Source organism: Mytilus californianus, unplaced genomic scaffold (genome assembly GCF_021869535.1).
Source record: "Mytilus californianus isolate M0D057914Y unplaced genomic scaffold, xbMytCali1.0.p SCAF_7, whole genome shotgun sequence".
NCBI classification, from domain to species: domain Eukaryota; kingdom Metazoa; phylum Mollusca; class Bivalvia; order Mytilida; family Mytilidae; genus Mytilus; species Mytilus californianus.
Genome location: NW_026262723.1, coordinates 6,833,019 through 7,112,387, shown reverse-complemented (window position 1 = coordinate 7,112,387; position 279,369 = coordinate 6,833,019). Strand labels below are relative to the sequence as shown.

The 279,369-nt window shown below is 32.8% G+C and overlaps 4 protein-coding genes and 1 long non-coding RNA gene across 5 annotated transcripts; 4 read left to right on the top strand and 1 right to left on the bottom strand.

Moving 5' to 3' along the window:
* Window positions 1-27,463: 27,463 nt before the first annotated feature.
* LOC127708984 (uncharacterized) lies at window positions 27,464-35,809 on the bottom strand. The gene is made up of 4 exons (XM_052214232.1): window positions 35,472-35,809; window positions 33,662-33,757; window positions 32,053-32,205; window positions 27,464-28,962 (listed from the first exon to the last, which is right to left on the bottom strand). Exons 1-4 carry the CDS (start codon window positions 35,665-35,667, stop codon window positions 28,733-28,735), a joined length of 675 nt encoding a protein of 224 aa, XP_052070192.1. The 5' UTR covers window positions 35,668-35,809; the 3' UTR covers window positions 27,464-28,732.
* Window positions 35,810-59,495: 23,686 nt separating this feature from the next.
* Window positions 59,496-135,086, top strand: LOC127708979 (voltage-dependent calcium channel gamma-5 subunit-like). Its single transcript, XM_052214225.1, has 4 exons — window positions 59,496-60,340; window positions 124,531-124,623; window positions 126,253-126,393; window positions 134,127-135,086. The coding sequence occupies exons 1-4, from the start codon at window positions 60,142-60,144 to the stop codon at window positions 134,666-134,668; spliced, it is 975 nt and encodes a 324-aa protein (XP_052070185.1). The 5' UTR covers window positions 59,496-60,141; the 3' UTR covers window positions 134,669-135,086.
* Window positions 135,087-146,890: 11,804 nt separating this feature from the next.
* Window positions 146,891-159,040, top strand: LOC127709002 (uncharacterized). The gene is made up of 3 exons (XR_007985461.1): window positions 146,891-146,958; window positions 153,247-153,343; window positions 158,654-159,040. It is a non-coding gene; the product is annotated as an uncharacterized LOC127709002 (long non-coding RNA).
* Window positions 159,041-164,128: 5,088 nt separating this feature from the next.
* Window positions 164,129-214,926, top strand: LOC127708972 (sodium-coupled monocarboxylate transporter 1-like). Its single transcript, XM_052214204.1, has 15 exons — window positions 164,129-164,667; window positions 181,044-181,109; window positions 183,887-183,938; window positions 184,861-184,928; window positions 185,585-185,739; window positions 186,837-186,977; window positions 188,118-188,247; window positions 188,963-189,051; window positions 190,502-190,614; window positions 198,794-198,864; window positions 199,580-199,666; window positions 203,082-203,275; window positions 210,567-210,661; window positions 212,903-213,021; window positions 213,339-214,926. The coding sequence occupies exons 1-15, from the start codon at window positions 164,293-164,295 to the stop codon at window positions 213,492-213,494; spliced, it is 1,911 nt and encodes a 636-aa protein (XP_052070164.1). The 5' UTR covers window positions 164,129-164,292; the 3' UTR covers window positions 213,495-214,926.
* Window positions 214,927-237,476: 22,550 nt separating this feature from the next.
* LOC127708971 (sodium-coupled monocarboxylate transporter 1-like) lies at window positions 237,477-278,914 on the top strand. The gene is made up of 15 exons (XM_052214203.1): window positions 237,477-238,029; window positions 260,373-260,438; window positions 263,191-263,242; window positions 264,163-264,230; window positions 264,961-265,115; window positions 265,769-265,909; window positions 266,788-266,917; window positions 267,633-267,721; window positions 269,159-269,271; window positions 272,403-272,473; window positions 273,195-273,281; window positions 275,789-275,982; window positions 276,415-276,509; window positions 278,256-278,374; window positions 278,696-278,914. The coding sequence occupies exons 1-15, from the start codon at window positions 237,655-237,657 to the stop codon at window positions 278,849-278,851; spliced, it is 1,911 nt and encodes a 636-aa protein (XP_052070163.1). The 5' UTR covers window positions 237,477-237,654; the 3' UTR covers window positions 278,852-278,914.
* The last annotated feature ends 455 nt before the right edge of the window (window positions 278,915-279,369 follow it).

The following is a 279,369-nucleotide window of genomic DNA, read 5'->3' as shown; positions in this document are numbered from 1 at the left end:
CCTCTGACGTTAAGCAGCCATCCATCATCATCATCTTAGTTTATGAATGATTTTCATCCTATTTTAGCTCACCTGATCCAATGTTTCAAATGAGATAATTCTCACCACTTAGCATCCTTTGTCCCTGATATTTGTCCCTCATCCGTTGTGCATTTACATTTTCAAAAACTTTCTCCTCTGAAACTGCTGGGCTCATAGGAATCATTATTTTGGTATGTTGTTTAAAAATGTGTCTAGTGATTCAGACTACCAACCAACATGGATGGCATGGCCAAAAGTTAATCATAGAGGTAAAATGTTAGTTTTGTCTATTGTCTTGAAAACTGCTAGAAAGAGAACACCTGACGGTTCTATCTGCCATTTCTTTCAAAACTATCAGATAACTTCTTATAGGAGTTATTGCCCTTATATGACGAATTTTACCATTTCATATATATATGCGTATTATCTTGAAAATTGTAATAGATATATAGAATTTTTTATGAGCAAAAAAGACCAACAAAAAAGTCCCCCAATGTCGAAATCCACAGTTGACCCTTTACTGGAGTTTCTGCCCTTTAGAAAAATGTAAAAATGAAGATTTTTACTGAATTTATGTGCTTTTACCTTTTATCTGGAAAAAATACTAGATAAATAGAAACCTAAACTAGCAGAAATGATCTGTGACTTATTTCACACAAAATCTTATGAGTAATAAAACTTAAAAGACATGAACATTTCAGTAATACTTACGATCAATTTTGGTTAGTTTATGTCCTTAATGTTAATAAGACACACACCACCTAAACACAAGTCTGTTAAGGCTATTTATGATGTTTATCTTCCCTTGACAAAGTCATGGAGGAGACAACTTCATAAAATATTGTGCTTGAGTCAATTAAAGGCAAACAAATGAAATTATGTCATTGATGTTTATTATACAGTTGGTTGTAAGAGTATTATCACATCTCATTTTGTAAGTCATTATTTGTTTCGACCTCTCAGTAATGGTGTATTAACTTAGAAACTTTAACATAGTTTACATGTTCAAGTTTGTGATTAGATCATTTGTTTATGCAAAACCACTTATGGTTAGTGAATGGCGCAGCTGTCTACATTGACACACTTATTTTTTCCATCAGGTCTATTGACTTTAAGACGTATGCATTGTCAACAGGTTAAAGTTTTTTTTATTAGGTCAGTTGAAGGGTTACCTCATAAATATTTATAATAAGTCTATATCAAGTTTCAATAAAGACAATCTTTATTATTAAGATTTTACCTTAATTTAGGAAAGCATATCATGAAAGAATAAATTCTGGTATTTTTTATCTCTTAATTATCTATAGCATGTCATAGTGAATGATGCATTGAAGCCAACCACTCATTAGTGCTGAAAACAAAAGTTTTTTAGTTCTAACTGTATATTATAGATTGACCGTGCATATTTTGAAGCTATTTCTTGATGTGTGTGACCCTGTACTTTATTTTTTTTCATTTTTGCAATTTTGATAAATATGTTTGTAAATAATGATTTATTTATTGAAATGTATACTGTTTTGCTTATTTAGTGTAAAGCAAATGCCAAACAGGTGATAGTATTGCCTCTTGGATTCTTTATTTACTGACACAGTTTGCCTAATGCTTTCTTTTTTTGTGAAAATGCAGAGGTTACAACATTATAAGCCTGGTATCTTTCAAAATTTTATATTTTTTACAGATTTCCTTCTATTTTTAATCAAAATATGCCGCAGATTAAATTTGTTTAATGGATGCCTCCTGCCTTAATAAAAGTTTTTGTTAAACTAAATAATATGTGTAAAGCGTTATAACCCTTTAATCAATTTTGAAATATTATCCGCGATCATTTGGTACAGATTCAGCATGTCTTTCTGGAGTTGTTCCCGTCTGTTTTGTGTGTAAAGTGCATTTTTATGGATTTCCCACCACAAGCAGAGTAAGTTTCCTCAATATTACATGAAATTGGAAATAGTGTTAAGGATCATTAAACACAGATCCAGTTCAGGTTATACTTTGTCTAAAGTTTTCCCAATTGATAAAGTGGGAAATAGTTTTTGGTTGCATTGCAATTACTTGAATATGTCTCCACACAATCCTTTAATATTTGAAAATATCGATAAAGACCACTAAAAACAAAGATCCAGTTTGAAATTAACCAATTTCACTTTTGGTTTGCCCTATTTGATAAAGCAGAACATTGCCCAATTTTTGGTTTCTGGGGAAAATAACTCGTGAAATATGGAAATTTATTGATGGACCAAGTTTTTAGATTGATTGTGACTGATTTCAATTTTATTGGTCAAGAAGTTGCCACTTGATTCATAGAAATGAGAGAAATCACAGGTTTCTGGCATTTTTTTGGGGGATCTAAACACGATAACTTCAGTCCAAATTTGTAACCCTTTTCCAGCCTACATTATAAGGTCGGGGCATAAATATATCCAATAACTTTACTGTACAATATGAACAAATTCTTATCTGAAAGACATAACAGCGTCTAACTTTTGATAGAATGTTGTTGTTGGTAAAGAACGACATACTAATTCACTTTTTGATAAAAAAAAAGTATTAATAGCAGTTTTTAGCCATTTTTCGATATTTATAATTTGACATTTCCTTCAGTAAAATGCCAAAAAATTGTTCAGATATTACAATACACACATAAGGCATAAATTTTGGTAAATATTGAAAATTAGATAATGAATTGATATGAAGTAAAACCATTAAAGTTGACCCTACCTATTTGTAGATATTCAAAGTTTTCGCATTTTCTATGTAATCAAACAGAGCCCTTATGGAAATGAAGTTTAAAAAAAAATATTTTTAATGTTATAACTCTTTTGTTTTCAAGGATTGAATTTCTTTGTTTCGGCTTATTGTGTTGTGGCAAATTGTATGTAAAGAGTTACCAGTCCGTAAGATTTCTATTAAAGCCAAATTTGAAATTAAGTTGTTACATGATTTTTTTATAGCCCCGCCGTCACCGGAAGTGTTACCCTTGTCTGTCTGTCCGTACGTACTTCCCAAAATTGGTTTCCGTTACAGTTTTTATGCCCCCGACGTAGCGGAGGGAACATTAAGTTTTACCCTTGTTGGTCTGTACATCCGTACGTCCCGAAATAGGTTTCTGTTCTCTAACTTTAGTTTGCCTCGACCAAATGTATTGAAACCTATACACAATGCTTATCACCACAAAACACAGATCAAGGATGAATTTTGGTGGCGTCACTTTTATCGAACTAGACTTATGCCCATTTACAAAGGAAAAAATGCTGAATTTTTCGTTTCTGTTCTATAACTTAAGTTTGCCTCAACCAAATGTTACGAATCTTATACACAATGCCTATTACCACAAAACACAGATCAAGTTTGGATTTTGGTGGCGTAACTTTTACCGTTCTTGAGTTATGTCCCTTTATAACGTTATATGCAAGCGGGGGCATCATATGTGTCCCATGGGAATAAAGGAAAAAAGTCACAGGAAAAGTCATGGAAAAAAGTCACGGATAAAAAGTCACAGGAAAAAAGGTCACTGGAAATAAAGTCACAATAATAATTTTTTTTTTTGTAAATTTGGTATACATTAAGTTATTGAATATATATTCTTTTTACCGTTCTTGAGTTATGTCCCTTTATAAGGTTATATACAGGCGGGGGCATCATCTGTACATGTGTCCCATGGGATTAAAAAAAAATACACAGGATAAAAAGTCACGGATAAAAAGGTAAATTTGGTATACATTAAGTTATTGAATATATATACTTTTTAATAGATTTTCGTTAAGATTTAGGCAGAAACATATGGATTATATGTCTTTACTATTTATGAATAAAGTTGTAGGAAAATTATTTAAAATTATATGTAGTTTATATCAACTGGGTAATGTTTCAGAATATTTCAAAATCTTTTTATGATAGAATACAGGGCTGTGGTATTTCAGTGTTTGTGTTTATTGCGATTTATTAAATTTTCTAAAATTGTTAACAAAATGTTGTCAATGAAAATGTCAAGATTTTAAAAACAATCAACAGACAGTCTGTTAAGTTGTTTTTAAGATCGTTTCAGTCATTGACATAATAATGAAAAGTCGACTGAACTGTGCCTAGTCGCCACATGTCAAAAATAACATAGCTTTCTCGGGAATCCGATTATTTTTCTATTTCTCATCAGAGCATTGGGTACGTTGAATTTCCGAAATCAGCCTAAACTATCAGTATCCATCTGGATTTTATCAAAAACCAGAGCAGTTGAAAATCGTTTGACCATATGACAAAGCTATCATGCCAGACCCTTTGTCAAGTATACAATTTCGATCTCTTATGTCCGATAAAAGTTTTTTTTAAATTCGAAACAAACAGTGCCAAAGTTGATATCCGTGAATCTGTGAAAAAAACGATAGACTCGGGTTTTTACCTCGATCATTAAATTGAAGATGTAAAAACCCTAGAGTACTGAACTTTCTGTATCAGGTTTATCTTACATTTAATAGTGTTGATTTTTTACGCTGGCCCAATGCTAATTAACAAGTGATAATAGTTTGATTGAACCAACAACAGGTGATCGAATATTAATTACTCGAAATGGTCGCTGTAGCGTTAGCGGGAACTTTGTTTGTAACCCTAACCATTAACCCCAAAGCTCCAGTGCACATGCGCCGATATGCTTTGGTTTCAATTTAATTGCGGAAATTGTGCTGCCTTGATATTGAACTGCATTAATTGAGGCATTCAAAAGTTATAGGTCATTAAAGAAGACAAGGGTAATTTTTACATATCAAACGTAGTATATCGAGTTTATATGGCAAACTTTGAAAAATCATAGCTCAATTGTTTGTGGTTCGATTTACAAAATGTTAAGCGTTTTGGAAAGGACATTCAATTTGGCAAATTGTGCAGTCTTGTTCAGGCATTCAAAGGTTATAGGTTGATAAAAAAGCCAACCAATAATTCTAACATGCTAATTCCTGGTACAACATTAGCAGGTGCTCCACTTTACTATGCAATATACAATGGCAATGCATATTTTTAACCGACATTTAGAACAGGAGAAAGCCCAGGTATATGTAAAAAAAACTACTGAGATTACCAAAGTATATGCCAAAAACATTTAAAAGTTTCCCCCTTTTTTCTCGGGAGAGAGGCAGATAAATTTATCGTTTAAATATAGATAGAAATATGACGTACTTTTTCTCCGACTTTTATCTACAGTTGCATTGTTTAGACGAAAAAGCAATGCCATTGCTTAAGAACCAGATCCAAGGAAATAACTGTCATGTACATCGTAAATAATGTCAACATAACATAAGGAATTCCTCCTTGGTACAACATTTTCGAGTGCTCCATGTGTAAATAGCAATCGCTGTTTACGAATGCGAATTTATTTTTTCGGACTTGTAAAGGCTGTTAAAAAGGGTTATTTTCCACCTAAACATACTTTACTGAGTTAGCAGTTATTTGGTATAGAACGCCGGTGCTGACTTCTGTGGCAGGAATTGCTGGTACAACAATCTAATGTGCTCCACTTAAATATGTATGAAACGATAGCACGGCAAGTCTTTTTATGGACATTAAAAACGAGAAGAGACCCAACTATATGTCTGAAGACAATCCACTCTTCTTTCTTCAAATGAATGGCTATTTCATCACTAAAAAACAGAAAAAAATAGACTGACCTGTTGTGCGTCTTCTTCTGAGGTATTACAAATCACGTGACATTTATTGGAGCAATGGGTTGTTGTATTGACGAGAAACAAATGACACTATCATTTTTTTTTATAAATTCGCATGAGAGCAATAGTTTTCCATTTAAATCCTAATGAATTGAATTATGAAGTTAAAGATTACGTACAAATTACATATCTACACCTTGGTACAACCATTTCGTGTGCTCCGTTTGTAAACAATGATTCCCTTTACAAATGGAGAAAGCTACCTCCTTGGGCTTCTGCATTGTGATTTCAAAGGATTAATATCTTCATGGACATGCCAATATATTTAAGTAGCGCTATAGATATAGTCCTGAGTAAGCCAACCATTGATTCTAACATGATAATTACTAGAAGAACATTAGCAAGTGCTCTATCTTGCTATGTGATATATAATGACAATACAGAACTTTTTATACCTTCAGATGGATTCTCAGACATTAGTGAAGGAATTAAGGTTTCAAAATTGCTGTATTTGTTGTCTCATCTATAAATGGTGCCAATATTTTCTATTTTTCGTGATTATTCTGTCCTGGCATGAACATTTTATTCTTAGGATAGATAATTTTACACAAATTGAGAGCTGTATAAGTCTACGGTTACTTTTTATTTGTGTCGATCACAATAAAAGGTGACAATATTTCTTTTTTTTTATAACATTCTTGTACTGGTCTCATAATATAGGACTTTTTATACCTTGTCAGACATAAAAGTGATGGACTTAAAAGTTTCAAAGTGCTATATTTGTAGTATTCATCAATATATGATACCAATATTTACCTTTTTCTTGATCTTTCCTTTTTGGCATAAACACTTTGTTCTTTTGGTACCTCAGGATTGATAGTTTTACACAGTTTTTCAGTCTGCGGTTACTAAAACTTTTGTCGACAGCAATAAAAAGTGCCTATATTTCTTCTTTTGTATAATGTTCATGTACTGGCCTGATAAATGAGTACTCTTATACCTCATGGTGGATTGTTTGACATGAAAGGGAAGGAATTTAAGTTTGAAATTGCAAAGCTTGTTGTATGCATCAATATAAGGTAACAATATTTATTTATCTTTTGTAGAATATTTTGTAACAGCATTAAAATTTTGTTTGTTAGTACCTCAGAATGGATAGTTTAACACAATGTAATTCTATTAATATTTTTTCTTCTTTCCTTTTTCTTTTAAAATATTTTGATTTCCTGTTTCCAAGTGGACGACGCACTTTAAATATTACACACCCAATTCTTAGAGTGAGAAAACATGTAAAACGCTTTGGGACCGTGTGAAATAGCTTCCGTTTTCGTCTTTTTCCGATTTTTTTCAAACACGTTTCATCTTGTTACTCCATTACGATGCTAGATATTCACGTCTTTGCCCCAATAGCTGGTGCATTTTGTCAGCTTAAGAATGAAAAAAGTTCCAACCTTAAGGTTGTAAAATGACACAGATTTCTTTATTCTTCTGAAAAAATTGCAAATCTTTCAAAGAATTTGGCAGATTTTTGAACCCAACTTTTTTGTTACAAGAATTGAGTCTCTGACCTGAGGTTATCTTGAAAGAATTAGAAAAAATGAGTCTAGTTTACCAAGGTGTTTTCCCGATTGCTTGAGAAATGGCAACGATACGAGCCCGTGAAAATGACCAAATTGCATTGTTTACAAATAGACAGACAAAGAAGGAATTTCATATGAACGACCCAACAAAAGAAACACCCATGGGCAGCTTGTCCGGGCTTTCCAAAACGTCAAAGATCTTTCAAATCGGTTTAGAAATGTCAGAGTTATCAACGTTAAAAATCTGTAGGGTTAGAGTTTAGGGTTAGGGTTAGGGTGAGGGTTAGGGTTAGGGTTATTTTGAGGATGAGGTTGAGGGTGAGGGTTAGGGTGAGGGTTTAGGGTGAGGATTTAGGGTGATGGTTGAGAGAGAGGCAGATGAATTGATCGTTTAAATATAGATAGAAATATGACGTACTTTTATTCCGACTTTTATCTACAGTTGCATTGTTTAGACGAAAAAGCAATGTCATTGCTTTAGAACAAGATTCAAGGAAATAACTGTCATGTACATCGTAAATAATGTCAACATAACAAGGAATTCCTCCTTGGTACAACATTTTCGAGTGCTCCATTTGTAAATAGCAATCTCTGTTTACGAATGCGAATTTATTTTTTCGGACTTGTAAAGGCTGTTAAAAAGGGTTATTTTCCACCTAAATATACTTTACTGAATTAGCAGTTATTTGGTATAGAACGCCGGTGCTGACTTCTGTGGCAGGAATTGCTGGTACAACAATCTAATGTGCTCCACTTAAATATGTATGAAACGATAGCACGGCAAGTCTTTTTATGGACATTAAAAACGAAAAGAGACCCAACTATATGTCTGAAGACATTCCACTCTTCTTTCTTCAAATGAATGGCTATTTCATCACTAAAAAACAGAAAAAAATAGACTGACCTGTTGTGCGTCTTTCTTCTGAGGTATTACAAATCAGGTGACATTTATTGGAGCAATGGGTTGTGGAATTAACGAGAAACAAATGACACTATCTTTTTTTTTTTATTCATTCGCATGAGAGCAATAGTTTTCCATTTAAATCCTAAAGAATTGAATTATGAAGTTAAACATTACGTACAAATTACATACCTACACCTTGGTACAACAATTTCGTGTGCTCCGTTTGTAAACAATGATCCCCTTTACAAATGGAGAAAGCTATACCTCCTTGAGCTTCTGCATTGTGATTTCAAAGGATTAATATCTTCATGGACATACCAATATATTTAAGTAGCGCTATAGATTTAGTCCTGAGTAAACCAACCATTGATTCTAACATGATAAATTCTAGAAGAACATTAGCATGTGCTCTACCTTGATATGTGGTATATAGTGACAGTACAGAACTTTTTATACCTTCAGATGGATTCTCAGACATTAGTGAAGGAATTAAGGTTTCAAAATTGCTGTATTTGTTGTCTCATCTATAAATGATGCCAATATTTTCCCTTTTTCATGGTTATTCTGTCCTGGCATGAAAATTTTATTCTTAGGATAGATAATTTTACACAAATTGAGAGCTGTATAAGTCTACGGTTACTTTTTATTTGTGTCGATAACAATAAAAGGTGACAATATTTCTTTTTTTTATATAACATTCTTGTACTGGTCTCATAATATAGGACTTTTTATACCTTGTCAGACATAAAAGTGATGGACTTAAAGTTTCAAAGTGCTATATTTGTAGTATTCATCAATATATGATGCCAATATTTACCTTTTTCTTGATTTTTCCTTATTGGAATTAACACTTTGTTCTTTTGGTACCTCAGGATTGATAGTTTTACACAGTTTTTCAGTCTGCGGTTACTAAACTTTTGTCGACAGCAATAAAAAGTGCCAGTATTTCTTCTTTTGTATAATATTCATGTACTGGCCTGATAAATGAGTACTCTTATACCTCATGATGGATTGTTTGACATGAAAGGGAAGGAATTTAAGTTTAAAATTGCAAAGCTTGTTGTATGCATCAATATAAGGTAACAATATTTACCCTTTTGTTAGAATATTTTGTAACAGCATTACAATTTTGTTTGTTAGTACCTCAGGATGGATAGTTTAACACAATGTAATTCTATTATTATTTTTTCTTCTTTCCTTTTTTTTTTTTTTACTATTTTGATTTCCTGTTTCCAAGTGGACGACAAACTTTAAATTTTACACACCAAATTCTTAGAGTGAGAAAACATGTAAAACGTTTTGGGACCGTGTGAAATAGCTTCCGTTTTTCGTCTTTTTGCGATTTTTTTCAAACACGTTTCATCTTGTTACTGCATTACGATGCTAGATATTCACGTCTTTGCCCCAATAGCTGATGCATTTTGTCAGCTTATGAATGAAAAAAGTTTCAACCTTAAGGTTATAAAATGACACAGATTTCGTTATACTTGCGGAAAATTGCAAATCTTTCAAAGAATTTGGCAGATTTTTGAACCCAACTTTTTTGTTACAAGAATTGAATCTCTGAACTAGAAAAAATGAGTCTAGTTTACCAAGGTGTTTACCCGATTGCTTGAGAAATAGCAACGATACGAGCCCGTGAAAATGACCAAATTGTATTTTTTTTACAAATAGACAGACAAAGAATGAATTTCATATGAACGACCCCACAAAATATACACCCAATAGCAGCTTGTCCGGGATTTCCAAAATGTCAAAGATCTTTCAAATCGGTTTAGAAATGTCAGAGTTATCAACGTTCAAAGTATGTATGCAATCAATGAGAGGTTAGGGTTAGGGTTAGTGGTAGGGTTAGGGTTAGGGTTAGGGTTAGGTAAGGGTTAGGTTTAGGGTTAGGGTTAGTGATAGGGTTAGGGTTAGGGTTAGGGTTAGTGATAGGGTTAAGGTTAGGTACGGGTTAGGGTTAGGTACGGGTTAGGGTTAGGTACGGGACGGGTTAGGGTTAGGGTTAGGGTTTTGGGTTAGGGTTAGGGTTATTTTGAGAATGAGGTTGAGGGTAAGGGTGAGGGTTAAGGTGATGGTTTAGGGTGAGGGTTGAGGGTGAGGATTTAGGTTGAGGGTTGAGAGTAAGGGTGAGGGTGAGAAGATTTTTTTAGGGTTGTACGGGTTTAAGGGGTTAGAATTAGGGTTGGGGGAAGGGAGTCCAAATAAGTATGACGTCTTGAAAGGCTATTTCAATTTTTATCTGTGACCCGTCCTTAAGACGTCATAACGCTGAAGCCATTTTTGTGTCTGGATGAGAGAACATTTTCGGCGGAACTTTGAGACTCAATTTTGCCATGAAATACTCATTGACGGTTAGAAATTTTTGCATAGATACAAAGTCTCACCTTTTTTGTGCTTGTTGGTGCGAAATGTTTCCAGAAATATCCCAAAGTAATGAGAAAATAAGTTACGATTCCATTTGAGGTGTGCAATGTAAAATATTAAGCTGGTCCTCGGCTGACTACTACACTTTGTTCATAGACAGCCGGTACGGCCCAATGTGGGAGGCAGAATTTTGCCCTCGGGATTTTAACGAGATTTGAGGTTTCGTTTTTACATGGCAACGCATCGGTATAAATGACTCCATTGAACATTCAGCTCTCATTGTGACGTAATAACATAAGCATTGTGACATTTAAAAAAATCGGGAAATGCACGAATGTGAAAGTTATGTATTTCTCCATGTTAAGTACGCGTAATTTGATTGGATAATATGCATTTGTATGTATTCTTCACCTCTTATATTGGAGATTGAAAACAAGTCTCTTGACTAATCAGATTCTACAATCGAACGGCTCTGACCGGCTGTCTATGAAAAAGTGAAGTAGTCAGTCGAGGACTTAGGTAGCACTCCACAGTTAGGTGTGTAGTTTCGCATTTTGGCCCTGTGGATTTTTCAAATATGAGAGCTAGTGTGCAATACAATTCTTTTTTGGATAGCTGAGGATTAAAATAGCCTTCCTATTGGGATTATATGAACATCAAGATTATGTAATGTATGTAATATAGGCTGTTTTCTGAATGACAGTCCGTATTTGCATATCCATACCATACATTGGTCCGGCAATTATAGTAATGTTTTTTCCAACTTTTTGTCGCACGAACTTTGTAATTAAATTTTACGAAAAAATGAGGCGAAAGACACCCATTTTTTATTTGATTATTAGGAAGATTAATGTCAACAGTTTCTAAAAGGGTATCACTCATTGGCATTGAAATTCTAGTTTGATCCAAATTTTGGGGGGATATGTGACATTTTCACCCCCCTTTTTGCAATATTTTATGGTAAATAAATGCAGAATGTTGCCATGGACACACATAGAAGGAATTATATTTCACCCTTTTAACTTTTGAAAATCAAATCTATGGAAGATACTGATTACATACATATGCACATGTACAACACAAACAGTTAGGTTAATGTATTAGAAATCCAGGAATAGGAGATGATAAAATATTTTGTGGTTCATTTTTAATTTTATTTTCTAACTGTGGAGTGCTACCTTATGGCACACCAGAAAGCACAGAAATGCTTTTTTAAAGATAAATTTGACCACAAATCTTTAGTCTTTTAGGTTCTTGTTTTAGTTCTGAAGGTAAAAAATCTGCTAGGATTGCAATTCATGTTTATTTTATTGTTTACTGTCCTTAGCAACCAAAAATACACATTTTGACACTTAGACATGTTGCTGTCTTAAATTTGTACTCCATTAGCTTCGCCCTTGTAACCAAAGATTGCGCTTTATATGATATCCTCAGAATGTATCGCTTTATATTTTTGAATGCGAATAAGTCAAATAAACATTTTTAGCAGGATTTTATATTATAATTTGGCATTAATTAAATTTAATGATGCCAGTACTGTTAGAAATTTATACCCTGCTTGAGAGCTTCTAAACCAAGGTTTGGTATGCTATTTACAGCAAAATTGACCTATGAGTGCTTTCAAATACCTAAAAATTGTACAATTTTTCCTCTTTTAAGGTACTTTTAAGATTTTAAACAGAAAAAAGGGAAAAGTTTTAGAAATTTACCCCAAAAATGAGACAGACTTGAGGTTTTTCACTATGATCTAGCATTCATTTTTAAATCACTTTTTGTCGCGTTTGAACATCAACTGCTAACCTTCATAAAATCTTTATTACTGGACCAATTTTAAAAACTAAGGTACCATTTTAATCGTAACAGCTAGTAGAACACAGAAAATATACTAACAATTGAGGCAGGAGGGGGAAAATTTCATCTTAAGGTAGCACTCCACAGTTAGGTGTGTAGTTTCGCATTTTGGCCCCTGTGGATTTTTCAAATATGAGAGCTAGTGTGCAATAAAATTCATTTTTGGATAGCTGAGGATTAAAATAGCCTTCCTATTGGGTTTATATGAACATCAAGATTATTTAATGTATGTAATATAGGCTGTTTTCTGTATGACAGTCCGTATTTGCATATCCATACCATACATTGGTCCGGCAGTATTGTAATGTTTTTTTCCAAGTTTTTGTCGCCTGAACTTTGTAATTGAATTTTACGAAAAAATGAGGCGAAAGACACCCATTTTTTATTTGATTATTAGGAAGATTAATGTCAACAGTTTCTAAAAGGGTATCACTCATTGGCATTGAAATTCTAGTTTGATCCAAATTTTGGGGGGATATGTGACATTTTCACCCCCCTTTTTGCAATAGTTGATGGTAAATAAATGCAGAATGTTGCCATGGACACACATAGAAGGAATTATATTTCACCCTTTTAACTTTTGAAAATCAAATCTATGGAAGATACTGATTACATACATATGCACATGTACAACACAAACAGTTAGGTTAATGTATTAGAAATCCAGGAATAGGAGATGATAAAATATTTTGTGGTTCATTTTTAATTTTATTTTTCAACTGTGGAGTGCTACCTTATGGCACACCAGAAAGCACAGAAATGCCTTTTTAAAGATAAATTTGACCACAAATCTTTAGTCTTTTAGGTTCTTGTTTTAGTTCTGAAGGTAAAAAATCTGCTAGGATTGCAATTCATGTTTATTTTATTGTTTACTGTCCTTAGCAACCAAAGATACACATTTTGACACTTAGACATGTTGCTGTCTTAAATTTGTACTCCATTAGCTTCGCCCTTGTAACCAAAGATTGCGCTTTACATGATATCCTCAGAATGTATCGCTTTATATTTTTGAATGCGAATAAGTCAAATAAACATTTTTAGCAGGATTTTATATTATAATTTGGCATTAATTAAATTTAATGATGCCAGTACTGTTAGAAATTTATACCCTGCTTGAGAGCTTCTAAACCAAGGTTTGGTATGCTATTTACAGCAAAATTGACCTATGAGTGCTTTCAAATACCTAAAAATTGTACAATTTTTCCTCTTTTAAGGTAATTTTAAGATTTTAAACAGAAAGAAGGGAAAAGTTTTAGAAATTTACCCCAAAAATGAGACAGACTTGAGGTTTTTCACTACGATCTAGCATTCATTTTAAATCACTTTTTGTCGCGTTTGAACATCAACTGCTAACCTTCATAAAATCTTTATTACTGGACCAATTTTAAAAACTAAGGTACCATTTTAATCGTAACAGCTAGTAGAACACAGAAAATATACTAACAATTGAGGCAGGAGGGGGAAAATTTCATCTTAAGGTAGCACTCCACAGTTAGGTGTGTAGTTTCGCATTTTGGCCCTTGTGGATTTTTCAAATATGATAGCTAGTGTGCAATAAAATTCATTTTTGGATAGCTGAGGATTAAAATAGCCTTCCTATTGGGTTTATATGAACATCAAGATTATGTAATGTATGTAATATAGGCTGTTTTCTGTATGACAGTCCGTATTTGCATATCCATACCATACATTGGTCCGGCAATTATTGTAATGTTTTTTTCCAACTTTTTGTCGCACGAACTTTGTAATTAAATTTTACGAAAAAATGAGGCGAAAGACACCCATTTTTTATTTGATTATTAGGAAGATTAATGTCAACAGTTTCTAAAAGGGTATCACTCATTGGCATTGAAATTCTAGTTTGATCCAAATTTTGGGGGGATATGTGACATTTTCACCCCCCTTTTTGCAATATTTGATGGTAAATAAATGCAGAATGTTGCCATGGACACACATAGAAGGAATTATATTTCACCCTTTTAACTTTTGAAAATCAAATCTATGGAAGATACTGATTACATACATATGCACATGTACAACACAAACAGTTAGGTTAATGTATTAGAAATCCAGGAATAGGAGATGATAAAATATTTTGTGGTTCATTTTTAATTTTATTTTTCAACTGTGGAGTGCTACCTTATGGCACACCAGAAAGCACAGAAATGCCTTTTTAAAGATAAATTTGACCACAAATCTTAAATTTTTATAGGTTCTTGTTTTAGTTCTGAAGGTAAAAAATCTGCTAGGATTGCAATTCATGTTTATTTTATTGTTTACTGTCCTTAGCAACCAAAGATACACATTTTGACACTTAGACATGTTGCTGTCTTAAATTTGTACTCCATTAGCTTCGCCCTTGTAACCAAAGATTGCGCTTTATATGATATCCTCAGAATGTATCGCTTTATATTTTTGAATGCGAATAAGTCAAATAAACATTTTTAGCAGGATTTTATATTATAATTTGGCATTAATTAAAGTTAATGATGCCAGTACTGTTAGAAATGTATACCCTGCTTGAGAGCTTCTAAACCAAGGTTTGGTATGCTATTTACAGCAAAATTGACCTATGAGTGCTTTCAAATACCTAAAAATTGTACAATTTTTCCTCTTTTAAGGTAATTTTAAGATTTTAAACAGAAAGAAGGGAAAAGTTTTAGAAATTTACCCCAAAAATGAGACAGACTTGAGGTTTTTCACTATGATCTAGCATTCATTTTTAAATCACTTTTTGTCGCGTTTGAACATCAACTGCTAACCTTCATAAAATCTTTATAACTGGACCAATTTTAAAAACTAAGGTACCATTTTAATCGTAACAGCTAGTAGAACACAGAAAATGTACTAAAAATCGAGGCAGGAGGGGGAACATTTCATCTTAAGGTAGCACTCCACAGTTAGGTGTGTAGTTTCGCATTTTGGCCCCTGTGGATTTTTCAAATATGAGAGCTAGTGTGCAATAAAATTCATTTTTGGATAGCTGAGGATTAAAATAGCCTTCCTATTGGGTTTATATGAACATCAAGATTATTTAATGTATGTAATATAGGCTGTTTTCTGTATGACAGTCCGTATTTGCATATCCATACCATACATTGGTCCGGCAATTATTGTAATGTTTTTTTCCAACTTTTTGTCGCACGAACTTTGTAATTAAATTTTACGAAAAAATGAGGCGAAAGACATCCATTTTTTATTTGATTATTAGGAAGATTCATGTCAACAGTTTCTAAAAAGGTATCACTCATTGGCATTGAAATTCTAGTTTTATCCAAATTTTGGGGGGATATGTGACATTTTCTCCCCCCCTTTTTGCAATATTTATGGTAAATAAATGCAGAATGTTGCCATGGATACACATAGAAGGAATTATATTTCACCCTTTTAACTTTTGAAAATCAAATCTATGGAAGATACTGATTACATACATATGCACATGTACAACACCAACAGTTAGGTTAATGTATTAGAAATCCAGGAATAGGAGATGATAAAATATTTTGTGGTTCATTTTTAATTTTATTTTCTAACTGTGGAGTGCTACCTTATGTAAAATATCAAACTCGGTAACATTTGGCAGACCCGAAGTTCCGGAAATTCGGGTCCATCAAATTTTATGGAGCTTGGTATTTCAGCGTTATGACGTCGTAGAGAGGCCTCACAGAAAAATAATTAAAATAGCCTTTCAAGACATAACTATTTGGACTAGGGGAGGGGAACCCTACCATACAGACATGTATACATTACAATCACAGCAAACACCATATCGCTTATCGTATATAAGAAACAGACATAAATACAAAAACTGATAACACTGACTAATGAACCATAAAATTGCTTATAGTATCAGAGAAACAAACATGACCATGAAAACTTTATATTGACCAATGCACTATGAAATGAGGCCAAAGTCAGATTAAACCTGCGAGACAGACAGGTACACTTTAAAATCATTCCATTCACCAAATATAGTGGTCCTATTGCTTATTTATACACGTAGAGAATTGTAGCTTTCGTTGCCTACCATTGAAGCACAGGCTTGTCAATAATAATGGTTCGGCGGTTTGTAAGTTCATCTTGCCTTATCTGCACAAAAAATTTCTACTGTGGCCAAATCCTTCCATAATATTTGTTGTTTGTCCTTAACCTTGACCAAACAAAAAGGATTGAATATCATATTGAACACACACTAAACATAGGGCATGGTGTGGGTTGACCGTACAGTTAATTTCTGCATAATTGAACAGATTGTAATATATCGTTTATCAATACATGACACCAAATTACTGTTTCAAAAAGCCAGATCAAAGGAACAGCCCCCTACTTTCTATTCTTCATCTCAAATTCACAGTGAGGTTTGACGACATCAATTGTGTATATTTGATTAATAATACAATTTAAACGTATTTGGTGGATTGTTTGAACGGCCGATCGCGAGCCAAGATTTTTGCCAATTTAGTCAGAAAAGATTGTTACAAATGCCAAAACATGAATTGAACCCCTCTTCAAATTTCTTTATCGTTGATATCAAACAAGCACGATCCCTAATATTGCTATATACAATATATTTTTTTACATGTAATAGGTTTAGTCTGCATGTGTTCTGTGACTTAACGTACATTCCAGTCCAGTGTACTGTGAATAAACGTGTAATGCAGTCCAGTGTACTGTGGCGTCTTGAAAAAAGTGATTGTGAATTAGTGTTTCCGACAGGACGATTTGGCGTGGTATGGCGCCCTGTCGTATTTTCTAGACGCCATGCCCTTTTTAGGAAAAAACACCAATTTGTACAGCTACGAATTTAAAAGGGAATTGCCGATCGTTTTACTTTTAATTTTACGATGCATGAACATTACCACTAATTACGTAAACACTCAGCTGTTTGTTTATATTTTCTATTCATACTATTCGGTCGGCCGAGACGTTGGATTGGATGTGAATTTACGACAGCTTCCATACTGTTGTTTTCTTAATCAAATTAAAGTTAAGAATATAGCTGATAAATAGTTTTGATTTGTACGAAAAAACAACAACGTTTCAATAAAAAAAACAACACAGAATTAGATCACAAAACATGTATAGTAAGTCTTGCTTTTTTTGAAAATCCTGGAATAGCCTTGATTATTTTTATGTACAATAATGAGCCAAGGTAGCTTTGATTAGTATAAACATTTGATATCCAAAAGGTATTTGGCACTAATTCTCGCACGTTTGTGCAGTTAAAAAGCAATGCAATGCATATTCTCTTGGTCATGCAAAGTCCACTTTCACAGCACATCCTTAGACAAGCAGCCTCAGTGATCCAGTATTAAAGTTTATAACTGGAGTTATTGATTGAAACGATGAAGTTGCACTATATAGATAAAGATTCTATTAGCTGAGTCTAGAAGTGATACTTTTATTACAAACAATAAAATTAATTCACTAATATACATATATTTATTTATTACCAATAAATATGAAACAATGGTATATTTCTATTAAATCCCTATCCATAACAGTGCCTTTATATCTATGTAAAGAGTGCCCTAAAAGTGTAGTCCTCCGCGCAAAGGGTGCCTTAAAGTGTAACCAATCGCACTAAGGGTGCCCTCTGAGAAATAATTACCCTGCCCTTTTCAAAAGCTGCAGGAAACACTATGAATGTACTGTGACTGCAACAAAAGTATTGCAATTTTAATTCCTTCAAATTGTTTCATCTTTTGGCAGCCTTCAAAACATAGAATTAGGTTGCTCTCATTTGAACTTTATTAGTTTTAAGGGGAATCTGTAATTTGTGATTTGTAGCATTTATTGTACCTTTTTAGTTTATTTATGTTTTTCAAATGTTTCTTTTGTCGAGTCTATGTGCGAGACCCACTCAGTTGTTATTGCTGCGATAAGAGGTCATTGGCACAGAAACACATACTGGATCATACCATAGTATATCACGGAAATAAAGAGCTGAGATGCAAAATAAGCTATTGCCAACCACTGTCGTTATGATAATCGAACTTTAAATCTTAAATTCAATCCATGTGAAGTTGAAACATGGAAAACAGATATGCATAGATAATAATGGAAACGAATTTACAAAATCACCGTCATTTTCCAGTTGTAGTCCAAATTTCCCCGACCTTTGTCCAGGACGGTCTTTATTACAGGATCTACCTATTGGAATTATGGTTAATTCTTCCTTAACATGCATGAAATATTTGCCACTGGACGTTAAGCAAACATCAATCTTTCAATCAATCTTTCAATCAATCAATCAATCAATAAATAGTAAAATCAAACTTCTATGGTTTGAAGGAATTCAAGAGTGACGTGATAATGATATCAGTAACAGATAGCGATGACCAATGAAGGCTGACGGGGAAGCAATATTCTGTCCAAATATTAAATCTACTTATACAATTTGAAAAAGATATTCATAAACATAAGATAAAAAGAAAAATATACTGCATGTGTTTTTGATCTTATGCCTTTGTTTGTTGATACATGTACATGTAATGAATAGTCCAAAGCCCTGCGGAAAGTAGACGTCTATCTTTATAGTTCACTACACTTGTTTGTCATCAACACAAGTTTGCTGAATATTACATATTTCATTTCATGTGTTAATAGTTGTTTTTTTTTTTACTTTATCCTGTCATCAACCCTTCAGGATGCAATTTTGTTTTTGATGTAAAGGTAATAAAAATATTTTCCCTTGTATTCTCAGTGGAGACATTAAAAAACTGAAATCATCAAGATGCTTGATTTTTTATTGACAACATATTTGTTACGTATGGAGGACGTGTCTTTTTAATAAACAATAGGAAGTCCTATGGGAACCAACTGTGCTCCTCTTCTTGTCGAATTATTCATATGAAGCAGACTACATACAGGAGTTTCTCGGGAAGAATGAAAAGAATCTAGCATTTTCCTATACCTTCACGTTCCGCTATAAAGATCATGCACTCTCTCCAAAAAAATCAAAATTTGGTGACTATGTTTGACGCATCTATCCCATCGAAGTTGAACACACAGATACAGTTAAGTCTGTCTCATAACTTGACTTGCATCTAGAAATTGATTTATATTTATAAGTTGATATTGGCTTTGAACTAGCTGTGAGATCTCTTAGATTGGTACTTTGTGTCTTTTGTCTTTATATTATTTGTTTTGTGCCGTTCGCGCAGGTCTGACGACGCAAGGTATGTTCAACTGATTTTACAGTTTTATTCTTATGTTGTGCTGTTACACTATTATCCAAGGTTATGGTAAAGGATGGAGCACTCATAAACATGTTTAACCCTGCCATATTCTGTACGTGACTTACCCAAGAAAGGAACCTGTAATTCAGTAGTTGGTTGCTGTCTGTTATATCTAATTTTCGTTTATTGTACCGTCATAAATCAGGCCGTAGGTTTTTGTTGCTTGAATTGTTTTACATTTTGGCATGTCGGGGCATTTTATAGCTGACTATACGTTATGGGATTGTTGAAGGCCGTATGGTAACATATATATTTTCGACATAACATAGAAGATCATAGCTTTGCATTTATTGTAAAAGTTGATTGACAGATCGTAAATATAAAATTGATCAACATAAGTTTCAGTCAGACTGGTTGATAACTAAAGGTGCTAGAGCGATTACTATCCGGTTGTACTGTTGTACCTGTCGTTCGTTATTTTTTGTTGTCTTATTTTCCCCAAAACCTTTTTCTTATGTACCTACCCAAAGTCAAAAGCATGCTTTTTGAAAGAAACATCTGTAATTACTCATTTCATAAGTAAAACCAAATCAGCCCAATATCCCAAAGGTTGGCTGAAAAGCTAGCAAAAAGCTCATTGTCGTGAAAACTAAAAAAAAGTATAATACCGTTCTCAGTGCGCATGACAAGCGAAACTCCTGGGAATAGCTTCTGTCAGTCACGTTCGAGACCGAAAGTTTCGTAAGCCCTACACACACATATATATATATATAAAGTTTGTATGAATGTAAAAAACAAAATGTCTAAAACAGAACTCAAAAAGCAGTAAAGTCGATAAGGTCTTTTAGTAATGATTATAACAAGTATGTAGAATATCCAGAACTGTTTATACATGTATGACGGAGATTAACAGGAAACTGATGTTTCACATTTTCTTTGTACAAGGGCCATGATGGTTAGGCCCAAAGATGATCAACTCAAATGAAAAAAATAAACATTTAGTCAGTAATCCTCCTCTAAAAGTAGTAAAGAGAAAAAATAAACTCAGTACTTCCAGAGAACCACAAATTTAAACTAAGATGTATTCTGAACACCCAAATTATATTTAGAATTACGTCTGTTGACATGTTGATTTCTTTACGACATCCTCGTTTATTGTTTAGACAAGACTTCCTTCGGATTAATGTCACCTGACAAGGAAAACAAGTTTCCCCGCTTGTTGTCAGTTCTCTCAAAAAGGCAAAAAAGGGGGGGCACTTCAATCCTATTTCATGAATGACTAAATTTGAAAAAATATCTGATGCATTTATCACAGGTTTTAATCACATCTGTGGAAAAAAGGTCGCTATCTGATAAGTTTCAGATACATATAATGTATTCTGCAACCTTTTCAAATATTTCATCTTAATTTTACTACCTTATCGTATACATGTTGTACCATGAAGCTTGAAATAGTGACCCATTTCAGCGGCTCATCCCTACGAGTCATTTAATAGTAAGTGCCCCCCTCCACCAATCAATGAAAGATATGACAGCTGAGTGTAACTTTTTTATTTACAATTTCATGGCGAGTCTATCTACCGGGGAGTAGAGATGTCATATTCACTTGCATATAAAGGGCTTGTAAAGTGCAATCTACTTTGAACCAGGTGATTTATGAATTTGAACTAGCGGGGGAAAACAACTCCCGCCAAAAAAGATTTTTAAATCATATGGGTTTCATGGCTGAACATTGTTATATCGGATTAACTGAAAGCAGTTTTTCAAAACAACATGAATATACAGTATAAGGGTCCTTCATTTCTTTATTTTGAGGCCGTTTTCCCTATTCTTTATGTTTGTTGCCTATTATTCTCTTTTATTTATTTTTTGGTCTTTATTTCTCTTTTATTTATTTTTGTCCCTTCATTCTGTCTTTTTGCTCATTATTCTCTATTTGCTGTAAACCCTATCCAGACCGTCTTGTATATGACGTCAGATATAATTAAACTATTATATATATATACTAGTATATAACACTCTTGGTGTAAACTTGTGGTAATTATACACATGACCATCCGAGAAAGTAATTATGGCAGTATTTGTGTTGAGAGCGTGGTTCTACTAATAAGACATAGTATCATAACTTGTTCATACATACATACGTTTAAAATAAACACTTAACCTAGCCGTAGGATTAGCACTGGACGAATTAATCTCCCAAAGCTTAACATTTTTTTAACAGTCCATTTTACAAGTTATAGAGATAAAGGCCCGTAATATATTGACAACATATTTGTTACGTATGGAGGACGTGTTTTTTTAATAAACAATAGGAAGTCCTATGGGAACCAACTGTGCTCCTCTTCTTGTCGAATTATTCATATGAAGCAGACTACATACAGGAGTTTCTCGGGAAGAATGAAAAGAATCTAGCATTTTCCTATACCTTCACGTTCCGCTATAAAGATCGTGCACTCTCTCCAAAAAAATCAAAATTTGGTGACTATGTTTGACGCATCTATCCCATCGAAGTTGAACACACAGATACAGTTAAGTCTGTCTCATAACTTGACTTGCATCTAGAAATTGATTTATATTTATAAGTTGATATTGGCTTTGAACTAGCTGTGAGATCTCTTAGATTGGTACTTTGTGTCTTTTGTCTTTATATTATTTGTTTTGTGCCGTTCGCGCAGGTCTGACGACGCAAGGTATGTTCAACTGATTTTACAGTTTGTTCTTATGTTGTGCTGTTACACTATTATCCAAGGTTATGGTAAAGGATGGAGCACTCATAAACATGTTTAACCCTGCCATATTCTGTATGTGACTTTCCCAAGAAAGGAACCTGTAATTCAGTAGTTGGTTGCTGTCTGTTATATCTAATTTTCGTTTATTGTACCGTCATAAATCAGGCCGTAGGTTTTTGTTGCTTGAATTGTTTTACATTTTGGCATGTCGGGGCATTTTATAGCTGACTATACGTTATGGGATTGTTGAAGGCCGTATGGTAACATATATATTTTCGACATAACATAGAAGATCATAGCTTTGCATTTATTGTAAAAGTTGATTGACAGATCGTAAATATAAAATTGATCAACATAAGTTTCAGTCAGACTGGTTGATAACTAAAGGTGCTAGAGCGATTACTATCCGGTTGTACTGTTGTACCTGTCGTTCGTTATTTTTTGTTGTCTTATTTTCCCCAAAACCTTTTTCTTATGTACCTACCCAAAGTCAAAAGCATGCTTTTTGAAAGAAACATCTGTAATTACTCATTTCATAAGTAAAACCAAATCAGCCCAATATCCCAAAGGTTGGCTGAAAAGCTAGCAAAAAGCTCATTGTCGTGAAAACTAAAAAAAAGTATAATACCGTTCTCAGTGCGCATGACAAGCGAAACTCCTGGGAATAGCTTCTGTCAGTCACGTTCGAGACCGAAAGTTTCGTAAGCCCTACACACACATATATATATATATATAAAGTTTGTATGAATGTAAAAAACAAAATGTCTAAAACAGAACTCAAAAAGCAGTAAAGTCGATAAGGTCTTTTAGTAATGATTATAACAAGTATGTAGAATATCCAGAACTGTTTATACATGTATGACGGAGATTAACAGGAAACTGATGTTTCACATTTCTTTGTACAAGGGCCATGGTTAGGCCCAAAGATGATCAACTCAAATGAAAAAAATAAACATTTAGTCAGTAATCCTCCTCTAAAAGTAGTAAAGAGAAAAAATAAACTCAGTACTTCCAGAGAACCACAAATTTAAACTAAGATGTATTCTGAACACCCAAATTATATTTAGAATTACGTCTGTTGACATGTTGATTTCTTTACGACATCCTCGTTTATTGTTTAGACAAGACTTCCTTCGGATTAATGTCACCTGACAAGGAAAACAAGTTTCCCCGCTTGTTGTCAGTTCTCTCAAAAAGGCAAAAAAGGGGGGCACTTCAATCCTATTTCATGAATGACTAAATTTGAAAAAATATCTGATGCATTTATCACAGGTTTTAATCACATCTGTGGAAAAAAGGTCGCTATCTGATAAGTTTCAGATACATATAATGTATTCTGCAACCTTTTCAAATATTTCATCTTAATTTTACTACCTTATCGTATACATGTTGTACCATGAAGCTTGAAATAGTGACCCATTTCAGCGGCTCATCCCTACGAGTCATTTAATAGTAAGTGCCCCCCTCCACCAATCAATGAAAGATATGACAGCTGAGTGTAACTTTTTTATTTACAATTTCATGGCGAGTCTATCTACCGGGGAGTAGAGATGTCATATTCACTTGCATATAAAGGGCTTGTAAAGTGCAATCTACTTTGAACCAGGTGATTTATGAATTTGAACTAGCGGGGGAAAACAACTCCCACCAAAAAAGATTTTTAAATCATATGGGTTTCATGGCTGAACATTGTTATATCGGATTAACTGAAAGCAGTTTTTCAAAACAACATGAATATACAGTATAAGGGTCCTTCATTTCTTTATTTTGAGGCCGTTTTCCCTATTCTTTATGTTTGTTGCCTATTATTCTCTTTTCTTTATTTTTTGGTCTTTATTATTCTTTTATTTATTTTTGTCCCTTCATTCTGTCTTTTTGCTCATTATTCTCTATTTGCTGTAAACCCTATCCAGACCGTCTTGTATATGACGTCAGATATAATTAAACTATTATACTAGTATATAACACTCTTGGTGTAAACTTGTGGTAATTATACACATGACCATCCGAGAAAGTAATTATGGCAGTATTTGTGTTGAGAGCGTGGTTCTACTAATAAGACATAGTATCATAACTTGTTCATACATACATACGTTTAAAATAAACACTTAACCTAGCCGTAGGATTAGCACTGGACGAATTAATCTCCCAAAGCTTAACATTTTTTTAACAGTCCATTTTACAAGTTATAGAGATAAAGGCCCGTAATATATTGACAACATATTTGTTACGTATGGAGGACGTGTTTTTTTAATAAACAATAGGAAGTCCTATGGGAACCAACTGTGCTCCTCTTCTTGTCGAATTATTCATATGAAGCAGACTACATACAGGAGTTTCTCGGGAAGAATGAAAAGAATCTAGCATTTTCCTATACCTTCACGTTCCGCTATAAAGATCATGCACTCTCTCCAAAAAAATCAAAATTTGGTGACTATGTTTGACGCATCTATCCCATCGAAGTTGAACACACAGATACAGTTAAGTCTGTCTCATAACTTGACTTGCATCTAGAAATTGATTTATATTTATAAGTTGATATTGGCTTTGAACTAGCTGTGAGATCTCTTAGATTGGTACCTTGTGTCTTTTGTCTTTATATTATTTGTTTTGTGCCGTTCGCGCAGGTCTGACGACGCAAGGTATGTTCAACTGATTTTACAGTTTGTTCTTATGTTGTGCTGTTACACTATTATCCAAGGTTATGGTAAAGGATGGAGCACTCATAAACATGTTTAACCCTGCCATATTCTGTATGTGACTTTCCCAAGAAAGGAACCTGTAATTCAGTAGTTGGTTGCTGTCTGTTATATCTAATTTTCGTTTATTGTACCGTCATAAATCAGGCCGTAGGTTTTTGTTGCTTGAATTGTTTTACATTTTGGCATGTCGGGGCATTTTATAGCTGACTATACGTTATGGGATTGTTGAAGGCCGTATGGTAACATATATATTTTCGACATAACATAGAAGATCATAGCTTTGCATTTATGTAAAAGTTGATTGACAGATCGTAAATATAAAATTGATCAACATAAGTTTCAGTCAGACTGGTTGATAACTAAAGGTGCTAGAGCGATTACTATCCGGTTGTACTGTTGTACCTGTCGTTCGTTATTTTTTGTTGTCTTATTTTCCCCAAAACCTTTTTCTTATGTACCTACCCAAAGTCAAAAGCATGCTTTTTGAAAGAAACATCTGTAATTACTCATTTCATAAGTAAAACCAAATCAGCCCAATATCCCAAAGGTTGGCTGAAAAGCTAGCAAAAAGCTCATTGTCGTGAAAACTGAAAAAAAGTATAATACCGTTCTCAGTGCGCATGACAAGCGAAACTCCTGGGAATAGCTTCTGTCAGCCACGTTCGAGACCGAAAGTTTCGTAAGCCCTACACACACATATATATATATAAAGTTTGTATGAATGTAAAAAACAAAATGTCTGAAACAGAACTCAAAAAGCAGTAAAGTCGATAAGGTCTTTTAGTAATGATTATAACAAGTATTTAGAATATCCAGAACTGTTTATACATGTATGACGGAGATTAACAGGAAACTGATGTTTCACATTTTCTTTGTACAAGGGCCATGGTCAGGCCCAAAGATGATCAACTCAAATGAAAAAAATAAACATTTAGTCAGTAATCCTCCTCTAAAAGTAGTAAAGAGAAAAAATAAACTCAGTACTTCCAGAGAACCACAAATTTAAACTAAGATGTATTCTGAACACCCAAATTATATTTAGAATTACGTCTGTTGACATGTTGATTTCTTTACGACATCCTCGTTTATTGTTTAAACAAGACTTCCTTCGGATTAATGTCACCTGACAAGGAAAACAAGTTTCCCCGCTTGTTGTCAGTTCTCTCAAAAAGGCAAAAAAGGGGGGGCACTTCAATCCTATTTCATGGATGACTTAATTTGAAAAAATATCTGATGCATTTATTACAGGTTTTAATCACATCTGTGGAAAAAAGGTCGCTATCTGATAAGTTTCAGATACATATAATGTATTCTGCAACCTTTTCAAATATTTCATCTTAATTTTACTACCTTATCGTATACATGTTGTACCATGAAGCTTGAAATAGTGACCCATTTCAGCGGCTCATCCCTACGAGTCATTTAATAGTAAGTGCCCCCCTCCACCAATCAATGAAAGATATGACAGCTGAGTGTAACTTTTTTATTTACAATTTCATGGCGAGCATATCTACCGGGGAGTAGTGATGTCATATTCACTTGCATATAAAGGGCTTGTAAAGTGCAATCTACTTTGAACCAGGTGATTTATGAATTTGAACTAGCGGGGGAAAACAACTCCCGCCAAAAAAGATTTTTAAATCATATGGGTTTCATGGCTGAACATTGTTATATCGGATTAACTGAAAGCAGTTTTTCAAAACAACATGAATATACAGTATAAGGGTCCTTCATTTCTTTATTTTGAGGCCGTTTTCCCTATTCTTTATGTTTGTTGCCTATTATTCTCTTTTCTTTATTTTTTGGTCTTTATTATTCTTTTATTTATTTTTGTCCCTTCATTCTGTCTTTTTGCTCATTATTCTCTATTTGCTGTAAACCCTATCCAGACCGTCTTGTATATGACGTCAGATATAATTAAACTATTATACTAGTATATAACATTCTTGGTGTAAACTTGTGGTAATTATACACATGACCATCCGAGAAAGTAATTATGGCAGTATTAGTGTTGAGAGCGTGGTTCTACTAATAAGAAATAGTATAACTTGTTCATACATACATACGTTTAAAATAAAACACTTAACCTAGCCGTAGGATTAGCACTGGACGACTTAATCTCCCAAAGCTTAACATTTTTTTAACAGTCCATTTTACAAGTTATAGAGATAAAGGCCCGTAATATATAGGCCGGGCTGCGACAGTCAAATGACAATCGGAATAAGAATTTTAAACCAATTATATATATGGTCACTGAGTCACGCTTATTGAACTTCATTTTCTCATTTAAAATCCAAATTCAAAGAGATGACATCTTTAATGTCTTATCAAAAACAAATATCGCCTTAAAAGATTCTCGTCTGAAGTTGTCAATCGAAAGTCATCAGGTAAAATTCGTTTATGTAAATTTTAATTTATTCGAGACATGCCAACTTAGCTACGGGCTAGAATATTTATAATAAAATGTCTGTATCTAAGATTTACACTTTTATTTACTTTTAATGAAAATATATATAAAGTAAAATTAGTGCATATATGATAAACAAAATCAAACATTTTCACATGTATATATGTATATATGTATATTGCCTCGCACATTACTTTAAAAATAAAATAAAATACATTTAGGTAAATCTTATTTGAATTAGCGACATTATTGGATTTCATGACAATGCTGTTTTCTGTCAGAAAGGTTTATCTTTGAACTCGCGTGCATGTTTTATTATATTCTATTTAATATGCAAATGATAGGCGGACTAAAAGAGCGATGTTATTTCAATAGCATGACTTCGAAAACTCCTACCCCAGTTTGTCTCCACCGCCTACGCCGGTTTTCTCCAAAGCCTACCCCTGATTTTCCACCGCCTCATTATATAAGTTATCAATACACTAAACAAATCTTTTTAAAAGTACACAATTTTTATAACGATATGCGTGTAAAATATATTGTAAAATCAGGTTGGTGGCAATTGTATATAATTTCATAATAATACAAATCTCAATTTCCAAAGGCAAAAATGTTTTATCATCTATCCTTCCTATCAAAAATTAAAGATATTACAGGTCAAACATGTAAATCAGTTCCCAGTGACAGTTCAAATAATTGTATACCGTGTTATTTAGATCACTGCGACAATCTTAGTTGTTTTTATTTATTTTACAATGGACCCTATAATGTCTTCGTTTAAAATGTCTACAAAGTAAAAAATGTAAGATAATACTGTTTAATTAGTCTTTGGTCAAGTAATAAACTCCTGTGAAATGTTAGATATAAATATTTGTATATCCATTGTTGGTTGCCCAGCTGCACGGATTCTTTGGCGGTTGTGGTGTTTCATCCGGTTGATCTTAGAAATTCATACACGTTGTCGTAATGGTACAGTTATAAAAATGTTAATAAATCACTTCTGTAATACAGTATTTTGTTGACACCCGACACCGCTTATATTTTATGACCTCAAGTTAAAAACCAATTTTAAAACGTATATACATTTTACTGCACATACAAGTCATGCAAATTGCACGCATACCGAAAACGAAAATTTTAAAAGGTAAAATTACAGGATACAATTGTTTTTAGCATTGATATACAATGTGATTTAAAAATGAATGCTTTTTGACATCAACAATTATCGAGATTCACATTTAAGTAAGTAAATATTCTGTGGACATGAACACTCTCCTTATATCCACATAGAGTATTACAAGTACTGGTTATACTTTGCCGAACCGTGAGGCGAGATCTATTCTGAGAATGTGGAATATTTGCCTGTTTCATTGACATCATCATAGTCCACACATAATAGACATATATACATAAAGGCTAAAATAAAGCAAAGTCCAGTTCCAATCCACGACGTCATGAATGTCCAGTCATATTTTATCTCTGTGTTTGCAGGATAAAGATAGTTTTTATTCTCATCTAAATCTCGTAATGCCATGAAACACACGTTACTTGCTACACCTGCCATTGCTGAAATAATAAATGGGCAAATTTAATACACACCTTAAGGGTAAATATTGTACACATACACAATATATATGTACAGTATAGCAAAATAGCTTTCGAAACAAACAAACTAGAGGCTCACCTGATTCTTTTTTGGTTTTGGAAATCATGTAAAAATAGATTAAAGTCATAACAGATACCCTAATAATGAGTGAGGCCAAATTTGGTTTAATATTGGTCCTGTAATTTAATAAAAAATCCTGGTGGCCATCTTGAACAGTAAATCAGCAACAAAGTAGCAACACTTAATCAGCACCTCATAAGAAACATTTATGCCATGTTTTGGTTTCATTCCATTCAGTGCACCTCTAGAAGAAGCATTTGTATGTATTTCCCATAGGGTCTTATGTTAAAGGAAGTCCCCCCCATTGGCGGCCATCATGGATGAAGGATCAGCTTCAAAGTAACAAAACTTAGTCAGCACCTCATAAGGAACATTCATGCCATGTTTGGTTTCAATCCATTCCGTATGTGGTTCTCTAAAAGAAGACATTTGTATGTATTGTCCATAGGGTCCTTTGTTAAACATTGTCCCCATTTGGCAGCCATCATGGATGAAGGATCAGCTTCAAAGTAACAACACTTGGTCAGCACCTCAAAAGGAACATGCATGCCATGTTTGGTTTCATTCCATTCAATGGTTCTCTAAAAGAAAACATTTGTACGTATTTCTCGTAGGGTCCTATGTTTAACTAAGTCCTCCGCTGGCGGCCATCTTAGATTATGGATCGGCTTCATAGTAACAACACTTGGTCAACACCTCATAAGGAACATTCATGCCATGTTTGGTTTCATTGCATTTAGTGGTTCTCTAAAAGAAGACATTTGTATGTATTTCCCATAGGGTCCTATGTTAAACTAAGTCCCCGGCTGGCTGCCATCTTGGATGATGGATCAGCTTCAAAGTAACAACACTTGGTCAGCACCTCATAAGGAACATTCTTGCCATGTTTGGTTTCATTCCATTCAGTGGTTCTCTAAAAGAAGACGTTTGTATGTATTTCCCATAGGGTCCCATGTTAAACTAAGTCCCCCGCTGGCGGCCATCTTGGATTATGGATCGGCTTCAAAATAACAACACTCGGTCAGCACCTCATAAGGAACATTCATGCCATGTTTGGTTTCATTCCATTCATTGGTTCTCTAAAAGAAGACATTTGTATGTATTTCTCATAGGGTCCCATGTTAAACTGTCAGCACCTCATAAGAAACACTCATGCCATGTTTGGTTTTATTTTATTCAGTGGTTCTCTAAAAGAAGACATTTGTATGTATTTCCCATAGGGTCCTATGTTAAACTAAGTCCCCTGCTGGCTGCCATCTTGGATTATGGATCAGCTTCATAGTAACAACACTTGGTCAACACCTCATAAGAAACATTCATGCCATGTTTGGTTTCATTCCATTCAGTGGTTCTCTAAAAGAAGACATTTGTATGTATTTCCCATAGGGTCCTATGTTAAACTAAGTCCCCCGCTGGCGGCCATCTTGGATGATGGATCGGCTACAAAGTAACAACACTTGGTCAGCACCTCCTAATGAACATTCATGCTATGTTTTGTTTCATTCCATTCAGTGGTTCTCTAAAAGAAGTCATTTGTATGCATTTCCCATAGGGTCCTATGTTAAACTAAGTCCCTCACTGGCGGCCATTTTGGATGATGGAACAACTACAATGTAACAACACTTGGTCAGCACTTTGTAAGGAACATTCATGCTATGTTTTGTTTCATTCCATTCAGTGGTTCTCTAAAAGAAGTCATTTGTATGCATTTCCAATAGGGTCCTATGTTAAACTAAGTCCCCCGCTGGCGGCCATCTTGGATGATTGATCGGCTACAAAGTATCAACACTTGGTCAGCACCTCCTAATGAACATTCATGTTATGTTTTGTTTCATTCCATTCAGTGGTTCTCTAAAAGAAGTCATTTGTATGCATTTCCCATAGGGTCCTATGTTAAACTAAGTCCCTCGCTGGCGGCCATCTTGGATGATGGAACGGCTACAAAGTAACAACACTTGGTCAGCACCTTGTAAGGAACATTCATGCTATGTTTTGTTACATTCCATTCAGTGGTTCTCTAAAAGAAGTCATTTGTATGCATTTCCCATAGGGTCCTATGTTAAACTAAGTCCCCCGCTGGCGGCCATCTTGGATGATGGATCGGCTACAAAGTAACAACACTTGGTCAGCACCTCATAAGGAACATTCATGCCATGTTTGGTTTCATTCCATTCAGTGGTTCTCTAGAAGAAGTTCAAAATGTAAAAAGTTAACGCCGACGACGGACGACGGACGCCAAGTGATGAGAAAAGCTCACTTGGCCCTTCGGGCCAGGTGAGCTAAAAAGTGAGACTCGCAGAGATTTTCTACCGTTTTGTAGCGAGTAAACATATATTTTCAATTGTATTTCCCGACAATGTACTACACTGTTTGTATCCTGTAATGTGTACTGATACGACGTTAAGCAATATGATATCAACAATCAATCAATCAAATCTGCAACTTTAGTTATAACCCACTGTTGTCTTTGATTTTCATTCTTTGTATGTATACTATTAGATGAAAATACGAAAAGAAGATGTGGTCGATGAAGCGACAATCCAGCAATACAAAATCCGAAAGACATCTAGAGGCAAATATTCAGCACTTGTTGGATTGACATAGAAAGAATTTTATACTGTCACCGAATAAAACACTATACTGGAAAAAACAGTTACTACGGACACCTTGGGTTGCAAAAGTTAAACCACAGAGAGCGTGGAACTATAGTAAGAAGGGCGTTAAACCACAGGGAGCGTGGAACTATAGTAAGAAGGGCGTTAAAACAATTTCATTTGATAAACAATGCATGGAAAGTGCGAATCGAGAAAGGAGAGATCGGTTTTAAAATCTAAATATCTTCCAAAAATCTCATTTTGCTACTGAAATATTATTCAATCATTATGTCTCAAGTACTGTTAATGTAACATCTTCACCAATTAGAAACACCGCATAACATATCTATACATCTGTTTTTGACTGTAGACTATGCATATGATATTGTTTATTACCTGCTAACAAGAACATTATAGCACTGGCTAAATATATAGATGACCTCTTTGGGTTCTTTCTACATGGCCACAATCCACAAATCATTGTTAAGACTGCAAATATCTGTATTGCTCCACATGTTATTAATAATCCAACCCATGATCTCTCTAGATCTGAAATGAAACATGACCGTTTTTTTTATCAAGATTTATGATTGAATGTTAAATGTCTGACCTTAAACTTCGGAATTCATTTTTCGGATGATTCATCCTTTGCATGACGAAGATCGTTCAAATGAAGACAGTCAGTTTTTATGTTTTGCAAGTGACAATCTTCAAAAAATATTTAATTGGGTCTAAAGCATAATAAACATTAACATTAACACGGCGTGTAGAAGTCAACAATCAATATAAAGTGGTTTACTGTACTATTGATAAGAGTATAGCATTGTCTTTTGTCAGATCTGCAGAATACATGTACTAAAGGTTAGATTGATTGTTGTTTGTTTAATGTCCTGAAGAAAATATTTCACAAATATTACAAATTACTCGATTAATCGATTTTAAAATAAACTCTGGAAAAGCGGGTCGGTCGGGAAGAAAAATTATAAATTTGAACAGTCGCTGGAGTGAATCAACATCGGAATTCCCAAAGAGTTGTTGATAGAGCTCTTAGCACGAATACAGCGTTTCGCTCTGTCCACACAAGGCATCGAATTTACATACATTTTTGGTAGAAGTGACTGCATATTTAAATGCTCATCACACCTACAACAAATGCCCATAAGATGAAGATTTTTTTTAAACAGCCGAATGGGGTCATATTTCTATTACTGTTCAACCCTTGGTGTTTACTATTGTTTTTTTCCAAATATTAGAACTCCTAGGTTGATCAACACTACAAAACCTGCCGAGCAAACTTGAAAGATTGTCCAATTTTAAGTTTGTTAAACATACATGTATCACCATTGAATTTCTAACCATGTACCTATTAGACTATTAAAACGGACAAGCATCAACGTATGAAAAGTGCGAACCAAGAAATGGTTGGTTTGTATTTCTAAAACACATTTACAGTTTTATCAGAACGATCTCATCAAAGCATTTTTTCTCGATTCGCAATTTCCATGCATTGAGCATTCTAGTCGGTCGCTTTAGAAAGACTGACGATATATATAAATCATTACGAGGCTTGCTTTCAGTTTTTAAATACTACCATCTAAATATGAACATCACTTGATTGCAAGACCATATATATACATACTGGAGATGTAAATATCCAAAAATTTTAAGTTTGATTTACGTAATAGGATGGTTGTCTTACAGAATGTAACTTGTGACATACTTATCATAAGTGCATACATGTATCAACTGACTTACTATGTGGCAGTCACTGAGGTAGACCCCATTTTTGACTATTTTCTCGCGTTTTATTTACTGAAATGCGTGTTTTCTTTGGATCCCCTCAACCCCGTTCAAGTCATTGTCAAGAGTTCACTAAACTAAATGGGTAACATATATTTCTCATTTAGACACCATAAAATTATTTATAATCCAATCATATGTAATTTAATTCTAAGGAACAAACGGATTCGAAAGAAATAAATGTATGACTATTTCAGATACTTACGAAGGTATCTAATACCATCGGAATCCTCTGGAGCTTTCCTTGGAATCAAATCTTCGTATGTATACACACAGTTCTCATATCTCACTCTTTCTTCGGCTGAGGAAGATAAAATTATAAATGAAGCGTGTAACACATTGGATAAACAATAAGCTTCTAAATTTACGGACAGTTAACAACATCTTTTTGTTTGTGTATTGTTCAATCTTTGCTTTTTTAAGTATTGCTTTATGGACTGGTGTTTTTTTCCCCTCTTTGACCGCGGTGTTTTTTCCTTGTGCTTTTGTTTGCTTTTGCTAATTTGTATCTACTGTGTCTTCCTTCCAATGCTTCCTTCTTTGCGACTCTATACTCATATTATCACATTTCTTAGCTTTAAGGTGGTTTTGCACATTTTCATTAACCGTGATACTTTGTTTTGCGTTTGATGTTCATTGTCGTGTTTGCATTAATTCAAAAGCTTTAAACTAATTTCCAGTTCATTGTTACATAAAGTTTCATTGTCAAATACATCTCTTGTACCTTATAAATAAAGTTTCATTGTCAAATAAATCTCTTGTACCTTATAAATAAAGTATTTATACATTCTTGACTTTCAAACTCTTGGGTTTAGCAATCGGACGCTAACATTTATAAAGCGTTATTTTCATTTTGTATTTCCTAAAATACCTAGTCACCCCTTTTCATATTCCAACATACAAATGTGTTTATTCCTTTTAGCGTATACATAAAAGTTTATAGATGTTCAATGCCAGTACAGGAACAAACGTATATTTACAAAAATGCATGTATAAAAGGTAGGAAATAGAACAGTTTGTCATTAATGACGTTACAAATAACATGTTTAAGAAAGTGCACTTGTCTGTTCTGACTGCAAATTAATGCATGTTGTACATGTCAAACCGTATATTTATTAAAAAAACGTTTTTTTCTGTCAACAGTTTTTACCTGTAAAATCCAACTACTGGTATTAATTATTCTCCTCCACAATAACCCATAATTACATTGGTTTGTCAATAACACGTATAAATGTTATTTATATAACAAAAGAAATCTATATCATTAACTTCTTTAGTAAGACACTTCCAAAACATAACACTCAAACTGAGTCGATGCAATGTAAAAAGGGTCTGAGTGTGGGGGCATTTATGCAATCTCTGTCTGAACTATTATTTATACATGATCTTTTAACACTGCTTATGAGATTGTTATTTTTTCTCTCCATATTCGTTAATACCAATGTATATGTTTATTTAAGTTGAACAAACTTACAAAATGGGCGTGCCTTCATGAATTCTAATACTAATAGTGTACTGTAAGAATTACTTATCTAAATCACCAAACAAATATCCCCATAGAAGAAAGAAAAATGAAATATATTTAAAATACAGACGATCAAAAACATTATTTTAAAATAAAAATTTAACATTTATTGGAAATAACAAGGGTCTTAGCATTCGTGATTTAATCTTTTATTTGAAATTAAATTTTCTTATTCGTTGTAAATGTGAAAATGGAACATTTGTCCTCAACCCATCACTCATATCGCACGTACATAGAGTGGAGAAGTTGTTAGAAATGGATAAGGACACTGTGACTTTTTACATTTACATTATAACTTAAATATATTTCTGTAACTTTTAATTTTCAGCCGCTTATCACATACAAATACACAGTAAAGTTAAATTATTTTAATGGTATCGACTTTTTTTTCAATCAGTAAAAAGTAAAATCACAAAAAATACTGAACTCCGAGGAAAATTCAAAAAGAATAGTCCCCAATAATTGATCCCTTCAATATTTCTATACATACCCGACGGTGTTTCGTAAAGATAACACTTCCTCCACATTCCATATCGATAGGAAAATGTATTTTTGATCGTTGTATTGCTATTATTTCCAGCATCAACTTCATACCAATAATCGAAATATATGCTGATTAAAGTCAAAGCTAAAGCTGAAATCATGAAAAAAACAGACACTGCAATGGCACACATGTGTTTACCCATTTTGAAAACGATACAATAATTCCTAATGACAAATGTTGAAGAAAATTGAAAATTTCGAAAAATATGACCACAAGTCTCAGCTCGTACTGGGAGCGGCCATTTCTAAATAATGAGTAAAAGAAAACCTATACTGTCAACCGGTTTACCTATTAATACCTGTGTTAAAAGCAATCAAGGGACTTTCTCAAACGATAAAAGAGACAGTAGGATTTGATTTATGATTACAACAATTATCTACCTGTACTACAGTGCGATTGGAATTTCTTTTATTATTTATTGAAAATAAATTTCCTTCATATTTACGCACTATTACATATAAAATGTTTAACTTTGTATCAAAACAGGTGTTCATCATATTCACAGTCATACGTTATACTGGGATTTAAACAATTAAACAGGTAAAAATGCCAAAACTTCCTCAATAAATTTTAAAAATTATCTATTTTTGTTGAAGGAAGAATTAGGTCTGTGTGTATCTCCAGTTGATAATGTGTTAATTGTTAAAGGACAAATGGGACAATTTAAAGATAACAAACAGCGATACAGTGTATTTTACATTCTGAAAAAATGACGATTAAAATAATAAATGGTTTGAATTTGTATTATTCTGATTCTATTGAAAACAACAAGAACAACATGCATTTTATGTGTCTGTGTTTATATGTTTTTTTTTTAATAAATGGGGGGGGGGGGGGGGGGGGGGGGGGTGGGGGGGGGGGTGTGGGGGGGGGGGGGGGCTAGGAAGGAAAGCGAAAAGTCAGATCAAAAGAAGTACATGTGGTTTTTTCGACTTCGTTTATTTAATTTTGACTGGACATTTACTCACTGATAATGAATTATTTCAAAGTATGTTCGCAAGGGTTTGACATGTGATAGGATTGAAATCCATGATATTAAGATATTTTATATAACAAAATGTAGTTTTACTCTTGTTATCGCGTGTTGATAGCCTGTACTCTCAGGCCTTGTTCTGTAATTGTAATTCTTATTTATTTCGTTTCAAAAATATAAAAAGGATACGAAATAAGAGTAAATTATTTTCAACTGAACAGTTCGAAATCAGCAGGTATTGACAAAAATGTAAATTCTAAGGAGAATTATGATATTTTTTACTTCTATTGCTCATGTAATATGCAATGAAATATATCTTCACCTTTTTGTTCAAAATTTTCAGTAGAGTATAAACATGTTGCCTCAAACATTAATCCACAAAGATCCATCAATGGAAAGGTCATGAAGACCTTTCACAAATTCATGGTGTATGCCAGACCGATTTGTTTCTGTATTTCAGTGTGGATTGGTACACTATTTCTGCTTTTAACAGAACTATAACATTATGAATTAAAAATTTGCAAAGGTTATTCTATATCTTTATTTCACAGCTTGTCATTACAGTTTGAATGACATTCCAACTCAACTCGTATTTATAGTCATATATTTATAGTAAAAATGTAATACACAGATTTTCAAGCGGAAATATTTACGCCTTTTATTCATATCAATGAACTGTGTTGAAAAAATACAATAGACGATAGGGTATATGTTAAATTTTTGTCTTTTGTTCGCAAGGGATAATCGGATTTCTTTAAACCGAGGGAAGATCTCAAAATATACAAGTTAGTGTCAATGATTAAATGATTAAATATTTAAAAATCAATGGTGTCTCAGATAAGTTCCACAACCAATGGTGGCGTGTCGGATTCTAAATAGCAAGTATTGACTTTCTCATCAGGTGCCGTTGGAATTAACACGTCAATGTGAATTTGAGATGAAGAATAGCAATAAAAGCGCGGAAAATTTGCTGTATCATTTTCATTTGAACGTTATAATTTTGTGTTCTGAATTGATACACCATATCTACAAGCAGTATAACTTCATTGGTCACGTATTACTAGCGAGCAAAAACATTATTGATTTTGTTGTTGGTATTTTTTACTATGGCTAAATCTTGTCAAGTTTTAGTTAAATTGTTTAATGGTTTGGCGGAGAATACCCTTGAAAAGGTTTACGAACGACGGACGCCCAGTGATAACAAAAGATCATACTAAACTTCGGCTAGACGAATAATAAAAACAAAATCAGAGTAGCCAATTCAAACTAAGGATAAGTGTGATATGATTGCCAAGAAGATAAATATCCAAACGACGTGAATTTAAGCAACTATAGGTGCACATCCATCAACAATGAGAAAAAAATCAATATACGTATACTAGTACTAGTATTCAGCTATAAAAGACCCCGACATGACAAAAATATGAAACAATGCAAAAAACGAAAATACCAACTGCAGGATTATAAACAATAAACGAAAAACAAATATAGCATCCAGCAGCAACCAACCAAAACCACTAAATTACGGACACCTGACATGGGACAATCTCATATATTGGTGATAACAGCATTTGGAAATAGCTAGATTTGCTTACACCTAAATGCGCATAATTTATAATATTTCCATTACGGTTTACGACGATCTTTTATCATAAGACATGAATTATCTCTCTTTGAATACTTCAATTTAATAGTACTATTTCAATTTTATCACACTGCAAAGAACCGTCAAAATTAAGAATCAATCGCAAGTAGAATTCAAAGTTTACTTCACTCTAGCAGTTTTAGAAAGTCAATGGTAAAATTCACTGCAATAAACAAATTCCGTGTATTGATCGAATCCAACCCGGAACTTTACTTTGTTTCCAGAGAAGCTCATATAATTTTGCAAATTTAACTCTTTCTGTCAATGGTGCTGTAATGCGAATATCGGAAATCCTAATGTTGTGAAAATTAAAAAACAAAAACAAAAAATAACAAAACAGATTGAATTAAACGCTGAACAAGAATAACCAAAGCAACAAAAATCAAAAGGAACATATGTGAATCTGGAGGATAAACTAACTTCAGCTAACTTTAATTATATCAAAAATATATGACAGTTCAAAAGGACTTCCTTGCTAATGATGTCTTGGGGAAGTACGTACAGTCCACCAGTAGTGGCAACGACCATTTAGATTTACCAGTTAACTCGATACACATACGCAAATTTGAAAAAAATCTCGTCGGCGGTGCTCGAAACTAAATCCGAAAGTATCAATATAAACATTTGATACTAATTTCAGTGTGAATATCACATGATTCTAGAAAAAAAACTTAATCAGGTACGCGCTCGATCAAACGTTTGAAAAACCAAATGCATAAAACACTTGCGAGAATAAAAAAACTATCGAAATGTTATAAACCCGACTTTAGCGTAACCAGTTGTATCCTTATCTTTAACAGAATTCCACTGAATGTCTGTGCCAAGTATAGTTAGATGAAAATCATTCCTGTACCAAAGCACTAGTTATTAGGTTAATACTAATATCGGAGTGGAGGGTCACCATAAAAAAAATGTGTCACCCGGCTGTCAAACATACAAAATGTACTAAAACCAAAATTGTATGGCCATATGAGAAGACACGGACCCCTCGAACCGCTGTACCCAGTTGTAGTTATAAACACATGACCTCAGTACAGTGATCACGTGGCACTTGTAAGAGCTACCATGTGAAGCATCAAAACCAATACGGTAAAAACAGCAAAATACTTCTTAAATTATCTTTATTTGATGTAATTTTAGAATAATTTATAACCTTAACATTTTTCAATAAAAATAAACCCTAATTGACACACCCACACCCACACACATATATATAAAAGAACATCCTGCTAGTCGACAAGACAATTTTATAATGTAAAGGGGTTTACGTTTTCAATTAAAAAAATACGCTTTTAGTTTGTCACCTGAAAGGAGTTAAGGAACAATTTTGCCTTCATTTATTTCACACCAGGAACTTTTCAAAAAGTCTTTCAATCTTTACAAACAATTACATTTTTTATCATAGCTTAACAGGTGTATTTTGAGCGTATTATAGAATATGTACACAAAGCATAAATGCATAAAAATGGTTGATAACTTCAATTTTGATAGATTTTGGCATATGTTGAGTAATTTAAAAAAAAAAGGACAATATAAAATTCAATCTTAACTGTTGTTAACAGCTGTTTACTTTTATCTGCTAACATATATGTCATTTGGTCTCTGGTGGAAAGTTGTCTCATTGGCAATCATACCACATCTCCTTATTTTTATATTATAATAAGTAAAACCATGGCATTGCTTTAAAAAAAATCATGTTCTTAAGAATAACCTTCGATGCAATATTTTACAAAAACATGTATAATATACGCTTTTGTGTCTGCAACAGACATGAATAGGGTTGTGATGAATAACGTTTTGAAAAATGAATACATGTGAAATTAATGTAAATACATGTACTAACCAAAAAACCAATATAAAAATAAGAAGATGTGGTATAATTGCCAAAGATAAAACTCTCCACCAGAGACCAAAATGACATAGAAGTTAACAACTATAGGTCACCGTACGGCATATAATTTAGTACGAAAGACACGCGTCTTGTCTTCATACGACCAAACAGTGGAACAAAGTTGAAGAACATTGAAAACCAAAAGTAAAAAAAAATGTTGTGTTAATCTTAATAAGGCCACATTTGCTGAGGGGTAGTTAAACCTTAGTGATTCGAATGATTTTTACATTTTGTGAGCAGTCACTTTACAGAAAATTATCGTATCAAAAAACTACTATGATGGTGTTACCGTCGTGAAACGAAACGTTCACCAACAGTGGCATTAAACCAATGGTTTAAAAAAATCACCAAAGATACCAGGCTTAAAATCTGTACGTAAAATATATCAAGTATATTATTGTGTCTCTTAAATATTCAAATTCAATGAGGTTTTAACAATATTTTGATTTTCATTCAAATAAAAGGGGACGTTGACCCTACTAATTTAAAGATTATCAATATTATGCCAGTACACCAGTACTAACTATCGATATAATGATACCATTAGAGGATTTCTTTCACTAACAGTGACATTAAAGGCGTTTTAATAATGTAGAATTTCCGGAAACTTAAGAGTGGATCTTATCATAGAAGTAATAAAGATCTGATGCATCATTTTCGAAAATTTGTTTCTCCCCAGAGATACTCGAAACAAATATTAAAGTTAGTAGAACAGCAATCAACCTAGATCAACCTAAAACCAAACGAAAAAAACAAGAAAAAGATACCGGATTATCGGTAGTATAACCTTAGAATTGAAAAAAACAAGAAAAAGATACCGGATCATCGGTAGTATAACCTTAGAATTGAAAAAAAAAACATTTGTGTTCAACTGAAATCTTGAATATCAAATTAATATCACTCCTGACCAGTACAAAAACCCTGTCTTCTGGACTAGGTTAGTAATACCCCGGGGACTTGCAGTCAACCATCAGTCGAATTAACTTAACATTACAAGATATTGAAGTTGATTTCATGTATCAAGTCGATTTTACGAGCTATTCGCGGATTATTACTGTGATGGCTATTTAAATTTGAATGCATTACAAGTTATTGTGAATGTCGTATATCATGGAGGAACGCCGCGCACGACTAAAAGTTTGAGAATCAAAGCTTATAAAACGTTTGGAGTAACATAACAGAAATTACCTAGATCAAACAGATACAGTCTAAGACTAGTTTTGCAAGGAACAGTTGGAACATTTGTACCATTACAAGGTCTATAAACTGAAAGTTTGCAATCAAAGAAACCAAATCTAGACTGGTTCCCTGTCCTTTATCTGGTGTTTCTAACTGTATGTTGCAAGGGAGAGAACTAGCCTATAATAAAATTATGCCGTAAGCTGGTTAATTACCGCCCTTGCCAGATACGGGTATCTGAGTCACCCTTGTTGTCAAGAGCCAAACAGATAATGGACAGGGAAGCAGTCAAATCATGCCTATTCAAAAGACTTCGATCACTATCGCATTATAGTTTTTTGCATTATAAATGAAGTAAAACCCGAATACAGTCTCAATCAATTAAAAGAATTCTCATCAGAATACAGTAGCCAGATGTTTAACTATAGACATGCGAACATAAAAATGAGATGTCAACACCCATCGGTTAAATACACCGCAAAAGCCTCAAATTAAAGTAATATTTACATAAAACATGAAAAATAATTCCTTATTCTAAGATAGTTACATACTTACATGTATATATTTCTTAATAACTTATCTTTCCTTAGACCATAAACAATTACATGTGTGTATATAAGAATATAAAATGTATAAAATCAAATCACTAAAATATACATAATCAATGAGTGAATCTTAGACCATCTTACACCTGTTATAGAGAGAAAATTGTTATTAATAAGGTCTTGAGTAAGCGGATGAGAAATCTCTCATGACAAAGAGGTTTGTCAGTGGAAGAATACTGAGACACAAACTCTGGCGTGTTACTTGCATGCTGTTTCATATTGCACGAGTGCTAAGATCTACACATCTCATGATTTGAAAAATTGGACAAGAGTTATGATAGTTTGTTTTATCGAAATGAAATCTCGTCATTTTTTTTATATGGATTGGTCTTTGCTGTCAAATTCTTAATTAGAAGAAAGAGGAATCGGATAGAAATACATACGACATAGAATCTAAGAAAATTGAAGACGTTTTGTTTGTAAAATTTTATATCCTAGATCTGAAAGGGGGTGGGAAAACATTCACAAATCATTGTTCACAAGAATACAAGCAATATCATGCACGCAATATTTGCCACTGGACGTTTACCAAACATAATAAGTCAACTATCATATATCAAATTAAGGATATAGTTCCTTGTACTTTTAGCACACTCATACATAGTTTGGTAGGAACAAGAGTCATATGAAAGTAAAACAAATCTACGTTACGAATCATGTGTCAAATGCAAAATATCTTGTTGACTAGAAGCTCCAACTACTCACAAGTCGACATTGGTATAAAATACACAGCGTTTGAAAATATCTATGAACGTTATTCAGCTGAATTGGATTAAAGTATTCACACATCATTTTTAAACACGATTCAATTGTCTGTAAATGACTTCCGCATGAATAATGGACAGAAAGTTATCCAGGATCTTTATATCTGGCAAAAAGTTTAAACACATGTTCTTATCTGTAATCCGAAAGTGATGTTTCAATGGTATTTTTAAACAAAGTGTATTTGAGCCTTGGTTCGTTCTGCACACTGTTTGTTAAGTTCGGACATGCTAGAATACAATTATATCATCATTTTATATCGAATATATACATCTATTACTAGTATATTTTCCCATTCTTTTCCCAGAAAGGTTTTTTCTCTCACTTCTATCAATTTGAGCTTTCGGTGTTGTTAAAATTTATCACAGAGGGTATGGTTCATTAGATAAACAGCGTAAAAACGGACCAATGCTCAATGAGAGTACAGTATCAACATTATTTGAGTCATAACGTTTTGTATTCAGCAAACTACAATGAGAAGCAAAATTTTGAAAAGGTTCATATTCACTTTAATCTAAAATTCTCTGTACCTTGCTTTGACTAGTATAGACCGGTATAATTGAGAAGACTTCATAAGTCTGTTTGACTTGTGTCTTATCGAATTTGTACTTGAACAAATAACATATGTTTAAACTAAACCGGTATAATGCAGATAATAATTAAAAAATTCAAACAAAGCTTTATGGTTTGATTTTACGCAATATATTAAGATTTTTAACTTCCTCACTTCTTTATCCCTATACATGATTATCAAAATTTACTTAAAAATTTCAGAAGTTCCATCTCTACTGAAATCTCTCTTCGTACCCTGAAAATCAAACCACGTGTAAAAATGTTTCAGCTTCGAATATCGTCATTCTATTCCTCGAAGTATACGATAGACACGGAAGAATTCAAGAAAATGTTACTATTACTAACTACCTCAACTATAAACAGTTTATCTATATCATGGGAGCGGATTCCGAAAACTTCCAAGATTTTCTCTGTGATTTTCAATCAGATTATACAAAGTAAAATAACAAAAATACCGAACCCCAATGAAAATTCAAAACGGAAAGTCCCTAATCAAATGGCACAAACTTTCAGTGATGTATAAATCAATTTTCGGAAGATAGCGAAACCCGTACATATCTTAATTCGCGCTATAAAAAATTCAACCATTTTCATGCTATGACATTTAGTTTCATGCAATGACTTTTAGTTTCGTGCAATGACATTTAGTTTCATGCAATGACATTTAATTTCATGTTATGACATTTAGTTTCATACAATGACATTTCGATTCATGCAAGGACATTTAGTTTCATAATATGAAATCTAGTTTCATGCAATGACATTTAGTTTCATGCTATGGCATTTAGTTCCATGCAATGACTTTTAGTTTCATGCTATGACATTTAGCTCCATGCAATGACTTTTAGTTTCGTGCAATGACATTTAGTTTCATGCAATAACATTTAGTTTCATGCAATGACATTTAGATTCATACAATGACATTTAACTTCATGTAATGACATTTAGTTTCATGCAATGGCATTAAGTTTCATGCAATAACATTTAGTTTCATGGAATGATATTTAGTTTCATGTGATCATTTAATACTAACAAATTTTATTCAATCCTTATTCGTTTTTCCTTTTGCACTTTAAAAAACATTGATTCCGTCAAATTATGCTTTGAAAAAGTGCACATGTCAAATTAAATGCAGTTTATTGTTTACAAATCATAGTTATGTGTTCCTCACTGACAGGCTTTTTAAGGGAATTTACTCGGTACTATTTAATGCGTCTACAGAAAATCTCCTGTCAAAATTACGACATCCACAGAATCATATGGCGAAAAGCTCGTTGCAGTTAGACTATATACTTCGTGATTTATATCTTGATTTGTAAGTGGCATATCTGGGGTGTCAGCACATCGATAACTTTTGGATGTTGATTTGAATTGTCTCATTATTATCTTATCCGCATCACTACCTTGATCTTTTAGGTCTGTCTGTTTGTGAGTCTGTACCAAGTCAGGAAACTCGTCATTGGTTGGATTTAGTTATATCTCGATAATTTTTTTTTGACTGATCTTTGACGGCCTTTTAAAATGTTTGTCTTTTTCTGAGTCTAGTCCATGCTCTAAGTGGTCCGCGATGTTCAAATCTTAGTTTTCTCTTGTTAAATTTCGTCTGTAAACTTTTGAATATGCCATTTTCAGTCTTTCTTCTACTTATAGTTTTGACTGCCCCTTGGTTTCTTCTACTTTTAGTTTTGACTGCTGCCCCTTGTTATCTTCTACTTATAGTTTTGACTGCTATTCCTTAGTATCTTCTACTTATAGTTTTGGCAGCTGCCCCTTGATATCTTCTACTTATAGTTTTGACTGTTGCCCCTTGTTATCTTCTACTAATAGTTTTGACAGCTGCCCCTTGGTATCTTCTACTTATAGTTTTGACTGCTGCCCCTTGGTATCTTCTACTTATAGTTTTGACAGCTGCCCCTTGGTATCTTCTACTTATAGTTTTGACTGCTGCCCCTTGGTATCTTCTACTTATAGTTTTGAAAGCTGCCCCTTGGTATCTTCTACTTATAGTTTTGACAGCTGCACCTTGGTATCTTCTACTTACAGTTTTGACAGCTGCCCCTTGTTATCTTCTACTTATAGTTTTGACTGCTGCCCCTTGGTATCTTCTACTTATAGTTTTGACAGCTGCCCCTTGGTATCTTCTACTTATAGTTTTGATTGTTGCCCCTTGGTATCTTCTACTTATAGTTTTGACAGCTGCCCCTTGGTATCTTCTACTTATAGTTTTGACAGCTGCCCCTTGGTATCTTCTACTTACAGTTTCGACAGCTGCCCCTTGTTATCATCTACTTATAGTTTTGACTGCTGCCCCTTGGTATCTTCTACTTATAGTTTTGACTGCTGCCCCTTGTTATCTTCTACTTATAGTTTTGACAGCTGCCCCTTGGTATCTTCTACTTATAGTTTTGACTGCTGCCCCTTGGTATCTTCTACTTATAGTTTTGACTGCCCCTTGGTATCTTCTACTTATAGTTTTGACAGCTGCCCCTTGGTATCTTCTACTTATAGTTTTGACTGCCCCTTGGTATCTTCTACTTATAGTTTTGACAGCTGCCCCTTGGTATATTCTACTTATAGTTTTGACTGCCCCTTGGTATCTTCTACTTATAGTTTTGACAGTTGCCCCTTGTTATCTTCTTCTTATAGTTTTGACTGCCCCTTGGTATCTTCTACTTATAGTTTTGACTGCTGCCCCTTGATATCTTCTACTTATAGTTTTGACAGCTGCCCCTTGGTATCTTCTACTTATAGTTTTGACTGCCCCTTGGTATCTTCTACTTATAGTTTTGACTGCCCCTTGGTATCTTCTACTTATAGTTTTGACAGCTGCCCCTTGGTATATTCTTCTTATAGTTTTGACTGCTGCCCCTTGGTATCTTCTACTTATAGTTTTGACAGCTGCCCCTTGGTATCTTCTACTTATAGTTTTGACTGCTGCCCCTCGGTATCTTCTACTTATAGTTTTGACTGCCCCTTGTTATTGTCTACTTATAGTTTTGACTGCTGCCCCTTGGTATCTCCTACTTATAGTTTTGACTGCCCCTTGGTATCTTCTACTTATAGTTTTGACAGCTGCCCCTTGGTATATTCTACTTATAGTTTTGACTGCTGCTCCTTGGTATCTTCTACTTATAGTTTTGACAGCTGCCCCTTGGTATCTTCTACTTACAGTTTTGACAGCTGCCCCTTGTTATCTTCTACTTATAGCTTTGACTGCTGCCCCTTGTTATCTTCTACTTATAGTTTTGACAGCTGCCCCTTGTTATCTTGTACTTATAGTTTTGACTGCTGCCCCTTGGTATCTTCTACTTATAGTTTTGACAGCTGCCCCTTGGTATCTTCTACTTATAGTTTTGACTGCTGCCCCTTGTTATCTTCTACTTATAGTTTTGACTGCCCCTTGGTATCTTCTACTTATAGTTTTGACTGCTGCCCCTTGTTATCTTCTACTTATAGTTTTGACTGCTGCCCCTTGTTATCTTCCACTTATAGTTTTGAATGCTGCCCCTTGGTATCTTCTACTTATAGTTTTGACAGCTGCCCCTTGGTATCTTCTACTTACAGTTTCGACAGCTGCCCCTTGTTATCATCTACTTATAGTTTTGACTGCTGCCCCTTGGTATCTTCTACTTATAGTTTTGACTGCTGCCCCTTGTTATCTTCTACTTATAGTTTTGACAGCTGCCCCTTGGTATCTTCTACTTATAGTTTTGACTGCTGCCCCTTGGTATCTTCTACTTATAGTTTTGACTGCCCCTTGGTATCTTCTCCTTATAGTTTTGACAGCTGCCCCTTGGTATCTTCTACTTATAGTTTTGACTGCCCCTTGGTATCTTCTACTTATAGTTTTGACAGCTGCCCCTTGGTATATTCTACTTATAGTTTTGACTGCCCCTTGGTATCTTCTACTTATAGTTTTGACAGTTGCCCCTTGTTATCTTCTACTTAAAGTTTTGACACCTGCCCCTTGTTATCTTCTACTTATAGTTTTGACTGCCCCTTGGTATCTTCTACTTATAGTTTTGACTGCTCCTTGGTATATTCTACTTATAGTTTTGACTGCTGATTCTTTGTATCTTCTACTTATAGTTTTGAATGCTACCCCTTGGTATATTCTACCTATAGTTTTAACTGCCCCTTGGTATCTTCTACTTATAGTTTTGACTGCTCCTTGGTATATTCTACTTATAGTTTTGACTGCCCCTAGGTATTTTCTACCTATAGTTTTGACTGCCCCTTGGTATCTTCTACTTATAGTTTTGACTGTTGCTCCTTGGTATCTTCTACTTATAGTTTTGACTGCTGCCCCTTGTTATCTTATACTTATAGTTTTGACAGCTGCCCCTTGTTATCTTCTACTTATGGTTTTGCCAGCAGCTGCCCCTTGTTATCTTCTACTTATAGTTTTGACTGTTGCCCCTTGTTATCTTCTACTAATAGTTTTGACAGCTGCCCCTTGGTATCTTCTACTTATAGTTTTGACAGCTGCCCCTTGTTATCTTCTACTTATAGCTTTGACTGCTGCCCCTAGGTATCTTCTATTTATAGTTTTGACTGCTGCCCTTTGATATCTTCTACTTATAGTTTTGACTGCCCCTTGGTATATTCTATTAATAGTTTTAACTGCCCCTTGGTTTCTTCTACTTATAGTTCTGACAGCTGCCCCTTGTTATCTTCTACTTATAGCTTTGACTGCTGCCCCTAGGTATCTTCTATTTATAGTTTTGACTGCTGCCCCTTGATATCTTCTACTTATAGTTTTGACTGCCCCTTGGTATATTTTACTTATAGTTTTAACTGCCCCTTGGTATTTTCTACTTATAGTTCTGACAGCTGCCCCTTGTTATCTTCTACTTATAGTTTTGACAGCTGCCCCTTGTTATCTTCTACTTATGGTTTTGCCAGCAGCTGCCCCTTGTTATCTTCTACTTATAGTTTTGACTGTTGCCCCTTGTTATCTTCTACTAATAGTTTTGACAGCTGCCCCTTGGTATCTTCTACTTATAGTTTTGACAGCTGCCCCTTGGTATCTTCTACTTATAGTTTTGACAGCTGCCCCTAGGTATCTTTTATTTATAGTTTTGACTGCTGCCCTTTGATATCTTCTACTTATAGTTTTGACTGCCCCTTGGTATATTCTATTTATAGTTTTAACTGCCCCTTGGTATCTTCTACTTATAGTTCTGACAGCTGCCCCTTGTTATCTTCTACTTATAGTTTTGACAGCTGCCCCTTGTTATCTTCTACTTATTGTTTTGACTGCTGCCCCTTGTTATCTTCTACTTATAGTTTTGACAGCTGCCCCTTGTTATCGTCTACTTATAGTTTTGACTGCCCCTTGGTATCTTCTACTTATAGTTTTGACTGCCCCTTGTTATCTTCTAATTATAGTTTTGACTGCCCCTTGGTATCTTCTACTTATAGTTTTGACAGCTGCCCCTTGGTATATTCTACTTATAGTTTTGACTGCTGCTCCTTGTTATCTTCGACTTATAGTTTTGACTGCTGCCCCTTGGTATCTTCTACTTATAGTTTTGACAGCTGCCCCTTGGTATATTCTACTTATAGTTTTGACTGCCCCTTTTTATCTTCTACTTATAGTTTTGACTGCTGCCCCTTGGTATCTTCTACTTATAGTTTTGACAGCCCCTTGGTATCTTCTACTTTTAGTTTTGACTGCCCCTTGGTATATTCTACTTATTGTTTTGACTGCTGCTCCTTGGTATCTACTACTTATAGTTTTGACAGCTGCCCCTTGGTATCTTCTACTTATAGTTTAGACAGCTGCCCCTTGTTATCTTCTACTTATAGCTTTGACAACTGCCCCTTGTTATCTTCTACTTATAGTTTTGACTGCTGCCCCTTGGTATCTTCTACTTATAGTTTTGACTGCTGCCCCTTGGTATCTTCTACTTATAGTTTTGACAGCTGCCCCTTGGTATCTTCTACTTATAGTTTTGACTGCTGCCCCTTGGTATCTTCTACTTATAGTTTTGACAGCTGCCCCTTGGTATCTTCTACTTATAGTTTTGACTGCTGCCCCTTGGTATCTTCTACTTATAGTTTTGACAGCTGCCCCTTGGTATCTTCTACTTATAGTTTTGACAGCTGCCCCTTGGTATCTTCTACTTACAGTTTTGACAGCTGCCCCTTGTTATCTTCTACTTATAGTTTTGACAGCTGCCCCTTGGTATCTTCTACTTATAGTTTTGACAGCTGCCCCTTGATATCTTCTACTTTTAGTTTTGACTGCTGCTCCTTGTAATCTTCTACTTATAGTTTTGACAGCTGCCCGTTGATATCTTCTACTTATAGTTTTGCCTACTGCTCCTTGGTATCTTCTACTTATTGTTTTGACTGCTGCCCCTTGTTATCTTCTACTTATAGTTTTGACAGCTGCCCCTTGTTATCGTCTACTTATAGTTTTAACTACCCTTTGGTATCTTCTACTTATAGTTTTGACAGCTGCTCCTTGGTATCTTCTACTTATAGTTTTGACTGCTGCTCCTTGGTATCTTCTACTTATAGTTTTGACAGCTGCCCCTTGGTATATTCTACTTATAGTTTTAACTACCCTTTGGTATCTTCTACTTATAGTTTTGACAGCTGCCCCTTGGTATATTCTACTTATAGTTTTAACTGCCCCTTGGTATATTCTACTTATAGTTTTGACTGCCCCTTGGTATATTCTACTTATTGTTTTGACTGCTGCTCCTTGGTATCTACTACTTATAGTTTTGACAGCTGCCCCTTGGTATCTTCTACTTATAGTTTAGACAGCTGCCCCTTGTTATCTTCTACTTATAGCTTTGACAACTGCCCCTTGTTATCTTCTACTTATAGTTTTGACTGCTGCCCCTTGGTATCTTCTACTTATAGTTTTGACTGCTGCCCCTTGGTATCTTCTACTTATAGTTTTGACAGCTGCCCCTTGGTATCTTCTACTTATAGTTTTGACAGCTGCCCCTTGGTATCTTCTACTTACAGTTTTGACAGCTGCCCCTTGTTATCTTCTACTTATAGTTTTGACTGCTGCCCCTTGGTATCTTCTACTTATAGTTTTGACAGCTGCCCCTTGGTATCTTCTACTTATAGTTTTGACTGCTGCCCTTTGGTATCTTCTACTTATAGTTTTGACAGCTGCCCCTTGGTATCTTCTACTTATAGTTTTGACAGCTGCCCCTTGGTATCTTCTACTTATAGTTTTGACAGCTGCCCCTTGATATCTTCTACTTTTAGTTTTGACTGCTGCTCCTTGTAATCTTCTACTTATAGTTTTGACAGCTGCCCGTTGATATCTTCTACTTATAGTTTTGCCTACTGCTCCTTGGTATCTTCTACTTATTGTTTTGACTGCTGCCCCTTGTTATCTTCTACTTATAGTTTTGACAGCTGCCCCTTGTTATCGTCTACTTATAGTTTTGACTGCCCCTTGGTATCTTCTACTTATAGTTTTGACTGCCCCTTGTTATCTTCTAATTATAGTTTTGACTGCCCCTTGGTATCTTCTACTTATAGTTTTGACAGCTGCCCCTTGGTATATTCTACTTATAGTTTTGACTGCTGCTCCTTGTTATCTTCTACTTATAGTTTTGACTGCTGCCCCTTGGTATCTTCTACTTATAGTTTTGACAGCTTTCCCTTGATATCTTCTACTTATAGTTTTGACAGCTGCCCCTTCTTATATTCTACTTATAGTTTTGACTGCCCCTTGTTATCTTCTACTTATAGTTTTGACAGCTGCCCCTTGGTATATTCTACTTATAGTTTTGACTGCTGCTCCTTGTTATCTTCTACTTATAGTTTTGACTGCTGCCCCTTGGTATCTTCTACTTATAGTTTTGACAGCTGCCCCTTGATATCTTCTACTTATAGTTTTGACAGCTGCCCCTTGGTATATTCTACTTATAGTTTTGACTGCCCCTTGTTATCTTCTACTTATAGTTTTGACTGCTGCCCCTTGGTATCTTCTACTTATAGTTTTGACAGCTGCCCCTTGGTATCTTCTACTTATAGTTTTGACTGCTGCCCTTTGGTATCTTCTACTTACAGTTTTGACAGCTGCCCCTTGTTATCTTCTACTTATAGTTTTGACTGCTGCCCCTTGGTATCTTCTACTTATAGTTTTGACAGCTGCCCCTTGGTATCTTCTACTTATAGTTTTGACTGCTGCCCTTTGGTATCTTCTACTTATAGTTTTGACAGCTGCCCCTTGGTATCTTCTACTTATAGTTTTGACAGCTGCCCCTTGGTATCTTCTACTTATAGTTTTGACAGCTGCCCCTTGATATCTTCTACTTTTAGTTTTGACTGCTGCTCCTTGTAATCTTCTACTTATAGTTTTGACAGCTGCCCGTTGATATCTTCTACTTATAGTTTTGCCTACTGCTCCTTGGTATCTTCTACTTATTGTTTTGACTGCTGCCCCTTGTTATCTTCTACTTATAGTTTTGACAGCTGCCCCTTGTTATCGTCTACTTATAGTTTTGACTGCCCCTTGGTATCTTCTACTTATAGTTTTGACTGCCCCTTGTTATCTTCTAATTATAGTTTTGACTGCCCCTTGGTATCTTCTACTTATAGTTTTGACAGCTGCCCCTTGGTATATTCTACTTATAGTTTTGACTGCTGCTCCTTGTTATCTTCTACTTATAGTTTTGACTGCTGCCCCTTGGTATCTTCTACTTATAGTTTTGACAGCTTTCCCTTGATATCTTCTACTTATAGTTTTGACAGCTGCCCCTTCGTATATTCTACTTATAGTTTTGACTGCCCCTTGTTATCTTCTACTTATAGTTTTGACAGCTGCCCCTTGGTATATTCTACTTATAGTTTTGACTGCTGCTCCTTGTTATCTTCTACTTATAGTTTTGACTGCTGCCCCTTGGTATCTTCTACTTATAGTTTTGACAGCTGCCCCTTGATATCTTCTACTTATAGTTTTGACAGCTGCCCCTTGGTATATTCTACTTATAGTTTTGACTGCCCCTTGTTATCTTCTACTTATAGTTTTGACTGCTGCCCCTTGGTATCTTCTACTTATAGTTTTGACAGCCCCTTGGTATCTTCTACTTATAGTTTTGACTGCCCCTTGGTATATTCTACTTATTGTTTTGACTGCTGCTCCTTGGTATCTACTACTTATAGTTTTGACAGCTGCCCCTTGGTATCTTCTACTTATAGTTTAGACAGCTGCCCCTTGTTGTCTTCTACTTATAGCTTTGACAACTGCCCCTTGTTATCTTCTACTTATAGTTTTGACTGCTGCCCCTTGGTATCTTCTACCTATAGTTTTGACTGCTGCCCCTTGGTATCTTCTACTTATAGTTTTGACAGCTGCCCCTTGGTATCTTCTACTTATAGTTTTGACTGCTGCCCCTTGGTATCTTCTACTTATAGTTTAGACAGCTGCCCCTTGGTATCTTCTACTTATAGTTTTGACTGCTGCCCCTTGGTATCTTCTACTTATAGTTTTGACTGCTGCCCTTTGGTATCTTCTACTTATAGTTTTGACAGCTGCCCCTTGGTATCTTCTACTTATAGTTTTGACAGCTGCCCCTTGGTATCTTCTACTTATAGTTTTGACAGCTGCCCCTTGATATCTTCTACTTTTAGTTTTGACTGCTGCTCCTTGTAATCTTCTACTTATAGTTTTGACAGCTGCCCGTTGATATCTTCTACTTATAGTTTTGCCTACTGCTCCTTGGTATCTTCTACTTATTGTTTTGACTGCTGCCCCTTGTTATCTTCTACTTATAGTTTTGACAGCTGCCCCTTGTTATCGTCTACTTATAGTTTTGACTGCCCCTTGGTATCTTCTACTTATAGTTTTGACTGCCCCTTGTTATCTTCTAATTATAGTTTTGACTGCCCCTTGGTATCTTCTACTTATAGTTTTGACAGCTGCCCCTTGGTATATTCTACTTATAGTTTTGACTGCTGCTCCTTGTTATCTTCTACTTATAGTTTTGACTGCTGCCCCTTGGTATCTTCTACTTATAGTTTTGACAGCTTTCCCTTGATATCTTCTACTTATAGTTTTGACAGCTGCCCCTTCTTATATTCTACTTATAGTTTTGACTGCCCCTTGTTATCTTCTACTTATAGTTTTGACAGCTGCCCCTTGGTATATTCTACTTATAGTTTTGACTGCTGCTCCTTGTTATCTTCTACTTATAGTTTTGACTGCTGCCCCTTGGTATCTTCTACTTATAGTTTTGACAGCTGCCCCTTGATATCTTCTACTTATAGTTTTGACAGCTGCCCCTTGGTATATTCTACTTATAGTTTTGACTGCCCCTTGTTATCTTCTACTTATAGTTTTGACTGCTGCCCCTTGGTATCTTCTACTTATAGTTTTGACAGCTGCCCCTTGGTATCTTCTACTTATAGTTTTGACTGCTGCCCTTTGGTATCTTCTACTTACAGTTTTGACAGCTGCCCCTTGTTATCTTCTACTTATAGTTTTGACTGCTGCCCCTTGGTATCTTCTACTTATAGTTTTGACAGCTGCCCCTTGGTATCTTCTACTTATAGTTTTGACTGCTGCCCTTTGGTATCTTCTACTTATAGTTTTGACAGCTGCCCCTTGGTATCTTCTACTTATAGTTTTGACAGCTGCCCCTTGGTATCTTCTACTTATAGTTTTGACAGCTGCCCCTTGATATCTTCTACTTTTAGTTTTGACTGCTGCTCCTTGTAATCTTCTACTTATAGTTTTGACAGCTGCCCGTTGATATCTTCTACTTATAGTTTTGCCTACTGCTCCTTGGTATCTTCTACTTATTGTTTTGACTGCTGCCCCTTGTTATCTTCTACTTATAGTTTTGACAGCTGCCCCTTGTTATCGTCTACTTATAGTTTTGACTGCCCCTTGGTATCTTCTACTTATAGTTTTGACTGCCCCTTGTTATCTTCTAATTATAGTTTTGACTGCCCCTTGGTATCTTCTACTTATAGTTTTGACAGCTGCCCCTTGGTATATTCTACTTATAGTTTTGACTGCTGCTCCTTGTTATCTTCTACTTATAGTTTTGACTGCTGCCCCTTGGTATCTTCTACTTATAGTTTTGACAGCTTTCCCTTGATATCTTCTACTTATAGTTTTGACAGCTGCCCCTTCGTATATTCTACTTATAGTTTTGACTGCCCCTTGTTATCTTCTACTTATAGTTTTGACAGCTGCCCCTTGGTATATTCTACTTATAGTTTTGACTGCTGCTCCTTGTTATCTTCTACTTATAGTTTTGACTGCTGCCCCTTGGTATCTTCTACTTATAGTTTTGACAGCTGCCCCTTGATATCTTCTACTTATAGTTTTGACAGCTGCCCCTTGGTATATTCTACTTATAGTTTTGACTGCCCCTTGTTATCTTCTACTTATAGTTTTGACTGCTGCCCCTTGGTATCTTCTACTTATAGTTTTGACAGCCCCTTGGTATCTTCTACTTATAGTTTTGACTGCCCCTTGGTATATTCTACTTATTGTTTTGACTGCTGCTCCTTGGTATCTACTACTTATAGTTTTGACAGCTGCCCCTTGGTATCTTCTACTTATAGTTTAGACAGCTGCCCCTTGTTGTCTTCTACTTATAGCTTTGACAACTGCCCCTTGTTATCTTCTACTTATAGTTTTGACTGCTGCCCCTTGGTATCTTCTACCTATAGTTTTGACTGCTGCCCCTTGGTATCTTCTACTTATAGTTTTGACAGCTGCCCCTTGGTATCTTCTACTTATAGTTTTGACTGCTGCCCCTTGGTATCTTCTACTTATAGTTTAGACAGCTGCCCCTTGGTATCTTCTACTTATAGTTTTGACTGCTGCCCCTTGGTATCTTCTACTTATAGTTTTGACAGCTGCCCCTTGGTATCTTCTACTTATAGTTTTGACAGCTGCCCCTTGGTATCTTCTACTTATAGTTTTGACTGCTGCCCCTTGGTATCTTCTACTTATAGTTTTGACAGCTGCCCCTTGGTATCTTCTATTTATAGTTTTGACTGCTGCCTTTTGGTATCTTCTACTTATAGTTTTGACAGCTGCCCCTTGGTATCTTCTACTTATAGTTTTGACAGCTGCCCCTAGGTATCTTCTACTTATAGTTTTGACAGCTGCCCCTTGATATCTTCTACTTTTAGTTTTGACTGCTGCTCCTTGTAATCTTCTACTTATAGTTTTGACAGCTGCCCGTTGATATCTTCTACTTATAGTTTTGCCTACTGCTCCTTGGTATCTTCTACTTATATTTTGACTGCTGCTCCTTGTTATCTTCTACTTATAGTTTTGAGAGCTGCCCCTTGGTATCTTCTACTTATAGTTTTGACTGCTCCTTGGTATCTTCTACTTATAGTTTTGACTGCTCCTTGGTATCTTCTACTTATAGTTTTGACATCTGCGCCTTGGTATCTTCTACTTATAGTTTTGACTGCTGATTCTTGTTATCTTCTACTTATAGTTTTGACTGCTGCCCCTTGTTATCTTCTACTTATAGTTTTGACTGCTGCCCCTTGGTATCTTCTACTTAAAGGTTTGACAGCTGCCCCTTGGTATCTTCTACTTTTAGTTTTGACTGCCCCTTGGTATCTTCTACTTATAGTTTTGACAGCTGCCCCTTGGTATCTTCTACTTATAGTTTTGACTGCTGCTCAGTGATATCTTCTACTTATAGTTTTGACAGCTGCCCCCTTAGTATATTCTACTTATAGTTTTGATTGCTGCCTCTTGGTATCTTCTACTTATAGTTTTGACTGCTGCTCCTTGGTATCTTCTACTTATAGTTTTGACAGCTGCCCCTTGGTATATTCTACTTATAGTTTTAACTACCCTTTGGTATCTTCTACTTATAGTTTTGACAGCTGCCCCTTGGTATATTCTACTTATAGTTTTAACTGCCCCTTGGTATATTCTACTTATAGTTTTGACAACTGCCCCTTGGTATATTCTACTTATAGTTTTGACTGCTGCCCCTTGGTATCTTCTACTTATAGTTTTGACTGCTGCTCCTTGGTATATTTTACTTATAGTTTTGACTGCTGCCCCTTGGTATCTTCTACTTATAGTTTTGACAGCTGCCCCTTGGTATATTTTACTTATAGTTTTGACTGTCCCTTGTTATCTTCTACTTATAGTTTTGACTGCCCCTTGGTATCTTCTACTTATAGTTTTGACTGCCCCTTGTTATCTTCTACTTATAGTTTTGACTGCTGCCCCTTGGTATCTTCTACTTATAGTGTTGACTGCCCCTTGGTATCTTCTATTTATAGTTTTGACTGCTGCTCCTTGTTATCTTTTACTTATAGTTTTGACTGCTCCTTGGTATCTCCTACTTATAGTTTTGACTGCTGCTCCTTGATTACTTCTACTTATAGTTTTGACTGCTGCCCCTTGTTATCTTCTACTTATAGTTTTGACTGCTGCTCCTTGGTATCTTCTACTTATAGTTTTGACAGCTGCCCCTTGGTATATTTTACTTATAGTTTTGACTGCTGCCCCTTGGTATCTTCTACTTATAGTTTTGACAGCTGCCCCTTGGTATTTTTTACTTATAGTTTTGACTGCCCCTTTGTATCTTCTACTTATAGTTTTGACTGCTGCTCCTTGTTAATTTCTAATTATAGTTTTGACTGCTCCTTGGTATCTTCTACTTATAGTTTTGACTGCCCCTAGGTATCTTCTACTTATAGTTTTGACTGCTGCCCCTTGTTATCTTCTACTTATAGTTTTGACTGCTGCTCCTTGGTATCTTCTACTTATAGTTTTGACAGCTGCCCCTTGGTATTTTTTACTTATAGTTTTGACTGCTGCCCCTTGGTATCTCCTACTTTTAGTTTTGACAGCTGCCCTTGGTATTTTTTACTTATAGTTTTGACTGCTGCCCCTTGATATCTTCTACTTATAGTTTTGACTGCTACTCCTTGTTATCTTCTACTTATAGTTTTGACAGCTGCTCCTTGGTATATTCTAATTATAGTTTTGTCAGCTGCCCCTTGGTATCTTCTACTTATAGTTTTTACAGCTGCCCCTAGGTATCTTCTACTTATAGTTTTGACTGCCCCTTGTTATCTTCTACTTATAGTTTTGACAGCTGCCCCTTGGTATCTTCTACTTATAGTTTTGACTGCCCCTAGGTATCTTCTACTTATAGTTTTGACTGCTGCCCCTTGGTATCTTCTACTTATAGTTTTGACTGCTCCTTGTTATCTTCTACTTATAGTTTTGACAGCTGCCCCTTGGTATCTTCTACTTATAGTTTTGACAGCTGCCCCTAGGTATCTTCTACTTATAGTTTTGACTGCCCCCTTGTTATCTTCTACTTATAGTTTTGACAGCCCCTTGGTATCTTCTTCATTGTCTTCAAATTCACAGAATGGTCGTATTTTCTGAAAGCAAGCTCAGTGATATTGTTAGCATGCCTTCCTACAATCTTATATCAGGAGAAGTACAAATACTATAAGAGGGTCTGGATGGGGGGTCATTCGTTTCTGTATTCTTTAATTTTTTAGGCCATGTTTCTCTATTCTTTATACTTTTTGTCCATTATTCTCTATTCTGTAAATCCCCATCCACACCGTCCTATAAGGGGAAGATTTCATACAGCAAGTGAGTATGACACTGTTAAATTTGAACAGGAATTTCAACGCAGAAAAAACCCCAAAGGAAACTGTTTCAGGCAATAAATTGACGTAAAACCTACTTTATAAGTGAGGTCTATCAAGCCAAGAGAGCCAAACTTAAAATACAGTCACAGTGATCACCTTAGTAATATGCCAGAAAAGACAATTTCAGACTTTGAAATAATACTCCCGATGTTAAATCTATTTGTCTTTCCTTATTTTTTGAAGTCGGGTTAATGTCTTATTGACGTATATCGACACCTCTATTTATTTATAATGGTTGTTTAGAGATCTGCCTTAGTAACAAGGTTAGCCATCAGTCAGATATCTTCTTCAATGACTAGATTAGCCACTAGTCTAAAATCTGCCTTTGATTAACCATCAATCAGAGACCTGTCTTAGTGATTAGGTTAGCCATCAGTCAGATATCTTCTTCAATGACTTAATTACCCATTAGTCTAAAATCTGCCTTAGTGAATAGATTAATCATCAATCAGAGACCTGCCTTAGTGGCTAGATTAGCAATCAGTCAGATATCTTCTTCAATGACTAGATTAGCCACTAGTCTAAAATCTGCCTTAGTGAATAGATTAACCATCAATCAGAGACCTGCCTTAGTGGCTAGGTTAGCAATCAGTCAGATATCTTCTTCAATGACTAGATTAGCCACTAGTCTAAAATCTGCCTTAGTGAATAGATTAACCATCAATCAGAGATCTGCCTCAGTGACTAGGTTAGCAATCAGTTAGAGATCTGTCGTAATGACTAGTTTAACCATCAGTTTGAGACCTTACTTAGTGACTAGGTAAGGTATCAATAAAAGACCTTTGTGAATAGGTCAGCCAACTGTCAAACATTAACCATTTTGAAATTATAACTATGACTACAGTATTTGTTTTCTTTGATGAATGCACACCATTTAGGTACGAAACTTCACGATGTGTCGTGTAGGGAGAGTGCCACACTTTCTGCATGTTAAAGAAAATTCGTACAAAATTAAATTTTTTGTCGCAACCCTCTTTTTTTCAAGTGGTAGTCCAAGTGTCTACCCCTTTATCACGGTCGACCACAATACTCTAACCTACCTATGGGATATAATGGTTTTTATTTCTTGTCCTGAATATGAGTAATAAAATATTTGTCACTGCACGGAGGTTAAAGAAAACACACATCAATCAATACATTGGGAAAAGCAGAAATGTTTATATTAAAAAAAAAATCAAACTTGATTATCATGTTGCTGATCAGGTGCTCATCACTATATTCATTCATACTTCAAAGTTAATAATTTATTTATTAATTCATCTATTCACCCATCCATTTATCCATTTATTTATTTTGTGTTAAAATCACAGAAACGAACCATCCATGCAATTAATTTTCAGCATATTATTATGACATTCCGTTAGCCACAAATCAATATATGAGTATTAACTAGATTTTCATCCAAAAGCATTTTCTTCATCAAACCCGTCAACCGTTCTGCAGCAAATGTATTGGATTGTCAAACAATCCAATTATACACACTTGTCGTTGATATGCAGTCGCTAAATTAATTAAATTTGATATTTCTTTGAAATGTTATTGTCATTTCTAATAATGTTTCCATGATCTCTGTTTAAGGAAAATAAAAAAAAAATGATAACGGCTTGATTGCAGCTATATGTGGAAAGAACTATTATACAATTTCCTACAAATCTGTTCTAGTTATAATGCATGACTTGATACAATGTCTCAGAAATTACAATTTGATTAAGCAATTATTGCGAGTCGAACAAATAAAATGATGGATCTTATAGGACTAAATAGTGCAAATATTATTGGCTGTCATTGACATTTATTTTACAATATGTTTCATTTCACTTTGTAACTGGGTTCGATTCCGAGAGCATACGCATGCAGCTATAATCCGTCAATGTGAAGTTATCGATTTTGTGTTTCCAAGATGGACACGCTAAGAGAATAACTCACCATTTTCTTTCTTGATTTGCTCCAAGGAATGAAAACCAATGGCACTATGATTGTTTCATTGTGAATCCGGCTGCAGCGGTTACAGTAAACATCTCGATATTCAACGACCATTACTTGATAGTTATTATTGTATGATTAAATTAAGATATTCTAAGTAATGTCTGGATAATTGTGTGACATGACGATTATTCCATGGAATAGGACATAATAATCTTTTTCTACATTGTTTTCCCCCCATTGCAGATGATTATCTGTCGAATGGAAGGAAGCGTATTTAGTCGTCTGCTTAGCTTTGATTCTGAAATCTCGCTCATGCTGAATAAAAAATTAATGGATGATTTTGAAGGTTTTTTCGCAAGGTGCTATAGAATTCCTCCACGTGCCAATTTGTTCATTTCATATTTAACATGGACTGTTGTACGAAAAAGCGTTTATTCATGGTGATGACGAGTGCATGTGCGTGTGCCGCCTTTGGGTTATTAGCGATCTCTGTCGCCACCGATTATTGGCTATATACAAGTGATCTACAACCAAGTAAAAATAACGGTACCAAAGGAGTTTATAAAAATCATTGGTCGGGACTCTGGCGACAATGTACAGTTACAGGTAATTTGTTTTCTATATTTTTAAAATCACAAATTTTATGTTTGACGTGATTTAAAATCACTGCATATTGAGTATTGAGTAGTCACAAGAAACGTCCAACAGTATTTATCTATATGTTATCAATACCATTATTTTCCAAAAACGTATGCTGTATAAATACACATGCAAGGTACAAGGGATGCGTTACGTTGGCATCCCTTTCTGTAAAAAAATATATTTCTATGTTACAAAGCCCAAACCGTGTTCATAATTCTTGGCTGTATAGGCCTGGTGTGAATTAATGTCTATTTTCCGTTATATATATTAAATGTGATTTATCTTTTTTTCTTCAAAATAACCTTTCTTTTGAATTCCTTTAAAAAGTTGATACGACCATGATGCTATGCTGCCTACAATATCACCACATGGTAATCCTAACTTTATATCTAATGTCCAAGCGTATAGTCTGGACTTTCGCTATCTCATATTAAACATAAAATATTTTTTGATATTACATGTACATGTATGTAAAAAACGAATGACAAGTGTAGATATATGTTTATCTATGCAAAATTCTGCTTCAATTTTAGTTTGACCAACACGTTTCTTTTTTTTAATGCGTTTTGTTGCATACATAGACGTCGACGCGCTACTGAAAAAAATCCGTGTAAAATTGATTCGAAATCCTTCGGGACATTTTATTATGTAAAATAGCGTGTTTTGAGACGGAAAAGCCATTTGTTTCAAACTATACATAAAATGGAGCTAGCAGCTTAATTCAAAAGCTCATTATAATCACGATATATGCATGGCAAGCACGACTACTATAATTTTGTAGATTTGATTTTTTGTCATTTGTTTTACAAGTATGATGACTGAGATTTAGTAACACACGTGACACCTAGATACTACCTTTGTTTTTATACTTTGATGGAAACCGAGGATTATAAAGAATCTTGAAAAAAAAAATATTGTCAATTTATTGAATATGCTTAGAATTGAAAAAGGCTTTGAGGATAAGTATGAAATGTAGACATACTTTTAAAACATAATCTAACACTGGAAAGCGAAAATGTGCTTTGTAGAAGTTACTGTTTCACAACTGTATCGATAATAATCTCTTGATTTTATAAACACTTGCTTATACGGAGTAGTCAGAATAAATTTTAGTTTTCCAAAGGCAACTTTAACTAGACGGTAATCGTTCAATTATAAATTGAGGAGTTAAATTAAACTTAACACATATATCATATTTTAAACTGAAGGTAGATGTAGGCTTATCTGGTATTAAACAGCAAAAAATAGTAATAAATATATTAAAGAAGTACATGTGGGTATTTAGAATGACCAAGAATAACTTGCGGTTTGATATAACATTCATTACAATAGAAAACAAAAATACCAAACATATTCGATCTTTCGCATTACTGTAATTGGGACATGGAATAAATCATTTTTTTCAGGGATACTGAAGTCAATACTCTAAGTTTTTCCTTAAATAGTACTTGAGGTTAGTCGTGTAAATTAGTATATGAAAATTATGTCGCATGAAGCGACCTTGTACCTTCAGGGATCTGAATTATGACCATTTACGACGTACTTCATACAATAACCTATAAGTATCCCATAGTTAACTGACAGGTCATCAACTGAGGATGATGATATAATATAATTCAATCTAATGTCCATTATATTGCTTCAATGTAGTCATGGTCTGTCGAACATCAGCAAACATTTATCGTGTTAATCGGCCATCAAAGATCATTTTAATATCCGAAACACGAGAAACTTTTTCATCATAAACGTCTCAAATATATTTAAGATGTTGACTACAGTAAAAACATCTTTGAAATAAATAAAAGCTTAATGCATAATAATAGCCATTGACTTCCACGGTAACTGATCTTAATGATTGGTTACGAGGGCCGAGGGTATTGGAAAGATAATAAAGCTATAATTGTATTTGTAAAATCATTAACTACTTCTGTAAAAAGCAAATACAATGAGTCATTCACTGGAAGGCCTGTATCTTTATAGAGAGATTTACAAACTTGATAATCGATGATTTCCACAAAACAGCGCATTAAATACGGTCTAAAATCATGCCGTGTTTCTAAAAATCTTTTTGTTTTGAGAGTCCAATATATGAATTGATTCGTCGATTTGGACATTGATATCCATCCTGTAAGCTTTATAAGAATAATATCAAGCACAGAGAATATTTCTTTGAAAAGACTCTGTTGCTCCGAATATATAGACAAGTGCATTGGCCCTGTCTCTCTGCCTTACCCATAAGATGCAAACGTTTTTGAACTTACAAAATATTATTAATTAATATAGATTTATGGATTTATGAAACCTCAAACTGACAGTGAATTAAACGTCGACCTGTGTTGTTCAAATTCTTAAATAAGCCATCACTTTTTTCTTACACAAGTCATTGAGTTGTAGAAGGGGAATACCATACATGACGTCATTTTATTGTGTCTTAAGGTTCCAGATTCATTGTGAAATAAACATCCTTGATAGGGTTTTAATTAACATTGACCTTATTTCCATGGTTCATTGAACAACGTTTAGTTTTCAAGACTGGTTGATCCTTTTCAGTTACCATCAGTAACAGGTAAACTATATTTGGTCTGTAGAATAATTGTAAGTGATACATGTTTGTCTGACAAGGTTAGCTGGACCTAAACCAATTCACATCAATATCATTTTTATATATTGGTTGGTGTTGGTGTCTCGGTTACTAAAGAATAAGTAAAAACAACTATATTTAATCAAAAGAATCATTTTAAGTGGTAAAACCTTGACCTTCTATTTATGGTTCACTGATCCAACTTAATTTTTTGCTATTAGTGTTTCTCAGTCTTTGGTTTTCTATGTCGTGTTTTTAAACTGTTATTTGTGTTTTGGTTGTTTTTAGTTTTTAGCAATGGTATTGTCAGTTTGTTTTCGACTAATGAGTTTGAATGTCCCTTTGGTATCTTTCGACGCACTTTATTAACTATAAGTGAGTGAGCATCCAATGTATTTTGTACACAACCATAAAAACGATTTAACAGCTAAGTTCATTGAGATTATTAGTGAATAAAAAGAAATTGATATCATTAACCACCATTTTTATTCATGTGTTATGCATACATCTGTTCACTTGTAGGAGTTACATGTTAATCAAGTTAATAAGAAAATTGAGCAATTACTCGTTCACATTTGTTTTTCTCGGGAAATCTTGTTTTGATCTACGTTGTTGTTTTTAATTATAGACTATGCAATCCTTGCATGAAATTGATATAAAACCTATTAAAGAATTTTATGAATTTTCTTCTATGCATTCCATCTTGTTTTAATCGCCTGTCATTTCTATGCATGCCCATGAAATGATTTAAAGATTAGTATTGATTTTGACATTCCTTATTAGACATGCATTGTATATATCGTCTGCAAGCATGCGTTTAAGTAAATAAAGATGGCGGAAATGTAATTGTCGTCTGCATTAGCGGTCAAATTTCATCTTACAATAATCCAGAGCATGACATTTAGATTTATTGCCTTATTAAGATGATAAAACTACCGGTTACTAACCATTCGATTGCTGTCTAGATGGTTGCTTGACGGATTACGTCCTACGAGCATCATAGGCAGTTATATTCAATGCAAGGAACGTGGTACGAGATTTTGATTTCTTCTCGAGAATATGGGTAAATTCATAAAGGATGGAGGTTGAGAACGAAATTCTGCCTTCCAACAGACAACTGACTGCATGAATGTCCTTGTTCCTTTACTTAAAGTTGATTAATGTTTTTTTTTATATAAATTATTGTAAACCTGAAAGGTAACAACTATAAGTTCTCAATTGATACTTTCCTAAAAAATGAAACCTCGGTTTGCAAGACTTGGTTACTGACACATAATCAGTAGTGCATATTTAAAACTTCATATTTCATTGCAGAAATATTAAACTTTTCTTGACCGCTATTTATCCCACAGATCAATGACACCACATACTTAATAAAGAAGTTTTAAAGTTATGGCTAGCAATATTTTGTTTCTTTTCGTGTGTGCATTTTTTGTTTTAGCAGCAAGACTATGTGTTATCATTCATGACCTTTTTTCCTTCAAGAAACATAAATAAATATCAAACAATTCAGATTAAAAAAAATGTAAGTGCACCTTTTTGTCACATTTCGCATCGTAAATTGAACTTGCTCAAATGGTATCTGATAAGCCTGATCCTTTTAATGATTCGAGTATAACGTTATAAAGCTATTCATGCCTTATGAGTAATATTGATGTTTTGCTTAGAAATAATATTGATGCAATGCTATAAATTATAATTCTAGTGTAATTTTTTTAAATAATCTAGTTATAATACTATAAAATAATCACGTGATACGTTGCGAACTTCTAATAGTGTAATACATGGGTACCATAAAATAATAGACTATTTTCATATTACCGACTTTTGACTCCGGGTTATATAATTTGTCGACTGGTTACCTTAGACATCATGGTACTCGGTCAAGTAAGAGCAGCCAAAATAAGTAAAATCAAACATATAATCGGTGTAATTTGAGGGGAAAGTTAACTGTTTTCCGATGATTTTGTAGTGAAAAAAAAATATTAACCAGGTAATTTTCCCCCAAAATTGTACCGATTGAAAGCTTGTTTTACTTCTTTAGCTTGCTCTTACCTGACTTGGTACCATGATGTCCAAGGTAACCAGTCGAAAAATTATATAATCCGGAGTCAAAAGTCGGTAATATGAAAATAGTCTATTTAAGTGGTATGATAACACGAATTCTAGTAAAATGACAAGCACTAATTTTAGTGTAATGATAAACACTGATTTTAGTGTAATGGTAAACACTAATTTTAGTGTAATGATAAACACTAATTTTAATGTAATGATAAACACGATTTATAGTTTAATGATAAACACTAATTTTAGTGTAATGATATACAGGAATTTTAGTGTAATGATAAACACTAATTTTAGTGTAATGATAAAAACTAATTTTAGTGTAATGATAAACACTAATTTTAGTGTAATGATAAACACGAATTATAGTTTAATGGCAAACAATATTTCTAGTGTAATGATAAACATGAATTCTAAAAGTTATGCTAAACAAAACGTTCTAGTTTAATGCTTAACATTCTTTCTAGTGTAGTGATAAACAATCTTCTGGTGTAATGATAAACAATTACTCTAATGTAATGCTAAACACCTTTTCTAATGAAAGGCTTAACACACATTCTAGTGTAATGCTAAACACTTACTCAAATGCAATGATGCTAAAACAAGTTTGAGTTTATTGCTAAAGACTAATTCTAGTGTACTGCTAAACATTAATTATAGTGTAATGCAAAATACCAATTCTAGTGTAATGCTAAACACGTATATCTATTTTACAATAATGCTAAACACTAATTGTGTCGTATTGCTAAATATCAATTCTAGTTTAAACTAATTAAATAATGATAGTTTAATTAAAGAAATAATTCTAGTGAAATCTTATAGAAGTGTAATACTATAAAATAATCTGCGTGTAATACTATAAAAACAATTTGTAGTATTATGAACAATCCCAGAATGAGGCTTTAATATTAGTGTTAACAATATTTTATTTTGAAAATAGTAACGTAAACATTACAATATGACAGTTTTATTAGGATTGGCAAACAAGTGTTTTTTAAATTTTACAAATTCCTCTCCCAGGCGTTAATATGACACTTGACTTTTGAATCTTCAATACCACAAGGCTTTCCAATAGTCAAACAAACCGAACAATCGATTGGGATGACACGATTGAATATCATTATATACCGAAAAGGTGACAGATTCACTGTTAGCATTTCCTGTTTGTGTTCAATTTCTAAGAATATATTACACTAAAGACGTAGGCATTGCACGTTCGCTAATATCTTAATACAAAATAAATTTATAAATGACATAAATGAAAAAAGTTGGAAACGCTGCTACATTGCGATCAAACAATGTCGAGTAACCGAACTGCGTGGAAGATAGATTAACTGACTGGTTGCTGTTGGCTTATGTCCTTTGGCAACTATCTCATGAATATTCAGGACAAGAAAAAAAAATTAACCATAAACCCAACAAGCTTGTCAACTAGGACTAAGGACATGGAATTTCAATTGGTACTGGAAAAAAGAGTCTAAGAAAGTCACATAAATTTTGCATTTCGGTACTAAGCACAAACGCAAATACACAAAGTACCATACTGAGAGTACTGGCAGTTACTTAAGGCTTGTTCAAAGCCAAATTTAAACTAATAGATAACCCTAGGCATGTTTCCCAGAATAAATTATCAATCGGTGCACTGCATGTGTTTATGTCTTTTATTAAGATCGCCTCTACAAAGAGAATGGCGACTTTTCTTGTACTTTCTCGTTGAATACTTACGCACTTATTAATGGAAATAAAAGTTTATAAACGAGCAATCGTACGCATTGAAAAGCCGAGACTCGATCTGTTTGTTCAACGAAAAATGATGCTCGAAATTAAAGTTTCTACAAACAATTCATGAAATGTCGAGATATCAATATAATTTTTACTTCTGTTGTCAATTATTGGATGAATTTCACGCGAAAACATCAACGGCGAACTTGTTTTATTTGCTTGTGTACGATTATTTGATTATTTGATCTATAGTGTTTTTGAACTGTACTGAGAACGGGAATGAGATAATTCCTTTAAATTAGAACCAACTTGATTTACATGCAGAAAAGTCATTTTATCATGAAATTAACGGAATTACAGTTAGTTTAAGCTCCATATTATGGCAATTTAACTTTTGAAAGCAGACGTAACTGTAATAGCTTCAGACACTAAATAATATATAAAGGAGTGATTTTGCGTTGATTAAAGTCATACGGCCCTTGTGCATTTTCTATAACAAAACTGGGTCGATAAACTAATTTGTGTCCGTAGATTAAGAGGCTTAATACAGGACAGTAGTCGCTTAAATCATGAGAAATTGATTAGTGGAGGTAATATAAGGACAGTTTAAGCATTGCATTGATTGCGGGAAATTGTAACATTTCTATTTGTACAATTAGATTAGTAGAAATGTTGATGTTCATGCTGTGATTGACTGTTCTGAGATTTTTTGTACCATAATAACGAGAATGATTTAAGTTTCAAATGGCAAAGAGACATACGTACTCTCAATTTTTGGAATTTGGTAGTTTTCCTTCTTGAAAACATATGCATTGACAAGACTATATCATCTACGAACGATTGCTACTCAGTTGCTTGGGCATCGTTACACATTAAGCACTCGTTAAGCATACGTGCATATGCATTAATTAATTGATTGTGACATTTCTATTTAAACAATTATAATAGTTATAATGTAAGTGTTCATGCTATGATTGACTTGGTATACGTTGTTGGGTGTCTTTGTACGTCAATGCTAGTTTTCATGCTATGATTGACTTGGTATTCGTTGTTGGTTGTCTTTGTACGTCAATGTTAGTGTTCATGCTATGATGGACTTGGTATCCGTTGTTGGTTGTCGTTGTACGTCAATGTTAGTGTTCATGCTATGATTGACTTGGTATTCGTTGTTGGTTGTCGTTGTACGTCCATGTTAGTGTTCATGCTATGACTGACTTGGTATTCGTTGTTGGTTGTCATTGTACGTCAATGTTAGTGTTCATGCTATGATTGACTTGGTATTCGTTGTTGGTTGTCGTTGTACGTCCATGTTAGTGTTCATGCTATGATTGACTTGGTATTCGTTGTTGGTTGTCTTTGTACGTCAATGCTAGTGTTCATTTTTTGATTGACTTGGTATTCGTTGTTGGTTGTCTTTGTACGTCAATGTTAGTGTTCATGCTATGATTGACTTGGTATTCGTTGTTGGTTGTCGTTGTACGTCAATGTTAGTGTTCATGCTATGATTGACTTGGTATTCGTTGTTGGTTGTCTTTATACGTCAATGTTAGTGTTCAGGCTATGATTGACTTGGTATTCGTTGTTGGTTGTCGTTGTACGTCCATGTTAGTGTTCATACTATGATTGACTTCGTATTCGTTGTTGGTTGTCATTGTACGTCAATGTTAGTGTTCATGCTATGATTGACTTGGTATTCGTTGTTGGTTGTCGTTGTACGTCAATGTTAGTGTTCATGCTATGGTTGACTTGGTATTCGTTGTTGGTTGTCTTTGTTCGTCAATGTTAGTGTTCATGCAATGATTGACTTGGTATTCGTTGTTGGTTGTCGTTTTACGTCTATATTAGTGTTCATGCTATGATTGACTTGGTATTCGTTGTTGGTTGTCTTTGTATGTCAATGTTAGTGTTCATTTTTTGATTAATTTGGTATTCGTAGTTGGTTGTCTTGTACGTCAATGTTAGTGTTCATGCTATGATTGACTTGGTATTCGTTGTTAGTTGTCTTTGTACGTCAATGTTAGTGTTCATGCTATGATTGACTTGGTATTCGTTGTTGGTTGTCTTTGTACGTCAATGTTAGTGTTCATGCTATGATTGACTTGGTATTCGTTGTTGGTTGTCTTTGTACGTCTATTTTTAGAGGAGTCGGGTGTTAATGGTTAGTGTTGTCTGTTGTTGTACTGTCCAGTATTTTGGTAACTCCTGCTATTCTTTTCTTGTAACATTAAGATAAAAAATTAATAAAACTAGCTTGTACATGCACATTAAAAGAGTTCCAACCTTAGCACCGTTTTATAATTTAAAATCACGAATAAACGGATGGATACATTTAGTGTTGCTTTCTCAAAGTCATGTGGCAAACATCATCATGCATTTTTAGGGTATGAACAAATCAACCAAATAATTAATAGGTAGGTTCTGCATAATGGATATATAGAACGGTGCGAAATTCAGACTACCAGTTGAGAAAGAAGGGTATGCTGGATAGTTGCAGATACTGTATGTACCTCCAATGAGTTCTTTAGCGTGCAGAAAGCGTGAAAATATTCTTACACGAGGCATTGAAATTGACGTCTCATTTCATACATGCCGTGTTGTGTATTTATACATCTCGCACAGCCAAACAGACGTACCTTTTAGCAAGGATTTTACCGTCACATAGTCCATGTGAATATATTTCGACATCCAAGTTAAACCTTGGGCTGTGAATAAAAGCAAATGTGGGTTTACATTAATGAGACAGCAAACTAACTAATGGTTGCTTATTTTTCATGTCGGGGCCTTTTATAATCGACTATACGGCATGGGTTTTTTCTCATATTGAAGGCCGTACGGTTGCCTATAATTGCTTACATCCACTTCATTTTAACTTCGGTTGATACTTGTCTCATTGGCAATCATACCACATCTCCTAATTTTTATAACGATACAAAGAAAAACCAAAGATATCAATCAAAATGCATTTTTATTTGCAAAATAGCAGCAGGAACGTTTTAGTAAGATCGACAAGACTTGAATGCATTAACCAACTGAAATTTATTGCATGCTTTAATTATTTTCGACTGCATTAATATGCCTGAAAAACTTGTTTTTATATAATTTTATGTAGTTTCCAATATTCTCTTAGGACATGGTTTTACATAATAGAACCTGACAAGCATGGCAAAATGATTTAACTTACTTTCATTAATGTATATGTAAAATGTACTTTCTTTTATTGAGTCTTTATTCAAAGGAAGTTTACACATATCTGTTATATTTAAGTCTAATTGAAATAAAAGACTATACAGTCAAACAAATGCTAAAGTTTAACCACTACAAATGTTAACGTGTCTGTTCAAAGGTTCAAAGTCAGGAACCTCATCATTGATTCTATTTTGTTATATGTTAATGTTGTTTGTCATTCCTCTGTCACATGATTTTATTAATACAGCGCGGAAGTCTCCCTTATTGAATATCTGTGTCCCAAAAATTCTTTTCCTTGATTTTGCCGTCACAGAATTTGTACTTGCCATAAGCAGCACAATTGTACCACTTTTTTGTGGAGCAGGAAATTACCCTCCGGAACACATGAGTTCACCCTTTTTTAGTGGGGTTCCTAGTTCTCAATCTTTAGTTTTATCTGCAATGTTTTGTGGGCTGCTCTTTTTTATGTCGCTTTTCTTTTTGACCATCGTGTTGTCTTTTTTACGACATATGTTTTTTTACCTCCATCTATGTATTTCTCCACCTTTTCATATATATTTACTTTTTATCTAGATTCGAGGCTATTATGTACAGTAGTTGTCGTTTGTTGATGTGGTTCATAAGTGTTTCTCGTTTCTCGTTTTTTATATAGATTAGACCATTGGTTTTTCCCGTTTGAATGGTTTTACACTAGTAATTTTTGGGGGCCCTTTATAGCTTGCTGTTCGGTGTGAGCCAAGGCTCCGTGTTGAAGACCGTACTTTGACCTATATTGGTTTACTTTTATAAATTTTGACTTGGATGGAGAGTTGTCTCATTGGCACTCATACCACATCTTCTTATATCTATTAAAACATGGCAGATTGTATTTATTGTTATATATACTATAGATAATAAAGAACACTCTTGACTACACTGTTACGACTGTATCTTAAATTCTCGTTTATAAAGATATAAATCCTGCAAATCCAGATTTTTGTCGAGTTAGAATTAGGTCAAAAAGTCTCATTCACATCAGCAACTTGTTAAATCTTAAATAACAAATGTGGTTCATTTTTAGATAAAAAGAAGTAGAATTGAGTATTGGATTTTTAAAAATGCCTTTTAACCCAAAATATTCAATTTTCTTATGGTGAATATATATTCTTTGTCCCGAACTGAATAATTGATGCTTATATTTAACAATCGTTCAATTCTGTTGCATGCCATTTTGACATAATCAGATTTCTCCATCAAAATTTCTATCAAAAAATTGTTAACAACGAAAATGTTGTCGAATTTGCCTGTTGACACTTAAAAAATAGCTTATGATTTGTTGATCGAAGGAAAGAATATCGAACTCAAATAAATTATCGCAATGTAATGTTATTTTCTGAACGCCTTTTACCATAGTCATGTTTCGGCAGATTAAAGACCATATATGGTAATTTTGAAATCTCTACTACATCCTGGGTCAAATATGGGACTTATTACCACTACTCCTTTCCTTAATTAAATACATTACTTGAATAATACCATAATTTAAAGCAAGGTATTATATCATAGTTATCCTTCATCCATGATCAAGTTTTACCACACACATTAATCATAGGTACATGGGGACAGGACACAAATGTTTGACCTGCCTTTTTTGCAAAACCTGTTATTTAACTCTATATATATATTATCAGTGACCGTTGTGCAATTGATAGTAAATCATAAACAATGTTGTTTCTAGTATATTAATGTTAGTCTAACACAGAAAATAATGAAAATAATTGAAATTAAAAAGATTAAAAAATAACGGATTTTGGGGAAAAAGGGGAGTGCAAAATATTGTTTGTTCCCAACTACCTTTCACTATAATAAATATATCATAACATCCTGCGTCATTCCTCAGAATAGTTTGGTACAGTATTTTCTGTTTTGATGCAAAGTCACGAATAACGATATGATGCCGAAAAAATAATGGCGAGACGGACAAAAGTATTCAGGTCTATCTTAATACTCGAAATGTCTGCTACATGACTGTCACTGTTTATTTTTTTATATAATTTACTGTATACACCAGTTGATTCAGTTAAAAATTACTTTTAGTGGTTATTTTTTACATTGAATGCAGGTGATTGTGTTATCGAAGTTTTATATGACAGATTAATAGATCAGATCGATTGTTGTCAGCTTAAATTACCAACAATCAACCTGTTTCACAGTGATACACAACATCGGCAAGAGGGATTTTAAAATTAATTACCTTTTCTGTACTGAAAAGGGAAGTGACGTAAATATTCTACAATTGTGTTAATTTATTTTCTTACGATCCGAATTTATCATTTGATTCCAACTTTTTAAGTACATTTTGGAAATCTTTCAGTAAACAATGACCGTGGACATAAAAGTACTATTCCTGTAATAATCCAAGCAATTTGCCGAATGGGAAAGTGATGTAAGTTGTCGAGTTAAACTTTAAATCATAAAAAGATGACTCTTGATTATTCATTACGCTACTGATTTAAAGCGATTCTAACCATTAAAGGGACTTCGTATAAAGTTACGGAAATTGTATTCGCGTGCGGAAAGGTAGGAGTGATTTTATCGTCAGAAGTGCAGAAAGGTGATGCTATAACCCTTACTTATATGGTCACATGACTAATATGAAGTCGCACAGTGATTTAATTGTTACTGTATGTTATATTTGATGATATTTGTTTTTGCTTATTCAGCAGAATAAATCCAAAAAAACTGATCAGATTTGTTATACTTTACGTCTTTTCTGTGGGACAATGTACGTCTGATGTATCATTATTCTAATTATGTTTGTGTATGGCTTTCAGAGTAGTTCCGTTCTTCACATCAAACTTTATATTTTTATCATTTTTATAAATTAACTTTTTTTCAAAAAACAAACATGGGATAAATGTCAGTTAAACAGCAACGACAGTCATAAGATGACCTACACATTTATTTCTGAAGATCACTTTTCAACCGCTGTTGTTAGTAGAAAGATATAAGAAGATGTGGTATGAGTGCCAATGAGACAACTCTTCATCCAAGTCACAATTTATAAAAGTAAACCATTAAAGGTCAAAGTACGGTCTTCAACTCCTTGGCTCACACCGCACAGCAAGCTATAAAGGGCCCAAGAAATTACTAGTGTAAAACCAATCAAACGGGAAAACGAACGGTCTAACTACGAATTCAACAACAAAAAGAGACGATTTTTTGTTGTTGTTAACCTTTATGAAGGCGGAATAAATAAATAATATTTCGGTATTAGCAGTCAGTTTGGTTTAATTTCGACAAAATAAGTTTAAAAAAAATCACGATGTATTATTGACTTGCAAGTCAATAATTTAACTTATTAAAATCCGTATTGATGCAGCCTTTGGTTTGACCCTTTTGCACACGTTTTCAGCGTGTGGTGGTCAGGATGTTCATTCATAAAAAAAAGTATGTCAACATTGAAAAGTGAAACAAGGGAAACACTAGGAATAACCATTTCGTTGACTGATACGGCCCACAAAAAATGTTGTTTATACATAATATCTACCTATATTTTTAACCTATAACATGAAATCAAACAGACCTAGACAAATCTGATTGCAAGTGCTCACTATCTATATATATTTATGATTATATCGGGTAATACGATCGTCAGTCTTCGGAGGTAATCTCGATGGGTAATTAGATGGAGTCTGGTCTTACATACACACGAAATACTGATATATTATAGAAAGCCCATGTATTATCAATTGTTTCCTTTGTATTTTTGAAATTTGAGTATACGTTTTAGTATGTTCTTAATCAAATATGAGAATTCGGGTTAAATCGTTAGACATGAATAATGCCCCTTTAACTTTAAATCCTCTCGATTTTTGATTACCAACCACAAATCATCCATTATCATCAGGGACAGTCAACGTAAAATTTGACAAATGCACAATAAAAAGGCGCAAACGGAAACTCAAAAGCAAACGGATAAACAACAAGTTAGCTTAATACATATCGTTTTACAACAGCAACAAGGGTACAGAGGAAAAAATTAACGACAAATGTAATTTTCAAAAGGGCATGTTCATAAAGCATTTACATATTTGTTGATATTTGATATAGTGCTAGTAATCTACAACACAACCTATGGTAAGAAAGAGTTGTTTTTGCCATTTGGATTGCTTGATTTATTTATTGTTTGCTAAACGTCCGTGCCGTTTGGAAGGCATATTAAACTGATTGGTAACAAAGACAAAAAAGCAAAAGTTTTATTTTCTTGATATGTTTTTTTTAGATTGATTGCAGATTTTAAAATCAAAATTATACTACTAAATTATTCTTCATTTGTGTTATTTCATGTGCTTCTATTATATTTTATACAGTGAAGATAAGCCTCTTCAATGTGAAAACATTATGGTCCTAAAATCAATTATATTTATTACAAGATTTGCCTTTTTTTTTTAATAGAAACGGGGAATTCTTCGAGAAGAATGCATCCTTATAGTTGACATGCACAATATAACAAAGGAATTATATGATGCAACTAATCCATTAAGGCGACAGTAGTTTACCAATGTCATGAACCAAACATCATCAACAAAATTTACTAAAAATGTACTCAACTTTTATGAAAATCAATGTTACACCACGAAAACTAGTAATCATTGTAGGGCGACAATAAAAATAAATGCTAAGTGGAGGAGTTTTAAATCTATCAAATAGTAGACTTCAGATGTTCAAAATTTATTGTTTGGTCTTTGTATTTTGAAAATTTCTCCAGGGATTCAAAGTACAAAAATTGCCAAAAAGTATCCTGAATTTGAGATTTTGTATTTAATGTTTAGATAAGAGCCACAACCTTGACCAACATGATACCTTGCTACAATATGTCTTATACAAAGATTTTAATGTCGATGAAATAATTTTAGAGGAAAGGTTTTGACTTGTATATCATTTTCATAAAAACGTGTCAAATTGGCATTTCTGTTCAAATGTGTAAATTTTAACATGTTTTTGACAGCAAAGTGTTGCTCCAATTGGTTGGTATATTACAGATGGATAAACATGTTATAATTTGTTGACACCATCATTTTTTATTATTCCGATACAAGGCAATCATTTGATAACATTTCATAAATTATAAATAAAAATATAACAAATACTAATAAACAGATGATGAATTTGTTTTTCATTTTTCGTTTTTAAATACAATAAGTATATAAAATCAGTATAAATATTCATGCTCACAGATAAGATCTACAATGAAAAAACTTCATAATGACACCGATTGTATCGGAACTATCTTTAACATAACAATATCGCAAAATTACAACCATAAAAACAATTCTGAAACAACAATGATAAAGGTATAAGATAAACTGACAAAATGTTGGATGTTTCCTCAAATTTCAATTTTTGATGGTCTGTTGGATCAATCTCATTCATCAAGAAAATGATAGTGAAGTTTCATTTCAGTAATCAGTGCAGATTTCCCAAGGGAGGGAATGCAGAAACAATATAATGTGTTTTTAATCTAGTTTAGTGAACTCTTTTCGTAATATTCCTTCATAGCTTGCAGCTAACATCTATCGCCACGGTCATTATCACCCTTATCGATTTTCCAATACATAAAATCACTCACTGTTTCTGAAGAGTGCAGGATATTTAACAGCCATAAAAAAATATTACCAGGACTATCTGAAACTTTTTACAGAAACAATGAGAGTCATGTTAATTTTTTTATATTTTTATTACATACCTGCAAACAGTAAAATAAGCTCATCAAAGATAACAAGGTTATAATTTTTTTTAACTTTTTTTTATCTGAGCGTCACTGATGAGTCTTTTGTATACGAAACGCGCGTCTGGCGCAAATACAAAATTTCAATCCTGGTATATATATGATGAGTTTATTTGTACGGCAAATGCGCATTTCGTCTACAAAAAACTCAAAATATTATTGTTAATCTTGTATGTTTTTTAATTTTAGTCCATTTATATGTTTTGGAGTTTATTATGACTTCCATTTTCACAGAACTAGTACACATTTTTGTTTAGGGGCCAGCTGTTTTGAAGACCCATTGGTGGCCTTCGGCTAGCTGTTTTCTGCTCTTCGATCGGGTTGTTGTCTCTTTGACGCATTCCCATTTCCATTCTCAATTTTATTCATTTAGATAAATGGACAGGATTTTTCTTTTAATTCTAGGGTTCGACTCCTTTGAGGAAATGAAACCGCATATGGTTTTGGGTATTTCGTTTAGACCCTATTTAATTATAATGTCCTCCAGTATTCAAGCATCTTTGGGTTTCGAATCCTTTGACTCTGAGCCTTTTATTGTGCGAGTTTAACTTCAAAGACTGCGAACGCAACATGTTTTAAGCTGGCTTTATTTTTTTAGCTCTTGAAAAGTTTTAAATTGGACACAGATCCACTCCTTTATTTTTTCAACTTCCGCTGAATGAATTAACTAAGGCAGACGATGAGACCTAATAGATGTTGAAATAAAGAGTCGGATTTCTTTATTTTAGAAAATGTTCGTTTTCACAAATACCAATTAAATTAAATTGTTTCTAAGACATATGTACTACACTGCTACTTTTGCATAGGTACTATTTCTGTACCAAAAATCTGTAGCACTGGAAATTGACTTTTAATATTTAGTACTATTTTGTTACTTGAAAATTATTGTAATATTTAGGTACTTGTATTTTACAGTACTTGATTTGTACTTGAAATATAAGTAATGCAGATTTTTGGTTACACCGTTACATTTTCAGCATTTGGAAGGTTTGTCTATTTCAAATCTCTTAAAGTTATCATTTTCAAACATGGGATATTGTGATCACTGTTGGTATTATTTCTGTACCAAAAATCTGTAGGACAAATCAAGTACTGTAAAATACAGGAACCTAAATATTACAATACGTTTAAAGTAACAAAATAGTACTAAATATTAGAAGTAAATTTCCAGTACTACAGATTTTTGGTACAGAAATAGTACCTATGCAAAAGTAGCAGTGTAGTATATGTTTTAACATTTTAAAAGAAAAAATGCAATTTCCCATGAAAAGATGAAAAGAGGGACGAAAGATACCAGAGGGACAGTCAAACTCATAGATCGAAAACAAACTGACAAAGCCATGGCCAAAAATAAAAAGACAAACAGACAAATAATAGTGCAGATGACACAACACAGAAAACTAAAGACTAAGCAACACGAACCCCACCACAAACTGGGGGTGATGAAGGTAAGAAGGTACGAAAGGGCACTTTGAGGCCCCTTTATTATAAAAAGAAATCTGGAAGTAATATTTCCCAACGAGGAAAATATCCAGAAAAGCGCTTCAGATGAACGAAATTGATAAAGTGTTATTCTAATTTAATAGCACTGGTTCGATTCGACTGCTGATGGACTACTGATCTCCGAGGGTATCATCAACGCAGTAGTCAGTGCTTCAGTACAGCCAAAATGGTTGAACTAACTTTTCTTAATGTCTCTGTTGATAGATAACATACAACCAGAATTATTAAGAAACTAAGGTTCCAACTCTCAACAAAAGTTGACCTTAGATGGATTTGGTTATTTTGTTTAGGTCCCCTTTGGTCATATGGTTCTTAACGTCTTCAGGTCTTATACATCCTTGGCTTTCAACTGTTTGGGTTTTAGCGTTCCTGATGAAGGTAAATCCAGAATAGCGCTTTGGACGGATGAAACTCATAAAGTGTTAGTTTCATTTGTAAGTATTATCTCCCACACACATGATATAGGCCTTCAAACTTCTTGTATTATAAGAAAAACTTCAAAACTACTACTTTGCCTCATTTGGAGATCTTTTAATTAATATCTAGATATGGGAATCCTTCTTTCCCCAAAAATTGTATGTCAAAAGGCGTGTTGTACAAAGATGTTAAAAGATTTTAATCAGTAAAAGTCAATACAAAATAGCTATTCGTGGTCAAATATTTCAGTTATGATGCTAATTTCATTTTTGCGCTTAGTTGACTAGCCTTAATTATCCTATCCATTTATCATATAAATCAACATAATTTTGAACGGATTTAGTTTTTACGAATTTTTAAATTTCAATAAACAGACATTTGTTTATGTATTTTTTTCTCTTTTGTCAGTGTGGACATGGTAAGAAATATATGTGTATACGCCCCGTTTTATGGAATATCTTTCATTGGATCATAAACTTGATATGTTGGAAGCCAAGTATATAAAACATTTGCGCTCAACGACACTTACCAAAGAGGAAATCCTTGATAATCAAAGGTCTGTTCTATGTTCCTTTGGAATTTCAACCAAAGATGAAGAACTGGATCTTCCATCACTGTATTGGATACCTAAACTACATAAGTGTCCTTACAAACAACGGTATATTGCTGGGTCTTCCAAGTGCTCCACGAAACCTCTTTCTAAATTATTAACATCTATTTTATCAGCAATCAAAGCCGGGCTCCAAAGTTATTGTGAAACTGCCTATTCTAGAGGTGGCGTGAATCAGATGTGGATACTAAAATATTCCAAAGATCTTTTAGAGTACATACAATATAAGACTCTCTCATCTTGCAATAGTATTAAAACATTTGACTTTTCTACACTTTACACAAGTATTCCCCATTCCAAACTAAAAGACAAATTGAAAGAGTTGGTATTACTTTGTTTCATTAAAACGAATGGCGAACGTAGTTACAAGTATCTTTTCTTGGGGAGGGATAAATCCTACTTTGTAAAGAATCACTCTGATTCAAACAAAAAATTCTCTGAAACTGACATTATCAAGATGCTTGATTTCTTGTTACGTTTGGAGGACGTGTTTTTCAACAGACTGTCGGAATTCCAATGGGAACCAATTGTGCCCCTCTTCTTGTCGACTTGTTTCTTTATTATTATGAGGCTGACTTCATACAGGAACTTCTTAGGAAGAAAGATAAGAAGTTAGCAATATCCTTTAACTCTACGTTCCGCTATATAGATGATGTTCTCTCACTAAATAATACAAAATTTGGTGACTATGTTGAACGAATCTATCCCATCGAACTAGAGATAAAGGATACTACAGATACAGTTAAGTCTGCCTCATATCTTGACTTACATCTAGAAATTGACAATGAGGGTCGGTTGAAAACAGAACTTTACGACAAAAGAGATGATTTCAGCTTCCCAATTGTGAACTTTCCCTTTCTATGTAGCAACATTCCAGCAGCGCCTGCATACGGAGTATATATCTCCCAATTGATACGATATTCCCGGGCTTGTGTTTCCTATCATAATTTCCTTGATAGAGGATTGCTGCTCACAAGGAAGCTATTAAACCAAGAGTTCCAAATGGTGAAGTTGAAGTCATCCCATCGTTAATTTTACGGACGCCATCACGAGTTGGTTGACCGTTATGGAATAACCGTTTCACAGATGATATCGGATATGTTCCTTATGTCGTAACTACAATACCCTCCCTTCTCACTAATGTGACTTACCGAATTAGACTATATACCGGATTTGTAATAACATAAGCAACACGACGGGTGGCACATGTGGAGCAGGATCTGCTTACCCTTCCGGAGCACCTGAGATCACCCCCAGTTTTTGGTGGGGTTCGTGTTACTTAGTCTTTGGTTTTCTATGTTGTGTCATCTGTACTATTGTTTGTTTGTGTTTTTATTTTTGGCCATGGCGTTGTCAGTTTGTTTTCGATCTATGAGTTTGACTGTCCCTCTGGTATCTTTCGTCCCTCTTTTGAAATATTTGGGCCAACTGTTTTTTTGTTATGCTTTAAAATCATATTAGTATTGGATGGTATTGTATGAAAAGAAGCATCGTTGGTCGAGTGTTCTAAGTAGTTTACATACTGTATCACTAGCTTGTCAAAACTGATATTGTAAGTTTGAACCCTGCACGTAGCAGGTGCATACGACTCCAGTCTTGATTGACTAGGATTGCCAGGTTTCCTGCCGAACGCCGGCTTTCTCCACCAATAAAAACTGGTCGCCGCGAAATAGTGCTGAAAGTGGCGTTAGACACCAAAATCAATCAATCAATGTAATGAAAGGCTTTGTACTATATTATAACACGGTTATTGCCATTTTGAAAAAAAAATATTTGCTTCTATGATATAGAAAGGTTATAAAGAATTAAAACTTTATTGCAAAATAGTTATTGTCACTCTCAGTATGTCTTTAGGTACTCACATGCCTGTATAGTTTGTTTTACTGATCAAGACAATATTCCTTGTTATTAGTGCAATAATTAATATTTTTTAAATCATTAATTGTAAATAAAGGTATGCTGAAATGAAAGATGAGGACTATTCATATATTTTATGTCTTGTTTTGTGTGTGTTTTTTTATTAGATATTTACTCCTAATTAAAATCAAACATCAACAATTTCAGACGTTCCTGACTTACCCTATTAACATAATCGTCCTCAAACAGACATTTTACAAAAGATATATATCACATGTCCACCATGACCATTGCATTTATTGATATCTTAAATTTTACTTAGGACTGTCTGTCCACTTTTATGAATATCAATGATATATTCTAAAATAATTGTATTTTCAAGATGATTACCGATCAGCAAGAATATTAGTTCTAATATTTCACTGACATGATTGGAAACTCTGATTTATATGTTTTTTGGTAACAGGATAATAGGCAAATATCAGACAAAATCACAACCCTAAGCTCTTAAACAATAATATATGGATAGCTTCAGATATAGCTTTGATTACATGAAGCCAAAAATCTAGTTAAAACGTCAAATGGCGTTTCAATATAATAACTACCATGTTTATGTGTAGTAATATACATCTACTTCTGTATTGATCCTGGTCTGTCTGCTGTTTGGTAATATCGATACAGTAGTCAATTTTATATCTACATATGTTCAACTATTTTCATTGTGTATTAAATGATATACAATCACGATGCTAGCAGGATTAAGTGCTTTTTGGGAATGGTTAATTTTCTTAAACCAATTTGAATATGTTTTGACTGTCTTAGACAGGTCAACAAGGAACAATAGTTCCCTGGTACAAAGCAATTTGTTTTTAGAGTAATAAATAAATATAAAAATAATTAAAGAACCTTAGTGAGCGCGCTCACATACCCCACGTCCCCACATTGTCATTGGAGAAATAAAATAAGTGTAAGAAAAAAAAATTGTATCAGAAAAAAAAATTGAATCATAATGTCCTGTCAATATGCACATCTACATAGTATGTCCTTATTATCTACACAGTTTCATGAAATTCTGTTGTGTGGTTTGAGAGGAGTTGCGATGACAAAAGGTTGCAGCAGTATATTGGGCAAATAAGTTCAAAGGGGCGTAACTCCTGGAAAAAAAATTGAATCGTAATTTCCTGTCGATATGCACATTTACGTAGTATGTCCTTATTATCTGAAAAGGTTTCATGAAATTCTGTTGTGTGGTTTGAGAGGAGTTGCGATGATAAAAGGTTGCAGTAGTATATTGGGCAAATAAGTTCAAAGGGGCGTAACTCCTGGAAAAAAAATTGAATCGTAATTTCCTGTCGATATGCACATCTACATAGTATGTCCTTATTATCTGAAAAGGTTTCATGAAATTCTGTTGTGTGATTTGAGAGGAGTTGCGATGACAAAAGGTTGCAGTAGTATATTGGGCAAATAAGTTCAAAGGGGCGTAACTCCTGGAAAAAAAATTGAATCGTAATTTCCTCTTTATATGCACATCTACGTAGTATGTACTCATTATCTGAAAAGGTTTCATGAAATTCTGTTGTGTGGTTTGAGAGGAGTTGCGATGATAAACTGTTGCAGTAGTACATTAAAGTAAATAAGTTCAAAGGGGCGTAACTCCTAGAAAAAAAATTGAATCGTAATTTCCTGTCGATATGCACAACTACATAGTATGTCCTTATTATCTAAAAAGGTTTCGTGAAATTCTGTTGTGTGGTTTGAGAGGAGTTGCGATGACAAGAAATAGGACTGACGGACTGACGGACTGACGGACGAACGGACGGACAGACGGACTGACGGGTCAAAAACATTATACCCTCCGCAACTCGTTGCGTGGGGTATAATAATATTAATAAATTCTATGCATACAATGAAGTCTTAATTCATTTTACTTCTATTGAAAAGGGATATTTTTAATTTCCCTAACAACACAAGGACCACATCCCAAATGGGGTGAACTTAGGTACTCAAGAATGGTAATCCACCATTTTCTACATAAGGAAATGCCTGTACCAAGTAAGGAATATGACAGTTGTTTGCCATTCGTTTGATGTGTTTGAGAGTTTAGTTTTTCCATTTAATAAGCGACTTTTCGTTTTGAATTTTCCTTGAAGTTCGGTATGTTAGTTGTTTTACTTTTTACTGCTCAACTAGTTGAACTCAACTGTTTTACTAGTAATACCACGTGGGCGATATTTCTACTGCTGAACAGTGGTTTTATGTAATCCAAGTGAGATACGCCCTCCAATTATATACCCATAATGTATCTAAAATTTTCCTGAAAGATAATTAAATGAATAGACATTTATCTTGTCTAGAAAAATGAATAAAACATTCTTCAAACAATTCAATACATGTTATAGCAGGTGAACTACCTCAACATGTGTGCAACCTTTCAGTAAAGTTTTAGGAGTAGCTAATTACATAATATTGGTGCCTATTTTTCCCCGTCTGCAAAAAAAATCATCATACCAAATGCCGGGTTTCACCGTTGTCCGATCAGGTCCAGTTTCCGTTCTACTGTTGTAGCCTTTTTCATAAAGTATAAATTGGTTACTTAGCAGTAATATCCAGTTTATCTAGCCCTTCAAGAATGAAAAAAAAATATTTGTGCAAAAGTTATCTTTCCCCGCAGATTCTTTGATACACGAACAAGTCAGTTGCTGAAGTATGTTTTTAGATATATTAAAACGCAAAATATTTAAAGATATTGCCATTTATAACCTCCTGAAATCCGACTTATCTGTGTACTGGAAGCGTTGTGATAACCTTTTTCTTTTATTGTCTTGTCAAAAGATTTTCGTTTAGTAAGCGTTTTAAGTGTTTCGAGTTTTCCTCTTTAGTGTTCAGTTTCTATGCTTTGTTTCATTTTTAATATTCAGCATTCCTGGTAATGGTTTATTCAGAGAAGTGCTTCAAACGTAACAATATTTATACTATATTTTATAGCGGTTTTTTTTATTATTTTTCAGACATAAGCACTTGTACCGACTACTTTATTCTTTGAGGTGAAAGTATACATGTTATATTGTATTTTTTTTATTCCATAGAAATGAGGAATCAATCTATATATTTTTCGATGAAAAACAATGCAACATTTCCTTGAAAGACAGAAATTTATGTGTTTCCCTCACGCACCCACACCATTTACAATCAACAGAGAATTCTAACAACGACTGGGTCTGCGATAATAACCATTTGACATGGCTATTTCAAATAATCGACTAGAGGGACGTTTATTCCCTTTAATTTAATTGGCCATTACAGTATTGGGTCATTAATTGAGTAGACTATGTTGTTTTAATTTTTTCTACGAAAATATTGCTCTCTTTGACCTTAATATTATCGATTGTCCAATGACAAATGGGCTTGTTTGTGACTATACCGTTATGTTATCATTAATGGGTATTTTTTTTAGTAGTTAATGATGAAAACTGCAGTGATTCTTGTTATCCGTAATAATCCTATTCATTCCACGTCAACTTTCACGTAATATGGCTTCAATGCTGCAAAATATGAGTTCTTTTTAAACTTTAAGATGACTTTGTTTTAATCACCCAGAGGATTATTGTCATGCTGTGATTTAGTTGAAATGCTCTTAGATTATAAATGAATCTAAATCATCGAAAACCAAGGAAAACTGTAGGCAGTTTTTCTTTTGAGACCATTTTTATTAGAATTCATAACATTATTGAAGGAAAACGCTTTTTTTTTTTATTTAATTCGATATATGTCAATGATTTTCGCTGCAGAAATTCAAATATTAATTGTTTCGTAAAATAAGAAGTTTTCAAAAGCAAATGTATAGTATATAAAATTAATGGATTAATATAGATGGATTTTTGTGTTTTTTTTATTTAAATGAAAGCATTTTGGAAAGCTACAGTTCGGAGAAGGAAAAGAAGTTTGTAATGAAATATATATGTATATATAAATTAGACCGTTGGTTTTCTTGTTTGAATGGTTTTACACTAGTCATTTTTAGAGCCCTTTATAGCTTGCTGTTCGGCAAGAATCGGTGTTGAAGGCCGTACTTTGACCTATAATGGTTTACTTTTACAAATTGTGACTTGGATGGAGAGTTGTCTCTTTGGCACTCATACCACATCTTCTTATATCTATATATGAATGACTATTCAAAATGATGTTAAAGTGACAAGAAAATAAATATAATTGTCAATGTTCTTTTGATACAGGTTTGTAAAAGAAATATATATAAGTATTTTTTATGGGCAAAATATTTTTATACGCTGATGAGGAACAGCAAGATGGATAACAAATAATAAAGAAAAGATTAAACACCCTTATATAATTAACATCTGTATTAAACTTCAATATGATTCTGTTTTCATTTTTGTGAAGTTAACAGTTTCGATCATACCACAAACGTTAGCTATATTATATTTTGTCATTTATTTGATATTGGAACAAATAATTTATGCTTGTTCCAGTATAATCTACATGTTGCAAATAACTTCATGTTGGGAGTTCAACCCGGTATTAATTTCAATTTGTCGTTAATCTTAATTGCTTTTTTGTCACTTAGACAAACCTATTTCATTTTACGATATAAAAGTTCAGTGTAAATGAAGTTAATAAAAAAATGCATAATTTAGGTATTTCATATTTGAATACATTTTGTGTTATTTATTTTTAAAGCTGCTATGATGACGTCATTTCTGTACGTTATTTTAAGATATAATAAACAGACATTTCAACTTCAAAATTTGCTTAGCTGATCTACCGACTCGCCCGGTCCCGCTCCATTTAGAGTTCATGTTCATGTGATTGCCTCAGTTTTTGTTTGTAACCTTGATCTGTATTGTCTGCAACTATAGTACTCTTGCTTAAATCTATAAATGCCACAATAAAACACTAACCATAAACGGTAGTAAAGCATCATTTGATCTATGACTGTCATAATAAAATTCACCTACAGCTTTGACACTTTGTCAACGTTTGATTACTCTTCCTTCGACAGAAGTTGAATTATGATTATAGTTTATTGAACATGACAAACACTTCAGCGAGGGCGTACAACAATCAACGATGAACTAGACTATAACAAATTTTCATCTTCCGCTTGGGTGACATAATATGATTAGTGCAGAGTTGTAATGGCCAAACCATACCTATTCTAATGTCATAGATTTCAGACAAATTAATTTTGTGAACTACTTTCATTTTCAATAGAGTAAAATCAAATTGATTTTGAAGGATCCAAATGATTTCACATTGTCACATTGAACACTTTGGCTTCTGTTGGAAATAGAAAATGGTTTGTTTTTTTAAACAGCAAACGAACATTTACAAGTACATGTAAATTGGTTTTGAAGAAGTTGAGTAATACGATTCTAAAAGTGTTGGACACTGACTTCATATAAGAGTTGATAAATTTACTTCACCAATTAAAAGACAACGAATCAATTGACTTAATCAATTGTCATTATATTTCTGTTTTTGTCTGACAAATCATTCAAATTGGCTAAACCATTGTATGTTTTTCTTTTGTATTGGACATACCTACTTAACCAAAAACCTGTGATTCTTGTATTGTCTATTTGGTGGAAATCTTGTACCTGAACAATTACTTTTAACTTCTAAATGTGCACACATCATGATCGGAAATAAAAAAAATTAAACTGAAAATAAATAATAATTTATTGACATTTACCAGTCCACTATTGTGTGACACCTTATTTCTGTATATGTTTCATCAACAATTTCAAACAAGAATAACACGACGGGTTTCACTACATAAGCAGTAACTGTTGACCTTCTGGAGAACCTAGTCTTCCTACGATGTTTTGTTGGTATGTGTTGCTTTTATAAGTTTTCTTAGCTTGTTTCTTTTCGTTTTGTTTTCCTTATGGGTTTTCTGTCTTTCCTCGACTTGTTGCTTTTGTTGACCCAAATTGTATATTCTATTTTTAATTCATCATAATAGATGAAAGTCCAAATCAGTAACCATCATCGAAAAGCAAAAACTCAATTAAGTTGTTAAGGCTACCTATGCCTTGGGCTAAAGACTCTTATTGTCTCAAATAATTTCAACATTTAATCAACAGTAAATCAACAAAAAGTGGCAATACGAAAGATATTTCATGCCAGCACAGTAGCTCTGGTTACTGTGCTGGTGATACCGTCGGATGATTTTTTGGGGGCGGCGGCGAAACGCCCATCAGCAGTTGTATCGACTCAAGATTGGCGCAAGTTATCAGGGGTATGTAATATGCAAAAGAAAACCATTATATGCCAACAATTTACATTATATGCAAAAGAACAAAAAACCTGTTTAGTTCTACAACATTGATTAATTGAATAAATACCCATTTTCAAACTTTTAAAATGTTATTGCTCAAATATTAATGTATAAAGCAGAATGTTTTTTTTCAAAATTTATTCTTTGTATTTGTGATCAGTTTTTGTATTCTAATTAAAATTACACACGAATATAATACAGCATACTGAACAATGATTTGAAAAACCAGTCAAATACAGTAAATTATGTCAAATTTTGTCGACGTTAAAGTAATTATCTATTGTATCTTCCCTGTGCGGCTTAAAGTGTTCTGCACTTTGTTAATATTTATTTTATATTTATCTCATGAAATAGCATAAATGAATCATACTGCAAAGCGCCATGGCACACAATGGTTCGATTACCTTCAAGCATGACTATAAAGGGCCGAAACCTCTGACATTTTAACCATTTATTGTCATGAATTTTTATTAAGCTTGGCTCATGTTGCTCAACCTTACTTTCCTCTGAAATACGTTACAGAAGTCTTTCTCCAATTATGATTGACCACTCTGAAATTTTCAACTCGGATATTTGTTACAGCTTCTGTAAAGTTACATTTATTGCTTCCTTGAATCAGGTCACATTAAGCCTATCATTTTATCAAAACCCAAGAGTGTCGCGTATGTTTTTACTTATCTCCTGAATATCCGATTCCCATACAATTTCTTAAAAGCTTATAATGAGTTCCTAGTAGAAGAGTAATTTCATGTTATCCCTACAAATGCCTTATGAGGTTTCGTGTGTCTATTACGAGCTCTTGAGATAAATCTTTACAATCCGATACGTCAAACTGAAATAAAGATGGGAATACGAAAATAAGGCGTTGAAAAAAATGATGAATCGCATAATTCATTAATTGATATTCATTTACAAATTGAGGAGGCTACTTGAATAAAGGCAACAGTAGTATACCGCTGTTCAATAGTCATAAATCGATTTAACTGAAACAAATCCGGGTCACAAACCAAAACCGAGGGAAAAAACATCAACTATAAGTGGAAAACAACGGAACAACAGAAACAATTAACTGCTACAAAAACAAACGCCAAATTGAATAACAAGGTACACATGTTAACATGGAGGTGAGTGAGAACGTAAAGTTTAACCTTCAAATTTCTTATTGTGAATTATCCAAAAAAAAGTGAAATCTGTATCATTCGAATTTTTGCAGACACTGGATCAGTTTCGACAGTTCCCAAGGTACAAAAGAACAACGTTTCAACTTTAAACTATCAGCTAACAAATTACATAGAAAAGAGAGAAGATGACAAGAGTCCAAAAGCCATAAGTTGAATAAAAAGAGACAACACCATTGCGTAAAGTAAAAATGAAAAGACAGACAAAAGTCAACAAAACAACAGCAAACCAAAAATTGGACAACATGAATCTCACCGCATACCGCGGGGGAAAATAGGGGGGTACTCATGTTAAGTGGAATTATATATTTGTTTCCGATATTTGATTGCAAGTCCCACAGTCAATGTTAATTTGACTTTTCGATGTTTTGTCAAGAACCTTCAAATTTTATGATCTAGAACGTTTTCTTTCTAATTTAAGTCAGCCAATACCTTAAGTCTCTTCCACACGTGCAGATTGTTAAACTAGAGGCAACAGTAGGTTATCGTGAGAATCTCATAAATCCAATAGAAAGGTACACATCCATGTATAAAAATTCCGAGGTAATCAAAAAAACTCCAAAATGAGCGATACCGGTACATCGACAGGGTACGAGTGTCCTGTTTCGCATGCATCATCTGCAATGCGAATCGACCCTGAGTTAAAATGTCATAATCAGGGAAAGGACATAATCGGAAAATTTACAGATCAGACGACTATTTCATGATTTATTTGTTTAGCTTTTTCTTGTTTTTGTTTTTGCCATGGTGTTGTCAGTTTCCCTTCGACTTACGAAGTGTGAATGCCGCCTTAGTATCTTTCTTTTTTGTTAAGACCGCTAAAACATGTCTTTATGGAGTTGAGACACAGACACATAGTATCGGTCAACAAATTCATAATGGTTATTATAAACTTATATTGTGCCGATTCAAATCGTTTATCCTCATCACTCTTTTGGATCCGTTTTATATTAGTATCACACCCATATTTATGAATTCCGTATAATGTGACCATGCACGAGCGTAACGTATAAACTGAGACACGTTAATTCCATGATATGGGGCAGATGTTGAGAAATGAAAAGTTGAAATCATCATGTTTGTCATAGATTCTAGTTTGAAGTTTCCAATCTGTGTCAATATTTAGATAAAGATGAAGATATGAATAAGTAGATATAAGGATATGTGGTATGAGTGCCAATGAGACAACTCTCCATCCAAGTCACAATTTGTAAAAGTAAACTATGCTTGGTCAAAGTACGGCCTTCAACACGGAGCCTTGGCTCACACCGAACAGCAAGCTATAAAGGGCCCCAAAAAATGACTAGTGTAAAACCATTCAAACAGGAAAACCAACGGTCTAATCTATATAAAAACGAGAATCACTTATGAACCACATCAACAACCGACTACCACTGAACAACAGGTTCCTGACTTAGGACAGGAGCAAACAAATGCAGCGGGTTTAAACGTTTTAACAGGCGCCAACCTTCACCCTAACCTGAAATAATAGTGTGACACCACAACATAGAAAGACACACTATAAAATATAAATTGAAATGGCTTAACTCAATCAAATGACATATCAACAAAAAACAGGTAAACATACACTGAACGAATAAATTAGATCTATGACACAATGTAAATACAAAATTGATAAAAAAGGGGGACCGGTTGGTCCTCAATCTCAAACTCACTGCGATATATGAGATGCGATACTCACTGGAATGTGGGTTATTGAATGAAAAAAATATTATCATATACCTGATTCGGTATTCAAGAGCTTTCAGATGCTACCCAAACTTTATAAAACGTCACTAATGTCTGATCAGAAAGTTATTACAACGGTTATGTCAAAGAATGTTTCGTCCTTCTTCTAAAAAAAAGTTCATCGGAAGATACAAAGACCTTTTTTTACAAATATCCGTATCAACTTTACAAATAATACATGATGGTCTTGAAGTATAGATTCTAGGTACCTTCGTTGTTTATTATCTTAATCACCTGTTATATGTTCTTTGAATATATTTTTTACCTTTACTGTTTAGTCCATTTTTTAAAATATACTTTTGGCGTGGTTCGGTATTTAAACATCCCACCATTGTGTTATTGTGCTATGGTCATTTGGTGTATTCTGGTCTTTCATTTTTGTTTATGTTTTTTGTCTGTAGAATGTCTATTTGCCATTTTGTTTTTCTTTGTTGAAATAGTTCTTTGTTTTTATAGTGATTTCATAAGAATATAACACAATGTTGAATGTTGTACCCCAATTTTTGACATTTTTGCCTATAATGTCTGTTTGTTTTGCTCACACATTGTTGTCAATATAATGGAGTTCTATGCACCTATACCAAATCAGGAATAATACAATTGTTTTCCATTCGTTTGATGTTTTGTGAGCTTTTGGTTTTGCCATTTGATAAAGGACGTTCCGCTTTGGATTTTCCTTGGAGTTCAGTATTTTTGTTATTTTACTTTTTGGAAAATTTTGCAAGATGTTGTTCTTTTTCTCTTAAAGAAGGTTATGTATGATATTATATGTGTACAAAAACGAATCGGCCAGTATAGGGGCACAATTAGTACCTGTTTGAATACATATCAATTGTTCAAGCTCGTGGATAGAAATTCCAACATTTTGATGAATACATCTTGTTTGTTGATTAAATAAGTGAAGTTCTTCACAAAGTCAGATTTTTTTCCCTAAAACATGACAAACAAGGAATTATATCTACCAATAGCAATTTGTAAAAGGAAAAACATTGTTTAATGTAAAGGTGAAGTAGATTTTATAGTTGAGAACGGTTATACTAGTGTAGGGCGTAGAAATCAAGAGTTTTGATATAACGGTAAACTTGTCAATATTTTGATTCAAGATTTTGGAGAAGATCTTTACAGTTTTAGATAAGCCATATTTGATTGACAAGACTGGTTGGATGTATTCCATCTTTGTAAAATATTTTTAAAAACTATCTACCACTGTGTAAAGAACAATGATAACAACTTTAGAAAGGTGTTGAGTGGAACATCTAGACAACCGTGCTATATATTATGATTAGGTATCCAGTATAAAGACTAGATATTTTCCTTCTAATTTTTTTGTATTTTAATACCAGAGAAAGAAGGGAGGATTTGTGATTTGATAATGCAGGGGTTTTTATATATAACATAAGCCGTAAGTGACTTTGTGAAATTTATATCGTACCAACTATTTGATACCAGGACTATCAGAAGTCGTCTTATATCGGGCAATTTCAAGAACAATAATCCTTGTACATATTGTGTACTTTAATATTGTTAAATGAGTTAAAGTTTAGGTTAAAAGGCCATAATTCTAGCTTTCGACTGTTGAATATCGATTTTGCATGATGAACATTGACTATATTATTATCATTCACATATATATCAAACCATTTTATTTGACCATGAATAGGATGAATTTGATTTACAGCATTTTGTTGTATGGACATTGTTGCTGTAAGTGTTTATCAACACGTCGTAAAGGTTATATTTATAGTGTCAATAATGTTCTGGACAATACAAAATCATTACAACTTTCAATACATAAGCTCTATAAAACTAACCAATTAGCTCCATTGTAAACCAGATTGTAAAGCAGGGGTATATAGTAATAAGTGTGTCCATTCGCATGTCAGTTGAATGGTTCTCATGTTCGTTATTCCGTCCGATCTTGGTATCAGTAGCTCATTGTTAACAACTAACTGAATTTCATAATTACATCATGCATCCTTTAAATATTTGATATATACATTGACTTGGGCATTTTGTATGTGCAACTCCTCCTTAATAACTGAGTGGTTTTCAGTGTCAAGAATCTATATTACATAACACTTATGTACACCTGTTATCTTACTTTTCTGAGATCAATTCGCTGTTTCAGAATCTAATGCATTCTGGGTAATTTCATTATTTGTACCCCAAAATAAAACAACGTCAAGTCATTGGTTGAATTTCAATTGTTTGGTACGTTACTAGCCAATCACAGCGTTTTGGTGTACGCTTTAAAAAATATTACCCTGAATGCGTTAGATTCTGACACGATGAATTGTTGGTGGTCATATAGCACAACGTTGGCTTAACCATATGTAGACATATGACAGCTAGTAATGACAAAAGAGAAATGTAAATAGTATTGCAAATTACACATATAGTATTTTGTTTTCTTCCTTATTCTTTTTTATGCATATACATATACCACTATTTTACAGCACAAACATCCTATGCATGTTTCATTTATGCGAAAATGCTTCATAATAAGTTCAGTTTTGGTTAATAAAAACACGATTGGCAAACGCAGATACGAATATTTTGGTCAAGTAAGGGACAAATCATATTTTATTTCAAACAATAGGTTCTCATCAAGAAGTTTGATTTTCTCTTGAGAACATATTTGTTTAGTTGGGAAGACGGGTTTTTTTTAATTAACTATCGATATTTCTGTGTGAACAAACTGTGATCCTCCTCTTGTCAACGTGTTCCTTAATTCTTATGAGTTACACAAAATACTGGCGTTTCTGAAGAAAAAAGAATACAGATGATGTCTGAACTGTACAAAATTTGGTGACTATGTTGATCGTATCTGTCACAGTGAAGTTGTATTGAAGGGTAACACATATACTGTAATTTTGTCTCATGTATTGACTTGCATCTGGTAAGGGTCGATTGATAGCTAAACTCTACGACAAAAGAGATGATTTCAATTTCAATATAGTGAAATCAAATTCCTGTGCAGCAACATTCAAGCGAATCCTGCATATGGTGTATATATCTCTGACATGTTCTAGTTGATACAATTAAAATTCCAGGGCTTGTGTTTTCTATCATTACGTTCTTGAAAAAGGATTGCTGCTTAATTAAAGACTATTTTTTAACAATTTTATAATTTTAGGAATTTTGAACATGTATGTGCGCCCTACTCGATTTATTAGCATTAAATGTTTTCATCCGAATAAGGTCCGTCTGAATTTGCCTAGTAACTTAATTTTAAAACTGTTAATCTGTGCAGCATATCAATCGATTTTGTTGGTATTTGTTTCCTGAACTTCTTTTATTTCGCTGCATAATTATACGGATAATTGGCATGTTTCAGAGAGGTAAACAGCCAGGAGAAAAATAAATTGTAGTTAGTACTCAGGGAATTTATTAGCACAGCAGAATTTTAAACCAGTTTTACACAAAGATTCTATAGATTAGGGGAGAAATGATAACATGATATTGAAATTCGGTTTTCATTTGAATTTATTTTTATTGCCACTATTTACCGGAACATTTTCTTGTTAACATATTTACTAAAACGGCCCACACATTTAAATGTGATAAAAAATCAGTGTTTGCAGTGGATTTTTTTACACTAGATCTCCCATTGCTAAAAAGTATTTCTATATTATTATAGAATACATTTGTGAATTATTATATGTTCAAAATTTTCCCTACTTGGTACGGCATGGCTTTTATAAATATCACGTCTTAACTGCTGTCATTCATTATGATATGTACAATCAACAATAAAATCGAGTGAAACATCGTGACCAATCAAAATAATCATTTTTGTACTTCACACATTTGATAATTGGCGTGTCTGTTGAAGGTTATCCAAGAAACGCACACAAGTCATATCATTTGTTTTTTTGCAATGAAAGAAAAGGGAACTCCATAGAAAAATGTCTCATAACTCTAAGTGTTTAACGTTCAAAATTTTAATTGCAAAATAATAAGATGATTTATGAAAAATACTGTGTTGTCACGAATTCTCGGATTTGATATTACAGAGAAACCAATTTTACTGTCAAGCTTTAAACGCAAATTTGTACGCGTAAAACCTCTTTTGTGTAATTTAACATAAATCAAATTCAATTAGTGTTCATTGAATTTGATCAATTTAAAAAACGTAATGCATTAGCTTGCGTTGAATTAGATATATGTGCCAAAAAGCCAAGGATTGGTAAAATTTATGCATTACATAAAAGATTAATAGTTGTAATAAATTCACACATTGTTTCTGTGCTTTAGTTAAGTTGACGACAAATCTTTTATGTTAGTATGATAATCAGTTTGATGCTTTCGCCGAAACTACTGTTTTACTAGCCCAGAGTCGACACTTTGTGTTGACATGAAATATCATTGATATGTTTATTTTCTGTACACTTACTGTTTAAAATATTTTTAATTAACACCAGGTAAAGATTATCTTGCCGTATTTTGCACGATTTGTCCAAATTTTCGTTTTAAATGTTCTTCAACTTTCTCCATTTCAACTGTTATGATTCGAGCGCTACTGATCTGTCCAAAAAGAAAGGCAAACGATACCAGAGGGACATTCAAACTCATAAATCGAAAATAAACTGACAACGCCATGGCTAAAAAAGAAAAAGACAAACAGACAAACAATAGTACACAAAACACAACATAGAAAACTAAAGACTAAGCAACACGAACCCCACCAAATATGATCTCAGGTGCTCCGGAAGGGTAAGGGTAATATAGACGGAAACGCGTTTCTAGAGTACAAAATTATAATTTTGATGAGTGTTTCTATCATTCACTAAAATTATTTCAAGTCCTTGTTGGTACCTTTGAACTGTTTAAGTAATTTAGTGGTCAATGATTCATGATATAAGACTTGTGAAATTTCATTTATACGAATAACAAAAATAAGATAGGACATGGTATATGAATTCATGACAAAAAATCCTCACACTCCCTTGACGACACCAAATACAAAGGAATACTAGTAGTACTTTTATTGTTATTCTTCATTTCAAAGTCACAAGGTCTGAGTAAATAATGATACATTTCAAAAGTTTTCAAATACAGCTTGGCCATAGACTTCATCAATAACATAAGGGCATGTCAAAAGCAATGCAAACAACTAATGTTTATTCAAATATCAAATCCACGTTAACAGGAAATAATAATAATAATAATAATAATAATAATTATAGTAATAATGGAAATAAATCATTGTTGATAAAATTATTTGGAATAATGTTTTGACGTAAAATTCTTTCAAATGCTCAAAATATTTTCACTTTCCATTTGGAATTTATATGAGTAGTTTGAGAGGAACCTCAAGATTACTGAAATTGTTATTTAGACACAAACATTGTGATACATCAAGACAGTTTATTCGAAGTAATTTGAATGAAATAAATTTAAACCATGTACTCAATGTCATTTGGTGGGTGATTTTAAACATTTTGCGAAGACAATTATTCATAAAAAAAATTAGTATGCATAAATTAATAAATTGTTTAGATTGCTAAATTTTGAAATCCAATACTTTTGGCATATAAAGTACGAAAAATCTCTGAAAAAAAATAAAATGACACAGCTATCAAAACTCAAAAGAAAATGACAGACTGAACTATAAATGCACACCTTCAAAGTGCAAAATGATATTTCATTAAACGTAAAACTGCTGAAACTTCAATGTCTGCATATTTAAAAATTACAAAGTTTCATAATTTACCTTAATGAAAATACATCTAAAAATTAGACATTCTCCCTGATCTACTTCCAGAACACTGTAAAATTGCAATATGAGTTTATAGCCACATATAAGTAATACCATTCAAATAATAGGATATTTTAAAGTATATTCGCCTACCTGACGAAATAGAAGCACGATTTAAGGTCGTCTTAAACTTTGATCAAAAATGTAAATAAGTAAAAGATTTATTAGATTTATTATTAATAGAAGATATAACCATCAAAATAACAAATTTAACACTGGATTTTGGAAAACAAAAATAACATTTCCTAACATAACAATAGAACAATATAAACGTTAAACATGATAAATTCGGTTAAGCATGAGAAATGGTGTTAAATGAAGAGCCATTAACTCTCTCCTGATCCTAGTTGTAGATAGTTATAACCAAATATCGGTAAAGTGGAAATATGTGTTTGTTTTGACAGCAAGATTGCAACCCTTCAGTGATTGTTGTCTGAGTTAAAGAAGATATGTAACTGGTTAATCAATTCATCAATAGGCCTAAGAAGTCAAAGTTTTAAACATATATCATCCTCTTTCATATAGGTTAATTTATCAATTGATCGAATTTTCCCTGACAAAGAGTGTCTCTTGTCAGGTAAGCATACTGGCACAATTGTTTAATGTAAACAAAAATGTCTTAAGGTACCATGTGTGGGAATTGGCGTTGTAAGCAACGTTACCAACTGGTATTGCATATGAATATCAAAAAGTTGTATATGTTACACCTTTTTCTTTCGAGTTATATCAAATTGAACCTCCTTGTATGGTGGTTCCCGAGTTGATAAAAGGAGTAAAATTATTTTAAACGATGTACTAGTCCTCATAAAAAAATGCCGAAAACGTAAGAGTTAGCAAAAAAATCCATTTGTTTTATTTTTTGGAGATACGACATATACAATTGAGTGAAATATTTTATACACACGTCTTAGATTTGAAATTCATAAAGTTCTTGAGATTGAGGTAAAAGTACGAACATGTGGGTTGTATGATATTCGACAGGCAACAGGAACTACTGAACTGCTTCTTTAAACCAAATTTAGTAAACAAAACATCTAGTCAAAGAAACCATGCTTATGATTTTGTACGCCAGAAACGTGTTTTGTCTACAAAAGACTCATCAGCGCCGCTCGAATAAAAAAGTTGACATGCCAAATAAAGTACAAAGTTGAAGAGCATTATGTAACCAATATTCACACATATGATATATATATATTTTAAAATCACCAGACATAAATGATATTTAAAATCGAACAAACAGTCCCTGAATGTATAAATGCACGTAGATATCACCCCAAAAAGTGTAACATGTTGACTTAAGATTACCATTACTTCAAACACTGTCATAGAAATTGGCTTTAAAATGACAATTTATAGACAATAAATACTGCGTATGATATCAAAGTTTATAGGGTCATTGGTAATTTTTCTGTATACTTTATTGATTCATGTATACAACGTGTAAAAAAGGACGACAAGGTCAGAATAAACGTAGCTTAATGATTATGCTTTAAGTTCTTAAACAAGACATGGTTGTTGAAGGCCCCTTTGAAAATCGTCCACCAATTATTGTGAATTCATTAATATTCGTTGGATACCAATGTTCGTGGTTTTCGTGGGTACAGATGAACCACGAATTTAGATGTTAAACGAATTACAAATTTTCTATCAGGTTGCTTGCAGACTTTGGCAAAACCACGAAATCATATATCCGTGAAAAGGCAAGTTTTTCGCATTCCACGAAAATTGGTACCCAAGAAAATAAATGAATCAACAGTACACAGAAATGTATGAAGATCTACCTCAACCACCTGTTTACGGTATTGTGAAATAAGAGACCACTTAAATGGGCATGCATTACCATTCTTTATATCTTTCTGACTTCTTTTATTTAGTTAGAAACCCAAACTTTATATACATCAACACCTTTTTCATAAGTGTCACAACGGAAAATTAAAAAAAAAACCATCAAAATCAGAAACATCTATTATATTATATTATCTAGATATAGAGTTAATATAACGCTTACGAATCAGGCATGTATACTTCTTTCAGTATAAAAAGATAACAGAGAAAAATCTTATTTTCACTTGTAAGGCCGTTTGGTTCTATGAAATTGTTTCACATTTTTTATCCGTTGGCCCAATGTACGGCATGAGTTTTCCTAATTGTTGAAACCGTATGATGACCTGTAATTGTCCAGCTCTTCGGTCTTTCTGGAAGTTAGTTGTCTCATTGGCAAGTATACAAAATATGAAAACAACACGTTATAAATTAGATGCGCCCGAAGCGCTTTTCTGGATTTACTTTCATCAGGAACGCTCAAAGCCGAACATATCCTTATATTTATAATGAACAAAATGAAAATCATAGATACAAATTTCATGTTTAGGTCATGAAAAATCTTACTTTGTGAAGAACCAAATTGATTCCAACTACAAAATGCAATAAAGAAAATATCAGCAAAAAGCTGGACTTTTGTTTGATCGACAGCATATTTGTTGAGTTTGATTGGTTGATATTTTAGCAAACAGTCGGTGTTCCGGGTACTGACTGTGGACCCGAATGAACGATTTGTGTTTTTACTCATATACGTATAGAGCATGATTCATGCAAAAAGTTCTTAGATACCAAAAAAAAAAATCAGCTTGACATGTATTTTAATTTCTCTTTAAGATATATATAGTCGAGTCACTCATTGTATCTAATGTATCCTAGTGAACTTGAAAAAGTTCCTTTTGAAAAAAAAATTTAAGCTTCATGTCTAAATCTTTTTCTTCAATATTGAAGTTTTCTCGTTTGAATTGTTTCACATTTTTCATGTCGTGGCCTTTTTATAATCGTCTAAATGGTATGGGTTATTCTAATTGTTGAAGGCCGAACGGTGGCATAAAAATGCTTACCATTACTTCATTTGAACTGTGGTTGAGTCTCAGTGGCAATCATACCACTTCTACTTATTTATATACAGATGAGTGACTTCAAAATATGATCTTCGACGAAAGTGTCGATTTCATATCTCTTTTTTCTCAGCAGTAAAATGTCCTCTGTCCGATCTGACGGCTTTAACATATCTTTTTGATACGTTAACCGAGTGCACATTCAAATTAAAAGGGTGTGCTCCCGATACAAAAAACCTGCTTCATCAAGGTTGTGAGGAAAACGACTGAATTAGACACTACATGAATGTTACGCTACATGTGTCTGTGTCTCAACTCACAAGCGACATGTATTCGCGGTCTGAGATCTTTAAATACCATAAAAGTTGTCTAATCTGTAAATGTACTACTGTTTCTGTTTTTTCCCATTGAGATATTATGATTGATACGTTAATTTCGTGTTGATAGGCATATCAGAGGACGCTTATACCCAGTTTTTTTTTCAGTCTTGATTTTTATCTTCTGGATGGATTTACGAGATTTAAACCACGGTAACTTACTATTGCCTCTTATTCCATAATAATACTTTCATAAATAGATGGACAAATTCAATTTTATTTTTATACAATTACTCCTTTAACTTTTAAGACTCAAATCTATCTTATGGAATCTTATGCAATCACTGTTTGTTTTTGCGAATTGACTAGTTTTAAATGATGTAGACGTCTGCATTCGTGATTTAGTAGTATTTATAATGTTGCGTAATAATTTTTCAATAAGTTGAAAGATTTAAGTTGGAATGATCAAAGGGTTACCTTTTACATACAAAACTATAATTCTTGCATCTATGATGAGTCTATTTATTATCAATTTGCGCATGGTGGTTCGTCCATCACCGATTTGAATTTTAACTTGCTCACTCAAAGGGTTCCCACAGAGGCTTTTTTATTACATGCTATGATAATGCTCGAAATTCAAAACATAGTCAAAGCTTCAAATAACATTGTTTTTGTGTGTTAATTGAACTACTACGAGTGTCTTGTAAAAGAATAAGGAATAAATGAGCACTAAGGTAATCCCACATACAAAAACATTTCATTTGACAAGGATGATATTTTGGCGAATCATAATTCCTTTATGGCTTCAATGAACATTACATTGAACAGCAAATCTGAGGACTTACCTCATACAAACAACGGTACATTGCCGTCTCATCTGAATGTTCTACAAAGTGATTGTCCATTAGATTGATAAAAATTCTGTCCGCAGTGAAAGAAGGTCTTCAGAAATACTGTGAAACTGTTTACTCGCGTAGTGGTATTAACCATATGTTGATTCTAAAAATCTCCAACGAACTTATGGATAATTTCGAATCTCGATCTTTCTTTGAAATCAAATCTATCAAAACCCTTGGTTTTTCAACCCTTTATAACACCATTTCCCTTATGAATTGAAAAATCGTCTAAATGAAATAATTCATAATGCTTTTCAATATAAAACTGGTAGCATAAGCTATAAATGTATTGCTGTTGGATACCATACGGCATATTAAGTGAACAGAAAGGTAAAACATGCTACACCGAGGAACAAATGATCAGTATGCTGGAGTTTCTTATTGACAACATATTTGTTGAATTTGGAAGTAGAATTTTTCAACAGATTGTCGGCATTCCTATGGGAACGAACTGTGCGCCTATCCTTGTCGACCTCTTCTTATTTTCATATGAGTTGGAGTTCCTTCAGACACTTATCAAAACCAAGAAGATTAGAGAAGCCAGATCATTAAATTGCACATTCAGATAAATTAATGATGTTCTTTCCGTTAACAATCCAAACATTTCTGATTGGGATCCATTAATATATTCTCAAGAACAAGAAAGTAAAGAAAACAAAAGACACGGCTTCCTCCGCCGCATATTTTGACTTATACCCCGAATTTGACATAAGCGCTCATTTCAGTATCAGAATCTATGACAAACGAGACGATTTTAATTTTGAAACTATAAATTTCCCCTACCTTAACAGCAATATACCAACTTCACCTGCATATGGGATATACATTTCCCAACTCATTCGTCATTCAAGCTACTACTTAGACTTTATAAAACTTCACCAGTGTCTGAGCAGAAAAGAAGACCTTGTTGATAAATATTCCGTATCAAATTCACAAATAATACATGATGTCTTGAGATACAGATTCTAGGTACTGACGTTTATCATCTTAGTAACGTGTTATAGTGTTCTTTTTATTTGTCTTTGTATTGTTTGAACCTTTACTGTTAAGTCCATTTTTAGTAAGATCCTTTTGTCGTTGCTCGGTATTTTTACATCGGTCCATTGCTCTTTTGTGCTATGGTCATTGTTTGTATTCTTGTCTTTCATTGTTGCTTATGTGCTTTGTCTATGGAGTGTCTATATATCATTTTGATTTTCTTTGTTGTCATATTTGTTTGTTTTTAGAGTGCTTAAAATTATAACGAAAAGTTGACTGCTGTACGTCAGTTTATGACATTTTTACCTTTAATGTCTTTTTGTTTTGCTCACAAATTGTTGTCAATATAATGGAATTCTATGCGACTGTCATACAAGTAAGAGGTTTAGCTGTTTATAAAACCAGGTTTAATCCACCATTTTCTACATAAGAAAATGCCTGTACAAAGTCAGGAATATGTCAGTTGTTTCCCATTCGTTTGATGTATTTGAGCTTTTAAATTTGCCATTTGATAAGGAACTTTACGTTTTGTATTTTCCTTGGAGTTAGGTACTTGTTATTTTACTTTTCATTAACGAAAACTGTTTACAGATAATATACACATTCTTACTTACTAGCACATTATTGGACCCATTGCTCAATATATATTCTTCCTCGTGATCTTATTCTGAAAATTCATTTTTATATTCAGTTAATAAATACGTACTTTTAACTACCCCGTAATTACTGTCAATTTTGGTAAGTTGTTTACATACGGATATGACGTGTCCATTTCTACTAATGTCCTTGATATTTCATGTTTCCAATACTGCGATTTTAATTATGACATAGAGACGTTTATTCTGAGCTTCTGTGTCTCTATGATTATCAAACCATAAAATATACTTGCAATAATTATAAGTCTTGTTCAGGATATGTTTATTCTTCCGAAGAACCGTAAATTCAGAAATAATTGTGTGCATTTATTATTGCGATTTAAGAAAAAAAGGACAAGAATGCGAGTTTAATTATTACGATTTCAGAAAAATCTACACACAGATCTATGTTTTAGCTATCAAAGTGCGAGTTCTTATTATTGCGATACTAACCTTGTCGCATTATTCGCATTAATAAGAACCTCGCAATAATTTCTGAATTTACAGTACCTGAGATCGCGGTTTTTGGATGGGGTCGTGTTGTTTAGTCTTTTCTGTTTCTATATTGCATTCTGTCTGTTTATCCTTTCGTCGTTTTTGTTTTTTCACCATGGCGTTGTCTGTTGTTTGTCATCGACTTGAAGATCTCTTTGGAATCTTCCGCCTCTCTTTTGCAGAAAAAGAGAATATAAAAGCAGGTAATTACTGGAGCTCCGTTGTAATTCATTATGTACTTATTACTATCCATGTCCTGTTATCGAATAAATTCAGACCTAACAAAAAAAAAGAGGCGGAAGATACATTCAAAACTCATAAGTCTAGAGGACCTGACAAAAGCATCGCAATAATAAAAGACGACGAATAGACAAACAAGTTCCGAAACACTACATAGAATGCAAAAAATTGAGCATCACTAAACCGAACAAAAACTTAAACTTAAACATGAGTACTAGTGCTGAACAGTCTAAAACAATATTCAACAGTGTGAACTGAAATTTAAGTAAAGTGTAATAACAATACCGAGTTTATCAAAGAACATTGCTTGATGAAATTCTAACAAGCCTAAGTGTAGAGAGCAATCATAGAGTCTATGGATCTCATAGAAATAGGTTAAGTTCTTTGTTTGTTTAGTAACTGCGAACATTTATTGATACCATGTGTTATTTTTTGAAACTGGAAATATGAAAAAATGCCCAAATACAGCCGTTGTTCTTAATTCATTATTTATAAATTTATAATCTTAGTTTATTAACAATTGTAATATTGTCTGACTCGGAAATTCAGAAACGAAATGTATCAATTGAATTATTAGCTACCTGAAATTCATAACGCAATAATTACACATCGTGTCTGATTAAAGTCTTCGGCATAAATCTTTACTTCCGCAAATTTACAAGAAAACAATGGCCTACTTATCTTACCTTGTTTAATCAATTAGAACTAAAAACTTGTAATAAAACCTGTAAAAAAAGTTGCTTAGCAACGCGTTGCTTTGATGGTATTCAGATTTATACACGGCAATCAAATATTTATCATCTTGATCTTTGACAAGCAAAGTAACAAGAATAGAACTGAACTTGTAAGGCCGGGTTTAAAATAGCCACTTACGACCCGGATAATTGATATTTCCATATATATCTTCGTCTACAGATAGTTAGAAAATGATATAGTTGCATTACGTAAATCGTTGCCGGAGAAGACCCCGATTTACGCAAGTAACACTGTAAATTAATCAATACAATAGTGATTGACTGAAAACACAGTATAGTTTGATTTACTTTATCGCCATCTTTTAATGAACTGTGCAGGACGTAGACAATATACAGAGGCCATATAAGGATAGGTTGATGGAATCAAATCTAACCATAAACTTGGGTATTACAAACATTAAAACGACGTTGATGCGGAATAAAAACGCTTGATACTAATAACACAAATTCATTTTACGAATTAGGAAGCAGATGAAACATGTATCGATAAGAAGTTAAATGTTAATTTTTCTAATTATTAATTTTTCCAAAAGCTTGTTGAAAATAAATAATGATAAATGTACAATGCATCAAATATTTGGACTAATAATAGGACCAATTAAAGAATGCAAATGATAGAGAATAACAGTTATCAAAATGCTATTTATTTTATTTTTGGCAAACTACACAAATTTTGCTAGATTATTAACTTCTTTCTCATGAATAATTGATAATAACTGTATACGTTTAAACTAGATAGCTTTTGCAATAACATTTCTAAGATAGTGTTTGCCACATAATAATAGGTTGAGGTAGCAAATCTAACCATAAACTCGGGTATTATAAGCATTAAAACGTCGTACATTTGTACTTGCGGAATTAGAACGAAACCATATATCAAATAGATGTTGTAACATAACAGTAGAATTCTCAATACTTTGGAAACTATGTTAGCTCCCGGGTTCACGATGCTCAATATGTATTGTTCTGTTTAACATTTTTTTAACCGTTTTTGTTTTTCTTTTATTATGATAATGACTGACTGTCTTTCTTCGACGTTTTTATTGTCACGTGATATTTTTCATCTATTTTAATGAATGAAAAAATCAAATGTAAAAAAATAATAAGACTATTTACTAAAAAATTTCCCAAAAAATGAAAGAAACATCTTAGACAATTTGAACTTACAAATTGAGTTCTTCATATCTATTGATATCTTTTTACAAATAAGTTATTGTCATATATCAGTAAAAGTGGGTTCATCTCCTCGTTTCAAATACTTTGTAGATTTAGCCCAATATTCGAAATAAAAATTTGGCTATAAGGGTATTGGAGATTATCAGAATTATTTTCATTAATTTTTTCACGGCTCTAAATGGAAGAATATTCTATGATGTATATTCAACCTTCAGTATTACAGTAGAGGACGATGAAGTAATGTTTCAACTTTTGAAATCCATACTGGAGATTTATTATTCACTGAGCGTTTATTGTAGGCGGAATTCTAAATTACATCTATTGTCACTCAATTAACGGCAAATGAATCTGAACTGTAAACCACTGTAGATCGAAACTAGTTATCAACTATGCATGGCAATTAAAACAACATTTTTATGAACTCGCGCGCTCATAAAGTTAGTCAAAGACCAATTTGGCATTTTCTGCTTTTTCGCGAAAGAACTGTAAATTATAAATATATCAACATTTGTTCTGTTCCAGTCGTTTGAAAATTGACTTATTTTTCTATAAACTTATATATGCAATTCCCGACTGAGCTTATGGCTATGATACAAAGCATGGTGCTTGCTCTTTTTGCATCAATACGTTGTTGTCCTAGCTTATAATGGCCAAAAGCTTGCCCTCAAGACCTTAAACATTCATACAACCATTTTTCAACAAGGTCTTTCAGTTAGTATACTGTGGATCCATTATTATTGAATACCAATTTTCGTTGATTTCTGAGGAACAGGTGAACCACGAATTTTTAAATTTACAACGAATTATTAATTTTCTATAGGCTTGTATGCCATCTTTGGCGAAACCACGAAATTAAATATGCACGAAAATGTAAGTTTTCCTATATCCCCGAATATTGGTACCCACGAATATAAATGAATCCACAGTATGTTATCTATTTGATAAAATGATTTTCAATTTGTAACTGTAATGCTTGAAGGAGGAGTCTGATGTTGGTTCCTGTTGTGAAGTATTGTTTCACCCAATATTTGTGGCAAGTCTTGTTATCCATATTTATATATTATTGAAATAAAGCGTGATTAAAAACAAATATAAACAAATTATACTAAAACATGTAATTAACATGTATGTCCGTTATAATATCATCTACACTCTACATCTAGGGTTTAGCATAGGTCAACATAATATAGAAGTGTGCTTACATGTTGTCAAACCTTCGAACTATCCAAGCCGAGATTAATTGTACATTTTAACGGAGACTGCCAAAAACACATGGACATGCAAACGAACATGTTGAGTGGTAATACTTTATTTTATCTCAGCAATCGACTTTTAATCATGATCAATGGAATTCAATTTAAAAAAATATGGTTAACTCTCAAGAGTTCAAAATTTTGTGCATTTAATTGTAATCACAAGGTCCATTAATTGACAAAATTAAAAATGGAACATTTTCGAGAAGAAATTAAACAAGTTTATTGCATTTACATTATTGATAAAATAAGTGCTTTGCAAATGGGTTCTTTGGACATCAAAGAAAATTCCCTTTTATCTTTTTAGTTTGGTAAAAAAGAAAAGACGTAACTGCAATCTTAAATACATGTTTTATGTTTGGTCTTCCAAATAACATACACAAAAAATGAAAAAAAACAGAACAAAACAAAACAAAGTTTGGCAATGTAGTATTAAGCGATTCTTATAACGAATAAAGGTTCAAGCATCTGACTTAATTGACAAGAATATACTTTTTAATATGGGTTAACAGCTGAAATTGACTTCACGCGTGACTTGGCGAGTAACTTGAGCGAGTCAGAAATGGTAACAAAAGTTACGTAAATCTGCTGAAAATATCGGAAAATTTTCAAAATATCAAAATAAAGTTGATGTTTAAAGCATCATTTTTGCCTAAAGGCTACAAATTCATGACCAATTTGAATAACGTCTGAGACGAAGTTTAACTTAACAAATATAAAAAAAAAAACAACACATTAATCGTTTTGGTAAAATTACAAACGAATCAGAATTTTGCAATGTTTCTATAAGAATAATATAAGTAACAAAGCGTTAGCATTTTATTTTTTTCAAAGACTATTGAGAGTATAGAGTATTCCAGTTTATCCAATTTACTTAGAATTGACTTACCTTGATTTAAAAATTGATAAAAATTCGTGTTTGTCCTTTCTTTTGTCGACTAATAAATTATCATTGTTAAAATTAAACATTCTCCTGAAATATATGTAAAAAAAGTGTACAATATATAAAATATGAAAAGTAAATAACATTTAAAACTATTATTGTCTCTCTGTTTTAGTTACATGATACAGGACTATCTTTATTGAAAGAACGCATTGTTCATAAAATTTAGTCCGGTATTTTGTATTTTAGGTACAATAGAACTGTGTTTGAAGTTTGAATAATTGCCACTGTCAAGTCCCAAATCGACAGTGGTAAGGCTTTATACACAGCAGTATTATTTCTATTCTTATTATGGTTAAAAACTAGTTCAAAATATAAAAATATCCTTGAAACCGCGCAACGTTGTTGGTAATAACTCAACCGTTGAATTGACGACAGACGCTACCCAATGAAAAGTGGCTTTTCATATTATATTGCATTAGAATAAGGCGTTACGACTACTGTTTCTATACTGCTACTGGTGGATAACAATTCAATGCAGGAGTATATATCATCCGCCTAACAGTTTGTGCTATAAATGGGATGATTTAAGTAGATACAGTTTGTACATGTATGTTTGCATGAGAAATCTTCAGTAAATAATATGAAATGTGCATAGGAAAAAGATTGTTAAGCTCGTAGGAATTGTTGTTGTCTCTACTGTTTTAATCGATTACCATGTTGGTCTGTTTATACATAGATAATTAGACATGGGTTTACTGCAAAAAATATTGGAAACATTATGAATCCCATGTTAGTACTGTAAAGCAAAGCATTAATTTATTTTTAAATTTGATTTCAAACATTTCGGTTGAAGTTTAAACCAGAAAAGTACTTCAGACGAAGCAAATTCGGTCTGTTGGATTAAGATTTAGGTAATTTTTGAACATTTATCTCTGTTGTTTTCCTTCCTTAGTAACATTAGTCTCGGTGAATTTTAATGTGTTTCGTGAACATTAATCTGTGTAGTTACTATTACATTACCGAAGATCCATATATCACAATAACTCGGTTTGAACAAATCTTTAAGTGAGATTACATTAGTTAATGTCTTAGTGAGAAAATCTTAATTAGATTCTACATAGAAACTGATCCAATACTAGAGATACATGTGGCAAAATTAACAAGACACCAATACACTGGGGAAATCCAATGTTGTTTCAGATCATGTAGCTATAATATTGTTCTATACAATTTTGTAACATTCTCGACTTCCTGATCATAGTGCACCCCAAGGGTTGACTAGGGTATGAAAATATAGGCACCGGTTCTTCTTACTTCCGGCAGTAAATCTCATTCAAAAGAAGTTCATCCGTTTATCTGTGCTGAATGTATAAATACAAATTCGAATTTATTCGAAATGGGGACGTTAAATCCGATGCCTCGTGATAAGAAGGAGCCACGATTTTTGTACGTTAATTAAGTGCCAGTCTTTGTAAGAATCAGGCAATTTAAAAAAAAAATCAAAACATGCCCTAAAAAAACCCACCGACCTAACCATCCTATTTTGAAGTTAACCTCATCCTGAGTTAGAAATGGTAGGTCTTTCGTTTCTGCGTGTCTGGTAATTCGAGAAATCTCTAGATAAATTTTGGTTAGAATGATAGCAAATTACGAAGTTAGCTCCCCTTAATTTTTCATTTCTAGTGCATTTCAACCAAATCATATCTTGAATTACCAGAACAGGACAAGGAAACGAATGTTATATTCATGCACCATTATACATTTTGAACAAAAATTAATGTCAACCTGAGTGGGTTTTTGTTTGTCATGTTTTCACCACTGCCTGATTCTTAGGCAGATTGGCACTTAACAATTCCAACCAGTCTCAGAAGGGTCCGTATGTGCTCTGTTAAAGGGTAAAGTATGTATCCCTATACAACATGTCCTTATTTTTTGGTGGCAGTCCAAATTTCAAACCCTTCAATCCAGTCGTAACAATTTGCAGACCCTATCATTCAGACGTAAAATTAATTAAATGTTGTCCTGGATACCATTATGTATGACATACTTACCATTGGTCATTAAAAAAAACAACTATCAGTCAGTTATGGTCAAAATATTATCTCCGATACTTTATACTATCTATAGTGAATATCAGTATTAAGATCATTTCCTAAAAATAGCCGTTGCATAACTGAATGATAATTAATAATTTTATTATTTAATCATAATATATAGATATAAGAAGATGTGGTATGAGTGCCATGAGACAACTCTCCATCCAAGTCACAATTTTTAAAAGAAAAACCATTATAGGTCAAATTACGGCCTTCAACACGGAGCCTTGGTTCACACCGAACAGCAAGCTATAAAGGGCCCCAAAAAAGACTAGTGTAAAACTATTCAAAGAGGAAAACCAACGGTCTAATCTAAATAAAAAACGAGAAACAAGAAACACTTATGAACCACATCAACAAATGACAACCACTGAACATCAGGTTCCTGAATTAGGACAAGTGCAAACAAATGCAGAGGGTTTAAACATGTTAGTGGGAATAACTATCAACTATTCTAAATTATAGTGTAAAGAAGTTACCTCGGGCAAGGATTTTAGTGTTTTTCGCCTCAATTTTTTCCTGTATATTGTGCAAATATCAATACCGTTTCTATTTTTTTAAGCAATGAAAATGATACCATCACAAAATTTGAATTTCCAGAACTAACCAGTCCCATGAAATATGTCTGTGAATTATTTTAAATATCACTGTGAATTGTAATAAATACCACTGCAAAAGAGAGGCGAAAGATACCAAATGGACATTCAAACTCATAAGTCAAAAATAAACTGACAACGCCATGGCTAAAACAGAAAATGACAAACAAACAACAGTACACAAAACACAACATAGAAATCGAAAGACAGCGCAACCGGAACCCCACCACAAACTAGGGGTGATCTCAGGTGCTCCGGAAGGGTTAGCAGATCTTGATCCACATGTGACACCCTTCGTGTTACTCCTATAAAATACTTTGTTAACTAATATAAAGTGAGTAGACATCACGCATTAGCGGACTGGTAATTGACCCTTTTCTAACCCTAAGCTTAAGACATCACCAAACTCTAGACCGTCGGTCATGTGAAATTTTCTAACCCTGACACTTGACACCGACTTGTAAGTGGTTTAAATATCTCTATAAATGGTTTTAATTTTAAATAGCACTGGGAATGTTTTTAAATATATCTGTGTATAAATTTTGAGTTTCCATGTGAATGGTGTATACTATCACTGTGCTTGAGTTTAAATATCACTGTGAATTGATTTAAATATTACTGAGAGTGGATATTAACGGGAAAAGTTTATGTTATTTATATGTGATTTGCATTTGCAGATTTTATTGTTTGAAATATGTATAAAAAAACACTTGACATATGCTCAATATAGTGTGCTTTATAGAATTCAATGCAGGCTTTAATTTAGGAATCGATTTTAGCACATATTTATTTAATATCTCCGCTATTCATCAGTATGAAAACTCAATTATCATCAGTAAGTTCAAATACGCGCTTGGACCATCGTAATCAAAATTTGTAGCACCACTAAAATGTGCAATATACCTTAGTATGTGAATCCGGCGGCAACGGCGGCGAATACTATTTGTATAATGCTTTATATAGTTTAAGGTAGGACACCGGGATGCTTCAAACCTTGTATGTTACGAAGTTTTTGTCTGTCATATGTCTGTTGTCCTTGACCTCTTTTTTTATAGTTCAGGAACTTCGTAAATATTCTGCAGTTTTAAGTCAAGTGATTTTGTCTGTTATTGTGAGTGAACAGGATAATAATAATAATACGTCTGGTTGGTTCGAATTTTGAGCACCAAATAAATTTTCGAAATACGTACTTGTTGCATCAAAACTTATATAACTTGTAAAACATTATTAGCATAAATTGTTTTATGATACAATTGGTAAATCCGGCACTAGATAACATTTATAATTGACTTTCAGATGTCACTAAAAAAATTGGAAAAAGTAACCACATATTTCATCTTAACTAAGAGCTACTAAAATGTGCTTCAAATGAAAACATTATGAAACTTCATACAGCGGTCGATATACTTGTTAAGTTTTCCTTGATAAAATAATGTTTTATCACAGAAAATACTGCTTAACAGCAAAAACTAAGAACAACTAAATCACATTTACATTACAAATTGAAGCACTTATTTGTTTTTCATTTTGACCTTCCTCGTAAAAAGTATGTGCAAGAATCAGTTATGTCTTTAAACAACAGTTAATGAATAAATAAAAATAGATTGAGACATTTGCAAAAAGGCGAGGCCTATCATTTATAAAAAGAGGATGATGAAAAGACGGTAGATACATGCATACCAGGAGGCGCTTATACCCTGTCGATGCATCCGGTCTGGCTTCTTTTAGCGGTTATTTAATTCCCTCATTTTTGTTATCTTGATTTGTATCTTCCTTATGTATTTATGAGATTTGAACATCGGTAAATTACTGTTGTCCCGAAGTTAGATTTATATCATTAGATTTTTGGCGAAGTTTACGATGCGATAGGATTTCAAGGTATGTAGTTAGTTGAAATGTTTCCTCTATTCAAGTTTTACGGAAAAGCACTACGGAGTTCTATGACCTAAATTTTGTGTAAAAAAAACGAAAGACAAAATCTTGACTTTATTTACGCAACTTTGCAGTAGTGTTCTTAAAACAAGGTTAACAAAGATCTTTACGTATATGCACTTGGTATGTTAAGGAAACGATGTGTGTTCGTGAGAGGGGGTATCAAAAACAAAATATCACGGCTGAATCATAACTATTCACGCAAAAAAAAACACGCGCTTTAATCTGACTATCTGTCGATACAATATTTCATGTTTGATTTTTACATTTAATAAAATAAAAAGGTCCATAAGCGTACATTTATCTGATTTGAACTATTTTCTGAAATTTGACATCATACAACAGAACGTCTCTTATACAAAATGCATTAATTTAAATCTTGTCATTAAGTTTTACTTTCGTTTTCATCTTAAATGAATAAAAATGATAAAAATAGAAAAGTTAATGCACCTTAGAGACTCTTTTTATGAAGATTACATAGGATATGCTCTATGCTCTATGAACAATGCTTATGTTTAAACAATAAAATCGTGTCATCAAAGAGAAGGTTTTTTATATTATGAATCAATCCGTTTTATATCAAATATTCATTTCATTTATTTGGATTTTAAAAAATATTTCTCAAATGTGTTCATACATTTATCAAATAACCCAGATGAATTGTATTTTGAAATGCTATCCTATTGAATAGGTTTGTCACTATGTGAGACATATACCGTGGCCTCTTTGGCAGCACTTGAGCTTTCAATATTTTAGATGATTTTGTGTTGCTCATTCATTAATAGTTTTATATGTATTACATTGTGAGCTTGGTTAAAATTTTATCATTTCCCCTTTGCCGTGTTGTTATATATCCTTCTTCTACGTATGGTTTTAGAAGCCTCTTCTTTTTTACAACTGGAAATGAGAATATTATGCAATATGATTCACTCATGCGACTATCATTTTTAGACGAGTAAGGAATAAATATGATGAAATAAATATGATGAAATAAATATGATGAAATAAATATGATGAAATAAATAATAAGTTTGAATATAAAAAAAATGTTTAGAGCTTAAGTAAAAGTTTGAAATAGATAAATATCTACTATACAAGTTATATTTACTGGAGGACAACGTACACACTTTTGAAAAAGATAAAAATAGATAAGGTTTTTGTATTCAATACATTTTTTTAACATTACTCACTTTCATTATAATCTTGAATCAATGAGGTACAATGTATATAGTTAATTGATTAAAAGCCATTGCCATACATTTGTATTGCTCTATCTTTAAACCATTTTTACTCATTACTGACTTTGCGTTGGTAGACAAAATAATGATAGATGCAGGCAAGCTGTGTATACTTATCCATTAGAAGTATTTTGGGACATTCGCGGTTTTGATAGGGATTTGTATCATCCAAAAATTTAGTATCAGTTGTTTGTATACGACTTTCCTTGTTTGTCTGTACTTGTGTAGTGTAGCTTTTGACATGTCCTCGTTTATGATTTCGATTTTGAATCATAGTAAACTGCAAAAATATTAAAACTGAATGTCATAAACAAAAAAAGGCTTCAAACAATTAAAAATGAAAAAAAACCGTCATTTTAGCTCTACAAAAGAACGTATCATACCGTCTGCTAATATCAGACAACAAATTGAATAATACTGTCATAGCAAAGAATATAACTATAAAAAAACCGATGATCGTTTGTTATTCCAATAAGGTTGCTTTGAAAAGGAATAAGGAAATAATATTAACACATTATCAAAAAGAGTAGTCAGCTTTCAATTAATCAGTCGTTTATGTGTCGTAAAGACAACTAGAAAAATCAACGGTAGGGGCAGACAATAAGTATATGTATATCCCCTCCGGAGTATTGTATGCCATCACCGGTCAGCAAAGGGATTTTTAATACTGAAAACTTTAATTTTTATAAAGGGTTAGATGTTTGTATACTTGTTTTCGTGGTTGACCGATAATACCATGCATATGTCGCGTTGGTTTTTATTTGTCCTGGATGTTCATTTGGTCGATTTTTGATTTTTTGCTTTAGTATTTTTGATTTTATATGTACTAACTGTTAATTATATACTGAGTGCCAATAGATACACAACCCCTTCATGTATTATATTTTCCATTTCTTAAAATTTCTTTGGAAATTGATCAAACGTTCTAAGAGTTCTTAATAGATATAAGAAGATGTGGTATGAGTGCCAATGAGACAACTTTCCATCCAAGTCAAAATTTATAAAAGTAAACCATTATAGGTCAAAGTACGGTCTTCAACACGGAGCCTTGGCTCACACCTAACATCAAGCTATAAAGGGCCCCCAAAAAATTTCTAGTGTAAAACCATTCAAACGGGAAGTCTTTTTATGATATATCTACTAAATATTTATCGCATTTAAGCACAAATTAGAGAATACAACTGAAAATTGAATAAAAATAGTAAACAGAAATTTTTCCTTCTACAAATATATCAGTTCATACAGTATGCTTTTTATTGAAAAACATATTAAATATAGCTGTCTTGGCACAGGGAAATACTATAAACCCTTAGAAATTGATAGTAAATTATTCCAATAATATAGTTGATTTGACAGAATATAATAAAATCTCCATTTTGAAATAGATACGTCATGCTCAATTAGTTTTAAAATGTATTTATAGTTAGTGGATAACTAACGTAATCCAAATGGTTATGTTGTAAATTCTGCATTTTATGAATAAAAAGATTGACAAGGACCTTATTTGATTTCTTATCCAAATGCACATGACATGTATGAATAAGTTATGTTTATCGAACATTTTAGCATAAAAACTGCTTCAAACAACGATTTTCAAAAAAAAAAAACGTTTCGAGAGTGTTCCGTCTGCTGTATCGCTGTTTAACGATTAACCGAAGATGAATAAGCGACCGGTCAATTGGCAATTGCAAAAGTTAATCAGAAAAACGATGAAATTGACATACATCGTTCATATTAGCCAATTGTTGATCTAACGGTACCTTTTAACAGCCAAACAATGCTTAAGAACATTGGAAAAACATGTTGATTTTTCTTTTTGAAATTACAAATTGGTTAGGAAATGGTCAAATTGCATATCTGTTAGAGAAATGTGTCGATCTAAAATCTCTATACAGCCATAACATTGCTGTTTAGATTTTGAAGAATATACATATTACGTAACCCTCTAATTTAACAGGTAACAACGATTGCTTCTACTTTTTGCCTGGTTTATTCCCATATCACGTAACCCTCTAATTTAACAGGTAACAACGGTTGCTTCTACCTTTTGCCTGGTTTATTCCCTGTGTAATGTTTTGTGGGTTGTTATTTGTTTTTTTCTTTCTTTTTGCTAAGTCCAACGGATTTGTTTGTCTTTATTCTAGTTTTTTTTCTGCTCCTTGTTGTCTGGTTCCTCTTTTTACATCCAAACATGTTTAACCCCGCAGCATTTTTGCGCCTGTCCCAAGTCAGGAGCCTCTGGCCTTTGTTAGTCTTGTATGTTTTTTTTTAATTTTAGTTCATTTATATGTTTTGGAGTTTAGTGTGACGTCCCTTTTCACTGAACTAGTATACAATTTTATTTAGGAGCCGGCTGAGGACCACCTCCGGGTGCTGGAATTTCTCGCTGCGTAACGGTTGAAGACCCATTGGTGGCCTTCGGTTGTTGTCTGCTCTTTGGTCGGGTTGTTGTCTCTTTGACATATTCCCCATTTCCATTCTCAATTTTATGTGAATACTTTACAATTAAATACCCGCATGAGAACGACCAATATTAAACCAGGTTTAACCAACCATTTTCTTCGGGAAATGCCTGTACCAAAAGTTCTGAGAGTTTGAATCCTTCTTATGAACATTTATCGCATGTCGAAGCACAAATTAGAGAATACATGTGAAAATTGAATAAAACATTTCATTGTTTGCATGGAGAAATTGAAAGGAATATGACAGTTGTTTTCCACTCGTTCCGTTGGTTGATATAGCCTAAAGATTGATTTTGTCAGTTTTTATGGATTTCCCCTTTTTGAAATTAACTTGGAGTTCAGTAGTTTGTTAATACTTTTGTTTCAAGGGATATAGATAAAGTAATAGTTCTAAATATTACCATTGTTGGGGTTTAGGTACAATTCTTTGAAAAACTGATAACATTTCCTGGACAAGTTATATGTTATTACCTACCTTAAAATTGTCCGTTTATAAATTTTGAAATTATAAAGAAACTAAGGTTTTTACTCCCTCAGGCAAAGTAGACCTTAGATGGATTTGGCTATTTGTTATGGTTTTTTTTGTTATACAGCTTTTCAGCTGTTTCGGTTCATATACATCCTTGGCTTCCTAATATTCGACTGTGAGCTGTTGTTTTCATTTTTTTAGCCATAGATTACTCGTACAAACGTATGACCTTAATATTTATATTTTGTGATTTTCATTACCATAGATAAATTCTGCTGCTAGTATATTACTTCGTTATAGATTTGTTTTTATAACTGTCTTGATTCGAGCGCCACTGGTGAGTCTTGTGTAGACAAATCGCGCATATGACATAATACAAGCAATACGGGTATTTTGATTACTGCTTTATTACCTTGATCAATAACGGACGTGGTAAATAAATCAGTAGCCATTTCTTACATATTGGTTCAAAGTGCTTCAGATAGGATATGGCGCAACAAGAAAAAAAAATCAAAAGGAAAACAAAGAAACCGTTTGACTGACAACTTACTTTGCCTTGACCACTATGCAATAAAACAGCAGGTGCAGGAAAAACCACATATTCTGATCGTTCCCTAGGGGTTACTGTCATTTACGGTTTGGTCGGAGGTCTTTATGTATAAAAATGTATTTTAAGTGTGCATAAGTCACGTTGCTTTTGATTTGTCCTCATTGGGTGTTGTCTGAATTTCAGTTTTCAGTTTTAATCAACTTAGTTTGGTATCTCTTGTTTGTTAATTACATATTGCATATCGAAACAAACATTTCACTGTTTGCATGAAGAAATTGAAAATGTTGAATTTAAAATCATTTAAAGAACATCACTCACTGGAAAACTGAATACAAATTGAACTGTCGTTTTCTCTACAAAGAGACCTGTTCGTGAAAATTGTTTGTATAAAACGACAAATCAAATATTACTGTCGTAGCATAGGATATTACAATAAAAACTGTTGATCGTATATTTTTCCAATAATAGAGTTGTTTGGACAGAGCATAATAATCTACACATTTGCTCAGTGCAATAAGCTTAAACATGTGAGTGAATAAATAGTGAAATCCAAGGGTTTTCGGAACTTAATTGAGTTCTCAACTTAAGGTACATAAACATTTTCTGCTTATAGAAATTTTTATCATAAAAGTGTTCTTCAGAGACTGATTTTCAAACAGAAGTGCATATAATTATTTCCTTTGCATTCCTGTTCAATAATTAACCGAAGGTCTATATCTATATCTGACCAGTCAATTATCCAATGCAAAAATTAAGCAGGAAACGATGAAATTGACAAGCATTGGTACTGATCATCCAATCGTTGATCTAATGGTACATTTTAATAGCCAATAGATGATTAAGATTTTACGAAAACTGTTGATAATACTAGTATTTTTATTTTATTACAAATGGGTTAACTAATGATTAAATTGTTTAATAGAAGAGATATATATCGCACTGATATCGGGATCATAGGGTTTATTATATTAAACAGTCTATAGACCAGAGGGCGACAGACCCATGTCAGACAGGTTTATGGTACTTATGTAATTGTAGTCAATTTGATATTACATTGCGTATCGAGGTTACATTGTAAAAGAGAGGCGAAAGATGCCAAAGGGACAATGAAGCTCGTAATTCTAAAACAAACTGACAATGACATGGCAAAAACGACAAAAAGACAAACAACAGTACACAAAACACAGCATTGATAATTAAAGACTTAGCAACACGAACCCCACCAAAAAACAAGGGGTAGATCTTAGGTGCTCCGGAAGGGGAAACAATTCCTGTTGTTATTGTTTATTTCTTGTATTCTTGTATGTATGTATTTTATTTGTTATTACTTGACCTTTATGGATCCTTTTGTCATGTATTAGTTCGATAATAATATATGTTTAAACCTTATGGGTGTTATTTTGCAATAAAGATTATTATAAGATGAAAACAAATCATTTTGTTTTACTTATTGAAAACATCGTCTTTTGAACTGTTTATATAAAAAATTAAGATTTAATAATTTTACCATTTTCAAACAGAAGGTTAAATAACATCTCAAGAAAAGAAATGTTATAAATACTGAATCCTCATTTTAGCATGATAAATGACTCAAATAAGGGTTACATATTTTTTCCACTCCTTCAAATGATAAATAAAAATTTAATCTTGTTTGTTGATCCTTTCTAATGTACGATTCAGACTTTTTTTATGTCGGGATAGAGCTTGGATAACGTTCTCTGGATATTTAACAGCTATATAACACCTAACCCCTATTTTTCATATAAGTGCAATTTAAAGCAAAATGCAATTTATTATAGGAAATGGAAGTTGTCATTAGAAGATATCTACCGGGGCTATATTTCTGTCAGAACAGTTATATTATTTATAATTCGATTTAGCTAACCGCAAATTATTTCTGTATCGTATTGACTTTCTGACAACACTAGTGTCGGTTTTAATCATTATTTATATCAGTTGGTGAATTCAAGCTACATTCTGAAATTAGTTTTACTCTTCCATGGAATATAAAAAATAAAGAGTGTTACTCTTCATTAACGTAACATTCATTTCTGCTTCTGTCATTGAATGAAGAGTTTCATCGAAGAAAATGATTATATGAGAGTAATTGTTCACAGTCTATATGTCTCAATTGACCTTGTGATTTGACCTTGAGACTACAATTATATCAGAGGACAACTCGATGCGACCAATTTAATTACATCAATATATGTTTTCATGTATAAGTTATAATTGAGGAGAAATGTTTGACAGCAACTGAAAATTCGATCCATATTATAAGAGATTACTCGAACAAAACATTTATCTAAAACAGTTTGACGGTACCGAACTCACTCGATAAGAAGTGGAATCCAAATCACAAATTATATTAACAATACACAAACCAAATAAAATGAGAAATTTAAACAGGATAATTAAAAATTTATACTAGTATATAAAGGTTGCATATTGTAAAATAACTTATTCACAAACCACGCCTCTTTTGGAGAGATACTGAATATTCATAGTTTTTACTTGTTTACCTACTGGTTTCCAGATATGATCTCCATGTTTCACCTTAAAGAGACAAGACTTGAAAATTTAACCACTTTGACAGCAGTGAAATTAAATTCTCGTAAAGTAAAGGGAGGGTAGTAAATAGTTTTAATACCAGCTTATTCTTTGACGATTTGGAAGCTTGTTTGAATAAATGCCGCACAACCGTATGTTTTGGGCTTTGTAAAATGGATGATTACAATTTTTTATTTTTACACCAGTGCAACCTATACGTCAATACTCGATACTAAAACTCTAATAAAAAACGTCGTATTTTTTTCCGTAAAGTAACGGGAATAATGAAATATCTTCTGTGTATAAAGCGTTTCCTCATATTTAGAAATTTTGTGATTATATTGAGAAACTACAGAGTATTTTGAATGTGTACTACGTATTAACAAATTATATACCACATATATTGTAAATAGCACATTGTAAAATAAACGTTATATATATATACAACGTAAAAATCCAATGCTCCACATCCAGGGAATTACTTACTGCGTATAATGTTGAATGTAATGCATTTGGTATAAACACAAACGTATCATCCAAAGATATTTCCTGCGTTACTTACATATGTATATCCTTTTGAAACGATTGAAGAATTCCATCTTTACTTTTACATTTTTTCCGCTTTGTCTCTTATTTTTTGTCTACACCCTCAAAATGTCACTCTTAATTTCCCGCCATGCCACTGAGGGACACGAATCGGTACGGATTATATTCTTGGAAAATCAGAGTCTGAGAACGTAGCAATAGATTCCAATTGAGCATATAAATGGGCTTATTGTCTTCGAATTTTGTTTGTAGACCGGTATACCACAAAGAAACAAACTGCACGTCTTTTCACCGATTAACATCTTATAATTTACATACATCATTGGACAATACGACGATGGTTATCATTGGACAATACGACGATGGTTATCATTGGACAATACGACGATGGTTATCATTGGGCAACACGACGATGGTCATCATTGGGCAATACGACGATGGTCATCATTGGGCAATACGACGATGGTCATCATTGGGCAATACGACGATGGTCATCATTAGGCAATACGACGATGGTCATCATTGGACAAAACGACGATGGTCATCATTGGACAAATAATTGGGCAATACGACGATGGTCATCATTGGACAATACGACGATGGTCATCATTGGACAATACGACGATGGTCATCATTGGGCAATACAACGATGGTCATCATTGGACAATACGACGATGGTCATCATTGGGCAATACGACGATGGTCATCATTAGACAATACGACGATGGTCAAATGCGAAATATGATAGTTATTACGTTTACCCTTCCGAAGCACGTGTTATAAATTATTGTTAATATTGGAGTTCGTACTGGAAAAGGCCAAAATAAGTGTTTGCAATTCATATATTCCTTTTCTTTCATTTTCATTCGCCTTTCTCAAGGTTCTGATTCGTATCGCTTGTGTTTTCTCCCTGGGGGTTTATTTGATCCCACCTTTTTACAACATTTTATTGGATCAATATCTACACAATAAGCAGTTTATAAGATCATATTATTGTTTTAAGAACAATACTAATCGGATTTGAACAACACATATAATCCTCCGAAGCTATATTGCGTGGTGATAAATGTATTCTACATGAAAAAAAAGAATAAAAAGAAATTTTATAAAAAAGAAATAGGAAAAATTCGATACGGGATTTGATTTTGCAAAATTATAAAATACAAATTATATTTTGCATCAAGTTTAACAGTTAAAAAAACAGTTGAAAAAAGTGTTTATCATCAAAAAGAGTTATATTTCTTTGTTTTATTTACACATGAACAAGTAAATTCTTTTGAAATCAGAAGCTAGTAAAAGTAAATCATTTAATGAAATTGCGAACAAATACTATTCTGAACAATATCACATCTATTAAAAACGCACTCCAACCATGCATACATTTTGAATAATGCAACATTGAAGTGTACTAAATCTGTCCATAATGTGGACTTTTTCAAAGGGCACATATTGGAAAAACCTGTCGGAACTTTTGGTCCTCAATGCTCTTCAACTTCGTATAAAAACAAGAAGATGTGGTATGATTGGCAATGAGACAACTCTCCACAAGAGACCAAATGACACAGAAATTAACAATTATAGGTCACCGTACGGCCTTCAACAACGAGTAAAACCCATACCGCATAGTCAGCTATAAAAGGCCCCGAAATAACAAATGTAAAACAATTCAAACGAGAAAACTAACGGCCTGATTTATGTATAGAATACGTACTTTATTTGGCCTTTTTGACTTTTTTTATCCAAGCGTCACTGATGTGTCTTTTGTAGACGAAACGCGCGTCTGGCTTGAAAAAATTAAGCCTGGTATCTATGATGAGTTTATTGATATTAATTCTTGTCTATAACCAGGCCTACTACTCAGATCCAGGCTCCTTGCCTCTAAGGCAGGTGCTAGATTAAAAAATCAGTATCAATGCAGTACCGTCATAGTCACTTTTATCCTGCAATCGACCTTTCTATTATACTAATACAGGTGTACAGATAACACGAAGCGATATACGTATACTAGACTTATATAGTCTCCTGGTATCCTGCTTCTGTTGCGAGCGAACGGTTATGTCAAATTACTGTTTACGTCACAGTTCAATTTGGGGTCCTCATTGCGGTCCGCGTTTAAGTCTTGTCGATTTCTTTCAAAAACAAATTCAACGATTGGGATTGAAAAAAAAATGTACAATTTAATTGCAGGATAAAGACAATAACTGTTTAGTGTCTTTAAATATCAGCTGTATTTTTACTCGGCTCGAAACAGGAGTAATAGCTCGCTGAAGCTCGCATTACACTTGTTTCTTAGTCTCGTACAAATACAGCTGATATTTAAAGACACTAAACAGTTATTGTCTATATAACCAATCGGCTGTCATATTAAATATATTTTTTTGAAAAAGAATAGCATTGTATTAAACAACAAGGATTACAATATTTTCATAAACTATATAGTATGTTGACTCCTGATTTTAAAATTAACCTCTTTGTTTTCTTCATAACAGTTGACACGCAATCGAATGTAGCTAGGAAAGCAACAGCTATTGATTTGATGCTACTGCTCTAGAAAACAAAAAATCAAAACAAACTGTATTTTTTCTTTATATCTTATCTTAGAACGAGTTAGAATCTCTTATTTTATCTGAATTAGTAGATAATACCAACAGCAACACTGATAGTGAAATTCTCCAAGGAGAAATGTTTGAACTTTTGCAACAAGTCGTTAGTAAAATGATCTAGAATGCAGCCGAGTTACGATGCAAATCCTACTCATCAAGGGTGCAATGAGATTAGTGTTCAAAACAGTCTTATTGTTCATCTTATATATTTGTTATTTTCTGTAAATTACAATTTTCCTCAACTATATTAAAACAAGTGGGCGTATAGTGCTTGCGGAATAATGTCCGTTATTACAACCGACCAGGCATATAATGTGTGTCCATAAACTCTATGTGAGATCACGTGGAATAAAAGTGCAATTAGATATTTAGTTCTTTCTTTTTGTTTTGATATTTTTAAAAATCGATATTATAGAAATCCCTGATGATGACTTAAAGCTTCTTGTGACAATCATGTAAAGACGCTCAGAAGCTGTTCTACTAATCCTTCGAAAATCCGCGTTTCCTTTTTATCTTTTCCTTTCTTTAAAATGAGTTTTCATCTATCGATGAAAGATGGTACTTGAACTAAAACACGTATATGTTACATATGGTGAAATATAAACAAAGTATTAGATAGAATATAAAAAAGTATTAACAAAAAATACCGAAATCTAAGGTAAATTCAAAAAGAGGGAAGTCCATAAAACCTGATAAATCAAACATTAAACTTTATCAAAAAGGAGCAGTTTTACTGCAGGTCTTTATTTTGATAAAAATGGCATTTTCAATTTCATGAATTTATTTTGGTAGAGTTTAGTTCAGTTTAGTTACGGCATGTGTAAGCATTACTAGTTATAAAATCCCTCATCAAATGAAATTTCTACTTTTAAGAAATGAGACCCTGTCCTTCCGTCAAGTAGACCATTGTATAAGCACAGCTTCATACGGTATAAAAACGACCAAACATATAAAGTGTCCAAGGGAAGATAATATTACTTAGTGGGATCTCGATAGGTAAACTAAGAGAGGCGTTTGTAAAAGTGAAAATCCACTTGTTTTCCAATCCTAATAAAACTGTCAAATGTGTTATGTTTATGTTATAGTCCCAATAAACACTAAGGTCAACTAGAACTGCAGGTCAAAGTGTTTGATTTTAAAAGTTTTTTCTTTCATACTCTTTTGTTTATGTCTTTTATTTTTCTGTTCTTGTTTCCTTTCATTTATCTTGTTATCAACATTCGACAAATAACACATTTCTCAGACAATAGCTGTTGGTATTAACAGAGAATAACTTGATACTAATAATACTATTGAACCAATCATGTCATGTTATCATCGTTGACATGTAGTACATGTGAATTGAAAAAATAAAACTGAGAAGCAGACAAAAAACTATGGTACAAATCTCATTTATATATTTTTTGTTTGACATTAAAACCTCCATATATATATTTATATATAAAACAAAATACGTTCAGACACTTTATGAACTGTACACAATTTTGCTCTATATGTATGGATGTCAAATATCCAAACATCCCATTATTCTAAAATTAATTATCCATAGTAGGTTTAGATATTCAAAGATGTTTTACTATTAACAGTCTTATAAAGTTCTTGCAATTGTTCCTTGCTGTAAGTGCCTTTGTCCTCGTGTTTCACTACCGTAAGATAATAATTTGAAGCCTTGTTGGACATTAACTAGTCTGAAAAACGTAATTAAAAGTAATAACTATGATTAGGATTTTTGCCGAGGTTCATGTGTCATTATCGATATATTATTATACGTACAAAGGAATTTGATTGATGAATTATTTCTAAACACAATATTTAACGGTACCATTAGAAACCGGGTAAAAATTCATGAAAGTATTATTTTACGGGGAAATAGAATCGAATTAAAAATTCCTGCAATCAAGAAGTAAATACATGTATGACTTTAAAAATTATACACTTGACCATATAAAGATGAACGTATATTTCGTGCGCCTGCCACAATCACTTACTCGATTCTGTGCGCCTGCCATAATCACTTAATTCTGTGAGCCAGCCACGACCATTTATTCAATGCCATCGTTCTATCGTGTAGTATCGCATTGGTAAAATGTTTCATTTCAAGAAAATGTTATTTGAGGGAAATCATTGAAAAACATCTGTTCATTATAACTGATGTTAATAAACTGAGACTGAACATAAACTGTTTCTTGAGTTCATTCAATAGATTTATTTCAATAATTGAGTCAATACTACCATATATAGGGCTTTGTCATGAATGAAAGTTACACTTTTGGCAATTCGAACGCCAGACAAACATCTGTTGTATACGATAGGAAAACACTTGCTATAAATTTTAAATGTCGTGGTGATAGCCGGTACTAGAGTGTGTTCGATAGCCGGTATTTGGGTGTGTTCGATAGTCGGTAATAGGGTGTGCTCATCGAAAGATAAAATATCAACGGTTTTATCGTAAAATTATAAGCGTTGTATCTTTAATGAGTTTGTTATCGGTAAATGTGTTAGCGTCACGTGTGTATGACTTAAGTTATAGAAGGAATTTCCAAATTGATTTTATCTCGGTTTAGCTCTCATGGATGAATAGAAATAAGTCAAAAAAGAGTTTTGGTCACAAAACATTTAGTAGTTTTGCTTTTCTTAATACTATGTAGACTAATCATCACTCTGTAAGTTGATTAAAAGAATCTGGTAACCATTAACCATTTTTCATCTTTTGCACTGCTTTAGCGAAACCCAGTCTGATAGAGTCATTAGTGAAAACAAGCGTGCATATTAAATGAACTTTATTCGTGAACTAAACTGATGGTTGCTAGATTTATTGAGGAATATGTAACTTCTTCGAATTTTCCCAGGATTCACCCTGTAATTAATCGCTTCCCATTATAAAATTGTGTCTATAAAATTTATCTAAACATTTTGAGCAACATCTTACTGTCTAGACTGAATATAACAAGTGACAGCACAGGTTTTTTCATAAACACGTTGATATATCGACCTAAGTTGATAGTTAATGTATCAAAATGGTTGCCTTTACTTAGTTTGAACATTAAGTAAATGGTCATCTTGGTGAAATCACGTCAAAACTATGCAAATATGATTGCAATGTGATACACAGAACTAGAGATGATTTACGTTGACCAATCATTGTAGATACTGTTTGCTCATATTTATGATAATATTAAGGACCACTGTAGACAACATTATTCTGACTGGATTAAAGATCGTTACAAGGATTATATCACAGTACTGACTGGATTAAAGATCGTTACAAGGATTATATCACAGTACTGACTGGATTAAAGATCGTTACAAGGATTATATCACAGTACTGACTGGATTAAAGATCGTTACAAGGATTATATCACAGTACTGACTGGATTAAAGATCGTTACAAGGATTATATCACAGTACTGACTGGATTAAAGATCGTTACAAGGATTATATCACAGTATATATTAAAACATAAGATTATTTAAACATGAAAAGGCCTAGAAAGAATTAATTCTTGAGAGTTTTGGGAAAGCATGCACAACTCTGTAGTTGTTTAAATGTATTGGATATTATTGATGACCAATTCAGTATTCCAACTTCTGACATTGTAAATGATGCTGTGCAGTCTACGTATTCTCATAAATGACGCTTAGAACAATTAACATTTTACGTCCTTTTCAATGATAATTTAATGATTGTATATAAAACTCGTTTTTATATAAGCTTATATTAGTTACCGGCGAAAAGGGAAAAACCGATGAGTTTTTTTTACTCTAAAGTTACTTTTATTTGTAATTTTTCATCTTTCATGTATTTGTAAAACATTGATTGTATGGTACCAAAATTTTATAACAAAACTCTAGAATGTCCAAATTTTCTTGAGAATAAGAACTCATTATATATTTTACTTTTCAGGGCATGGTCCAAATAGTTTAAAGTGTGAATATATAAAATATTTTACTGTTGACGACGAAAAGGAAGGACTTGCACCTACACAAGCAATTTTGTGTAAGTATCCGTAACATGTTTATTAATTTTTCACACATCTGTACTTCATTAGAAAATACGAAGAAGGGTTAAACCTCGCTATCACGAGTGTCTGAGCACAAAGGTGATGAACCAGGGTTATGTTAAAGAACGTCTAGGATGAAATTTGAAAAAATAGGCAGGACAGGAGTTTTGAATAAAAAAAAAGGCAGGATGAGATTATTTGCAAAAAAAAAAAAGACAGGATGACAATTTATATAAAAAAAAAAAAGTCAAGATAAACTAAAAAAAAAAAGGCAGGACCGAATAGAGTGAAAAATAAAAAGGCAGGACCGAATAGAGGGAAAAATAAAAAGGCAGGACAAAATTTTTCATCCTAGTTAGGTAAGTGGGCAATATTACAAAGATACTGAGGACGATGCCACATAATAAGCTAATCTTTATCTTTCATGTATCTTTTATCATCGTTTTCATTTAGACCATCAGGTTTTTTTTAAGTATTGAGATGGTTAGTCAAAAATTTGTATCGTCTCCTCACTACAGTGTCCTACTGAAGTGGCGTTTTCAAAAGGATTTTCCCTTGAGTGAATATGTCTTATGAAGGGAAAGTGTTTGTTAGTTTTGTACCATGATCGATGGTTATTTAGCCGAATGTTAAATGTGTTCATTGTTTCTTCCACGTGCTGAATGCCTTAAGTGTTAAATGTTAATATTGAGTTCTCCGTTTTACAGTTGGAACTTGCGTAGATGGTATAACTTTGCTTTCTAAAGGAGCTGATGAATCGAAAAAAAACTGCTAGTATTGGTAGTTTACAAAGTAAATAATTCCTTCTTTCACATTATGTATAGCAACCAGGAGATGAAGTAGGTTGCTTTGTAAATGCGGTTACTAATTTGTTTATTTGTTACTTATGTTTTTGTCTTCTGAAGGTCATGACTGGTGGTGAGGAAAATACTTTTTTCATATTGAAGTTTTTCTCTATATATTTCAAATTCTTTCGAACGATGGATGATATATTTCTGAAATCAGAATGACAAGAGTTGTTCTGTTGGTTTCTTGATTCTTATATCTGTACTCCAGAAGGTATTAGCGGTCAATTATATTTGTTTTTTCGGAAGCTTTATCTATATTGTTGTTATCGTATTCTCGAACAACTAGATGTTTGCGTACTTGTCCAAGTCTAGCATTTTGCTTATTTTCAGTTGAGCATATTTTCAACTGCCTGGGAGTAGTGTGTAGATGTGCCCATACTAGTGTCGTCTATACCTCTGCACAAGTTGCTATAGTTACGCCCTGTGGAATATTTGAACATAAAGAAAACACATCCATTGATACGAGTATTGTTTGGAAAAGGATTTAGGCTATCCATTTTCTTTAAGTAACCATTAGTATCTTGATTATAAGAGGGGAGTTCTTTAACGTGAGGTTCTTACGTGATAGGCATATATCTGTTCTGTTGAATGATTATCTGGTGAAACAATTGGTCGACCCAGATTGTCATGGTTGTATCTTTTACGTAAGAATATATTATTTTCTTAATATACTTAATGTAAACCGTAATTATTTAGGTTTCTTCTATTGTTTTGCCTTTTCAAACTTTGTTTGCAAAGACTGCCATAAATTTGAAATCATACGTTTTATATTTTCAGTAACTATGCGACGATCAACATGGTTTCCTTTAGCTAGTTTATTAATATTAACAATAGGAATCGTGATATGTTTCGTTGGACAGTGCAACACGAGGAGAAAACATCTAACATTTGTATGTGGAATTTTATTTGTATTAGCAGGTATGTGTACTTATTAGGTTAATGCTAAGTTTTCGTAACATTAGTGAACAGATGTTCTAATCTCATTAATAAACCACAAAAAGGAACAAACGGATAAGTCGACAGGATAAGCGTCGGACTTAAAACTACTATGGTTCATCATTAAACAGTAACATTAGCTATACAAATTCAAATTCAAATTCAAATATTTATTGCCATATAAACTTTAAAAAAATAAGTTTGTGACAAATACAAAATAAGTCAACAATATAACCGAACTTCACATATATATACACATTCATTTCATAACAGTAAATAGTCCAGTGTCCACTGTCCTCAGTTCTAATGACTTTTTGATGTAGGACTCCAATTTATTTACTTGTGATCGTGTTGATGAATTGAGCATAAAAATCACCTTTTTTCTTCATCAGACAAATCTTATAACAGAAAAGTTTAATTCAAAATTATCAAAAAGTTGTTTCTCAGTTCCCTTTTTAATTCACAATCTAATAAAAAATGTTTTTCATCTTCTAATATGTTACATTTAAAGCATAATATAAACTCTCTAGGAATATAAGAATGTCTTCCTTTTTCTATATTTAAAATATGGTCACTAATTCTTAGATTTGGTATTAATTTTCTATATGTAAAGTTTGGTGTTCTTAAATAGTCTTCAATATAATGATTCCTATTTTTAAGAATAAAGGTTCCAAAGCAGACCATGCAAATTATAGAGGTGTAACATTAAACCCTTGTTTAGGAAAGACTTTTTCATCAATAATAAATGAGAGATTAAATAGTTTCTCAGATAAAGTTGAACTTATATCAGAATCTCAGGCTGGATTTAGAAAAGGATTTTCAACTACCGATAATATTTTGTGCTGCATTCAATTTTATCTATATTTTTTTCGATGGGCAAAAAATTATTTTGCACTTTTGTGGATTTCAAGAGAGCATTTGACACTGTTTGGAGAACAGGGTTATGGAAAAAGTTACAAAAATCTCACATTACTGGGAAAATTTTTACAGTTATCTATAATATATGTATTAAAATATAAAGACATGTATTCGATATGGTAACCAAAGTTCAACTTTCTTCAATTGTGGAGTTGGTGTTAGGCAGGGTGAAAATTTATCACCGTTTTTGTTTTCGGTGTTTTTAAATGATTTAGAAAGCTTTTTTGTGGAAAATGATGTAAAAGATTTAGAATTTATATCAAAAAACTGTGAAGAATTGTTACAAGTATTAGTTAGAATCTTTGTCATTCTGTACGCAGATGACACGGTTATTATGTTGGATAGTAAGGAAGAACTACAACATGCACTTGATGTTTTTGAACAAAATTGTAACATATGGAAACTCCAAGTCAATATAGATAAAACAAAAATTGTTGTGTTTAGCAAGAGAAAGGTACAACATAAATTTGATTTTCATGTATACGGTAATGCTATAGAAGTTGTAGATTCTTACAATTATTTAGGAATAACTTTTAATTACAACGGTAATTTTTGTACTGCTAGAAAAGGGATTTTTGATCAAGCACAAAAAGCAATGTTTGCTCTCTACAGAAAGATAAAACATATATCATTACCTATTGATATTCAGTTACAACTTTTCGATGCTGTAATCGCACCTATATTATTATATTCATCAGAGGTTTGGGGGTTTGAAAATAAGCAGAATATTGAGAAAATGCATCTGCAGTTCTGTAAAAATATTCTTGGTGTTCGGAATAGTACACCAAATTTTATTTTAGGTCGGGTTCCTTTGGATATCTCTATAAAACTTAGGATGGCATCATTTTGGTGCAGAACTATTAAAGAAGAGAGCAAACTGTCAAATATCCTTCTAAGACTTATGATTAAATTTCATGGAACGAATCCTACCAAATTTAAATGGATTCAATATGTAAAATCTATTTTTGATGATACAGGTCTTAGTTTTATATGGAACGATCAGTTAATTGTAAATAATGATTGGTTAAAGAGTATGGTTAAACAGAGATTAACAGATCAGTACTATCAGCATTGGTTCTCACAGATACATAATGCATCCAGGGGGGAATACTATAATAAATTCTTTATTTAAACTTGAGTTTTGTTTGGAACCATATTTATTACGATTATTACCTAGGGACAGATATTATATTTCTAAACTTCGATGTTCGAATTTGAAGTTACCTATTGAGACGGGGAGATGGGCGGGGATTACGAGGGAAAATAGAATATGTACATTATGTAATGAGGGAATAGGTGATGAGTTTCATATATAAATGATTGTTTACCTGTAAAAATGCTGATGTTTCTGCTCTTAGATCAAAGTTTATACCAAATTATTATGTAAATGAACCCAAGCAAGAACAAATTTACCGGTCTGCTGTCTTTATGTAACGTACAAGTACAAAAGAAATTATAAATTTTCGTAAAGAAAATTATGAAATACTTTAACTAATTATATCAATTGTCTCTTATAACATACTATGTATTTGTGTTTTTTTCTGTCCTGTCTCGCTATGTATTATCTTATGTTTGTAAATATATTGTCCGCTTGTACGCCTGTATGTGTCTGAGGTTATCAATATCAATAAAAAAAAACAAAAAAAAATTTGATTTAAGGTTCTTATATAGATAAAGTTTACTTTCTTCATCATTTTTTGGCATCGTATTATGAATCAATTTTTCAAAGTAGTTTTTAGAGCTTGTTTTTATATAACCTTTAAATGAATTATTTATATTTAGGTCTGAACTAAAATTTTGTTATATCCTGCAGTCGTACTTTCTACTATACTAATACAGGAGTCGGTTTCACAAAAAAACTTATGACTAAGATTGATCGTAAGTATACTGAATTGTTCATGACTTACGGTCATTCTTAGTCGTATGTTTTTTTTGTGAAATTGACTCCAGGAGTCGGTTTCACAAAAAAAACTTACGATTTAGATTGATCGTAAGTATACTGAATTTTTCATGACTTACGATCAATCTTAGTTGTATGTTTTTTTGTGAAATTGACTCCAGGAGTAGGTTTCACAAACAAAAAAAACTTACGACTAAGATTGATCGTAAGTATACTGAATTCTTGATGACTTACGATCAATCTTAGTCGTATGTTTTTTTTTTTGTGAAATTGACTCCAGGAGTCGCTTTCACAAAAAAAAACTTACGACTAAGATTGATCGTAAGTATACTGAATTGTTCATGACTTGCGATCAATCTTAGTCGTATGTTTTTTTGTGAAATTGACTCCAGGTGTACAGATAACACGAAGCAATATACGTATACTAGACGTATATAGTCTCCTGGTATCCTGCTTCTGTTGCGAGCGAACGGTTATGTCAAATTACTGTTTACGTCACAGTTCAATTTGTTGTTCTCATTGCGGTCCGCGTTTAAGTCATGTCGATTTCTTTTAAAAACAAATTCTACGATTGGGATGGGAAAAAAATATACAAAATTAATTGAACATAAAGACAATAACTGTTTAGTGCTTTTAAATATCAGCTGTATTTGTACTCGGCTCGAAACAGGAGTAATGGCTCGCTGAAGCTCGCATTACACCTGTTTCTTAGCCTCGTTCAAATACAGCTGATATCTAAAGACACTAAACAGTTAGTGTGTCTTTCTATGTTGTGATGTTACACTATTGTTTCAGAAAAAGGGTGAAGGTTTGGTACCATTAAAACGTTTAAACCCGTTGCATTTGTTTGCACCTGTCCTAAGTCAGGAATCTGATGTTCAGTAGTTGTCGTTTGTTGATGTGGTTCATAAGTGTTTCTCGTTTCTCGTTTTTTATATAGATTATACCGTTGGTTTTCCCATTTGAATGGTTTTACACTAGTAATTTTTTGGTGCCCTTTATAGCTTACGGTTCGGTGTGAGCCAAGGCTCCGTGTTGAAGACCGTACTGTGACCTATAGTGGTTTACTTTTATAAATTTTTACTTGGATGGAGAGTTGTCTCATTGGCACTCATACCACATCTTCTTATATCTATTGTCTATGTATTTGTGTTATATCTAAATTACATTCACATAGAATATTTTTTACATAGGTAAACCAGGAGTAGACTCCTTCCGTGTCTAAAATTTTACTTAGCATGTAAGCTTCTTTCAAAATAGGATTTAACTTACAACATTCAAATCTCTTTAAATATAATAAAGTTTGTGTTTAAATATAATATTCTATAGGAAGTTTCCCCAATTCCGCTATACAAATAAGTACAGTAATTATGCTCAAGAGTGACAATTCTTTTTTAATCATAGTGATAAGGCAATATTTTGTTCCAATTTTGAAGTATCAGAAACGTTATTCTGAGAAAAGCCTATTCAATGATGATGGAGTCTAAATTGTTTGAAAGTCCGAAATGTGAAAAGTATTGGACTACTTATGGTGAAAGTAAACAAGGATTGTACTATCGTGACAAAACTATATACTAGAATTCAAGAAAACAAGGTTGTGTAAAAAACTATGAGTTATAGTGAAATTGAATAAAAATGTAGTATAAAATAAGGCAAATATATAAAATCACAAATGCTATGAGCAAAAGAAAACTGATAAAAGAAAAAATGTTCAAGAAACAATGTTTCATTTAATTTGTTCAAGGAAACAAGATTTGATTAACTATGTTATCTTTATCATATGTAAAGCTTCAATTCGCCCAAAACTAGACTAATTCGCCCAAAGTCTAGACTAATTCGCCCAAAGTCTAGACTAATTCGCCCAAAGCATAGACTAATTCGCACAAAGTCTTGATTAATTCGCACAAAATCTAGACAAACAAGATATAAGATGATGCAATGGGACGATAAAAAGCGTGTCGTTGAAGGACGGACATTAGAAAGACCAAAAGAAAAAAATTACGAACAAAACAAACCACTACATGGAGGACCGAGTAGCGTAAGCCCAACAAAAATAAAAAAAACAAATAGTGAACTCATGTAATTCGAAAGAATTAGTAGACAGGCGTGGATCCAGGATTTGATGTTAGGGGCGCTCCAGAGTATAAAGAATTCTGATGATCTGCCATTGACATCAAATTCCTGAATGGGCAAAAACATTAAAGTTAATCAAATTCCTAACTTTGGACATGCATGTTAACTTCTGTTAGGATTTATTATCTTGTGAGTTCTCCCCCCACTCCTGTCCCAATTTAGTTATATTTATTTTGGTATACGTTTCACAAGAGATAGAATAGTGAACGCATAATACAAAAAAACTCACATAAAGTACGTTACTCAATCATATCGCTATACAAAAACACTGCAACAATCAAAACAATACTACACAATACTTTATAAAGGGTTTAATATCAGTTGCTAATCTTCCAAGTAGGTTTCATACAGAAACGGCATGAAAGTTTAGAAAATGTGCCCTGTGCAATACCGGAAGCCGATAGGGAGGCTACATGTCACCTGTATTTGATACATTTATAGAGTTGGCTGTTGATGTTACACGTGGCAGTATTAAGATTGGATATTTTGATTGAGAGATTTATAGAACTCAGATATTATCCGTCTTTAAGGGCAACTTTTATAAAAGATTGAAAATATTGCCGAATTGTGTTTTATAGAGTTTTGTATTGAATGATATCTGGAACCAAAATAAATCTAATTCTATTTAAAAGACAATTTTAGATAAATTTAATTGTAATATTATCGATGGTTTTGGAATTGTCTAAAATATTCAAAAACTTAAAAATCATCAACATATCTGAAAAATATTGTCTTATGCCATCAGTTATCGTTGAGTAAGTATTTGATAAAATTTTCAGATAAACATGTACAACATAATCTTGTCACCCCTTTAAATATGTGTAGCATTGATACTGTTAACTTTGGTTATCACTGAATCAATTCTGGAAACGAAAAAAAATACAAGGGAGGTAACCATAGCTCTTGCTGTTCAGAAATCCAATACAAAAATTGAAAGATTAATAATAATAACATTACTGTTTATAACTAGAAATAAGTTAATCGATACCAAAACTCCGTATAAGTGACCACAATCTTGAAATTGAAAAGAGTAGATAATCAAAACTCCCTCGAGAAGATAGACTTTGCAAGCTATGTAATGTTCTTGAAATGGAGGAACATTTCCTCTTGGAGTGTCATATAAATGTCGTATTAAGATTGGATCTTAAAAAATGGGAAGACGAATTTATGTCGCTTCCAAAAAATTAATGAATTATTAAACCCTATATCAGCAGAGCATGTGAAACTAATCGGCTATTTTTTTTAAACAGTCAATAGAACTGAGGACAGAAGCAGCTTAATTTTTCATGTGTTTTTTTTTGTATATATATTTCTTGACTGCATTAATGATTCATGTTCAATTTATATTGCATTGGCATATATTTATATATGTTTTTGTCACGAACATTTTTAATTTGTTTATATGGCAATAAAGATTATTACGATATAAATCCAAATAATAAGAGTCAAATGGATATCTAGTCAATATAGTTCTTCATTATTTGTCTCTGTCGTATGTTTTTGACTATACTGCAAATATTATTTTTTTCTGGTGTCACATTACAATGCTAAAGGTTAATGATTTTTTCCCTGATTCCAAAGTAGTTACCAATCCCATCGAGCTTCATGCAAGTGGGATGAGTAGTATTTAGCAATTCTCATTTAAGTCAATTGTTTCTTAGAATGATGAAACCGGACATGCCTCTCAATGCTGTTTATAAATTGACAATGCCACCACTAAACAAATAAAATGATAAATAACAAAAACAATCTTTCTATCACATAAAGACACGTAATTGCGTTTAAGCGGAATTGCTCAAGGAGTCGCCGGACGAAATAGAAACTAAAAAACAAAAAAACAAATAACATAAGAACAAAGCTTAAAACGTAGAAATGATAGGAAAATATGGGTATAAACGTCAATAAGACAACAACTCAATTAACCTATTTTCAGAAAGTAATCAATTTGTTTAGGTGTGGTGTACGTTTTACGATTTACGTTTTAATATAATAATGTCATTTTAATCGAATGTTTTGGGTGTGTGTTTAATAGTACGTGTGACTCCTTTAATAAACCCGTAATCGTGTTGTTAGAATAAAAAATATTAAATCAAGACATTGTCTCCTTTGGGAATCATACCACATCTCCTTATTTTCATATTGAGTTGGGAGTGGTACATGATATTGAATGGAGGGCGTCACATGCTATTAAGTGGAGGGCGTCACATGATATTAAGTGGAGGGTGGCACATATATTAAGTGGAGGGTGGCACATATATTTTGCGGAGGATGACACGTGATATGCACTACAGATATAATATAATGGGAACTTTTCACTTTGCAGTCTGCATCCGTAAAAGTAGTACTTTTACACAAGGTCATTGGATACAATTTACAGTACACTATACATACCCGTATCCTGAATAGAACACCGTACAATGATTATACACGTATAAATATTGGTGGTCAACGGTCATTATTTTGCAAAAAGGACTGGAAATAAGAATATATTATATAATGATTACAAAAATGTAGGGTTACCGAGCCCCTGTGCCATCACAACCACGGTACACATACTTCACTCCATCTAATAAAATACACCTATATACTTTGTTCTGATTAATTTACTAGGGTATTTCGATACTTTAAGGTCTGTCCTCAGTGAAACTTTCCTAAAAGGAAAGAAGGTTTGTAGATGTCAGTGAACGTTGTATTGGTGTGCTATTTTGTAAAAATAAAAATAAATACAATAACAATAAACTTACTTTAACTTTTGTATTTTCAGGACTCTGCACACTAGTAGGAATTATTCTTTATATAGGCAGTATAACAGAAGAAGTAGGAAATAAAGGGCCTCAAAACCCAATGGAAGATAAAAAGTTTATCTATAAATACGGATCGTCATTTATGATGGCAGTATGTTCGTTTGGTTTGACTGAATTAGCAGGTGTATTTTCAGTATATTTATATATAACTAGATATAAACACTCACAACGAAAGAAAATGCAACAGATGTTGAAAGTAGAATGCAATGATAAAGGAAATAGATGGCGTCATAGACGCGCACCTAATCAAAATCGCGATAGATCACATTCTCGCGAGCGTTCGCGAGATGCGTCAATGAGTAGATCCGAAAGTTATTATACGTACACGCCTATATCAGATACAACGTCACACGAGCTATCAAATTATACATTTCCTAGAGAAAGTTCAAGAAACACTATTTCCACAACTGTAGACACACATTTACCACGTGACCACCATGATCATTTACCTATGCCTCCGCCTCCTCCAGAACAAATATTAAGACGTACCACACCAGTATAATGTAATGATTTATTAGTTTTATTCATTTTAAGAACGATGGAATCGACGGAGAGCTATTCATGGTGGATTAAATTTACATATAATATCAACAGTGATAAGGATTGTGTTCTCCGAGACTTGACGAGAATTGGGGAATTATGATATTTATGCAATGAATGAATTACGAAGATAGAATGTTTAGAAATGAGGTAGTTTTGTGTTTATATAATGAAATCATATCAAACATATACAGTGGTGACAAATTTATATCAAATTTAAATATCATTACTTTTGTTGTTTATGTGTTCAGCTTTGGTTTCAGTGATTTTGCATTAACACACATCCCAATCCCTGTAAACGTTGTTGCCGAGAATATATATGTAATTAGTACACACTATATAATCTTATCGTATATATATTTATTGACAACTGATTGTCATTGGTTTGTTAAAAATACTATTTAGTTTTATATATATCACATATATATATATATAAAATGAATTAAATTATTGTGAATTTGGCTTTTCGGATCACTAAAAATCCAGTAGCCATTTTCAGTAAAAAAATAAATTTAAAGTCTCGTAAGACGAGAATATTTTAGTATTACTTGTTATGAATCTTAGTGGTTAGTTTTATTTGTGTGATGGAGCAGGATTTTTGTATTTTAAAACTGCTCCAAAATACGCATTTTGCGAGAAAAAAACTATCTGTTTTAATCTGAAATTTAATAAACTTCTTAAAACTTCAGACTTTGTCGGCTAAAATCTACCATACTATATTTGAGGAAATGTCTTCTATATCTATGCACGATAACATTTCCGAGTTCACAACTTTTTAAAACACGGGCGGTTTGTAACTTGTTATATCTAATAGACACTTGTCCTATATTAAAGACAGACTTTACTTATCTCACATTTTTAAACACCGACGATTTATGACTTAATATATTTAATAGAAATCTTTCTTATGTTAAAGACTGTATGTTGACCACTGATGTCTTTTGGTTAGTTGTGATGTAGGGTTGCTGTCTCAGTGACGTATACTCCACATCCTATTTTAATCTAATGAAATTATGAAGTAAAAATGTAAAATCTACTATTATAGTTAAATTCATAGACATGTAAAGTGGATCACGACGGGAATTTGATTACTGTTTACCAATTTTTGCAGTTACTGGGTCAATATTAACATCAACGTGTAGGATACAAGCCGGATACCTGGGAGGAAGAGAGATAACTCTAACATAAAATACCAACTATTTTGTTTGTTAAAAATTACATTTACAAATGGAGTTACATGCATAAGTATATATTGATAATTAATATGTTTTAAGTTATTGCGGAACTAATTATTTTTTTATAAGGGAGAATTTTAATAAAATTAGATAACTCTGCAACTATGCTAAGATGCATAAATAATACAAATGTCGTAGGTTAAATCATACATTTCAAGTTAGAGATTCGTTTACAAATGATACACAATTTTATTATAAAGTGACGATCTGTTACCATTCCTTGAAATTCGTTCAAATAGTTGTTTTTTCTTTGTGATGCAGCAAGTAAAAGGAACACAAAATCAAATTGTACAACACAATCAGTATATATCGTTCACCGTTACATGTTTTACAGTTTTTCATTTTTCATTTGTTTGTATGTACAATCATTATGATAGATGAATACTTGTTTATATTTAAATGAATTAACCATTTTTGTAAGTACGCTACTTAATATAAAAAAAGTTTTGAAAATGTCCTCCTGTGTTTTGATCTATAGCCAAACTTATTATTACAAGAAAGTATTTACTTTGTACAGTATGAAATATCTCGAAGCGGTTCCACGGTTTTACGAAGAGAAATTTTTTTCGAACAGCACAGTCGTGCGTATTCTACAGCAAAGTTACTCCAAGAATAAGTCATTACACGTTGAAAAGGACACAACAGCACATTTTGTAGTCGGAATGAGAAAAGAATTTTAAAATAAATACAAATTTAAAAAAGAATCACAAGACTAAACTTCCAATATCATAAACCATCTAATAGAATCACTAAGCAAGGATGAGTCCTTAGCACATAGTCTAATATTTTCCAAGACTTAAAGGTATCAATCAGTACACATCGAAGTGTAAAGACATCATAAACTGGCTTAAAAAGGGTGAAGGTTTGGTACCATTAAAACGTTTAAACCCGCTGCATTTGTTTGCACCTGTCCTAAGTCAGGAATCTGATGTTCAGTAGTTGTCGTTTGTTGATGTGGTTCATAAGTGTTTCTCGTTTCTCGTTTTTTATATAGATTAGACAGTTGGTTTTCCCGTTTGAATGGTTTTACACTAGTAATTTTTGGGGCCCTTTATAGCTTACTGTTCGGTGTGAGCCAAGGCTCCGTGTTGAAGACCGTACTTTGACCTATAATGGTTTACTTTTATAAATTTTGACTTGGATGGAGAGTTGTCTCGTTGGCACTCATACCACAGCTTCTTATATTTATGAGTAACGCATGACCTTGTACAATGCCAAAATATAAATAATCAGTATGTAGGATCATGAGTACTCATTACTGTACATATATATTTAGTTATGATTTGATTTTTCAAAAACAAAATCAGTGAACAAAAGTCAAAGATATACACATAGACTACCTTGGGGGCAACAAGAACATTACATATTAGGCTTGTTAAGAAGAAAAAAGAAGCTTAAGGAAAAAGGAACAGAGATCTAGAAAAATATGAAAAAATTGAAACAGTGTAACAAAATTATTATAACACTGGAAATATATTGAAACAAGAATGTGTCCATAGTACACGGATGCCCTGCTCGCACTATCATTTTCTATGTTCAGTGGACCGTGAAACTGGGGTCAAAACTCTAATTTGGCATTAAAATTATAAAGATCATATCATAGGAAACATGTGTACTAAGTTTCAAGTTGATTGGACTTCAACTTCATCAAAAACTACATTGACCAAAAACTTTAACCTGAAGCGACCAAAAACTTTAAGCTGAAGCGGGACAGACGGACGAACTGACGCACAGACCAAAAAAACATAATGCCCCTAGGTGGGGCATAAAAATAACTGTGTATGTACCGATATCTGAATTGGGTCAATGTTAAACATCAATAATATTAGATAAAGAGATGTGGTATGATAGTCATTGAGACAGTAATCTACCAGATTCCAAACGACGTGAATTTAAGCAATGAGTAAAATTTACTTATAGTCCGCTATATAAGGTCCCGACATGGAAAATGTGAAACAATTCAATTCGAAACAATTCAAATGAAAAAAGCAACGGCCTGATTTATGACAAAATAATAAATGAAAAACAAATAAAACAACCAACGGCAACCACTGAATTTCTGGCTTCTGACATAGGATAGCACAAACAGAATGTGGCGTGAATAAACATGTTAGTGAGCGGTCAAGATTGTCATAAATTACAACTTAATTTGGACTGAGCAATAGGAAGGCTCATGACATTTCGCCCCCGTTAAATGTACCAATCATACCTTCTCACACAAAATACTTGCATGCTGATTTAAATCTTTCACAATCGCATTCTTGAATCACTTACATTTGCAAAATATCTCGGCATCGCCTTACAATCTAATCTTAACTAGAACACGCATATAAACAATATTTTACTTAAAACTATGTCGCTTTGTTTGAAAAATTCGAGACAACTATTTGGATTTAAACAACTAAACCTTAAAGAGCGGATGTAAATTGCAAGATAAAAACAATATATGTACATTGTCTGAAATATACAATTTATTTGTACTCGCTATGAAACAGGACAAGAAGCGATGCTCGCCGAGTTTGTCTTTCTGTTTCGAAGCAGTTTAATACAAACAAATTTTATATTTTCCAACAATATAAAAAAAGGAAGATGTGGTACAAATGTATGATTGCCAATGAGACAATTCTCCACAAGAGACCAAATGACATAGAAATTTACAACTATAGGTAACCGTACGTCCTTCAACAATGAGCAAAACCAATACCGCATAGTCAGCTTTAAAAGGCCCCGAAATGTACTTATATTGTATATCTAGAATACATACATCTATACTTGATTTATTTTTGTGTGTAATATCACGTGTATTTGTGGATGATTCACCAAAGTACATGCATGACTATGCATGATCAAAGATAAATTTGATTTGACAACTTATCAAATTGAAAAAAATCTTATAGAATAAGGTAGATGAATATGTGATGATGATATATAGGTGTGAAAAAGGACGAAAAACTTTATCGCATCGCATGATCTGTAACGATGAGCGTTTAATGAAATAGATCAGATTACTCAGATTAAGCAATTATACAAAGTAATGAGGATATCCATATGGTTTCAGATAGAAAAAACATTCAACCTGCAGCAAAATACAAAACAATACAACAAGGAAAAGTGTGAGTAGGGCACACACAGTTATACATACCCTTTCATATATACAGTCCGCCAAAAGTTAAGCACCACCTTAATATAACTGGCAATATTTTTTAACTATTGCGAAAAATTATTAATTTAAGCACAAATTACACCCATAAGAGGGCCAAAGGCATGACAATTACATGTAATAACAACAATATAATGATGACATTAAAATTTACATAAAAAATAAAAATAAACCAAAACATTAAACACAACAAATGACCTCAAGTGCCCCCTGTCCTCAGTTCCATAGACTGTTTAATAAAGGAGCCTAAAGATTTCACTTGCTGACTAGTGGTTGGATTTAGTATATATATTTCATTTTATTATCAGAAAAATCTTTGTATTTTGTTTTTAAATCATCAAAAAAGACATGTCTTAAATCATCATTTATTTTACATATTAAAAAGAAATGGGATTCATCATCCAGAGCTTTGCACTGTTTACAAAGTCTTTGAGGGCGTGGAATATTTTTATATCTTCTAGTTTCAATAGCGAGGGAGTGATCACTTATTCTAAATTTGCACATAAGTTTTCTTGTATCAAGATTCGGGTATGTCAAATAAAATTCTTGTTTATATTCAGCTTTTATATGCTTAAACAGAAGAAGTTTGCTATTTTGGTCGAGAGATGATATTTTATTGTCATATATTTCTTTATATCTTTGCTGAAATTCATTTTTATAGAATTTTTTACTGAAATTCTTACAGTCTCCGTTTTTGTTTTTAGTGACATCTTTGGGTTTGCTATTATTATTATCGGACCTAATATGATTTACATATGAGTACCATGAGTATATACCTTGATCATGAAGTGATTTAGAAAGAGAGTAACACTCTTTAAGTAAATCAGATGAGTTTTCACTCAAAAGTCGGTCTTCATATAAAAGTGACTGTGTGGCAATGAAACAAAAAAAAGGGAAATCTTCCTAATTCAGATCTAGAGGCAATATTACTAGCACATTTCTTAACTCCAAGTGTAAAATTTGCAAAACTTATTGTGAATTTTTTCAGGAGGACTCTTATCTATAAAACTGAGTTTATCCAAAGGAGAATTATTTTTTCTGGCTCTAGCAATTGCATTATAGTATGGTTTGTACACATCCATATACCAAATTTCACAATTATATGTAAGAATAGGACGAACCAAAGAATCAAATAAATGAACAGATAAATTTGCAGGTAATTCGTTCAGACCGCTTGTATAGCTTTTGATAGAGTACATACCTTTTATGGCCTTTTTTGAAAGTGCTTCAGCAGATGACAATAAGTTTCCATTTTGTGAGAGCAAGTTGCCTAAGAACCTAAATTCATTTACTGATTCTAAAACAGTGTGCTTGTAATTTAATTTTTGTATTTTGCGTCTTTTTATGACGATGACCAATGACCATAGTTTTAGTCTTTTTACAATTAACAGTGAGTTGCCATTTATCACAGTAAGAAGAAAATTTATCTAAGCTTTCCTGAAGACCTTCTTTTGATTCTGACATTATTAATAAATCATCTGCAAACATTAAACTTCCAATAACAGAATTTTCGAGAGTTAGCGGTTGACACTCATTTCCTGAGAATAAATTTGGAACATCATTTATATATATGTTAAAAAGGGTAGGGCTTAAAGAATCCCCTTGCCTAACTCCTCGGTTTATATCAAAGTAGTCAGTAAAACAATTGTTAATTTTCAGTGCTGACATTGTCTTAAAATACATACATTTAATCATATTAATCATCTTATTGCCAACTCCTGAAGACAAAAGTTTAAAAAATAAAGCTTTACGCCACACAGAATCAAAAGCTTTGCGCAAGTCAATGAAGCATGCATAATTTTTTCTCTTATCAAGATGTATGTATTTATTTATTAAAGTTTTTAGTACAAACAAACTGTCAGTTGTCCTCATTTTAGGTCGAAAACCAAATTGAAATTTACTGAATTTGTCTTCCATATAAATCATTACCCTTTCATTTAAAACCGCACTAAATATTTTTGTTACACCATTTAAGAGTGAAATACCCCTATAATTATTTGGGTCAAGTGGATCACCACCCTTAAATAAAGGGACTATATATGAGTTAAGCCAAGTTTCTGGATAAAATCCTGATGAAAATATTAAATTAATCAAAGTACTGAAGTACTGAACATCGGATGACCGCAGGTTCTTTTGGATGGTCAAAAGCACATGTCACAGAAACAGATCACATCTCAATACCTGAAACTGAGGTTAATTTACAGAGATTTTTTTTCTTATACAAGTTCGTGCTTGGATGATGAATAAATGACAGGAAATTCAACCTCACCGTAATAACTATTATATTGTAGTGATACAAATCAGTATACCTTAGACTATTATACTAATATAATAATAGTTCCAGAGAATACACTGGTTTGTTGTTATATATTATATTAATATTACGGTTGCATGTATATATAATTTTCATCTATTTGTATATCATACTATTCTACTATTATTATAGTGTAATGCAAGTGCATGGTGGACATTCTTCTGTAAAAAAAAATCAAAGTCTTAAAGGCTGTAAAAGCAATTGCTGCCATGTTAATGTTTTGTGGACTTTTATTTTTCATCCATATATATAAGAATTAAACCTGACAGGACAGGAGTGTTGACTAGTGAGAAGGAAGACGGTTTTAACTTTATATCAATATAAGACTTTAGCAGGAAATCATTTTAAATATGTTTTATATTTTAAAAGGAGACAACAAGTTTACCAGGCTAAAGTTGGGGTTAATTATACATGTGCTGAAACATATAACTGAAAAAAAAAATCATTATGGATTATCCCCTGGTAGTGTTTGTAACTGGGCAATAATTTCCTTTATTGATTTAATTTTAACCATTTTCATAATTAATTTAAATTAACCATTCAGTTAAAACATTTCAACTTTCCAGACGCTAATGTTGAAAAACGGGACAGAAATAAAATATCTTACAAGACATAAACATGTAAAAAATAAATATATATTTCAGCTTACTAAAAATATTTTCATAATGTTACTTTGACATCATTTCTTAAAACTAAGTCCCAAACATAATTGCTCAGTTGACATGTGTCATCCTCATGCGATACGAGATAACTATAATTCTGATGCAATCCCGAAAAGGGGGGGGGGGGGGTCATCACAAACAAACATGACATTAAATTGTCATTATACGAACTAGAACAAACAGCTCTATGTTGCTTTGATATTTATCAATTTTCAGGAAACATGTGAAATAAATTTCAGGTCCATTTCATTATAGTGCCTAACAAGATTGTGTGAGGTAGACGAAATTGACCTTAAAACGATCGTATTGTCTTTTGATGTCCAAAAATAGGCAGATCGGACATATACGGACTTTATCTAATGACTACATAAATTTGGGATTTATTATTATTATAATATTCTAATGAAACTGAAAATTGTATTTTTTTTTAGGATAAACAACAATTTTACCTGGCGTAGCCGTTCATAAATGTTTTTCTGCATTTATCTTCGAAAAATGGCGTATTTAATGGAATAGAACGTTAATACAGTAAACTTTCTCTTTTTTCTCCGCAATAGGCTATCAAAAATAATGTATCTAATGTGTATGTGGAAAATTATGTGAAAAGATAAAAAGTGGCAATTGTTACCTTTCATACCTTAAGTTTCGTTCATCTGATTCTGACCAATGCTTATATACTAAATATCTATTTATATGCCGCTATTATTGTTGTTGTTACCAATTATGTAAATCAATTGTATCTGATTTTATGCCCTTTATGGGCCCTGTAATTTGGGAAATAAAAAAAAAATCTATTCATTGATAAAACGTAATATGGACAGGTCCAGTGTCCAGTTTGCAGGTAATTTAATTTTCTGTACACATTCATGCACGCTCTGATTTAATCAATATACTCGTACGTAAAAGCATGAACAGTTTAAAGGTAATCTAATAATAACTTAATCCAATCAAATTGCATAAGATTCAATAACAATGTCAAGTCCACATCATAATGAGTAATAGAGGTAAACTGGGTAGGGAGAAAATGACAGATATTTCAAGTTAATATTTATGCAATAACGAATTAAAATTTGTCAACCAAAAGTTTTGCTACAATTTCAAAAACATGGCGTTCTGTATGGGTATAGTTTTCGGATCTTTCATTAGCGTATTTAAGGTTCATGTGGACCATTTGGCTAAAATGGCTGCATTTTCACCTCAAAATTTACTCGGAGTACAGACAAACCTGTGTATCTGGAAAAATTTTAAGGCATAGCATGCCCTAAATAAATAAAATTCAAATATATTCTATGTTTAAGAAAATTAAAAACTTAACAGGATTTTGCAGTGCACTTTTTTTCATTCCTCCAGAAGGTGCCAAAATAAACTAAGTTGTGAAAGAGGTTTGAGAACTTCCCCACAGGTAATAATTGAAGTGAACTGTATTGATTGACATGGACAATAGATGGACAATAGATACCTGACAATAATTGGTGATTTAAACTGTGTACCTGAGTGGACCATATCAAGTGAAACTCAACTGTTTGTTAATTTTATCATCTTCTGCAGGGACGAAAAAAAGTGCACTGCAAAATCCAGTTAAAGTTTAAATTTTCTTAAACATAGAATATATTTGAATTTTATTTATCCAGGGCATGCTATGCCTTAAAACTTTTCCAGATGCACAGGTTTGTCTGTACTCAGAGTAAATTTTGAGGTGAAAACGCAGCCATTTTAGCCAAAGGGTCCACATGAACCTTAAGGCTATAAAAAGTTTGGGCTTCAAAAGTTCACACAATTATTGACTTTATACAGAAAATTCGTCCTTGTAAAACATTTAATAGTTCACAAATGATACGCGATTTTAAAGTAAAATTATTTCTTAAAACACTGCAAAAAATTTCATTCATATTGATAAAGTGGTATCGTCATAAAGTGCGTTGAAATGAACAGTGGTATAGCAAACATCGAATTCCCTCACAAAATGTTATCACACACTACAGTAAGGGGAGTCAGTTAAGTTTGTCTATTTTTAGATACTATACAGGTAATCTTTTGACTACGTATACAACCTGTGTGACCTGTGTAGTGATTTTGATTTTACGATAAATTCATGAATGAACGATAATTTTATGAATGAACATGAGCACCTGACCTCTTTCTTAAACACCTATTAAACATATAAAACCGTATTTAATAAGGAGATAATTCAGTCAAATTTTCAGTACTAAATCAACAACTGAAATGATTCCATTTTTTGATGAAACATCGTACGAACGGAGAACGGAATCGCAGGTATAAAAATGCACTTTTTTCCCTTGTAATGACCGCGGATCTATAATTTTTATAGATCGGTTGAAATCCCAAAACTAATTTGCATAATGGAAATTTAGGCGATAGCAATACATCGGAGTGACCTCAAGGTCATCCTCTGTAAAGAGTATAATTACAGACTTAACAATAACAGGACAACTTGTTTTTATTATTTCATTTAATATGAGATCAGGACCACATGATTTACCAACTTTAAGAGACTTAATTACTCGTTTAACCTCTGTTATTGTTATAGGTTTATCAGTATTATTATTATCTTTGTATTTATTTAAATCTGATAGAAAGTTTTCGATCTCTTCTATATGAGTTTTATTTTCAGGTTCTACCCAGTCACCCTGAGATTGGAAGTGTTTCATTAAATTTTTGGGTTGAAAATTATCATTGCTAGGTGTATTGATGTTTTTATGGGTATAACTATTAGCTTCTTTCAACAATTTCCAAAATTCTTGTGGATTTTCAGTTTTAGCATCTAATAATTTTTTTATAAAATTTTGTCTGAACTGGTTTTTTTTTCTTTTAGCACACTTCTTCAAATCTTTAGCTGTTATAAAATATTTTTTTCTTAATGTTTTATCAAATGGCTTAGATTTTAATTGTATCCCAAGAAAATTTATTTTTGATTTTAAGTTTCTAATTTCACTGTCAGACCAAGGTTTTATAATTTTCTTTTTTTTCTTATAATGAATTGGACTTTTTCTTAAGCAGACATCTTTCGATATGTTGTCAAATATGATTCTGAAGTTTTCAGTCGCTGAATTTATACCCGACTCACTGATTTCAAATTTTTGCTCGAAGTCTACAATCATATTTATTACTTCCTTAGAGGACAATGTTTTATAATTTTTTTCTTTAGATTCTGGTGTCCATTTGTAGCTTATACAATTTCTTAAAGAGTGGGTCTTTTCAATTTTATGAGAAAAATTCAACTTACATTTCAAAACAAAATAAATCTGAACATGGTCAGAGAGGTAATTAAGACTTTTAGTACAAAAATATTTCACCGAGGACAGGAGGTCCTTGGTTACTAGACCATAATCAACAGTACTACAACCATCAAAAGTATAACAAGTAAAATAACCCAAGGAGTCACCTATAAATCTACCATTTAGTATCCGCAGTCTTGAGGATATGCACATATGTAAAAGTGATTTTCCATGACAATTTAAAGTTTGGTCTTGACTATTTCTTTCGACAAATATATCATCATCATAGTTGGGTGGTAAAATATCTTGTAAAACATGTGAGTCATATGATTCTTGATTGATAAAATCTGTGTGATCTATTACTCTAGCATTAAAGTCACCTATCAATGCAATTTCACCTTTAACTGAAAATTTAACTATTTCATTTTCTAAGTTCTGAAAATCATCCTCTAAATGAGTAGAATTATAAGGGGGAATATAAACAGCACATGAAAATAAATCTTTCTCAAATCCAAAGAAGGACTTATCTAGTTTAAGCCATATTCTATTTGGAGATGTAGATGCTTTAGATAAATTAGTTATTCCCTTGAAAATTTCATTTTAAATGTATATAATAATTCCGCCGCTGTGTCTTTTAGATTTTTTATGTTTTTTTCTGCACTTTGAAATAGAAACAAAATTCTCAATTTTTGTTTCAGCATTCTCTCTCCTTTCCATGTTTCTAATATAACATTTATATCAGATTTGATAGTATCAATAAATAAATCGTCAGTGTATTTATCCCCAAGACCATGGATATTCCATGATGAGACAGTTAGTTCTCTTTGTAATGATGACATGTGTGAAATGATTGTTATGAGCTGGTGAAAAAAGATCCCTCAAATTTTAATCTTTATTCATGTAGGCCTTATTAATATCTTGACAAATATCTTTTATATGACTTCAAATATATTGTGTTGTATAAAGCTTTTATAAGTATATTAGAAATATTAGAAAGAAAATAGTTACATGTGGGCTGAGGTTTAGCCAAGGGGAGGTAATCAATTTGAATTATCTCCCTTTAGAAAAAAAAACAAAAAAACTAATACACTGTAACAATAATAAAAAAATTTCAAATCAATTTGATTAATCTGGCACTTACTTTGTAGTTGCAAACAACACTCTATTTTGAGAAATTAAACATTTTATTCTAATTATCAGTTCTTTATTTCTTTCTTTTTTTTTCTTTTTTAAATAATATAAGAATTTTGTAATTTGTAATTGCTACTTATCAGTTATGGTATGCAATTAAAAGTATATATTTTCCATTTCGTTAAAACATTGATGAAAAATTCAACAATCTGCAGTTAAGAGTTATGTTTGGTATTATGAATTGCCCTTAACTTACACTAAGAAAATTCATTACGACCAAAAAGATTGAACTCCGATAAACCCGCCAAGCAACTTTTTATCAAATGTCATCTGCACTTTTACAAATACACTGTTTCTATACCTTTAAATCTGACATCTTCCTACTGTCATGCGTACAGGTGAAATTTGACCTTCATCAAGTCATTGTGTAATATGACAAGACGTAAGTTATCTGTGGCTGAACGTTGGCAAGCAATTGGCATGTCAAATGCCGGTAGGAGTACCAGGAGCATAGGTAACCATTTCAATGTTAATCACACCGCCATTGTCAGACTTTTACAACGTCATGTTGACACAGGAACTGTAAATGATAAACCAAGGTCCGGAAGACCCCGTTTAACTACCCGTCGTGACGACAGACTGCTTATTCGTCGTGCTAAAGCCAACCCATTTACTCCTGCCCCGCAGCTTAGACACCACTGGCCTCCAGGTGGTCGTGTTAGTGTTCGAACATTGGTCAGTCGACTTCATAGAGGCAACCTATGAGCACGTCATGTTGTCAAGAGACCTGCCCTAACAGCCAGGCACCTTATAATCAGGTTTCAATGGGCTAACGACCATCGACGCTGGAACATGAGAAGCTGGCAAAAAAATTCATTGGTCAGATGAGAGTCGGTTTCTGTTACGACCAGTAGACGGCAGAATACGAGTTTGGCGGGAAAATAAAACTACCTATGACCAATACAACATTTGCCCAACGACTGCATTCAGTGCTGGTGGTGTTACAGTATGGGGTTCAGCAGAGGCGGATTTAGGGGGGCAGGGGGCCCGGGCCCCACCTTTTGTGGGAAAAATTTGGTTGATTATATAGGGAATCACTGAAGCATGACTGGAGTGGGCCCCCTCTTAGGCAGTCAGTCGGCCCCCACTTATGAAAATTTCTGGATCCGCCACTGGGTTGCTTCTCATACCGTTGTAAGCTGGGTATGCATATTCTGCAGGGTAACATGAACGGACAGACATACAGGGATTTGGTGCTTAGAAACATTGCAGTCCCTCGTTTTGACTCATTTACCCACTTGTGTCAAGACCCTTGTACATAGACGACAACGCTAGACCACACAGGGCAAGGATTGTAACCGAGTACAAAGAACAAGAAGCCATTGACACTATCTGTTGGCCTTCCATGTCTCCAGACATGAACCCTATCGAACATGTCTGGGATGCCATTGGTAGAAATCTCAATCGCAGAGATCCACCACTGCAAAATCTTGACAATTTAAGAGTGGCAATTGTTGATGAATGGAATAGATTTTCTCAACTAAAGTTCAGAAGGCTTGTACAGAGAATGAGACGCCGTGTTATGGAACTGTACCGGAAGAGAGGTGGTTACACATCCTATTGACTCAAATATTGACATTAAATTTGCCGAACATACCAAAGATTATTTGTAGAGAATTTTAATGATATTGGGTGATTAATTGTTGTAAAAAAATAAAATCACAGTGAAACTTAAATTCCGTTTCTGATTTGTGTAGTTTGTATTATTTCTATGAACGTAAAATTTAAATCCATAGAACCTGCATAAGTGACCAAACTTAAGTTTATGGTTTGTTTATGGTATTTGTTAGCAAAATTGCTACATGAATGTTTTCTCTTTTTCAAGGAATAACTGATTTTTTAAATGAAACTTTTTTCGATGCAATAAAAATAGGTGGTGCTTAACTTTTGGAGGATTGTATATATAAATAATATGCAAACACCGTTTATGTGTCTGTCTTATTCTAGAAGCTTGTAATCTAGTGGTTGTTGTCACAATTGTCTACCGATTAGTGCTTTAGCATTAACCAGACTGTAAGTTTTCTTTTTTGAATAGAAAATGAAAGGATATGGAGTAAATGCACATGGGACAAAATTGCACACAATACATAGAAAACATAGAAAACCATCAATGAACAGGGCTTATATTGTTTCCCGTTTTATCGTATCTTTGAGTTGTATAGTTTACGTTGTGGTATGATTTTGGCTCATTGTTGAGCACGTTGGTTTGTAGTTCTTCACTTTTTTGGTCTTTGGTGGATGGTTGTCTCATTTGAAATCAATCCACATCTATGATATGTTAATTTTTATACGCCCGTCAATTTTTGACGGGACGTATTATGGTATACAAATGTCCGGTGTCCGTCCGTCTGTCTGTCTGTCTGTCCGTCTGTCTGTCCGGCGTAAACATGTCGCACCGTAACTTGAGAATGACTTATTCAAATTTCATGAAACTTAACATAGTTGTTTCTTATGATGGTCAAACGATCTGTATACTTTTTGGTGAAAATAAGATTAAAACTTTTTGAGTTACGGGACTTAGTAACTAAAACAGGTGTGTGTTTTTTTTCACATGTCGCGCCGTATCTCAAAAACAATTTATGATTTTTGCTTAAAACTTTACACACTTCTTAGTTATATTAATCTTAAGATCTGTATACTTTTTGGTGATGATTCAAAATTTTATTTTAGAGATATTGAGTATTTTGTTAAAAAAGGGGGAGGGGTTTTTCACATGTCGCGCCGTATCTCAAAAACAGTTTATGGTTATTGCTTAAAACTTTACACACTTCTTAGTTATATTAACCTTAAGATCTGTATACTTTTTGCTGATGATTCAAAATTTTATTTTTGAGTTATTGAGTATTTTGTAAAAAAAGGGGAGGGGTTTTTCACATGTCGCGCCGTATCTCAAAAACGATTTATGATTATTGCTTAAAATTTTACACACTTCTTAGTTATATTAATCTAAAGATCTGTATACTTTTTGGTTTTGATTCAAAATTTTATTTTTGAGATATTGATTTTTTTTTTAAAAGGGGGGTTTTCACATGTCGCGCCGTATCTCAAAAACGATTTATGATTATTGCTTAAAATTTTACACACTTCTTAGTTATATTAATCTAAAGATCTGTATACATTTTGGTTTTGATTCAAAATTTTATTTTAGAAATATTGAGTTTTTTGTAAAAAAAAGGGGGTTTTCGCATGTCACGCCGTATGTCAGAAACTATTTATGCATAAAAATTCACACACAAGACGACGGGCGTATCATGCGCTCATGGCGCAGCTGTTTATTATATACTATGGTCGTTAATAAATTTGCTCTCATTTCTGTTTTTTTCTCTCTCTCTCTCCACATTTGGAACACATTTTGAAAGTGCTAGTTTTCGCTATTTCATTCGTTGCGTAAATATAAAATTTCTGTTAAAATAGTTTGCTAGTACAAAGAAAAAAAAACTTAAGCATGTTCTACAATGTTTATAATAACAGAAACAAATATCTAGGTGCATTATTTCAAACTATGAAATACGTATGTCAACATTTTTAAGCATAAGCAAGGAAAAAATAATCAAATTAATGTTGACGCTTTTTCATTCAACATGTAGCTGCTCACTAGAGCATCTCAGTTTACTTCCGGTTTTTGATTTGGCGCATGTTGCTCAATCTTCAGTTTTCTTTGTAGTATTTAGTGGACTGTTGTTTGTCTATTCATCGTTTACTTTTTGGACATGGTGTTGGGTGGTTTTATTCGGGGTTTTTGATTTCCCATTTGTTATTTCTCACTCTTTTTTTCCGATTTTAATTACATAGAAATTCATGGTCTTCAAAATTTTTATGACTTCAGTGATTTAGAGTGTATTACATGTATAACCTCAAGGATAGTGTATTATAACCTCAATAGTGTATGCAATTAGATTTGTTTATTTACTTTTAAAGCATGATACAATTTACATTCAAAATTGTTACAGTTATCAAACTAATCTGCAACATACAGTATTCCATGCATCAGATCACATCCGGTAGTGTAGATGTCTCTTCTTTTATATTAACTCCTACACAAACATCAAAGTACACACACCTCACATAGTTGTATATAAATATAAAGTTATTATTAAGAAAGGATAGACTGATGCGTGAAAATAGTAAAAAAACTGTATAATATAAAATTCAGTGTATGTTTGTAATAGCAAGATGTGGAACAGAACTTATTTATACAATTTTGAGACTGGTACCTCAGTGTACTTCCATACTTATGAATATGTTATGTTTGGTATAACGTTAGGATTGTCTGCTACTATTGGACTGTTTTATGCCATAAAAGACAGGGGGAAAAGAAGAACAGAACGAAAATGAGTTTCTCCTGACCGGAGGAAACATATCGGTTTTGCCAGTAGCACTGTTTTTATGACTAGTTTTATTTCAGCAATAAAATTAAGAATAGAAACGGGGAATGTGTCAAAGAGACAACAACCCAACCAAAATGCAGAAAATACATTTTAGGAACTCATGCAGAGATTTATGGTTAATTGTTTTTTGGTTTCTAAATGTGTGTTGTTTTTTCGAATATCATGTTTACCCCTGTTTTCTACAATCTTGGAATTACCGGTATTTTTGAGGTATGAGTTGAATTTATTTTGATGAAATTCTGCTTTTAAAATGTTCTGTTTTTCTTCTTATGATTCAATAAAAAAAAATGCATTTCAAAGATTTTATGAAATAATACTTTTTAAACTACGTGCATCCGGTTTACTGGATTCACTTCATCGGGTACGCCGAAGCCCTGAACGCCAGAATTGTAAAATACGTAGAAGCTAAATGACCAAAAGGGACATAAATAGCAAAATTCATCTTTTACAATGGGAAATTTCACTCACGTAATTTCACGTGAATCTCACGTGAAATTGAAGTAACGTTCATCATATGAATATTTTTCACGTGAAATTCATGTGAATATTCAAAATAAATTCATTCAAATAACATCGAAATTTTCAAATTTAATTAAAACTGTTGAAAATACCAATTTTTTAGTGTTAAGTTCACGTGAGATTCATGTGCATCTTAATTCAGGTGAAATTTAACTGAAAATTTTCACGTGAGTTTCACGTATAAGTTTGTTTGAGATGAATTTCACGAGAACAAAATTTGCCATGTACAAAAACACATTTCTTCAGGTAATACGGGGATTGCTAATAAGATGTTCAAGTGTAGATAAATGGTAAGATAACTATATTTATGATCTTTTTTAAAACATGGACACTGTTTTTCACAATGAAAACAAAAATGTTGATTTTAACACGATAGCTTATATGGTAACCGACATAATAAAAAACGTGTATATATATATATATTAATTCATTGTTGAGAGAATGATCCCAATTCATGCTATCAAAAATAAAAACATTAATATTTAATTCAATATATCATACTTAGATTTCTGCATATATATTCCAATCCCCTTAAAAAATGAAACTTTTCTATGAATTGGAGTATAAAGGACTATAAATAAATCAGACATTTTATTGTCGAAAGAGAACAATCTACCTTACCATATTTCAATATCCCAATCAAAATTTCAGAGTTAAAGTTTTACAAATAAATAGTATTAAAATCATTAGAACGTCGTTGGTGAGGCTAAGGCACACGAAACGCGTGTCAGGCGTACACAACTACACATGAACTTTTGCTCATATGAATTTCACATGAATCTCGCATGAAATCACCTCAATCAAGCTTTTACGTGGAACTCATGTGGAAATTTTCGAAAGAATTTCAGATGAATTGCGATTCATATGAATCTCATGTAAAATTTTACGTGAATTTTTAAACTTTACACACAAAAAAATTGGTATTTTCATGTTTTTCATAAAAAATTTAGATATTATTTGAATACCTTTGTTTTGAAATTTCACGTGAAAAAAAAACATGTGATTTTCACGTGAAATTCACGTGAGTTTCACATCACATCTACGTATAACTCATGTGAAATCAGTTCATGTGAGTTTCACGTATAAGCTCGTTTGGCAAAATGCTTACCGTTAAGACTTCAATTGCTATTCTATGTGCGTCTTTAAATTTTTATTAGAAACGTGTGTCTGGTCTGTTTTGGTTATATTGAAACACACATTTTGGTTCGCATTAATATAATAGTGAGACTTGTTTCTAATTTAAAAGAATATACAGTAACTACATTATGCATATTGACACTCAAAATATGCATAATTTGCTTTCCAAGGTATCTAACCATATACCTAACAGTCATTAATATACGCGAATACCAATTTTCGTGGTACAGGTTAACCAAGAATTTCTATGTTCAATGGAGTACAAATTATTAAAAGGTTTGAATGGAGACTTTGGCAAAATCACGAATCAAATATCCATGAAAACTCAATTGTACCTCAATTCACGAAAAATCGTACAAACAAAATTAAATAAATCCACAGTATTATTAAAACATATTCACAAATTTAAAGAAATAGAACTAGGAAAGGAAATATGTCCGTGAGATGGCAACGTAAGATCATGATAAAACCTAATAAATTAAATAGACGTATGGACATCGTCATAAAAAAACAAGCGTCTATGCCAACACCATATGTCAAGTACTTATATCTAAATGATCTTGGTTTACAATTTAGAACAGTTTTATTTTGAAAACATAAATGATTTATAAATAAATCATATTCGTTTTCTAGCTGTTACTTTTAAGCAAAAAAATTGATAAAACACTCGTGCATTACATTGATATTGTATTTGATAGGAGCAGCAGATTGATTTGTCCTATATTCGATGAAATTTTGCCTTGCCTTCCTATGAAAACCAGAAAGAGGCTTCATTTTGGCGTTCGTCACTAAGATGTAAGTATATTTTTTTGTGAATTGATACCTTGTGCTTGGGATCAACACTTGTAAGGATGGGACAAATATTTCCTTAATCTATATGGCATCATTATAAAAATAAGGAGATGTGGTATGATTGCCAATGAGACAACTAGCCACCAAAGTTCAAATGAAGTGGATGTAAGCAATTATAGGCAACCGTACCGCCTTCAACAATGAGAAAAAAATCATATCGTATAGTCGCCTATAAAAGGCCCCGACATAAAAAAATATGAAACAATTAAATTGAGAAAACTAACAGCCAAATTTATAATAAAACAATTTACGAAAAACAAATATGACCAACATGAACCGACGACAACCACTGAACTACAGGTTCCTCGCTTGGGAAAGGCACCTAAAGAATGTGACGGGGTTAAATATGTCTGTGAACGCTCAACCCTACCCTAACCTGGGACAGTGGTGAAACAACATAAGAACAAACAATAAAAACCGGACGTGGCAGAGTATTTATCAATCCCTCATCCCAAACAACTAAAAAGGATACTACGTACAGATCTGAGAGTACTCGCAGTTACTGTCTAGTTCAAAGCCAATAACAACTAATAAAAAATTCATGTATATTTGGGTATCAGACATTAATTTGTTTGTAAATTCGGAGTATCGTATGAAAATGTTCTTGAATAACAATATGATTTAATTGCTGTCTTTTTAAAACCAAAAGAGAAATCTTATAAATATATTATTCAGACTCATATATTCAAATTCCACCAACTTTCCAATTTGAAAAATGTTAGCGAAACCCTGTTCTGTTCATTTCCACAATAGAAAGGTTTTCTCCACGGTTTCCTCTCCTTAATTTAAAAAAAAATATAACACCATACAGCAATTCAACCAACTTTATTGGCAATTGACAAGCTATACCGAAATTGAATAGGAAATAATGTTTTATATCAAGGATAAAAAGATGTTCATACATGATAAGCCTTGGCATATGAATATTTTCATTTTAAGAATTAAGCGTGCAGATCCTATTATCATATTTACGTGAGAAAACAAAATATATCACATTTTAAGGACCTTTATTTGGAGTGTATACCAACACAACTTTATTGACTTGCGAAGCAAGAAAGCAATTTCTTGTAAACACTAGCAGGTATATGATAAGATTTAACACATACATTTTCAAGTGAGTTGTATTTAATTTTCATTTTGTTAAGTTTTCCAAAGACAACGCAAAGACGATGTAGAGAGGAGGATATGGTAGAACACTGTATATATAGCAGAAAACATATATAAAAATAAGAAGATGTGGTATGATTGCCAATGAGACAATTCTCCACAATTGCATTCATTTGAAAAAGGCTTAACTCAGATGGATACAAATAGGAATACATCAACCAAAACACAGAGTGGACGTGGCAGGGTACTTATACATCCTCAAAACAAAAAGACACTAAGTACAGATCTGAGAGTACTCGCAGTTACTGACAGCTAGTTCAAAGCCAAAAACAACTTATAAAAAAAAATCATGCATCTAAGACTAAAAAATGAATCAGTACACATCCAACATTCAATTGATATAGTGTTAAGACGTCATTAACAGTCAGAGAAAAACATGACCTTGTGCAATGCCAATACAGGTATCGACATATTGTAGAGCCATGAATGTGCATATGTATATCAAAATGATATTTAGTTTGATTTTAATTTACTGACAACAAAATCAATAGTAATACCAATAAAACAAATATTCAAAGATCTAATTACAATGTTGAATTGGTAACCTTTATAGAATAAGTATATTCAAAGGATCGATAAGTTTATCTGGATCGTATCTAAATATTCGGGCTCTGTAAACAACATCTCCGAAAAAAATAGGATGTGCTATCCCGTTTGAAATAAGTTTTCCACATGAACAACGAAACTACAAAACCAAATCTTTATATCTATGGAAGAATTTAGTAAAGGTTTTAAGTAATTTGTGGTAACGGAATCCAGTACTTAATAATTTACCAGTAATACATAGAATACGTTCATTGAATCCAAAACGTCACAACAGACACGGGCATAGCGAAAGGGTTGTGATATATAAACACCATAAGATGGCACCAAAGAAACATCACCGTCCAAAACTGGAAAATTTACAATAAGGAACGAAAAATCGTCCCTTTTGTCGTAAATTTTAGTGTAGAGTTTCCCGTGTAAAACTGAAATATCTAAATCTAGGAAAGGATAGTTATTACCGTTTATATTTGATTTATTTAAAGTAAGTTCCTTTGGATAAATTCCGGCAGTATATTTAGAAAATTCTTGATTATTTAACAAAAAAATATCATCAAGATAACGGTAAGTGTTGTTGAATTTATCAACTAAATGCCATTTAGACGGGTCTCTACTGATTTGGTCATAGACTGTGATTCATAACAGTACAAGAACAAGTCTGCTATTAAAGGGGCGCAATTGGTGGCCATAGGAATACCTACAACCTGTCGATAAACTTTATTGCCGAAACGTACATAAATATTATCAAGGAGAAAATTAACAGCTTCAATTATCCAGTAAGTATATCTAGCATATTTACCTTTCTCATTAGAGATAAAGGCTTTAAATGAGTTGCAGCGAATATATTTGCATTCAGATTTACCAAACAAACATTTGATTAAATAAGAAAACTTTTGTTTGATAAGATTGTGTTGCAGTGTAGTGTAAAAAATTGAAAAGTCAAAACTGTCAATAGAATCAAAAGGACCATCAAAAGCACGTAATTTATCTAAAACATCCAACATTGTTGGCTGCTTTGTCGGCCGGTACAAACACAAACAGCTTTGAAAGTACTTGAAGTTTGTTTCTTATTCTAGAAATAGGTGTATTGTATACTCTTTTATTTATTTCTAGATTATTTTCAAAATGTGATATTAAAATATCCACAACATTCATACATTTATTTGAATAAGAATCAAGGTGTAACACCACTAATTCGGCCCGGCCAGAAAGCACATACCAGAAAGTAGTACATATTTAACACAAAATAGTTCCTACGCATGAGTGTAACTTTCAAAATATGTAGAATATTTAGGTATTGTTGGTATCAAATGAAAGCTGAATGACTGGTGATCATTGTAGAACACTTTTTGACTTATAATTTTGAATATTAAAAAAACTGCACCAAATTTTATAAAGAGGGTACTTTTTGCCTGTATGTCAGATCTGAAGTACCTGTTTTGGTACATCCGAAGTTCCGGGAACCAGTTCTTTCTTATATGCCATTAAAGGTATGTTGATTTTTTTAGTACAAGACACCATAAAGTGTTGCTTTGACATGCAATGATTGTCACTTTATTTGAACTTGAAACAAAAGAGCTGTGTCTGCTTGAAATTGAGGAATTTAACATAGAAAGCAATGGGGCCATGAATTAGTGGTGTACTTCCTCAAGAGATTTTTTATCAATTTTTTCCAGTTTACACCAATTTTTACAATACGATTAAAGAGCGTCTTTTGTGACCTGACGACACTGTTACCACACAATGCTGTTTTTTGTTTTACTGAATATTTTGAAAAATCTACGAAAGCCTATTAGGGTCACACAAAAAACATTTTTATCTCGTAATTACGAGAAAACTATCGCGTAATTACGCGATAATTATCTCGTAATTACGAGATAATCATTGTTTTATCTCGTTATTACGAGATAATTATCGCGTAATTACGAGAAAACTATCGCGTAATTACGAGATAAGAAGCTGTTTTATCTCGTAATTACGAGATAATTATCGCGTACTTACGAGAAAATTATCTCGTAATTACGAGATAAAAATTCATTTGGCCAAGTAGATTAAGAGGAGAAAGATTTTTGTAAAAGATTAAAAAAATTTACTTAATTGCAGAAATGACTTTAAAGGGCAATAACTCCTTAAGGGGTTAATTGACAATTTTGGTCATTTGACGTATTTGTAGATCTTACTTGGCTAACCATTTTTGCACCTACAGTTTATATCTTTCTATTATAATATTCAAGATAATAACCAAAAACTGAAAAATAATCATTAAAATTACCAATTCAGGGGCAGCATCCCAACAACGGGAAGTCTGATTCGTCTGAAAATTTTTAACCTGTCATATTTGCTCTAAATGCTTTAGTTTCAGAGATATAAACCATAAACTACATTTTACCCCCCCCTCCCCTCCCCCCATGTTCGATTTTTAGCCATGGTGGATATCTTGGTTGGTGGGCGGGGTCTTTGGATACATTTTTTTAAAACTAGAAACCCTAAGGATGATTAAGGCCAAATTTGGTTCAATTTGGCAAAGTGGTTTCAGAGAAGAAGATTTTTGTAAAAATTAACGGACGACGACGGACGACGGACGCCATGTGATTGGAAAAGATCACTTGACCTTTTGGGTTAGTTGAGCTAATAAAAACGGGCGTTTTATCAGGTGCCCCGGAAGGGTAATCATGATCTGTATATTTATATATATATATATATATATATATGTAATTTTATCTCGTAATTACGAGAAAATTATCTCGTAATTACGCGATAATTATCTCGTAATTACGAGATAAACATGATTATCTTGTAATTACGCGATAGTTTTCTCGTAATTACGCGATAATTATCTCGTAATTACACGATAGTTTTCTCGTAATTACGAGATATTTATCTCGTAATTACGAGACATTTATCTCGTTATTACGAGATAAATATTTTTTTTTGTGCCCCCGAATAGGCTTTCGTAAAAATCAGACTGTGATACCAAACTATAATTTAAGAAAACAATTATGTTACCTCCAAACGACAATTGTTTTTCTAAATATACCAATCAAAACATGTCAGAATCATCTGTCACGTGTGACAGTACAAAATTACAATATCTTGTTGGTATAGCTTGTTAAAAAACATTATTTATTTCAAATCGAAAAGAACTAAAGCACCCTTCCAAATTTGTTGCGTCCGAAGTTCTTTTCTTGATTTACCTGATCAGGAACATATACCATAAAAATCGAATGCCAGAATGTTTAGATACTTGAATGCTTGAGAAGCAATATGACCACAAGGGACCTAACCAGAACAGCAAAATATATGTGAGGTAAACTTTACCAGAGGTAGTTTGAACGGTGTTATTATAAATCATGCCTGTGCCGAAGTACTGACTACTTAGCTGATGATATCACCAGAGGGAAACTTAACAATTACTTACTAGTAATTATTGACAAAGAATAAATCAATGACACTTTATTTTTCCAGCTCATTTGACTTAATAGGCCATGCAAACACTTGGAACCGTCGCCATCGTCGGTAAGCTTTGCACATTTCGTCTTTCAGAAACCATTTGACAAAATTGTATCAGAAGCAAACAGGACGGATTGATGGTACAAAGTTTCAACTGAACTAGATAGAAAATCACATTTTCATCTTCTTCCGTGAGTAAAGCCGATGTGACCGATTTTTAAGTTTTATATTTAACTACCAGGCCAAATTTTACCAATCCATTCGTATTAGAATTTATACACCGAAGGATTGTTTTTACAAAAGATGCCTATGGGTAGTGAATAAGATTAGTAAGGTGACCGTCAAAAGCTTTCTTTGGTTCTGGTTTAAGCCTGGTATCTTTAAAGGGGCATTAGCTGTCAAATTCGTTTTCATTAATTTTTCATATTTGATTTATAACATACATATATCCAAATTACAAAAAGTCTAAAAGTCCAAAAGACGCATTAACAATACATGGACTTGTTATAATGTATCATCATTTCGTGCGTATTTTGGACAAGACGGCACCTAATTAGCCATCGAGATGATCTCCAAAAAATATCGATAGTCAATTGACCCGATAAATGCATAAATAAACAGATACGCAAATGGAGTCATATAAGGACAATGTTTATGTCTGTTTGAGTTAATATCACAGATTTGAAAATTGTGTAAATAATATTTTGACATATATATATAAGAATGATCTTTTGTAGTCGGTCAATGAAATGGTTCTTCCCAATGACTGCCTTGTTTCACTTGTCAATGTTGACAGTCTTCTCTTTCTTTTCCTTTCCATCTCCAGATAATGGTGAAATGGTCGCATGAATACGGATTCAACTGAGGTTGCATTATTGACTTGCAAGTAAATGATACATCAGCGATGTCGTTTAGCTTATTTTGACAAAATTGAACCAAACTGAGTGTTCTAATGAAGAAATGTTATTAAAAAAAACTATATATATTCCACTTTATAAATGTTTGAATGAATATTTTGATATTTTATTAAAATCGTACCTAATGCCCTTTTTATGAACTTTTACAATTTTAAAGAGTTTCTCCTCTTATATAAGCTATAAGTCTGGTTTTAAATTTGACATAATCAATGATCAGATCTTTCAAGGATACTTGATATCTGTATTGATGATCTAGCCCGATGTACTATTAACAAATGTTCCTTTAATGGCCTATTTTTAACACCTGATCAAATCACTAGTTACACTTTTAAAGTTCAGTTCACTATAAGTGACAATGATAGACTGAATCGCATAAAGACTAATTATTCAAATCCTCTTCAGTAATCAAACCATCATAATCCTTCTCAATTACCACATGTATTCGTAGGTATTTCTTAATCATTTGTGATTTTGCTTCTTAAAACTTCAATTCAACACTCTGCTTTCTCTTAAAAAGTGTCTTTACTGTGACAGGAATATGACAGATAGATTGTATTTGTCAATTCAGATCGCACAAGTGGTTTTTCTTCTGTTTCGAACTTTAATTTACTTTAAACCTGTATTTTTTAAAACTATCTTTGGCAAAACTATTCGGAATTTTCATTTTTAAATGCTCTTAAATGCTCTTAAATTTCGTATTCCATTTGGCATCCAACTGTTTTGATTCGAGCGCCTCTGATGAGACTTAGGTAGACGAAACGAGCGTTTGGCGTACCAAATTATAAGCCTAGTATCTTTGATCCGATTTTACAACCACGACTCGGTCAATGTCACTGTAGGTGGGTATTTCATCCCCGATGGTATCACCACAAAGCAGTCCGGTGCTGACATGAAAAATCATTGATGTTTTTTGTGTAAACTTACTGTTACAGTATAAAATGTTGAATTACTCGAAATAATAATGTTTTTCTACCCCCGTACATAGATTGCCTTAGCGTATTTAGCTCAAATTTTCGGAATTTTTGTTTTGGCTCTTTAACTTGGTATTTGATTTGGTCTTCCAACTGTATTTTATTCGAACGTCACTGATGAGTCTTGTGTAGACGAAACGCGCATCTGGCGTAACAAAATATAAGCCTGGTATCTTCAGTTTTTTAACTTTATCACTCGTTTTAATTTTTTGTACACTTTCTTTGGCCTCCAAACCAAACAGAACCGATTAAATTTATGAAAATAAATCATTTAAAACGATTTTTTGGAATAATAGGGTGTCCTAAGAAAAATATATGAAAATGAAACGGCTTCAATCGAAACTTGGAAATAGTGAAATATTTCGAGTATTGGTTGACCGTTATGGAATATATGTTTCACAGATGACGACGGATATGTTCCAATTGTCGTAACTACAATATCCTCCCCTTTCCTCCGAATTTGACCTACCGAATTAGACATATCACCGGGTTTGTACTTCCGGAGCACCTGAGATTACCCCCAGTTTTTGGTGAGGTTCGTCTTGCTCAGTCTTTGGTTTCTATGTTGTTTTGTGTACTGTTGCTTGTCTGTTTGTCTTTTTCTCTTTTAGCAATGGCGTTATCAGTTTATTTTCGAATTCTGAGTTTGGATGTACCTTTGGTATCCTTCGCCTCTCTTTTATAAAAGAGAAATGTTGTCCAATCTGTGATAGGTCATCTGGGTGATTGTCATATTGTTTATCACATCTTCTTATCTATTCGAAAGTCAGAAAAGATGATGATTTAACTTAAGAAGGATATTGTCAAATGTACACAGTTTATGCATTTATACATGTAAGTTGTAAAGTATGTTACTGTAACGCTGTATTCTGCGGTTGAATCACTATCAGGTAAATGAATTTTAAGAATGTTTATTCATATTGTTACCAAGAATAATTGTGTAAACCGCACAAACATGCAAACGGATATTTAATATTGTTTTGTGATGTAATCCATATAAACCGCCTGACTTTATGCATCAACATAAGGTGACATATGAGACAAAGATTTTCAAATTATACAATTTTCATTTACTGTAAGAAATAAGTCGATAAACACCGAGTATAACATGTCTTGCATCGAATTTTTCCAATATCAAAGTCAAAGTCAAAGATTTTATTGATATAAAATCCAAAATATGGATTGTCATCAACACACAAAGAACAATCATTAATCATTACAATCAATTATATAACAATACAGAACATAAAAAAAAGAAGAAAGAGGTGTATATATAAATATATAATGAGTATTTTTATTTTCCCCTTCTACCTATTTGACTGAGGAGGTACAATTTTAGATACAAGTATTACAATTTATATAATATAAACATAAAATAACTTAAGTTAGTGAACTTCTGAACGTGTACATCTCATTAATACCTTTAATGCAACATTTACTGACATCATAATCATTACTTCGAAATATGAAATAGAATTTTTCAATGTCTGAAAGATTATTGAAAGATGGTAAAATATCAGAAATATTCTGAAAAAATTTATTCCTCAGATCATTGAGTTTGGTACATTTTATGGTAAAGTGTAATTCATCTTCAACTTCAAATTTACATAGGGGGCATAATCTGTTTTCTAAATCAATCTTTTTATGTCTGCCTTTTTCAATCATAAGGATACTATAACTTATCCTTATTCTTACAAAGTTTGAAATATCAGCTCTGTCTTTATCTAATTTTAAAAAGTTCTCCATATCAAATTTCATCTTCAAATCCTTGTAGGTTCTTAATTTGTTTCCTCTTTTATCATTAACACTTTTTGAAATGGAATTCTCCCAAAATTTTATGAAATCATTTTTCAGTTTTTTATTTATAGCAAAAGTTAAACGATTTTTACTAAGTGAATTTTGATTTTCCCAGACATGTTTAAATCCAACTTTTTCAAATAACAATTTAATTTTTGTTCTATACCAGTCTGAGTTATTATTAACACTTGATGAATAAATCATATTTATTAAACTATCTGGATTTGAATTGACTACATGATGCCAGTAACCTACACACAGTTTGATAGCATCAACAGAACATGGGATCATACCCAATTCCCCCAGAACAGCCAAATTTGATGCAGTTTTGTTAACTCCTAAGATGTATTTAGCAAATTTAATTTGTACTTTTACAGGTTGATATAAAAAAATATCTAGACTCATTGGAAGCATTATTTTTCAACAAAGTATCTAGACATAAAATTTCACTACAGTAAAGAAGTATAGGTTTTACACATGAGTCAAATAATTTAAGATTTGGTAATATATTTAGTTTGTCTGAATGCAGTGTTTTGGAAATGCAAAATAATGCTTTTCTAGCTTTTTTACATAAATATTCATTTGCTTTGGTAAAGCTACCTGAAGGTTTAAATAATACTCCAAGATATTTGTATTCTTGTGTAATTTCTAGTGCATATTCATTGTACTTAAAATTGTCTTTTTTAATTACTCTTCCTGATTTATTGAATATAATAACCTTTGATTTGTCTATATTTACTGATAAATTCCATGTGTCACAATAATTTGATAACTTACTTAAACAATTCTGTAGACCTTTTGCAGATTCTGATATCAAAACAATATCATCTGCATACATAAGACATGATAAATTTACATTGTTTAATATAGTGGGGTCACATGAGTTGTCAAATATTTTGACAATATCATTAACATATAATGAAAAAAGTGATGGACTTAAAATACATCCTTGTTTTACTCCTACTTTTGATGAAAACGACGTTGTTTCACCTTCTGTAACAATATTGAGTCGCATGTGCCAAGGAACTTTGTTTCAGTCTGATATCTGACATACAGTGAGTTAGAGAGGTCTGGTATAAAAATGTCTGATATCTGACAAATACTGAGTCGTATGTGCCAAGGAACTTTGTTTCAGTCTTATATCTGACATACAGTGAGTTAGAGAGGTCTGGTATAAAAATTTCTGAAATCTGACAAATACTGAGTATTATAAATCCTACGTCTAATTCTTTTGTTATCTGACAAACACGGAGTCATACATGAAATGAAAATAACATTTCAAAGACTGGAATTTCTGGATTTACCTTTATCAGGAACACTCAAAAGCCGAACATTTAAAAATTTGAAAGCTAAGGATGTATAAGAACCGTAACAGTTGAAAGGTTGACCAAAAAGGACTTAAAAGTACTTCCGTTAAGTTAATTGTTTGCGTTACTTCCAACTATGAGATGGGGTGTTGTTTCCTTGACATTGACCCCATATCCGATCGTTTCATTAACACATCATGGGATGAATTATAAATAAAAACCTCACACATACACATTTTTAAATACAATATTCGAATGTTTGTTTGTTTATACAGAATTTGATGATGTCAAATAAAGATAAATGCATTATTTTTTTTTTCGATTTTCAGTTATAGTTCAACGAGCCAAAGTTCTATGCAAAATTTTAGAAATATCTGTGACATAGCCCATTTACTGTTCCTTGACCTTACGAGTTTTTCATTTAAAGATTATAACCAAAAAGTTAGTATCTAAAATTTAATTTTGTATTTACTTTTTAAAGTAAGAAAAAATATCAGGTAATAAATGTTTACATAGCGATCAAACAAATCTGCCACATACTGTTTTCCATGCATCGGTTCACATCTGTTAAGTCGGTGTCCCTTGTTGTCACTTGTTTTATATTGAAATCTACGCAGACATTTAAAAGTAAATATGCATAGAAATACATTCACTAGTTAGGTGTGCGAGCCAAATTATTGATGTGTAAGGTTATTAAAAACTAGGATACAAAATTCTGGCTAGTATATTTTAACAGCAAGATGTGGAACAGAACTTATTTGTACAATTTTGAGACTGGTACCTCAGTGTACTTCCATACTTATGACTATGTTGTGTTTGGTATAACGTTAGGATTGTCTGCTAGTATTGGACTGTTTTATGCCATAAAAGACAGAAAAAAGAAGAGTGAGAATGAGTTCCTCCTGGCCGGACGTAACATGTCTGTTTTACCAGTAGCACTTTCTTTGATGTCCAGTTTTATTTCAGCCGTAACATTGTTAGGAACTCCAGCTGAGATGTACCGGTACAATACCATGTACTGGTTTATCGTTTTTGGGTTTCTGATCTCTGTTATTTTGTCGAATACTATTTTTATCCCAGTTTTCTACAATCTTGGAATTACCAGTGTTTTTGAGGTATGTGCATGTTGTATTCTATATTTTATCAGATTTCAGTTTAAATAATTTTGTATTTATTATACCCAACGCAACAAATGTTTTTGACCCGTCCGTCCGACATTCCTTCAGTCCGTCCCTCCGTCAGTCCTAATTTTGTCTTCACAACCCCTCTGAATCCACACAACAGAATTTCATGAAACTTTGTAGATAATAAGGACATACTATGTAAGTGTGCATATCAACAAGATATTATGATTCTTTTTTTTTCTAGGAGTTATGCCCTTAGAATTTAGAATTTTGACCTAAATATACTACTGGAAATGTTTGTCAACCAAACTCCTCTGAAACCAAACAAGTGAATTTTATGAAACTTTGTAGTTAATGAAGACATAATATGCAGATGTGCATATCCACAAGAAATTTTTTATCGGTTGACTTTTGTAGGAGTTGTGAGTCTTTGAACTTAAGAATCTGGTTAGGTTTTGTTTGCCCAGTGACAATGTGGGGGCATGTGGTATGTGAGCGTGCTCACAAAGGTTCTTTAATTATTTTGATTTCAAGAAACTCGCGTGTAAGTTTAAAAAAAAAGAAATACCATTTTATAATGAGTCAAAGCATACACACGCTTTTATTGGAATAAGAAACATTCCTGTAAACCTTCTGCTAAAAATAAAAAAAAAGAACTTTGTGGATTTTTGATTGGTTTTGCTCCGAAACGACCAGTCTGCTATAAGTCCTAAAGGACTCGTGCTAACGAAAATGTTTGAAATCTTTAGTTTGATTAAGGCACAAATTCAAACAAACGCTCCCCCATGTTTGAAATTTTTGGTTTGATTCGAAACAAGTGTAAACCACTCCCCTCTCGTCCCTCCCAACAATCACAAACGACTGCCACGCAGCTTAAAACGTGATGTCGTATATGATGGATAAATGATACACTGAATGAATTTATCTAAGCTAACGCACTGTGGAGTGTAAAACAATAAAGTAATGTTGCTTACATATTATATGATAGGTTATTTATGAGAATGTTTATCGAACCATGCCAAACTGACCAAATTAGATTCGATATGAATACTAATGACCAGTTCAACAGTTATGAAGTTGTATGTCCGAGGTTACTTATCCTAAACTTATTAAACTTATTATATTGAACTATATTAAACAGACCAAATTAGATTTGACATATATTTTTTAATACAGTTTGATTCTTTTCTTAAAGTATATGTTTACATAATCATGTAAATTATCAGGTATATTCTGCGAACATATTAAACGGTCTTCTCTATACACCATTGGTTACATAATTTAGATGCAATGAATAAGCGTTGGTTCGTTTAAATTACACCCCAGTTCTATTGTTATACTTCATGGTTTCTATTTCTGAAATGTGTAAATTGAATAGATCTATTGTTACGAATAACAAATGATTTTGACCACAGGGTGTGACGAGCGGAGTTAGAATCCCCATTTAAAAGATCTCTTGAGTTGGGAACCCCCAGCTGGATTAGCCCCTGTTTGCCCCCAAAAAGGGAGTTCCTAAATATTAAATCTGTATCTTTGTATGTTGAGCGTGTCTGTTAGTCGGGTCACACCTATCCCTTAGTATGTCCGAATATGAATGTTTGTTTATTCTCGAGAGGAGAGGGAGGGGGGTTATAAAACCGTAAGATATAAAATACAGTTATGATTACCTTTATTACGAGATTCACTTGTTGTCGAGTATCGAGTTGCAAGTTACAAAAGTCGAGTTGCGAGTTACGAAAGTCGAGTTGCGAGTTACAAATGTCGAGTTGCGAGTTACGAAAGTCGAGTTGCGAGTTACGAAAGTCGAGTTGCGAGTTACAAATGTCGAGTTGCGAGTTACGAAAGTCGAGATGCGAGTTACAAAAGTCGAGTTGCGAGTTACGAAAGTCGAGTTGCGAGTTACAAAAGTCGAGTTGCGAGTTACAAATGTCAAAGTTGAGTTGCGAGTTACGAAAGTCGAGTTGCGAGTTACAAATTAGATTTGCGTGAAAATGGGGAAAACTATTTTAATTTTTTTGGTGTACCTCATTAACATTTTTTTTTGAATGATGATTGCTCATAGAATTGTATACAGTATTGTTGATTCTTTTTGTTGTTCGGACTTCATCTGAGTCTCGTGTAAAAAAAAATGAATGGACTGCTTACATAATCACTACGAAAAGTATGGTTATTTTCTGAAGAAACAGATAGCCTTTTGAAATACAGCGGATGGCTTGTATTCTAATTATTATTAAATGTCATAGCTAGCACCGTCATATTAAACGTAAAGGGAGATGGCAACTAAACTATAGTAAAAATATGTAAAAGACCCCTTCTGCAGATTTCGTTAAGAGTGGACTCTTTGTGGCAGCTGCAGAGGCAATATTTGTTAGGGACCCCAAAATTTATTCTTTAGCAGTGACACTCAAAATTGTGGACGTTTAAGTTATATATGTCTACATTGGCTGGAGGTGAAGGGGGAAGGTTGATCGCTCATAATACCTGTTTAACCCCGCAGCATTTTTGCGTCTGTCCTAAAAGAGGGACGAAAGATACCAGAGGGACAATCAAACTCATAGATCGAAAACAAACTCGCAACGCCATGGTCAAAAATAAAAAGACAAACAGACAAATAATAGTACAGATGACACAACATAGAAAACTAAAGACTAAGCAACACGAACCCCACCAAAAACTGGGGGTGATCTCAGGTGCTCCGGAAGGGTAAGCAGATCCTGCTCCACATGTGGCACCCGTCGTGTTGCTTATGTTATTACAAATCCGGTAAATAGTCTAATTCGGTAGGTCACATTCGTGAAAAGGGAAGGGTATTGTAGTTACGACATAAGGAACATATCCGATATCATCTGTGAAACGGTTATTCCGTAACGGTCAACCAACTCGTGATGGCGTCCGTAAAATTTACGAAGGGATGATTTCAACTTCACCATTTGGAAGTCTTGGTTCAATAGCTTCCTTGTGAGCAGCAATCCTCTATCAAGGAAATCATGATAGGAAATACAAGCCCTGGAATATAGTATCAATTGGGAGATATATACTCCGTATGCAGGCGCTGCTGGAATGTTGCTACATAGAAACGGAAAGTTCACAATTGGGAAGCTGAAATCATCTCTTTTGTCGTAAAGTTTTGTTTTCAACCGACCCTCATTGTCAATTTCTAGATGTAAGTCAAGATATGAGGCAGACTTAACTGTATCTGTAGTATCCTTTATCTCTAGTTCGAAGGGATAGATTCGTTCAACATAGTGACCAAATGTTGTATTATTTAGTGAGAGAACATCATCTATATATAGCGGAACGTAAAGTTATAGGATATTGCTAACTTCTTATCTTTCTTCCTAAGAACCTAAGTCAGGAACCTCTAGCCTTTGTTGGTCTTGTGTATGTTTTAATTTTGGTTCATCTACATGTTTTGGAGCATAGAATGGCGTCCATATTCTTGATATAGTGTACTTTGTGTTTCGGGGCCTACTCGGGGCTGTCTCTGGGTGTGGGATTTGTCGCTGTGTTGAAGACCCATTGGTGGCCTTGGGTTGACTTGTATATTTTGGTTGGGTTGTTGTCTCTTTGACACATTCCCCGTTTCCATTCTTTATTCTATACATGTAGCTGTCAAAGATACTTTTATAAAAGAGACAAAAGAAGCAGTATTGGAATATGTAACTTCTTTCTAAAAAAACGGGTTAATCATAACCAATATAAAAAGAAGATGTGGTATGATTGCCAATGAGACAACTCTCCAAAAGAGACCAAATGACACAGAAATTAACAACTATAGGTCACCGTACGGCCTTCAACAATGAGCAAAGCCCATACCGCACAGTCAGCTATAAAAGGCCACGAAATGACAAAGTAAAACAATTCAAACGAGAAAAATAACGGCCTAATTTATGTACAAAAAATGAACGAAAAACAAATATGTAACACATAAACACTGACAGCTAGTTCAAAGCCACTAACAACTAATTAAAATCAAAGTACTGAAGTACTGAACATCGGATGACCGCAGGTTCTTGTGTATGGTCAAAAGCACATGTCACAGAAACAGATCACATCTCTATACCTGAAACTGAGGTTAATTTACAGAGATTTTTTTTTCTGATACAGGTTCCTGCTTGGATGATGAATAAATGACAGGAAATTCAACCTCATCGTAATAACTATTATATTGTAGTGATACAAATCAGTATACCTTAGACTATTATACTAATATAATAATAGTTCCAGAGAATACACTGGTTTGTTGTTATATATTATATTAATATTACGGTTGCATGTATATATAATTTTCATCTATTTGTATATCATTCTATTCTACTATTATTATAGTGCAGTGCAAGTGCGTGGTGGACACTCTTCTGTAAAAAAAATCAAAGCCTTAAAGGCTGTAAAAGCAATTGCTGCCATGTTAATGCTTTGTGGACTTTTATTTTTCATCCATATATATAAGAATTAAACGGCCTGACAGGACAGGAGTGTTGACTAGTGAGAAGCAAGACGGTTTTAACTTTATATCAATAAAAGACTTTAGCAGGAAATCATTTTAAATATGTTTTACATTTCACAAGGAGACAACAAGTTTACCAGGCTAAAGTTGGGGTTAATTATACATGTGCTGAAACATATAACTAAAAAAAAAATCAATATGGATTGTCCCCTGGTAGTGTTTGTAACTGGGCAATAATTTCCTTTATTGATTTAATTTTAACAATTTTCATAATTAATTTAAATTAACCATTCAGTTAAAACATTTCAACTTTCCAGACGCAAATGTTGAAAAACGGGCAAGAAATAAAATATCTTACAAGACATAAATATGTAAAAAATAAAAATATATTTCAGCTTACTAAAAATATTTTCATAATGTTACTTTGACATCATTTCTTAAAACTAAGTCCCAAACATAATTGCTCAGTTGATATGTGTCATCCTCATGCGATACGAGATAACTATAATTCTGATGCAATCCCGAAAAGGGGGGGGGGGGGGGGGGCATCACAAACAAACATGACATTAAATTGTCATTATACGAACTAGAACAAACAGCTCTATGTTGCTTTGATATTTATCAATTTTCAGGAAACATGTGAAATAAATTTCAGGTCCATTTCATTATAGTGCCTAACAAGATTGTGTGAGGTAGACGAAATTGACCTTAAAACGATCGTATTGTCTTTTGATGTCCAAAAATAGGCAGATCGGACATATAAGGACTTTATCTAATGACTACATAAATTTGGGATTTATTATTATTATAATATTCTAATGAAACTGAAAATTGTATTTTTTTGTTAGGATAAACAACAATTTTACCTGGCGTAGCCGTGCATAAAATGTTTTTCTGCGAAAAATGGCGTATTTAATGGAATAGAACGTTAATACAGTAAACTTTCTCTTTTTTCTCCGCAATAGGCTATCAAAAATAATTTATCTAATGTGTATGTGGAAAATTATGTGAAAAGATAAAAAGTGGCAATTGTTACCTTTCATACCTTAAGTTTCGTTCATATGGTTGTTACCAATTATGTAAATCAATTGTATCTGATTTTATGCCCTTTATGGGCCCTGTAATTTGGAAAATACAAAAAAAAAATCTATTCACTGATAAAACGTAATATGGACTGGTCCAGTGTCCAGTTTGCAGGTCATTTAATTTACTGTACACATTCATGCACGCTCTGATTTAATCGATATACTCGTACGCAAAAGCATGAACAGTTTGAAGGTAATCTAATAATAACTTAATCCAATCAAATTGCATAAGATTCAATAACAATGTCCAGTCCACATCATAATGAGTAATAGGGGTAAACTTGGTAGGGAGAAATTGACAGATATTTCAAGTTAATATTTATGCAATAACGAATTAAAATTTGTCAACCAAAAGTTTTGCTACAATTTCAAAAACATGTCGTTCTGTATGGGTATAGTTTTCGGATCTTTCATTAGCGTATTTAAGGCTATAAAAAGTTTGGGCTTCAAAAGTTCACACAATTATTGACTTTATACAGAAAATTCGTCCTTGTAAAACATTTAATAGTTCACAAATGATACGCGATTTTAAAGTAAAATTATTTCTTAAAACACTGCAAAAAATTTCATTCATATTGATAAAGTGGTATCGTCATAAAGTGCGTTGAAATGAACAGTGGTATAGCAAACATCGAATTTCCTGACAAAATGTTATCACACACTATAGTAAGGGGAGTCAGTTAAGTTTGTTTATTTTTAGATTACAGGTAATCATTTGACATTACGTATACAGCCTGTGTGACCTGTGTAGTGATTTTGATTTTACGATAAATTCATGAATGAATGAACGATAATTTTATGAATGAACATGAGCACCTGACCTCTTTCTTAAACACCAATTAAACATATAAAACCGCATTTAAAAGGAGATAATTCAGTCAAATTTTCAGTACTAAATCAACAACTGAAATGATTCCATTTTTTGATGAAACATCGTACGAACGGAAAACGGAATCGCAGGTATAAAAATGCACTTTTTCCCCTTGTAATGACCGCGGATCTATAATTTTTATAGATCGGTTGAAATCCCAAAACTAATTTGCATAATGGAAATTTAGGCGATAGCAATACATCGGAATGACCTGAAGGTCATCCTCTGTAAAAAATCATAACCAAATCAATCAAGTTAATTTAGGAATTACATGCTGACAAATATAACTCTTTTGACTTTTTTGAAACGTTTTTTTATATGATGCACAATGGCTATTTAATTCATTGTTTGGGGTGCATGCGTCCTTTAAGGATACATTTTTTTCAAATATTTCCAGAAATAAAACACCAAATGTGTTTTGTTTTCATTAAAATCCTAACAATTTATTAGAAACTTAATGTCAATATATATATTTTCTCCTAATTTTCAGCAGAAATAATCTTTAAATTTATTCACTTCCATTTTAGACAATTGTTTTCTCAAGGAATTCAGAATCAAACAATTCTTTAAAAAAAACCTACGCCTTTCCAAAATATGGATGACAGCTGCCTGAAAGTACAACTTGATGCCATACTTACCTGGGTAAAACTTTTTTCAGGTGCTCTCGTGACAGGCTATACATGATATTAAAATGAAAAGGAAGCACATTTTTTTTTAGAAAAATGTACAATACCCAGCTGATATCTGAAACTACAACATTTGTATCAAGGCTGCATCAGTGGGAAATCTAGGCCGAGTTCACTTGAACCTCTCGAGTTAACTTGACTTACTCGGGTTTCAACAATCCGTGTTTACTTGAACCACTCGAGTTAACCCCTCGTACCCTGGTTCCAACTCTCACCGAGCCAGGGTTAAATCGAGAAACCCTCGAATGACGTCAAACCAATGAGATTATTTCATTTTTTTATGCTTGGTCAGGGCATTACCCTACAGTTACTTAGAGTTGTTCCGAATAGCAACTCTAGTGCGTTCACGTGATACTCTTGAAACTCCGAAGTCGATTCTAGAGTTTCAAGTGACAACATATTACCTCCCCCTGTAAATATTGAAAACTAGATCTTCTCAATGCTTGTCCCATTTTAGGAAGGACGCTAGCAATTATGGATTCACGGGAAAACGTTCTGGTAAATAGTAAAAATAGAAATAAGTTGAAATAAAAACAAAACTTCCATTCAATGTCAGACTCTAATTCAATGTTATCATTTCCCTCCTTAAGTAGCAAACGACGAGTACAGCAGGCTATACATTGTGTAGAAGCTTGATGTAAAATTGGTTTAAAATGTTGCTATGCGAATAAATTCCTGGAGTACCAACTTCAATTTATTTTTCTACTGGCTGTATACCTTTCTGGAACATGCTAATTATCCGAATATATATACAGCTAATTCCGAGAAAGTCAGGAAAAAAATTCCAAAGGAATCGATTGATATGCAGCAAAGATTGGCACTTTTGAAATTAAGTTACTAAGCAAATTCAAACGGACCTTATCTCGATGTAAACATTGAATGTGAATAGATCAAGAAGACCGCAAATACATGTACAAAAATCGAGACGACCTTTTCTTAAAATTGTATAAAAATAGAAAAAAGATACCTACTTTATAAAAATAGTTATCTTTAATTTCTTAACCTGCACAGAAAGACTTTTAAATTTTTATATTCACAAAAAGACAACATTTCTCTACTGAATGTACATGTGACAAGAGCAGACCGATGTGCTCGATAACTTAGGTGTGAAAAAATAAGTATACTTTGGGAACTTGTAACATGCTAAGGACTTTTTGGAACACACAGAAAATTGGTGACCCGAAAGATCTTTAGATTTTGTATGTTCATGATTTTTTCCAATTTTTTTTATCAATATGCAGCAAAGATTGGCAGTTTTTAAATCTCAGTTTCACAAGCTTCTAATGCAATTATCTCGATAGATACTGAACATAAAACATCGTGTATTTGCATGTATATTTCTTATAACACAGTTTAACAATTAATTTATTTAAAATGAACAGTTATCATTTAGAAATAGCTTTTGATCAGTATCGTCACCGGCATTGTTTTATTATTGACTTTCTCGACTCTATCATAAGAAGAGTGAATTTTCTTTTGTTCTCGTTCACTGGATATCCCACTGTGCACTTGTGACAGACAAGGCTTCCGTGCTCATACCGTAAAAACACGCCATAACATTCACTAAAACTGTTCCTTTATTTTTGTAACAACGGTATAGCTTATTGTAGAATAACGTCTTTCCAATTTTTTTAAAAATCCATGTGATGATCTCCAATACCAGGAAGTTACCATAATGCCATTGACAGACATCTATAGCATGCTTATTTTTGCGTTGTAGTATTCAGATATACATACATTGAACAACTCGATTTTTATAAACTATTTGGTATATATATGCACTCTCCGCTTGGGGTTGAATCACAAAGTTAACCAAGTTCAAAATTATTTAATTTATCACATAAAACACATATCATATAACATTTCTGACTAATTCATGAGATATTTTCCTAAGTTAAATGTGCAATTTTGCCTATATCGCCCTAAACCTTTGCGAAAGACGAAGAGTTAGCACTTGGTACATGTATGCGTATGAATATCCTTTATTCAAGCGTCACTAATGAGTCTTGTGTAGACGAAACGTGCGTTTGGCGTAGAAAATATTATAAGCCTGGTACCTTTGATAAGTATTTACTTTAGGCCTAATACAGTGCCATATTCTGTGAGATGTCGATAATTTGCCAGGGCCGGATCCAGGTTTTTAGGTCAGTAGGGGGCGCAAACCTAAAATTTCGCCGAGCGGAGCGAGTCGAAACAATTTTTGAGGTAAAATTATCGAAATGTTCTTCTAGAGTGAGTGCAATGTAGATATCTCGCCAAGCGAAAATATTTTGTGGTAAAATTAGCGAGAAATTAAAGTTTCAAGCTAAAACCGCCTAAATCCACCCCTGACAACAATCTACAATCACCATAAATTAATTAACAAGAAATCTGTGAGCTTCTATTCATTGAGACTAAACCTATATATTTACCAGAAAACGGGACGTAAGACAAGTAGAATAGAGACAGACCTCAATCCGAAGTACACAAGCTGACCCTCCATATAAAAAAAAATCAAGTGAATGTTATGTCAATGGTTGATGAGAAAACTGGTGTAACATTCATATTAGTCAATTGAATATATTCGGGGGGAAATGAAGTAATGATGTAATAGATTTTATGCGTGCAAATGCAATACCGGACTCCTAGCGGATCATCTAGACCAAATATCAAGCGACTGACTGGTGGATGAACGGACAGAGGTAAAACTATGTCCCTGTTTCCGCGAAGAGCCTCTGAGGTAAGATGGCAAGGTATCCTACAAAATTGGAAAAATCAACAACGATCTCCTAACATCCCTAACTTACGCCCTAAGGGATTCATAATGAGTTTTTAATTTTTTGATTTTCGGAGGTCGTGCCAGACTTTATATATACTGTTTTCGCTGCAAACCACTAAAATCAAAATTAGATGCTTTTACGAAGTTATGTTTATTTTCTTGGGATCCCATGTAATACGGTAGTACAGGGTCGGGGGCCTTGATCGTTTATGCATACTTCGGCAAAATTTTAGGTTGCAAGTGAGAAATATATATAGACACAGAGATATTAAATAATGATACAAATTAATAAACTAACCTTTCGCTTGAAACAGTATTTCTATCTTTCATTAAGAATGAATCTAACCTGGATTGTTTTCTTGGCTGTGCCATGATGAAATAACCAACCCAACCGCGGGTAGGGCACATTCACCTACTTCGTGGGAATGTGAGTTAGGGATGTTTTGAAACCTTGATTATCAAAGAAATTGTTTATAAAAACCATAAATACAATGTAGCAATTGTTTTTTTACTTTAACTGCTAAAAGCCTCTAATACTTGTCATCAAACGCATCACCGCGTTCACCGCGTTTGACATATTCCTTTGAAGTATATAATATTTATAGAACTTAAATAAACCGTAGTTCAGTTGATGAGTAATCAATTCACGTTGGTTCTGTTAAGCTTGCTGTCTATAATACAATTTGAATGTTAAAACGGATGGAATGCGACGGATTTAATTTTCGTCGTCTCTTTAGATACTTTATTAAGCTGAGGACAACCCATGCTTTGCAAATTGTAGGGGGCGCACGCCCGCCACGTCCCCGCCTGTATCCGCCCCTGTTTGAAGGTATACTTCATTTGTCTACATGATTTATCTTCTTATGCTTGATTTGTTCAGTACGGTATACATTTTGTCTTATATCTACAGCATATCCTGATTTATTTTAGAAAATGAACAATGTCGTTCTCAAGAAAGAAATTTAAGCGTGCGTGACTGCAACATATAGACTCTTATAAATAAGTATCACATAACTCTTTCAAATCCTGCAATCAAAATACCGGGACCCTTCCTTATGCAGTGTATAACTAAGTTCGGGTACATGTATGCTTTGTTTATTAAATGCGAAGTAAACCTGAAAATTCTGTTTCAAAAATCAGACGACACGACCGTTTATATATTCGACCGTTTATATATAATTCTTAAGAAATTAGAGAAACATAATATTTTTGCAACTTGCAACTCGACCTTCGTAACTCGCAACTCGACTTTCGTAACTCGCAACTCGACTTTCGTAACTCGCAACTCGACTTTCGTTACTCGCAACTCGACTTTTTTTAACTCGCAACTCGACTTTTAAGGTAAGTACAGGTAAGTACTTTGGGTTATAATATTGCCTTTATATTAAGTCTCTTCTACCAAATCCAACGCTTGCCACAAAATGTCGTCCGTCTTATACCCGTCCATATTGACAACTGCATACAAGGAGCATGATGTATTTTTTGTTTGTAATAATAATACACGAAACGGTCAACCTTGACCCGCTGATTTGTAATAATAATACACGAAACGGTCAACCTTGACCCGCTGATTTGTAATAATAATACACGAAACGGTCAACCTTGACCCGCTGATCCATTTTAGCACATGGATTTAACGGGAATATGCAAAACAACTTTGACATTTGTAAAATATAATCACTTGAAAGTTTGAACAAAGATACCCTAAGAAAGGTTACTAGTGGGGTTTCATGTAATAAAAAAAATCTTATAAATCATGGTTTGATATTGTCAATAAATATGCTATCGGGTTTTTTTTTCATTTAATAATCAATGTTAACAAATATAGGGTTTAGAATGTGGTGTAAGTTAGTTATACACCTCGGGATACGGGGTGTCTGGATAAGAAACCCCTCCGGCCTCCGGCCGACGGGGTTTCTTATCCAGACACACCTATCCCACGGTGTATAACTATTACAGATACCACGAACCCGGATGGTGAGTGGTAACTTTTTTAAAACGATTCAACGGTTATCAATTGTGTCTATTATTTAAACTATTGTTAAGGATGTATTCTTCTGACGTTTCAGTCTCGTTTAAATCTCGTACTGGAATTATTTCCAAAACATGTGATACAAGTGGAAAATATCAATGAACTTAAAAAATGTTATAATCAAACTTAACTCTGTGAAAAAAATGTGTATTTACAAATTTTATTCCCAATTAAAGTCGGTCTTTTTAGCCAAAATTTTGAGAAAATGGGTGAGGGGTACAAGAAATGATTTTACCAGAAAAATGTACATCCCATATCATTTTTTTCTTTTCAAATTTCTTAGATATGTATTTTTTCAATCATTTATGACAAAGAAGTTGAAATAATATGCATTTTGTTCTTAAAATAGAGAAAAATCACAAATTTACAAAATTGACAGCATGGTAAATTTGACACGAAAAAGCATCAAAATATGATAAAACTTTCTTATATTAACACCTACCTATAGTTTTTTTTAAGTTAAATTATTCAAATTGGTCCACTTCATCTTTATTGAAAGTATGAAAAAAAGTTTAATTGTGGAACTGTGATTTTTTTCACGAAAATATCCCAAAAACGGGTAAATATTGATGAAAATGGGAAAATCATCAAAATTGGGTACTTTCAAAGGGCCGTAGCAAGAAAAGAAGTGTACCACCATATGATTTTTTCTTCGCCAATTATTTTTTCACAGTCATATAAACCCAAAAATCAGGTTAAGAAAAAAAGTTTAATTCTAGAAATTTTTGGCTTCTCAGAGGTGTACATCCTTAAGACGTCTTTTCAAAATTACAGTTCTTTCATTAATTAGGTTCAATCATCAGTGAGTTCAAATTACCACCTTTTAAATCATCTTGAAATATTCACAAGAAACAACCAATAATTAAAAGTATACGGGTAGTGGATTTAAGTCATGAAATAATATTTAAATACAAAACCGCATGCTTTTTCAGTATTTGGTACTGACATTTCCATTGAATTAGTATCTGTAACTTACAAAGTAAGGGAGATTCGAACTAATTTCTAAGTATATATAAAACGTATGTTACCGAATTTCTAGCGAAAAAACATAATTCTAGGCATATCACGGTTTATTCTGTCGCTGTCACTTTTATAATTTCAAAAATTCACAGAAATGAAAAATAAATCATTTTGCCATCAAAATTAACAAAATATTCAGTTGTAAATGTAAATAGAACGCTCGCTACCTCAGGAGAAGGTGTATCTGATGGATAAATGATACACTGAGTAGCAATAGAACGCTACCTCAGGAGAAGGTGTATCTGATGGATAAATGATACACTGAGTAGCAATAGAACGCTACCTCAGGAGAAGGTGTATCTGATGGATAAATGATACACTGAGTAGCAATAGAACGCTACCTCAGGAGAAGGTGTATTTCAGTAAAGGATAAACAGTCGCAGACATTTGTGTGTCTCTAGAGTTAACGCTGTTTACCTATTCTGGTTAACAGACATTTGTGTGTCTCTAGAGTTAACGCTGTTTACCTATTCTGGTTAACAGACATTTGTGTGTCTCTAGAGTTAACGCTGTTTACCTATTCTGGTTAACAGACATTTGTGTGTCTCTAGAGTTAACGCTGTTTACCTATTCTGGTTAACAGACATTTGTGTCTCTAGAGTTAACGCTGTTTACCTATTCTGGTTAACAGACATTTGTGTGTCTCTAGAGTTAACGCTGTTTACCTATTCTGGTTAACAGACATTTGTGTGTCTAGAGTTAACGCTGTTTACCTATTCTGGTTAACAGACATTTGTGTGTCTCTAGAGTTAACGCTGTTTACCTATTCTGGTTAACAGACATTTGTGTGTCTAGAGTTAACGCTGTTTACCTATTCTGGTTAACAGACATTTGTGTGTCTCTAGAGTTAACGCTGTTTACCTATCCTGGTTAACAGACATTTGGGAGTCTAGAGTTAACGCTGTTTACCTATTCTGGTTAACAGACATTTGTGTGTCTCTAGAGTTAACGCTGTTTACCTATTCTGGTTAACAGACATTTGTGTCTCTAGAGTTAACGCTGTTTACCTATTCTGGTTAACAGACATTTGTGTGTCTAGAGTTAACGCTGTTTACCTATTCTGGTTAACAGACATTTGTGTGTCTCTAGAGTTAACGCTGTTTACCTATCCTGGTTAACAGACATTTGGGTGTCTAGAGTTAACGCTGTTTACCTATTCTGGTTAACAGACATTTGTGTGTCTCTAGAGTTAACGCTGTTTACCTATTCTGGTTAACAGACATTTGTGTCTCTAGAGTTAACGCTGTTTACCTATTCTGGTTAACAGACATTTGTGTGTCTAGAGTTAACGCTGTTTACCTATTCTGGTTAACAGACATTTGTGTGTCTCTAGAGTTAACGCTGTTTACCTATTCTGGTTAACAGACATTTGTGTCTCTAGAGTTAACGCTATTTACCTATTCTGGTTAACAGACATTTGTGTGTCTCTAGAGTTAACGCTGTTTACCTATTCTGGTTAACAGACATTTGTGTGTCTAGAGTTAACGCTGTTTACCTATTCTGGTTAACAGACATTTGTGTGTCTCTAGAGTTAACGCTGTTTACCTATTCTGGTTAACAGACATTTGTGTGTGTCTAGAGTTAACGCTGTTTACCTATTCTGGTTAACAGACATTTGGGTGTCTAGAGTTAACGCTGTTTACCTATTCTGGTTAACAGACATTTGTGTGTCTCTAGAGTTAACGCTGTTTACCTATTCTGGTTAACAGACATTTGTGTCTCTAGAGTTAACGCTGTTTACCTATTCTGGTTAACAGACATTTGTGTGTCTCTAGAGTTAACGCTGTTTACCTATTCTGGTTAACAGACATTTGTGTCTCTAGAGTTAACGCTGTTTACCTATTCTGGTTAACAGACATTTGGGTGTCTAGAGTTAACGCTGTTTACCTATTCTGGTTAACAGACATTTGGGTGTCTAGAGTTAACGCTGTTTACCTATTCTGGTTAACAGACATTTGGGTGTATAGAGTTAACGCTGTTTACCTATTCTGGTTAACAGACATTTGGGTGTCTAGAGTTGACGCCGTTTACCTATTCTGGTTAACAGACATTTGGGTGTCTAGAGTTGACGCCGTTCACCTATTCTGGTTAACAGACATTTGTGTGTCTAGAGTTCACGCTGTTTACCTATTCTGGTTAACAGACATTTGTGTGTCTAGAGTTCACGCTGTTTACCTATTCTGGTTAACAGACATTTGGGTGTCTAGAGTTCACGCTGTTTACTTATTCTGGTTAACAGACATTTGGGTGTCTAGAGTTGACGCTGTTTACCTATTCTGGTTAACAGACATTTGGGTGTCTAGAGTTGACGCTGTTTACCTATTCTGGTTAACAGACATTTGGGTGTCTAGAGTTAACGCTGTTTACCTATTCTGGTTAACAGACATTTGGGTGTCTAGAGTTAACGCTGTTTACCTATTCTGGTTAACAGACATTTGTGTGTCTAGAGTTAACGCTGTTTACCTATTCTGGTTAAACTATTTTCATTTGTACCCAAATGTTGCCAATTTCAAGTTCAAAAGCTTTACTTATAGAGGAATATTCGTATACAGAAAACATAATCTCTATTAAGCATTACAACTGAAATACCACTCTGAAATCAGAAAGTAGTACAAAGTTTTCAAAACCACCATCTTGTCATAAATGCAAAACATTTACCCAAATACTAGTATACTGTATTTCCATCAAAACTAGGGGGATCTTAATGACTCCCATACTTTGTAGTAACAAGTCAAAATTGTCTTCAGGTAGAAGACAGAAGACAGAAGATAGGTGTGTTAAATATTTTCGGTGGCTTAAAATTGATAGCATAAGAACTGTTAGGGTGAAAGAAAAATGTATTTGGAAGTAAGAAATATTCAATATAATTCACAAAAAATATAATTTAAATTTTATTTATCACGACTTAATAACTCGTTATCATGACTTAGTAACTTGATATCTTGACTTAGTAACTCGTTATCATGACTAAGTAACTCGTTATCATGACTTAGTAACTCGTTATAGCTTGCTCTGTATCACAAGTTACCAAGTCTTTATAAGTGAGTTTATTGGTTGTCATCATTTTATATAAATATTTAAATAAAATAGATGATGAAAAATATCGAGCTACTAAGTCGTGATAACGATTAAGTTAATTCGCTCTAACGAGTAAGCTAAGTCGTTATAACGAGTTAGCTTAGTCGTTATAATGAGTGTTCTAAGTCTTTTTAACTAATTAATAAGTCGTGATAACGAATTAAAATTAAACTACACCCTAAAACTAACCGGCTACCGTACATTTGTACTAAGTGAATATCTAATGGACTAATTTAGAAATGCTGTTGCATTAAGTCCGTTATTTTTGACGTTTCTGGTTAGATGAAACTTTATTAACGAGAACGCTTCTGCTTGTATTGAAAACAATGCATGTTACAAAATATATATCTAGTAAAAAGAAAATGCAATTTATGATGTTTTACATTCCAGTATATCCATCTAAGATTTGGAACGTTGGTTCGAATAATTTCCTGTATCATCTACATGATAACGATGGTAAGTATTGCTTTCTCACTTAGCCTTCTTTAATTCAATTCAAAACTTTATTGTCGTATGGATAAGCTTATATGATTTGTGACTAAAACAAACAAAACATAGTATAATATAAATGACAAGAAGAAAGCATGTATTATACAAACTAATTAATACATGTAATTATATCGTATAATAGTTAATAATTCAATTATGAGTCCTCTACCCTTAGTACTAATGACTGCTTAATAAAGGAACCTATGCTTTTTACTTGTTTTTGTGTTGATGGGCAGAGAATAAATTTCATTTTGGCATCATCATTTAGGCTATTAAAATTTTCAATACAATTTGCCTCAATCAATTATTTAATAAATGTTGGTCTTATGGTGGAGTCTTTCCTGCAATACAAGAGAAAATGTTTCTCATCCTCAACTATATTGCAGATCTGACACAACCTGTTTTCTCTGGGAATTTTTGGTGTCTCCCTTTTTCAATCAGTAAATTATGATCACTTAATCTTAACTCGGTGATATACAATTACATAACATCTTAATCTAATCTAAAACTTTCCCTTGCAAACTGTCGAAATAACATTACCTGTTATGGTTTGGTTGAGTATTCTCACAGGTAATATTTGAAATAAAGGTTCTATTAATTACTACATCCGATTTCAAGTTCAAGGTATGTTGCTTTGACGTCATTCATGTATCTGTATTAAAGAATCCGAAAGAAAATAGTTGTTTACTCAGTAAAAGTAGTCTCGTTACACCAGAGTTATCGTTCTTACTGCGAAAAATCTTCATCATACCATTGAGACTATAATGTAAATAAAAGTGTAATATGCGAGTTATGTATATGTCTGATGAATGCATCTGTTCATCATTCTCATCAGTTGTCATACTGGCCATTATTCTTACCTGGTGTCGATGCATAATATATATATATATATATATATATATATATATATATAATAGAAGTCATTTAACAAAACTGGTTAACATCAGAATTAAAACCTTCACAACAATAAATTAAACATATAAGTATACATGCAATAATAAAACGCCGTATTTAAACCTATTTTATAGCGTTCATTTGTTCTCTTGTTCTCTTGAATAAACATTTGAATGTGATATATTTGACTATGGGATTCTTTATCGGTGGTGGATCTAGTAATTTCCGTAAGGGAGGTCCGGTATAAAAAAATCTATAAAAAAAATGTACTGAGAACACCAAACATTTCCGTCTGTATAAAAATAAGGAGATGTGGAATGGTTTTCAATTAGACAAATATCCACCATAGTTCAAATGACGAAGATAAACGCAAATTTAGGTCATTGTACGGCCTTTAAAATGAGAAAAATCCATAGCGTATAATCAGCTATATTGTTTATCCAAACAAAATTTGAACAGAAAAATGAATACAAATTGAATTGTGCCAAGCCCATTAATTATAACTGTCAAGCGGGTGCCATAAAAAGTTCCTAGTATGAGGGGAAAATGACCGTATATATTAACAAGACAGCTACCCGTCAGCAGTGGCGGGCGCAAGATTTACAATATGGTAAATCACGGGGATCTATCGACAAATAAGAGCATCCATAAAATATCAGAACAATCTACTTAATTCAAATCTTATATAACATAATAGGGCCAATGCTCCGACTGTCCCACCTGGTTCCGACACTGGGCAGAATTACAATACAAAACTATACCGAATTTATTTTGGCCTCATGCATCACTGAAGGGACAATGTTTGATTTTTGTTTTCTCAACGGCCAATGGAAATATTTCGTGCAAAATTGGGACTAAAAAACATTAACAATAAATCCTAAAGGCTGGTTCAGGAAAGAAGGATGAATGGCGGGCATTTCTAAAGCCACTGAAAAATAAGGGTATTTTTGATAAAAGATGTTTCACTCGCAGCAGGCAACTATAGACTCTTTTAAAGGTTATTAAACGTTGTTTAACCATCAGAGAGTCGAGTGTACATGTAACAATATACCCACAAAAGGCATCGGATTTAACGGCCCCCTTCTGATAGGACATGACTGTTTCTTTTTAACATCCTACAAAGCAAAACAGGTTCCTTCCCAAGCATGGATTCTACTGACGGAACGGAGACGCCAAGTGATCACTCTAGTTCCACATTTAACTACTTATCAAATGTATTTTGAGCATTTCTCTACGTGTATCAAATTGTATTCCTATACTAATGGTAAACAATTAAAAAAATGACTTATATATACCTCCATTTATAATTTTAAAAACCCTTGTCATACAGTTTCCACAAATACTGGCAACGTAAGAAACAGAGTTGACCGTACTTTGACCTATAGTGGTTTACTTTTATAAATTGTGACTTGGATGGATATTTTTCTCATTGGCACTCATACCACATCTTCTTATATCTATTGTCGTATACTTTCAAAGATTTTGTACCCCCCGTTCTTTTTTAGCCACACTTAATGATCTTACTTATTATACATGTGTTGTTCTCTATTAGGGAATTGTATTCAGATTTCAAAGTAATAAAATCAAGATCTCTTACTATAGCATTTCATATCTACTTAAACGCATTGAGTTTCCTGATTTTTTGTCTGAATAATTTATAATTGGTTTTATTTTTTTATTTTTTTTTATCTGGGAGTTTCAACATTGTTTTTTTTTCTTGTTCAATGAATACAAAATCTATATCCATGCTAATCATGCTCCTTATTTTGGTAAACAGAACTAAGCCTTTATCTGTTTTTGATATCATTCACTTACATTAAAGATTTTATATTTGAATTTCAATTTTTCAGCTTATTTATATGGCGATAGTACTGTACGGTCCATCTTTAGCTTTGAATGCAGGTATGGTCTTGGTATTAATTATTTTATATATTTAAGTTACCATCTGTTTAATATGTTTCTGTGTCTTTATTTTCAAAAAGATAGACGCGTCAAAAAATAGTTTCTGAAAATCGGATAATTTAAAACTCTGAACATTTTTAATAGAAACTAGCACTTGAGTCGGCACGAATTTTATTGTACTCATTTTAAGTAAGGGAAATGTCTTAAAAGTTGTTACAGTTTTGCAATTAAGTTAGAGTTGGATGCATGAATTCTGAAAAAAAAATAAAAATTGTTATTTTTTAATATTTACTTTATACTAAAAATGTGCCGCTTCTTTTGGTATAAACAACATTGACGATTCCATTTTTACTAAACCAGATGAGCATTTCTTAAAATCACTGTCTCTTCAGTGACGCTCTGGATCGAGGCCAAACTATATGAAAAACTGAACATAAAACTGAATTGTTTCACATTTTTCATGTCGGGGCCTTTTATAGCCAACTATACGCTATTGGGTTTTCTCATTGTTGAAGGCCTTACGGTTGCCCATAATTGCTTACATACATAGTTGTCTCATTGGTAATCATACCAAATCTCCTTATCTTTATATAATACAAAAAGCTGGTAAAACATAATGCCAATTTAGTTGGACAACCAATCTGAGCTACACTTGAGGGAAATGCATTTTGTTAATTAGAAAACTTTCAAAAAATTTAAAACAGTAATTTCAGAAAAAGTGTTGAAAACATTGATGTCCAAGGTGTTTTTTTAGGAATTACCTAAAATATTTAAAATATCTTTCTCTCACCTGGTCCAAGTTTCTAAAACAACTAAACATTGACAAATGCGTTGCGACTGAATGACCAATTAATCTGGAGTTGTGTCGTGGGTTATTTTAATGTGATCATATCTATTGTGCTCTCAATGCTTTTTCTTACAGTAACCGGGATCGACCTCTGGGGATCACTGGTAGCAATATGTGCGGTCTGTACACTGTATACGGCTTTGGTATGTCAATTCAAATATTATTACTAATTAATGTAAAAAAAAAAGGCATTGATACAATATAGTACAAATACGGTCGTAGACAAATCTGTAAAGTTACCATTCCGATTAGTTCATGCAGATTAAAACATACAGTATATAAAAATAAGTGTATGTGGTATGATTGCCAATGAGACAACTATCCAACAGAGTTCAAATAAAGTGGATGTTAGCAACAAACCCATACTGTATAGTCAGCTTTAAAAGGCCCCGACATGACAAAATGTGAAACAATTTAATCAAACCAATTCACGAAAAACAAATACGACAGACATAAAACAATGTCAGGCTCCTGACTTGGGACAGGCACATATTTAATGTTTTTGTAGGCGCTCAACAAATTTGCATGGCGGGTGGTGAACACACAGCAGGGCACGATTACCCTGTTGTTGCACCAAATATTGTTCCGTTTAAAGTTCTCTCCGGCACTGTTTAGTAAAAAGGTTTTGATCGGCTTATTATGATGAAGCGTTCCTATATATCCCAAACGTTAATTGTCTATTTAGAGTTAGCTCGATATGCTATGTGCAGTCAACTACTGCACAATGCTATGCTCTACACATGTACATGAATTGAAGTATTCCATGACTTGTGTATTTACTTATTGATTTTACTTGTAGGGTGGCATGAAAGCTGTAGTTTGGACTGATACTGTACAAGTACTGATCATGTTTGCCGGGATGTTAATACTTCTGATATTTGGGTGCAGAAAATTGGGTGGTTTAGATGTAGCATGGAGAGTTGCTGACCAAAATGATAGAATTAAGTTCCTCATGTAAGCTTTATATTTGTTCTTATTTGTATATGCCCGTTTATGGTAAACCGTTGTCCGTCCGTCCGTCTGTCGTCAACATGTCGGACAAATAACTCAAAAACGCTTTAACCAATTTTCATGAAACTTGGGTGAATTGTTCATATCTATTGAAGGAAGCTCCCTTTTTTTAAGTTTCTAAGTTATGGGATTTTATTCATAAAAAAGGGGGGATTTTCCAGTTTTCGGACGATAATTCAAAAATGCTTTGAGCAGTTTTCATAAAACTTTGGTGAAGGTTTATATCTATTATAATACGCTCCCTTTCGTTTTTTTTTATAAATTTCTGATATGACATTGAGGAGTTATGGAACTTTATTCGTTGAAAAAGCGACATGTGTATCATGTGCTCATGGCGCAGCTCTTTATTTGTAATGGGATAATATTTAAGAAGCAAAAAACACTACAGAAATATTTATTATATGAAGTTTTTTTTAAAAGAAAATGAAAAGAGTAAAAAGAAAATATAAATTATTAGCCTAGGCCTGCTTTCTCTACAACCTTAAGTCTTTCCTCTACTTAAAAACCTAACAAAATATTCATTCTATTATCTATAAATGACTGACCTAAATCTGGAAAAACTGAGCAAGAACAGCGTTAAACCAACAAAAATTCAATTTTTATAACCTTAAGTCATCTTCCATCAAAATTAAAGTACAAGATCAATAATTTATAAAATGAAAAAATTCGCAATGCTTTGATAAAGAATAATATCTAGTCTAGTTAGATTACATTAGGTAACCCAAAAAGGACAGTATATTAATTTTTTTTTCGAATCAGGATCAATATATAGTTTGCACCTAAATGTTATGAAAAAGTCAGTATAAGTAAAAGGAGATATGGTTTTATAGCCAATGAAACATTGGATGCAAAAAAATGATGTTTACAGTTTCATTCCATTTGGAGTTCATGTTATCCCAATTGTTTATCTCCCATTTTACTGTTTTCATCTTAATTTATGCATTTTAAAATGAAATCACAGAAGACGAATACATTATTCGCAACAAAGTTAGAACATCCTCTTTTTTTGTGAAATTTAAACATTATATATCAATTTTCAGACTGAATCCAGACCCGTCAGAAAGACATTCACTTTGGAATATGATAGTTGGTGGTGGATTTATATGGACAGGCGTATATGGTATAAATCAAGCACAAGTTCAAAGAGCTGTTTCATTTTCATCACTTGCAAGAGCTAAATTGTAAGTACTTCGCATTTAATCATCCGTAGAGCTTCGGTTGTTTAAAAAATATGAAGCAGATAAGAAGCCAGTATGATAAAAATTGAATACAACTCGTTACCGAAAATCAGGGATAATTCACGCATGCGCGTTGCGCGTGAATTACTATTCCATTGATTAGTCACAATTTGTATATTTTCGATATCCGATTTCTTTTTTATTCCCGTTTTTTATTTTTGAATGTTGTGAATTGTCACCAAATTAATATTAGCATAAAGATCCCTGTAAGGGTAAGCATACAAACCTATTTCGTTATTTTGATCTTCATTTACGAACATAATTGATCCATAGGTTGGATATACACAATATGTCAGACAACAAATGCATCCATTCAAAGTTATTGCAATAATTCTTCATTTGCAGAAATGTCTTCAACTACATATGTACAATCAATATAGCATATTCAGCTTTCTTGCTCTAGTGATAATTGTTATCCTTTTTGACTATAAAAATATTGATTTGATCTTCCCACTGTTTTGATTTGAGCGCCACTGGTGAGTCTTGTGGAGACGAAACGCGCATCCGGTGTGTAGGAGGTAGGAATGCAATTCTTGTAAAGATTTTAATTAAAATCATGAAAATGACGTATTTTTCCATCATTATTACGACTGTTTTTACAAATACATAATAACTTTTTATTGATCCAAAAAACAATTAAGTCCCTTAGGACTCAAGAGGTAAAGTTTGATTGTTATGCCCCCCCCCCCCCCCCCTCCCCCCGGTGTAGCCAATGGGGGCATTGCGTGTTACCCTTGACCGTTCTTCCGTCCTTCCGTCTTTCCGTCTGTCCTTCTTTTCGTACGTCCGTCTGTCCTTCAGTTCGTCCTATTTATGTTTCCGCACACTTACTTCAGTTTTACTCCAAATTTTATGAAACTCATACACAATGCTAAGAACCACAATAGGCAGTCACAGAGTTTGAATTTGGGCAGTGAGTCACTTACCGTTCTTGAGTTATGCCCCTTTTTTAACTTGAAAAATTGCAAAGCTTGAGCGGGGGCATTCGTGTCCTCAGACACATTCTTCTTTTATTTTTCTCCATTTTTTTTGTTTATTTCCCATACTGCCTTAACACGTAATACTGTCAAGATGTATTTTCAGATCATTATGGGTGAATTTGGTGTGTATTGTGTCAATCCTTTCATTGGTCTGTCTTGTTGGAGTAGTCATGTTCGCTTATTATAGCACGTGTGATCCAGTGAAAGCAGGAATTGTGACAAAATCTGATCAGGTGGGTGAATTGATACCATAAATCTGTTGAAAATTATATAAAATGATTGATTTTCGCTGTTTGTTCAGGAAAAGTATACATGTATATAGATGATGAAACTGAGTTTGGAGGGGATACTTTATTTGTATTAAAGCAGAACAAAATAATAATATTTTTTAAATCTTTTACATGTAGTTCAAGGGTACAATTTGAAATATATGTTATTTAATTCTCATCTTTCATAACAAAACAAAACACACCCACAAAAGTTAGTATACCTCCCATGTGTAGTGCTGCTACGTGGGACATTATGTACCAATGTCATATGTTAAGTCTTATTTTATTTGTGAGCGTCACGGTAACAAAAAGGTTTACACAAGACTTGTGATTCCAGTACAGGCGAAATAGTTCTGGAAGTTCTCCTGAAAATATTTAATCTGGAAATCATTTTAGTGCATCTATTGAAATTATAAGGGAGAGTTTTTTTTATATGTAAATGCTTTCTTCCAATCTCAAACCTAACGTTAAGTCTGGACTTTATTCGGTTTTGTGAATAAGTTGGCCGATCAGTAAATTCCTTAATATAAAACTTTTTCAGTAGATCATGAGAAAATAATGACGAAAATATTTGCTAGACGGACGAACGGACAGACGGTCTTTCTTGATCTTGCCGATCAGTGTTTTAATGTTGCTTTCAGACGTAATGCTTGACCCATTTTTAATTTTTTTTATTCAGTTGATTCCTTTGTTTGCAATGGATATAGTTGGAAAATACCATGGACTTCCAGGATTGGTTATATCGTGCATTTTCAGTGGAAGTTTAAGGTACGTTCTATCTATATAATCTGAGGTTACCTAATTTGCACCTTATTTTACAGTTCTCTCGCCTTCATTTTTTCAAGGAACAGATAAAACTTGCCTTTCTGTATTTATTTGGTAGTTTTATCCGTATTTACTATAAAGTTCACAAACTTGATTTTAAATCCATACTGAATCATAGAAAATGAGTTTGATCCGACCTCCAAAAGATCCCAGATTCTGCATTGACAAATGATTGAGAAGTACCTACATTACACCCATGATTAGCTGCACATTCGTAGAAATCGGGAACTGGTATTTTGTTTTATTTCTCAACATTTTTTCTTATAATTTGACAATAATTCATGCTTGATATGCATTTTATATGAAATGGATATCTGTGATTAATTTTAATTTCTCGTTTTAAAAAGTAGATTTTTTGTAGACGTCATATTCAACGTTTCCATGAATTTTACATTTTTGACTGGATACTACATCTGTTGATTATTAATGTGACCGTTTTGTGTATCTTTAAGAGTATTTTAGAAATATGTTAAAAGACGTTCATTATGTTAAATGATAAAAATACGAATTGTTTAGCAACTAAGAAAACTTACAAGATATCCATCCCTTTTTATGCAAAATGGGTGCAAATTGGGTAACACGGTGCAATTTTGGGTACTGTTAAGTTACATTGATACTATAATGCAGTCATGTTGAGCATGTTTACAGATTATCTACATTTCCCAGTATATGCATCTTCAGTGCTATTGAAGTATTTCATTTCAGTATTTTTTATCGTTTACATTCAGTGATGAACAACTATTTTCGCTACCGATACTCCATGAGAGGACAATAGAAAAATCAATCCAATACTGAAAATCTGAAAGTAATGATAGTCTGGATGGGGTTTACAGAATAAAGAATAATGGCCAAAAGGAGCAGAATAATGGACAAAAAATATAAAGAATAGAGATAAACAGGGCCAAAAAAATAAAGAAGAGAGAATAATTGGGTGTTAAGATATAGAATTGAGCATAGTGAGCAAGCAAAAGATATAAAAAATGGAGAAAATTTATCTAAAATTAAAAATTAATGAAAACAGAAATGAAGGACCCCTTATCCAGACCATCAGTAATCGCGTCATATTTATTCGAGATTTCAAAGTTAAATAAAATTTTGCATTCGATTTGTTTAAAATTTTGCGGATCTTCAAATAAACTATGGAAAAGAATATATCTGCGGAAGAATCGGTACCACGAAAATAGAGAATATTAAGCTACTGCGAATATTTTTCGGCTTACAGTGTCAGAAAAAAATAACAGTCTGCATAAGTCACAACCTGTAAACTGACATGATTCATTACAATAAGTTTTTTAATCTCTGCAATTAAGTGGCTAAATATGAAAATTGCCTGAGCTATATTGAATTTCCTTTCTGCATGAAATTTGATGAACACATTTTTTTTTTATTTCAGCTCTGTGTCATCTGGATTTAATGCAATATCAGCGATTATTTTAAAGGATTTTATTCTTGTATGTGCTCCAAATATGCCCTCTGGAACAAGAACAATTATTTCCAAATTCATTGGTTGGTATTATAAATTTCTATGATATAGAAATGTATTATTGCGTTATTACATGTATGTGGTTTTATTGTCTCGCCTGCGACGAAAATCAGAGTATGCGAGACATAGGGATTACAATCAGGCGGCGGTGTAAAGTATTTGTATAAAGCTTTATATGTCATAGGGTAGAAAAGCTTTATATTTCAGAGGGTAGAAGAGCTTTATATTTCAGAGGGTAGAAGAGCTTTATATCTCAGAGGGTAGAAGACCTTTGATGCTTCATACCTTGCATGTAGATACCTTATGTTACGAAGTTTTCGTCTGTCATATGTCCATTGTCCTTGACCTAATTTTCATGGTTCAGCGAATGCTTGAAAAAAAAGAATTTTTTTTTGTCATGTAAATTTCTCAATAGTTATAATAGGATAACTAAATTTGGAATATGGATTCCTTGCAATTCTACATGTCCGTCAGACCGGGTATATCTGACCTCGATCTCATTTCATGGATCAGTGATCAAGGTTAAAGTTACGTGATTAGGTCTGTTTCTCAGATACTATAAGCAGTAGGTCAACTATATGTGCTATATGTAATGATTTAGAAGAGTACATGTCAGTTTGACAGGTTTTATTTACCTTGAGCTCATTTTCATGGTACACAGGTCAATGTTACGCTTTTGTGTTTTGGTCTATTTTTCAAATGATTATAGCAATAGGTCACCTATATTTGGTGTATGGAATGACTGTTAGGTGTAAATGTCTGTCTACCAGGTATCATCTGACCATGACCTCATTTTCTTGGTTCATTGGTCAATGTTGAGTTTTTGTGTTTTGGTCAGTTTTTTTCAATTACCGTAAGTAATAGGTCAACTATATTTGGTGTATGAAATAATTTTAAGGTGTTTATGTCTGTCTGACAGGAATTATCTGACCTTGACCTCATTGTCATGGATCTTTAAACATGTTAAGTTTATGTGATACTTATAGTAGAACCTTTATCTTTAAGACATTCAACATGAAATAAATGGTGAGTAAAGCAGGCGAGACATTTCATGTGCACTCTTTGTTTCTATGAAAGACCGATACTCACTGCTTGTAGATCAAAGGGTGATGTAAAAAAAATTAAAATCAAATCAAACACAACTTTCCACGTCATATTATCTCGAGGCGAAAAAGCCTGGGAAGCATGAAAGCCTCTTGTATGGACATATGAAAACATCAAAACAAAACATGTGGCCACATGCCGCATTGCAAAAGAGAGGAGAAATATACAAAAGTGACAGGAAAACTGATAAGTCAAAAACAAACTGACAACGCCATTGCAAAACACGAAAAACGACCAAAAGACAAAAACAGATCACAGAGCACGACATAAAAAACTAAAGAGCGAGCAACTGGAACCCCACCTAAAACCGGGGGTGATCTCAGGTGCTCCGTAAGACAACGTTACCTATATTGATACTACGAATAGTTTTCAATTTGTTGACAACCAATACCTCTTCAGAATTAAAATGAGGCAAATGCATGTTACTCATTGAAATTAAGTATTGCTCGTGTTTATTTTAGTTTTCCTAGCTGGTGGAGTCTGTCTCGCACTAGCATATGTTATTTGTGTTTATTTTAATTCTCCTAGCTAGTGCTGTCTGTCTCGCTGTAGCATATGTTATTTGTGTTTATTTTAGTTCTCCTAGCTAGTGGTATCTGTCTCGCTGTAGCATATGTTATTTGTGTTTATTTTAGTTCTCCTAGCTGGTGGTGTCTGTCTCGCTGTAGCATATGTTATTTGTGTTTATTTTAGTTCTCCTAGCTAGTGCTGTCTGTCTCGCACTAGCATATGTTATTTGTGTTTATTTTAATTCTTCTAGCTGTTAGAGTCTGTCTCGCACTAGCATATGTAGTTTGTGTTTATTTTAATTCTCCTAGCTGATGGAGTCTGTCTCGCTGTAGCATATGTTATTTGTGTTTATTTCAATTCTCCTAGCTGGTGGAGTCTGTCTCGCACTAACATATGTTATTTGTCTTTATTTTAATTATCCTAGCTGGTGGTATCTGTCTCGCAGTAGCATATGTTATTTGTGTTATTTTAGTTCTCCTAGCTGGTGATGTCTGTCTCGATGTAGCATATGTTATTTGTGTTTATTTTAGTTCTCCTAGCTAGTGGTGTCTGTCTCTCTGTAGCATATGTTATTTGTGTTTATTTAAATTCTCCTAGCTGGTGCTGTCTGTCTCGCGGTAGCATATGTTATTTGTGTTTATTTTAATTCTCCTAGCTGGTGGTGTCTGTCTCGCGGTAGCATATGTTATTTGTGTTTATTTTAGTTCTCCTAGCTGGTGGCATCTGTCTCGCTGTAGCATATGTTATTTGTGTTTATTTCAATTCTTCTAGCTAGTGGTGTCTGTCTCTCTGTAGCGTATGTTATTTGTGTTTATTTTAGTTCTCCTAGCTGTTGTAGTCTGTCTCTCGGTAGCATATGTTATTTGTGTTTATTTTAGTTCTCCTAACTGGTGCTGTCTGTCTTGCTGTAGCATATATTATTTCTGTTATTATAGTTCTCCTAGCTAGTGGTGTCTGTCTTGCTGTAGCATATGTTATTTGTGTTTATTTTTAGTTCTCCTAGCTGTTGGAGTCTGTCTTGCGGTAGCATATGTTATTTGTGTTATTTTAGTTCTCCTAGCTGGTGGCATCTGTCTCGCTGTAGCATATGTTATTTGTGTTTATTTCAATTCTTCTAGCTAGTGGTGTCTGTCTCTCTGTAGCGTATGTTATTTGTGTTTATTTTAGTTCTCCTAGCTGTTGTAGTCTGTCTCTCGGTAGCATATGTTATTTGTGTTTATTTTAGTTCTCCTAACTGGTGCTGTCTGTCTTGCTGTAGCATATATTATTTCTGTTATTATAGTTCTCCTAGCTAGTGGTGTCTGTCTTGCTGTAGCATATGTTATTTGTGTTTATTTTTAGTTCTCCTAGCTGTTGGAGTCTGTCTTGCGGTAGCATATGTTATTTGTGTTATTTTAGTTCTCCTAGCTGGTGGTGTCTGTCTTGCTGTAGCATATATTATTTCTGTTATTATAGTTCTCCTACCTAGTGGTGTCTGTCTTGCTGTAGCATATGTTATTTGTGTTATTTTAGTTCTCCTAGCTGGTGATGTCTGTCTCGCTGTAGCATATGTTATTTGTGTTTATTTTAGTTCTCCTAGCTAGTGGTGTCTGTCTCTCTGTAGCATATGTTATTTGTGTTTATTTAAATTCTCCTAGCTGGTGCTGTCTGTCTCGCGGTAGCATATGTTATTTGTGTTTATTTTAATTCTCCTAGCTGGTGGTGTCTGTCTCGCGGTAGCATATGTTATTTGTGTTTATTTTAGTTCTCCTAGCTGGTGATGTCTGTCTCGATGTAGCATATGTTATTTGTGTTTATTTAAATTCTCCTAGCTGGTGCTGTCTGTCTCGCGGTAGCATATGTTATTTGTGTTTATTTTAATTCTCCTAGCTGGTGGTGTCTGTCTCGCGGTAGCATATGTTATTTGTGTTTATTTCAATTCTCCTAGCTGGTGGAGTCTGTCTCGCACTAACATATGTTATTTGTCTTTATTTTAATTATCCTAGCTGGTGGTATCTGTCTCGCAGTAGCATATGTTATTTGTGTTATTTTAGTTCTCCTAGCTGGTGATGTCTGTCTCGATGTAGCATATGTTATTTGTGTTTATTTTAGTTCTCCTAGCTAGTGGTGTCTGTCTCTCTGTAGCATATGTTATTTGTGTTTATTTAAATTCTCCTAGCTGGTGTTGTCTGTCTCGCGGTAGCATATGTTATTTGTGTTTATTTTAATTCTCCTAGCTGGTGGTGTCTGTCTCGCGGTAGCATATGTTATTTGTGTTTATTTTAGTTCTCCTAGCTGGTGGCATCTGTCTCGCTGTAGCATATGTTATTTGTATTTATTTCAATTCTTCTAGCTAGTGGTGTCTGTCTCTCTGTAGCGTATGTTATTTGTGTTATTTTAGTTCTCCTAGCTGGTGATGTCTGTCTCGCTGTAGCATATGTTATTTGTGTTTATTTTAGTTCTCCTAGCTAGTGGTGTCTGTCTCTCTGTAGCATATGTTATTTGTGTTTATTTAAATTCTCCTAGCTGGTGCTGTCTGTCTCGCGGTAGCATATGTTATTTGTGTTTATTTTAATTCTCCTAGCTGGTGGTGTCTGTCTCGCGGTAGCATATGTTATTTGTGTTTATTTTAGTTCTCCTAGCTGGTGGCATCTGTCTCGCTGTAGCATATGTTATTTGTGTTTATTTCAATTCTCCTAACTAGTGGTGTCTGTCTCTCTGTAGCGTATGTTATTTGTGTTTATTTTAGTTCTCCTAGCTGTTGTAGTCTGTCTCGCGGTAGCATATGTTATTTGTGTTTATTTTAGTTCTCCTAGCTGGTGCTGTCTGTCTTGCTGTAGCATATATTATTTCTGTTATTATAGTTCTCCTAGCTAGTGGTGTCTGTCTTGCTGTAGCATATGTTATTTGTGTTTATTTTTAGTTCTCCTAGCTGTTGGAGTCTGTCTCGCGGTAGCATATGTTATTTGTGTTATTTTAGTTCTCCTAGCTGGTGGTGTCTGTCTTGCTGTAGCATATGTATTTTCTGTTATTATAGTTCTCCTACCTAGTGGTGTCTGTCTTGCTGTAGCATATGTTATTTGTGTTATTTTAGTTCTCCTAGCTGGTGCTGTCTGTCTCTCTGTAGCATATGTTATTTGTGTTATTTTAGTTCTCCTAGCTAGTGGTGTCTGTCTCGCTGTAGCATATGTTATTTGTGTTCATTTTAGTTCTCCTAGCTGTTGGAGTCTGTCTCGCTTTAGCATATGTTATTTGTGTTTATTTTAATTTTCCTAGCTGGTGGTGTCTGTCTCGCAGTAGTATATGCTATTTGTGTTTATTTTAATTCTCCTAGCTGGTGGTGTCTGTCTTTCTGTAGCATATGTTATTTGTGTTTATTTTAGTTCTCCTAGCTGGTTGTATCTGTCTCGCTCTAGCATATGTTATTTGTGTTTATTTTAGGTCTCCTAACTGGTGCTGTCTGTCTCGCTGTAGCATATGTTATTTGTGTTTATTTTAGTTCTAACTAGTGGTGTCTGTCTTGCTGTAGCATATGTTATTTGTGTTTATTTTAGTTCTCCTAACTAGTGGTGTCTGTCTCGTGGTAGCACATGTTATTTGTGTTATTTTAGTTCTCCTAGCTGGTGGTGTCTGTCTCGCTGTAGCATATGTTATTTGTGTATATTATAGTTCTCCTACCTAGTGGTGTCTGTCTCGCTGTAGCATATATTATTTGTGTTTATTTTAGTTCTCCTAACTAGTGGTGTCTGTCTCGCTGTAGCATATATTATTTGTGTTTATTTTAGTTCTCCTAGCTAGTGGTGTCTGTCTCGCCGTAGCATATGTTATTTGTATTTATTTTAGTTCTCCTAGCTAGTGGTGTCTGTCTCGCTGTAGCATATGTTATTTGTGTTTATTTTAGTTCTCCTAGCTAGTGGTGTCTGTCTCGCTGTAGCATATGTTATTTGTGTTATTTTAATTCTCCTAGCTGGTGCTGTTTGTCTTGCTGTAGCATATGTTAGTTGTGTTTATTTTAGTTCTCCTAACTAGTGGTGTCTGTCTCGCGGTAGCACATGTTATTTGTGTTATTTTAGTTCTCCTAGCTGGTGGTGTCTGTCTTGCTGTAGCATATGTTATTTCTGTTATTATAGTTCTCCTACCTAGTGGTGTCTGTCTTGCTGTAGCATATGTTATTTGTGTTATTTTAGTTCTCCTAGCTGGTGCTGTCTGTCTCTCTGTAGCATATGTTATTTGTGTTATTTTAGTTCTCCTAGCTAGTGGTGTCTGTCTCGCTGTAGCATATATTATTTGTGTTTATTTTAGTGTTCCTAGCTGTTGGAGTCTGTCTCGCTTTAGCATATGTTATTTGTGTTTATTTTAATTTTCCTAGCTAGTGGTGTCTGTCTCGCAGTAGTATATGCTATTTGTGTTTATTTTAATTCTCCTAGCTGGTGGTGTCTGTCTTTCTGTAGCATATGTTATTTGTGTTTATTTTAGTTCTCCTAGCTGGTTGTATCTGTCTCGCTCTAGCATATGTTATTTGTGTTTATTTTAGGTCTCCTAACTGGTGCTGTCTGTCTCGCTGTAGCATATGTTATTTGTGTTTATTTTAGTTCTAACTAGTGGTGTCTGTCTTGCTGTAGCATATGTTATTTGTGTTTATTTTAGTTCTCCTAACTAGTGGTGTCTGTCTCGTGGTAGCACATGTTATTTGTGTTATTTTAGTTCTCCTAGCTGGTGGTGTCTGTCTCGCTGTAGCATATGTTATTTGTGTATATTTTAATTCTCCTAGCTAGTGGTGTCTGTCTCTCTGTAGCATATATTATTTGTGTTTATTTGAGTTCTCCTAACTAGTGGTGTCTGTCTCGCTGTAGCATATATTATTTGTGTTTATTTTAGTTCTCCTAGCTAGTGGTGTCTGTCTCGCCGTAGCATATGTTATTTGTATTTATTTTAGTTCTCCTAGCTAGTGGTGTCTGTCTCGCTGTAGCATATGTTATTTGTGTTTATTTTAGTTCTCCTAGCTAGTGGTGTCTGTCTCGCTGTAGCATATGTTATTTGTGTTATTTTAATTCTCCTAGCTGGTGCTGTTTGTCTTGCTGTAGCATATGTTAGTTGTGTTTATTTTAGTTCTCCTAACTAGTGGTGTCTGTCTCGCGGTAGCACATGTTATTTGTGTTATTTTAGTTCTCCTAGCTGGTGGTGTCTGTCTCGCTGTAGCATATGTTATTTGTGTATATTTTAATTCTCCTAGCTAGTGGTGTCTGTCTCGCTGTAGCATATATTATTTGTGTTTATTTTAGTTCTCCTAACTAGTGGTGTCTGTCTCGCTGTAGCATATATTATTTGTGTTTATTTTAGTGTTCCTAGCTGTTGGAGTCTGTCTCGCTTTAGCATATGTTATTTGTGTTTATTTTAATTTTCCTAGCTAGTGGTGTCTGTCTCGCAGTAGTATATGCTATTTGTGTTTATTTTAATTCTCCTAGCTGGTGGTGTCTGTCTTTCTGTAGCATATGTTATTTGTGTTTATTTTAGTTCTCCTAGCTGGTTGTATCTGTCTCGCTCTAGCATATGTTATTTGTGTTTATTTTAGGTCTCCTAACTGGTGCTGTCTGTCTCGCTGTAGCATATGTTATTTGTGTTTATTTTAGTTCTAACTAGTGGTGTCTGTCTTGCTGTAGCATATGTTATTTGTGTTTATTTTAGTTCTCCTAACTAGTGGTGTCTGTCTCGTGGTAGCACATGTTATTTGTGTTATTTTAGTTCTCCTAGCTGGTGGTGTCTGTCTCGCTGTAGCATATGTTATTTGTGTATATTTTAATTCTCCTAGCTAGTGGTGTCTGTCTCGCTGTAGCATATATTATTTGTGTTTATTTTAGTTCTCCTAACTAGTGGTGTCTGTCTCGCTGTAGCATATATTATTTGTGTTTATTTTAGTTCTCCTAGCTAGTGGTGTCTGTCTCGCCGTAGCATATGTTATTTGTATTTATTTTAGTTCTCCTAGCTAGTGGTGTCTGTCTCGCTGTAGCATATGTTATTTGTGTTTATTTTAGTTCTCCTAGCTAGTGGTGTCTGTCTCGCTGTAGCATATGTTATTTGTGTTATTTTAATTCTCCTAGCTGGTGCTGTTTGTCTTGCTGTAGCATATGTTAGTTGTGTTTATTTTAGTTCTCCTAACTAGTGGTGTCTGTCTCGCGGTAGCACATGTTATTTGTGTTATTTTAGTTCTCCTAGCTGGTGGTGTCTGTCTCGCTGTAGCATATGTTATTTGTGTATATTTTAATTCTCCTAGCTAGTGGTGTCTGTCTCGCTGTAGCATATATTATTTGTGTTTATTTTAGTTCTCCTAACTAGTGGTGTCTGTCTCGCTGTAGCATATATTATTTGTGTTTATTTTAGTTCTCCTAGCTAGTGGTGTCTGTCTCGCCGTAGCATATGTTATTTGTATTTATTTTAGTTCTCCTAGCTAGTGGTGTCTGTCTCGCTGTAGCATATGTTATTTGTGTTTATTTTAGTTCTCCTAGCTAGTGGTGTCTGTCTCGCTGTAGCATATGTTATTTGTGTTATTTTAATTCTCCTAGCTGGTGCTGTTTGTCTCGCTGTAGCATATGTTATTTGTCTTTATTTTAGTTCTCCTAACTGGTGGCGTCTGTCTCGCTGTAGCTTATGTCATGTCACTATTAACGTCTTCCATCTTAACGGTAATTATAATTAATTACTATGATTACTTTCTTTTATTCAAGGATTAAATAAAATATAGAAACATTATTGAAAACAGCAATATATACAAAGAAAGCCATCAAAAGTCATTGGTCGAAGAACACAACACAGTTGTCTTAAGAAAAAAAAAAGACCAACAATTTTTGAAGGCCGTACGGTGACTTATAGTTGTTAACTTCTATATCATTTGGTCTCTGGTGGAGTGTTGTCTCATTGGCAATTATACCACATCTTCGTATCTTTATATTTAAACATGAAAGAACCCCATAAAAACAGATACTCTAGAAGGAAAAGCAGTTTCTGCTCCACTTGTGTAAACTCTACCTAGACCCTTCCTTTATTAAGCTAAAGACTTCAGCTTTGGCTAATATTTTAATAGTAATTCCATATAGGTATAGATTTTCGATTTTAAAATGTTGATCTGTATAAGAAAAATATGCTTGTTGAATATTTTTGATGTCTAGAGTGACAGAGCTAGAAATAAGGATTTTATTTTTTTTGATTGAGATATTTCAATATTTAAGAATCTTTTCATTTAACTATCGCATGATACTCGCTTTTTATTAACTAAACCAAGTCAGGATGATTGAAATAAAACTAAAACTTCACAAACTAAAGTTATTTACAAGCTAAAAGAACAGCACTGTGATTGAAATTGATACTTCAAACACGTATTTTGAAGTTACTTATTTTCAGGCTACAATCACTATATATGGTCTTCTTGGTGGACCCTTACTTGGACTTTTCACTCTTGGTATTTTATTTCCATGGGCCAATAAATGGGTAACTACATCTAATATATATATACGAACAATATTAAATCTTGAGAAAATGTGAATTGTACATTAATTATATAATATATATCCTGCAATCAGCAAACTATTGTACAAAAAGCGTTTACACCGCAGTTCATATTGGAGCCTCTTTGTGTAATACGATTTATCAATTATCATTTTTGAAGACAACGATTCAAGATTTGACAAAAACACATTTTTAAAAAATTACCTTTAATCGATTTGGCTATTCTTTTTATGTTTTTTTTTTATTATACAGCTCCTCACGTTTTCAAGTACTTATACTTGTCAACAAAAGAAACGATACAAAGCAGTGTATTTTCCATATATATAATGAAATTGAATACACTGTACCAAGGTCAATAATTTCCCAATAGACAACTTTCGAGTTCGATGCATTTCCGTCAAAAACTCTGGTTTTAGTGAACATCATTCGTGCGTTTAGGGGCATCGTCACTTCCGTTCCAAATTTGAGCGAGTGGTTGGAAAACTATTATGCTATATTGCACGAATTATTTGGCAAATTAAATTCTCATAATTGAAAATAAGCACTGCTGTCATTAGGGAATTGTGATTAAGTACTTACAAAACAAACGTTATTTCTAGTTTATCCTGCACAATGACGATCAATAAGACGCTTGATGAACGTTAATAGTGCAGGAATACAGGCGATCCCCTCTATCTGGTAAATGACGTCATAAAGGCGCGCGTAATTGACGAGTTTTTTCCGGTGACGGATGAACTCGAAAGTGGTCTATTGGTTTAATATTTACAGAGTGTTATTTTCTTATCAAAACCATTGATTTAAGGCAAATACGCGAACAAATTTTTGGCAATTGTTGTTATTTTAAAAATCGTTTTTTCACCCAAAAATTCAAAAATCGGTATTAGAACTTAAAACTTTAAACCTACACATGGTCTGCTTAAAATTTTGAATGCCTTTGCAGAAATTTGAATACTTAATTCTCATCTTCGAAATTAAGTGCCAACTTTTATCATCATTTTCCGCAAAATAAATTTGACCCCTGTGTTCAATAATACAGTATTTTCTCACTTTTAATTTCGTCAGATTCTTTTAATCATATGCATTTGCTTTGCAAATGAATGTTTTTCATTGGATAATTTAACAGTTTTTTCATATTTATTATATTTTATGATAAATTGGAGTTCAAACTTGTGTATCGTTACTTTTCTTGACTAGTATATAAATCCTTTACAGTTTTAGGCCGAGCTTTGAGTAATCCTTGGCTTTTACAGTTTTGGGCCGAGCTATGAGTTATCCTTGGCTTTTACAGTTTTGGGCCGAGCTATGAGTAATTCTTGGCTTTTACAGTTTTGGCCCGAGCTATGAGTAATCCTTGGCCTTTACAGTTTTGGGCCCAGCTATGAGTAATCCTTGGCCTTTACAGTTTAGGGCCCAGCTATGAGTAATCCTTAACTTTTACAGTTTTGGGCCGAGCTATGAGTAATCCTTGGCTTTTACAGTTTTAGGCCGAGCTATGAGTAATCTTTGGCCTTTACAATTTTGGGCCCAGCTATGAGTTATCCTTGGCCTTCACAGTTTTGGGCCCAGCTATGAGTAATCCTTGGCTTTTACCGTTTTAGGCCGATCTATGAGTAATCCTTTTGAAGGTAAATCCAGAATGCACAAATTTTTTTAAAGTGTAATTTTCATTTTAATTGTAGAAGTGAAATTAATGTTGAAAACAGACCCAGTAATATAAAGTTGTTTATAAGAACATTTTCGTAATTTTAGAATCCGGCAGTAGCGTGAAAGAAGGTCGAATTCTTAGTTATTGGTTAAGCTTCTAAAGGAATGTAAAACACTATGACTGTTTATACCCAATTCTAAATGTATCTTGTGGTTTCAAGTGTGGGATTATAGAGTCAATATACCCCCGCTAAATATTCTCCCTGTCTGATTGTCTGTCCGTGTACCATATAAGAAAACCTGATCCTAAATGAATAAACAAATATTGAGTAAATTTTACATAATTGTAGAACAATAACTGCGGATGTAACTCAGTCTTACATTTAAAGGGGAGATAATCGATATTTTTTCTAAGAATTACCATATGTAGAACTGGTCTTTCTAAAACAAAACACCTCCTAAACCTCAGGGTCCACTTACTACATAATGGGCGGTAGGGATACGCCGCTTGAAAAGGTTGCTTTTTCAATGATAAGGGCGAGAAATTTAGATTACATACATATGATAAGGTTGCTGTCTAGTATCTTAAACTACTGAAATATATGTAAGCATTTTCAAAAGAGGCGATTAAAACCAGTCGTACATGCATCAGATATTTGTCAAATCTGTCTAAAATCTACATGCAATAGCGTAATATAGTTTGTTCTTATGTTGCACTGTCACACTACTGTCCCAGGTTAGAGGAGGGTTGAGCGATCACAAACATGTTTAACCCAGCCACATTCTTTATGTGCCTGTCCCAAGTCAGGAGCCTGTATTTCAGTGACTGTCGTTGGTTCATGTCTGTCATATTTGTTTTTTCGTAATTTTTTTTGTTATAAATTATGCCGTTAGTTTTCTCAATTGAATTGTTTCATAATTTTCATGTCGGGGCCTTTTATAGCCGACCATACGGTATGGGTTTTTCTCAATGTTGAAGGCCGTACGGTTGCCTATAATTGCTTACATTCACTTCATTTGAACTTTGGTGGATAGTTGTCTCATTGGCAATCATACCACATTTATTTATATATATATAGGTCTAGTTTTTGTCAAAAAATATATGATAGGGTATGTATTTTCAATATTCAAAATATAAGAAAAGGAAGGGTCATTGGATGTCTCATTTGCCCACCTTAAGTGCCCACTCATCCCAAAACAGTCTGACGGTTATTTATGAAATTTAACACAGTTGTAGAGCACTATATGTGAATGTGTATTAAGGATTGTTATATCCGTCTGGTATGCATATTTAAACGGGTATTGAACGTACTCACTTCAATATTGCAAAACCCCGAGGATGGTTGGGGAATGGAAATATGGTCACTTACGTCTTCTTCCGACCGGCAGTAAAACCCTTACAAAAGTGGGGCGTCCGTTTGGGTGTACGGGATGTACGCAATCACATCAGGTCGGAATGGGGACGTTATATCCGAGAAAGAGTGCCAAGCTCTTAGCAACAACTCTTTGAGGGATCCGTAGGTAGCCTGCTCTGAAGCACAGTTTCTGTTCCTATCCAATATACCCTCATTTTCCAGTGACCTTTATCCCAGGCGACCTCTATTACAGGACCTATCAATTGTATTTATTGCTTATTTGTTCTCGTGCTGAACATGCATGAAATATTTGCCACTGGCATACACTACATCGAAAACATGACCACAAATGACAAAAAAGTATAAATTGAGGACTTGTATGCATATTGTCATTTAAGGGCGGATTGTTTGGACTTCTTTCATCATTAGTTGTGAATTGCTGGATTGGTTTTGGTGCGTTTATAAATAAAGTAGTGGTAACACCAACATCTCCGGTTACAACAGAAGGATGCCGGTTGAATCTTACAACTATTGAGGCCATCACTAATATAACATCAACGACTCCTTCAGCGGCAATTGAAAAACAAGATGAGTATGTACATTATGATTACAGTTTAAAATTCTATGAATTGAAGGGAATGGTGGGCTTAATAAAATCTATGACATTTATGCTATTCTTAAATTTTTTTTGGCGGGAAAGATGTATCTAAATTTTTTATATGAAATATATTGGAAGAAATGAAAGTTCAACTATTATATTCAAATATCTTTTGAAATGATTAACTTCAAAATATGTTACCAGAAGTGTGTGTAAGATGTTTTATTCTAAGACAATGCATAGTCCAGCAAAAAGTTCACCTGAATAATTCAGTTGGTATATTCTGCTGCTGTTCAAATACTTCATAAACATGTAGGAGAGATTGATTACAGTGAGGGACTGGATTATTCGGATTTATTTAGCAAAAAGCAGGATGAGTTACCAAATATTAAAAGTTTTATAAAAAACATTTTTGAGATATAAACAATATTAACAATGTTATATATTACTATGGAAAGCCTCAGCTGTCATATATTAGATATTTAAAAAACGTTATGCTGAAGCTTAAAATGTAAAGTTAAGACAGCGTGATGTTGAATTGAGTCATCAAAATGCTAACTCTAAATTACAATATGCTAAGTTGAATTTCTGCAATGTTGACTTGCAATGACAAGTGCTTTAGTCGTGATAGTATAATGATAAGTCACGATGTTGTGATGATATGCCAAACACACGTAACGTTGGGTTAAAAGTACATGATGTGAAGTTGACGTTGCATGATGTTAGCTTGCAGATGGATACTGCTCAGTCATACAATTCGATAGCTATGATAACAAATAAAATGAATAGCTAAAATGTATGGTGCTGACATGTTATTAATAAATGTTGAGTTGAGAATGTACGATGTTATATCATTGTGATATTACGATAGGTCTATCATGCAATCTGTTGATTTAAAACACCATGATGCACAGTTGAAAGTACATGATGTTAAGTTAAGATAACACGATGCTACACTACTATATTGAAACGAAAGGCTTACCATACAATTTATTGACTTAAAACAACACGATGCAACGTGTTAAGCTAAGATGCTCACTTGAAACTACACGACGTACAGTTGAAATTTTGTAATGTTAAGTTACGATAGTACGATTTTATATCATTATAATGTCACAATAGGCTTATTATACAATTTGCTTATTTAAAACTACACAACGTACAGTTGAAAGTACGTGATGTTAAGCTAAGATGGCACGTTGTTATATCATTAGAATGTCACGATAGGCTTACCACACGATATGCTCGTTTAAAACTACACGACGTACAGTTGAAAGTACGTGATGTTGAGCTATGATAGCAATATCTTATGTCATAATAATATCACGGTAGGCTTGCCATACAATATGCTTATTTAAAACTACACGACGTACAGCTGAAAGTACGTGTTGTCCAGATAAGACAGCACGATGTTATATCATTATAATGTCACGATAGGCTTATTATATAATTTGCTCATTTAAAATTACACCACGTACAGCTGAAAGTGCGTGATGTTAAGCTAAGATAGCACGTTTTTATATCATTAGAATGTTACGATAGGCTTACCACACGATATGCTCATTTAAAACTACATGATTTTCAGTTGAAACTAGATGATGTTAAGCTAAGATAGCATGTTGTTATATCATTTGAATGTCACGATAGGCTTACCATACAATATGCTCATTTAAAACTACACAACGTACAGTTGAAAGTATGTGATGTTGAGCTATGATAGCACGATGTTATATCATAATAATATCCCGATAGGCTTGCCATACACTATGCTCATTCAAAACTACACGACGTACAGTTGAAAGTACGTGTTGTTGAGCTAAGATAGCACGATGTTATATCATTATGACGTCACGAGAGGCTTATCATACAATGTGTTGACTTGAAACTACACGATGTAAATTTAAAGTAGTTTGGTCTTGACTTGAAACAGTAAAATGTTAAGTTATAAAAACAGAAGGTAAAGTCAAAATAAAACAATGATAGGATGACATATACTTGTGCAGAGTTGAAGATTTTTGGTGTTGACTTCGAATATAGTACAAATATTAGCTCGGTTTATGTTAAATTGAAAGACAATAATGATGCGTAAAACATTACAGAATTATGTGAATTGAAACTGCAATTCTATGGAAAAGAATAAGGGACAAATCCCCAGGATTTTTTCTTCTTCATTTGCAAGTTCGGAGGCAAAATGATATACAAAGAACGTTTTCCATAAATTCATAAAACAAATGAATTATCCATCGCTATGTATTACACTTGAATACAGTTTTGCCGTATATTTTACATGTTTTGTTTAGATGTTTTTTTTATGATTAAAAACCAGACTTTTTTTATGAACAATATTTAAGAAAATATTTATCTATGTTGTGTGTTAATATATACAACATTATATTGTGCTTATAAGACTTATGATTGTGAGGGTCAAATTTTACTCATATAAAATCACATCTATGTAAGAGTTATCGGAGAATTTGTATTTACCACTCCCGTTTTCCCCGAAATAAAACATAAGAATCTGGAGTCTTAATCTTAAAAAACAAAGATCAACTAATATGACAAATAATGAGGACTGAGAGGGTCAGAGCTATATGAGAATGTGACTCCCCCCGGCCTTGTTAGAGGTATCTGAAAATTTGAATTTTCTTTTCCACGAAATCAAACAAAAAGAATTGATAGGTGGAAGAATCCTACTGCATGGGGCCAACCCAAATATAAAGTATGGTAGATTCTGTTGTATACATTCCGCTTATACATGAAGTCTATATGAAACCTAATAAAATTTGACCTAGAGCCTCCAGTCTAAATCGTCAACTTTAAAAAAAAACATCATTTACAGCATTGCCAACCATTTTTCCAGCACCAAGTAAGATAGTGCCCAGGTTTATGTATATATCCACTCGGAGAATATTTCATTTTTTTTAAATTGGTAAAGTCATTAATGGACAATGACTCCTATAACTTATAATAAGAATGATTTCCGTCACTTATTTTCTTGTCTATAGTGATTTTCTTGGTTCTTTACAGCTTCTCTCTATCTATATGTGTTTTCAAAGAAAAAGAAAAAAATCAAAAATCGGTTAAAATTGTTAAAGTCCATGAATTATTTTGGTCTTGCTTTGATTAATTTGTAGATATGTTTTTTTTTTATGTCAACAGTTTCTCTCTCTCTCTCTTATAGTTTTCATGAGTGTGGTCTAAATTAAAATCGGTACATTTTTTTTAATTATTTGCCAAAATGTAGTTTATTCTTTTTTGAAAAAACATAATAAAAAGTTTGGGCCACAGAGCATTTTGCAAGCTATACAGGTTATGCAGTATTGTCAGATTTTTTATAACTATACATGGAAAACTCAATGTTAGAAAAAAACAATAAAAATTGGGATCACGAGACTCGTTTTCTGTCTACAAAACAAAATAGATAAAGTCCCTACACATTTCATCATTAAAGACGAAATATGCCAAAGGGATTTCAAACTCATAAGTCGAAAACAGACTGACAATGCCATGGCAAAAAATAAAAAAAAAAAAAAAAAACGACAAAAGATAATGTTATCCGAGTTATCTCCCCTATATGGAAAAGTTGAAAAACATATGCAAAAAATGTTCTGTATTCAAAATTAAATAATCGTTTTAATCAGATAAATCACATAATTTTCTTCATCAAAATGAAAAGTACTACATATGAATAACATTCCTCTCTCAAAATGTGTATATTTTTTTAGATCTAGACCGATTGTGTTGTGCTATATGAGAATCTAAGGGAGCTACCATGTGATTTTTAGGGGGGAGGGGATGGCTAGGATGACAAATTTTTTCCTGCCTTTTTTTTAGTTGTTATCTCTGTCCTGCCTTTTTATTTTTCACTCTATTCGGTCCTGCATTTTTTATTATTAGTTTATTCTGATTTTTTTTACATACATTGTCATCCTGCCTTTTTTTTGCCAAGTTGCTTATTCTGTATTTTTTTTAACTCAAAACTCCTGTCCTGCTTTTTTTTTAAATTTCATCCTAGCCCCCCAATAAAAATCAAATGGTAGCTCCCTAAGATTGCGGAAGACACCCGATCTACCCTAAGGGAAATATATCTAATGAGGAAGAAATTTACAATTTCGGTCACGTCGAGTTACTTGTAGATCTCCTTTTGTTGAAAAGGGTTTCTGTTTTCATTTATCTATCTATTATACTGTTCAGGGGGAGGGGAGAATCGAAAACAAAATAGACAAAAAGAAGGCGAAAGATACAAAAGGGATAATAAAACTATTAACCAAACTGACAATGTCAGAACAAAAACTCATCAGCCGAAATAAACGAGAGAAAAAAAATAAAAAGCCAAACAACAGTATATTAAGCGCAACATATAGAAAATCAAAAACACGAAACCCTAAAAAAAAGGGGTGATCTCAGGTGCTCCAGAAGGGTAAGCAGATCATGTTTCATATGTGGCACCCGTCACTTGGCGATTTTGCAAATAAAGAAGGAATGTGTTATAATTTTCGAGGAGCTCCCAAAAAACATGAATTACAGGGTGTCAAATCGATGAACGTGCTTAAAGTAGGCTCCTTTTCATAAAAAAGAATTGATGAAAATGTTTTAGTATTTAGTGTACAGTGGCAATTATTACATGCATATAAGGACGAGAATATGTAAGTGTGATATGAATATGAATAAATCTTGGCTCTGTACAAGACATATTTTGCTTGCTTAGCTGAATTTTTAACAAACTAGTTGACAAAACGTCTCTGACAATCTATGGAAATCCAAATAGTATCGGTTTTGATTAAGTCCAGATTTTTTGGTTTTATTTCGGGGAAAAGGGGTGTGTTTTACGTACAGTGGCAAATATTACATGCATATCAGGACGAGAACATGTAAGTGTGATGTGAATATGAATAAACCCTGCTTTGTTACAAGACGATATACTTTACTTGCCTAGCCGAATTTTCAACGAACTAGTCGACATTCTATGGAAATCGTAATCGCTTCGCATTTGATTAAGTCCAGATTCTTTTGTTTTATTTCGTGGAAAAGAAAATTCAAATTTTCAGATACCTCTAACAAGATCGGGGGGGGGGGGGGGGGGGGGGGTCACATTCTGAAATAGCTCTGACCCTCTCAGTCCTACGCTAAGCGTATTATTTGTCATATCAGTTGATCTTTGTTTTTAAAGATTAAGACTCCAGATTCTTATGTTCTATTTCGGGGAAAACGGGAGTGGTAAATACAAATTCTCCGATATCTCTTACATAGATGTGATTTTATATAGGTAAAATTTGACTCTCACAGTCATAAGTCTTATAAGCACAATATTATGTTGTATATATTAACACACAACATAGATAAATATTTTCTTAAATATTGTTCATAAAAAAAGTCTGGTTTTTAATCATAAAAAAAACATCCAAACAAAACATGTAAAATATACGGCAAAACTGTATTCAAGTGTAATATATAGCGATGGGTAATTCTTTTGCTTTATGAATTTATGGAAAACTTTCTTTGTATATAATTTTGCCTCCGGAGTTAAATTTCATTAATATTCATCAACTTGCAAATGAAGAAGAAAAAATCCTGGGGATTTGTCCCTTATTCTTTTCCATAGAATTGCAGTTTCAATTCACATAATTCTGTAATGTTTTACGCATCATTATTGTCTTTCAATTTAACATAAAACGATCTAACATTTGTACTATATTCGAAGTCAACACCAAAAATCTTCAACTCTGCACAAGTATATGGCATCCTATCATTGTTTTATTTTGACTTTACCTTCTGTTTTTATAACTTAACATTTTACTGTTTCAAGTCAAGACCAAACTACTTCAAATTTACATCGTGTAGTTTCAAGTCAACACATTGTATGATAAGCCTCTCGTGACGTCATAATGATATAACATCGTGCTATCTTAGCTCAACAACACGTACTTTCAACTGTACGTCGTGTAGTTTTGAATGAGCATAGTGTATGGCAAGCCTATCGGGATATTATTATGATATAACATCGTGCTATCATAGCTCAACATCACATACTTTCAACTGTACGTTGTGTAGTTTTAAATGAGCATATTGTATGGTAAGCCTATCGTGACATTCAAATGATATAACAACATGCTATCTTAGCTTAACATCATCTAGTTTCAACTGAAAATCATGTAGTTTTAAATGAGCATATCGTGTGGTAAGCCTATCGTGACATTCTAATGATATAACAACGTGCTATCTTAGCTTAACATCACGCACTTTCAGCTGTACGTGGTGTAATTTTAAATGAGCAAATTGTATAATAAGCATATCGTGACATTATAATGATATAACATCGTGCTGTCTTAGCTGAACAACACGTACTTTCAACTGTACGTCGTGTAGTTTTAAATAAGCATATTGTATGGCAAGCCTACCGTGATATTATAATGACATAAGATATTGCTATCATAGCTCAACATTACGCACTTTCAACTGTACGTCGTGTAGTTTTAAACGAGCATATCGTGTGGTAAGCCTATCGTGACATTCTAATGATATAACAACGTGCCATCTTAGCTTAACATCACGTACTTTCAACTGTACGTTGTGTAGTTCTAAATGAGCAAATTGTATAATAAGTCTATTGTGACATTATAATGATATAACATCGTACTATCGTAGCTTAACATTACAAAATTTCAACTGTACGTCGTGTAGTTTCAAATGAGCATCTTAGCTTAACACGTTGCATCGTGTTGTTTTAAGTCAACAAATTGTATGGTAAGCCTTTCGTTTCAATATAGTGTTGTAGCATCGTGTTATCTTAACTTAACATCATGTACTTTCAACTGTGCATCATGGTGTTTTAAATCAACAGATTGCATGATAGACCTATCGTAATATCACAATGATATAACATCGTACATTCTCAACTCAACATTTATTAATAACATGTCAGCACCATACATTTTAGCTATTCATTTTATTTGTTATCATAGCTATCGAAGTGTATGACTGAGCAGTATCCATCTGCAAGCTAACATCATGCAACGTCCACTTCACATCATGTACTTTAAACCCAACGTTACGTGTGTTTGGCATATCATCACAACATCGTGACTTATCATTATACTATCACGACTAAAGCACTTGTCATTGCAAGTCAACATTGCGGAAATTCAACTTAGCATATTGTAATTTAGAGTTAGCATTTTGATGACTCAATTCAACATCACGCTGTCTTAACTTTACATTTTAAGCTTCAGCATAACGTTTTTTAAATATCTAATATATGACAGCTGAGGCTTTCCATATATTACAGCTACCTAATTATATACAAGATGTCTTACATCTGGTTCACTGGACTTGGGTTATTGGTATGTGTGGTATTTGGACTCATTGTAAGCTTTATAACAGGTAAACGAAAGTACTAAGTAACTTTACAGCAGAATGCATTGAGTGTGTAGGTAAAGGTAGAATCTTTGGTTACCTTGCTTGTTAGCTGAACCGTGAAGTCATTATTAGGTCGGGTATACTACCCTCCTTTCGGAGTAGTCTAGTCCTACAGACAGATAGATTGGTTATCTGTCGGACTAGTCTACTCTTAAAGGAGGGTAGTTTACCTAACCTAATAATGACTTCACGGTTCAGCTAGCAAGCAAGCTAACCAAAGATATTACCTTTACCTACACACTCAATGCATTCTGCTGTAAGTCTTCACGGTTAGCAATATACCCCACGGCACCGTAAAAATACCATCGAGCCTGTATGAGTTTCACATAGAGTCAAGTACAATCTATCTAAATAGAATTTAAAACAATGAAATTTCTTGCCTGTAGGTTGGGGAATGCCTTTATAGTATTAACAAATTTAACCGAAATGTGTTAAACTTCGAAATGTTTATATCGAATATGATATATATATAATGATGTATATAGTTTGATCCCTTGGGTTGGTCTTGTTTTCTAAAACAGAATTGTTCGACAAAACGTTATTCGAAAACAATATTTAAATTTTCTAATTTAAAACGCGAGGCTTGGTGATCTTTATATATCTAAAATTAAACTGGTGAGAGTGAAGAATCATCGTATTGCACGGTATTCGGTGGTTGAATCTATTTCTCAAATGATTATTTGACAATACCAATAAAACAATTATCGTTTTTTCAAAAACTTACAAAAATATGTGTTTTTTCTATATGATGTGATCAGTAATGATCGTCTCTTTTCGTGACATCACAATATGAAACTCAGAGGAAAGCAAGAATATTGGACGTCATAATTGAAATTTGACCCTTGAAGAACTGAGAACTGAGATCAAACTAAAAACACGTTGATTATAAAAAAAAAAGGTCAACCGGTCGAGGAAAGTATGAATCGGTTAAAAATTAGAGAAATATCAGTATAATTTTTGCATATTCCTTATTTTCTTCTGCTTCAACATTTTGTTTCTTTCGTTGTTTTTATCTTCTGCTGGGTTCGTTTTCAATATTAATTAAACCGTTCTTTTGTTCCTTTCTTTTTTATTGGGGTGTGGAATTTTGGTGGTAAAATTTCTGTATTGTTAGAATGTTTCTGTTTTAATTTGTTGAATTTGCAAGAATAAAAGGTGTACATCCATGAGACAGAAAGCCCCATTAAATACCAGTATCGTTCTTTTATGTATTAGCTATCCTCTTAAATGAGATACTTGTTATTTATGACGAATGAGAACAAAATTCTAGATTGAAATTTGCAGCTAGAAAAAAAACAATTAGACTACAAATACTGACATCAATAATATGTCAATTGTAATTTGCATAATATGTCAATTATAATTATTTGCAAATCATCTAGCTATGTATCAATAATATGTCAATTATAATTATTTGCAAATCATCTAACTATGTATCAATAATATGTCAATTATAATTGTTTGGAAATCATCTAACTATGTATCAATAATATGTCAATTATAATTATTTGCAAATCATCTAGCTATGTATCAATAATATGTCAATTATAATTATTTGCAAATCATCTAGCTATGTATCAATAATATGTCAATTATAATTATTTGCAAATCATCTAGCTATGTATCAATAATATGTCAATTATAATTATTTGCAAATCAACTTACTATGTATCAATAATATGTCAATTATAATTATTTGCAAATCATCTAACTATGTATCAATAATATGTCAATTATAATTATTTGCAAATCATCTAGCTATGTATCAATAATATGTCAATTATAATTATTTGCAAATCATCTAGCTATGTATCAATAATATGTCAATTATAATTTGCAAATCATCTAGCTATGTATCAATAATATGTCAATTATAATTTGCAAATCATCTAACTGTGTATCTTTTTAAACTAGTATTTTCTAGGTTAAAAGTAGATATGGGATGTACGTCAATGAGATAGTGACCTTGCAAAACCACAAAACCAAATACATCTAATATAAGGTCAACATACGATATTCATCAATAGATTATAAGACAAGGGTCTGGGTGTTTTTTATATGTCAAACTTTAAATCACCTTAAATCTAGCTGAGTCATTCTCCTGAAAACTCACTTACTAGAAATACTACTTAATATACATTATATGTCTTTTTGTGTTTTCTAACTATTTCAAAGCAAAACTGATATCAATATTGAACTTCATAGGAGCAACAGACCCAAAGAAAATAAATCCTGGTTTAATTTGTCCTATATTTGATGAAATTTTGCCATGCCTTCCTGTGAAAACCAGAAAGAGGCTTCATTTTGGCGTTCGTCACGAAGACGTAAGTATAAAACTTTAGGGAATACACCCTAATGCTCTAAAATAATTCCTGACAATTTGAAAAAAATCAATTTTATTTACTGTAAACTTATTAATAAAATGTTAAAATAATTCTACTCTAAATGATTTTTTACCCCAGGAATAAATGGCCTTCGAATGATTTTGGCACCACGATTGGGTTTTCTTTAGTTTTCAATACTCGTCAACTTTTAATTGATTAAACACAGTGTTTTTTTTTTTATTTCGTATTGTAATTAGAATAGTTTCCTAATTTAACCGTGAAATGAAACACTTTTAAGAGACATATTTATTTTGTAGTTTGTAAAGTTCTCCAAGGACAACCCGAAAACGATTGAGAGAGGAGGATATGATAGAACGCTGTATATAGCAGAAAATACAGATAAAATACCCCATGATGCAATCCGTGGTTTCCCTAAACATTTTGAAAAATCAGAATATAACACTAAACTTTGATGCAAGCATACGATATTGTTTAATTATACATTTTTCTATCCTTATGAAAATTGAACGTTTTAATCATGTTTTAAGTATGTCCGATATATCATGTGACAGTACAATACCACAATTTCCTGTTCATGCACATCATAGAAAACCACAATTAATTTTAAATAAAAAAAGTTTCATTATCTTAAAGCGACTGTTTAAACAAACCATTATATACTTTTACTTCAGATCAGCAGGTTCAATTTTAAAAATGCAACTTTTTAATATAAGCAATCTTAATGGAGAAAATGTGTTTCACTTTTTGTAAGTTTTCAAAAATTATACCTGTGAAATATGAAAAAAAGAAGATGTGGTGTGATTACTAATGAGACAACTCACCACAAGATACCAAATGACATAGAAACAACTAACAACTATAGGTCACCGTAAGGCCTTCAACAATGAGCAAAACCAATTCCGCATGTGAAAGGTCATTACAAGTTAATCACACCTAAATAAACTAGAGACTCGTAAGATTCTGCTAATCTGCGTATATAGCTGCCTACTTATTAGGAACATTCATTATTCAATATATAAAACATACGAATCATTCTGATCCTTATGCATATATTTTCTTATTGTGTGTGATATGGCTTCAAACATACCGCTTTCTTACGGAATGTGCATAAAGTAGGACAATCAATAAAAAAAAAGTTTGTCAAATAATGGATATTGGATAGACACAAAAAAAAATGTGGTGCAAAAATAAAACATAATACATCAAAATAAACTTTCCATCGTTAATAAACAAAATGAAAACTATTGCTATAAAACAAAATGTAATATGCGATACTAGTTGAAACACCAGGCAGTCCATAGATATGAAAATAAGGAGATGTAGTATGATTGACAATGAGACAGCTGCTATCCACCAACGTTCAAATGAAGTGGATGAAAGCAATTATTATAGGCAACCGTACGATTCTCCAAAATGAGAAAAACCAATACCATTTAGTCGGCTTTAAAAGGCCCCGAACTGAAAAATGAAACAATTCCATTGAGTAAACTAACTGCCTAATTTGTAACAAAATAATTTATGAAAAACAAATATGACAGAAATGCACGAACGACAACCACTGAACTACAGGCTCCTGACTTGGAACAGGCACATACAGAATGTGGCGGGGTTAAACATGTTTGAAGGCGCCAACAGACTTGCCATAAAAAAGTACAGTATGTAATAATCGATCAAAATGACCCATGTTAATTAGACAAAAAAATATTTTTAAAATCTGGAATCATATATAATCATTATATCCCGTATTTTTGTTTTATTGCTTTTTATCATAGATGATATTGCTTTTGTGTATTGTGTAATATTATGTTTGTGGTAAAGCTTAAATTGTACGCTTGTTTGTTTGTTTGGCTTTTTGAAATAAAATCTGGAAATGTAGAAAATTAACAGCAACATCAACAACAATACTAATAACTCTAATAATAATTATGACAAAGCAAAGCTCTGATTCATAGCCTGGCTTTGGCTAGACTTTTGTCCTTTTTGGTTTAATCAGCTCTTCAATTTTTTCATGAGTTTTGGATTTCAAATATTTTGGCCTCGAGCATCACTGAAGATGAATTAATTGTCGACATGCGCAACTAATTCAGTAAAATTGGTACTGGTAATGTTATTAACAGGTATAAATATTAATTGTTTTAATAAAAAGAGATGTGTAGTATACGTTAATGAGAAAGTAACCCAACGAAACAAAACAAAACCCAAAGGCTTCTAAATAAAGACAAACTAAGATAATCAGACATATAAACGATTTTATAATTCGTTTGACTTTGTAACACATGTGTAATGGCGTGAACATTTGTAAAGAAAGCACATGAAATCTGCTAAAACTTTCTTAAATTTGTCTAAAAAATCATCAAAAGTGTAATTTCAAATACATAGATCTTTTTTACAATTCTTTAAGAAAAATCTATGTATTTGAAACTTGAGATTTGGTGATTTTGAGACAAACTTTAGAACCTTTTTCGCAGATTGTATGTGTTTCTATACAAAGGTTCACCTATTTTGAAAGAATTCAATCAGTAATATTTAAGAAAATAAAAGAGATAAATGCATTATTTTCGATTTCCAGTTATAGTTCAACGAGCCAAAGTTGTATGCAAAATGTTATCAAAATCTGTGACATAGCCCATCAACTGTTCCTTGACCTTAAAGTAAAATATTAAGAAAGCTGTGGAGATTGAAACAAAATGGGTTGAATAGATAGGGATTTTGGAATTGGTGCTCTGACACCTATAAAGTGGGACAAAGATCCGCCAAATAATTAAATCGTTGATTATAATACTGTGATTATGTACGGGTAACAGAAAATAATATAATAAAACAAAATTTAAAACCTAATACAAAGAACAAATATCCAATTGTGAGATTCAAGAGGGGGAAATACCTAAATTTCTTGGAAAATTTGAAGTACCATTTTAAGCGTTGGATAAAGTCAAACACGTCAGTACTATTGAAAATTGTACAATATCTACAAACTGCATTTGATCTATCAACATATGTTTGATTGTATGATTGTGGTTGCGACGTATGTATTGAGGTTGTTGGTTTTTTTTTAATGTTCATGTGGTTACCTAGTATGTTGTTTGCGACATGTAACGATATCACCAAGATCTTTTGGACATTTATATTGACAAATACAAGATTAACAGATATTGGATGAGCACAATAAAAAAACTGGCAATAAAAACACTTCCCATATACTGCGAATTTTCGAAAACATGTGGTTGTTATTTATTGAACAAAATCAATTATGTTGGTAGTAAAGAGCTCCATATTGGCTAACAGACATTAAACGTTATTTGTTGTGGTTTGTTGTCCTTTAAGCAAACTTTTACAAACGCATGTCAAATTTTCTTCGAAAAAATTTCTTTACCAAGTCAGAATATGACATTTTTTTTCCAATCGTTACGTTGGTTGATATAGTTAAGTGTTTGGTTTTGTCAGTTTTTAAGGACTTTCCCTTTTTGAAATCACCAGTGAGTACGGGAATTTTGTTATAACACTTTTTTCGCAGTATTGCTTCAAAATTGTCGTCAACGGCAATGTACATGTACTCCCCTCAATAACATTTTGATGATATGACAATAAGACAAGTTGTTGAAAAAGGGTTTACTATTTAGACTCTTTTAAATTAAATTCCACTAGTTGTCATCAACTTTCCAATTTTGAGAAGTTTGTGAAACTCTTAAACTAGGGGAAATATGCAATACCCCTTTCTGTCCATTTCCTCCTCCTCGTTTCAGCTACGTTTGCCTCCCCTTAACCATACACAAGCTGTATGAGATCAAATTGCAATTCAAATCTACGGAACAGCAAATATGCAAGCCACATCGCAATCAAATCCGACTTTCAGTATGGTCAAGTCAAGTTATTGGGATATTTCATTCGAAATCAATATTTCATGTAATTTTAAAGGTTATATTATTACAGATGAAATAAAATTCATACTACTTTGTGAACACGTTTTTATCAAGTGTTTTTTTTTTTAACAGTTTATTATATAACAAGGCAAAATAAGCAATCTTGCGATTACGTTTAAACACTATTGGGTTGTAATGAAATGTGACAACTATCTTGATACATTGCCATTTATATTTAATTTGCACTTTATAAAGAAGCTTCAAAGACAACTCGGCGACAAGTTAGGAAGGATGATATGTATGTAACAGAAAACATAATGCAGATAAAAGACCCAATGATACAATCTCAATATCCCACTGTAATCTAAACTTTTAATTAATTCAAGAAAACGATATTGTACACCTACAGTATTATTTTTTATTGTCAGTTATAGAAGAATTATATATCATAGCATGAGACACAGTACGAGATCACAATTTCCTGTTCATATACATTGTAGAAAATCAAAATATATAAAAATTGAATATAATTTGACCTGAACATTAAAAGTAACATTTCACTATGTTTAACAAATACCCTATCAATAATCTGCCATCTGTTACTTTTGTTATTCTCATTTTCATTTTTGAGATTCAATTTTAAGATAAAGCTTTTCGCTATAACCAATCTTAAATGAGATAATGTATTTACCTTTGAAAAATTATCAAGATGTATTTAAAATCAATATACCAGTAAAAGTTCATCACAGGTTGCATTTCTGTAAATATTGACAATGCAATTTCCCATAGGAACTCCTTTTATGGCTAAAACTGTACCACTTTTACTATGAAGTTTTGAAAAAAATCATATCCTAGAATGGAAAGTTCATATGCACTACAATTTTTTTCAAAGGTCAAAATATAGGGCTGTGCGGCATATTTTCAACGTTTATATGCCCCGAACTTCTAAGAGTTTAAACTAACACTAAATTTCTAAACTATCCCTACCTTGACTGTAGTATTACCACAGATTTCAATATAAACAATATGCATATGTATATTTACTGGTAACATTCCCAAGTTATGTCTCTATGAGATGAAACCTAGAGATCATAACTGGGAACCAGTATGTAAACAAAATTAATTATCTATGAATATTCTATATCTCCCCAAAAGAGGCGTGGTTTGAGAAACAGCTGTATTTACAAAGTGCAACCTACAAGTTCATCAGAATTACTGATATACAAGTGGTTAATAAGAGCCTTAAACGCTCAGCTACATGTAGAATATTGGATGATTTCTTTTAGAATAATAATCTTCACTATACATGTACTTAAAGCATTGGAATCTGTCTTAGTCACTGCATAAATGTGTAGAATGTTTTTCCTGTGTGTGGTTTTGGCTTATTAAAATCTCAATTCAAGACACTGCTTTCTTATTCAAAGTGTACTGAGTCATAATTATAATGGCTTTTATATTAGCTCACCTGGCCCAATATGGCCAAGTGAGCTTTTCTTATTACTTGGCGTCCGTCGTCCGTCGTCGTCCGTTAACTTTTACAAAAAACATTCTTCTCTGAAACTACTTCGCCAAATAAATTCAAACTTGGCCTAAATCATTCTTAAGGTATCTTGTTTAAAAAATGTATTCGATGACCCCGCCCCTCAACCAAGATGGCTGCCATGGCTTTAATATATATCTCTCAAACTGAAGCATTAAGAGCAAATCAGACATGGGGTAAAAAATGTTCATCAGGTCAAGTTCTATCTGCCTTGAAATTTTCAGACACATCAGACAACCCGTTGTTAGGTTGCTGCCCCTGAATTGGTAATTTTAAGAAAATTTTGCAGTTTTTGGTTATTATCTTGAATACTATAATAGAAAGAGATAAACTGTAAACAGCAAAATTGTTCAGCAAAAGTAAGATCTACAAATAAGTTAACATGACCAAAATTGTCAATTGACCCCATAAAGAGTTATTGCCCTATAAAGTCAATTTTTCACAATTTTTCGTAACTTTTTGTAATCTTTTACAAAAAAACTTCTCCTCTGAAACTACTGGGTAAAGGTAGAATCTTTGGTTACCTTGCTTGTTAGCTGAACCGTGAAGTCTTTATTAGGTCAGGTATACTACCCTCCTTTCGGAGTAGTCTAGTCCTACAAACAGATAGATTGGTTGTCTGTCGGACTAGTCTACTCTTAAAGGAGGGTAGTTTACCTAACCTAATAATGACTTCACGGTTCAGCTAGCAAGCAAGCTAACCAAAGATATTACCTTTACCTACACACTCAATGCATTGTGCTGTAAGTCTTCACGGTTAGCAATATACCCAACGGCACGTAAAAATACCATCGAGCCTGTTTGAGTTTCACATAGAGTCAAGTACAATCTATCTAAATAGAATTTAAAACAATGAAATTTCTTGCCTGTAGGTTGGGGAATGCCTTTATAGTATTAACAAATTTAAACCGAAATGTGTTTAACTTCAAAATTTTTATATCGAAATAATATATATAATGATGTATATAGTTTGTTCCCTTGGGTTGGTCTTGTTTTCTGAAACAGCATTGTCCAACTTTTCTCTAATTCGACAAAACGTAATTCGAAAACAACATTTAAATTTTCTAATTTAAAACGCGAGGCATGGCGAACTTTTTGGATATTTAAAATTTAACTGGTGAGAGTGAAGAATCATCGTATTGCACGATATTCGGTGGTGGAATCTATTTCTCAAATGTTTGTTTGGCAAGATCAAGAAAACAATTATCGTTTTTTCAATAACTTACAAAAATATGTGTTTTTTCTGTATGATGTGATCAGTAATGGTCATCTCTTTTCGTGACATCACAATATGAAACTCAGAGGAAAGCAAGAATATTGGACGTCATAATTGAAATTTGACCCTTGAAGAACTGAGAACTGAGATCAAACTAAAAACACGTTGATTATAAAAAAAAAATGATCAACCGGTCGGGGAAAGTATAAATCGGCTAAAAATTAGAGAAATATCAATATAATTTTTGCATATTCCTTATTTCCTTTTGCTTCAGCATTTTGAATCTTTCGTTGTTTTTAGCTTCTGTTGGGTTCGTTTTCAATATCAATGAAACCGTTCTTTTGTTCCTTTCTTTTTTATTCGGATGTGGAATTTTGGTGGTAAAAATTCTGTATTGTTAGAATGTTTCTGTTTTAATTTGTTGAATTTGCAAGAATAAAAGGTGTACATCCATGAGACAGAAAGCCCCATTAAATACCAGTATCGTTCTTTTATGTATTAGCTATCCTCTTAAATGAGATAATTGTTATTTATGACGAATGAGAACAAAATTCTAAATTGAAATTTGCAGCTAGAAAAAAAAACAATTAGACTACAAATACTGACATCAATAATATGTCAATTATAATTTGCATAATATGTCAATTATAATTATTTGCAAATCATCTAGCTATGTATCAATAATATGTCAATTATAATTTGCAAATCATCTAACTATGTATCAATAATATGTCAATTATAATTATTTGCAAATCATCTAACTATGTATCAATAATATGTCAATTATAATTTGCAAATCATCTAACTATGTATCAATAATATGTCAATTATAATTATTTGCAAATCATCTAACTATGTATCAATAGTATGTCAATTATAATTATTTGCAAATCATCTAGCTATGTATCAATAATATGTCAATTATAATTTGCAAATCATCTAGCTATATATCAATAATATGTCAATTATAATTTGCAAATCATCTAACTGTGTATCAATAATATGTCAATTATAATTTGCAAATCATCTAACTGTGTATCAATAATATGTCAATTATAATTTGCAAATCATCTAACTGTGTTTCAATAATATGTCAATTATAATTTGCAAATCATCTAACTATGTATCAATAATATGTCAATTATAATTTGAAAATCATCTAACTATGTATCAATAATATGTCAATTATAATTTGCAAATCATCTAGCTATGTATCAATAATATGTCAATTATAATTTGCAAATCATCTAACTGTGTATCTTTTTAAACTAGTATTTTCTAGGTTAAAACTAGATATGGGATGTATGTCAATTAGATAGCAAAACCACAAAACCAAATACATCTAATATAAGGTCAACATACGATATTCATCAATAGATTACAAGACAAGGGTCTGGGTCTTTTTTATATGTCAAACTTTACATCACCTTAAATCTAGCTGAGTCATTCTCCTGAAAACTCACTTACTAGAAATACTACTTATTTATTATATATCTTTTTGTGTTTTCTAACTATTATATATTTCATACGATATTGTTTAATTATACATTTTTCTATCCTTATGAAAAATAAACGTTTTAAATCATGTTTTAAGTAAGTCCGGTATATCATGTGATAGTACAATACCACAATTTCCTGTTCATGCACATCATTGAAAACCACAATTAATTTTAAATAAAAAAAGTTTCATTATCTCAAAGCGACTGTTTAAACAAACCATTATATACTTATACTTCAGATCAGCAGGTTCAATTTTAAAAATCCAACTTTTTAATATAAGCAATCTTAATGGAGAGAAAATGTGTTTCACTTTTTGTAAATTTTTAAAAATTATACCTGTGAAATATGAAAATAATAAGATGTGGTGTGATTACTAATAAGACAACTCACCACAAGATACCGAATGACATAGAAACTACTAACAACTATAGGTCACCGTAATGCCTTCAACAATGAGCAAAACCAATTCCGCATGTGAAAGGTCATTACAAGTTAATCACACCTAAATAAACTAGAGACTCGTAAGAGTCTGCTAATCTGCGTATATAGCTGCCTACTTATTAGGAACATTCATTATTCAATATATAAAACATACGAATCATTTTGATCTTTATGCATATATTTTCTTATTGTGTGTGATATATCTTCAAACATACCGCTTTCTTACGGAATGTGCATAAGGTAGGACAATCAATAAAAAAAAGTTTGTCAAATAATGGATATTGGATAGACACAAAAAAAATGTGGTGCAAAAATAAAACATAATACATCAAAATAAACTTTCCATCGTTAATAAACAAAATGAAAACTATTGCTATAAAACAAAATGTAATATGCGATACTAGTTGAAACACCAGGCAGTCCATAGATATGAAAATAAGGAGATGTAGTATGATTGACAATGAGACAGCTGCTATCCACCAACGTTCAAATGAAGTGGATGTAAGCAATTATTATAGGCAACCGTACGATTCTCCAAAATGAGAAAAACCCATACCATTTAGTCGGCTTTAAAAGGCCCCGAACTGAAAAATGAAACAATTCCATTGAGAAAACTAACTGCCTAATTTGTAACAAAATAATTTATGAAAAACAAATATGACAGAAATGCACGAACGACAACCACTGAACTACAGGCTCCTGACTTGGAACAGGCACATACAGAATGTGGCGGGGTTAAACATGTTTGAAGGCGCCAACAGACTTCCCATAAAATAGTACAGTATGTAATAATCGATCAAAATGACCCATGTTAATTAGACAAAAAAATATTTTTTAAAATCTGGAATCATATATAATCATTATATCCCGTATTTTTGTTTTATTGCTTTTTATCATAGATGATATTGCTTTTGTGTATTGTGTAATATTATGTTTGTGGTAAAGCTTAAATTGTACGCTTGTTTGTTTGTTTGGCTTTTTGAAATAAAATCTGGAAATGTAGAAAATTAACAGCAACATCAACAACAATACTAATAACTCTAATAATAATTATGACAAAGCAAAGCTCTGATTCATAGCCCGGCTTTGGCTATACTTTTGTCCTTTTTGGTTTAATCAGCTCTTCAATTTTTTCATGAGTTTTGGATTTCAAATATTTTGGCCTCGAGCATCACTGAAGATGAATTAATTGTCGACATGCGCAACTAATTCAGTAAAATTGGTACTGGTAATGTTATTAACAGGTATAAATATTAATTGTTTTAATAAAAAGAGATGTGTAGTATACGTTAATGAGAAAGTAACCCAACGAAACAAAAAAAAAAACCCAAGGCTTCTAAATAAAGACAAACTAAGATAATCAGACATATAAACGATTTTATAATTCGTTTGACTTTGTAACACATGTGTAATGGCGTGAACATTTGTAAAGAAAGCACATGAAATCTGCTAAAACTTTCTTAAATTTGTCTAAAAAATCATCAAAACTCTAATTTCAAATACATAGATCTTTTTTACAATTCTTTAAGAAAAATCTATGTATTTGAAACTTGAGATTTGGTGATTTTGAGACAAACTTTAGAACCTTTTTCGCAGATTGTATGTGTTTCTATACAGATGTTCACCTATTTTGAAAGAATTCAATCAGTAATATTTAAGAAAATAAAAGAGATAAATGCATTATTTTCGATTTCCAGTTATAGTTCAACGAGCCAAAGTTGTATGCAAAATGTTATCAAAATCTGTGACATAGCCCATTAACTGGTCCTTGACCTTAAGGTAAAATATTAAGAAAGCTGTGGAGATTAAACAAAATGGGTTGAATAGATAGGGATTTTGGAATTGGTGCTCTGACACCTATAAAGTGGGACAAAGATCCGCCAAATAATTAAATCGTTGATTATAATACTGTGATTATGTACGGGTAACAGAAAACAATATAATAAAACAAAATTTAAAACCTAATACAAAGAGCAAATATCCAATTGTGAGATTCAAGAGGGGGAAATACCTAAATTTCTTGGAAAATTTAAAGTACCATTTTAAGCGTTGGATAAAGTCAAACACGTCAGTACTATTGAAAATTGTACAATATCTACAAACTGCATTTGATCTATCAACATATGTTTGATTGTATGATTGTGGTTCCCATATACTGCGAATTTTCGAAAACATGTGGTTGTTATTTATTGAACAAAATCAATTATGTTGGTAGTAAAGAGCTCTATATTGGCTAACAGACACTAAACGTTATTTGTTGTGGTTTGTTGTCCTTTAAGCAAACTTTTACAAACGCATGTCAAATTTTCTTCGAAAAATCTCTTTACCAAGTCAGAATATGACATTTTTTTTTCAATCGTTACGTTGGTTGATATAGTTAAGTGTTTGGTTTTGTCAGTTTTTAAGGATTTTCCCTTTTTGAAATCACCAGTGAGTTCGGGAATTTTGTTATAACACTTTTTTCGCAGTATTGCTTCAAAATTGTCGTCAACGGCAATGTACATGTACTCCCCTCAATAACATTTTGATGATATGACAATAAGACAAATTGTTGAAAAAGGGTATACTATTTAGACTCTTTCAAATTAAAATTCCACTAGGTATCATCAACTTTCCAATTTTGAGAAGTTTGTGAAACTCTTAAACTAGGGGAAATATGCCATACCCCTTTCTGTCCATTTCCTCCTCCTCGTTTCAGCAACGTTTGCCTCCCCTTAAACATACACAAGTTGTATGAGATCAAATTGCAATTCAAATCTACGGAGCAGCAAATATGCAAGCCACATCGCAATCAAATCCGACTTTCAGTATGGTCAAGTCAAGTTATTGGGATATTTCATTCGAAATTAATATTTTCATGTAATTTTAAAGGTTATATTATTACAGATGAAATAAAATTCATACTACTTTGTGAACACGTTTTATCAAGTGTTTTTTTTTTAACAGTTTTATTATATAACAAGGCAAAATAAGCAATCTTGCGATTACGTGTAAACACTATTGGGTTGTAATGAAATGTGACAACTATCTTGATACATTGCCATTTATATTTAATTTGCACTTTATAAAGAAGCTTCAAAGACAACTCGGCGACGAGTTAGGAAGGATGATATGTATGTAACAGAAAACATAATGCAGATAAAAGACCCAATGATACAATCTCAATATCCCACTGTAATCTAAACTTTTAATTAATTCAAGAAAACGATATTGTACACCTACAGTATTATTTTGTATTGTCAGTTATTGAAGAACAAACCGACATATCGGAATTATAGATCATAGCATGAGACACAGTACGAGACCACAATTTCCTGTTCATATACATTGTAGAAAATCAAAAAATATAAAAATTGAATATAATTTGACCTGAACATTAAAAGTAACATTTCACTATGTTTAACAAATACCCTATCAATAATCTGCCATCTGTTACTTTTGTTATTCTCATTTTCATTTTTGAGATTCAATTTTAAGATAAAGCTTTTCGCTATAACCAATCTTAAATGAGATAATGTATTTACCATTGAAAAATTATCAAGATGTATTTAAAATCAATATACCAGTGAAAGTTCATTACAAGTTCATCAGAATTACTAATATACAAGTGGTTTATAAGAGCCTTAAACGCTCAGCTACATGTAAAATATTGGATGATTTCTTTTAGAATAATCATCTTCACTATACATGTACTTAAATCATTGGAATCTGTCTTAGTCACTGCATAAATGTGTAGAATGTTTTTCCTGTGTGTGGTTTTGGCTTATTAAAAATCTCAATTCAAGACACTGCTTTCTTATTCAAAGTGTACTGAGACATAATTATAATGGCTTTTCTATTAGCTCCCCTGGCCCAATATGGCCAAGTGAGCTTTTTTTTTACCTGTCGTCTGTCGTCCGTCGTCGTCCGTCGTCGTCGTCCGTTAACTTTTACAAAAAAAATTCTTCTCTGAAACTACTGGGCCAAATAAATTCAAACTTGGCCTAAATCATTCTTAGGGTATCTTGTTTAAAAAATGTATTCGATGACCCCGCCCCTCAACCAAGATGGCTGCCATGGTTAAAAATAGAACATGGGATAAAATGCAGTATTCTAATATATATCTCAAACTAAAGCATTAAGAGCAAATCAGACATGGGGTAAAAAATGTTCATCAGGTCAAGTTCTTTCTGCCTTGAAATTTTCAGACACATCAGACAATCCGTTGTTAGGTTGCTGCCCCTGAATTGGTAATTTTAAGAAAATTTTGCAGTTTTTGGTTATTATCTTGAATACTCTAATAGAAAGAGATAAACTGTAAACAGCAAAATTGTTCAGCAAAAATAAGATCTACAAAAAAGTTAACATGACCAAAATTGTCAATTGACCCCATAAAGAGTTATTGCCCTATAAAGTCAATTTTTCACAATTTTTCGTAACTTTTTGTAATCTTTTACAAAAAATTTCTCCTCTGAAACTACTATGCCAAGTTAAACCAAACTTGCCCTAAATCATCCTTAGGGTATCTAGTTTAAAAATGTATCCGATGACTAACCTCATCGACCAAGGTGACCGCCATGGCTAAAAATAGAACATGGGGTAAAATGCTGTTTTGGCTTATATCTCTGAAACTAAAGCATTAAGAGCAAATCTGACGGGGTAAAAATGTTCATCAGGTTAAGATCTATCTGCCCTGAAATTTTCAGACAAATCAGACAACCCGTTGTTGGGTTGCTTCCCCTGAATTGGTAATTTTAAGGAAATTTTGCATGTTTTGGTTATTATCTTAAATATCATTATAGGAAGAGATAAACTGTAAACAGCAATATTGTTCAACAAAGTACAATCTACAAATAAGTCAAATGACCAAAATTGTCACTTGACCCCTTAAGGAGTTATTGCCCTTGATAGTCAATTTTTAACAATTTTTCTTAAATTTGTATGAACTTTCACAAAATTCTTCTCCACTGAATCTACTGAGCCAAATAGAATTAAACTTTGCCACAGTTTTCAAAAGGGTATCTTGATTGAAAAATATATCTGATGACCCTGCCATCCAACCAACATAGCCGCCATGCCTAAAAATATAACATAGGGGTTTATTATAGAAGTCTATGGGAAAATTATAAAAAAAAAATTTCAAATGGTCACAACTTGAAACTAATTTAAATAATGATCAGTAACTATTGTAAGACTACAAAGGGATGACCTGCTTTTAATTTAACTACTGAGCCAAATTTAACAAAACTTGGCCTCAATGATTATTAGGGTATCTAATACTATTTATTGTGATTTTAACCTTTATTTACATGATTTCCAAAACAACAGTAGATACAGGTGAGCGATACAGGCTCTTGAGAGCCTCTAGTTATTTATTGAATTATATGAATATAGTAATTACCGTTTCAGGTTATTACTATTAAAGCTTTATTTTAACTTGTGTACCTTACGAGCCCAAAATGCAATGAAACAGATTTGGAAGCGTATTCAAAATTTCCATACTACTACTTTTGGATTATCAGATGAAGTAGTCAGTGCTTCGGTACAAATCTAATTATATTTTATCTTTTATATTGACTCCTACACAAACATCAAAGTACACCCACTGCACATAGTTGTATATAAATATAAAGTTAGTATTAAGAAAGGATAGACTGATGCGTGAAAATAGTAAACAAACTGTATGATATAAAATTCAGTGCATTTTTGTAATAGAAAGATGTGGAACAGATCTTATCTATACAATATTGAGACTGGTACCTCAATGTACTTCCATACTTATGAATATGTTATGTTAGGTATAACGTTAGGATTGTCTGCTACTATTGGACTGTTTTATGCCATAAAAGACAGGGGGAAAAGAAGAACAGAACGAAAATGAGTTCCTCCTGAGCGGAGGAAACATATCTGTTTTGCCAGTAGCATTGTCTTTTATGTCCAGTTTTATTTCAGCAATAAAATTAAGAATAGAAACGGGGAATGTGTCAAAGAGACAACAATCAAACCAAAATTCAGAAAATACATTTTTAGGAACTCCTGCAGAGATTTATGGTTAATTGTTTTTTGGTTTCTAAATGTGTGTTGTTTTGTCGAATACCATGTTTACCCCTGTTTTCTACAATCTTGGAATTACCGGTGAGGTATGAGTTGAATTTATTTTGATGAAATTCTGCTTTTAAAATGTTCTGTTTTTCTTATTATGATTCAATAAAAAAAATGCATTTCAAAGATTTGATAAAATAATACTTTTTAAACTACGTGCATCCGGTTTACTGGATTCACTTCATCGGGAACGCCGAAGCCCTGAACGCCAGGATTGTAAAATACGTAGAAGCTATATGACCAAAAGGGACATTAAAGTATAGCAAAATTCATCTTTTACACTGGGAAATTTCACCCACGTGATTTTCACGTGAATCTCACGTGAAGTTGAAATAACGTTCATCATATGAATATTTTTCACGTGAAATTCATATGAATATTCAAAATAAAGTCATTCAAATAATATCGAAATTTTCAAATTTAATTAAAATTGTTAAAAATACCAATTTTTTGGTGTTAAGTTCACATGAGATTCATGTGCATCTCAATTCAGGTGAAATTTAACTGAACATTTTCACATGAGTTTCACATATAAGCTTGTTTTAGATGAATTTCACGTGAGCAAAATTTGCCATGTGTAGGTCAACTTTGCCTGACGGAGTTGGAACCCGAGTTAAAGCATTATACGTTTACACGAAACAATTTTTATAATCTTTTTTTTCCCAAATACACATTTCTTCAGGTAATACGATGCTTATAAGATGTTCAAGTGTAGATAAATGGTAAGATAAATATATTTATGATCTTTTTTAAAACATAGACACTGTTTTGCACAATGAAAACAAAAATGTTGATTTTAACACGATAGCTTATATGGTAACCGACCTAATAAAAAACGTGTAAATATATATTTTAATTCATTGTTGAGAGAATTATCCCAATTCATGCTATCAAAAATGAAAAATTAATATTAAATTCAATAGATCATACTTAGACTTCTGCATATATATTCCAATCCCCTTAAAAAATGAAACTTTTTTATGAATTGGAGTATAAAGGACTATAAATAAATCAGACATTTAATTGTCGAAAGAGAACAATCTACCTTACCATATTTCAATATCCCAACCAAAATTTTAGAAATAAAGTTCTACAAATAAATATATGGTATTGAAATTATTAGAACGTCGTTGGTGAGGCTAAGGCACACGAAACGCGTGTCAGGCGTATACAACTACACATGAACTTTTGCTCATGAATATCACATGAATTCCGCATGAAATTCACCTTAAACAAGCTTATACGTGAAACTCATGTGGACATTTTCACATGAATTTCACATGAATTTAGAATCATACGAATCTCATGTGAAATTTTTCACGTGAATTTCACATAAACTTTACACAAAAAAAAATTGGTATTTTCATATTTTTTATAAAAAAAATTAGATATTATTTGAATACCTTTATTTTGAAATTTCACGTGAATTTCACGTGAAAAAAAAACATGTGATTTTCAAATCACATTTACGCATAGCTCATGTGAAATCAGTTCACGTGAGTTTCACGTATAAGCTCGTTTGAGGTGAAATTCACATGAATTTCGCTTGCTTGGGTCTGTTGGCTAAATGCTTACCGTAAAGACTGCAATTGCTATTCTATGTGCGTCTTTCAATTTTTATTAGAAACGTGTGTCTGGTCTGTTGTGATTATATTGAAACACACATTTTGGTTCGCATTAATATAATAGTGAGACTTGTTTCTAATCTAAAAGAATATACAGTAACTACATTATGCATATTGACACTCAAAATATGCACAATTTGCTTTCCAAGGTATCTAACCATATACCTAAGAGTCATTAATATACGCGAATACCAATTTTCGTGGTACAGGTTAGCCAAGAATTACAATGGAGTACAAATTATAAAAAGGTTTGAATGGAGACTTTGGCAAAATCACGAATCAAATATCAATGAAAATTCAATTGTACCTCAATTCACGAAAATTCGTACCAACAAAAATAAATAAATCCACAGTATTATTAAAACATATTCACAAATTTAAAGAAATAGAATTAGGAAAAGATAAAACCTAATAATAGACGTATGGACATCGTCATAAAAAAACAAGCGTCTATGCCAACACCATATGTCAAATACTTACATCTAAATGATCCTGGTTTACAATTTAGAACAGTTTTTTTTTGAAAACATAAATGAATTATAAATAAATCATATACATTTTCTAGCTGTTACTTTTAAGCAAAAAAAAATGATAAAAGACTCGTGCCTTACATTGATATTGTATTTGATAGGAGCAGCAGATCCTGAAAAAATAACCGCGGGATTGATTTGTCCTATATTCGATGAAATTTTGCCTTGCCTTCCTATGAGAACCAGAAAGAGGCTTCATTTCGGCGTTCGTCACTAAGATGTAGGTATAAATTTGTGTTAATTGATACCTTGTGCTTGGGATCAACATTGTAAGGATAGGATAAATACTTCCTTAATCAATATGGCATCATTATAAAAATAAGGAGATGTGGTATGATTGCCAATGAGACAACTAGCCACCGAAGTTCAAATGAAGTGGATGTAAGCAATTATACGTAACCGTACGGCCTTCAACAATGAGAAAAAACCATACCGTATAGTCGGCTATAAAAGGCCCCGACATAAAAAATATGAAACATTTAAATTGAGAAAACTAACAGCCAAATTTATAACAAAACAATTTACGAAAAACAAATATGACCGACATGAACCAACGACAACCACTGAACTACAGGTTCCTCAATTGGGACAGGCACATAAAGAATGTGACGGGGTTTAACATGTCTGTGAGCGCTCAACCCTTCCCTAACCTGGGACAGTGGTGAAACAGCATATTAACAAAAGAACAAACTATAAAAATCAGTTGAAAAAGGCTTAACTCATCAGATCGTACAAAGCAGAAACATCAAACAAAAACACAGACCGGACGTGGCAGGGTATTTATCTATCCCTCATCCCAAACAAGTAAAAAGGATACTACGTACAGAACTTAGAGTACTCGCAGTTACTGGCTAGTTCAAAGCCAATAACAACTAATAAAAAAATCATGTATATTTGAAAACAAATATAAAAATTAGAAGATGTGGTATGATTGCCAATGAGACAACTCTCCACAAGAGACCAATTGACACAGAAATTAACAACTATAGGTCACCGTACGGCCTTCGACAATGAGCAAGGCCCATACCGCATAGTCAGCTATAAAAGGCCCCGAAATGACAAATTTAAAACAATTCAAACAAGAAAACTAACGGCCTAATTTATGTACAAAATAATGAACGAAAAACAAATATGTAACACAGCAACAAACGACGACCACTGAAATACATGCTCCTGACTTAGGACAGGCACATACAGAATGTGGCGGGGTTACACTAGTTTGAAGGCGCAAACCCACCCCTAACCTTGGACAGTGATGTAATAGTACAACATAAGAACAAACTATAAAAATCATTTGAAAAAGGCTTAACTCAGATGGATACAAATAGGAATGCATCAAACCAAAACACAGAGTCGACGTGGTAGGGTACTTATATATCCCCACAACAAAAACACACTAAGTACAGATCTGATAGTACTCGCAGTTAATGACAGCTAGTTCAAAGCCGACAACAACTTATAAAAAAATCATGCATCTAAGACTAAAAAATCAATCAGTACACATCCATCATCCAATGGATATAGTGTAAAGACGTCATTAACAGTCATAGAAAAACATGAGCTTGTGTAATGCCAAAGTATAGAAATCGACAGATTGTAGAGCCATGAATGTGCATATGTATATAACAATAATATTTAGTTTGATTTTAATTTACTGATAACAAAATCAATATTAATACCAATAAAAAAAATATTCAAAGATCTCATTACAGTGTTGAATTGGTAACCTTTTAGAATAAATTTATTGAAAGGATCGATAATTTTATTCACATCGTATCTAAATATTCGGGCTCGGTAAACAACATTTCCGTAAAAGTGAGGATGTGCTATCCCTTTTGAAATAAGTTTTCTACAGGTACAACCAAACTTCAAAACCAAATCTTTATATCTATGGAAGAATTTAGTAAAGGTTTTAAGTAATTTGTGGTAACGAAATCCCTGACTTAATAATTTACCAGTAATACATAGATTACGTTCATTGAAATCCAAAACGTCACAACAGACACGGGCATAGCGAAAGAGTTGTGATATATAAACACCGTAAGATGGTACAAAAGGAACATCACCGTCCAAAAAGGAAAATTTACAATAGGGAACGAAAAAACGTCCCTTTTGTCGTAAATTTTAGTTTAGAGTTTCCCGTATAAAACTGAAATATCTAAATCTAGGAAAGGATAGTTATTACCGTTTATATTTGATTTATTTAAAGTAAGTTCCTTTGGATAAATTTCGGCAGTATATATAGAAAATTCTTGATTATTTAACAAAAACAATAACATCAAGTGTTGTTGAATTTATCAATTAAATAAAATTTAGACGGGTCTTTACTGATTTGGTCATTAACTGTGATTCATAGCAATACAAGAACAAGTCTGCTAATAAAGGGGCGCAATTGGTGGCCATAGGAATACCAACATCCTGTCGATAAACTTTATTGCCGAAACGTACATAATTATTATCAAGGAGAAAATTAACAGCTTCAGTCATCCAGTAAGTATATCTAGCATATTTACCTTTCTCATTAGAAATGAAGGCTTTAAAAGTTGCAGCGAATATATTTTCATTCAGAGTTACCAAACGACCATTTAATTAAATAAGAAAAGTTTTGTTTGATAAGATTGTGTGGCAGTTTAGTGTAAAGAATTGAAAAGTCAAAACTGTCAATAGAATCAAAAGGACCATCAAAAGCACGTAATTTATCTAAAACATCCAATAAATTTTTTGCACTCCAAAAATAGTTAATTTCACTATTTTCATATGTTTTATTATAATAGTTAATGATAAGTTCTTTGATAGTAGTTAAGGAACTAGTTAAAACACTGAAAGATTAGTTGTAGAACACCTACTAGAGGCCGAGATGAAATGATATTTTACAAGTTTTTTGTGTAGTTTAGGTAACCAATACATACTAGGGACCTTCAAATGTTTAGAAGAGGCCTTAAGCTGTGATGTGGGCAGTGGTTTTGATATGATTGTTTACTATATGAATCTCTGTGAAGCGCACGGACTTGAATGTAGAAGAATTAAAATTTTCATTCTTAACTGCTTTGTAGGCCGGTACAAACACAAATCGCTTTGAAAGTACTTGAAGTTTGTGTCTTATTCTAGAAACAGGTGTATTATATACTCTTATCTATTTCTAGATTATTTTCAACATGTGATATTCGAATATCACAACATTCATACACTTATTTGAATAAGAATCAAAAGATTTTTTTTTCAAATTTTTCGCGTTTACACCAATTTTTACAATACGATGAAAGAGCGTCTTTTGTGACCTGACGAGAATGTTACCACATAATGCTGTTTGTGGTTTTACTAAATATTTTGAAAAATCAGACTGCGATACCAAACTATAATTTAAAAAAACAATTATGTTACATCCAAAGGCCAAAACGGAGAATTTAAGAAAGGGTTGTTATAAATCATACCTGTGTCGAAGTACTGACTACAGAGCTGATGATATCATCAGAGGGAAACTTAACAATCACTTACTAGTAATTATTGACAAAGAATAAATCATTGACACTTTATTTTTCCAGCTCATTTGACTTGATAGGCCATGCGTACGATGGCAAACACTTGGAACCGTCGTTAAAGGGGCATTATCTACGAGATATAAAAAAAATTAAAAATGTGTTTAAACATTAATGAGAGTGAAATAGTGAAACAATAATTCGCATTTAGCAGCCAATTTGGTCCAATTTGGTCAAAATAATTTAAGAAACATCGCTGATGAATTATTCACTTGCAAGAATTCATATCCGTATTCATGTGACCTTCAATTTAATCCCTTAGCTTGGAACGGGTTACGCATGAATTAGGCGTTTTCAGCTATTAAAAGGAAAGGAATGTCAACATTGAAAGTGAAACAAGGGTAAACCATTTGATTGACTGATTCGATCAACAAAAACTCATTCTTATACAGGTAAAATCGATGATTAACATATATTTTTAACCTATAATATGAAATCAAACAGACATAGAAAAATCCAATTGCACGAGTTCGCTATCTATTTATATCTATCTTTATGTTTATATCGGATTATATGAACGTCGGCAGTTTTCGGAGGTCACCTCGATAGTTAATTAGATGGCGTCTAAACTAAAATACACAAGAAATGCTGATACGTAATATCGAGACTATGCATTGTAAATTGTTTATTTTAGACTTTTTATAATTTGGATATACGTTTTGGTATGTTATAAATCAAATATGAGAATTTGAGTCAAATTGGTGGAATTGAATTTGACGGCAAATGCCCCTTTAAAAAATGCATGGAATTGTTATAATGTATCATCATTTCGTGCGTATTTTGAACAAGACGGAATCTAAATAGCCATCGAGATGATCTCCAAAAAATACCGATAATCATATGACCCGATAAATGCATAAATTAACAGACGACACATGAGGTCATATAAGGACGATGTTTATGTCTGTTTGAGTTAATATCACAGATTTGAAAATTGTGTAAATAATTTTTTGACATACATAAGAATGATCTTTTGTAGGCCGAATCGGTCAATGGAATGGTTCTTCCCAGTGACTGCCTTGTTTCACTTGTCAATGTTGACAGTCTTTTCTTTCTTTTCCTTTCCATCTCCAGATAATGGTGAAATGGTCGCATGAATACGGATTCAACTGAGGTTGAATTATTGACTTGCAAGCAAATGATAAATCAGCGATGTCTTTTAGCTTATTTTGACAAAATTGAACCAAACTGAGTGTTCTTATAAAGAAATGATATTAAAAAAACTATATATATTCCATTTTATATTTTATAAATGTTTGAAAAAATATTTTGATATTTTATTAAAATCGTACTTAATGCCCCTTTTATGAACTTTAACAATTTTAAAGATTTTTCCTCTTATATAAGTTATAAGTCTGGTTTTAAATTTGACATACTCAATGATCATAGCTTTAAAGGATACTTGATATCTGTATTGATGGTCTAGCCAGACGTACTATTAATAAATGTTCCTTTAATGGCCTATTTTTAACACCTGATCATATCACTAGTTACACTTTTAAAGTTCCTTACAGGTTCACCATAAGTGACAATAATAGACTGAATCGCATAAAGACTAATTATTCAAATCCTCTTCAGTAATCAAACCATCATTATCCTTTTCAATTACTACATGTATTCGTATGTATTTCTTAATCATTTGTGATTTTGCTTCTTAAAACTTCAATTCAACACTCTGCTTTCTCTTAAAAAGTGTCTTTACTGTGAAAGGAATATGACAGATAGATTGTATTTGTTAAATCAGATCGCACAAGTGGTTTTTCTTCTGTTTCGAACTTTAATTTACTTTAAACCTATATTTTTAAAACTATATTTGGCAAAACTATTCGGAATTTTCATTTTTTAATGCTCTTAAATTTCGTATTCCATTTGGCCTCCAACTGTTCGAGCGCCTCTGATGAGACTTAGGTAGACGAAACGAGCGTTTGGCGTACCAAATTATAAGCCTGGTATTTTTGATCCGACTTTACCACCACGACTCGGTCAATGTCACTGTAGGTGGGTGTTTCATCCGCGAGTGTATCACCATCAAGCAGTCCGGTGCTGACATGAAAAATCATTGATGTTTTTTGTGTAAATTTACTGTTACAGTATAAAATGTTGAATTACTCGAAATACTAAGGTTTTTCTACCCCCGTACATAGATTGCCTTAGCGTATTCAACAAAATATAAGCCTGGTATCTTCAGTTTTTTAACTTTATCACACGTTTTAATTTTTTGTACACTTTCTCTGGCCTCCAAATCAAACAGAACCGATTAAATTTATGAAAATAAATCATTTTAAACGAATTTTTGGAATAATAGAAAAATATATGAAAATGAAACGGCTTCAATCGAAACTGGGAAATAGTGAAATATTTCGAGTATTGGTTGACCGTTATGGAATATATGTTTCACAGATGACGACGGATATGTTCCAATTGTCGTAACTACAATATCCTCCCCTTTCCCCCGAATTTGACCTACCGAATTAGACATATCACCGGGTTTGTACTTACATGAGCAACACGACGGGTGCCACATGTGGAGCAGGATTTGCTTACCCTTCCGGAGCACCTGAGATTACCCCCAGTTTTTGGTGAGGTTCGTCTTGCTCAGTCTTTGGTTTCTATGTTGTTTTGTGTACTGTTGCTTGTCTGTTTGTCTTTTTCTTTTTTAGCAATGGCGTTATCAGTTTATTTTCGAATTATGAGTTTGGATGTACCTTTGGTATCCTTCGCCTCTCTTTTATAAAAGAGAAATGTTGTCCAATCTGTGATAGGTCATCTGGGTGATAGAGAAATGTTGTCCAATCTGTGATAGGTCATCTGGGTGATTGTCATATTGTTTATCACATCTTCTTATCTATTCGAAAGTCAGAAAAGATGATGATTTAACTTAAGAAGGATATTGTCAAATGTACACAGTATATGCATTTATACATGTAAGTTGTAAAGTATGTTACTGTAACGCTGTATTTTGCGGTTGAATCACTATCAGGTAAATGAATTTTAAGAATGTTTATTCATATTGTTACCAAGAATAATTGTGTAAATCGCACAAACGGATATTTAATATTGTTTTGTGATGTTATCCATATAAACCGTCTTGTCTTTATGTATCAACATAAGGTGACATATGAGACAAAGATTTTCAAATTATACAATTTTCATTTACTTTAAGAAATACAGTCGATAAACACCGAGTATAACATGTCTTGCATCGAACTTTTCCAATATCTGACAAATACTGAGTCGTATGTGCCAAGGAACTTTGTTTCAGTCTGATATCTGACATACAGTGAGTTAGAAAGGTCTGGTATAAAAATGTCTGATATCTGACAAAAACTGAGTCGTATGTGCCAAGGAACTTTGTTTCGGTCTGATATCTGACATACAGTGAGTTAGAGAGGTCTGGTATAGAAATGTCTGATATCTGACAAATACTGAGTATTAAAAATCTTACACCTAATTCTTTTGTTATCTGACAAACACGGAGTCATACATGAAATGAAAATAACATTTCAAAGACTGGAATTTCTGGATTTACCTTTATCAGGAACACTCAAAGCCGAACATTTAAAAATTTGAAAGCTAAGGATGTATAAGAACCGTAACAGTTGAAAGGTTGACCAAAAAGGACTTAAAAGTACTTTCGTTAAGTTAATTGTTTGCGTTACTTTCAACTATGAGATTGGGTGTTTTCTTCCTGACATTGACCCCGTATCCGATCGTTTCATTAAAATATCAGGGGATGAAATATGAACTAAAACCTCTTTCACACATGCACATTTTAAAATACAATATTCGAATGTTTGTTTGTGCTTCCGCGCTTCATACAAAAATATCAAATAGAGATTAATGCATTATTTTTGTCGATTTTCAGTTTTATTTCAACGACCCAATTTAAGGTTGTATGCAAAATTTTAGCAATATCTGTGACATAGCCCATTTACTGTTCCTTGACCTTAAGAGTTTTTTTCATTTAGACATTATAACCGAAAAGTTAGTATCTAAAATTTAATTTTGTATTTACTTTTTAAAGGAAGAAAAAATATCAGTTATTAAATGTTCACATAGCGATCAAACACATCTACAACATACTGTTTTCCATGCATCGGTTCACATCTGTTAAGTCGGTGTCCCTTGTTGTCACTTGTTTTATATTGAAATATACGCAGACATTTAAAAAAGAATATGCATAGAGATACATTCACTAGTTAGGTGTGCGAGCCAAATTATTGATGTGTTAGGTTATTAAAAGCTAGGATACAAAATTCTGGATAGTATATTTTAACAGCAAGATGTGGAACAGAACTTATTTGTATAATTTTGAGACTGGTACCTCAGTGTACTTCCATACCTATGACTATGTTGTGTTTGGTATAACGTTAGGATTGTCTGCTACTATTGGACTGTTTTATGCCATAAAAGACAGAAAAAAGAAGAGTGAGAATGAATTTCTCCTGGCCGGACGTAACATGTCTGTTTTTCCAGTAGCACTTTCTTTGATGTCCAGTTTTATTTCAGCCATAACATTGTTAGGAACTCCAGCAGAGATGTACCGGTACAATACCATGTACTGGTTTATCGTTTTGGGGTTTCTGATCTCTGTCATTTTGTCGAATACTATTTTCATCCCAGTTTTCTACAATCTTGGAATTACCAGTGTTTTTGAGGTATGTGCATGTTGTATTCTTTTTTTATCAGAATTCAGTTTAAATAATTTTGTATTTATTATACCCCACGCAACAAATGTTTTTGACCCGTCCGTCCGTCAGTCCGACATTCCTTCAGTTCGTCCTTCCGGAAGTCCTGATCTTGTCATCACAACCCCTCTGAATCCACACAACAGAATTTCACGAAACTTTGTAGATAATAAGGACATACTATGTGAGTGTGCATATCAACAAGATATTATGATTCAATTCTTTTCTAGGAGTTATGCCTCTTAGAATTTAGAATTTTGGTCTAAATATACTACTGGAAATGTTTGTCATCCCAACTCCTCTGAAACCAAACAAGTGAATTTTATGAAACTTTGTAGTTAATGATGACATAAAATGCAAATGTAGTATGAATGTATGCAAATGATCATATCCACAAGAAATTTTTATCGGTTGACTTTTGTTGGAGATGTGAGTCTTTGAACTTAAGAATCTGGCCAGATTTTGTTTGCCCAGTGCCAATGAGGGGGCATGGGGTATGTGAGCGTGCTCACAAAGGTTGTTTAATTATTTTGATTTTAAGAAACTCGCGTGTAGGTTAGAAAAAAGAAATACCATTTTATAATGAGATAAAAAAAAAAAACATACACACGCTTTTACTGGAATAAGAACATTCCTGTAAACCTTCTGCTAAAAAATAAAAAAAAGAACTTTGTGGATTGTTGATTGGTTTTGCTCCGAAACGACCAGTCTGCTATAAGCCCTAAATGACTCGTGCTAAAGAAAATGTTTGAAATCTTTAGTTTGATTCGGCACAAATTCAAACCAACGCTCCCCCATGTTTGAAATTTTTGGTTTGATTCGAAACAAGTGTAAACCACTCCCCTCTCGTCACTTCCCACAATCACAAACGACTGCCACGCAGCTTAAAACGTGATGGCGTATACGATGGATAAAGAATATACTGAGTAGCACTGTGGAGTGTAAAACAATAAAGTATTGTTGTTTACATATTATATGATAGGTTATTTATGAGAATGTTTATCGAACCATGCCAAACTGACCAAATTAGATACTTATGACCAGTTCAACAGTTATGAAGTTGTATGTCCGAGGTTACTTATCCTAAACTTATTATACTTATTATATTGAACTATATTAAACAGACCAAATTAGATTTGACATATATTTTTTAATACAGTTTGATTCTTTTCTTAAAGTATATGTTTACATTTGTAAATTATCAGGTATATTCTGCAAACATATTAAACGGTATTCTCCATACACCAGTAGTTACGTAGTAGAGAATTGATAAGAAGTAGTGGATTCGTAAACGATAATCAACGAGCGACTTTAGTCGCAAGTTGATTATCGTTTCCGAATCCACTACTTCTTATCAATTCTCTAGCTTAACCCATTTCTAGTAAAACGACTGTCTGTTTTATGTTTTGACAATGAATCAACGGAATTTCATAAAAATAATTTCGTATTTTGTCTTTTTTATTTTATAACAGCTGGAAATGATTATATCCGCACGGTTCACGTCTATATTTAAGTTAACATACGTTTAATAATAACTTAAATGGGTTGTTAGCTCCCCTTTTTATTACCAGATTTCATACTTGTATATTTATATTTCATTTAATGCTTTATCATTACAAAGTATTTAAATTATATAGATTTTGGTATTTATGATTTATTCAAAAAGACATATATAAATATACAGAATTTATTTATCTTTTTTTGAATAGTTAAAAAATTGTAATTACCAAAATTTAGAAACCTTTGAAATTTACATATATAGTATTTAGCAATCAGCTATTGTTGACAGCTGATTAAGAATTGTCTACAATTTAACCGTACTAAGTCAAATACATATATTTAGCGTAGTTGCCATAATACTACAATTTCATGATGCTCCAGTTAATGATGCTTTCCGAAATAAATAAAATAATTGCTTAAGGTCTTTTTTGAACAATTATACATGAATTTTTTTTTAAACTGTTTCCCTTTCATTAAGTTTAGATTATTTTTAACGTTATTACATTTGGCATCCATCGTAAACCAGTCAACAAACTAGTATTATCTGTGGTACGCATTTTGAATCTCCAGCAGAATTGCTCTTGCTACAGATGTACAATGTATAATTATGTAAATTTTTTACTTTTACATTCAAGCTGTTCATAGCCGTGATCGTCTAGTCGTTGGTACCGAAAAACATAACTGTGACATTAACAGTGCCAAGTTCAAACCTTGTACCCGAATTGAAATTTTTTCATTGTAATTTTTTTCTCAACAAAAATATTGTTTTAATCTTAGAGGTATTATATACTTCATTTTCATTTAAAGGCGATGATTTTGTTTCTGGTTTTACAATCAAAGAAGTAGTTTTACGGTCGGAGCTTATATATCACACTTTATTCAAATTGGAGTCCGTTCCATGTTGACGTGATGTATATTTGGACCATTTATAATCAAACAAAGAAAAAAATATTGATAGTACGATATCATTATAAGACTAAAACCATAAGTAAGTATTTGCTATGATAAAAAGGAAAAGTCCTTGTACGTTAAAAGTGACAAGTGTAATGGGCATATGAATGTTTATTTTATCAAAGAATTGCACTAATATATACAATTCCTTGATTCTCTAGTGTTTAGAACTAGTGTGTAATAGCCACAATCGTATAAAGACCCATCGGTTCATTATAACGATGTTGAAAATCGACCAATGTTCAAACCTGACATCGTGAATAAACTCTGTTTTGAGATATTTCCATACTGCTATATAACTATAATCAAGAACGTTCAAATGTAGAACATAATCTTCCTTAAAAAAAAACGCCCAAAATAAAACAATTTAAATAAATTTGAAAAGAACATGAACAAATCCAGACATAGTACATATATTTTATTAGATAACAAAAGCGAATTATCTCTGAGACAGACATACAGTTTATTGACATGTATTGACAGTTGTGCGCTTTATGAGTGTAATTTAAATATTGATTTATGTCAGCACTCGTGGTATAGTGGTATCATGCATAGACTGAAGACTCTACTGATTATGAAGAAAATACGCGCGAGTTCGAACCCTTCATATGCCACTCGTTTTTGAGAGGATAACAAATCGTAAGTTAAAAGTTTAAAGTATAAAAATAAGTTATCTTAAGTTAACGAAGTGGTCAGTGGATTCTTGAAAAAACAATCTACTGTAAGAACAATAGACTGACGTCAGAGAAATGGGTTAAATAATTTAGATGCAATGGATAAGCTTTGGTTCGTTAAAAAGATACCACGAAACCGGAGGGCGAGTGTTTAACTTTTTATAAAACGATTCAACGGTTATCAATTGTGTCTATTATTTAAACTATTGTTAAAGACGTCTTTTCAAAATTACAGTTGTTTCATTAATTGGGTTCTATTATCAGTGAGTTTAAATTACCACCTAGTAAATTATCTTGAAATATTCACAAGAAACAATCAATAATTAAAAGTATACAGGTAGTGGATTTAAATCATGAAATAATATTTAAAAACAAAACCGCATGCTTTTTCAGTATTTGGTACTGAAATTTCCATTGAATTAGTATCTGTAATTTACAAATTAACAAATAATACGTATGGTACCGAATTTCTAGCAACAAATTCTAGGCATATCACGGTTTATTCTGTCGCTGTAACTTTTATAATTTCGAAACTTGATTCACAGAAATGAAAAATAAATCATTTTGCCATCAAAATTAACAAAATATTCAGTTGTAAATGTAAATAGAACGCTCGCTACCTCAGGAGAAGGTGTACTTTGGTAAAGGATAATCTGTCGCAGACATTTGTGTGTCTAGAGTTAACGCTGTTTACCTATTCTGGTTAAACTATTTTCATTTGTACTCAAATGTTGCCAATTTCAAGTACAAAAGCTGTACTTAGAGATGAATATTCGTATACAGAAAACATCATCTCTATTGAGCAGCATCAATTACAACTGAAATACCATGCGCTCTGAAATCAGAAAGTAGTACAAGTTTTCAAAATCTCCATCTTGTCATAAATGCAAAATATTTACCCAAATACTAGTAGTCTGTATTTCCATCAAAACTGGGGGGGGGGGGGGGGGGGGTCTTAATGACTCCCATACTTTGCAGTAATAAGTCAAAATTGTCTTCAGGTAGAAGACAGAAGACAGAAGATAGAAGATAGGTGCGTTAAATATTTTCAGTGGCTTAAAATTGATAGCATAAGAACTGTTAGGTTGAAAGTAAAATGTATTTGGAAGTAAGAAATATTCAATATAATTCACAAAAAATATAATTTAAATTTTATTTCTCATTACAAGGTAATGGTTAGTTTAAAATGTACATGTAAATATTAAAGTGTTTCGAGTAAAGGTCATTGTCACCTTACTGCAATAGTCTATACACATCTGTTAATTTAAAACTCTACAATACGTAATAATAAGTACATGTGTACGGAAGCCGGTTAACGTCAGGGTGTAGTTTAATTTTAAGTCGTAATCTCGATATAGTTACTAGTTATTATGTGAAAGGTAACTCGTTATCATGACTTAGTAACTCGTTATCATGACGTAGTAACTCGTTATAACGACTGAGCTTGCTCTGTATCACAAGTTACTAAGTCTTTATTGGTTGTCAACATTGTTGTTTAAATAAAATAGATGATGAGAAATATTTCTTATTTTAATGTACAAAAAAATATGAAAACTTGAGACTCGATCTTTTACAGAAAATTAAAAACACTTATTCAAAAATAGATGATATGGATAACTTTGATAAATTAGTTGCATGTCTTTCATGTCCGTCAGTTTTGTAGCATGCTATTATATTCATTAAACAGTCATGGTCACTGAGGAGAGTGGAATCGAGATTTGCATGATTTGTACTTATGTACACTAGAAGCACGATTTCAGTCTGAAACGGTCATTTTGGTCTGATCATATCTTAATCGACTGGATTTACCGCTGGAGAAAAACGTCAAGACGCCGTTCCGATCGATAGTCTCATTAGGTAAATCAGTCCGTTAAGGCATGTTAAGATAAACAAGACTGAATCTTCTAGCAAGCTGTTAAGATCCGTTATGACGGTGTCAGACCAAAACAGACCAAATCTCAAAATTAACGTTCAAAATTGTCAGACCATGTTTAGATCCGTTCAGTATGCCGGTATGATACTACGAGTTACGCCCCTTCTGCTTGATAATGCATTTTAGATTAATATATATATTTATTAGAATTTAAAATATATCTCTCGAATAAATAAAAAGTAATTAAAGATTAAATCCTCTGTAGAAGTTCTTTATTTCTGTTGTTGTTTTGTTGAGGAACTAATAAATTATTCGTCTATATATGTTGCTTATTTTTTTAATAAATGTTAGTTTATTTATTTATATACTTATTAAATGCAAGGACGTATGTTAATTGTATACTTACAAAAATGATTGCCATACATTTAACCTAAAAATGTTGTGAACCCTGTGTGAAAATGTTTTTCGTATTTGAAAATTAGTAACGGAAAATCTTAAACGTAACCTAAAAAAATAAGGAGATGTGGTATAATTGCCAATGAGACAATCCACAGAAATGAAGCGGATGCAAATTAAAACATGCGTATTTTTGTTTTATGTCAGTTGGTTTAATTCGTTTTCTGTTGATATTTCCTAGTTTACTATTACCGTTGGAGCTGGTTTTTTTTTATTTTCATGCGAGTTACTCTATTAAACTTGGAAAAGCTTTTATTACCATAGCTTTTTACTGTATAATATAATTTTATATTATTAAACAATAATTTATTTTAAATAGTGGTGTGTCTAAACACCACCAAGGTCGCCATAGTACATGAAGCTGATCATGATACTGCATTCAGTCTGTGTCGAGACAGTGTTAAACTATAAATAAAGTACCACCATATTAAGATTTTCATTCAAACAATGTTACCCGTATCCTTATATTTATTTTCTAACCCATATAATATATATATATATATATATATAGTACTTAGTGTATGGCGTAAATTTAAAATTTTCCGTTTTAGTTAAAATGATTGAGTTCAATGGCACGTGCTAGTAATCATCCGGGTCAACAGGTAACAAAATCAATGATCCATAACGTAAGAAAGTACTATTTTACAATTACACTCATGATTCTTAATAAAAAGGTGCCGTAGGGCTAAAAGTTGATAAAGTATTAATGAATTTATGTATACGTATTAGTAATTAAGCTGTTGATGTTTGACCGTCAGTTTTAATATATGCTATGTTTTATATTCAATAAAATAATGAATCTGAATCTATTATAGCTTAGTATGTGTAGTTTAAGGTTCTTACAATATTATATATTTCTAAACACTATACCAAAAGATAATGCAAAATATTTGAGCGCTGCATGGCAAACCATTAAAAAACACGTACAGTTCGGAAGTTTGTTTAGTATTCATAAGAAACTTTTCGCTCCTCTACTTATATAGTTTAGAGAGTATTCCTTTAAAATGTGTCAGTTATATAAAATGGTGTGTATTTGTATTCTATTTATTTGGCAAAATTGTATCACTATACATACATATTGTATTTCACAACTATATATACTATAAGTTGTGAATTGTGATTGATTGTTGGTTGCTTAAAGTCCAGTGGCAAATATTTCATGCATGTTCAGGACGAACTGTGGGTTTATGACATGGAACCCACCAGTGTAGGTTTCGTGTGGTATAATATTTAAAATTAACTTAAATTTAATTAACATGAATTTTGAATAAATCGAAACATAACGGGAGCTAGCTATATATAGACGCATGGATCACCCGGACCTATCAGTTCTTTTCTCTGTTTTGTCTTAAAAAAAATAATGTTTTTTTTTATATTTCGATTTTGTACTTTTATATAATTTACGATAACTGTGGTTTATACGTGCTGCCAGACGAAAGATCTCTATGTGTCCTCTAGATGTCTTTTTTTGTGGATTGGTTGCTTTGTCATTGACGTTTAACACAAAACTTTTATTAATTAAGTGTGATCTATGTAGAAATTCAAACGTACTTAAGAATGAAGGATGAAAATCCAGGCTTTAAATAAAAATGGTCATTAAATAGCCACACAATTAAAAGAATAAGAAAAATGTAAGTGTTGGAATAACATATACAATATATATGTGCTTTGTCGGAAAATATAATTTTATTTTACGAACTTTGGTAACTCGACAAAAAGAGAGACGCACCAATCTTTTCTCCTTTTGTGTAGCGAGTACAAATGAACTGATCCTAGATATTTCGTATAGCATTTTTTTTTAAATAATAAAATCGCGCGTGCTCTATCTCAAAAAAGATGCTCACAGTGCAGTGTACTACTTTTGAGACAAATTATCAAAATATCAATATCTAACTTAATATGTAAACATAATACATCAGTGTAACAGAACCCCTTCTAGTCCTTAGTGGCATAGTATACGTCCTTAGTGCATTAAAGACTCCTTAGCAGTGTTTAGACGTACCGAAATTATAGAGCAGTCTAACAGCTCTAACTCAAAATGTGAACCATTCTATTTTGCGGGTTGGGGTCTACAATTTAGTTTGAAAGCTTCAGTCATACAAGTGTTTTATCTTTTTAATTTGAACTTAATCACTACTTTACCTTAAATTTCATCACCTAAATTTTCAAACATGTACTACTTTTTATTTGATGCATAAAATATAAGGAAAGAAATTTGGAAGATTATAACCTGTATTATATACACCAACAACTACCAAAGGCTGATAACTATGTGTCACACACGAATGTACATGTAGGACAGAAAGTCACAAGTCAAAAAGTCACAGACAAAAAGTCACGGACAAAAAGTCACAGGACAAAAAGTCACAATTCAGTTTTGAGATTATTTCTCTTTTAACAAGGAAACACTAATTTAAAAAATATTTTTTTTGTTTTTTCTTGAACTTTTATATATGAAGCAACTTTGTAATTAAAATTTATTCAATAAATATCAATAATGATCAAATAATTGTTATGAAAACAAAATGTCAAAGTGGCTTGGTACTTAAATGGCTTCATTGTGCCAAGAAATATATCCTTTGCATGATTAAAATTTAATAAATTTTCATTTATCAAGGCTTATGAACAATTTCCTAAACTTAAAAATGAATATATGTAATAAAAAGAAAATATTTCAAGATCTTTCTCTTATATATTCAAAAAATTGTCAACAAATTATTTGTGACTTTTTGTCCTGTGACTTTTTGTCCTATCAAATTTGTGACTTTATGTCCTGTGACTTTTTGTCCTGTGACTTTCTGTCCGTTTACCGTCACACACACACAAAATATTTACACTGCCGTTTGCTCAATATGGAAGCGAAGTAACAGTATAGATAGATATAAGAAGATGTGGTATGAGTGCCAATGAGACAACTCTCCATCAAAGTCACAATTTGTAAAAGTAAACCATTATAGGTAAAAATAAGTCAAAGACTTTATTTAGTTGTACAATAATTGGCTGATTGCAGGGCTTAAGATTCCTATATTTGTTCCAAGTTTTTAAAATCACAGGTTTTGGATGTCATCGATTTCACCGTTCCCGTTGTAAAACAGTCCCTGACTACCACCGTGGACTTATGTTACGAACTGAAACCACTATCACACAGTTTTTACAAGCAGAGTCCGTGTTGTTACTAATAATGTCATACAGGCAGTTTTGTATTATCTGTCTTTTGTTTAGCCGGACTCGTTTACTGACAGAAAGAGCCTAAATATTAATATTACCAAAAAATACTTTATGTACAATTATTTGTCATGTATTTGAAAAATATTTTTCCTCTTTGCCTTACAAATTTATTCATACATTTTGCAAATATAGATGTGGAAGTCACCACTTGCCGATTGAGTCTGGAAGGTGGCAGGGTTTACCGAGAGAAGACAGAATCTGCCGTCTCTGTGACTCAAACGACATTGGTGACGAGTACCATTACATTATGAATTGTGGAACATTTAAGTTGGAAAGAAAGAAATGTTTACCCAAATACTGTTTGTCAAACCCTAATATCTATAAATTTGATCAACTGTTTAATTCATCAAATATTGTGATATTAGAAAAACTATGTAAATTTATCAAAGTTCAGTCCTCCAAGTTAATTTCATTTGTATTGTTCGCACATGCATGTAATAATTGTACCTTATAGTTATATTTATGTATGTTCTCTATAACTATGTAATTGTAGTTTTATGAGAAATAAAGTAGTCGTATGTATTCGTATTCGTCAAACTTTATTTATTTCTTTAATTATTTAAATTAAATTAACCTCACAATGCACGTGTCAATAAATACGAAAGAAAATTATTTGTTACAAAATCAGATATATTGTACTCATTCTTCATTTATCTGTACATAAAAAAAACACAAACGAGAACTAGAGAACGAAGTCGACCAATACAAAAATAACACTCATTTTTAAATAAGCTTTTTTATTACATGCTTGTTCAGGTGTTTATTTTATCTTGAATTTAATCAAAATACACACAAAAAAAGTTTTTATGTCCTAGGGTTACGTTTTTTCTCACGTATTTGACAAATATATTTGGACATTTTACTTGAAAATCGTCGTTTTTAGCGTCGTAAGTATGCAGCAACGGATGCAGACATAATAATGGATGTCGTGTGTATGAACAATATTCTTTAATTGTTATAAATTTCAATGATTTCTACTGGCGATCTAACGAAATATTAACAAAAACTTTTGCCTGGTATGTTTATAGACATCGAATAGAATTCCGGTTATTACGGAATATGATCTTCAAAGATACAATTTACCAAAAAGAAGTGACAAATATTATATGGCTTTCCAAATACCGTTTCGATTCCTAACATCACTGAAGAGACATTAATTGTCGAAATCCGGATATGGTGTACAAAAACCTTTGCACCTTTTGTTTGCGGTATACCATCTTTTCCGCAAGTTTATTGTTTTGTGTTTAGTATTTAATTTATAATTAAGATCCATTTATTACATCGGTGATCCGTTTATTTGGCAATCGCCAATGGCAGTGAGCAGGGTTTAAGAACATTTGTTGTTCGACCTGTTAGTCAAATGCGTTTTGTTAAAATATACTTTTTCACTTTTTTGGTCTTTTGGAAAATGTTGTTTGTGCTGTATTTAGGCCCCTCTAACAAGAAATTTATTTTGCATGCACACGTATAAAAATTGCGGTTTTTATCCAACACAATCATAGGTTTGAACGTTGTTTTCAATTTAGACTTGTATATATATATATATATATATATATATATATATATATATATATATATCAAAGTGATTTTCGATCATCAATGAAGGTTTTCTATGTGAAACTTGCTATATTTTCCAGGAATGCAGTAGAGTTTATTTGATTTTAAAACACGTACAAATCGATCTATACTATTTAAAATTGCAAAACGCAAGCTGAAATCGTACCAAGTGATTATTATTTTTGCACACGACATCTAGGCTGTCGTCCCACCTCTAATAGTAGACGGTTCTCTTGGATAGGGACATTGTGCATTCAACAGTGGATATTATAAAATATCTGTAATAAACAAAATTTTAATGTTTTGATCGTGTAATGTCTTAATTTTTAAGGCTACGCGGGTTCGGTATTAAGCGAACACAATTGGTATGAACACACTTCCGTATACATGTAGAATATATTAAAGAAACTTTCAATTACAAAGTTTTTTTCGAGGATTTTTAAAGTTACAAATAAAAATCCTTTTTATGTTTTTGAAATAGGCTTTTAATTTCCATTCTCAATTTTATTTTAATGTAGAAAATATGTCATTTATATATAAAGTGCATGTAATTCTTTATGCTAGTAATCCATAAATGAAATTGCATAAATCACAAAGGTCTCTAAATGAAGATTGCCAAATCAAATCTATACTATATATACTTAGAAAATGTTAACAAGTCTAGAAAATGTTTATACTGTACATTAAATAAAGTTGAAGATGAGATACACTTTGTGACTGAATGTCCACTACATGTATATGTTGATAACAGAAATGAGTTTTTTCACTGAAATTTCCCTAACTTGTAATAATTTTCAATCTTAAGACAATTTTTCAAAGTCTTCATGGCTATTTACACAAGAAAATTTGTATATGTATAAATGTTTGGGAACGTATGTATCTAAAAATCTTGAGAGAAGGAGAAGTTCAAAGATAATAAATGCAAATAAGCCACAAATACACATATTTTGAGTGGTATATGATTTTGAATGGTATATTTCAAAGATGTGAATTGTATTATCTGGTTCTGTCCTGGCCTTTTATAGCATTTTTAATAGTATTAAACGGTGTTGTTTTCTTATATGTCTCTAATTTATGTCTAATCTTATGTACTTGTATGTAATGTGATGAAAGCTCTTTATAGGGCCCTTTAATTGGAAATAAAATATTCTTATTCTTATTCTTACACGCAATTCAATGTTACTTTCATCATTTAATTTACAAGTGCACTTGGATTGTTTAGGTTTTATGTGGTGTACAATGTATATATAAGGGTGGAATACCATAGTGTCAAATTGAAAAGAGAGAATATTTTTCGATTAAAACACACCCGGGAACAGCAAGAAAGTTTACCAAAGAAGTTGTGGGAACTTTACTGATTTTATCATATATATTTCTGATAGTTTTCCCGACCTATTCAAATATTTTCAAACTTGAAAGGTGACCTGTTTCAGCGGCACGAGCCTTGAACATGTACACGTGACAGTTGTAAGTAACTGGTCATCTCAAAGATACCATAATTAGATTAAAAGGTTAAAGTACTTACAAAATATGTCATCTTTTAGAATGTGAATTGACAAATATATTATTTTCAAATTCGCAGTCCAAGTCAACGGAAAATCTCTGTCACAAACAATGTTCATGCTATAAATCCATTCCAACAATATCATTTTAAACATAAACTAGCTGGCCTTTTCATTAATTTAGATAATACAAATTTAGCTAAATTTTGTGTATTCACATCAACAGACAAATCCCACACTTATCCTAGACGTTATTAATACTCACCTCAAATTTTGATTTACAATTTATTGATACGGATGACAACGCTTATGTAGCAAAATGAATATTTAAATTTTAATTGGATGCCCATGCAGTGGTGTTGCAATGCCATAAAACTGGTAATAGAAAGCTATCTGTTAGTGGCGGATTCAGAGGGGGGCGTAGAGGGCGTTTTGGATAAAAATTGTTTTTTTGTCTTTCTTCGTGTCGTTCGTATTGTAAATTTCATTGAATGTCCGTATATCTTGTTTACAACAAGAAATCTGTGAGGTTATTCTAACTAACCATACAACAAACGATAATTTTTCCATGTCCATTTTTTACTGACAAATCCCACATCAAATATATTGGTACATAGCTTTGGATCCATCCAATCATTTTATGATAGACATTTAATGGGGAGAATACGGCATCAAAAATGTCTAACCCTTACACTTTAACTGTAAGAATATACATGCCCCACATTAGGAGCCGTTGAATTAGTGCATTTTACACTTATTTTATGTTTTTTAACCAAAAAAAGGTCAAATTTTTTTTCGCCTCGCTACGCTCGGCAAAAGATTCCATACTTCGCCCCCACTTTCCAAAATCCTGGATCCGCCGCTGATCTTGATACATAGGAAAATGAATCTTAAAAAAGTTAATTCTATAAATTCAATTGTGAAAAACATTTCACAATACCGTGCATTAACCCGGGGAAAAGTTACCACGTAGAAACCCTCATATAGAATGTATGATATCCCGTATGTATATAGTGAAACTGATAAAAAAAAATCATTTTGATGTTAACAGTTTACTTGTCACGTGTCTTTTCTGTGACTCATCAACCGTCCATCAACAAATATTACTTGATATTCAGTGAAATGATAACATGCAGAGTGTAAACAATTATTGTAAAAGCAGAGCAGCCTTAAATTCTTATAGTTTGGTCAAAGCCGATTCATAGTTTTACCGATGCAAGGATATTTTATATATTGAGTTGAAATGGCCTAGCGGTAGTCTGATCACTTCGAATGCAACACGCTTAATCAAATTTCGTATTAAATGCAAATTTTGCTTTATCTTTGCGGAGCATTCATAAAGTATTTAAAACTAAAATAAGAACTATAATAGCTTTCTGAATAGCTCAGATTCAAAACATTGAGAATAAGCTCCTAGCTGCCGACATATACATCTGGACAAGAATGTATTTTTTGTATTTTTTTTTGAAAGAAAAGTTGCATATGTAAGCTATCTATTTATAATCTTCAACTCTATCAGGAGTTTCAAGAAAATGGGGGGGAGGGGGGGGGGGATTGAAGTCTAACTGTAAATATAAAAAAGATCGAGATGTGGTATGATTGCCAATGAGAAAACTCTCCAAAAGAGACCAAATTACACAGAAATTAAGAACTATAGGTCATCGTACGGCCTTCAACAATGAGCAAAACCTATACCGTAATTCTCTTCTATATATTCATTATAATTTCATAAAATTATAACAATAAAACCTGTTTAAGACAGACTTGATCATCACCGCGGCTCAAGTGATATCGGTGACGAATGTCATTATATCATGACTTGTAAAGTATGTTTGTATTCGTTGCAAGCTGTTTATTTCAGTGGTAAATTTTGGTAGATTTTAAAAACAAACTCCGAGAGATATTTATCATTTTTAAAACAATGAGGGCACGTGTCACTGATTACACATTTACTCAGCCGTGAATTATCCAATTAACAAAATTGTTTGGATTATCCTTATTGCTTATGAAAATCATGTTATTCAGTGTTTTGAATAAAATTAGATTATACACGTTATACGATATTTTGAAGTTGTTTAGGAATTGTTTTATGTTGTTAAATTTACTTTATGCGTTGTGCATTTTTACGATTATGAAGGAAAAAAAAACTCACTTTCACTGCATTTTAATACAGTTTCTCTTATGATCTTTGCCTGTTATATATTTCTTGCATGTAGAGATATTTCTAGTATCACACTGCACGCATGGAGTGTGATACGAAAATGTTTTACGCAAAACTTAATTTCGATTATTAGAAAAATACCCAAATATGATGAATGACAGAAACTGAGAGGAAAACGGAGATAGATTCAATTTCAGAATTTATCTAAATTCCGTCAAGGCTTGTAATACTGGACCCGTATGCATCAATCTACTTAAATTAAGATTTGTTCCAAACGGACGGATGCATGCAATTATTTTGGCTAGAAGTCCATACACATACACAAAAATCAGGGACAGCTCAGCGGGGGTAACGTTATCAGTGAATAACAAGGGAGCACTTCTGGACTGATAAAATTTAACATTGTTGTATATGGAAAAAACATGACAGTTGCTTCAAAATGATTTGTCAATATTTTATTTGTACAATCATAAACTATTGCCATGGCAGGTGAAAAAGTTATTAGATTTATCTTTATTTTGATGTAAAAAAAAATATTTTATGTTATTTAAAAGTGGTGTCCCTAATGATTTGTTAAATTGAATTTTAGTCCCGATTAAAAATTGTTGAAATTTTAAACATTATCCGGGGAATTTAGATATATAGATAGAACTTAAACACATTTTGTATGATTAGAAAATTGCTGATGAATTACAAAGAGCTTATTTGCAGTACACACCTAATGACAAAGGAAACAATGTGAATTTGAAATGATGTACTAAAAGTTGAATGATGAATTAATTAACTTGAAATGCAAAGCATTTGTGTATTGCTATTTAAGTTTTGTAGTGTTCGGGAAAAGTTACATTAATGATTTAATTGTTTTTTTTTCTCGTAAACACTTATTATGTATAATACATAATTTTTTTATTGGAAGGAAAAAGCTATGTACAAGTATCGTTTATTGTGTTCTTATCTAACCATATTAAGGTGTGAATTTAAACAATAACCACCCGCTGTTTTATCATCTGCCAGCTATTCAATTAATGAAAGATGTAGACCGACATTCATGCTGATTTTGAATATCATTTGACAGTACTAAAAGTTTAATGTACACTTAACGTATAACTCCGTCAACTTCTGTACTTAGGGATGTTTATACATGAACATATATAGCCCCGTCTAGCATGTCTAGTGTGCACGAGAGATTTAACTAAAATTTTTAATGTTGAAATATTGGAATGATTCGTTCATTGTTGAAGACCCTACATCAACTGTCAAGATGTAGAACAGGAATAAAAGCACTATTCATTGATAATTTTCTATGTTTTCTATGTATTGTGTCCCATGTACATTTACTCCATATCCTTTTATTTTCTATCCAATATGTTAATTGTGCATCTAGAACATTCAAATGTCCGATGATATAAAAAAAAAAATACTTATTCAACAGTTAAATTATAATAATAAATTCAAAAACAGTTGGGCACTCTCTTTGACATATCATTTGATATGTGCAACAGTTTTTCTGATATTTCAAAAATAATATTACTTTGCTTTTCAATATCAGTGTAATCATTTCTATCAGACCATACTTTTTCTATGAATGAAGGTAGATGTGGGGTATAAGTAAATGCAGAAGTCATGAACTTCTGGTGAATGAGATAGTAACCCAACCATGCACATAAATAACTTAGACATCTAGAGAGCAAAATATAGCCTTCTCCAAAAGACAGGCTCTTACAGGGCAACTTAAATACTCAACAATAGACATGCCTTTATAAAAATGTCAGGATCTAAATCGCCCAGAGTCTATACGTTCAATGTGAATTTTAAAAAAAAAACTATGTGGCGTTTGCTTACATCCTCGTTTTTCAGTCTCTGGTGCATTGTTTTCTAATATTGACAATAATACCCCATCTTCTTATTTTTCTTAAGGTCTGTTATAAACACAAACATTCTCCAAATAACGAAAACAAATAAGATATGACATACGACAACTACTTACGAGGTCCCCAAATTTTGACAGGTACTAGTACATGTATATTGAAATGAGTTTGAGTTAAACTTACTTTTGTAGGTCTCAACCCTCCCCCTTTTGAATCTCAGTATAGATTAACAGAACGTGCATAAAAGAAAATACAAAACAGACAAGTTCTAGAAAAGAACTTAACTCTGGTTTGTTTAAGTTTATGCCACACATCTTATTTTTGGTACGTAAATTTGCTATCCTATGCCTTTTTTTCACAGTTAATCATCTAAGTTCCAATTCGCCTCCTGTTGGTGTCTATATAAAAATGATCGTCCCACATGAGTGCATATTAAATATTTTTGAAAATCTATTTTGCCTTTCTGCTTACCGGGCTATGTGATTACAAAATTATTTTGGATAGACATGTTTTGTTTATGTCTAAAATTCAAAGAACCCTCATACAATGGCTGTATAAAAAGTTGTATATAGCAGACCTATAATGTTTTTTCATGAACTTATTTAGCGATTTTGCAGGTTAATATATATGAAAACATTTGTTATCTTCATCAATATGAATTGCTTTTTAAACTTGCCTGAGGAAGGCGGAAAACGATCCCGAATACACATGTGAAGATGAAGCTCTATACTTTATTGAAAAATTTAGATCCATACCCGCGCGGCATATGTTTTCGAAATTTATGACTGAGTTTCATATGAAATTGTATTGTGTCTGGTTTTTGCATATTACTCCCATCTTTTCTTTTCAATATGGGTTTATGTTAAGAATAAACATCATTATCTAACGGTTATACAGATACAGCGAAAATTGACACGAAGTAGGCAAATATTTCGAAAAATAGGAACTATACCAACCTGTATGTATTTCACACTAGTTAAAAAGAAGAAAAAACGTGAGATTGCCTTTTAATTTACCTCTTTAAAATTATTGTAGCCTTAAAATTGTCAAAACTTATCAAATCGACTTTCTAAAATTCACAGGTTTAGTCTTTTTTACCCAAATCTTCTGAAAAGCGTCTCAAAATCGAAAAATGGATTTTTTAAGATTAGAAAAAAAAAACACCGCTATTTTAACTAGTTGCGATTTTAGTGGGTTTTTTTTTAACTATGTTAGAACATAAATCAGGCCATTGTTTTTCTCTTTTAAATGATTTCTCATTTTTTCATACCGGGGCATTTTATAACATGTATAACTGGGTTTACTCATTGTTGAATGACGTACAGTGTCCTATAGTAACTGTTGATAACATCCTCGTATTTTGTTCTTTCAATTGACGGAAAGTTTTCATCATACCACATCTTTTTATTTATAAGCCAATATATCCATTTGTTGAATTAAGATGATACATTTCAAATGTAGGACATAAAAGCCCCGGACACGAAGATGGTACCAGAAAAAAGTCAGGTTAGAGATAGTTTGGCTCTGATTTACAATGTGAAAAACTTATTTCATAGTAATAGTTTGTGTTTTCTTGAACATTAATAATTATAAGTATAAACAACTTTGTAAACAAAATTAATTCACGGTAAAAGAATTCATAATGATCTAGTGATTATTTAGAAAATAGGCTGCGAAAATTTGTTATTACTTGACTGGCTTTATGGTACCAAGAAATATATCCTTTGCATGAATAAAATTTGATAAGTCTTCATTTATCAATTCTAACGAACAATATCCCAAGCTGTATAATGAATTTATGTGATAAAAAGAAAGTACTTCAATAATTTAAGTTTCTCTAATATATTCAAACGATAGTAAACAGTTTTACTATTTAATTGTGAATTTTTGTCCTATCAATTATGTGACGGTCAGGCGTGGGACTTTGTGCCATTTACTTGCAACTCAGGACTGAAAAATTACCTTTACTTATGACCTCATAATTACCATTGTAAAGTCAATCGTTTACGGTTTCAGAGGCGTATAAAACAGATAGTAAATACCTTTTATCAGATTTTTTTTTACATAATCAAAAAGGACAAAGAAGATTCTTTTGAAAGAAAGATTTGTAATTATGCCAAATGAAAATTAAACTATGAACTTTTTTGACATAGTTAGTCGTGAATTCTTTCTACTACAGCCCAAGTAATTGCATATTTAAATATAATTTTTCTTTCTCTTTAAAACCAAGTGTCTTGCTGATAGCAAGGATTTAAAACTATACAAATCCTTGCTGATAGTTAACATGTTAAAGGATTCCCACTGATTACAATCAATTAACACATATATGATCATTAATAGACCATCGCGACACATATCGAGAGTTGCATGTCTTATCTTGTCTTAAACATGTCATCTGACAGATGCTTATTACTTACAAAATACGGCATCTTAGAGAACAGGAATTAACAAATACACTATTTTCAAATTTGCAAATCCAATTCACACGGAAGATCACTGTCACAATCCCTGACCACTGATTCATCACCAGATTTAACACAGATCACATTCATACGATTGTCAAAATAGAAATATATTCCAACAATATCATACAACTAAGGCACGCATATGCTTATGAAGCCTTTTCGTTATTTTAGAAATACGTATACAAAATTGTGTGCAATATTAATATTGTATATTTAATACTACTGTTCTGGCATAGATATATCTCTAACTTATCCGAGACGTTTTTGAATCTCACTTCCAATTTGGATTAACTCTGTATTGATACGGATGACAACACAAGACTAAAGTAAAGACCATAAACTTCCGTGGGAATTTCAAGTGGAAGCCCAGTGGTGTTAATAAAAACAGAAAACTTTTCGTTTGTTACAAAACAATCTTGATACATTGGTAAGATAATACTGATTGATTGATTGTTGGGTGTTTAACGCCACTTTCCGCACTATTGTGCCATATCGTGACGGTCAAAAAAGGGAGTCCCCCCTGCCCCCTTTATTTGTAACCTTACCTATTTTTTTATCATTTGTTTTCGTCCAGAAATGTATGGTATATTTGCTGCTGAACATTACGCAAACATCAATCATAAATCACCTAACACATATCTAAGGGAAGCCTTCTATGCATGCATTTACGTGTTTAAAGATTGAATAATCAATTGATTACAAAATATATTGTGTTGCCAAAAAAAAAACAACTTTATAACATTTATACATTTAAACCATTCGTTGATTTATATATAAATAATATATATAAGTAGCAGTAAAACATAAAAGAAGAACTTAGAAGAAAAGAAATATATATATATAAGCGTGCATTGTGGATGCAACATTGCAGATAATACTTTTTAAAAATTCATTTTATAAAACTTAGTGTTTTTTTTGTATTTTTGACGGGAAAATGAAGTTTCGAGAACTTCCCGGCCCATAGAAAATACGAAAAGACAAAAGAAAACCCTCTTAGATAAACAAAACGTCTTAAATGGCCATATCATTTAATATTATTTCAGAATTTGAACATCTGTGTCCCTGGATCTGAACAAGAATTTGTTCAATCTAAATTGTATCATGTCATGGCATTGTAAATTATTACTTATTAAATATGATATCATGCTACATAATGTCATTTCCGTACTTGATCTGCCGTAATTATTTGAAATAAAAAAAAATATATGTTTCTCTCTGCCTGAATGCAATCGAAAACAAATTTTCATTTTATTCTTTATCTATAATTTGCAAAAGAGGAAAAATGATCAAATTATTAAAAGAAAGACTAACGATAATATTACCATCCAGGTAAATGAGTTTTCCATAAAGTAACTAATCCTTAATTCACAACCGTCAATGTACTTGAAAAACTCTGGATTCATTTTTGATATTTACCTGATAGATAGATAAAAAAAAAACATATCTATCAGGAATTTCGATGGCAAAAATGAAATAATAAATGTGTTTTTTTTTTGTAGACGAGTAGCAAATTGAATTAGGAAATTTTGTTGAAAGAAAATTAAAATATATTCACATCTTTCTGAGTAAAGTGTCAAAAATACAACAGTATAATTGTATTAATAGTAACTGATGACTATTTTATAGATTAAAGGATTATAAGTCGAACACGACACTCGCACAATGTACATAATTTAAAACTGGTTTATTTTTTTTTCTATAGATTGCATTCCGAAGTGCATATGCTTGGCTAAGATAGTTGAATGTTCAGCGAACAATATTACATGATATGCAAATGATATCAATCGAAAGCAACAGCGGAAGATTTAAGTTTTGAAATCAGAGCATTCCTTAAATTAAACATTTGAAACAGGTTCTTTTAAGCACCAGCATGCATATTTTGATTATATAAATATAAAATTGAGAATGACTGATGTACTTATTATTCTATCTAACAATTAGCATTGGTAGTCTCGGCAGTTTTCTCTCCCTGAGTGCGGGAGGTCCTTTTTAACGGACAGCGGAAAGAAAGTCACAGGACAGAAAGTTACAAATTTGATAGGACAAAAAGTCACAAATAATTTGTTGACAATTGATTGATTATATAAGAGACAAATCTTGAAATAATTACTTTTTATTACATATTTTCTTTTTACAGTTTGGGAAATTGTTCATTAGCCTTGATAAATGAAGATTTATTAAATTTTAATCATTAGAAGGATATATTTTTTGAAGCACCATGAAGCCGTTTAGGCACCAAGCCACTTTGACATTTTGTTTTTGAAATGAGAAGTAACACGGGTGCTATATAAAACAAATCTGCTACGAAACAGAAATATAAACCGTAAACTAGATGTATAATTATGTACATTTCTTTTTACCAATTGTTTCATAACTTATTCCATGTTATATTTTTCTATAATATAGTTTATTCTTATTTTTTTAGTTCTTGTTAAAAAAAGACTTGATGCTTAAAAAAGGTCAGAGAAGTATCAAAATCGGGTTTTATTGTTACCTATACTAAATATAAGCTGTTACCTAGATTTTTGAAATATGCTTGCATTCTTGTTGCATTTATTTTGAAATAATGTTTTACAATTTGTAAATGTAATAATTTTATCCGGTGTATCCTTATATATGATAAAACATGGCAACATATTTCACATAACTTCCATGGATAAAACAGTCACAGCGTTGCACGGGTATTTATAATTATTAAGATAGTGTTTGACAGTCCGTTTCGGTTGAATGCTCAGATAATCCGTATATTGAAATGTGAATAACTTTCACCAAACATCTGTCATCTGTCAAAAATTAGAAAAATATAAAGTAAATAAGATACTTAGAATATATTTTCCTTGACTAATTTTATATGGGTAAGAACAATTATTTTAAATCAGACCTAAATGTGTTTAAGAACATTTTTTGATATTTATTACTAATCATTATATCTTTACAGGCGGAACGAATAAATACTAAATTACTTAATGCAAGAAAGCACGGCTGCAAAGTTTTTATGACTTACACACTTTTCCGGTTACACCAATTATTCTTTTCTTATATAACCAATTAAATGTTTACGTGAAATAACATCGGAAAAAAATGAATTGCAACTTTTCAAACGTTATTTAATTAATAGACATACAGCATAACATTAAAAGACCACAAAAGAATACCCTCCATTCTTTTCCGATTTTATTCATGAAAGGGAAACAACCCCTAATAAACACAGAGAAAGTGTCGCCCGTTTTGCATCCGAATATTTAAAATCTTAACACGACTGAACACGATCTTACAAAGTCTAAACAGCATTTTTACCTTTAGTCTGATTTGATATGAACATGGTCTGATCAAGTCTTAATCGGGTGCAAGAACAATCTGTCTTGTTTATCTTGACATGACTAAACGGACTTAACACGGTATATCGTGACAGCGTCTGAAAGTCTGAAAAAGTCTTGACGTTTTTCTCTAGCAGTAAATCCAGTCGATTAAGACTTGATCAGACCAAAATGACCTTTCAGACTCAAATATTGCTACTAGTGGTATATCATGTCTTTAATTTGTAGTTTTCCTGTGATCAATATCGTGTATCCCATCTGCCCCCTTAGGGTATACATGTGCATACAGTTTATCTAAATAAATAAAAAAATTAATTATTATAATCAATCAATTGCAAATAAATGAATTAAACGTAACGAGGTGATTCGTTATAACCACTTAGTTTAGTCATTGTAACGAGTTACTAAGTCGTGATCACAATTAAGTTAATTCGCTCTAACGAGTCAGCTAAATCGTTATAACGAGTTAGCTTAGTCGTTATAATGAGTTATCTTAGTCTTTATAACTAGTTACTTAGTCGTGATAACGACTTAAAATTAAACTACACCCTGAAACTAACCGGCTACCGTAAATTTGTACTAAGATAATGTCTAATGAACTAATCTAGAAAAGCTGTTGCTAAGTCCGTTATTTATGACGTTTCTTGTTAGATGAAGCTTTATTAACGAGAACGCTTCTGCTTGTATTGAAAACAATGCAAGTTACAAAATATGTATAACTATTAAAAAGAAAATGCAATTTATGATGTTTTACATTCCAGTATATTCATCTAAGATTTGGAACTTTGGTACGAATAATTTCCTGTATCCTCTACATGATAATGATGGTAAGAATTGCTTGCTTTCTTACTTAGCCTTCTTTAATTTAATCCAAAACTTTATAGTCGTATAAATCAACGTATATGATTTGTGACTAAAACAAACAAAACATAGTATAATATAAATGACAAGAAGGAAGCATGTATAATAATAAAGTATAACGAACAAACTAATTAATACATACTATATATATAACAGTTAATAATTCAATTATAAGTCATCTACCCTTAGTACTAATGACTGCTTAATAAAGGAACCTATGCTTTCTACTTGTTTTTGTGTTGATGGGCAGAGAATAAATTTCATTTCGGCATCATCATTTAGGTCATTAAAATTTTCAATACAATTTACTTCAATCAATTTCTTAATAAAAGCTGGTTTTATGGTGGAGTCTTTTCCGTAATACAAGAGAAAATGTTTATCATCCTCGATTATATTGCAGATCTGACACAACCTGTTTTCTCTGGGAATTTTTAGGTGTCTCCCTTTTTCAATCAGTAAATTATGATCACTTAATCTTAACTTTGCAAACTGTCGAAATAACATTACCTGATATGGTTTGCTTGAGTATTCGCACAGGTAATATTTGAAATAAAGGTTCTATTAATTACTACATTAGATTTCAAGTTCAAGGTATGTTGCTTTGATGTCATTCATGTATCTGTATAAAAGAATCCGAAATAAAATAGTTGTGAACTAATAAACGTTACACCAGAGTTATCGTTCTTACTACGAAAAATCTTCAGATGGTATATGCAAGCGTCTTGATGTTTGACTCTATAATGTAATTGCGAGTCATGAATATGTCTGATGTCTGCATCTGTTCATCAATTGTCATACTGGCCATTATTCTTACCTGGTGTCGATGCAGTGGGCTTATATATATATATATATAATAGAAGTCATTTAACAAAACTGGTTAACATCAGCATTAAAACCTTCACAACAATAAATTAAACAAATAAGTATACATGGAATAATAAAACGCCGTATTTAACCCTATTTTATAGCGTTCATTTGATCTGTGGTTCCCATGAATATGTACTTGAATGTGATATATTTTACTATGGGATTCTTTATCGGTGGTGGATCTAGTATTTTCCGAAAGGGAGGCCCGGTATAAAAAAATCTTAAAAAAATGTACTGAGAACACCAAACATTTCCGTCTGTATAAAAACAAGGAGATGTGGAATTATTTTCAATGAGACAAATATCCACCATAGTTCAAATGACGAATATAAACGCAATTTCATGTCATCGTACGGCCTTAAACAATGAGTAAAATCCGTACCGTATAATCAGCTATTTATATATAGTGTTTATCCAAACAGAAGTGGCGGATGCAAGATTTGCAATATGGTAAGTCACGGGGATCTACCGACAAATAAGAGCATCCCTAAAAAATCAGAAAAATCTACTTAATTCAAAGCTTATATAACATAAGAGGGCCAATGCTCCGACTGTCCCCCTGGTCCCGACACTGGGCAGAATTACAATACAAAATTGTATCGAACTTATCTTGGCCTCGTGCATCACTGAAGAGACATGAAATTTCTTAAAACTTTATCATATTCTGCACTACTATTTAAGACGCACTGGTACTGTTCCCTAATTTTATGAGTAAAAACAACTCTTAAACGGACGGAAATTGCGGTTTTTCTCAATGGAACGTAGTAAAATGTACAAGATTCCATGTATTCAACAATATTTGATTTTTATTTTCTCAACGGTCAATGGAAATATTTCGTGCAAAATTAGGACTAAAAAACATTAACAATAAATCCTAAAGGCTGGTTCAGGAAAGTAGGATGAATGGCGGGCATTTCGACAGCCACTGAAAAATGAGGGTATTTTTGATAAAAGATGTTCCCTCACAACAGGCAACTATAGACTCTTTTAAAGGTTATTAACGTTGTTTAACCATCAGAGAGTCGAGTGTAACAATCTTCCTACTAAAGGCATCGGATTTAACGGCCCCCTTCTGATCGGACACGACTGTTTCTTTTTAACATCCTACAAAGCAAAACATGTCTCTTCTCTAGCATGGATTCTACTGACGGATGGGAGACGCTTAAGTGATCACTATAGAATATAGTTCCACATTTAACTCACCACTTGGGGTACTAGTAATCAAATATCTTTTGAGCATTTCTCTACGTGTATCAAATTGTCAAATTCCGAAACAGCTTCGCTAAACTATCAGCGTAGTGTAGCAAGGAAGACGTTACCACTGTTTCGGAGTTTGTCAAATTGTATTCCTTAACTTATAGTAAACAATTCAAAAAATGACTTATTACCTCAATTTATAATTTTAACAACCCTTGTCATACAGTTTCTACAAATACTGGCAACGTAAGAAACAGAGTTGTCGTATACTTTCACAGATTTTGTACACCCCGCTCTTTTTTAACAACACTTTTAATGATCTTACTTGTTTAGATACATGTGTAGTACCTGTATTGGGGCATTGTATACCGATTCCAAAGTAATAAAATCAAGATCACTTACTAAAGTATTTCATATCTACTAAAACACATTGAGCATCCTGATTTTTTGTCCGAATAATTTATAATTGGTTTTATTTTTTTATTTTTTTATCTGGGAGTTTCAACATTGTTTTTTGTTTTCTTGTTCAAGGAATACAAAATCTATATCTATGGTAATCATGCTCCTTATTTTGATAACCAGAACTAAGCCTTTATCTGTTTTTGATATCATTGACTTACATTTAAGATTTATATTTGAATTTCAATTTTTCAGCTTATTTATATGGCGATAGTATTGTACGGTCCATCTTTAGCTTTGAATGCAGGTATGGTCTTGGTAATAATTATTTTATGTATTTAAGTTACCATCAGTTTAATATGTTTCTATGTTTCTTTATTTTCAAAAAGATAGACGCGTCAAAAAATAGTTTCTGAAAATCGAATGATGTAAAACGCTATACATTTTTAATAGAAACTAGCACTTGAATCGGTACGAATTCTTATTGTACTCATTTTAAGTAAGGGAAATACAGTAAAAATTGTTACAGTTTTGCAATTTAGTTAGAGTTGGATAAATCTAAAAAAAAATATAAAATTGTTATTTTTCAATATTTACTTTATACTAAGAAATGTGCCACTTCTGTTGGTACAAACAACATTAACGGTCCCATTTTTACCAAACCATATGCGCATTTCTTAAAATTAATGTCTCTTTAGTGACGCTCTGGATCGAGGCCAAACTATATGTAACTGAACATAAAACTGAATTGTTTCACATTTTTCATGTCGGGGCCTTTTATAGCTGACTATACGGTATGGGCTTTTCTCATTGGTGAAGGCCGTACGATTGCCTACAATTACTTATACTCATAGTTGTCTCATTGGCAATCATACCACATCTTCTTATCTTTATATAATACAAACTTTGAAGAACTGATAAAACGTAAAGCCAAAGCCGGAAACCAATCTGAGCTATACATGAGGGAGATGCATTTTGTTAATTAGAAATGCTTTCAAAAATTTTAAAACAGCAATATCAGAAAATGTAGAAAACATTGATGTCCAAAGCGTTTTTTCATGAATTTCTTAAAATATTAAAAACAATTCTCTCACCTGGTCCAAGTTTCTAAAACAGCTAAAAGTTGACAATTACGTTGCAACAGAATGACCAATTAATCTGGTGTTGTGTCGTGGGTTATTTTAATGTGTATCCTATCTATTGTGCTCTCAATGCCTTTTCTTACAGCAACCGGGATCGACCTCTGGGGATCACTGGTAGCAGTATGTGCTGTTTGTACACTGTATACGGCTTTGGTATGTCAATTCAAATATTATTACTAATTATTGTAAAAAAAAAAAGGCATTGATACAATATAGTACAAATACTGTCGTAGACACATCTTTAAAGTTTCCATTCTGATTAGTTCATGTAGATTAAAACATACAGTATATACGATAGCACCAATATAATGGTAATCATAGTTACTGAAAGTTAATTCAAAGCCAATAACAACTAATAAATAAATCATGTTCTCATCATAATGGTAATTGTTCTGTATCACCAATCTGTGATGCTTGATGATTCCGGTACCCGTCACATTTACAGTCTCTTTCGAACACAAACAGAGAAAAAAAAACAATCTGTTTTAAATAGTTAATAAGTTTTATATTATACGATTATACGAATTAATAAGAGCCTGTCACAGACTCATTATTGTAAATTGTGTCCTATTCCATAGTGTGACATCTTGGATGAGTGTAAGTTTGCCTGACGGGTGATGAATACATAGCAAGACACGATTACCCTGTTGTTGCACGAAGTATTGTTCCGTTTAAAGTTAATATGGTTCCCTCCGGCACTGTTTTATTAAAAAAGTTTTGATTAGGATGTAGCGTTCCTATATATCCCAAACGTTAATTGTGTATTTAGAGTTAGCTCGATATGCTATGTGCAGTCAACTATTGCACAATTTTCTGCTCTACACATGTACATGAATTGAAATATTCCATGACTTGTGTATTGACTTACTGATTTTACTTGTAGGGTGGCATGAAAGCTGTAGTTTGGACTGATACTGTTCAAGTACTGATAATGTTTGCCGGAATGTTAATACTTCTGATATTTGGGTGCAGAAAATTGGGTGGTTTAGATGTAGCATGGAGAGTAGCTGACCAAAATGATAGAATTAAGTTCCTCATGTAAGCTTTATATTCGTTCTTTTTTTGGTAATGGGAAAATGTTTAAGAAGCAAAACATCACTGCTGAAATATTGATTATATGAAGGATTTTATTAAAAGAAAAGGAAAAGAGTAAAAAGAAAATAAAAATTATAAGCCTGCTTTCTCTACAACCTTAAGTCTTTCCTCCATTTAAAAACTTAATAAAATATGCCTTCTATTATCTATAAAGGAGTAGCTTAAATCTGGAAAAACTGAGCAAGAACGGCGTTAAAACAACAAAAATGTAATTATCACAAACTTCAGTCATCTTCCATCAAAATTTCAAGTACAATATCCAAAAAGGTAACCCAAAAAGGACAGTATATTAATATTTTTTTTCGAATCAAGATCAGTATATTTTGCACCTAAATGTTATGAAAAGGTCAGACAGTTTAAGTAATAAGGAGATGTGATGTGGTATTATAGCCAATGAAACAATGAATGAAAGAATGACGTTTGCAGTTTCATTCCATTTGGAGTTCATGTTATCCAAATTTTCTATCTCCCATTTTTTCTGTTTTCATCTGAATTTATGCATTTTAAAATGAGCCACAGAAGACAGATGCATTATTCGCAACAGAGATAGAACATTCTCTCTTGAGAAATTTAAAACATTATATTTTTATGTTCAGACTGAATCCAGACCCGTCCGAAAGACATTCAGTTTTGAATATGATAGTTGGTGGTGGATTTATATGGACAGCCGTATATGGTATAAATCAAGCACAGATTCAAAGAGCTGTTTCATTTTCATCACTTTCAAAAGCTAAATTGTAAGTACTTTGCATTGGGTCATCCGTAGAGCTTCACCAAATAGTGGCGTAATGTTTCCCTATTTCTTTTATTTAAATCTGTATTTACGAAAAGAATCGATAAAAGGTGGAAGTACACAACATAACAACAAACGCATCCAATCAAAGTTATTGCAATTCTTCATTTGTATAGTTGCAGGAATGTCTTTAACGAAAAACTACCTGCACATCATAATTGTATATTCTGCTTTCTTGATCTAGTGTGAATTGTTATCCTGTTTTACAATAATATTTGATTTGTCCTTCCCTCTATTTTGATTCGAGCGCCACTGATGAGTCTTATGTAGGCGAAATGTGTGTCTAGTGTAACAAATTATAAACCAGCTATCTCTGATGAGTTTTTTAGTATAATAGGTAGAAGGTAGGAATGTAATTCATTTAAAGATTTTTCATTAAAATCATGAAAATTACATAATTGTACCTCATTATTACGATTGTTTTTGCAAATTAATCATTTTTTATTGATCCAAAAAAAATTTAAGTCCCTCAAGATTCAAGAGGTAAAGTTTGATATGTATGCCTCCGCTGTAGGCAATGGGGGCATTAAGTATTACCCTTGACCGTCCTTCCGTCCGTCCCATTTTCGTTTCCGCACTTTTACGCATCCAAATTTTATAAAATCATACACAATGCTAAGAACCACAACACGCAGACAGAGTTTGAATTTAGGCAGTGAGTCACTTACCGTTCTAGAGTTATGCCCATTTTTAACTTAAAAAATGACAAAGCTTGAGCGGGGGCATTCATGTCCTCAGATACATTCTTTTTTTATTTATCTCCATTTTTTGTTTATACCCCATACTGCCTTAACATATAATACTGTCAAAATGTATTTGAAGATCATTGTGGGTGAATGCGGTGTGTATTGTGTCAATCCTTTCATTGGTCTGTCTTGTTGGAGTAGTCATGTTCGCGTATTATAGCACGTGTGATCCAGTGAAAGCTGGAATTGTTACAAAATCTGATCAGGTAAGTGTATTGATCCCATAAATCTGTTGAAAATTATATGAAATGATTGATTTTCGCTGTATGTTCAGGAAAAGTATACATGTATATAGATGATGAAACTGAGCTTGGAGGAGATACTTTATTTGTATTAAAGCAGAACAAAATAATAATATTTTCTAAATCTTTTACATGTAGTTCAAGGGTACAATTTGAAATATATGTTATTTAATTCTCATCTTTCATAACAAAATAAAACACACCCACAAAAGTTAGTATACCTCCCATGTGTAGTGCTGCTACGTGAGACATTATTTACCAATGTCATATGTTAAGTCTTATTTTATTTGTGAGCGTCATGGTAACAAAAAGGTTTACACAAGACTGTTGATTCCGGTACAGGCGAAATAGTTCTGGGAGTTCTCCTGAAAATATTTAATCTGGAAATCATTTTTAGTACATTTATTGAAATTATAACTGATAGATTTTTTATGTGTTAATGCGTTCTTCCAATCTCAAACTTAACATAAAGTCTTGACTTTATTCGGTTTTGTGAATAAGTTGGCCGATCAGTAAATTCCTTAATATAAAACTTTTTCAGTAGATCATGAGAAAAGAATGACAAAAATATTTGCTAGACGGACGAACGGACAGACGGTCTTTCTTGATCTTGCAGATCAGTGTTTTAATGTTGCTTTCAGATGTAATGCTTGACCCATTTATATTTTTTTTAATTCAGTTGATTCCTTTGTTTGCAATGGATATAGTTGGAAAATACCATGGACTTCCAGGATTGGTTATATCATGCATTTTCAGTGGAAGTTTAAGGTACGTTCTATCTATATAATCTGAGGTTACCTAATTTTACAGTTCTTTCGCCTTCATTTATTCAAGGAACAGATAAAACTTGCCTTTCTGTATTTTTTTGGTAGTTTTATCCGTATTTACTATAAAGTTCACAAACTTGATTTTAAATCCATACTGAATCATAGAAAATGAGTTTGATCCGACCTCCAAAAGATCCCAGATTCTACATTGACAAATGATTGAGAAGTACATACATTACACCCACGATTAGCTGCACATTCGTAGAAATCGGGAACTGATGTTTTGTTTTATTTCTAAACATTTTTTCTAATAATTTGACAATAATTCATGCTTGATATGCATTTTATATGAAATGGATATCTGTGATTAATTTTAATTTCTCGTTTTAAAAAGTAGATTTTTTTGTAGACGTCATATTCAACGTTTCCGTGAATTTTACATTTTTGACTGGATACTACATCTGTTGATTATTAATGTGACCGTTTTGTGTATCTTTAAGAGTATTTTAGAAATATGTTAAAAGACGTTCATAATGTTAAATGATAAAAATACGAATTGTTTAGCAACTAAGAAAACTTACAAGATATCCATCCCGTTTTTTGCAAAATGGGTGCAAATTGGGTAACACGGTGCAATTTTGGGTACTGCTAAGTTACATTGATACTATAATTCAGTCATTTTGAGCATGTTTGCAGATTATCTACATTTCTCAGTATATGCATCTTCAGTGCTATTGAAGTATTTCATTTCAGTATTTTTTATCGTTTACATTCAGTGATGAACAACTATTTTCGCTACTGATACTCCATGAGAGGACAATAGAAAAATCAATTCAAATTGAATACTGAAAATCTGAAAGTAATGATAGTCTGGATGGGGTTTACAGAATAAAGAATAATGGCCAAAAGGAGCAGAATAATGGACAAAAAATATAAAGAATAGAGATAAACAGGGCCAAAAAAATAAAGAAGAGAGAATAATTGGGTGTTAAGATATAGAATTTAGAATAATGAGTAAGCAAAAGATATAAAGAATTGAGAAAATTTATCTAAAAAATTAATGAAAACAGAAATGAAGGACCCCTTATCCAGACCATCAGTAATCGCGTCATATTTTTTCGAGATTTCAAAGTTAAATTAAATTTTGCATTCGATTTGTTTAAAAATTTTGCGGATCTTTACATAAACTATGGAAAAGAATTATTTCTGCGGAAGAATCGGTACCACGAAAATAGAGAATATTAAGCTACTGCGAATATTTTTCGGCTTACAGTGTCAGAAAAAAAAATAACAGTCAGCATAAGTCACAACTGACATGATTCATTAAAATAAGTTTTTTAATCTCTGCAATTAAGTGGCTAAATATGAAAATTGTCTGAGCTATATTGAATTTCCTTTCTGCATGAAATTTGATGAGCACACTTTTTTTTTATTTCAGCACTGTGTCATCTGGATTTAATGCAATATCAGCGATTATTCTAAAGGATTTTATTCTTGTATGTGCTCCAAATATGCCCTCTGGAACAAGAACAATTTTTTCCAAATTCATTGGTTGGTATTATAAATTTTTATGATATAGAAATGTATAATTGCGTTATTACAAGTATGTGGTTTTTTTGTCTCGCCTGCGACGAAAATCACAGTATGCGAGACTTAGGGATTACAATCAGGCGGCGGTGTAAACTATTTGTATAAAACTGTATATGCCATAGGGTAGAAGAGCATTATATTTCAGAGGGTAGAAGAGCTTTATATTTCAGAGGGTATAAGAGCTTTATATCTCAGAGGATAGAAGACCTTGATGCTTCATACCTTGTATGTAGATACCTTATGTTACAAAGTTTCCGTCTGTTATATGTCCATTGTCCTTGATCTTTATTTTCATGGTTCAGCGAATGCTTGAAAAAAAAATAGTTTTTTGTCATGTAAATTTCTCAATAGTTATAATAGGATAACTAAATTTGTAATATGGGGTCCTTGCAACGTCTACATGTCCGTCAGACAGGGTTCATCTGACCTCGATCTCATTTCATGGATCAGTGATCAAGGTTAAAGTAACGTGATTAGGTCTGTTTCTCATATACTATCAGCAGTAGGTCAACTATATGTGCTACTAGTATATGGAATAATTTAAAGGAGTTTGACAGGTTTTAGTTACCTTGACCTCATTTTCATGGTACACTGGTCAATGTTACGCTTTTGTGTTTGGTCTATTTTTCAACTGTTAATAGCAATAGGTCACCTAAATTTGGTGTATGGAATGATTGTAAGGTGTAAATGTCTGTCTGCCAGGTATCATCTGACCATGACCTCATTTTCTTGGTTCATTGGTCAATGTTGAGTTTTTGTGTTTTGGTCAGTTTTTTTGAATTACCATAAGCCATAGGTCAACTATATTTGGTGTATGAAATAATTTTAAGGTGTTTATGTCTGTCTGAAAGGAATTATCTGACCTTGACCTCATTGTCATGGATCTTTAAACATGTTAAGTTTATGCGATACTTATAGTAGAACCTTTATCTTTAAGACATTCAACATAAAATAAATGGTGAGTAAAGCAGGCGAGATATTTCATCATGTGCACTCTTGTTTCTATGAAAGACCGATATTCACTGCTTGTAGATCTAAAGGGTGATTTAAAAAAATTTTAAATCAAATCAAACACAACTTTCCACGTCAAATTATCTCGAGGCGAACAAGCCTGGGAAGCATGAAAGCCTCTTATATGGACATATGAAAACATCAAAACAAAACATGTGGTCACATGCCGCATTGCAAAAGAGAGGCGAAAGATACCAAAGGGACAGGAAAACTGATAAGTCGAAAACAAACTGACAACGACATGGCAAAACACGAAAAACGACATATAGAAAGACAACAGACCACAAAGCACGACATAAAAAACTAAAGACTGAACAACACGAACCCCACCTAAACCGGGGGTGATCTCATGTGCTCCGTAAGGCAAAGTTACCTATTGATACTTCGAATAGTTTTCAATTAGTTGACATCCAATACCTCTTCAGAATTTTTATTTAAATTTCTAAATTAAAATTAGGCAAATGCATGTTACTCATTAAAAATCAAGTATAATATTATTGCTTGTGTTTATTTTAGTTCTCCTAGCTGGTGGTATCTGTCTCGCTGTATCATATGTTATTTGTGTCTATTTTAGTTCTCCTAGCTGCTGATATCTGTCTCGCGGTAGCATATGTTATTTGTGTTTATTTTAAATCTCCTAGCTATTGGAGTCTGTCTCGCTGTAGCATATGTCATTTGTGTTTATTTTAGTTCTCCTAGCTGGTGGAGACTGTCTCGCGGTAGCATATGTTATTTGTGTTTATTTTAGTTCTCCTAGCTGGTGGTATCTGTCTTGCGGTAGCATATGTTATTTGTGTTATTTTAGTTCTCCTAGCTAGTGGAGTCTGTCTCGCTGTAGCATATGTTATTTGTGTTTATTTTAGTTCTGCTAGCTGGTGGAGTCTGTCTCGCTGTAGCATATGTTATTTGTGTTTATTTCAGTTCTCCTAGCTGGTGGAGTCTGTCTCGCTGTAGCATATGTTATTTGTGTTTATTTTAGTTCTCCTAGCTGGTGCATTCTGTCTCGATGTAGCATATGTTATTTGTGTTGTTTTAGTTCTCCTAGCTAGAGGAGTCTGTCTCGCTGTATCATATGTTATTTGGGTTTCTTTTAGTTCTCCTAGCTGGTGATATCTGTCTCGCTGTAGCATATGTTATTTGTGTTATTTTAGTTTTCCTAGCTGGTGGAGTCTGTCTCGCTGTAGAATATGTTATTTGTGTTTATTTTAGTTCTCCTCTGGAGTCTGTCTTGCTGTAGCATATGTTATTTGTGTTTATTTTAGTTTTCCTAGCTGGTGGTATCTGTCTCGCTGTAGCATATGTTATTTTTGTTTATTTTAGTTCTCCTAGCTGGTGGTGTCGGTCTCGCTGTAGCATATGTTATTTTTGTTTATTTTAGTTCTCCTAGCTGGTGGTGTCTGTCTCGCTGTAGCATATGTTATTTTTGTTTATTTTAGTTCTCCTAGCTGGTAGAGTCTGTCTCGCACTAGCATATGTAATTTGTGTTTATTTTAGTTCTCCTTGCTGGTGGAGTCTGTCTCGCTATAGCATATGTTATTTGTGTTTATATTAGTTCTCCTAGCTGGTGTTGCCTGTCTTGCACTAGCATACATTATTTGTGTTTATTTTAGTTTTCCTAGCTTGTGGTGTCTGTCTCGCTGTAGCATATGTTATTTGTGTTTATTTTAGTTCTCCTTTGTGGTGGAATCTGTTTTTCTCGTGTAGCATATGTTATTTGTGTTTATTTCAGTTCTCCTAGCTGATGGTGTCTGTCTCGCTGTAGTATATGTTATTTGTGTTTATTTTAGTTTTCCTAGCTGGTGGAGTCTGTCTCGCTGTAGCATATTTTTTTTTTTTTTTTTTTTTTTTTAGTAACCAGCTGGTGGTATCTGTCTCGCTGTAGCATATGTTATTTGTGTTTATTTTAGTTCTCCTAGCTGGTGTAGTCTGTCTCGCTGTAGCATATGTTATTTGTGTTTATTTTAGTGTTCCTAGATGGTGGAGTCTGTCTCGCTGTAGCATATGTTATTTGTGTTTATTTTAGTTCTTCTAGCTGGTGGTATCTGTCTCGCGGTAGCATATGTTATTTGTGTTTATTTTAGTTCTCCTAGCTGGTGGCGTCTGTCTTGCTGTAGCTTATGTCATGTCACTATTAACGTCGTCCATCTTAACGGTAATTATAATTAATTACTATGATTACTTTCTTTTATGCAAGAATAAAATAAAATATAGAAACAGTATTGAAAACAGCAATATATACAAAGAAAGCCATCAACAGCCATTGGTCGAAGAACACAACACAGTTGTCTTAAGTAGAAAAAAGAAAAGACCAACAATTGTTGAAGGCCGTACGGTGACTTATTGTTGTTAACTTCTAAGTCGTTTGGTCTCTGGTGGAGTGTTGTCTCATTGGCAATTATACCACATCTTCGTATCTTTATATTTAAACACAAAAGAACCCCATAAAAACAGATACTCTAGAAGGAAAAGCAGTTTCTGCTCCACTTGTGTAAACTCCACCCAGACCCTTCCTTTCTTAAGCTAAAGACTTCAGCTTTGGCAAATATTTTAATAGTAATTCCATATAGGTATAGATTTTCGATTTTAAAATGTTGATCTGTATAAGAAAAATATGCTTGTTGAAAATTTTTGATGTCTAGAGTGACAGAGCTAGAAATAAGGATTTAAGATTTTTTATATTGAGATATTTCAATAATTAAGAATCTTAACATTTAACTACCGCATGGTACTCGCTTTTTATTAACTAAACCAAGTCGGGATGATTGAAATAAAACTAAAACTTCACATACTAAAGTTATTTACAAGCTAAAAGAACAGCACTGTGATTGAAATTGATACTTCAAACACTTATTTTGGAGTTCTTTTATTTTCAGGCTTCAATCACTATATATGGTCTTCTTGGTGGACCCTTACTTGGACTTTTTACTCTTGGTATTTTATTTCCATGGGCCAATAAATGGGTAACTACATCTAATATATATATACGAACAATATTAAATCTTGAGAAAATGTGCATTGTACATTAATTATATGATATATATCCTGCAATCAGCAAACTACTGTACAAAAAGCGTTTTCACTGCAGTTCATATTGGAGCCTCTTTGTGTAATACGATTTATCAATTATCATTTTTGAAGACAACGATTCAAGATTTGACAAAAACACAAGTTTAAATAATTACCTTTCATCGATTTGGCTATTCTTTTTATGATTTTTAAAGTACTTATATATAAATCCTTGGCTTTTACAGTTTTGGGCCGAGCTATGAGTAATCCATGGCTTTTACAGTTTTGGGTCGAGCTATGAGTAATCCTTGGCCTTTACAGTTTTGGTCTGAGCTATGAGTAATCCTTAGCCTTTACAGTTTTGGGCCGAGCTATGAGTAATCCTTGGCTTTTACAGTTTTGGGCCGAGCTAAGAGTAATTATTGGCATTTACAGCTTTGGGCCGAGCTATGAGTAATCCTTGGCCTTTACAGTTTTGGACCGAGCTATGAGTAATCATTGGCTTTTACAGTTTTCGGACGAGCTATGAGTAATCCTTGGCTTTTACAGTTTTTTGGCCGAGTTATGAGTAATCCTTGGCCTTTACAGTTTTGTGCCGAGCTATGAGTATTCCTTGGTCCTTACAGTTTTGGGCCGAGCTATGAGTAATCCTTGGTCCTTACAGTTTTGGGCCGAGCTATGAGTAATCCTGGTGAAGGTAAATCCAGAATGCACAAAATTTTTTAAAGTGTAATTTTCATTTTAATTGTAGAAGTGAAATTAATGTTGAAAACAGACCCAGTAATATAAAGTTGTTTATTAGAACACTATCTTAATTTTAGAATCCGGCAGTAGCGTGGAAGAAGGTCGAATTCTTAATTATTGGTTAAACTTCTAAAGGAATGTATCACACTATGACTGTTTATAACCAATTCTAAATGTATCTTGTGGTTTCAAGTGTTCGATTATAGAGTCAGTATACCCCGCTAAATATTCTCCCTGTCTGATTGTCTGTCCGTGCACCATATAGGCAAACCTGATCCTAAATAAATAGACAAATATTGAGTAAATTTTACATAATTGTAGAACAATAACTGCGGATGTAACTCAGTCTAACATTTAAAGGGGAGATAATCGATATTTTTTCTAAGAACTACCATATGTAGAAATGGTCTTTCTAAAACAAAACACCTCCTAAACCTCGGGGTCCACTTACTATATAATGGGGGTTGGGATACGCCGCTTGCAAAGGTTTTCTATGATAAGGGCGAGAAATTTAGATTACATACATATGATAAGGTTGCTGTTTAGTATCTTAAACTACTGAAATGTATGTAAGCTTTTTAAAAGAGGCGATTAAAACCAGTCGTACATGCATCAGATATTTGTCAAATCTTTCTAAAATATCCAGGCAATAGCGTAATATAGTTTGTTTTTATGTTGCACTGTCACACCACTGTCCCAGGTTTGGGGAGGGATAAGCGCTCACATGTTTAACCCAGCCACATTCTTTATGTGCCTGTCCCAAGTCAGGAGCCTGTATTTCAGTGACTATTGTTGGTTCATGTCTGTCATATTTGTTTTTTTCATAAATTGTTTTGTGATAAATTAGGCCGTTAGTTTTCTCAATTAAATTGTTTTATATTTTTCATGTCGGTGCCTTTTACAGCCGACCATACGCTATGGGTTTTTCTCAATGTTGAAGGCCGTACGGTTGCCTATAATTGCTTACATTCACTTCATTTGAACTTTGATGGATAATTGTCTCATTGGCAATCATACCACATCTGCTTATTTTTATATATATAGGTCTAGTTTTTGTCAAAAAATATATGATAGGGTATGTATTTTTAATATTCAAAATATAAGAAAAGGGTGGGTTATTGGATGTCTCATTTGCCCACCTTAAGTGCCCAATCATTCCAAAACAGTCTGACGGTTATTTATGAAATTTAACACTGTTGAAGAGCATTATATATGAATGTGTATTTAGGATTGTTATATCCGTCTGGCATGCATATGTAAACAGGTATTGAACGTACTCACTTCAATATTGCAAAACCCCGAGGATGATTGGGGAATGGATATATGGTCACTTAGGCCTTCTCCGACCGGCAGTAAAACCCTTACCAAAGCTGGGCGTCCGTTTGGGTGTGCGGGATGTACGCAGTCACATCCGGTCGGAATGGGGACATTATATCCGAGAAAGAGTGCCACGCTCTTTGCAACAACTCTTTGAGGGATCCGTAGGTGGCCTGCTCTGAAGCACAATTTCTGTTCCTATCCAATATATCCTCATTTTCCAGTGACATTCATCCCAGGCGGCCTCTATTACAGGACCTACCATTTGTATTTATTGCTTATTTGTTCTCGTGCTGAACATGCATGAAATATTTGCCACTGGCATACATTACATTGAAAGCATGACCACAAATGACAAAAAAGTATAAATTGAGGACTTGTATGCGTATTGTCATTTTAGGGCGGATTATTTGGACTTCTTTCATCATTAGTTGTGAATTGCTGGATTGGTTTCGGTGCGTTTATAAATAAAGTAGTGGTAACACCAACATCTCCGGTTACAACAGAAGGATGCCGGTTGAATCTTACAACTATTGAGGCCATCACTAATATAACATCAACGACTATTTCAGCGGCAATTGAAAAACAAGATGAGTATGTACATTATGATTACAGTTAAAATTCTATGAAATGAAGGGAATAGTTGGCTTAAAAACATTTATGATATTTATGCTATTCTTAAATTTTTTTTGGCGGGAAAGATGTATGAAATGTATTGGAAGAAATGAAAGTTCAACTATATTCCAATATCTTTTGAAATAATTAACTTCAAAATATGTTACCAGAAGTGTGTGTAAGATGTTTTATTCTAAGACAATGCATAGTCTACAAAAAGTTCACCTGAATGATTCAGTTGGTATATTCTGCTGCTGTTCAAATGCTTCATAAACATGTAGGAGAGATTGATTACAGTGAGGGACTGGATTATTTGGATTAGTAAAAAGCAGGATGAGTTACCAAATATTAAAAGTTTTATAAAAAACATTTTTGAGATATGAACAATATTAACAATGTTATATATTACAGCTATCTAATTATATACAAGATGTCTTATATCTGGTTCACTGGACTTGGGTTATTGGTATGTGTGGTATTTGGACTTATTGTAAGCTTTATAACAGGTAAACGAAAGTAATAAGTAACTTTAAGTCTTCATGGTTAGCCATATACCCAACAGCACGTAAAAATACATTCGAGTCTGTTTGATTATCACATAGAGTCAAGTACAATCTATCTAAATAGAATTTAAAACAAAGAAATTTCTTGCCTGTAGGTTGAGGAATGCCTTTATAGTATTAACAAATTTAAACCGAAATGTGTTTAACTTCACAGTTTTTATATCGAAATAATATACATAATGATGTATATAGTTTGTTCCCTTGGGTTGGACTTGTTTTCTGAAACAGCATTGTCTAACTTTTCTCTAATTCGACAAAACTTTATTAGAAAACAACATTTAAATTTTCTAATTTAAAACGCGAGGCTTGGCGAACTTTTTAGATATTTAAAATTTAACTGGTGAGAGTGAAGAATCATCGTATTGCACGGTATTCGGTGGTGGAATCTATTTCTCAAATGATTGTTTGACAATATCAAGAAAACAATTATCGTTTTTTCAATAACCTACAAAAATATGTGTTTTTTCTATATGATGTGATCAGTAATGGTGGTCTCTTTTCGTGACATCACAATATGAAACTCAGAGGAAAGCAAGAATATTGGACGTCATAATTGAAATTTGACCCTTGAAGAACTGAGAACTGAGATCAAACTAAAAACACGTTGATTATAAAAAAAAATGGTCAACCGGTCGGGGAAAGTATGAATCGGCTAAAAATTAGAGAAATATCAATATAATTTTTACATAAACCTTATTTTCTTCTGCATCAGCATTTTGTTTCTTTCGTTGTTTTTAGCTATTGTTGGGTTCGTTTTCATTATCAATTAAACCGATCTTTTATTCCTTTCTTTTTTATAAGAGTGTGATATTTTTGGTGGTAAAAATTCTGTATTGTTATCATGTTTCTGTTTTGATTTGTTGAATTTGCATAAATAAAAGGTGTACGTCCATGAGACAGAAAGCACCATTAAATACCAGTATCGTTCACTAATGTATTAGCCATCCTCTTCAATGAGATATTTGTTATATATGACGAATGAGAACAAAATTCTAGATTGAAATTTGCAGCGAGAAAAAAAATACAGTAAGGGAGCTACCATTTGATTTTTAGGGATGGGGGGAGGGGGGGGGGATAGAATGAAAAATTTTGTCCTGCACTTTTTTGTTGTTGTAATCTCTGTCCTGCCTTTTTATTTTTCACTCTATTCGGTTCTGCCTTTTTTTCATTAGTTTATCTTGATTTTTTTTACATAAATTGTCATCCTGCCTTTTTTTTTTCCCAAATTGCTCATCCTGCCTTTTTTTTACTCAAAACTCCTGTCCTGCCTTTTTTCAAATTTCATCCTAGCCCCCATAAAAATCAAACGGTAGCTCCCTTAGACTGTAGCTACAAATACTGACATCAATAATATGTCAATTATAATTTGCAAATCATCTAACTGTGTATCTTTTTGAACTAGTATTTTCTAGGTTAAAAGTAGATATGGGATGTATATCAATGAGATAGCAAAACCACAAAACCAAATACATCTAATATAAGGTCAACATACGATATTCATCAATAGATTACAAGACAAGGGTCTGGGTGTTTTTTATATGTCAAACTTTAAATCACTTTAAATCTAACTGAGTCATTCTCCTGAAAACTCACTTACTAGAAATACTACTTATACATTATATGTCTTTTTGTGTTTTCTAACTATTATATATTTCAAAGCAAACCTGATATTAATATTGAACTTCATAGGAGCAACAGACCCAAAGAAAATAAATCCTGGTTTAATTTGTCCTATATTTGATGAAATTTTGCCATGCCTTCCTGTGAAAACCAGAAAGAGGCTTCATTTTGGCGTTCGTCACGAAGACGTAAGTATAAAACTTTCGGGAATACACCCTAATGCACTAAAATAAATCCTGACAATTTGAAAAAAAATCAATTCGATTTACTGTAAACTTATTAATAAAACGTTAAAATAATTTTACTCACTAAATGATTTTTTACCCCAGGAATAAATGGCCTAGAATGAATTTGGCACCACGATTGGGTATTCTTTAGTTTTCAATACTTGTTAACTTTGTAATTGATTAAACAAAGTGTTGGTTTTTATTTATTTCGTATTCGTATTTCGTATTTCCTAATTCAACCGTGCTAATGAAACACTTTTAAGTGATATATTTATTTTGTAGTTTGTAAAGTTCTCCAAGAACAACCCGAAAACGATGGAGAGAGGAGGATATGATAGAACGCTGTATATAGCGGAAAACACAGATAAAATAACCCATGATGCAATTCGTGGTTTCATTAAAAATTTTGAAAAATTAGAATATAACACTAAACTTTGATTCAAGCATACGATATTGTTAAAATATACATCTTTCTATCCTTCTGAAAAATAAACGTTTTAAATCATGTTTTAAGTAAGTCCGGTATATCATGTGATAGTACAATACCACAATTTCCTGTTCATGCACATCATTGAAAACCACAATTAATTTTAAATAAAAAAAGTTTCATTATCTCAAAGCGACTGTTTAAACAAACCATTATATTTTTATACTTCAGATCAGCAGGTTCAATTTTAGAAATCCAACTTTTTAATAAAAGCAATCTTAATGGAGAAAATGTTTTTCACTTTTTTTAAATTTTCAAAAATTATACTTGTGAAATATAAAAATAAGAAGACTTGGTATGATTGCCAATGAGACAACTCACCAGAAGAGACAAAATGACATAGAAACTTCTATTACCTATAGGTCACCGTACGGCCTTCAACAATGAGCAAAACCAATTCCGCATGTGAAAGTTCATTATAAGTTAATCACACCTAAATAAACTAGAGACTCGTAAGATTCTGAATTGC

Bases quoted from the DNA above. Each gene is read 5' to 3' on its own strand.
- LOC127708984 (XM_052214232.1), bottom strand. From the start codon at position 35,667: ATGGGTAAACACATGTGTGCCATTGCAGTGTCTGTTTTTTTCATGATT. The intron at 33,758-35,471 runs GTATGTATAGAA...TATCTTCCTCAG, and splicing joins TCTTTACGAAACACCGTCGG to CCGAAGAAAGAGTGAGATAT. The intron at 28,963-32,052 runs GTAATAAACAAT...TTATTATTTCAG, and splicing joins TATAATGTTCTTGTTAGCAG to CAATGGCAGGTGTAGCAAGT.
- LOC127708979 (XM_052214225.1), top strand. From the start codon at position 60,142: ATGGACTGTTGTACGAAAAAGCGTTTATTCATGGTGATGACGAGTGCA. The intron at 60,341-124,530 runs GTAATTTGTTTT...TTTACTTTTCAG, and splicing joins GCGACAATGTACAGTTACAG to GGCATGGTCCAAATAGTTTA. The intron at 124,624-126,252 runs GTAAGTATCCGT...TTATATTTTCAG, and splicing joins ACCTACACAAGCAATTTTGT to TAACTATGCGACGATCAACA.
- LOC127708972 (XM_052214204.1), top strand. From the start codon at position 164,293: ATGTGGAACAGAACTTATTTGTACAATTTTGAGACTGGTACCTCAGTG. The intron at 184,929-185,584 runs GTATGTCAATTC...TTTTACTTGTAG, and splicing joins GTACACTGTATACGGCTTTG to GGTGGCATGAAAGCTGTAGT. The intron at 199,667-203,081 runs GTAACTACATCT...TTGTCATTTAAG, and splicing joins TTCCATGGGCCAATAAATGG to GGCGGATTGTTTGGACTTCT.
- LOC127708971 (XM_052214203.1), top strand. From the start codon at position 237,655: ATGTGGAACAGAACTTATTTGTATAATTTTGAGACTGGTACCTCAGTG. The intron at 265,116-265,768 runs GTAAGCTTTATA...TTTTATGTTCAG, and splicing joins GATAGAATTAAGTTCCTCAT to ACTGAATCCAGACCCGTCCG. The intron at 278,375-278,695 runs GTAAGTATAAAA...TTTATTTTGTAG, and splicing joins TTGGCGTTCGTCACGAAGAC to TTTGTAAAGTTCTCCAAGAA.